Raw genomic sequence first — 288,358 nt, forward strand, 5'->3', positions numbered from 1 at the left:
TCTTACATGGAGATCTTGAAGAGGAGATATACATGTCCCAGCCAAATGGTTTCAAAATTGCTGGAAAAGAGAATTGGGCCTGTAAGCTGAACAAATCGTTGTACGGATTGAAGCAATCCCCGAGACAGTGGTACAAGCGATTTGATCGGTTCATGATGGAGACAGAATACACAAGAAGTCAATTTGATCATTGTGTATATTTCCGTAAGCTTCCCGACGGTTCCTTCATCTATTTGCTCTTATATGTAGATGATATGCTGATTGGATCTACGAGCAAGGTGGAGATTGACAAACTCAAGGCACAGTTAGCAAGGGAGTTTGAAATGAAGGATTTGGGAGAAGCAAAGAAAGTTCTTGGCATGGAGATCAAGAGAGACAGGAAGAAGGGCACGGTTTGTCTGACACAAACCCAGTATCTGAAAAAGGTGTTAGACAGATTTGGCATCAATGGGAAAACCAAAGCTATAAGTACACCATTTGCCCCTCATTTCAAGCTTAGTGCTTCGTTGTCTCCACGCACAGAAGAAGAACGGAAGCATATGGCACAGGTTCCATATGCAAATGCAGTTGGTGCATTAATGTATGCTATGGTTTGTACACGGCCTGACATCTCGCATGCTGTGAGTATGGTAAGCAGGTATATGCATGATCCAGGAAAAGATCACTGGCAGGCAGTGAAATGGATCCTAAGGTACATACATGGCACGGTCAATCTGGGATTGAAGTTCGAGAGAGATAACCGACTCGGGCATAATTTGGAAGGATATGTGGACTCAGATTATGCTGGTGACTTAGACAAACGCCGGTCAACAACAGGGTATTTATTTACACTTGCTAAAGGGCCGGTAAGTTGGAGGTCAACGCTTCAGTCAACGGTGGCTTTGTCTACTACAGAGGCAGAGTACATGGCAGTGACGGAAGCCTTTAAGGAAGCTATTTGGCTACATGGGTTGATTGAAGACTTGGGAATTGTTCAAAAGCACGTTGAGGTGTTTTGTGACAGTCAGAGTGCCATTTGTTTGGCAAAGAACCAGGTTCATCATGCCCGCACAAAGCACATTGATGTCCGTTTCCATTTCATCCGAGAAATTGTGAATGAAGGGGATATTCTGCTTCAAAAGATTGGTACTGCAGATAATCCGGCCGATATGCTCACAAAGGTAGTTTCTGGGATCAAGTTCCAACATTGTTTGGACTTGGTCAACATCTCTCGGAACTGAGCACCTTTGGGTGCATGGCAGTGTTGATCGATCACTATGTTGGATAAGAGAATCCTCGCCAAGGTGGAGATTTGTTGAATATTGGCTACAGATTCTGGCCATGTGAGTGGCAGCCAGCTACATGGTGGGGAAGCCATGAGGCCATGTGAGTTGGCCATGAGGCCATGAGAAGCCATGTGAAGCATCAATCTGGAAAGCCACCGAAAGCACAACAATGGGCTGGTAGCCAGCTCTTGCATTTGTAATCTCTATATATAGAGAAGCTAAGGAGAGTTGAGATGTATAGCTGAGATAACAGAGAGGTGTGAGCTTAGAGAGAAAAGAGAGAGAGAGAATTACAGAGAGTGTTGTAATTCTTACCATTTTGTTCAATATAGTGAATCCGCTGCCCGTGGACGTAGGCGACTTGCCGAACCACGTTAAATCTTGTGTGTTATTGCTTGTTTGAGTTCCCTGGTGTGCCCCCGATCCGCAACAGGTGTGGTGGTCTATGCTGGTCAGGAAACAAAGGCAATGCTGAACAGTGCAATGTCACCTTCCAAAAGAAGCAGACTGGAAAGTTACATGGACAGAGAAACCCTGTGGTTGTCTGTTTTTCTTCTCACCATGTGCCTGGTAGTTGCCCTTGGAATGGGTCTATGGCTTCAGCGCCACAGCGACTGGCTCGATACGCTGCCTTATTACAGGAAATGTTATTTTGGAGATGGAATAAGATCTGCTGGGAAACTGTACAGATTTTATGGAATTCCTATGGAGACTTTTTTGTCCTTTTTGAGCTCTGTCATTGTGTTTCAGATAATGACACGTATATCTCTTTATATTTCTATGGAGTTCGTTTGGTTGGGACAGGTTGGGACAATCACACTTCATGATTGGAGACAAACACATGTATGACAGTAGTACTGACTCACGATTTCAGTGCAGATCCTTGAATATAAATGAGGATTTGGGCCAAATAAGTTATGTATTTTCAGATAAGACAGGTACACTTACTGAGAACAAAATTGAATTCCGGAGAGCAAGTGTGCATGGAAAGGATTATGGGAGTTCCATGGTGATGGCTGATACGTTGCAGGATTCAAACATTGCAGGTATGGCAGTGGACTTGCTTTACTTTTGTCTAATCTTTTAGCCCATCAAGCCTTGTGCATGCATCATCTTGTATGCTATTAGCGTTAATATCTTCTTTCACTATTATTATTTGAATTGATCACTGTTAAAGTTATTTCATGCCACCATCTCTGCTGATGCTAGTGTTTTTTATTGTCGTTTTGGGCATGGATTCTCACCATCCCTTTGTGGTTGAGCTCGCAAATGATTGAGCTTTCTTCTCGGTGCCAACCTAGTTAGGATTGGGTTTGTTAGCTATGATGCACTTTGGCTCTCCCACCTCTTTATTGATGTTCATCTCATATGTATTTTCATGTTTTGTTATCAATAAAGTTCTCTTTTGGTGATTGTAGACGCGCCCGCGTGGGGGACCTCGTGCTACAGTTTGGACTCAATTTGTGTCACGGTTCTAAATCTGAACCAAAGAGTCCAAATCCGGCAAATCGTTTTGAGAAAACAGATTTTTGAAAGAAGTGCCAAACATGGACTGCTTTGCCAGATACAGAGTCGCCACCTAAATATTTTTTAAAATGGGGGAATTTAGGAAACCCTGACTCGGTGCCGAAGGCCACATGTCCGTCATCACCGGAGTTGTCTCGGCTCGGGAGCTTGGGTACCATCGGGGAAGGTCAGCTATGAGCACCCCCTTTCGCCCGGTCCGAAGACCGGCCTCTACTAACCGTGATATCTGATTTTGAAAACGTTATGTGTTTTTATCCGGTTATTAGCCTAGAATTACTATGTTGTGCGCGCAGCAAACAAGTATAGACCAAATCGCTCAAATTGGAACAAAACATTTCATGTTTATTTTGAAAATGGTTTGCTACTCGCAAGTAGGCTAAAATACAGATTTTGCCACCCTCAAGTGGGCTTTCGGAAAAGATGATTTTGCCACTATCTAGTGGGCTTAAGAAAAATGCAGTTTTAACGCATTATCCCAATTTAAGTAATTTGACCTCCACCCACAGGCATTCAAGCAGTTTATCTCATGTAAACACTTAGCCGCATGGCAAGCATACTATTATGGCAACATTCACACGCATGTTGGATGCTAAAGCATAACCACTTACATTGTACTCCGTGCCAAAACAATAAACTAGTTAGCAAATGTGCGTGTCCTAGTTCATGTTATTTTGCCTAATGCAACACATACAAGATGCAATTTTAGTTAGGCTCGGTTAACTTAAATATGGCATACGATATGCAACCAACTGATTCATGTATTCAATTTTGAAGTTTAAAAAAAATGAATGCGATTAGCATGATGTACCGAGCCCGGTGCATGTCAACAAATGCATGAATGCACGCATGCATATCATAAGGTATGCTAATTTCAAAAATGCCCTAATCTACCATCGTAAGCAGGTAAATAAAAGGGAAGAAAGAAATGGGGATTGGAAGACATACACACACTCACCCACACTTATTACATGTTTACCCTCACTCGGAGGGTCCAAATGAATATTACAGTCCCAAAATAATAAACAAATGAAATTATTACAAGAATTTCTAATTTAATTTAAAGGAAAGGTGGCGAAGGAAAGAAAAGGGGAGCCGCAGCCTCTGCCTCGGGATGCGTGAATGATGCATGCTCAAATCCGTCTCGTCCAGAAAACCCGTACTGTACTCCTGTCGCCTCTGTTTGTACTGCCTTGTCTTTCTGAAAATTGCCAAAGTACTGGAGCAAGGTCCTTGCATCCTGCAGAGCACCACCGGCCGGACAGAATTACCACCGGCACTTCACAGTTCCCATCGGCATCTGTTGGATTCATCGGCACTACATATAGTGCCGGTCGGCACTAAATTCTGCCGGTCGGCAGAAACTTCCTGCAGAAGACAATTTGACAGCAAACAGAGAACAGGCAGTGCATGGTATGGAGTTTTGGACATATGTAAGCATGGTCATACTTCCTATCATATTTTGAACTCAAAGAAGCATGACCTTCGATCCTTGAACCATCAATGGTACATGGCGGGTCAAAGGATCGAATTTGCCCTTTGATATGAAGATGCATGCAACAAACAAAATGAAAACCGAGGCCTTATCAAGTTAGAGTCAAAGGTCCCGATGACCGGGAATCGAGGCACATTACATCACTTGAAGTATGAATGGTCCTTGATTCCCACACTTGGTTTGACACCCCAAACCAAGTAAATGCAATGCATGTTATGCTCATAAGGCTCAAATGCACTATGCCACCAAGATGTAAAGCACAACAAGCATTATGCAACCAACATGACAAATGTATAATGCCAAGCATACAAGGTACAAACATGATGCAAACATGGACCAATTTAACCAAGGGATTATTATGCTACAAGGCTTAATGGACTAACCATGCAACAAACATGAAGCTAGCATGCAAGAGGGCCTAAAAGTGGTAAAGGTGCAGACCTTTATTCTCCTTTAAATAGCACCAAAATGCTCAAAATGATAGACAATCAACTCATGTGGACAAGCAAACTTATGGTACCAAAGTTAAGGCACAAAAAGGGGACAACTTACCCCCTCCAACATGACCTCTCATGGCATGATCAAGACAAGTAAAAGCAGAATTTTTGCATGCAAAATAGGACCCCAAAACCTCCTAATATGGCAGCTAGAGTATCTCCCATGAAACATGTGCACTAAGGCTCATTCCTAGGCATAAGAGGACACACCCTCAAGGCATTAAAAGGGCCATGCATGCACACATACAAGCATGATTCTTGGACTGAAATAGCATGGCAAACAACCTCCACTCATCAAAGTAGACCAACTAAAGCACTTATGATTCAAATACTTGAGGGCCCACAAGCCAAAATGCATAGCAACCATAACAAACATGCCAAACATGACCAAGTTGATAGCCAACAGATTTTAAGCATGGAAAAACAATGCTAAATGCTACATGGGACCAAGCCAACATACGCAAGGATCATGGCCTAATCATGATATGTACTTCTAAGCAAAGTAGAGCAATACAAAGCAAGTATTACAAGCATGCAAGGAGGCATAAATCCGGCCAAAAACAGAGGTTGCATATGACCTAAAATACCTAAAAATCTTCTGAAATGAGGCCAAGAAACAACAAGCACACATGCTACCCTTTTGAGCTCAACAAGCAAGGAAACAAACCATGAAGGGAGATGGGTGTCCCTCTCCTATGCAAGACTTCAAACCCTCCTTTTTTGACACTAAAATACACTGATTTTCAGTGGTCAAAAGACCAAAACACTGAAGTGAACAAAACCTTATGAAAGGAGCACCAAAATGGATCAAACAAGGTCTATAAGGATGAGTTTGCACTCAAACCACAAAGTGACCTTAATGAAAGAGCTAGAGCAGGAAAATATGAGCCTTTTTCATGTTATACATAAGAGCTAAAACAGCAAGCAAGATAGGTAGAAAACTATTGCAAGTTTGGGGAATAAAAAGCAAGATGCTCACCCTTGAAGAACCCTTGAAGAACAAATGGTCTAGCCCTCTTCTTTTGATCAAAACCAGTCCAAAAACTCAAGAAACAACCCCCCAAGTCCCTCAATCTCAGAGTAAGGTGTAATGGTGTGTGTAATGGTGCAAAAGTAAGGTAAAAACCACCTTTTGAGCTAAGAAACACACACAAAGGGAGAAAGGGAAGTAGGTATAGAGATAATATGTATCTATATCTCTAAGGGCTGGTTTTTGCTTCTCACTTTCTAACCTAGAACCAAAAGGAAAGCCCTCCTCTTATAGGACTCCCTCTTGCAAAGCTTATACAACAAGCTTGGCTAGAGGGAAATCCCTCCATACACGTGTATGGAGGGGGGAAGAGTTGGTGCCAGCTATCACAGCTGGCACAAAATATCTCTATAAAGTGGATGAACAGTGGTCGGCTGCCCAAAAAAGCTATTTTGGCAAAAAAAAGTGCCGACCGGCAACAAACTATGCCGACCGGCAATAAAGTGTGCCGACCGGCAAACAAAAGTGCCGATGGAAGAAAAAGACCGGCCGGTGGCCTCCAGCCACTGCCGGTGGTGTATGGGGATGTCTCACAAGGCATTCCCTGCCCCTCGAAGGCAAAACAAAAGTGTTCGGTGCAAAACCGGACACTAAACAGTCAAGTTCGGAGATTCTGAGGCAGGGCGCGCGAGCCGAGTCCTCCGGGAACTCTAAACGAACACAAACATGGATAATCACCGAGTGTTCAAACGGTGACGTCCAAGTCTTGAGGACGGTCAAAAATGGGGTGTCTACAGTTGCCCCTCTTTGACAGAACTCGAAAGTCATAACAATGACGGGAGTGAATGTCAAAGCCCAGAGACGGCCCATTTTTGACAAGGCCGAAGACTTAGACAAACATGCAAGACAATCAAGATATGCGCCCGAAGGTAGGGGCAAAATGCAAGACAATGCACGAAGCCGAACATAACTTATGATCATGCAAATAAAGCTGTAACGAAGCATACATGCGACAGTTTTAAGCTAGCATACACCAAACTACACTACAATGCAGAAAGGATGTAAGAGAATTATGGAATTCTCAATACGTCTCACTCGGAGGATACAATACCTGTGCGGCTCGTCTGGTTGCACCAGCTTCAAATGAACCGTACATACAATATCGTGCCTGCAAAGAAAAAAAACTTAACAGGTACAATATTGTTAGCAACGTGCACAGTAGTATACTTGAAATGCGTGATAGCGCATGGCAAGTGGGGGGCATAACAACGCTGTGAAAATACAAACAGGTAAGTGGAGTAAGCGGTCTACGCAGGCAACGAAATTGATCATAAGCATGCGGTCTACGCAGGTAACGAAACTAACAAGCGGTCTACGCAATTAAAACATGCGGTCTACGCAGGTATTGAAATTAAGCATGCGGTCTACGCAAGTAATGAAATTAAACATGCGGTCTACGCAATCAAAACATGCGGTCTACGCAGGTAATGAAATTAAACATGCGGTCTACGCAATCAAGACATGCGGTCTACGCAGGTAATGAAATTAAACATGCGGTCTACGCAATCAAGACATGCGGTCTACGCAGGTAATGAAATTAAACATGCGGTCTACGCAATCAAAACATGCGGTCTACGCAGATATTGAAATTAAACATGCGGTCTACGCAAGTAATGAAATTAAACATGCGGTCTACGCAATCAAAACATGCGGTCTACGCAGGTAATGGAATCGGTAAATCATGCGGTCTACGCAATTGAAGAAAGGATGTACCATTACATAGCATAATTGAAACAATTTGCGGAATTCACAAAGCATGAAAAGGATACGGGGCGGGACATTCTTCGCACGCATCGAGCGTTGCTCGCATAAGTTGTGGCCTGAGGTCAACTCAAAGGTTCACGTTTCAACGGTGTGATTTGCCGTATAGTGAGGGCGTCAAGCGACGCGGCTGACCCAAACGAAGATGCGGAAGGTGCGTTAACCGCAAGGGGAGTTTCACTGGTATCGATTCTGATACTTGGCTATCCTGTCATTCTACGTTTTATTTTCCTTTTTACTAGTAGTTTAAGCACATCGCACTGCCTCAGGCAGGTTTATTTTCTTTCTCAAAATTCACACACTTTGCAAAACATGTGATGGGAATGAAATGAAACATTTTATTCAAAAGATGTTGCATTTGTAGATCTTCTGTGCATCGCATCGCAGGGTATCACACCACAATGTGAACGAAATTGAATTCATTTTGGAAATTTGCCATCGTAATAATCAGGTAGTGAACCGACTTACAACTCGATAAGCAAAACAAGGACATGATGCACCCAAACAAGTGTGAATACAACTCGATAAACAAATTAAGAGCTCAAAGAGAGCGAAATACAACTCGATAAGCAAATGTTCAAAAACTCGACAAGCAGACGGGCGTGGCTCCGCAAAAACCGATCGCCATGGAGGGGTCAGAGATGGTGGAGTTCCCCAATCCTTAGCAAAAACAGCTCAGGAAACCGGAAGGAAGTCCACCGGCATGGCGTAGGAGCCACCGGCTACAAGAAATGGCTACCGGCCATAAAATATACTTATCGGCAAACTATTAGGGCCGGTCGGCACAAAGTTCGGCCGGTCGGCAGATCTTTTGGCCGGTCGGCACTAAATGAGGGGATCAGCAGAATGTTGACACCTGTCCCCCACTCAACCTTATCTCCTACAAAAGATCCCAACTTCGTAGTTTTTCTCATTTTCACACTGATTTGCTCCAATGGAAGAGTTTCTTGCTCAAAATCTCACAGCCTGCATTGCTAGCTTGGATGGCTCGGAAAAAGTGAACTTCCGGGGTTTTGGCATAAATGCACTATTCACTTTGGGTCGTACCCCCTTGCACTTCCCGTTTCTTCATGCCGCGGCAAGGTTTTGGAATCCGGTGACACATGTCTTTAGCTTTGCCGGGCAAGAGATATGTCCTACCTTCGAAGATATCCGAACTTTAATGGAGTCCGAGGGCGACGAGGAGCTCCTGCCCCAACTTAATTTTGGTCATGCCCAACCCTTAGGGTGAATGTACGGACTTAGCATGCGTGACGCTCGGTCTCTGATTTGTGACGGGATGCTAGACATTCCGAGTTTGACCGATCGGTTTTCTGATGCTGGTGATCGCAACAACCATCACTGGCAAGGCTTCCGGCGCCATGCCCTCTGCTTGTGCATGCTATCCCATTTTCTATTCATCTCAGGCTCTGGAGGGGCTAGTGTCCGGCTGGTTGAGGTCGCCCAAGGCTTGAAGGAGGGCAAGAGCTGCATTGCGATGACTCTGGCCGAGACGCTAATGGGCTTAGACGCCTTTTATCGTCATGAGATGACTAGATTAGCGGGGAGTCCACTACTACTACAGGTAATGTTTCCCACCCAATCTCGCATTTATGTATTGCTCACATCACTCGGCCCTCAAGCTCGATCTTTTTCTCACAAAACCCTATTCTCACTTTTCTCTCCTCGTACATCTCTCTATTCTTTATTCTCTCATTTTCGATCCCTCCCCAGGTGTGGCTAATGGACAAACTGCAGGTTGTGGACTCCTGCCCAGCATATTCAGCTCGCAGCTACTTCTTCTGGCATCGTCTAGTCAATGCCCTGGATGAGGAATGGTGGTTCGCTTGGATGTGTCACTTGTCCGCAGACCGTATTGCTTGGCGGTGCCCTTGGTTGAACCTTCCGGCAATGAGTTACAATATGCCTCGGCAGACTGGGATTCAACTGGTTGGTTTCACTCATTGTGTATTCTATTTCCCATTTCGGATTCGACGCCAGTTTGGCCATGATCGGACTTGCCCGCCAGAGGGGATAGAGTATCCTGCTGCATTTCCAGCCCGAGGCGCGCAGCTTGTTTGGCAGGCCACTGCGTGGAGGATGAGAGAACTCCTAGCCCCCGCTCCTACTTTCAGTTGCACTTTGTCTGACCAGTGCATAGATTGGCTCAATGAAGAAGCACAGGTCGGGCCCAGCTTGGCATCAGAGGCTTCGACCAGCTCTGGGAGGGGGCGCAGGAACACCTGACTTGACCATGCCCTAGATTTATTGCTTTATTAGTACTTTCAAGTTTTCTTTCATGAATGTAATAAAAAGCAACTTCAATTGTATATAAGAGCAGGAGAACTCTGTTTTGAAATCAAAGAAATTGAAAGTTGTGGCACTGAAAATTTTCCACCTTGGTCCAAAAATGGTCAAAGTTGTAAAAAGATTAGTCGAACAAAGTCAACTTATATTAAAACTTTTCAAAGGTATTTTTGATGTGGATCAGAACTGGACACGCCTGAGATCTGTCACTCGAGATGCACAACCCCAGATTCCTGCAACTGGAAAGTTGCCCCTAGTCTGGAGAGCGTCGCAGCACTGCATAGCAACGGAAAGTTGCCCCTAGTCTGAGTAGCACTGTACTGGGGATTCCAACGAATGCTGGTGAACAAAGATGATTAAGATGATCAAATGGACAAAGTTGATCGGGGAAGTGTTATGGCTGAACTTCAGGATGAAGCTGCCTACGTATCCCAAACATGGGAATCAAGCCTTACGTAGTTCCGGTTGTAGGTTCGCTCGAGTATTTTCACTCTCCTTTTGCGCTCTAACTTTTGCCAAGGCCGCCCTTTGCGGGTTTTCAGCCTTGCGAGCTCAGTTTTTATATTTTCTAATTTTTTGTGCTCTAACTTTTTCCTAGGTCGCCCTTTCGGGTTTTCGGCCTAGCGAGCCTCTCAAGGATAGTATTTCTTCAACTTGTCCATATTGATCGGTTGAGAGAATTCTAAGCCATCTAAGTCCATCAGAACCACAGCTCCGCCTGACCTGATAGCTTTGATGATGTAGGGACCAGTCCAATTGGGTCTGAACTTGCCCCTCGGGTCGTGGATGGGAGCTCGGTTGTCCTTGAGTACCAAATCCCCTTCCTTTAGATTTCTGGACTTAACCCTCTTGTTAAAAGCCCGAGCAATCCTGCGCTGATAACTCTGAACGTGATACAGTGCTTTCAGCCTTCTTTCGTCAAAGAGCATTAATTCCTCGAACCTGCTCTGCTGCCAATCTGCCTCAGCTATCTGACACTCGGCCAATACCCGTAAAGATGGAACTTCAATTTCAATAGGTAAAACAACCTCCATTCCATAGACTAACGAATACGGAGTTGCTCCGGTAGAAGTTCTAATTGAAGTCCTGTAGCCCCACAGAGCAAACGGCAACTTATCTGGCCAATCTCGATAGGTCTCCACCATTTTCCGCAGTATATGCTTGATGTTCTTGTTGGCGGCCTCAACTGCTCCATTGGTTTGCGGCCGATACGTAGATGACTTATGAAAAGCCACGTTATATTTTTCCAACAAGTTGACCACTTCTTTCTTAAAGTGGGATCCATTATCCGAGATGATCTCATTTGGCACCCCGTAGCGACAAATGATGTTGTTTCTGATGAACTTTGCGACGTGCGATGCTTTCAACACCGCGTATGATTGGGCCTCGACCCACTTTGTGAAATAATCTATTGCTACGAGGATATACTCATGTCCGTTCGACCCCTTCGGGGTAACAGCTCCGATCACATCAATCCCCCACACGGAAAACGGCCACGAGGAAGTCATGTTATACAACTTGGATGGTGGGATATTCATACGGTTTGCATGGATCTGGCACTTGTGGCATCGCCGAACAAAGCCGATACAATCTTCCTCCATGGTTGACCAGTAGTAGCCCTATCTGAGGATCTTTCTGGCCAACATTACCCCATTTATGTGTGCACCGCACTCTCCTCCGTGGATGGCCTCCATTAGGCGCTTCGACTCTTCAGCTTCTACACAGAGCTTATGCATTCCCAGATGACCTCTTTTGTACAGCTTACCTCCGCAGATGATGAACTGAATAGCCATTCTTCTAATGGCCCTCTTATCCTTGGCACTTGCCCCTAGTGGATACGTCTCCTTTTCCAAGAAGTTCCAAATATCGTAGTACCAGGGGTTGTCGTCTTGGGCCTCGTCTATGGCGGAAATTGACTCGTATGCTGGCGCAAACTTCTGATCAATGATGACTGGACGCATCCGGACTCCGGACGGGATGTCTATCATGGAAGATAGAGTTTCTAATGAATCGGCGAACCTGTTGTTCTCTCTTACTAGGTGGGTGAAATTTAACTTCTCAAATCGAGGAATTAACAAATCCAAGGTTTGGTGGTAAATTATCATCCTTTCCTCTTTGACTTTCCAGTCTCCTTTTGCTTGAGACACAACAAGATTCGAGTCCCCAATGACGTCCAACCGTCTTACCCCTAGCTCTAGGGCTGCTTCCAGACCAGCAATACACGCCTCATACTCTGCCTCATTGTTCGAGACTCTGAACTGGAGCTTGAATGCTAAAGGGATACGGGAATCATCAGGCGCTATCAGCAACACCCCTATCCCATACCCATATTGGTTTGACGCTCCGTTAAAGTACATCGTCCAAGTTTCATCTTCGATGTGCAGAATAGCTTCATCTGGGAATAGGTACTCAACCGCTTCATCCCCCTCAACCGGGTGATCAGCAAGGAACTCCGCTACCGCTCTCCCTTTCACCGACTTGCGTGTTACATACTTTAAGTCAAATTCAGAAAGCAATAGCAACCAACGAGCTAGCCTACCCGTAAGTGCTGGTTTCTCGAAAAGATATTTGATGGGATCCAAACGTGAAACCAACATTACAGAGTGAGCTAACAGGTAGTGCCGCAGCTTCCTGGTAGCCCATACCAAGGCCAAACAAGCCTTCTCCAGTGGTGTATAGTGGGTCACATAATCCAGCATCTTCTTGCTCAGATAGTAGATAGCCCTTTCCACTTTGTCTTCTGACTCCTGCGCTAGCATACAGCCCATGGTAGTCTCAGTTACCGAGAGGTACAATATCAACGGCCTCCCCGGCTCTGGTGGTGACAACACGGGCGGGTTCTGTAGATATCCTTTGATCTGTTCAAAAGCTGCTTGACATCGGCCGTCCCATTGGAATTTCTTCCCTTTCTTCAGGAGACCAAAAAGTGGTTCACAAGTCAAGGTTATTTTAGAGATAAACCGTCTTATGAATGGCACTTTACCTAGAAAGCCTCACACCTCCTTTTCAGTCCTCGGTGGTGGCATTTCTAAGATGGCCTTGATTTTGGAAGGGTCGACCTCGATGCCCCTTTGCGTTATCAGAAACCCTAGCATCTTCCCTGCTGTAATGCCAAAAGTACACTTCTGGGGATTCAGCCGCAGCCGAAATTCTCTGATCCTTTGAAAAAACTTTTGTAAGGCGGTGTAGTGGCCCTCTCTTTCTTTGGACTTGACAATCATGTCGTCCACATACACCTCGACCTCTTTATGGATCATGTCATGCAATATTGTAGTTGCTGCCCGTTGATACGTAGCTCCCGCATTTTTTAGCCCAAATGGCATCACTCGATAACAATATGTACCCCACGGGGTAGTGAATGCGGTCTTCTCCCGGTCTTCGGGCGCCATTACTATCTGATTATAGCCTGAGAAGCCATCCATAAACGAAAGCAAGGCATGTCCTGCCGTGAAATCTACCAGTTCATCAATGTGTGGCAAGGGAAAGTCGTCCTTCGGACTGGCCCTGTTCAAATCCCTGAAGTCTACACAGACCCGAATTCTGCCGTCCTTTTTCGGCACCGGAACAATGTTGGCCAACCAAGTCGGGTACTCAGACACCAGCAGGAAGCCTGCATCAATTTGCTTGGTGACCTCTTCCTTGATCTTAAGGGCCCAATCAGGGCGGATCCTCCTGAGCTTCTGTTTGACAGGTCGGGCCTCGGGATCAAGAGGGATCCGGTGCTGTACAATCTCAGGATCGATTCCAGGCATGTCTTCGTAGGACCACGCGAAAACATCTTTGAAATCTTTTAACAAAGCGACTAAGCGCTCGCGTTCCTCAAAAGACAACGTGGACCCGATCTGGACCAGCCGCGGGTCCTTCTCAGTACCAACATTCACAGTAGTGATTTCATCCATTAAAGGTTTAACAAATCTTTCCTGCTGTTGATCAATTAACCGTTGCAAAACCGGAGGAATCTCTTCCTCGTCGTTTTCATCAAAATTTTGAAAATCCTGATTTAAGCAATAAATCAAAGGCACAGAAAAATACTCCAAAACCACATCCACGTCGTTCTCATTAAATACTTCCGAGCCGTCGGATTCCTCTGTTACAACAGACTCAAAAGAAAATGAAAAAGATGACCTAGACAGGACTGTGGCATCCGGGTTATCACCCTCGGGAATACCGGACTCAGACTCAGTTGAGCTGGAATCTGATTCCGACGTACAAGATTCGGTAGAATCAGATTCCGGCTCACTACCTGACCCGGTGCTGCTTGATAAAAAGCCTTCTTCATATTGCCAGATGAGAGAAGGTGCGATGGACGAATCCAAAATAGCTGATGGTAGGCCCGCAGCCGCTTCATTCCCAATCACACATACCAAGGAGTTATCCCCCAAGCACTTCTGTTCGATCGAAGGATCTGAAAGCAGACATGCCAGCGCTGCCCCCATTTCGTTTTCAGCGTCCTCAGACTGCACTTCCTTACTTTGCTCAGCCTCAGCCGACGAATTTGCCTGCCCTTCGGCGATGTCATCCTCAGGTAACTGTAAATCAAAGAATATCTCAAATCCCGGTACGCGCTTCTTCTCCGCGTTGAGCCACGGCTCTGGGAAACCACAGAATGGAAAGTCCTCCCCCTCCCCGACGAAGCGTCCGTTTAGGGTTCCCCGAATGGGCTGGTGCATTAAGTCATAGGGCTTTCCCATCTGTTTCGCCCTGGCCCTTCCGGCCATTTCCTTTCCTTTCCTTATCCAATCCTCTTTGGTGGGTAAGTAGCCCAAACCAAAGGTATGTGGGTTATGTGGCACTTCGGCCGATGCTGCGGCACCTTTCCTGCCGCTCTTGCCTAATCCCATCCCGGGGATGTGTTGGAGTTTGTTCATAAGATAGACTGGTTGAGCACTGACATATACCCCTTCATTAGCTGCCATGATGTTCTGTACAAGCCGAGCCTCGGCCAAGGTAAAACCTGATATGAACACATCTTCTATACCGTGCTCAATTTCTAGAACAGGCGTAGATACCTCTGGTGGTGGATGAATTGATGAGTTTCCAAAAACAATGGCTACTCCCTTCCCATAGGGGTATTTCACCACTTGATGTAGGGTAGAGGAGACTGCCTTTACCTGATGCAGCCACGGCCGCCCCAAAAGCAAGTTGAACGTTGCGGGAACCTCCAAGACATGGAAATCTATCTCGTGCTGTCCTGGCCCAACCTTTGTTTGAATCTTAACTGTCCCCATCACTTCCCGGCTTGTGTTGTCATACGCCCGAATCACCTGGGCCGTTGGCACAAAATCCGCGACTTTCAAACCAATCGCATAAGCTGTCCTTGCCGAGCACACGTTGATGGCGGACCCCGTGTCGACAAGTACCACAGGTATCCATTTATCTCTGCACTCAACGGAGATGTAGAGCGGCTTGTTATGGTTCGCACCATCGGGTGGCAGCTCTTTATCAGAAAAACTCAATGTTGGGGAACTTCCTCCCGAAAAGACTAAGCCCACTAGCTGTTCGGGCGTGGTATCTATGGAAAGTTTGGCCTTATCCATGGCTGATAGGACAGCCTGCCTATGTACTCGAGAAGCCATAAGCAGTCCCCAGATGGAGATGTCTGCTTGTATCTTTTTCAATTGTCTCAATACGGCCTCATCTTCGAGTTGCTTCTCCTTTTGTTTCTCTGTTTCATTATCTTTTCCAGACGCCCCTGGTTGATCTAGGTGTGGAGGCTTAAAATACCATCCACTCCAAGTCATATGATCGACTTCGCCGATATACTAGGTATCATCTGGTTGGTTACCTTTCCAATCCTCGTCCGTGTGGGCAAGACATAGATCGTCGTCTTCCCACCACATACCATCTGCAGCCGACAAGCATCTGTCTGGTTCTGGCACAACTGTCCTGATACTTGCAGTACCTTTTATCCCTATGCTCGCAGCATTCTCCATTTCCGTACTTGCGGCGGTTTCGACCCCCACGTGGCCTTTTGCTTTCCTGATCCTCTCAGAATCTTCGAATCTCTCTTGTTCTGGCTGTGTCAATACAGTAGATTCCTCACTGATCCCTGTATTTAAAATGCTCCATTCCCGAGCGAAACTCTCGACACCGGCGCTCTCCGGCGATGTATTCTGTTCTTCGACACTCCCGGCCGTTGTGGACATTCCCGCCCCTGCCGGGCCTTGTTCTGACTGGAACTCCCCTATTACATCTGGCTGATCGTTTAACCACCCCGTGGCTTCTGCTGACCCTTCATAATCGAACCAGTTGATGGCTGAGTCTTGGTTATCGTGAAATTGGAACCTGACAACATCCTTTTCCACAGCTGTCAAATCATCCGTTCCCTGTCCTGAATTGTCCCCTTGGATTACACACAGCTCTCCCCCGACTAGAAATTCGACATCTGGTCTATTCTGGCCCACTGGTGAAATGTAGTCACTCGGACTGTAAGCATTCCCAACATGATTCTCAGACTCCGCAGACTCTGGTTTAACAACCTCCTTCCTGTTCTTGATGGTCACCACCACTGGCTTGGGTTGGGTTATAGAGACGTCCATCATGCACAAATCGGTGCAATCAGGGAGGAAAACTTTAGGTTTAGGCAGGTAGGAGGGTGTGATATAGATACTAGGATCGTAGGATGCGACCCCAGCGTGGATGAAATTGATTCTTTTGGGTGGTGGAACTTGGTTATGTGTGGGGAGAGGATTTGTAGTAACATTGGGTTTCTCAGGGGGTAAGATCACCCCATTATCAATGAGATCTTGAATCTCATGACGTAAACGGAAGCATAGGTCGGTGTCATGACCGTGCTGCTGGTGGAACGCACAATACTTGGCTGGATTGTGGGTGGCAGGCAGTCTTTCGGGTAAGGGCCGCGGCTCTAGGGGCTTCAGATGCCCTTTTCTGATCAAAAACCCTAAAGCTTTGGACAGGGGCATATAAAGTGGAGCGAAGGTTCTGGTGTTTCTGGGAGGGTACTTGGCTGTTTGTGAGTTGCTTCCGGACGCACCGGAGAATGGTGTGGCTGCCGTATTTCTTGGGGAAGGGTTAGTGGTGACCATACTCACTTCAGAGGTCCTGGCAGTCGTAGCACCACTCGGGCCTGCATTAGCACTACGATTAAAATTTCTGCGGGGTTGATCCCGGTCATTATTGATCCATCCTTGTCTTAAGGCGTCCTCGATCTGCACCCCCATTTCATGCAGGTCAGCAAAGGTGGGAAAGGGGACTACAATCATCTTTTGCATTAGCTTCGGCTGAAGATTGCGCACAATCATTCGAATCTGGTCTTTGTCTGTGGGTCTCAAGGTCATCATCGAAGCCTTAGCCCGCCATCTAGTTACAAATTCTGAGAAGCTTTCCTTGGGTTCTTGTCTTGTTGTCTCGAGATCCCGAGTCGTTATCTCGATTTGTGTGTTATACGAGTACTGCAGGATGAAGGCCTCGGCCAACTCGTCCCAGTTTCTCTTGACGTCATCCTCCAACTTGGCATACCATGCGGCCGCCACACCCGACAAGGTCCGGCCGAATAAAGATAGTTTCTGCAATCTAGTGAGGCCCATTGGCCTTAGGACGTCCGAGAATAGTCGCAGGTGTACCATGGGATCCTCAGATCCGTCAAAACGATCAATTTGTGGCATCTTAAACCGATCTGGCAGCGTCACAGCTGTGTCGATGTATCCGTCTCCAATGTCCGGAACGGACTTCGCACCTTGAGATTTCTTGAACAGCTTTTCAAGCTTGTGCATTTTTAACGTCACAGGGTCCACCTCGGACTCGAAGGGGGAATCTGATAAATTGACAGGAGTGGGCGCCTTGGATTGTTGAGGCGGAATCGGGGGTGGAGCTGGCCCCGTTGGGATGTCTGTATCCTCTTGGACATTCCGGGCGATTGGTGTTTCTTCGGGTATCGGAACCCTTAGTGGGGGAGGGACTTGTTGTGAAGCTGACGCCTCAGTTTGCTGCCGCAATCTCCCAATTAAATCCGCTTGCTCACTCATAACTGTGGCTTGTTGCTTGGCGAATTCTGCCTGTCGAACAGCATCCTGCTGCATCATTTTCATGCTTTCTTGGAGTTGGCGCACCATCTCTTCTAAATTGGCCATGCTGCTCTGTTCTGGCTGAACTATCGGTGTATGCTCCCTTTCTGTGGGTGAAACAGGATCTCGATCCCTACTGTACACAGGTGGGGTAGACGAAGCCCTCTGTACTAACTGTTGAACCGGTGTCCTTTGCCTAGTTGCTTTCCGTTTAGTAACCGGGGGTAGAGAATGGTACACTGGTTGTCCTTCTATCAGATCCTCAGATCGATGAAGCCGACGACCTCTGATCCAGAGTGCTTGGGGAATGTCTACTGGGTTGGAAGCAATGATGCTAAACTACCTAGCAAAAAGATAAATAAAGCAGTAAATAAACCAACAACTGGACAGCACAACGGCATAAAATAAACAAATAATACACAGTTGGATATTCAAAATACAAAGTCGGTGAGCCGAACACACTGTTCCTTGATATTGATCACTGTTTTCCCCAAAAACAAACTCTGTTCCCAACACTGAACCCTGATACCCGCAGATAACTGATTCTCTTAAACTGATACCGATATCCTCAGGCCTGATGCCCAGACTTGCAAACTGGTATGTTCATTTCCCTGCAGAAATACATTCTAAAAGCACATAGCAAGTAAAGAGAGCCAAAACACCCCTACATTGGGGTAGGGTTTCCCTGTCCTATTTTGTCAGGAACTAGGGTTTTACTACGCACACAGCGGTTCTCAAACAACCTAATACCGGGTAAGCAGCTTGTCCTAATTTGGAATGGTCACTATGGATCCGAATATGAACTAGGTCGAATGGTCAAAGAGGGTGCCCCGGTAAAATCGGGGTTTGTGTTCCCATGCTGTCAGAGCCCATAGCCGGTCAGCCTTATGGACATGCCTTGACAAGACAAGCCTCCGGCAAACCGTTCAGGAATGGCAGATGGCAAACACTGTGTTCCTAGGCGCACCAATGCACATGCAATGCAAAGAAACACATAAGCGAAATCACAACAGGATATCACGAGTTTGAGTCAGGCTCTCTAATTTCCCCAGCAGAGTCGCCAGAAACTGTAGACGCGCCCGCGTGGGGGACCTCGTGCTACAGTTTGGACTCGATTTGTGTCACGGTTCTAAATCTGAACCAAAGAGTCCAAATCCGGCAAATCGTTTTGAGAAAACAGATTTTTGAAAGAAGTGCCAAACATGGACTGCTTTGCCAGATACAGAGTCACCACCTAAATATTTTTTAAAATGGGGGAATTTAGGAAACCCTGACTCGGTGCCGAAGGCCACATGTCCGTCATCACCGGAGTTGTCTCGGCTCGGGAGCTTGGGTACGATCGGGGAAGGTCAGCTATGAGCACCCCATTTCGCCCGGTCCGAAGACCGGCCTCTACTAACCGTGATATCTGATTTTGAAAACGTTATGTGTTTTTATCCGGTTATTAGCCTAGAATTACTATGTTGTGCGCGCAGCAAACAAGTATAGACCAAATCGCTCAAATTGGAACAAAACATTTCATGTTTATTTTGAAAATGGTTTGCTACTCGCAAGTAGGCTAAAATACAGATTTTGCCACCCTCAAGTGGGCTTTCGGAAAAGATGATTTTGCCACTATCTAGTGGGCTTAAGAAAAATGCAGTTTTAATGCATTATCCCAATTTAAGTAATTTGACCTCCACCCACAGGCATTCAAGCAGTTTATCTCATGTAAACACTTAGCCGCATGGCAAGCATACTATTATGGCAACATTCACACGCATGTTGCATGCTAAAGCATAACCACTTACATTGTACTCCGTGCCAAAACAATAAACTAGTTAGCAAATGTGCGTGTCCTAGTTCATGTTATTTTGCCTAATGCAACACATACAAGATGCAATTTTAGTTAGGCTCGGTGAACTTAAATATGGCATACGATATGCAACCAACTGATTCATGTATTCAATTTTGAAGTTTAAAAAAAACGAATGCGATTAGCATGATGTACCGAGCCCGGTGCATGTCAACAAATGCATGAATGCACGCATGCATATCATAAGGTATGCTAATTTCAAAAATGCCCTAATCTACCATCGTAAGCAGGTAAATAAAAGGGAAGAAAGAAATGGGGATTGGAAGACATACACACACTCACCCACACTTATTACATGTTTACCCTCACTCGGAGGGTCCAAATGAATATTACAGTCCCAAAATAATAAACAAATGAAATTATTACAAGAATTTCTAATTTAATTTAAAGAAAAGGTGGCGAAGGAAAGAAAAGGGGAGCCGCAGCCTCTGCCTCGGGATGCGCGAATGATGCATGCTCGAATCCGTCTCGTCCGGAAAACCCGTACTGTACTCCTGTCGCCTCTGTTTGTACTGCCTTGTCTTTCTGAAAATTGCCAAAGTACTGGAGCAAGGTCCTTGCATCCTGCAGAGCACCACCGGCCGGACAGAATTACCACCGGCACTTCACAGTTCCCATCGGCATCTGTTGGATTCATCGGCACTACATATAGTGCCGATCGGCACTAAATTCTGCCGGTCGGCAGAAACTTCCTGCAGAAGGCAATTTGACAGCAAACAGAGAACAGGCAGTGCATGGTATGGAGTTTTGGACATATGTAAGCATGGTCATACTTCCTATCATATTTTGAACTCAAAGAAGCATGACCTTCGATCCTTGAACCATCAATGGTACATGGCGGGTCAAAGGATCGAATTTGCCATTTGATATGAAGATGCATGCAACAAACAAAATGAAAACCGAGGCCTTATCAAGTTAGAGTCAAAGGTCCCGATGACCGGGAATCGAGGCACATTACATCACTTGAAGTATGAATGGTCCTTGATTCCCACACTTGGTTTGACACCCCAAACCAAGTAAATGCAATGCATGTTATGCTCATAAGGCTCAAATGCACTATGCCACCAAGATGTAAAGCACAACAAGCATTATGCAACCAACATGACAAATGTATAATGCCAAGCATACAAGGTACAAACATGATGCAAACATGGACCAATTTAACCAAGGGATTATTATGCTACAAGGCTTAATGGACTAACCATGCAACAAACATGAAGCTAGCATGCAAGAGGGCCTAAAAGTGGTAAAGGTGCAGACCTTTATTCTCCTTTAAACAGCACCAAAATGCTCAAAATGATAGACAATCAACTCATGTGGACAAGCAAACTTATGGTACCAAAGTTAAGGCACAAAAAGGGGACAACTTACCCCCTCCAACATGACCTCTCATGGCATGATCAAGACAAGTAAAAGCAGAATTTTTGCATGCAAAATAGGACCCCAAAACCTCCTAATATGGCAGCTAGAGTATCTCCCATGAAACATGTGCACTAAGGCTCATTCCTAGGCATAAGAGGACACACCCTCAAGGCATTAAAAGGGCCATGCATGCACACATACAAGCATGATTCTTGGACTGAAATAGCATGGCAAACAACCTCCACTCATCAAAGTAGACCAACTAAAGCACTTATGATTCAAATACTTGAGGGCCCACAAGCCAAAATGCATAGCAACCATAACAAACATGCCAAACATGACCAAGTTGATAACCAACAGATTTTAAGCATGGAAAAACAATGCTAAATGCTACATGGGACCAAGCCAACATACACAAGGATCATGGCCTAATCATGATATGTACTTCTAAGCAAAGTAGAGCAATACAAAGCAAGTATTACGAGCATGCAAGGAGGCATAAATCCGGCCAAAAACAGAGGTTGCATATGACCTAAAATACCTAAAAATCTTCTGAAATGAGGCCAAGAAACAACAAGCACACATGCTACCCTTTTGAGCTCAACAAGCAAGGAAACAAACCATGAAGGGAGAGGGGTGTCCCTCCCCTATGCAAGACTTCAAACCCTCCTTTTTTGACACTAAAATACACTGATTTTCAGTGGTCAAAAGACCAAAACACTGAAGTGAACAAAACCTTATGAAAGGAGCACCAAAATGGATCAAACAAGGTCTATAAGGATGAGTTTGCACTCAAACCACAAAGTGACCTTAATGAAAGAGCTAGAGCAGGAAAATATGAGCCTTTTTCATGTTATACATAAGAGCTAAAACAGCAAGCAAGATAGGTAGAAAACTATTGCAAGTTTGGGGAATAAAAAGCAAGATGCTCACCCTTGAAGAACCCTTGAAGAACAAATGGTCTAGCCCTCTTCTTTTGATCAAAACCAGTCCAAAAACTCAAGAAACAACCCCCCAAGTCCCTCAATCTCGGAGTAAGGTGTAATGGTGTGTGTAATGGTGCAAAAGTAAGGTAAAAACCACCTTTTGAGCTAAGAAACACACACAAAGGGAGAAAGGGAAGGAGGTATAGAGATAATATGTATCTATATCTCTAAGGGCTGGTTTTTGCTTCTCACTTTCTAACCTAGAACCAAAAGGAAAGCCCTCCTCTTATAGGACTCCCTCTTGCAAAGCTTATACAACAAGCTTGGCTAGAGGGAAATCCCTCCATACACGTGTATGGAGGGGGGAAGAGTTGGTGCCAGCTATCACAGCTGGCACAAAATATCTCTATAAAGTGGATGAACAGTGGTCGGCTGCCCAAAAAAGCTATTTCGGCAAAAAAAAGTGCCGACCGGCAACAAACTATGCCGACCGGCAATAAAGTGTGCCGACCGGCAAACAAAAGTGCCGATGGAAGAAAAAGACCAGCCAGTGGCCTCCAGCCACTGCCGGTGGTGTATGGGGATGTCTCACAAGGCATTCCCTGCCCCTCGAAGGCAAAACAAAAGTGTTCGGTGCAAAACCGGACACTAAACAGTCAAGTTCGGAGATTCTGAGGCAGGGCGCGCGAGCCGAGTCCTCCGGGAACTCTAAACGATCACAAACATGGATAATCACCGAGTGTTCAAACGGTGACGTCCAAGTCTTGAGGACGGTCAAAAATGGGGTGTCTACAGTTGCCCCTCTTTGACAGAACTCGAAAGTCATAACAATGACGGGAGTGAATGTCAAAGTCCAGAGACGACCCATTTTTGACAAGGCCGAAGACTTAGACAAACATGCAAGACAATCAAGATATGCGCCCGAAGGCAGGGGCAAAATGCAAGACAATGCACGAAGCCGAGCATAACTTATGATCATGCAAATAAAGCTGTAACGAAGCATACATGCGACAGTTTTAAGCTAGCATACACCAAACTACACTACAATGCAGAAAGGATGTAAGAGAATTATGGAATTCTCAATACGTCTCACTCGGAAGATACAATACCTGTGCGGCTCGTTTGGTTGCACCAGCTTCAAATGAACCGTACATACAATATCGTGCCTGCAAAGAAAAAAAACTTAACAGGTACAATATTGTTAGCAACGTGCACAGTAGTATACTTGAAATGCGTGATAGCGCATGGCAAGTGGGGGGCATAACAACGCTGTGAAAATACAAACAGGTAAGTGGAGTAAGCGGTCTACGCAGGCAACGAAATTGATCATAAGCATGCGGTCTACGCAGGTAACGAAACTAACAAGCGGTCTACGCAATTAAAACATGCGGTCTACGCAGGTATTGAAATTAAGCATGCAGTCTACGCAAGTAATGAAATTAAACATGCGGTCTACGCAATCAAAACATGCGGTCTACGCAGGTAATGAAATTAAACATGCGGTCTACGCAATCAAGACATGCGGTCTACGCAGGTAATGAAATTAAACATGCGGTCTACGCAATCAAAACATGCGGTCTACGCAGATATTGAAATTAAACATGCGGTCTACGCAATCAAAACATGCGGTCTACGCAGATATTGAAATTAAACATGCGGTCTACGCAAGTAATGAAATTAAACATGCGGTCTACGCAGGTAATGGAATCGGTAAATCATGCGGTCTACGCAATTGAAGAAAGGATGTACCATTACATAGCATAATTGAAACAATTTGCGGAATTCACAAAGCATGAAAAGGATACGGGGCGGGACATTCTTCGCACGCATCGAGCGTTGCTCGCATAAGTTGTGGCCTGAGGTCAACTCAAAGGTTCACGTTTCAAAGGTGTGATTTGCCGTATAGTGAGGGCATCAAGCGACGCGGCTGACCCAAACGAAGATGCGGAAGGTGCGTTAACCGCAAGGGGAGTTTCACTGGTATCGATTCTGATACTTGGCTATCCTGTCATTCTATGTTTTATTTTCCTTTTTACTAGTAGTTTAAGCACATCGCACTGCCTCAGGCAGGTTTATTTTCTTTCTCAAAATTCACACACTTTGCAAAACATGTGATGGGAATGAAATGAAACATTTTATTCAAAAGATGTTGCATTTGTAGATCTTCTGTGCATCACATCGCAGGGTATCACACCACAATGTGAACGAAATTGAATTCATTTTGGAAAATTGCCATCGTAATAATCAGGTAGTGAACCGACTTACAACTCGATAAGCAAAACAAGGACATGATGCACCCAAACAAGTGTGAATACAACTCGATAAACAAATTAAGAGCTCAAAGAGAGCGAAATACAACTCGATAAGCAAATGTTCAAAAACTCGACAAGCAGACGGGCGTGGCTCCGCAAAAACCGATCGCCAGGGAGGGGTCGGAGATGGTGGAGTTCCCCAATCCTTAGCAAAAACAGCTCAGGGAACCGGAAGGAAGTCCACCGGCATGGCGTAGGAGCCACCGGCTGCAAGAAATGGCTACCGGCCATAAAATATACTTATCGGCAAACTATTAGGGCCGGTCGGCACAAAGTTTGGCCGGTCGGCAGATCTTTTGGCCGGTCGGCACTAAATGAGGGGATCAGCAGAATGTTGACACCTGTCCCCCACTCAACCTTATCTCCTACAAAAGATCCCAACTTCGTAGTTTTTCTCATTTTCACACTGATTTGCTCCAATGGAAGAGTTTCTTGCTCAAAATCTCACAGCCTGGATTGCTAGCTTGGATGGCTCGGAAAAAGTGAATTTCCGGGGTTTTGGCATAAATGCACTATTCACTTTGGGTCGTACCCCCTTGCACTTCCCGTTTCTTCATGCCGCGGCAAGGTTTTGGAATCCGGTGACACATGTCTTTAGCTTTGCCGGGCAAGAGATATGTCCTACCTTCGAAGATTTCCGAGCTTAAATGGAGTCCGAGCGCGACGAGGAGCTCCTGCCCCAACTTAATTTTGGTCATGCCCAACCCTTAGGGCGAATGTGCGGACTTAGCATGCGTGACGCTCGGTCTCTGATTTGTGACGGGATGCTAGACATTCCGAGTTTGACCGATCGATTTTCTGATGCTGGTGATCGCAACAACCATCACTGGCAAGGCTTCCGGCGCCATGCCCTCTGCTTGTGCATGCTATCCCATTTTCTATTCATCTCAGGCTCTGGAGGGGCTAGTGTCCGGCTGGTTGAGGTCGCCCAAGGCTTGAAGGAGGGCAAGAGCTGCATTGCGATGACTCTGGCCGAGACGCTAATGGGCTTAGACGCCTTTTATCGTCATGAGACGACTAGATTAGCGGGGAGTCCACTACTACTACAGGTAATGTTTCCCACCCAATCTCGCATTTATGTATTGCTCACATCACTCGGCCCTCAAGCTCGATCTTTTTCTCACAAAACCCTATTCTCACTTTTCTCTCCTCGTACATCTCTCTATTCTTTATTCTCTCATTTTCGATCCCTCCCCAGGTGTGGCTGATGGACAAACTGCAGGTTATGGACTCCTGCCCAGCATATTCAGCTCGCGGCTACTTCTTCCGGCATCGTCTAGTCAATGCCCTGGATGAGGAATGGTGGTTCGCTTGGATGTGCCACTTGTCCGCAGACCGTATTGCTTGGCGGTGCCCTTGGTTGAACCTTCCGGCAATGAGTTACAATATGCCTCGGCAGACTGGGATTCAACTGGTTGGTTTCACTCATTGTGTATTCTATTTCCCATTTCGAATTCGACGCCAGTTTGGCCATGATCAGACTTGCCCGCTAGAGGGGATAGAGTATCCTGCTGCATTTCCAGCCCGAGGCGCGCAGCTTGTTTGGCAGGCCATTGCGTGGAGGATGAGAGAACTCCTAGCCCCCGCTCCTACTTTCAGTTGCACTTTGTCTGACGAGTGCATAGATTGGCTTAATGAAGAAGCACAGGTCGGGCCCAGCTTGGCATCAGAGGCTTCGACCAGCTCTGGGAGGGGGCGCAGGAACACCTGACTTGACCATGCCCTAGATTTATTGTTTTATTAGTACTTTCAAGTTTTCTTTCATGAATGTAATAAAAAGCAACTTCAATTGTATATAAGAGCAGGAGAACTCTGTTTTGAAATCAAAGAAATTGAAAGTTGTGGCACTGAAAATTTTCCACCTTGGTCCAAAAATGGTCAAAGTTGTAAAAAGATTAGTCGAACAAAGTCAACTTATATTAAAACTTTTCAAAGGTATTTTTGATGTGGATCAGAACTGGACACGCCTGAGATCTGTCACTCGAGATGCACAACCCCAGATTCCTGCAACTGGAAAGTTGCCCCTAGTCTGGAGAGCGTCGCAGCACTGCATAGCAACGGAAAGTTGCCCCTAGTCTGAGTAGCACTGTACTGGGGATTCCAACGAATGCTGGTGAACAAAGATGATTAAGATGATCAAATGGACAAAGTTGATCGGGGAAGTGTTATGGATGAACTTCAGGATGAAGCTGCCTACGTATCCCAAACATGGGAATCAAGCCTTACGTAGTTCCGGCTGTAGGTTCGCTCGAGTATTTTCACTCTCCTTTTGCGCTCTAACTTTTGCCAAGGTCGCCCTTTGCGGGTTTTCAGCCTTGCGAGCTCAGTTTTTATATTTTCTAATTTTTTGTGCTCTAACTTTTTCCTAGGTCGCCCTTTCGGGTTTTCGGCCTAGCGAGCCTCTCAAGGATAGTATTTCTTCAACTTGTCCATATTGATCGGTTGAGAGAATTCTAAGCCATCTAAGTCCATCAGAACCACAGCTCCGCCTGACCTGATAGCTTTGATGATGTAGGGACCAGTCCAATTGGGTCTGAACTTGCCCCTCGGGTCGTGGATGGGAGCTCGGTTGTCCTTGAGTACCAAATCCCCTTCCTTTAGATTTCTGGACTTAACCCTCTTGTTAAAAGCCCGAGCAATCCTGCGCTGATAACTCTGAATGTGATACAGTGCTTTCAGCCTTCTTTCGTCAAAGAGCATTAATTCCTCGAACCTGCTCTGCTGCCAATCTACCTCAGCTATCTGACACTCGGCCAATACCCGTAAAGATGGAACTTCAATTTCAATAGGTAAAACAGCCTCCATTCCATAGACTAACGAATACGGAGTTGCTCCGGTAGAAGTTCTAATTGAAGTCCTGTAGCCCCACAGAGCAAACGTCAACTTATCTGGCCAATCTCGATAGGTCTCCACCATTTTCCGCAGTATATGCTTGATGTTCTTGTTGGCGGCCTCAACTGCTCCATTGGTTTGCGGCCGATACGTAGATGACTTATGAAAAGCCACGTTATATTTTTCCAACAAGTCGACCACTTCTTTCTTAAAGTGGGATCCATTATCCGAGATGATCTCATTTGGCACCCCGTAGTGACAAATGATGTTGTTTCTGATGAACTTTGCGACGTGCGACGCTTTCAACACCGCGTATGATTGGGCCTCGACCCACTTTGTGAAATAATCTATTGCTACGAGGATATACTCATGTCCGTTCGACCCCTTCGGGGTAACAGCTCCGATCACATCAATCCCCCACACGGAAAACGGCCACGGGGAAGTCATGTTATACAACTTGGATGGTGGGATATTCATACGGTTTGCATGGATCTGGCACTTGTGGCATCGCCGAACAAAGCCGATACAATCTTCCTCCATGGTTGACTAGTAGTAGCCCTGTCTGAGGATCTTTTTGGCCAACATTACCCCATTCATGTGTGCACCGCACTCTCCTCCGTGGATGGCCTCCATTAGGCGCTTCGACTCTTCAGCTTCTACACAGAGCTTATGCATTCCCAGATGACCTCTTTTGTACAGCTTACCTCCGCAGATGATGAACTGAATAGCCATTCTTCTAATGGCCCTCTTATCCTTGGCACTTGCCCCTAGTGGATACGTCTCCTTTTCCAAGAAGTTCCAAATATCGTAATACCAGGGGTTGTCGTCTTGGGCCTCGTCTATGGCGGAAATTGACTCGTATGCTGGCGCAAACTTCTGATCAATGATGACTGGACGCATCCGGACTCCGGACGGGATGTCTATCATGGAAGATAGAGTTGCTAATGAATCGGCGAACCTGTTGTTCTCTCTTACTAGGTGGGTGAAATTTAACTTCTCAAATCGAGGAATTAACAAATCCAAGGTTTGGTGGTAAATTATCATCCTTTCCTCTTTGACTTTCCAGTCTCCTTTTGCTTGAGACACAACAAGATTCGAGTGCCCAATGACGTCCAACCGTCTTACCCCTAGCTCTAGGGCTGCTTCCAGACCAGCAATACACACCTCATACTCTGCCTCATTGTTCGAGACTCTGAACTGGAGCTTGAATGCTAAAGGGATACGGGAATCATCAGGCGCTATCAGCAACACCCCTATCCCATACCCATACTGGTTTGACGCTCCGTCAAAGTACATCGTCCAAGTTTCATCTTCGATGTGCAGAATAGCTTCATCTGGGAATAGGTACTCAACCGCTTCATCCCCCTCAACCGGGTGATCAGCAAGGAACTCCGCTACCGCTCTCCCTTTCACCGACTTGCGTGTTACATACTTTAAGTCAAATTCGGAAAACAATAGCAACCAACGAGCTAGCCTACCCGTAAGTGCTGGTTTCTCGAAAAGATATTTGATGGGATCCAAACGTGAAACCAACATTACAGAGGGAGCTAACAGGTAGTGCCGCAGCTTCCTGGTAGCCCATACCAAGGCCAAACAAGCCTTCTCCAGTGGTGTATAGCGGGTCTCATAATCCAGCATCTTCTTGCTCAGATAGTAGATAGCCCTTTCCACTTTGTCTTCTGACTCCTGCGCGAGCATACAGCCCATGGTAGTCTCAGTTACCGAGAGGTACAATATCAACGGCCTCCCCGGCTCTGGTGGTGACAACACGGGCGGGTTCTATAGATATCCTTTGATCTGTTCAAAAGCTGCTTGACATCGGCCGTCCCATTGGAATTTCTTCCCTTTCTTCAGGAGACCAAAAAGTGGTTCACAAGTCAAGGTTAATTTAGAGATAAACCGTCTTATGAATTGCACTTTACCTAGAAAGCCTCGCACCTCCTTTTCAGTCCTCGGTGGTGGCATTTCTAAGATGGCCTTGATTTTGGAAGGGTCGACCTCGATGCCCCTTTGCGTTATCAGAAACTCTAGCATCTTCCCTGCTGTAACGCCAAAAGTACACTTCTGGGGATTCAGCCGCAGCCGAAATTCTCTGATCCTTTGAAAAAACTTTTGTAAGGCGGTGTAGTGGCCCTCTCTTTCTTTGGACTTGACAATCATGTCGTCCACATACACCTCGACCTCTTTATGGATCATGTCATGCAATATTGTAGTTGCTGCCCGTTGATACGTAGCTCCCGCGTTTTTCAGCCCAAATGGCATCACTCGATAACAATATGTACCCCACGGGGTAGTGAATGCGGTCTTCTCCCGGTCTTCGGGTGCCATTACTATCTGATTATAGCTTGAGAAGCCATCCATAAACGAAAGCAAGGCATGTCCTGCCGTGAAATCTACCAGTTCATCAATGTGTGGCAAGGGAAAGTCGTCCTTCGGACTGGCCCTGTTCAAATCCCTGAAGTCTACACAGACCCGAATTCTGCCGTCCTTTTTCGGCACCGGAACAATGTTGGCCAACCAAGTCGGGTACTCAGACACCAGCAGGAAGCCTGCATCAATTTGCTTGGTGACCTCTTCCTTGATCTTAAGGGCCCAATCAGGGCGGATCCTCCTGAGCTTCTGTTTGACAGGTCGGGCCTCGGGATCAAGAGGGATCCGGTGCTGTACAATCTCAGGATCGATTCCAGGCATGTCTTCGTAGGACCACGCGAAAACATCTTTGAAATCTTTTAACAAAGCGACTAAGCGCTCGCGTTCCTCAAAAGACAACGTGGACCCGATCTGGACCAGCCGCGGGTCCTTCTCAGTACCAACATTCACAGTAGTGATTTCATCCATTAAAGGTTTAACAAATCTTTCCTGCTCTTGATCAATTAACCGTTGCAGAACCGGAGGAATCTCTTCCTCGTCGTTTTCATCAAAATTTTGAAAATCCTGATTTAAGCAATAAATCAAAGGCACAGAAAAATACTCCGAAACCACATCCACGTCGTTCTCATTAAATACTTCCGAGCCGTCGGATTCCTCTGTTACAACAGACTCAAAAGAAAATGAAAAAGATGACCTAGACAGGACTGTGGCATCCGGGTTATCACCCTCGGGAATACCGGACTCAGACTCAGTTGAGCTGGAATTTGATTCCGACGTACAAGATTCGGTAGAATCAGATTCCGGCTCACTACCTGACCCGGTGCTGCTTGATAAAAAGCCTTCTTCATATTGCCAGATGAGAGAAGGTGCGATGGACGCATCCAAAATAGCTGATGGTAGGCCCGCAGCCGCTTCATTCCCAATCACACATACCAAGGAGTTATCCCCCAAGCACTTCTGTTCGATCGGAGGATCTGAAAGCAGACATGCCAGCGCTGCCCCCATTTCGTTTTCAGCGTCCTCAGACTGCACTTCCTTACTTTGCTCAGCCTCAGCCGACGAATTTGCCTGCCCTTCGGCGATGTCATCCTCAGGTAACTGTAAATCAAAGAAAATCTCAAATCCCGGTACGCGCTTCTTCTCCGCATTGAGCCACGGCTCTGGGAAACCACAGAATGGAAAATCCTCCCCCTCCCGGACGAAGCGTCCGTTTAGGGTTCCCCGAATGGGCTGGTGCATTAAGTCATAGGGCTTTCCCATCTGTTTCGCCCTGGCCCTTCCGACCATTTCCTTTCCTTTCCTTATCCAATCCTCTTTGGTGGGTAAGTAGCCCAAACCAAAGGTATGTGGGTTATGTGGCACTTCGGCCGATGCTGCGGCACCTTTCCTGCCGCTCTTGCCTAATCCCATCCCGGGGATGTGTTGGAGTTTGTTCATAAGATAGACTGCTTGGGCGCTGACATATACCACTTCATTAGCTGCCATGATGTTCTGTACAACCCGAGCCTCGGCCAAGGTTAAACCTGATATGAACACATCTTCTATACCGTGCTCAATTTCTAGAACAGGCGTAGATACCTCTGGTGGTGGATGAATTGATGAGTTTCCAAAAACAATGGCTACTCCCTTCCCATAGGGGTATTTCACCACTTGATGTAGGGTAGAGGAGACTGCCTTTACCTGATGCAGCCACGGCTGCCCCAAAAGCAAGTTGAACGTTGCGGGAACCTCCAAGACATGGAAATCTATCTCGTGCTGTCCTGGCCCAACCTTTGTTTGAATCTTAACTGTCCCCATCACTTCCCGGCTTGTGTTGTCATATGCCCGAATCACCTGGGCCGTTGGCACAAAATCCGCAACTTTCAAACCAATCGCATAAGCTGTCCTTGCCGGACAGACGTTGATGGCGGACCCCGTGTCGACAAGTACGACAGGTATCCATTTATCTCTGCACTCAACGGAGATGTAGAGCGGCTTGTTATGGGTCGCACCCTCGGGTGGCAGCTCTTTATCAGAAAAACTCAATGTTGGGGAACTTCCTCTCGAAAAGACTAAGCCCACTAGCTGTTCGGGCGTGGTATCTATGGAAAGTTTGGCCTTATCCATGGCTGATAGGACAGCCTGCCTATGTACTCGAGAAGCCATAAGCAGTCCCCAGATGGAGATGTCTGCTTGTATCTTTTTCAATTGTCTCAATACGGCCTCATCTTCGAGTTGCTTCTCCTTTTGTTTCTCTGCTTCATTATCTTTTCCAGACGCCTCTGGTTGATCTAGGTGTGGAGGCTTAAAATACCGTCCACTCCAAGTCATATGATCGACTTCGCCGATATACCAGGTATCATCTGGTTGGTTACCTTTCCAATCCTCGTCCGTGTGGGCAAGACATAGATCGTCGTCTTCCCACCACATACCATCTGCAGCCGACAAGCATCTGTCTGGTTCTGGCACAACTGTCCTGATACTTGCAGTACCTTTTATCCCTATGCTCGCAGCATTCTCCATTTCCGTACTTGCGGCGGTTTCGACCCCCACGTGGCCTTTTGCTTTCCTGATCCTCTCAGAATCTTCGAATCTCTCTTGTTCTGGCTGTGTCAATACAGTAGATTCCTCACTGATCCCTGTATTTAAAATGCTCCATTCCCGAGCGAAACTCTCGACACCGGCGCTCTCCGGCGATGTGTTCTGTTCTTCGACACTCCCGGCCGTTGTGGACATTCCCGCCCCTGCCGGGCCTTGTTCTGACTGGAACTCCCCTATTACATCTGGCTGATCGTTTAACCACCCCGTGGCTTCTGCTGACCCTTCATAATCGAACCAGTTGATGGCTGAGTCTTGGTTATCGTGAAATTGGAACCTGACAACATCCTTTTCCACAGCTGTCAAATCATCCGTTCCCTGTCCTGAATTGTCCCCTCGGATTACACACAGCTCTCCCCCGACTGGAAATTCGACATCTGGTCTATTCTGGCCCACTGGTGAAATGTAGTCACTCGGACTGTAAGCATTCCCAACATGATTCTCAGACTCCGCAGACTCTGGTTTAACAACCTCCTTCCTGTTCTTGATGGTCACCACCACTGGCTTGGGTTGGGTTATAGAGACGTCCATCATGCACAAATCGGTGCAATCAGGGAGGAAAACTTTAGGTTTAGGCAGGTAGGAGGGTGTGATATAGATACTAGGATCGTAGGATGCGACCCCAGCGTGGATGAAATTGATTCTTTTGGGTGGTGGAACTTGGTTATGTGTGGGGAGAGGATTTGTAGTAACATTGGGTTTCTCAGGGGGTAAGATCACCCCATTATCAATGAGATCTTGAATCTCATGACGTAAACGGAAGCATAGGTCGGTGTCATGACCGTGCTGCTGGTGGAACGCACAATACTTGGCTGGATTGTGGGTGGCAGGCAGTCTTTCGGGTAAGGGCCGCGGCTCTAGGGGCTTCAGATGCCCTTTTCTGATCAAAACCCCTAAAGCTTTGGACAGGGGCATATAAAGTGGAGCGAAGGTTCTGGTGTTTCTGGGAGGGTACTTGGCTGTTTGTGAGTTGCTTCCGGACGCACCGGAGAATGGTGTGGCTGCCGTATTTCTTGGGGAAGGGTTAGTGGTGACCATACTCACTTCAGAGGTCCTGGCAGTCGTAGCACCGCTCGGGCCTGCATTAGCACTACGATTAAAATTTCTGCGGGGTTGATCCCGGTCATTATCGATCCATCCTTGTCTTAAGGCGTCCTCGATCTGCACCCCCATTTCATGCAGGTCAGCAAAGGTGGGAAAGGGGACTACAATCATCTTTTGCATTAGCTTCGACTGAAGATTGCGCACAATCATTCGAATCTGGTCTTTGTCTGTGGGTCTCAAGGTCATCATCGAAGCCTTAGCCCGCCATCTAGTTACAAATTCTGAGAAGCTTTCCTTGGGTTCTTGTCTTGTTGTCTCGAGATCCCGAGTCGTTATCTCGATTTGTGTGTTATACGAGTACTGCAGGATGAAGGCCTCGGCCAACTCGTCCCAGTTTCTCTTGACGTCATCCTCCAACTTGGCATACCATGCGGCCGCCACACCCGACAAGGTCCGGCCGAATAAAGATAGTTTCTGCAATCTAGTGAGGCCCATTGGCCTTAGGACGTCCGAGAATAGTCGCAGGTGTACCATGGGATCCTCAGATCCGTCAAAACGATCAATTTGTGGCATCTTAAACCGATCTGGCAGCGTCACAGCTGTGTCGATGTATCCGTCTCCAATGTCCGGAACGGACTTCGCACCTTGAGATTTCTTGAACAGCTTTTCAAGCTTGTGCATTTTTAACGTCACAGGGTCCACCTCGGACTCGAAGGGGGAATCTGATAAATTGACAGGAGTGGGCGCCTTGGATTGTTGAGGCGGAATCGGGGGTGGAGCTGGCCCCGTTGGGATGTCTGTATCCTCTTGGACATTCCGGGCGATTGGTGTTTCTTCGGGTATCGGAACCCTTAGTGGGGGAGGGACTTGTTGTGAAGCTGACGCCTCAGTTTGCTGCCGCAATCTCCCAATTAAATCCGCTTGCTCACTCATAACTGTGGCTTGTTGCTTGGCGAATTCTGCCTGTCGAACAGCATCCTGCTGCATCATTTTCATGCTTTCTTGGAGTTGGCGCACCATCTCTTCTAAATTGGCCATGCTGCTCTGTTCTGGCTGAACTATCGGTGTATGCTCCCTTTCTGTGGGTGAAACAGGATCTCGATCCCTACTGTACACAGGTGGGGTAGACGAAGCCCTCTGTACTAACTGTTGAACCGGTGTCCTTTGCCTAGTTGCTTTCCGTTTAGTAACCGGGGGTAGAGAATGGTACACTGGTTGTCCTTCTATCAGATCCTCAGATCGATGAAGCCGACGACCTCTGATCCAGAGTGCTTGGGGAATGTCTACTGGGTTGGAAGCAATGATGCTAAACTACCTAGCAAAAAGATAAATAAAGCAGTAAATAAACCAACAACTGGACAGCACAACGGCATAAAATAAACAAATAATACACAGTTGGATATTCAAAATACAAAGTCGGTGAGCCGAACACACTGTTCCTTGATATTGATCACTGTTTTCCCCAAAAACAAACTCTGTTCCCAACACTGAACCCTGATACCCGCAGATAACTGATTCTCTTAAACTGATACCGATATCCTCAGGCCTGATGCCCAGACTTGCAAACTGGTATGTTCATTTCCCTGCAGAAATACATTCTAAAAGCACATAGCAAGTAAAGAGAGCCAAAACACCCCTACATTGGGGTAGGGTTTCCCTGTCCTATTTTGTCAGGAACTAGGGTTTTACTACGCACACAGCGGTTCTCAAACAACCTAATACCGGGTAAGCAGCCTGTCCTAATTTGGAATGGTCACTATGGATCCGAATATGAACTAGGTCGAATGGTCAAAGAGGGTGCCCCGGTAAAATCGGGGTTTGTGTTCCCATGCTGTCAGAGCCCATAGCCGGTCAGCCTTATGGACATGCCTTGACAAGACAAGCCTCCGGCAAACCGTTCAGGAATGGCAGATGGCAAACACTGTGTTCCTAGGCGCACCAATGCACATGCAATGCAAAGAAACAGATAAGCGAAATCACAACAGGATATCACGAGTTTGAGTCAAGCTCTCTAATTTCCCCAGCAGAGTCGCCAGAAACTGTAGACGCGCCCGCGTGGGGGACCTCGTGCTACAGTTTGGACTCGATTTGTGTCACGGTTCTAAATTTGAACCAAAGAGTCCAAATCCGGCAAATCGTTTTGAGAAAACAGATTTTTGAAAGAAGTGCCAAACATGGACTGCTTTGCCAGATACAGAGTCACCACCTAAATATTTTTTAAAATGGGGGAATTTAGGAAACCCTGACTCGGTGCCGAAGGCCACATGTCCGTCATCACCGGAGTTGTCTCGGTTCGGGAGCTTGGGTACGATCGGAGAAGGTCAGCTATGAGCACCCCCTTTCGCCTGGTCCGAAGACCGGCCTCTACTAACCGTGATATCTGATTTTGAAAACGTTATGTGTTTTTATCCGGTTATTAGCCTAGAATTACTATGTTGTGCGCGCAGCAAACAAGTATAGACCAAATCGCTCAAATTGGAACAAAACATTTCATGTTTATTTTGAAAATGGTTTGCTACTCGCAAGTAGGCTAAAATACAGATTTTGCCACCCTCAAGTGGGCTTTCGGAAAAGATGATTTTGCCACTATCTAGTGGGCTTAAGAAAAATGCAGTTTTAATGCATTATCCCAATTTAAGTAATTTGACCTCCACCCACAGGCATTCAAGCAGTTTATCTCATGTAAACACTTAGCCGCATGGCAAGCATACTATTATGGCAACATTCACACGCATGTTGGATGCTAAAGCATAACCACTTACATTGTACTCCATTCCAAAACAATAAACTAGTTAGCAAATGTGCGTGTCCTAGTTCATGTTATTTTGCCTAATGCAACACATACAAGATGCAATTTTAGTTAGGCTCGGTTAACTTAAATATGGCATACGCTATGCAACCAACTGATTCATGTATTCAATTTTGAAGTTTAAAAAAAACGAATGCGATTAGCATGATGTACCGAGCCCGGTGCATGTCAACAAATGCATGAATGCACGCATGCATATCATAAGGTATGCTAATTTCAAAAATGCCCTAATCTACCATCGTAAGCATGTAAATAAAAGGGAAGAAAGAAATGGGGATTGGAAGACATACACACACTCACCCACACTTATTACATGTTTACCCTCACTCGGAGGGTCCAAATGAATATTACAGTCCCAAAATAATAAACAAATGAAATTATTACAAGAATTTCTAATTTAATTTAAAGGAAAGGTGGCGAAGGAAAGAAAAGGGGAGCCGCAGCCTCTGCCTCGGGATGCGCGAATGATGCATGCTCGAATCCGTCTCGTCCGGAAAACCCGTACTGTACTCCTGTCGCCTCTGTTTGTACTGCCTTGTCTTTCTAAAAATTGCCAAAGTACTGGAGCAAGGTCCTTGCATCCTGCAGAGCACCACCGGCCGGACAGAATTACCACCGGCACTTCACAGTTCCCATCGGCATCTGTTGGATTCCTCGGCACTATATATAGTGCCGATCGGCACTAAATTCTGCCGGTCGGCAGAAACTTCCTGCAGAAAACAATTTGACAGCAAACAGAGAACAGGCAGTGCATGGTATGGAGTTTTGGACATATGTAAGCATGGTCATACTTCCTATCATATTTTGAACTCAAAGAAGCATGACCTTCGATCCTTGAACCATCAATGGTACATGGCGGGTCAAAGGATCGAATTTGCCATTTGATATGAAGATGCATGCAACAAACAAAATGAAAACCGAGGCCTTATCAAGTTAGAGTCAAAGGTCCCGATGACCGGGAATCGAGGCACATTACATCACTTGAAGTATGAATGGTCCTTGATTCCCACACTTGGTTTGACACCCCAAACCAAGTAAATGCAATGCATGTTATGCTCATAAGGCTCAAATGCACTATGCCACCAAGATGTAAAGCACAACAAGCATTATGCAACCAACATGACAAATGTATAATGCCAAGCATACAAGGTACAAACATGATGCAAACATGGACCAATTTAACCAAGGGATTATTATGCTACAAGGCTTAATGGACTAACCATGCAACAAACATGAAGCTAGCATGCAAGAGGGCCTAAAAGTGGTAAAGGTGCAGACCTTTATTCTCCTTTAAACAGCACCAAAATGCTCAAAATGATAGACAATCAACTCATGTGGACAAGCAAACTTATGGTACCAAAGTTAAGGCACAAAAAGGGGACAACTTACCCCCTCCAACATGACCTCTCATGGCATGATCAAGACAAGTAAAAGAAGAATTTTTGCATGCAAAATAGGACCCCAAAACCTCCTAATATGGCAGCTAGAGTATCTCCCATGAAACATGTGCACTAAGGCTCATTCCTAGGCATAAGAGGACACACCCTCAAGGCATTAAAAGGGCCATGCATGCACACATACAAGCATGATTCTTGGACTGAAATAGCATGGCAAACAACCTCCACTCATCAAAGTAGAACAACTAAAGCACTTATGATTCAAATACTTGAGGGCCCACAAGCCAAAATGCATAGCAACCATAACAAACATGCCAAACATGACCAAGTTGATAACCAACAGATTTTAAGCATGGAAAAACAATGCTAAATGCTACATGGGACCAAGCCAACATACGCAAGGATCATGGCCTAATCATGATATGTACTTCTAAGCAAAGTAGAGCAATACAAAGCAAGTATTACAAGCATGCAAGGAGGCATAAATCCGGCCAAAAACAGAGGTTGCATATGACCTAAAATACCTAAAAATCTTCTGAAATGAGGCCAAGAAACAACAAGCACACATGCTACCCTTTTGAGCTCAACAAGCAAGGAAACAAACCATGAAGGGAGAGGGGTGTCCCTCCCCTATGCAAGACTTCAAACCCTCCTTTTTTGACACTAAAATACACTGATTTTCAGTGGTCAAAAGACCAAAACACTGAAGTGAACAAAACCTTATGAAAGGAGCACCAAAATGGATCAAACAAGGTCTATAAGGATGAGTTTGCACTCAAACCACAAAGTGACCTTAATGAAAGAGCTAGAGCAGGAAAATATGAGCCTTTTTCATGTTATACATAAGAGCTAAAACAGCAAGCAAGATAGGTAGAAAACTATTGCAAGTTTGGGGAATAAAAAGCAAGATGCTCACCCTTGAAGAACCCTTGAAGAACAAATGGTCTAGCCCTCTTCTTTTGATCAAAACTAGTCCAAAAACTCAAGAAACAACCCCCCAAGTCCCTCAATCTCGGAGTAAGGTGTAATGGTGTGTGTAATGGTGCAAAAGTAAGGTAAAAACCACCTTTTGAGCTAAGAAACACACACAAAGGGAGAAAGGGAAGGAGGTATAGAGATAATATGTATCTATATCTCTAAGGGCTGGTTTTTGCTTCTCACTTTCTAACCTAGAACCAAAAGGAAAGCCCTCCTCTTATAGGACTCCCTCTTGCAAAGCTTATACAACAAGCTTGGCTAGAGGGAAATCCCTCCATACACGTGTATGGAGGGGGGAAGAGTTGGTGCCAGCTATCACAGCTGGCACAAAATATCTCTATAAAGTGGATGAACAGTGGTCGGCTGCCCAAAAAAGCTATTTCGGCAAAAAAAAGTGCCGACCGGCAACAAACTATGCCGACCGGCAATAAAGTGTGCCGACCGGCAAACAAAAGTGCCGATGGAAGAAAAAGACCAGCCGGTGGCCTCCAGCCACTGCCGGTGGTGTATGGGGATGTCTCACAAGGCATTCCCTGCCCCTCGAAGGCAAAACAAAAGTGTTCGGTGCAAAACCGGACACTAAACAGTCAAGTTCGGAGATTCTGAGGCAGGGTGCGCTAGCCGAGTCCTCCGGGAACTCCAAACGAACACAAACATGGATAATCACCGAGTGTTCAAACGGTGACGTCCAAGTCTTGAGGACGGTCAAAAATGGGGTGTCTACAGTGATAAAAAAAAAATAAAGTTATTTCATGCCACCTTTTGTCATCTCTTCTGTGTATCACATTAATGTAATTTGCAAAAGCTTTCAAATGCATTGAATCATTTCTTTGAGCTTGGCTTTTAACTGTTTTATGGTTTGCACATGCCTGTCATATTGTGAACATTTCTTTGTCTTTCTTAAGTTTTTTAAATTTTCTATCTCAATTTCGTGTTTATGTATGAATATGAAGTGGTACAATCTCTAAAAATTATCTAACATTGTAGGAACATCATGTGACTAATGTTTTGTTATTGTCTCATATTGATTCTACTCTTTTTCGACTATGTAATAATGTAAGTACACAATTCCTTATTATTAGATGGACACATATCATCTTAGAGTTTCGAAAAGACCAAATAATTACTACAATCTTATAATTTTTACCCATAAATTTATTGAGAAAGATCAATGTTTGGTTTAGATTTAAGAGTTGTTTGGAATTGATTCTTTTAGTAACTTTTTTGTTGATTATTTTTTCTCTCATATTTAGTGAATTTTTAATTTTTTTTTTATAAAAAAAATTAGATTTTTAAAATCTACTAGACTAGATGGAAATTTGATTTTGCTAGTTAATTGCTAGTCAATAGATAATTGATTGATGGAAAACTAGCATTTTGAAGAAAATTATATTGAAAAAAATATAGAATAATTGAAAGAAAAAAGTGTTTTGAAAATGGAAGGAAAGAGTGTGAGACAAAATTTTAATTTTGATTAATTTTTAGAAAATAATCTTTTTAATTTCATAATTTTGGAATAAAACTTGACGGAGAAAACTTCAAAGGGATAAGATTTAGGCAAAAAATAATGATAATTAATGAAAACTTTCAAATAACATTATGACACATCATTCTTAATGATATAAAAGTTAAAAAAACAGTAAGAAAAATAAAGGGGGAGTTTAATCCTCAAAGGCCTAACTAAGTATAGATTTCATATTTTAGATTAAACTTGAAAGGATTACTTGAAGGAAAGATTTAGGGAAAATGTAATGGTTGACAATGAAAACTTTCCTTATTTGTTTCTTTATTTTATATCGTAACTAAATTCAATTTAATTTAAAAATTCATGTTATTAATAACATTATAACACAACTTAATGATATAAAATTTAACAATTAAAAAAATGGATAGATAGTTTAATCTATCACAACACTGGTGCTTAGTGAACTTGTTAAAAAATTATGTAATTTTTTTCCTTTTAGATTCATGTCTATTAGTTGCTTACAAAAATTTAATAACATTTATTTATTTGTCTTTTTATTTCTTTTCTTCTTCTTCTTCTTCCCCCTTTTTTTTTTCTTTTTTGTAAAAAAGTTCAGAAAAATCAGAAAAACAAACCGATTTTCGTAAGTTTTTTTTTATTATTATTTCATTATTTTTTAGTGAATATTTTTTAAAATTTATCTTTTTTTTATATAAATTTTAAAATAATCCAATCGAGATGAACCAAAAAAATAAATTTACTCAAAAAAAAAAAAAAATATATATATATATATTAAATAGACCAAAAAAACTTGACTTCCTGGATACTCATTTATCTCACCAACCACTCTTTCAATTTGAATGGATTAAGTTTGTAAAATTATAAAGCTCCATATTAGCATTGTTAACGAAAATGGTTGCGTAACCAAATATGAGAGAGAGAGAGAGAGAGAGAGAGAGAGAGAGAGAGAGAGAGAGACTTAACCTGAACAAACTTCTGTAAATTATTGAGCACAAAGTCATGGTACTCACTAATGTTGAAGGTAATCCTTCTTGTGGGTATGTCATAGAAATTAAAAACAAAGTCATTAGCCCCTGCACTAACAATCACCAAAGCACCATTTTTTTTTTTTTTGGGATCGACAAAGAAGAATTTTATTGATGGAACAAACAAGTACATAGAGTAAGCAAATTACATCAATAAACATAAAAGGAGGTAATTCCTAAGATAATTCCTAAGATAACCAGGCTGTTTGGACACAGGGATAGAAAAAGTCGCATCCGAAGTAACATTATCGTATCCCGATCCAACTGATGCAAAGCTGACACCTATCCTCAGTTCCTCATCAGATAGGTTTGGATCGAGGAATGGAGGAACAATGTCCTTGATTCCCAACATAGTGGCCACGAAGTCTGGGACGAGTTTTCCATTTGAAAATCGTCCCATGGCGACCTAGCCGGGGAAGTCCTGGCCATAAGGCCGGTGGTTGCTTTTCATTTGGGATTTTATGTAGTTGTTGTTGCCTGTTGTAGACGCGCCCTCGGGCCCTCGCTACAGTTCGGACTTATAGACACCCCATTTTTGACCACCTTCAAGACTTGGACGCGACTGATGGTTTTGGAAGTTGGGCAATGCAAAGGTTTAATTTATTCGGCAAGGAGAGAGAGTCAAATCTCAACTTCATACCCTTTTTTGGACCAAAACGATATTGATCAAAAGATTTTAATCTTAAAACCCTCTCCTTCAAAACGTTTTTGAAATAAAATTTTTACGATGTTCCGAGTCTCGCATTTTGTCAAATGTTGCGCTTTTCGGTAAACCGAGCAAGGACAAAGTGGAAATGAATGAAAGAGAGATGAAATCTTTGAAAAATCTTTCAAAACACTTTACTTAGGGGTTTGGAGTTGAAGAAAAGAGGAGAAGAGGGAAGAAATCCAGTTGGGGGAGAAAACGGGCGTGAACCGTTAAGAAAAAGGCAAGCAGCCCTCGCCGAATCGGGCCTATTCATTTGCATACTTGAAATCAAGCTATGAGGCCACCACCGTTGGAAATAATACTTCTGGGGCTTCATTTTGCACTCAAGAATCTCTTAAATCCAATTCCGGACGGGGGAGATAAGGTTGATTGAAGTAAGGCATCACTCCGGGTTGAACCGAATCTGCGCGGCTTCACCAAAACAGGCATAACTTTTTCCACAGGTGGAATTTTAATGCAAGGTTTGTGCCATTGGAAAGATAACTTCCGGGGATTCAATTTGGACACTTGAACAGCCACCATTGGACTTCCCTATCACTGGCCGGCTACCTTTCTTTCTAGCAGACCCATTTTTTGTCCTGAAAAGTAGCAGGCCGGCCAGAAAAGGTGGCAGGCCGGCCACCTACTTGGTTGGATGACCATTTTGGCCCTTTGAGCTGGCTGGCCGTGATCCCCTCCCCAAGTGTGTTCCAGGTGTGCAATTTGTTTTCCTCTAGACCCTATACCCGAGGGTCTTTCCATTTGGGGGGAAATTTGAATTGGTTTTCCCCCCCCCCATTGTTCCCCCCTTTCCTCCACTCCTTTCCCTATAAAACCAGCACCCTCAGCTGTATTTTAGGGGTGAAAAAAAATTCATTTTGGAGCTTTACATTAAAAACCTCCCTCTGTCTACTTCAACCCTCCAAAACTCTAAGGTTGTTGCACCATTTACCCTACACCTCATAGCACAAGGCCTCCATCCTTCATTCCAGCACTTTGGGATTGTTTTAAAGAGGTTAAAGGCTCAGAAATTTGGTCCAAAAGCTGCTGGTCCATTGGTCTACAAGGGTGAGTCCCATTTTCCCTCTTTTGTGCCTTATCTTGCTTTGTATTTAAGCCATACCTTCTAGCATTTTTGGGCTCCGACCCAAACTGTAAATAGTCATATTTTGTGCTCATATCCATGTTTGATTAAGGGTCTTTCTCTGTTTGAGGTCCCCTCCTCACCCTTTGTGTTTAAACTCTCTTTTAGGCTAATTTTTGCATAGTATTTTAGGCCTATTTGTGAGTTGTTTTGGACTTTTTCATAAACTGTAAAATACCTTTTTTTGAGCCCCTCTTCAACATTGCTGAAGGGCTCTCCTCTGTTTGAGGCCTCCTTCTATCACTTGCTTCTTTATCTCTCTTTTAGGCCAATTTTTGCATAGTATTTTAGGCCTATTTGTGAGCTGCTTTGGACCTTTCCATAAACTGTGAAATATCTTTTTTTGAGCTCCTATTCAACATTGTTGAAGGCCTCTCCTCTGTTTGAGAACAGCAGCTACCACTTGTCTCTTTACCCCTCTTTTAGGCCTTTTCTTGCATGATAGTTTGGCCTTATTTGTGATTATTTTCGTGGCTTGATGTAAACTGTAAAGTGCCTTTTTTTGAGCCCCTCTCCAACTTTGTTGAAGGGCTCTTTGACATTTTGGGCCAGTTGCTGTCCCTTTGTGTTTAATCTCTCTTTTAGGGTCATTTTTGCATGATAGGTTAGCCCTATTTGCGTTTATTTTTAGGACTTGTTATAAATTGGAAATATGCATGTTTTGGGACTGTCTTGCATCTTTCTTCATGCTTCATGATCAAATAATGCGTGCTTTGTATAGCTGTAAGTCATCCCATGCACCTAGTTTCGAATTTCGGGGCTCATTCCATGCATCGGGTGCCATGTTTCCATGTTTCGGGGCTGTTTTGCATCACATTTCAGTGCTGAAATTCGCATGTTTGCATATCATGTTCCATGCCTTGCCATGCTTTGGGTAGAGTGGCATTTGATGCCTTAGGCTGGGTCCTCGGTTTGCGTGCATGTGTGCACGCATTTCGAGTATCTCATTTTCATCTCATGGCTACCGATGTGAGTGTGGCTGAGGTCCACTCATGTTGGTATAAGTCCATTGTGCATTGTGTATGCCATTTCATTTCATAGCATTGTGTATGCTAGGTTGTATGTTAGAGCATTGTGTATGCCTTGTTACATCGTGCATTGTGTATGCCATCTCATAGCATTCTTCCATGCCCTCTATATGCCTTTGTCCAAAGCTCTCCAAACCCTTATTGGGCAAGGGCATCTCAAACTCCTTGAGCCTCGGCCTCTCCCAAACCCTCTTCCGGCTACGCATGATGCTACCCAGTACTGCGCGTACCATCAGCAGCCATACTACCGACGACTGCTTCCGTCTTCGCCATGAAGTACAGGATCTATTTGACAATTGGGTCATCCTCCCGCCGAGCTCAGCAAAGTCTATCAGCACTGGATCGGTGAATTTGGGCGGATAATGTTATGTGATTGGGAGATGAACCACCTGCAGGCAGCGCTCGATTAACTCCAGACGTGGGAATGGCATGCACTGTTCTGAGCAATATGCAAATACCAGTTTTTGTGCTTTCTTACTTGGGTATTGGGCCAGTCTTGTTGTGTCGTACAGAGTCAATTTTTTCTTACTGAGTCAGTTGGGTCTGTTTTGTTGTACCGAGTCAGTCCTGTTTTGTTAAAGTCAGGTGATTCTGAGGATGTTACCTCGGGCATCACTGTTTTGTTTTGTGTTTGTCTTTTTTCTTTCTTTTGAGTCTATTTCTGTCTTGGAGCCAGTAATGCCAACAGATTTGAATGAACAGCAGTTATTTTCACATTCTTGTGTTCGCTTCTGCCTTGTGCCAATTGTGCCAGAAGTTCTGAATGAAACGACAGTGCTTTTCACCTGTTTTTCTGTGCTTTGAAAATCATTGCATTGACCTAAGTTTTTCAAAACCTTCTGAACATTGTGATGAAAACAAAGAGGAAGGAATTCCTCGGGATTTGTAAACTTTGATCAAATTGAGAGAAAGAGAGGCGTGCTAAGCCCTTAATGAATGAAATCATGTTTGCTAACGTGAGTACTAATGTGATACCCCCATTCCGTAATATGCTAAATTGGTCCTTAATTTGAATATGATTATGTGTTCAGCATGACTTTATGTGGCATTATATGAATATATGTGATTTTGCAATTCTATCTGTTCACTGTAGGAATATCTGTTTGAGTAAACTACTTTGGGAATTAAATCGAGGCCCTATCGGTCACAGAACTCGAAATTGATTACGCCATTGTGATTGGCATAATTTTTAGAGCCTACGGTGAAATTTAATTGAAAATTGATTTGGGTTAGATTAAACCGATTAAATTGATGAATTAGAGCCCAACTACTTTATTATTATAATCTTGGCCTTAGTGGATTTTGTTGTCAAGCTTTAAACACTCAATCTCTCCATCCCTAGCCTCATTTTGACTGATATTAAACTCGAAGAAGAGAAGAGAGGGCCGGTTGTAGAGAGAGAAAGGGAGAGACTTGTGTAATTTGGGCTCAAGACTTGGGAATTTGAAGATCTAGCTCAAGATTTGGCTAGAGCTTGAGTGGTGAAGCTCTTAGGTAAGTGAATTCATGGACTCTTGTTTGTAATTTGTAAGTTCAAAGTTGAAAAAATGTTAAAGAACATGAATTGAGTTGGTTTTGTTAAAATTGAAGTCTTAGAACACATGCGTGTAGGAAATTGTTATGAATTTCCATATTTGAACACAATGTGTGTGTAATTGCTTTGAATGTTGCATGTTTGAGCTCAAAGGGGTATGGTCCATGTAAATTTGTAGTTGAAGCTCATGTAAAATCACCATTGGTATCATCTAAGTTGAGATTGGGAGCTAGACATCACATGCATGTACAATCCATGGAAGTAGAAGCTTTGAATGTATGAAATGGTTACATTGGTAATGAGTTGGTGGAAAATTAGCCATGCATGTAGATAAATTATGAAATTGAGCTTCAATATGTTGTAATTATATGTTTGTACCATGTTAGTACATGATTATGTGAAGTTTGGACCGAAATCATGCATTCAGAGCCTTTGAATGTCAAGATGAAGCTCAAGAACTCAATTTGGAAAACCCAGATTTTCGATGTCCGCTCGAGCGGGTGAAGTGTCGCTCGAGCGGAGAAAGTTGACGCTCGAGCGGGGAGCTATGTAGACAGGCAGTACGCTCGAGCGGCCGAGTTCACGGTCGAGCTGGAATTGAAGGCAACCAGTACTTTCGCAGACCTAAGGGTCCGCTCGAGCGGGGAAGTCCACGCTCGAGCGAGGACCCTATTTTCTGAAATCCTATTTTTGCATTTTGTGTTTTGTTTTCCGTTCTCTTTCACTTCCAAGCACTCTTAGGCATATGTTAAGCATTGTAAATGAGTTAATGAGATAATAATAAAGCCTAAAGAAGAATATGTGAATTAAAGAACGGATTGAACTGTTAATGACCCTTTTGTGTTCATGAAACGTGTAGGGTCAAGCTCCAGGGCAAATCCACAAGCCGATCACTATGAGTAATATCAATATTTGAAGGCTTATCAATGTCCAATTGTGTATTCCCTTATAAGCTGTATGAGTGGCTAATTGGGATTCTGGACAAAAGTCTGACATGAATAGATAAATGGACCAAAGGTCGTTCTGATAAACATAAATGGACCAAAGATCGTTTTGATAAACATAAATGGACCAAAGGTCGTTCTGATAAACATAAATGGACCAAAGGTCGTCTTGATAAACATAAATGGACCAAAGGTCGTCTTGATAAACATAAATGGACCAAAGGTCGTTCTGATAGAAATGAGTGGACCGAAGGTCGTTTTGACATGAATGAGTGGGCCGAAGGCCGTTTTGACAGAAATGAATGGACCGAAGGTCGTTTTGACATATATGAATGGACCTAAGGTCGTTTTGACATGAATGAGTGGGCCGAAGGCTGTTTTGACATGAATGTATGGGCCGAAGGCCGTTTTGACGTAAACGAATGGCCCAAAGGCCATTTTGATAGAAATGAATGGGCCGAAGGCCGTTTTGACGTGAATGTATGGGCTAAAGGCCGTTTTGACGTAAACGAATGGGCCGAAGGCCATTTTGATAGAAATGAATAGGCCGAAGGCCGTTTTGACGTAAATGAATGGGCCGAAGGCCGTTTTGACGTAAATGAACGGGCCGAAGGCCGTTCTGACATGAATGGAAATCTGAATGGGCCAAAGGCCAGAATGTTTGGAACTACAGTCACTTGATTTGAATTCCGTATAGTTATATATCTGTTAAATAGAAATAGGAATTGGGCCTAAGGCCGTTTGGAACATGTTGTTCTACATTGTTATGTAACTTCTGTTTTTGATTTGATATTATTCACTGGGCTTTCGCTCACGCTCATTCATGTGTTTGTAGGTGAGCCAAGAGAAGTCCAGACCCAGCCTCAGTGAAGTCTGTATAGAGCAACTAAGGTTTTGAGAGAGTCAGCCCTTGTGTCTCACGCACGAGACCCGTCTTCGCCCTTTTGTTATATATTTACATTTTGTCAGGTTAGCGAAGTTTTGAATACGTCTGTATGTAGTTTTCATGGGTTGACTTAGTTTAGATGGTCCTGTCTGTAAAGGATTTTCTGGTACTGTATTTTGTTGTGGGTTATTAACGTTTATGCGTATGGTTTGTTTTAGAGTGCATATAAGCACGACTCTATGGACAAAGTTTTAAATTGCTTCCGTTTGGCCCCCATTAACTCTGTTAAAATACATTTGGTTTGGTTTGAGGCCGTAGGTAATCTCATGATTACTGGCCGGTTACGTCCTTAACCCATGGGAGCAGGTTCGGGTCGTGACAGAGTGGTATCAGAGCACGAGTTAATAACTCACACACTTGTCCAAAAGAGCAATAAGCGTCTAGAAAATATCTAGGATGCATTCACGTGATGAATATAAATCTAAAAGCATCAAGAATATGCTTAAGTGTTTCGGTATAAACGGTCATGTGCTATAATTTGTAAATTGCTTGCATGGTAAACCTTTGGAATACGTATGCTCTCTGGTATATGCATACTTGTGAATCTCTGTATTAAGTATAATGCTATGTTTGGTATAAATGAATGATTTCCTAAATTCTCCTTGAACATAATTGTGGTATCCTTAGCAGAGGCCCTCGCCCAGGGGATATAATACTGCGGCTTATGGTCATGAAGCCCTAGCCCGGGGGAAATAATACCGTGGCACAGGACCTCGCTCGGGGGAAATAATACCGTGGCCTATGTATGAGATATGTTGATATGCTTGACCAACATGATATGTCACGCTAAAGGAAGTACCACACATGATTCGAATATGAGATATAAGTTGTTACACTAATGTGTACAACAAGTTTGTTTTGTTATAACGCACATACATGAAAAGTTGTTTATGTGCATTCAATTCTGCCTACGGGTGTCTATTTGAAATATGAACATGATTTGAGTATATAATTACTTAGTAAATGTTCAGCATGCGATATCTGATAAATATGCAATTATCTGTCACGTAAGTGATTAATTGCGTACGATATGTGAAAGGAGAATATAACAATGTGCTTATGTGCGAATGTACTCATGTGATTTTGTGTTTAATTTCGTATTGGGCATCCCAGTATTTGGTAAAGTTTGACAAGAATTTGTGTAGAGTATGGGCAAATTAAGGGCATACGGGTTGGAAGGTTCTTCCACAGCCCGACTTGATAGTCCGGAAAGAGTAGTACAAGAATTGGCAGAGATCTTGAGACAACAGCGTCAGTTGCCGCTATGGCAAGAACCTTTGCCACCACCAGTGTGAGAAACACCGAGGAGTTTGTTATCAGACTTCTGGGGCTCGTTATAGATATGGTTTGCCACCACCAGTGTGAGAAACACCGAGGAGTTTGTTATCAGACTTCTGGGGCTCATTATAGATATGGTAAAATGGACCATACAGCAAGGAACTGTCCCCAGATTGAACGGAATGTGAATGAATCCTCTGCCTTGGCTAAATCCGTACCAGTGGTAGGAATTGCTACTCAGGATGGAGTAATCACACTCATCCCAGAAAGCACTCAGAATGTTGTAACCATTATCCCAGGTATCTATACTGTTTACAAATGAATGCTTATGTGTTAATTGATTCTGAATTAGTACGTTTGTACATCTTCGCTTGGGATATTATTTGATTCGGATCGGCATATATTTCATATTTGCTGCATGTGTATTTAGATTGGTTAGACCCACATGATCGAGACTGTATTCATTGGAGGTATATGCCTCGTTTGGGAAATTTGTGAAATACGTTTTGGGATATTGATTGACTCTGCACATGCACATATATACCTACACCTATGCTCAGGGTGATTTATTATGTTATCGTCTTCAATGACTAAACCACTGGAATTATGATTCTATAATCGTGTGACCAAGTTGAGCGCCCTAAATGATGAACTCTATAATTGTGAGACCATATATTTTGATTGGTAGAAAGTTGACTGGGTGATGTGACTAATTTGGAACTTTTGCGTAACAATCCCATGCTATGTGTACCTGAGGAGCTCTATTTAATGTGTTACTGTGCACCATGTGCTTGTATATAAGACTTGTTTGGGAATTGCTGTATTGATTATGGTACATACTTCCTGACCTGAATAACTGCATGTTTATGCAACTACCCCCGAATTTATGTAGTCAATGCCATATTGTACGTGACTTGAAATGCTTTGATATGAACAGTTGTGATGAATAATTCTGATATGACTTGGAGAACTGATAAACTTAGGACAGTTGTGAAACTATTAGCCGTGTGCCTAAACAAACGAAGTGAGCCTCACGGAACCGAATGTACCCCATTTGAGAAAACTTTTATTTGATTCGATCCGATAGAACCTTTGCCTGATATTGTTCCGATGGAACCCTTGTTCGATCTAATCTGACAAGACCTTTGCTTGGATCGACCGATAAGACCCTCTATCTAGTTTGATTTTGTAAAAAGGGGATTAAGAATTGCTTGTGAATAAATAGCCAGATTATTCTTGGCAGAAAAACTGATAGACCCAAAACTTGAATTCGTTTGGAATACTCGACTTATTGGAAAGACCTTTTGTGGACTATCAACAGATTGACCTAACCAAACGCACCATTGAGAACCAATCTCCAACTATTGAGGACATATGTGCTAAAATGAACTGAATTGTATAAACCCCGTGATTGGGGGTCGTAAGGAGTGTTGTTCCATTTTGTTTGTTTGACGCTATGGGAACCGATGACGGTAGATTGATTTGATTTTGAGCAGTACTGAGCATTTGTCTTTGACTGATCAGAACATGTTTTGTAAGGAAGAGTGGTTGCTTCAGTGTTACCAGATTTTGGGGAAATCAGGTTATAGCGAATGGTGTTGTGTTGCTTTGATGACATTCTTAGAGTGTCCTTTTGTGCTAGGGGACGTTAAGCCTATGTAGCACCTTTGATTGAGATACCTTTTGCCACCAACGGTTCGTACAGGTGGGTTTGACTAATCGATCTGGAATCGGCCACCGACGGTCGCGAACGGGTGTGCTTAGATTCCGAGACGGTTATTCCTTTGTTTTGTTCGGAATGTCATCCTTTGGTATTATGTAAATGTTTTAACATCCAAGAAACTTTGAAAAACCCTGATTGTCCGAAAAGTGCGTGAATTCAGTATGCTTTGTATATAACCACCCAGTGTCATTATATTCTGTGATTGGAACCCTGAGAATGTGTGAATTGCGTTTGACATGCGATTGACTCCTTTGATAATGCCTTTGACATCATGGGGATTTACGTATATGAATTGTCTTATGCTTTTGACGACTATCAAATAAAGTAGAAAGACTTGATGGAACAGAGAATTGAATACTGAACTGAATTGTGAATTGCAAACTGTAAACTGTTGAGTGAACTGAGAATGCGTGTATTCTATTAGAAATTGACTGCTTCGATGTTATTATATCTTACAATTAGTATTATGGGGATATGCGGACTATGTGCGTTGTATGGGTAATTACTTCGATACTACCTTTGTTGATTCGGGAACCTGTATCTGGATCCACTTTGTGTTCCTGAAAACCTTTGATTGACCTTGGAGGACTGTGATAAGTCACTAAACTAACTACTGAATTGGGTTATAAATTGCGGGATTATTGAAGAACAAATTGAACTTTTGTGACAAGGGGATAGACCGAACTCCTATGGTAAAGTTAGTTGGCTTTGAAATAAATATGTTAGTGACCTGCTTTGAAGAGGGTAATTGGTGAATGTGTGTCTAAGTATTTTTCGGGGCCAACAGGTCGAAGCCGAATATCAGATAGTGGCGGAACTACTTCAATCTCTCTATTTTGGAATGGAAATGGGAATATGTGACTACGAATTTTGTTGTGGGGCTACCTTGAACACCCAAGGTATAAGTCCCGTTTGGGTTATTGTATATAGAATTACTAAATTTGCTCATTTCCTCTCTGTGAAGTTTCGCACGATGCTTATAGACTAACCACGGTTACATCAGTAAGATTGCTCGTTGTATGGAATCCTAGTATCTATTGTTTTAGACAGGAATCCTAAGAGGTGTTTGAATTTTGACAAACCTTCAAGAGGCAATGAGGACTGAATTGTGATACGGTGCTACTTTCCGTCTGCAGATTGACGCATAATCAGAAAGAACTTTTTGGATTTTGGGAGAAATACTCCAAATTTATGTAGTAGATTTTTCAGGGAATTTGAAAGATCTATCCATTGTTGGCAGACTGTGCTTACAACAAAAGCTTACACTCTAGTTTCAATATGGCACCATACAAGCTTTGTATGGAAGAAAAGATAAGTCTCTGACTGGTTGAGAACTGAGTTTTGTTTGACTTTGGGGCTAAGTAAGTGGCTATCAAAAAGGATTGGAACCATTGAACGAAAAGTGTTCCGAATTGTGCCTGACTAAAGGTAAATTAAGTTTGGAGGACCAAACTTCCTAAAGGGGGGAAGACTGTGATACCCCCGTTCCGTAATATGCTAAATTGGTCCTTAATTTGAATATGATTATGTGTTCAACATGACTTTATGTGGCATTATATGAATATATGTGATTTTGCAATTCTATCTGTTCGCTGTAGGAATATCTGTTTGAGTAAACTACTTTGGGAATTAAATCAAGGGCCCTATCGGTCACAGAACTCGAAATTGATTACGCCATTGTGATTGGCATAATTTTTAGAGCCTACGGTGAAATTTAATTGAAAATTGATTCGGGTTAGATTAAATCGATTAAATTGATTAATTAGAGCCCAACTACTTTATTATTATAATCTTGGCCTTAGTGGATTTTGTTGTCAAGCTTTAAACACTCAATCTCTCCCTCCCTAGCCTCATTTTAACTGATATTAAACTCAAAGAAGAGAAGAGAGGGCCGGTTGTAGAGAGAGAAAGGGAGAGACTTGTGTCATTTGGGCTCAAGACTTGGGAATTTGAAGATCTAGCTCAAGATTTGGCTAGAGCTTGAGTGTTGAAGCTCTTAGGTAAGTGAATTCATGGACTCTTGTTTGTAATTTGTAAGTTCAAAGTTGAAAAAATGTTAAAGAACATGAATTGAGTTGGTTTTGTTAAAATTGAAGTCTTAGAACACATGCATGTAGGAAATTGTTATGAATTTCCATATTTGAACACAATGTGTGTGTAATTGCTTTGAATGTTGCAAGTTTGAGCTCAAAGGGGTGTGGTCCATGTAAATTTGTAGTTGAAGCTCATGTAAAATCACCATTGGTATCATCTAAGTTGAGATTGGGAGCTAGACATCACATGCATGTACAATCCATGGAAGTATAAGCTTTGAATGCATGAAATGGTTACATTGGTAATGAGTTGGTGGAAAATGAGCCATGCATGTAGATAAATTATGAAATTGAGCTTCAATATGTTGTAATTATATGTTTGTACCATGTTAGTACATGATTATGTGAAGTTTGGACCGAAATCATGCATTCAGAGCCTTTGAATGTCGAGATGAAGCTCAAGAACTCAATCTGGAAAACCCAGATTTTCGATGTCCGCTCGAGCGGGTGAAGTGCCGCTCGAGCGGAGAAATCGAGCTCCCAGCATTTTCTGCAGACATGGTTCCCGCTCGAGCGGGGGAAGTTGACGCTCGAGCGGGGAGCTATGTAGACAGGCAGCACGCTCGAGCGGCCGAGTTCACGCTCGAGTTGGAATTGAAGGCAACCAGTACTTTCGCAGACCTAAGGGTCCGCTCGAGCGGGGAAGTCCACGCTCGAGCGGGGACCCTATTTTCTGAAATCCTGTTTTTGCATTTTGTGTTCTGTTTTCCGTTCTCTTTCACTTCCAAGCACTCTTAGGCATATGTTAAGCATTGTAAATGAGTTAATGAGATAATAATAAAGCCTAAAGAAGAATATGTGAATTAAAGAACGGATTGAACTGTTAATGACCCTTTTGTGTTCATGAAACGTGTAGGGTCAAGCTCCAAGGCAAATCCACAAGCCGATCACTGTGAGTAATATCAATATTTGAAAGCTTATCAATGTCCAATTGTGTATTCCCTTATAAGCTGTATGAGTGGCTAATTGGGATTCTGGACAAAAGTCTGACATGAATAGATAAATGGACCAAAGGTCGTTCTAATAAACATAAATGGACCAAAGGTCGTTTTGATAAACATAAATGGACCAAATGTCGTTCTGATAAACATAAATGGACCAAAGGTCGTCCTGATAAACATAAATGGACCAAAGGTCGTCTTGATAAACATAAATGGACCAAAGGTCGTCCTGATAAACATAAATGGACCAAAGGTCGTTCTGATAGAAATGAGTGGACCGAAGGTCGTTTTGACATGAATGAGTGGGCCAAAGGCCGTTTTGACAGAAATGAATGGACCGAGGTCGTTTTGACATATATGAATGGACCTAAGGTCGTTTTGACATGAATGAGTGGGCCGAAGGCCGTTTTGACATGAATGTATGGGCCGAAGGCCGTTTTGACGTAAACGAATGGGCCGAAGGCCATTTTGATAAAAATGAATGGGCCGAAGGCCGTTTTGACGTGAATGTATGGGCCAAAGGCCGTTTTGACGTAAACGAATGGGCCGAAGGCCATTTTGATAGAAATGAATGGGCCGAAGGCCGTTTTGACGTAAATGAATGGGCCGAAGGCCGTTTTGACGTAAATGAACGGGCCGAAGGCCGTTCTGACATGAATGGAAATCTGAATGGGCCAAAGGCCAGAATGTTTGGAACTACAGTCACTTGATTTGAATTCCGTATAGTTATATATCTGTTAAATAGAAATAGGAATTGGGCCTAAGGCTGTTTGGGACATGTTGTTCTACATTGTTATGTAACTTCTGTATTTGATTTGATATTATTCACTGGGCTTTCGCTCACGCTCATTCATGTGTTTGTAGGTGAGCCAAGAGAAGTCCAGTCCCAGCCTCAGTGAAGTCTGTATGGAGCAACTAAGGTTTTGAGAGAGTCAGCCCTTGTGTCTCACGTACGAGACCCGTCTTCGCCCTTTTGTTATATATTTACATTTTGTCAGGTTGGCGAAGTTTTGAATACGTCTGTATGTAGTTTTCACGGGTTGACTTAGTTTAGATGGTCCTGTCTATAAAGGATTTTCTGGTACTATATTTCGTTGTGGGTTATTAACGTTTATGCGTATGGTTTGTTTTAGAGTGCATATAAGCACGACTCTATGGACAAAGTTTTAAATTGCTTCCGTTTGGCCCCCATTAACTCTGTTAAAATACATTTGGTTTGGTTTGAGGCCGTAGGTAATCTCATGATTACTGGCCGGTTACGTCCTTAACCCATGGGGGCGGGTTCGGATCGTGACAACTAAGAAGGATCCTGGCTTGATCCAGATTGGTCCCACACCGTCTTCAGCGCGAGCGCTTAGTGGCTTTCTTAAAAGATTTCAAAAAAAAAAAATGTTTTACGCGGTCCTGCGAAGACCTGTGTGGAATCGCTCTTGAGATTGTGCAACTTAGGATCGCTCTCAGCCTCGAGACTCGACTCCTCATTTTCAAACCTTGGACTAGAACTCAGAAAGTTCAAAGGTCAACTACAATGTAAGGCCTGTGTGGCCGGATCCAGAGCAGGAGCACCCCTCGAACTAGGGGCAAGAATTTCAAACGTGCTCGAAGAGTCCAAGATGAAGATCGGCAAGAATGCCAAACCCAGAAGGGAGGAAAGAAGAAGACATTGTTGAAGGACAACCGAGTTCCTATCCACAAACACTAGGGGCAAATTCACCCTCCATTGGATGGACTCTTGCATCGTCAGCGAACAACAGCCATTCTCCTAGATTCAGATGACTTTGGGATCTCAAAACCATTTGACATGGACAAAGCTATACTTTTACCCTTGAGAGGCTCGCTGGGCCAAAAACCCAGAAGGGCGGCCCAGGCAAAAGTTAGAGCAAGAAAAGAAGAAAAAGAACAAAAAAGAGAAAAGAACAAAAGAACAAAAAAGAAAGATGCAAAGAAAAGAACAAAAAAAGAAAATCAAAAAAGAAATGAAATGAAAAGAAAAGAACACAAAAATTGAAAAGAAGAAAAACATAGCTCGCAAGGTTGAAAACCCACAAAGGGCGGCCTTGGCAAAAGTTAGAGCGCAAAAGGAGAGGTTAATACCCGAGTGTACCTTAACCTCGAACTACGTGAGGCTTGATTCCCATCTTTGGGATACGTAGGCAACTTCATTCTGAAGTCCAGCCGTAAAACACTGTGTCCATGTAATGGTTTTGATTATCTTTGCTTTCTCTGAATCCAAAAATTTGGTTGTGTTCGTCACTCTGAGGACTAACTACAATGCGCCGCGGTGCTATCTAAACAAGGGGCAACTTTCCGTTGCCATTCAATACACTGCGGTGCCGTTCAAACAAGGGCCAACTTTCCGTTGCTAGGAAGCTCTCTTCAAGCACGGGGCAATTTTCTTTCGGATCTGAAGTTGTGCATCTCAAGAGCGGGTTTCGTGCTCGTTGAGCAGTAGCCGCTTGCAAAAATAGTTTTTGAGAAATTTTTAATGAGGTTGACTAATTTTCTCTCAAAAATTATTCCATTTTTCCAAAACTGGACCATTTCTTGGACCCAAAAAAAGAAAATTTTCAGTGCTCATAACCTGACTTGCATGATTTTAAATCAGAAAATTGAACAAGCATGTTAATCGAACTCTCATTTTGGTCAAAATTGTCTTAGTAGAAAGCCAAAAACAAAAAATGGTCGAAATGATGAACTAGTGGCACAGTTGAGTCAGGTGTTCTGTCTTTTCCGCATTGCCACAATACTTGCCAAGAAGGGCACTCTACCGGCCTGAAAAGGGCACAACTGAAGTTAACAGCAAAAGGGCTGAAAGCTTTCTCACCCTCCGAGCAACGAGGTATCAAGCCAAGGGCGAAGCACGAACTGGAATGGATCAAGATATTCCACTCCCTCATCTGGACAGATCTGATCACGTCCAAACTCCCCAGCAGAGCATCGTCAACCGATGTCAGTTGCAGATTTGCTACACACCCAGTTGTAGCACAGCCCCTCTGTGGGAGAAACTCACTAGCCGTGTGCAGAAGAAGAAGAATCTAGCGGAATGCTAGGGGCAAGAGCCCACAACTTTCTGTTTATCCATCAACCACCCAGGGGAGGGATAAAAATGAGAGATTGAAGAATAGAGAGATGTGCGCTGAGAGAAAAAGTGAGGAAAGGGCTTTTTCAGAAAAAACAGAGCCTGAGGGCCGAGTGATGTGAGAATCACAAATAAGAAAATGGTGGGAAATAATACCCGGAGAAACTGGCTCCTCGCGTACTGAGAGGTCTCTCGTCTTTGTAACACGTCTGAGTGTTGTGTCTTTTGTTTTGTCTCGATTTTTGCTTTGAGTCAGTCCGAGTGTGTCTCGATGTGTTTAGGTTGTTTACCTTTTGTTTTCCATTATTGAGTCTTTTTCGCTGTGTTCAGTTGTAGGCTCAATACTCGGTCGAGAACTCATTTCTCAATTTCAAAAAAATCATCTTGTGCTCAGAGTGCTGTGCCATTCTCCACATTTGTGCAAAACAGGATTTGTTCTTTCATAAAACTGCAGGGTCCACTCCCGATAAGTGTGAATGGTAAAACAAGGACCTATCTGATGCTATATAAGTTCCGGACTACAAAGCAAAAGAAAAGAGGGAAAATTTTGAGCATCTGAGTGTGTTTCACCTTCAGAAAAATCTAAGATTGCATTCCATATGTACCTCTTCAGGCCTTGTCAGTGCTCCGAAGAATGAGTGTGCCTCTACTCCAAGCTTAAGCATGCTTCAAGTCAGAATGGCAATTAAAGCAGCAGCAGATGTTATCTCTCGCCAATATGAACAGGATGTGCCCTTTTTGAGCTGAGTGTGTTGCAAAGTCCTCTAAGAGGTAAATCAGAGGCACCAGAGTACATATTTGATGCTTCTCTACTGCATAGAATGGGAACTTTCATATACACTGTTGTTGCATGCGTGTCGCGCATCGTTATGATTCATGCATAGAATATGCTTTCTTTCGATTCCACATAGAATATGCTTTGCTTGTTTCATGCATAGAATATGCTTGTTTTCAATATTGCATAGAATGTGCTTCCATACTTACATAAGAAAATGCTTGTATCTTTTGCATGGAAAATGCCCCCATACTTGCATAGAAGATGCATTTTATCGCACTTTCTTGTGCATTTTATCTCACTTGCACTGTCTTGTGCATCTTGTGGTGGTATCTCACTTGCACTATCTTGTGCATTTCAAATCACTCACGCTGTTTAGCGTATCGCGCTGTTTAGCGTATCGCACTGTTTTGTGCATTTCTAATCACTCGCGCTGTTTAGCGTATCACACTGTTTTGTGCATTTCTAATCATTCGCGCTATTTTACGCACCTCAATTGCACTGTTTTGTGCAGTTTATCGTTCGCGCTATTTTGCGCACCTCCGTCGCACTGTTCTGTGCAGTTTATCACTCGCGCTATTTTGCGCACCATAATTGCACTGGTTTGTGCAGTTTATCATTTGCGCTATTTTGCGCACCTCAATCGCACTGTTTTGTGCAGTTTATCATTCGCACTATCTTGTGCATTTCAAATCAATCGCGCTGTTTAGCGTATCGCACTGTTTTGTGCATTGTATTATTCGCTATCTTGCGCGTCCCACCTGCACTTGTTAGTGCATTACATTTCACTCGCGCTATTTTACGCATCGCACTATTTTGTGCACATTACTTGCATTGTGCATGCATTTCATCGCGCTATCTTGCGCATTTCACCTGTACTTGTTAGTGTATTGCATCGCGCTATCTTGCGTCGTGACCATTACTTGCATTGTGCATGCATTGCATCGCGCTATCTTGAGCACCTTATCTGTATCGCACTGTTTTGTGCATTCACCCTGCTTGTACTGTTTTGTACACTTTTAGCATTGTACTATTTTGTGCATCTGTTTAGCACTGTTTTGTGCATTCACTATGCATCGCACTGTCTTGTGCACATTGTATTTTTGCATCATTTGCACTGTCTTATGCACTCTTCGGTCTAAAGAGACCTTAAATCCTGCATCATCATTCGCGTTGTTTTGTGCATCGCACTTGCATTTATTCGCACCGTCTTGTGCACTTTTCGGTCTAGGAGACCTTAAATCCTCTAAAGGCGCAATTCCTTTGGTGTTTGTCGTGCCCGAACGACTTCTGGTAGTCTGGTATAGCCACCTGCCTGTGTTTGCGGTGAGTTCCTAGGAGACCAACTGAGACGGTGGAAACTAGAGTTCGAATGGCTTATGCCTAGAACGCAAAGGTTCGGGATTTCCGAGACTAAAGTCTGGTTTAAATACCCAGGGGTATATCCTCGGCTTGAAATCTGTATGGCAGCCCCATAGATTGAGATAGCATCTGTATGCACCTCAATTCTGGATACTGATCCAACCTAGTCTGTCACCCTGTTGGAGAATAGGGAAAGCTGCAACCATAGTTAGGGAGAAAAGTAGTACATGTGGTTTAACTGAGAAGAAGCGGGAGATCCCCAGCAGCATGAGGTAAGTCATTGCCAATTGTCCCTGTGAGGTACCTTCATTTCCTAGCTATTACATTGCATTTCAGTTATTACATTACAGTGCATTGCATAAATCCTCAATCTTCAAACCTGCTTCGCGTAGCGTATAAGTCCAATTTTCAAACCGGCTTCGCGTAGCGTATAGGTCCAATCTTCAAATCGACTTCGCGTGACGTATAAGTCCAATTATCAAAATATTTCAGCATATCATTTTATCTTGCCCTTGAAATACGCTGGTTTGATTCCTTGCAAAAGGATACGTAGGCCGCCAGCGGGTACAACCATTTATTTATCTATATTTTGTTTGTTTGTCCAAGCCTTCGGCCTTGTCAAAAATGGGTTGTCTCTGGGCTTTGACATTCACTCCCATCACTTCTTGACTACCGAGTTCTGTCAAAGAGGGGCAACTGTAGACACCCCATTTTTGAACACCTTCAAGACTTGGACGCGACTGATGGTTTTGGAAGTTGGGCAGTGCAAAGGTTTAATTTCTTCGGCGAGGAGAGAGAGAGTCAAATCTCAACTTCATACCCTTTTTTGGACCAAAACGATCTTGATCAAAAGATTTTAGTCTTAAAACCCTCTCTTTCAAAACGTTTTTGAAATAAAATTTTTACGATGTTCCGAGGCTCGCATTTTGTCAAATGTTGCGCTTTTCGGTAAATCGAGCAAGGACAAAGTGGAAATGAATGAAAGAGAGATGAAATCTTTGAAAAATCTTTCAAAACACCTTACTTAGGGGTTTGGAGTTGAAGAAAAGAGGAGAAGAGGGAAGAAATCCAGTTGAGGGAGAAAACGGGCGTGAACCGTTAAGAAAAAGGCAAGCAGCCCTCGCCGAATCGGGCCTATTCATTTGCATACTTGAAATCAAGCTATGAGGCCACCACCATTGGAAATAAGACTTCCGGGGCTTCATTTTTCACTCAAGAATCTCCTAAAGCCAATTCCGGACAGGGGAGATAAGGTTGATTGAAGTAAGGCATCACTCCGGTTGAACCGAATCTGCGCGGCTTCACCAAAACAGGCATAATTTTTTCCACAGGGGGAATTTTAATGCAAGGTTTGCGCCATTGGAAAGATAACTTCTGGGGCTTCAATTTGGATATTTAAACGGCCACCATTGGACTTCCCTATCACTGGCCGGCCACCTTTTTTCCGGAAGACCCATTTTTTGTCCTGAAAAGTAGCAAGCCGGCCAGAAAAGGTGGCAGGCCGGCCACCTGCCTGGTTGGATGACCATTTTGGCCCTTTTGAGCTAGCCATCCATGATCCCCTCCCCAAGTGTGTTCCAGGTGTGCAATTTGTTTTCCTCTAGACCCTATACTCGAGGGTCTTTCCTTTTGGGGGGAAATTTGAATTGGTTTTCCCCGCCATTTTTCCCCTCTTTCCTCCACTCCTTTCCCTATAAAACCAGCACCCTCAGCTGCATTTTAGGGGTGAAAAAAAATTCATTTTGGAGCTTTGCATTAAAAACCTCCCTCTCTCTACTTCAACCCTCCAAAACCCTAAGGTTCTTGCACCATTTACCCTACACCTCATAGCACAAGGCCTCCATCCTTCATTCCAGCACTTTGAGATTGTTTTGGAGAGGTTAAAGGCTCAGAAATTTGGTCCAAAAGCTGCTGGTCCATTGGTCTACAAGGGTGAGTCCCATTTTCCCTCTTTTGTGCCTTATCTTGCTTTGTATCTAAGCCATACTTTCTAACATTTTTGGGCTCCGACCCAAACTGTAAATAGTCATATTTTGTGCTCATCTCCATGTTTGATTAAGGGTATTTCTCTGTTTGAGGTCCCCTCCTCACCCTTTGTGTTTAAACTCCTTTTAGGCTAATTTTTGCATAGTATTTTAGGCCTATTTGTGAGTTGTTTTGGAATTTTCCATAAACTGTAAAATAACTTTTTTTGAGTCCCTCTTCAACATTGTTGAAGGGCTCTCCGCTGTTTGAGGCCTCCTGCTATCACTTGCTTCTTTATCTCTCTTTTAGGCCAATTTTTGCATAGTATTTTAGGCCTATTTGTGAGCTGTTTTGGACCTTTCCATAAACTGTGAAATATCTTTTTTTGAGCCCCTCTTCAACATTGTTGAAGGGCTATCCTCTGTTTGAGAACAGACGCTACCACTTGTCTCTTTACCCCTCTTTTAGGCCTTTTCTTGCATGATAGTTTGGCCTTATTTGTGATTATTTTCGTGGCTTGATGTAAACTGTAAAGTGCCTTGTTTTGAGCCCCTCTCCAACATTGTTGAAGGTCTCTTTGACATTTTGGGCCAGCTGCTGTCCCTTTGTGTTTAATCTCTCTTTTAGGGCCATTTTTGCATGATAGGTTAGCCCTATTTGCGTTTATTTTTAGGACTTGTTATAAACTGGAAATATGCATTTTTTGGGACTTTCCTACATCTGTCTTCATGCTTCATGATCAACTAATGCATGCTTTGTATAGCTGTAAGTCATCCCATGCGCCTAGTTTCGAATTTCAGGGTTCATTCCATGCATCGGGTGCCATGTTTCCATGTTTCGGGGCTGTTTTGTATCACATTTCAGTGCTGAAATTCACATGTTTGCATATCATGTTCCATGCCTTGCCATGCTTTGGGTAGAGTGGCATTTGATGCCTTAGGCTGGGTCCTCGGTTTGCATGCATGTGTGCACACATTTCGAGTGTCTCATTTTCATCTCATGGCTACCGATGTGAGTGTGGCTGAGGTCCACTCATGTTGGTATAATCCATTGTGCATTGTGTATGCCATTTCATTTCATAGCATTGTGTATGCTAGGTTGTATGTTAGAGCATTGTGTATGCCTTGTTACATCGTGCATTGTGTATGCCATCTCATAGCATTGTGCACGCTAGGTTGTATATTAGTTGCATTCATGCATGTCATGCATATTGCATTGTGCTTGGGATAGGAGTTAGCCCAAGCACGGGAAACGAGGAACGTTTCGTACTCCGAGTGACGGAACGTGTCTCAATTCCCAGTCACCGACACTCCGGATTATCCATGATGGAGTTTAGCTCTTGTTGTGTTTATATGTGTATTCATTTCATATTGAGTCGTGCAATTCGACTCCTCGGCCATCATGCATCGATAGGCGTGATTGGTGGCACGAGGATCGAGGACTACACTCCCTGAAGAGTAGTCATGCATACATATGTGAAAATACTTTGCCATGCCCCTTTGTCGCTCTCTGATTGCAGCAAATTAGAAATCGGCTGCCTTCCAGAGCTTGGCACGCATTCCAAGAACAATTGCAAACAGAGGCAAACCGGGGCATCGCGAGGGATTCTCCGCACAAGGCAACCCGAGCATGCATCATTTATCATCCGGAGCAGATTTGAGGCAATCCCTGGCTTGCATGCCAATTTATTGCTTTCCTAATTTAATTTGCTAATTAATTAGGGTTTTATACATATTTGGACTGCAATTATTTATTCGGGACTGTATATTATTATTCGGACCCTCTGCGCGAGGGCACAACTGTAATAAGTGTGCGTGTGTGTGATGTATGTCTTCCAACCCCACGTCTTTCTCCCTTTTATTTACCCACTTATGATGGTTAGATTAGGGCATGCTTCAATTAGCATACAATATGACATCATGTTTGCATTCATTCATCGGTTTTGCATGCACCGGGCTCGGCGCATCATACTAACTGCATTTTATTTTTAATTCCAAGTTGAATACATGTTGGCTGTAGCATTTCATATGCCATGTCTAGAATAGCCGAGCCTGCTATAGTTGCATTTTTGCATGTGTTGCATTAGGCATTTCTGTATAATTAGGATCATGCATAGATTTCTAATTAGCTTCTGTTTTGGCTTAGAGTACTCGGTAAGTTTTATGCTTTAGCATCCTTGCATGTTTTTTTTTTTAAGCCCACTAGATAGTGGCAAAATCATGTTTTTCTAAGCCCACCCGAGGGTGGCAAATCCACGTCTTAGCCTACTTGCGGGTAGCACCATCAAACCATTTCCAAATAAACAAACATGAAATGTTTTGTTCCAATTCAGGCGATCCAGTCTATACTTGTATGCTGTGTGCATCACATAGTAAATCTAGGCTAATAACCGGAATAAAAACGCATAATGTTTTCAAAAATAGATATCATGGTTAGTAGAGGCCGATCTTTGATCGGGCGAGTGGGGGTGCTCACGAAGTGACCTTTCCCAATCGTACCCAAGTTCCCGAGCCGAGGCAACTTTGGTGATGACGGACACGTGGCCTTAGGCAAACGAGTCAGGGTTTCCTAAATTTTCCCAAAATAAAACATTTAGGTGGTGACTCTGTATCTGGCAAAGCAGTCCATGTTTGACACTTCTTTCAAAGTCTGTTTTCTCAAAACGATTTGCCAGATTTGGACTCTTTGGTTCAGATTTAGAACCGTGACAATTTGAGAGTCCTGAACTGTAGTGAGCCCAATACGAGCGGAATGGGGGGGGGGACCCCCCCTCCCGGGGCGTTCGGGGACGTCTACAAGACTCGATTTGTGTCACAGTCCTGTATCTAATCTCACAGAGTGCAATGCAAGACCAATGAACCATCAAAGAGTCCAAATCCGGCAAATCGTTTTTGAAAAAATATTTTTTGAAGGAAGTGCCAAACATGGACTTCTTTGCCAGATACAGAGTCGCCACCTAAATATTTTATTTTGGGGGAATTTAGGAAACCCTGACTCGCTGCCTAAGGCTACGTGTCCGTCATCACCAAAGTTACCTCAGCTCGGGAACTTGGGTACGATTGGGGAAGGTCACTTCGTGAGTACCCCCGCTCGCCCGATCAAAGATCGGCCTCTACTAACCATGATATCTAGTTTTGAAAACATTATGCGTTCTTATTTTGGTTATTAGCCTAGATTTACTATGTGATGCGCGCAGCATACAAGTATAGACTGGGTCGTCTGAACTGGAACAAAACATTTCATGTTTGTTTATTTTGAAAATGGTTTGATAGTGCTACCCGCAAGTAGGCTAAGACGTGAATTTGCCACCCTCAGGTGGGCTTAGAAAAGATGGTTTTGCCACTATCTAGTGGGCTTAAAACTCACAGTCAATGCATTGTTCTAATCCAAATAACCCAACCTTCGCCCACAGGCATTCAGGCAGTTATATCACATAAGCATATAGCCTCATGGTAAGCATGCTATCATGGCAGTCACTCACACACATGCAAGGATGCTAAAGCATAAGTACTTACCGAGTACTCCAAGCCAAAACAGAAGTTATGTTAGAAATCCATGCATGATCCTTACTATATTGAAATGCCTAATGCAACACATGCAAAATGCAACTAAGATAGGCTCGGCTATTCTAAACATGGCATATGAAATGCTACAGGTAACATGTATTCAACTTGGAATTGAAATACAATGCAGTTAGTATGATGCGCCGAACCTGGTGCATGCAAAACAGATGAATGGTGCAAACATGCTATCATACTGTATGCTAATTGAAACATGCCCTAATCTAACCATCATAAGCTGGTAAATAAAAAGGAGAAAGACGTGGGGTTGGAAGACATACATCACACGCACGCACACTTATTACAATTGTGCCCTCGCTTGGAGGGTCCGAAAGAATAATACAGTCCCGAATAAATAATACAGTCTGAATAAGTACAAAATCCTATTTAATTAACAAATTAAACTAGGAAAGCAGGTAAATTGCACGCAAATCCATGGACCGCCTCAGCTCTGTTCCAAATGATGAATGATGCATGCTTAGATTGCCTTCGTCGGAAAAATCCCTTGCGATGCCCCGGTTTGCCTCTGTTTGCAATTGTTCTCAGAATGCTGTGTAAGGCTTTAGAAAGCTGTTGATCCTTGATTGGCTGCAACAGAGGGCAACAAAGGGGCATGGCAAAGTATTTTCACATATGTATGCATAACTACTCTTCAGGGAGTGTAGTCTTCGACCCTCGCATCAGTAATCACGCATCTCGATGCATGATGGCCGAGGAGTCGATTTGCATGACTCAATAGGGAATAAATGCACATGAAAACACAACAAGGCCTAGACTCCATGGATGATCCGGAGTGTCGGCGACAGGGAATTGAGACACGTTCCGTCATTCGGAGTACGAAACGTCCCTCGTTTCCCGTGCTTGGGCTAACTCCTATCCCAAGCACAATGCAATATGCATGACATGCATGAATGCAATCCTAACATGCAACCTAGCATACGCAATGCTATGAAATGGCATACACAATGCACAATGTAAGATGGCATACACAATGCACAATGTAAGGTGGCATACACAGTGCTCTAACATACAACCTAGCATACGCAGTGCTATGAATGGAAATGACATACTCAATGCATAATGGACTTACACCAACATGAGTGGACCTCAGCCACACTCATATTAGTAGCCATTAGATGAAAATGAGACAATTGATATGCGTGCACACATGCACGCAAACCGAGGACCGAACTTAAGGCATAAAATGCCACTCTACCAAAGCATGGCAAGAGATGCAAGATGGCATACAAGCATGTAAATTTCAACACTGAAACATGATGCTAAATGGTCCCGAATCATGCAAACATGGCACCCGGTCCATGAGATGAGCCCCGAAACTCAAAACTAGGCACATGTATTGACTTATAGCTATACAAAGCATCCATTATTTGACTATGAAGCACAAAGACAGAGCCAAGGTAGTCCCAAAACATGAACATTTTTAGTTCAAAGTATGACCAAAAGATGCTAGCATGATGGACTAAAATAGCATGCAACTTTGACTAGCAAACATGGTTTACATGGCATGTAGATGAAGCATGTGAGAACTCATCAAACCAGAAAAAATCAGTGAATAAAACATGCCAAATATGTCCAAATAATCACTGAAATGCAGCCAGTGCATGCCAAAATGATGAGCTCCTATAGAGAGCCATACAAGGGGTTATTAAGCACATACAATATAGACACTTAGCAAGACTAAACCAACTCTGGAAATGGGTTATGAAAGCCCTAAAACCCACCAAATAGGCCCTGGAATAAGTCTTGGAAACATGAAAAGAAAGGCCTCTTGGAAAGGCCTTGAATGGGATTGCTCTACACATGCATCATAGAGATAAAATATGGCCAAAAGGGCCTTGGACAGAGCCAAGGCAGACCTCAAAACCCTCAGAATGAAGCCTGGAAAGTGACTTCAATGCATGCAAAAAAGGGTCTCTTCGGAAGGCCCAAAAGACCACCAAACAAGACAAGGAGAGAGTGGGTCACCCTCCTCTGATTTTGGCCTTCAAGAATACACCTAAGCCACCGAAAATCCACTGGAATTCAGTGGCTAAGAGGCCAAACCATGGCCAATACAAGTGCTCTAATGCATAGCCCTAATCATGAAGAGATGAAGCATGCATAGGGGGAAGATGACCCCAAACAGAAATGGAACCTTAACCAAACTTGAAGAGGATGTCAAAACAAGACTTTTTCCAGTTTATAGAAAATCTCGAAAATATTCACAAGTAGGGCTAAAACATGATGCAAAAATAGCCCTAAAAGAGAGATAAAAGATAAGGGGAAGTAGATGGCCCCAAACAGCAAAGAGACCTGAAACAAAGTTGAAGAGGGGCTCAAAATAAGACACTTTACAGTTTGGGTCGAAGCCTAGAAATGCTCACAAGAAGGGCTAAGATATCATGCAAGATAAAGCTTCAAAAGGGGAGAAGAAGACTTACCCTTGTAGCCCAGCAATGCAGCAGCCTTTGATCCAAGAAAAGGAGCTCCTAACCTCTGAAAATCAGCCTCAAGGTGTTGGAATGGATGATGGAGGTGGTAGGCTATGAGTTAGTGTGTAAATGGTGCAAGGACAAGGGTGTTTTAAAGCTTGGATGAGAGAGATATGGAGGATTGTATGCATATATCCCAGCTGAAATCTTCTAACCCTTAACAATGGAGGTGGAGTGTGTTATATAGAGGGAAAGGGGTGAGGCTTCTTGGATAAGCCAAGAGAGAGGGTCAAGGCTTCTAAAAGAAGCTTGACCAAAGGGGTCAAGCTTCTTGGGGAAGCTAAACCAAAAGGGTCAAGCTTCCTCAAGAAGCTTGACCAAAGGGGCCAATTCCTCTTTGAAGCCAAGCAAAGGGTGCAAAACCAACTCTAAAGGGGTCAAAACCATGACAAAGCCCTCAGCCAATGGATCAGGTGGAAAATAGCTGGCACAGCTGGCACACACTCAGAAGGGCAAACATGGCCGGCCAAGTTCAAAAGGCCAAGGTGGCCGGCCGGCCACCTCCCCTGGTCGGCCGACAAGGGGTCAAAAAGGTCAACAACAATTACTGGTCGGCCACCCCAGAAAGGTGGCCTCCCAGATGAGTACAACACAGCTGTATGGTCAAAAATCAGAAAATGTGAACCATGAGAGAGAAAAACCAGCTTTTTAGAAGGGTTCAAAAGGGTCAGGGATAATTACTGGTCGGCCTACCCATATTGGTGGCCTCCTAGGTGTGTACAACACAATGGTGTGGTGGAAAGTCTGAAAAGGTGGCCCGGAAGTGGGAAAAACCAGCTTTCTAGTAAGAAAATTGGGCGACGAAGAGCAATGAAGAGAAAAGCTGGTTTTTCAGAAAAATTGCTGGTCTCCCACCCTCCTACAACCTTTCTAACAATGAAAATAAGGTCCTTGCCAAAAATGGACAAAGACGGATGCAAAACGAAGGTTCAAGGACCAAAACGCGCAGTTCGGGGCCCCGAAAATAGGCTGTTAGGCACCGGAAGTGGCGTTCGACCACAAAGGTGGTCTCTCGGGCCACAGTGTCCCTCAAAAGGGAGGAAATAAGGTGTGTGCCAAAAACCGGAGCAAACAAAGGTAGTTAAGCGGTCCCAAACCGAGGCGCACGGCCGATGGCTCCGAAAACTGGGAACCGGGCTCCAAACGGGAAAAATGGCCTACGACCACGAAACGTAGCCTACGGCCACGGAGAAATGATCTACGAGACCTCTCCCTCCCTTCGGGAAGAGAAAATGGAGAAAACGGAGAAAACGGGACTTGGTTCGCAAACCGAGGCAAAGCACAAAAGAGTTCGAAAGTCCGGAGGTAAGGCTCTCAACTGAGACTCCGAAACCTCAGAACGAGCACAGCATGTGTCATCACCGAGCGCTCAATCGATGACGTCTGAGTCTTAAGGTCGGTCAAAAATGGGGTGTCTACAATTGCCCCTCTTTGACAGAACTCAGAAGTCATAATAATGACGGGAGTGAATGTCAAAGCCCAGAGACGACCCATTTTTGACGAGACCGAAGACTTAGACAAACTGTCAAGATAAACAGAGATGTGCCCGCAGGCGTGCCCATTGGCAGGGGGCAAAATGCAAAGTGATATGCACACAGCCGGATGTAACTCAGTGATCATGCGAAGCAGCAAGCTGTAATGAAGCAAATATTAATAGATGCAACAGTTTTAAGCAAGAATGCAAAGCAAAACTACATTTCACGCAGTTAAAGAATGTGAAGAATCATTGAATTCTCGCCACGTCTCACATGGAGAAGATACAATACCTGCACGGTTCGTCTGGTCGCACCAGCCTCAAATGAACCATACATACAATATCGTGCCTCATGCTGCTGAGGGTCTCTCGCTTCTTCTTGGTTGAACCACAGGTACTACTTTTCTCCCTGACTATGGTCGCAGCTTTCCCTATTCTCCAACAGGGTGACAGACTAGGTTGATTCAGTATCCAGAATTGAGGCGCACACATATGCTATCTCAATCTATGGGGCTGCCATACAGATTTCAAGCCGAGGATATACCCCTGGGTATTTAAACCAAACTTTAGTCTCAGAAATCCCGAACCTTTGCGTTCTAGGCATGAGCCATTCGAACTCTAGTTTCCACCATCTCAGTTGGTCTCCTAGGAACTCACTGCTAACACAGGTAGGTGGCTATACCAGACCACTGGAAGTCGTTCGGGCACGACAAACACCAAAGGAATTGCACCTTTAGAGGATTTAAGGTCTCCTAGACTAGCGTAGGTGCACAAGATAGTGCGATGAAATGGAAGTAAAACGCAAGACTTGCCACACAGCTTACGACATAGCATTCCATTCATTTGGCACACAGCTCACAACACAACACTTTGTTTCTTTGGCACGCGGCTCACAACACAATATTCTGTTTATTCGGCACGCAACTCGAAACACAGCACTCTGTTTATCTGGGCACACAGCTCGTTTAGGCACACAGCTCGTTCAGGCACACAACTCATTTCGGGCACGCAGCTCATTTTTCGGGCACACAGCAGATCTTGGGCACACAGCAGATCTTGGGCACACAGCTCATCTTGGGGGCACACAGCTCATTTTCGGGCACACAGCTCGTTTTTCGGGCACACAGCTCGTTTTCCGGGCACACAACTCGTTCTTTGGGGACACAGTTCATAACACTGCTCAATCTGAACACTCAGTCCATAACATAACATTTGGTTTGCATTTTGAACACGTAGCTCAAGCACTTGAATTTCTAAACACGCAGCTCAAACTTTTGGCGTGAACACGAAGCCCACATTTTTGAAATCTGAACACACAGCTCAAACTTTTGTCGCGAACACGCAGCCCACATTTTCTTGAAGTCTGAACACACAGCTCAAACTCTTGCAGTGAACACGCGGCCCATTATTCTTGAAATCTAAACACACAGCTCAAACTTGTTGTCGTGAACACACAGCCCATAGTTTTTGAAAGTTGAATACGCAGCTCAAACTTTTGAATTTCTAAACATGCAGCCCATTTTTTGACTATGAACACGCAGCACACACTTGTTGAAAGTTGCACACACAACCCAAAATTTTGAATTTCTGAACACGCAGCCTAGTTTCGAATGTGAACACACAGCACATATTTGTTGAAAGTCGAACACGCAGCCCAAACTTTTGAATTTCTGAACACGCAGCCCATTTTTGACTGTGAACACGCAGCACACACTTGTCGAAAGTTGAACACGCAGCCCAAACTTTTGAATTTCTGAACACGCAGCCCATTTTTGAATGTGAGCACACAGCACACATTTGTTGAAAGTCGAACACGCAACCCAAACTTTTGAATTTCTGAACACGCAGCCCATTTTGATTGTGAACACGCAGCACACACTCCTTGAAAGTTGAACACGCAGCCCACACTTGTTGAAAGTTGAACACGCAGCCCAAACTTTTGAACTTCTGAACACGTAGCCCATTTTTGAATGTGAACACGCATCACACATTTGTTTGAAAGTTGAACACGCAGCCCATTTTCGAATGTGAACACACAGCACACATTTGCTGAAAGTCGAACATGCAGCCCAAACTTTTGAATTTTTGAACACGCATCCCATTTTGATTGTGAACACGCAGCACACACTTGTTGAAAGTTGAACACACAGCCCACACTTTTGAACTTCTGAACACGCAGCCCATTTTTGATTGTGAACACGCAGCACACATTTGTTGAAAGTTGAACATGCAGCCCAAACTTTTGAATTTCTGAACACGCAGCCCATTTTCGAATGTGAACACGCAGCACACATTTGTTTGAAAGTTGAACACGCAGCCCAAACTTTTGAGGTGAACACACAGCCCACAGTTTTTGAAAGTTGAACACGCAGCCCAAACTCTTGAACTTCTGAACACGCAGCCCATTTTTGAATGTGAACATGCAGCACACATTTGTTGAAAGTTAAACACGCAACCCAAACTTTTGAATTTCTGAACACGCAGCCCATTTTTGGATGTGAACACGCAGCACACCCTTGTTGAAAGTTGAACACGCAGCCCAAACTGTTGAGGTGAACACACAGCCCACCGTTTTTTGAAATCTGAAAACGCAGCCCACATTTTGAGATGAAAACACAGCCCACTGTTTTTGAAGTCTGAACACACAGCTCAAACACTTGATGTTGAACACACAGCTCGAACTTTGAGATGAACACACAGCCCACTGTTTCTGAAATCTGAACACACAGTTCAAACACTTGATGTTGAACACACAACTCACACTTTGAAAGTTGAACACGCAGCCCACTATTTCTGAAATTTGAACACACAACTCAAACACTTGATGTTGAACACGCAGCTCACACACTTCAAGTCTGAATGCACAGCTCATATACTTCATGTTGAACACGCAGCTCACACACTTCAATTCTGAACACGCAGCCCATTAATTTCATTTGCACGTAGCTTATACTGAACACACAGTTCATACACTCCACTTCTGAACACACAGCTCATTCATTTCATTTGCACGCAGCTCATTCTTAAATCTGAACACGCAGCTCAAACTTTTCATTTCTGAACACACAGCTCATTCACTTCATTTTGAACACGTAGCTCACACATTTCAATTCTGAACACGCAGCTTATACATTTTCATTTGCACGCAGCTCATTCTAAATTCTGAACACGCAGCTCACACATTCCACTTTGAACACGCAGCTTATACATTTTCAATTTTGAACACGCAGCTCATAACACAGCACTGCTCGATCTGAACACACGGCTCATAACACAGTAGTCTTTTAATTTTGAACACACAGCTCATTCATGAACATACAGGATGCGGTGACGGAACTTGCAGAAGTTGAAACAAACTCAGATGCCTGACATTTTCTTTTCTTTTTTTTTTTTGCTTCGAAGTTTGGAACCTATATAGCTTCATATAGGTCCTGCTTTTACTGTTCTCACATGACCTAGGTTGAACCTTGCGGTTTTTGAAAGAACGAAATCTTGTTTTGCACAAATGTGGAGAACGGCACGGCACTCCGAGCACAAAATGATTTTTTTGAAATTGAGAGTGAGAATAAGTTCGCAATTGGGTATTGAACCTACGAATGAATACAACACACCACGACTCAACAACAATGGGAAAGACAAGGTAAGACAACCTAAACAGATCTATAGGCCTCCGAAACGACTCAAAATAGGAATCGAGACAAACAAAACGGCTGACACGACACACAGACGTGTTCCAATGGCGAGAGACCTCTCAGTTCGTGAGGAACCAGTTTCTCCGGGTATTGTTTCCCACCCTTTCTCATTTGTGATTCTCACATCACTCGGCCCTCAAGCTCTGTTTTTCTGAAAAAGCCCTTATCTCACTTTTCCTCTCAGCACACATCTCTCTATTCTTCAATCTCTCATTTTTTTATCCCTCCCCTGGGTGGTCGATGGATAAATTGAAGGTTGTGGACTCATACCCAGCATATTCAGCTCATGGCTATTTCCTCCGACGACGTCTAGTCGATGCCCTCGGATAAGGGAGTGGAATATATTGATCCATTCCAATTCGTGCCTCGCACTTGGCTTGATACCCCGTTACTCGGAGGGTGAGAGAGCTTTCAGTCCTTCGTTATTAACCTCAGTTGTGCCCTTCTTGGCAGGTATGATGCCCTTCCTGGCAAGTGCGTTGATAAAGGGAAAAGATAGAAAACCTGACTCAACTGTGCCCCTAGTTCATTATTTTGACCATTTTTGTTTTTGATATTCTGTTAAAACAATTTTGACCAACATAAGAGTTAGATTAACATGCTTGTTCAATTTTCTGATTTAAAATCATGCAAGTCAGGCTGTGAGCATGAAAATTTTCCCTTTTTGGGTCCAAGAAAGGGCCCAGTTTTTGGAAAAGATGGAACAATGTTTGAGAAAATTAGTTAACCTCAATAAAAATTTCTCAAAAACTATTTTTGCAAACGGCCACTTGCTCAACGAGCATGAAACCTACTCCTAAGATGCACAACCTCGGATCTAAAGGAAAACTACCCTGTGCTTGAAGAGAGCTGCATGGCAACGGAAAGTTGCCCCTTGTTTGAACGGCACCGCGGCGCATTGAATGGCAACGGAAAGTTGCCCCTTGTTTGAATGGCACCGCAGCGCATTGAATGGCAACGGAAAGTTGCCCCTTGCTTGAATGGCACCGCAGCGCATTGTAGTCAGTCCTCAGAGTAATGAACGCAACCAAACTCTCGGATACGGTGAAGACAAAGACCAGAACCATCACATTGACACAATCGAATTTGAAGTGTTTTATGGCTGGACTTCAGAATGAAGTTGCCTACGTATCCCAAACATGGGAATCAAGCCTTACGTAGTTCGAGGTTAAGGTACACTCAGGTATTAACCTCTCCTTTTGTGCTCTAACTTTTGTCAAGGTCGCCCTTCCGGTTTTTCAACCTTGCGAGCTTTGTTTTTCTTTTCTTTCCAGTTTTTCTTTTCTGAATTTTTTTTTTCATTTTCTTTATTTTTTCTATTCTTTGCACTTTTCTTTTTTTTTTTTAATTCTTTTTCTTATTTTTTTCTTGCTCTAACTTTTGCCTGGGTCGCCCTTTCCGGGTTTTCGGCCTAGCGAGCCTCTCAAAGGGTAGAAGTGTAACAAGTCCATGCCAAATGGTTTTAGGATCTCGAAGCCATCCGTATCCAGGAGAGTGACTATTGTATTGATTTGCAGAAGGATCCATCTTCGGCTTTTCGAGCAGATCGGACATTTTTGCCCCTAGTTCGAGGGGTGCTTCTGTTGTAGCTTCGCAAGCTTCTTCTAATGAGGTCTGATCTTCTTGATCTGACTTTCTCGGCCTCTTGTTCGAGGGCTTCTTCAAATCTGGCCATACAGGCCTTACATGATGGTTGACCGTTGAACTCTCTGAATTGTGGTTTAAGGTTTGAAAGCAAGGGCTCAAGTCTCGAGGCTGAGAGCGATCCTATGCTGCACAATCTCAAGAGCGATTCCACACAGGTCTTCGCAGAACTGCACAAAACAGTTTATTTTAGAAATTTTTTAAGAAAGCGACTAATTGCTCGCGCTGAAGATAGTGCGAAACCAATCTGGATCAAGCTAGGATCCTTCTCAGTACTCACGCTAACAAGCATGATCTCATTCATTAAGGGCTTAGCATGCCTCTCTTTCTTTCAATTGGTCAAATTTTTGCAAATCCTGAGGAATTCCTTCCTCTTCGTTTTTCACCACAGTGTTCAAAAAGGCCTTGAAAAACTTAGGTCAATACCATGAGTTTAGAGCACAGAAGAGTAGGTGAGATGCTCTGCCGTTTCGTTCTAGAATTGTTGGCACAACAGGCTCGAAGTAGCAATAAGTCCGGAAACATGATAGCCACAGCTGTTTCATTCAGATTTCCTGGTTGCAACTGGCTCCACAGCAGAGACAGACTCAGAAGAAAGCAAAAGGATAATTACAAAACAAAAACGGTGTTCGAGGCAACAACCCCGGAATCACCTGACATTCTATACAATGGGACTGACTCGATACAACAAGACAGACCCTTAAGCAAAAAAAAGACTGACTCAAGACAATGAGACAGACTCAAAACAAAACCAAAGAACTGACTTAACACCCAAGCCAGAAATTACAAAAATCAGCATTTCCAAATGCTCAAAATAGTGCTTGCCAAATGCCACATCTGAAATACGCCGAGTGCCGCCCGCAGGTGGTCGAACCCCTGATCACATACTCACAGTATCCTCAAAATCTAACAGCTCAGTGGCAACAGACTTTACTGAGGTGGGTGGGAGGATGACCTCATTATCGATCAAATCTTGCACTTCATGATGAAGGCGAAAACAACTGTCGGCGCTGTAACCGGTCTGTTGGTGGTATGCGCAATACAGGGTAGCATCATGTGTGAGAGGGAGATTCTTCGGCAGCGGTCGAGGCTCGAGGGGTGTAAGATGCCCCTTTGTAGCCAGAATTTGAAATGCCCTAGACAGAGGCATGTAGAGGGCATGAAAGACTCTGCGCCCTCGAGGAAGATACTTCGAAGTCTGAGGATTCTTGCTAGACGCACTAGCGAAAGGGTCGGCAGGCACTGCCTTGGCTTTCTGATCTTTTCCGGATGTAGAGTTGGGAGTGGAAGGAACTATTCTGGCATGACGGGGCCTATCCTGGTTTTCTTCCTGGCTTGAACTGCCCTCGGCTGGAGTGGGGAAAGCATCATCCATAGTTTTGGCCACGATTGTGAATACTTGTTGTTTGTTCATCCCCCCGGCTTTCAAAGCCTCGACTGCCCATAGCAGTTGTTCGATGGGATCAGTGTCTGCCTTCATTTTATTCTTACTTCTAGCCTCAGCTGGATCATGGGTTTGGGTTGCTGTTGACATGTCATTGCCATAGCTTGAGACAGTCTCGGGTTGGCTGAGCTCGATCACAATTCGCCCCAGTAGCGAGGGCTCCTGTGGTACAAAATTCTCGGCATATGATGCAGCTGGTGGCGAAGCCGACATTCCGTAAGCGAGATCTGCCACGGACCTCTGAAGGTCACCAATCATTCCCATTAATTCAAATGTGGTGCGTTCACGGGGCCTGAAACAACTGGGGCTCCCAGATCGGGCGCGCAGCAGGCGACCTGGGTGGATGTGGCACTTCAACATTGGTCTCATCCTGCAAGATGATTCCTTGGTCTAATGCGGCTGTCATAACCACAATTTCCTCTGAATTTTGGGTCATCATGAGTTCACTGAACTGAACGGAAGTGATGTGACTGGTGACTGACGGACCGAACGTCTACCTTGCCTCGGCGAAGGAGAATACTGGCTATTCTGAACTAAATCTCTGAACCCCCCCCCCCTGAAAGAGAAAATTGGTAGCATTTCAGCCCAATTTCATCAGAACAGACATAGGCATAACTGTACAACTGTATTTGACCGCTGATCACTCTCCCCCAAGTCACTGCCCCAAAAACTGAATCTGATACCCACGGGTAAAATCGATTCCCAAAATACTGAACTGGTGCCCGCAGGCTTGATGCCCAAACTCGCAAACTGATACATGTATTCCCTGAAGAGACGCACTCCAAAAGCACATAACAGATAAGTGAGAGCCAAAACACCCCTATGTTGGGGTAGCGTTTCCCTGTCGTATTTTGTCAGGAACTAGGGTTTCACTGCACACGCAGTAGTTGCAAACAACCTATCGGGTAAGCAACCTGTCCTGGCTTGGAATGGTCACTATGGATCCGAATATTCACTAGGTCGAATGGTCAAAAAGGTGCCCCGGTAAAATCGGGGTTTGTGTTCCCATACTGGCAGAGCCCGTAACCGGTAAGCCTTATGGCACGCAGCCTCTGGCAAACCGCCCAGGAATAGCAGATGGCAAACACGGTGCCCTAGGCGCACCAATGCACATGCAATGCAAAGAAACACATAAGTGTAATCAAAATGAGATATCATGAGTTCGAGTCAAGTTCTCTAAATCCCCAGCAGAGTCGCCAGAAACTGTAGACATGCCCCCGGGCCCTTGCTACAGTTCGGACTCGATTTGTGTCACGGTCATGTATCTAATCTTGTAGAGTGAAATGCAAGACCGACGAACCATCAAAGAGTCCAAATCTGGAAAATCGTTTTAGAAAACAGATTTTTTGAAAGAAGTGCCAAACATGGACTTCTTTGCCAGATACAGAGTCGCCACCTAAATATTTTATTTTGGGGGAATTTAGGAAACCCTGACTCGTTGCCCAAGGCCACGTGTCCGTCATCCCCAAAGTTGCCTCAGCTCGGGAACTTGGGTACGATTGGGGAAGGTCACTTCGTGAGCACCCCTGCTCGCCCGATCAAAGATCGGCCTCTACTAACCATGATATCTAGTTTTGAAAACATTATGCGTTCTTATTCTGGTTATTAGCCTAGATTTACTATGTGATGCACGCAGCATACAAGTATAGACTGGGTCGTCTGAATTGGAACAAAACATTTCATGTTTGTTTATTTTGAAAATGGTTTGATGGTGCTACCCGCAAGTAGGCTAAGACGTGAATTTGCCACCCTCAGGTGGGCTTAGAAAAGATGATTTTGCCACTATCTAGTGGGCTTAAAACTCACAGTCAATGCATTGTTCCAATCCAAATAACCCAACCTTCACCCACAGGCATTCAGGCAGTTATATCACATAAGCATATAGCCTCATGGTAAGCATGCTATCATGGCAGTCACTCACACACATGCAAGGATGCTAAAGCATAAGTACTTACCGAGTACTCTAAGCCAAAACAGAAGCTATGTTAGAAATCCATGCATGATCCTAACTATACAGAAATGCCTAATGCAACACATGCAAAATGCAACTAAGATAGGCTCGGCTATTCTAAACATGGCATATGAAATGCTACAGCTAACATGTATTCAACTTGGAATTGAAATACAATGCAGTTAGTATGATGCACCGAACCCGGTGCATGCAAAATAGATAAATGATGCAAACATGCTATCATACTGTACGCTAATTGAAACATGCCCTAATCTAACCATCATAAGTTGGTAAATAAAAAGGAGAAAGACGTGGGGTTGGAAGACATACATCACATGCACGCACACTTATTACAATTGTGCCCTCGCTCGGAGGGTCCGAAAGAATAATACAATCCCGAATAAATAATACAGTCCAAATAAGTACAAAACCGTATTTAATTAACAAATTAAACTAGGAAAGCAGGTAAATTGCACGCAAATCCATGGACCGCCTCAGCTCTGTTCCGAATGATGAATGATGCATGCTTAGATTGCCTTCGTCAGAAAAATCCCTTGCGATGCCCCGGTTTGCCTCTGTTTGTAATTGTTTTCGGAATGCTGTGTAAGGCTTTAGAAAGCTGTTGATCCTTGATTGGCTGCAACAGAGGGCAACAAAGGGGCATGGCAAAGTATTTTCACATATGTATGCATGACTACACTTCAGGGAGTGTAGTCTTCAATCCTCGCGCCACCAATCACGCATCTCGATGCATGATGAACGAGGAGTCGATTTGCATGACTCAATATAGAATGAATGCACATGAAACACAACAAGGCCTAGACTCCATCATGGATGATCCGGAGTGTCGGCAACAGGGAATTGAGACACGTTCCGTTACTCGGAGTACGAAACGTCTCTCGTTTCCCGTGCTTGGGCTAACTCCTATCCCAAACACAATGCAATATGCATGACATGCATGAATGCAATCCTAACATGCAACGTAGCATAGACAATGCTATGAAATGGCATACACAATGCTCAATGTAACATGGCATACACAGTGCTCTAACATACAACCTAGCATACGCAATGCTATGAATGGAAATGGCATACTCAATGCATAATGGACTTACACCAACATGAGTGGACCTCAGTCACACTCACATCAGTAGCCATTAGATGAAAATGAGACAATCGAAATGCCTGCACACATGCACGCAAACCGAGGACCGAACTTAAGGCATAAAATGCCACTCTACCAAAGCATGGCAAGAGATGCAAGATGGCATACAAGCATGTAAATTTCAGCATTGAAACATGATGCTAAATGGTCCCGAATCATGCAAACATGGCACTCGGTGCATGAGATGAGCCCCGAAACTCAAAACTAGGCACATGTAATGACTTATAGCTATACAAAGCATGTATTATTTGACTATGAAGCACAAAGACAGAGCCAAGACAGTCCCAAAACATAAACATTTATAGTTCAAAGTATGACCAAAAGATGCTAGCATGATGGACTAAAATAGCATGCAACTTTGATTAGCAAACATGGTTTACATGGCATGTAGATGAAGCATGTGAGAACTCATCAAACCAGCAAAAATCAGTGAATAAAACATGCCAAAATATGCCCAAATAATCACTGAAATGCAGCCAATGCATGCCAAAATGATGAGCTCCTTTAAAGGGCCAGACAAGGGGTTATTAAGCACATACAAGATAGACACTTAGCAAGACTAAACCAACTCTGGAAATGGGTTATGATAGCTCTAAAACCCACCAAATAGGCCCTGGAATCAGTCTTGGAAACATGCAAAGAAAGGCCTCTTGGAAAGGCCTTGAATGAGATTGCTCTACACATGCATCATAGACATTAAATATGGCCAAAAGGGCCTTGGACAGAGCCAAGGCAGACCTCAAAACCCTCATAATGAAGCCTGGAAAGTGACTTCAATGCATGCAAAAAAGGGTCTCTTCGGAAGGCCCAAAAGACCACCAAACACGACAAGGAGAGAGGGGGTCACCCCCCTCTGATTTTGTCCTTCAAGAATACACCTAAGCCACTGAAAATCCATTGGATTTCAGTGGCTAAGAGGCCAAACCATGGCCAATGCAACTGCTCTAATGCATAGCCCTAATCATGAAGAGATGAAGCATGCATAGGGGGAAGATGACCCCAAACAGAAATGGGACCTTAACCAAACTTGAAGAGATGTCAAAACAAGACTTTTTCCAGTTTATAGAAAATCTCGAAAATATTCACAAGTAGGGCTAAAACATGATGCAAAAATAGCCCTAAAAGAGAGATAAAGGATAAGGGGAAGTAGATGGCCCCAAACAGCAAAGAGACCTTAAACAAAGTTGAAGAGGGGCTCAAAATAAGACACTTTATAGTTTGGGTCGGAGCCTAGAAATGCTCACAAGAAGGGCTAATATATCATGCAAGATAAAGCTTCAAAAGGGGAGAAGAAGACTTACCCTTGTAGCCCAGCAATGCAGCAGCCTTTGATCCAAGAAAAGGAGCTCCCAACCTCTGAAAATCAGCCTCAGGTGGGCTTAGAAAACAAGATGATTTGCCAATCTCAAGTGGGCTTAAAACTCACAGTCAATGCATTATTCCAATTCAAATAATCCAACCTTCACGCACAGGCATTCAAGCAGGTATATCACATAAGCAGTTAGCCTCATGGTAAGCATGCTATCATGGCAGTCACTCACACGCATGCAAGGATGCTAAAGCATAAACACTTACCGAGTATTCTGAGCCAAAACAGAAACTAGTTAGTAATCAATGCATGATCCTAGTTCATGTTAAGATGGCTAATGCAACACATGCAAAATGCAACTAAGATAGGCTCGGCTATTCTGAAATGGCATGTGAAATGCAACAGATAACATGTATTCAACTTGGAATTGAAAATACAATGCAGTTAGTATGATGCACCGAGCCCGGTGCATGCAAGACAAATGAATGAATGCAAACATGCGAACATAAGAATGCTAATTGAAATATGCCCTAATCTAACCATCATAAGCTGGTAAATAAAAGGGAGAAAGACGTGGGGTTGGAAGACATACATCACACACACGCACACTTATTACAATTGTGCCCTCGCTCGGAGGGTCCGAATAAATAATACAGTCCGAATAAATAACGAATTACAGCCAATTATTACACAACCACTAACTAATTAACAAATTAGCTAAGTAAGCAAATAAATTAAGTGAATGTGACTGCCTCGGCTCTGTTTTGGATGACGATGGATGCATGCATGCTCGAAACGCCTTGTCGGTAAATTCTATCGCGATGCCTCGCCTCGCCTTTGTTTGCAACTGATTTCAGAAACTTGCACAAAGCTCCAAGAGGCTGAAACTCCACCTTGGGAAGGCTGCCGACCAGATATTGGCTTGGGAAACACCTGCCGACCACCCTTTGTGGTGGAAGCCAAAAAAGGTGGTCGGCCTGCCAGAAAACCTGGTCGGCCGACCACTTTCTGCCCCTGGATTCTGGCTTTTCTGCAACAAAGGCAAGAATGAGAGAAAGCAAGGTGTTTTCAACATGTGTGTGCGCGACCACTCCCCCCCGTCCTTGCACAAGCTCTAGGGAGTGTGGTCCTCGATCCTTGTGCCACCAATCACGCATCTCGATGCATGATGGCCGAGGAGTCGAATTGCACGTTTTAATATGACATGAATGCACATATACACGCTTAAGGCCTAAACTCCATCATGGGTAATCCGGAGTGTCGGCGACCGAGAATCGAAGCATGTTTCATCACTTGGAGTACGAAACGTCCCTCGTTTCCCGTGCTTGGACTAAACCCTACTCCAAACACAATGCAACAAGCAATGCATGGCATGTACAAATGCGACTAGCATGCAATCCTACATGCAATGCGACTAAGTAATGCAAGCATGCAAAGGATGATCTATAATCATGCAACTAGCATACTCAATGCTATGACCTAATCGATGGTATACTCAATGCACATGGATTATATGGCATACACAATGCACATGAAACTAACATATGCAATGTCATGAACGAGGCATAAGCAATGCAATGATCAAACATGCGACGATATGGATTATATGGCATGCACAATGCAAGATGGACTTATACCAATGTGAGTGGACCTCAACCACACTCAAATCAGTAGCCAAATGATGAAAATGAGACAACCAAAATACATGCAAACGTGCACGAATGCAAAGGACCGATCCTAAGGCACAACGTGAAACTCTAACAAAGCATGGCAAAGGATGAAGTATGGCATACAATGACACAAATTCCAGCTTTGAAATATCATACAAAATGACCCCGAAACATGCAAACACCTCACCCGATGCATGCTAGATGACCCGAATACCGAAACTAGTGAAGCGCACTACACTAGAGGTATACAAAGCAATGCACGAATGGAAAAACCAACCCAAAACAGACCCTAGGTAGGTCCAAAATAGTGAGAAAATGGTCTAAAATGATGGCTCAACATGCATGGAAATGAAGCTCATTCATTGGTCCAAAAACAAGGCATTTATGCTCAACTCTCAAACGCATTTAAAGAGTGAAAAACATGACAATATAGCATACATGTAAGCTCTGAAATATGATGTATGATGGCCCCAAAACATGAAAACACCTCAGGATATGCATACAATAAACCTCAAAACTCAAAGCTAGGCATGGATATTGAACTACAAACATGCAAAACAAGCACCATTCGACCATGAGACCCAAAAACAGAGCTAAGGTAGTCCAAAATATGTACAAAATCAATTTAAGGCATGGCCAAAAAGTGCTAGAATCAAGGGCCAACATAGCATGCAATGTAAGCTAATGAACCATGAGTTGTACTACAACTATATGAAGCATATGAGAACTCACCAAACCAGCCAAAAACAGAAGTATGCCATGCCAAAATATGCCCAAAAATCCACTGAAACTCAGTCAATGCATGCAAGAATGATAGGCTCCTTTAGAAGGCCATGAAAGGGGTTATTCTACACATGTATGATGGACACAAAAAATGGCAAAACCACCTCTGGACAAAGGTTATGAGGGTCCTAAAACCCACCAAAAAGGTCCTGAAATTAGTCTAGGAAGCATGTAAGTGAAAGCCCCTTTGAAAAGCCTTGAATAGGATTGTTCTACACATGCATAATAGACACTTTATATGGCAAAATGAGCTGTGGACAGAGCCTATGCAGACCTTAAAACTCACCAAATAGGGCCTGAAATATGGCTTTGAAACATGAAAATTGGAGCCCCTTTGGAAGGCCAACAAAGCTAGTAAACAAATCAAGGGGTGAGAGGGTCACCCCTCTCTGATTTTAGGGCTCAAAAACACATGTTAGCCACTAAAAATCCGCTAGATTTCAGTGGCTAAAAGGCCAAACCAAGGTCAACACAAATGCTCTAATGCATAGCCCTAAACATGAGGAAATGAAGCATGCAAAGGGGAAGATGACCCCAAACAGAAAAAAAAAATGTCTTAAACAAACATGTTTATAAGCTCAAAACAAAAGTTCTTTTAGTTTATGAAAAAACCCATAAATGCTTGAAAATAAGGCTAAAGAATGAAGCAAAATAAAGCTACAAAGAGGGAAATGGTGACTTACCCTTGTAGCACAGCAATGCAGCAAGCTTTGGACCATGAAAGTGAGCCCTCAACCTCTGAAAAATAGCTCAAAGGTACTTAGGATGGTAGTGGAGGTGTTGTGCTTGGAGGTGTAGTGCAAATGGCCAAGAACAATGGAGCTATGGGGCTTGGATGTAGAGATATAGAGGGAGAGTGTATGTATGCCTTAGCCAAAAATGTTCAACCCTTGCAAATGGAGAGGAGAGCCTCTCTTATAGAAGAAGAGGTCCAAGGCTTCTTGGAGAAGCCTCAAGCAAAGGGACCAAGCTTCTAAAAGAAGCTAAACCAAAAGGGCCAAAGCTTCCTTAAGAAGACAAACAAAAGGGTTAAATCTCGGAGGATGGGGCAAATGCCTCCCAGCTGGCACAGCTGTATGCAACTCAAGAAGGCCAAAAAGGAGATGGCTGGCCGACCAGTTCAAGTGGTCAGCGGACCACTTGCCCTGGTCGGCCGACCAGGGGTCAAAAGGGTCAACAAGAAAAGGTGGTCGGCCATGCCAAAAAGGTGGCCTCCCAGGTGAATTCAACACAGTGGTGGTATGGGAGACCATAAAATGTGGCTCAAAAGTGAGGGAGACCAAAGGGGTCAAAAGGGTCAAGCACCAAAGGTGGTTGGCCATACCAAATAGGTGGCCTCCCAGATGAATGCAACACAATGGTGGTATGGGAGACCAGAAATTATGGCCCAAAAGTGAGGGAGACCACCTCTCTAACAAGAAAACCGGGTGGCGAAAAGAAAATTGGCCTCCAAGAATAAAAGGTGGTCTCCCACCATACTACCACCTTTCTAACAATGAAACTAGGGTCCATGCCAAAAATGAACCCTAATCGATGCAAAACGAGGGTTTGGGGGCCAAAGCGCGCAGCTGGGGGCCCCGAAAGCTTACTGTTAAGCACCGGAAGTGGCGTGCGACCACGAAGGTGGTCTCTCGGGCCACAATGTCCCTCTAGGGAGAGGAAACAAGGTGTGTGCCAAAAACCGGAGCAAACGGAGGTAGTTAAGAGGTCCCAAACCGAGGCGCGCGGCCGATGGCTCTGAAAATCGAAAACTGGTCTCCAAACGGGAAAAGTGGTCTACGACCACGAAACGTAGCCTACGGCCACTGAGAGATGGTCTACGAGACCTCTCTCTCCCTTTGGGAAGAGAAAAAAGAGAAAATAGGACTTGGTTCGTAAACCGAAGCAAAGCACAAAAGAGCCCCGAAGTCCGGAGGCAAGGCTCTCAGCCGTGACTTCGCAACCTCAGAACGAGCACAATATGCGTCATCACCGAGCGCTCAATCGGTGACGTCTGAGTCTTAAGGTCGGTCAAAAATGGGGTGTCTACAGTTGCCCCTCTTTGACAGAACTCGAAAGTCATACGTGGTGGGAGTGAATGTCAAAGCCTAGAGACGACCCATTTTTGATAAGGTCGAAGACTTAGACAAACAGGCGAGATAAACAAAGATGTGCCCGCAGACATGCCTGCAGGCAAGGGGCAAAATGCAAAATGATATGCACCAAGATGGTGTAAAATGATATATAATGCAATGCAATGATACGATCAACCCACGAGCAGTGCAAGACCGCACAAATATCATGAAGAGGATGGAGATATAACATCAAACTCCGTCTACCATAGAAAAGGTGCCGACACCCTCAAACCACAATCCCATCAGTGGAATAGGCGCGTACACATCCAGAACTATGTGTGTGTAGACGGAACACAAATACAAGTAATTGGGTGGCATGATATAAGTGAGGCATGATCTGCTCAGGAAAGATCATGATCCTAAATGCTGGATGCAGCATACTACACTACAATGCAATGGATGCAACGGATAAGGCGCGCGGCCAAACCAAATTTTGCCTGGGAAAGGCATGGACACAAGCAAACCATGTCTAACACGGAAATGGTGCCGTCACCCTCAAACCACAATCCCATTAGTGGAATAGGTGCGTACACAAAATCTCATAACCATGCTTTGATGCGGAAAGTATGAGCACATGCCAGACCAAGCTCAACATGGAAAGGCACAAGCCATAGATGGATAATGCAGTAAATGCATGCAAACTACAAATGCAATGAATAGCTAAAATGCAATGTAATAGCTAGATGATGCAGTAGTTAGGAAGTAAAGGTACCTTACAGGGGCACTTGGCAATGACCTACCTCAGCAATGTCCTACCTCATGCTGATGTGGGAATCTTTCGCTTCTTCTTGGTTGAACGACAGGTACTACTTTTCTCCCCGACTATGGTCGCAGCTTTCCCTATTCTCCAGCAGGGTGACAGACTAGGTTGGTTCAGTATCCAGAATTGAGGCGCATACACATGCTATCTCAATCTATGGGGCTGCCATACAGATTTCAAGCCGAGGATATACCCCTGGGTATTTAAACCAGACTTTAGTCTCGGAAATCCCGAACCTTTGCATTTTAGGCATGAGCCATTCGAACTCTAGTTTCCACCGTCTCAGTTGGTCTCCTAAGAACTCACCGCAAACACAGGCAGGTGGCTATACCAGACCACCAGAAGTCGTTCGGGCACAACAAACACCAAAGGAATTGCACCTTTAGAGGATTTAAGGTCTCCTAGACCAGAGAGTGCACAAGACAGAGCCAATAAAGATGCAGAATTTAAGGTCTCTAGACCAGAGGATTTATGGTCTCCTAGACCATGTGAGTGCACAAGACAGTGCGAGCTAGAGGTGAATGCACAAAACAGTGCGATACAGGGTAAATGCAAGTAAGGTGCATAACAATGCGCTTAAAATGTGCAAATCAATGCGAGAAAGGTGTGCATAACGATGCATTTTGCGCTCCTTGCACACTTCATGCTTTTGCTATGTATTATATCTACTCGTTCTGAACACATTCACATACACAGTATTTCTGCTCATTCTGGCATACGACTCACACATAGCATAATACTGACTTGGCACGTAGCGTATTCATAACACAATGCTGACTTGGCACATAGCTCACAACACAACACTCTGTTAATTTGGCACACAGCTCATTTGGGCACACAGCACATTTGGGGCACACAGCTCATTTGGGCACACAACACATTTGGGGCACATAGCTCATTTGGGCACACGGCACATTTGGGGCACTCAACACATTTGGGCACACGGCACTTTTGGCGCACACAGCTCATTCCGGGCACACAGCTCATTTTCGGGCACACGGCTCGTTTTCGGGGACACAGATCATTCTTTGGGCACACAGCTTGTTTTTCAGGCACACAGCTCACTTTTCAGGCACACAGCTCGTTCTTCGGGCACACAACTCTTTTTCAGGCACACGGCTCATTCTTCTGGCACACAGCTCGTTTTCGGGCACACGACTCGTTTTCGGGCGCACAACTCATTTTTCGGGGACACAGCTCGTTTTCAGGCACACAGCTCATTTTCGAGCGCACAGCTCATTCTTCAGGCACATAGCTCATTTTTTGGGCACACAGCTCACTTTTCAAGCACACAGCTCGTTCTTCGAGCACATAGCTCTTTTTCGGACACACGGCTTATTCTTCGGGCGCACGGCTCGTTTTCGGGCACACAACTTTTTTTCAGGCACACGGCTCATTCTTCGGGCACACAGCTCATTTTTCGGGCTCACAGCTCGCTTTTCAGGCACACAGCTCATTCTTCGGGCACATAGCTCTTTTTCGAGCACACGGCTCATTCTTCTGGCACACGGCTCGTTTTCGGGCACACAGCTCATTCTTCAGGCACACAGCTCGTTTCTTGGGCGCACAGCTCATTCTTCGGGCACACAGCTCATTTTTCGGGCACACAACTCGCTTTTCAGGCACACAGCTCGTTCTTCGGGCACACGGCTCGTTTTCGGGCACACGACTCATTTTCGGGCACACAACTCATTCTTCGGGCACACGGCTCATTTTCAGGCACACGGCTCATTCTGCGGGCACACAGCTCGTTCTTCGAGCACACAGCTTTTTTTCGGGCACACGGCTCATTCTTCGGGCATACAGCTCATTTTCGGGCACACGGCTCGTTTTCGGACGCACATCTCATTCTTTGGGCACACAGCTCGTTTTCGGGCACACGGCTCGTTTTCGGGCGCACATCTCATTATTTGGGCACACAGCTCATTTTCGGGCGCACATCTCATTATTTGGGCACATAGCTCGTTTTCGGGCACACAGCTCGTTTCTCGGGCGCACAGCTCATTCTTCGGGCGCACAGCTCGTTTTTCGGGCACACAGCTCGCTTTTCAGGCACACAGCTCGTTATTCGGGCACATAGCTCTTTTTCGGGCACACGGCTCATTCGTTGGCCACACGGCTCGTTTTCGGGCACACAGCTCATTCTTCGGGCACACAGCTCGTTTTCGGGCACACGGCTTGTTTTTGGGCACACGACTTGTTTTCGGGCACACAGTTGTTTTTCGGGCACACGGCTCATTCTTCAGGCACACAGCTCGTTTTCAGGCACACAGCTCATTTTCGGGCACACAGTTCATTCTTCGAGCACACAGCTCGTTTCTCGAGCACACAGCTCCTTTTTCGGGCACACAGCTCATTCTGAACACACAGCCCATAACACAGTACCCGATTTATTCTACGCACGGCTTATTCAACGCACTGCTCACTCTGAACCCATGGCTCATAACATAGTAATTGGTTTATTCTGCATATGGCGTATTCTAAACACTGTTCACTCTGAGCCCTTGGCCCATAACACAGTAATTGGTTTATTCTGCACACAGCTCTTACAGCACATTACTCATTCCTGAACACACAGCCCGTAACACAGTGCTTGGTTCATTTTGAAAACGTTGAATGGAAAGATGGAATTTGCAAGAGTCGAAACAAACTTAGATGCTCCGAACTTTTCTTATTTTCCTTTGCTTCGTAATCCAAAACCCCTATAACTCCAGATAGGTCCTGGCTTCACTATTCTCACATGACCTGGGTGGAACCTTGTGGTTTTATGAAAGAACGAATCTTGTTTTGCACAAATGTAGAGAATGGCACAGCACTTTGAGCACGAAATGATTTATTTTTGAAATTGAGAAATGAGTTCTCGACCGGGTATTGAGCCCACGACTGACCACAGTGAGAAAGAACTCGACAATAAAAAAAACAAAAAACAAAAGGTAAACGACCTAAACACATCGAGACACGCTCGGGACGACTCAAAGCAAGAATCGAGACAAACAAAAGACACGACACACAAACGTGTTACAAAGACGAGAGACCTCTCAGTTTGCGAGGAGCCAGTTTCTTCGGGTATTGTTTCCCACTCTTTTCTTATTTGTGATTCTCACATCACTCGGCCTTCAAGCTCTATTTTTCTGAAAAAAGCCCTTTTCTCACTTTTTCTCTCAGCGCACATCTCTTTATTCTTTAATCTCTCATTTTTTTTATCCCTCCCTTGAGTGGTTGATGGATAAACAGAAAGTTGCGGGCTCTTGCCCCTAGCAATCCGCTAGATTCTTCTGCGCATAGCTAGTGTGTTCCTCCCACAGAGGGGTTGCGCTACAATTGAGTGTGTAGCAAATCTGCAGCTGACATCGGTTGATGATGCTTTGCTGGGGAGTTTGGACATGATCAGATTTGTCCAGGTGAGAAAGTGGAATATCTAGCGCCATTCCAGTTCGTGCTTCGCACTTGGCTTGATACCTCGTTGCTCGGAGGATGAGAGGACTTTTCGGCCCTTTTGTTGTTAGCTTCAGTTGCGCCCCTTTCTGGCAGGTAGAGTGCCCTTTCTGGCAAGTACATTGACGACCGAGGAAAGACAGAACACCTGACTCAACTGTGCCCCTATTTCATCATTTTGACCATTTTTTATTTTTTTTGTTTTTGCTAAAACAATTTTGACCAATATGAGAGTTAGATTAACATACTTGTTCAATTTTTCTAATTTGAAATCATGCAAGTTAGGCTATGAGCACTGAAAATTTTCCTTTTTCGGGTCCAAGGAATGGTCCGGTTTTGGAAAAGATGGAATAATTTTTAAGAAAATTAGTCAACCTCAGTAAAAATTCTCAAAAACTATTTTTGCAAATGGTCATTGCTCAACGAGCACGGAACCTACTCTTGAGATGCACAACTTCGAATTGGAAGCAATGGAAAATTGCCCCTCGCTTGAAAAGAGCTGCATGGCAACGGAAAGTTGCCCCTTGTTTGAATGGCACCGCGGCGCGTTGAATGGCAATGGAAAGTTGCCCCTTGTTTGAATGGCACCGCAGTGCATTGTAGCCAGTCCTTGGAGTGATGAACACAACCAAATCCTTAGCTTCAAAGAAGGCAAAGATGCTCAAAACCATTGCATGGACACACTTGATTTGGAAGTGCTTGTGGCTAGACTTCAGAATGAAGTTGCCTACGTATCCCAAACATGCGAATCAAGCCTTACGTAGTTCCGGTTTAAGGTACACTCGAGTATTAACCTCTCCTTTTGCGCTCTAACTTTTGCCAAGGCCGCCCTTCTAGGTTTTCAACCTTGCGAGCTATATTTTTCTTTTCTTTTCAATTCTTTTCATTTCTTTTCTTTTTCATCTTTTCCTTTCATTTTCTTCATTTTTATTCTTTTTCTTTTTTTGCATTTTTTTCATTTTTCTTGCTCTAACTTTTGCCTAGGTCGCCCTTTCGGGTTTTCGGCCCAGCGAGCCTTTCAAGGGTAAAAGTCTAGCTTTGTCCATATCAAATGGTTCTGAGATCTCAAAGCCATCTGAATCCAGAAGAGTGGCTGTTGTTCGCTGACGATGCATGAGTCCATCCAATTGGGGGCTGAATTTACCCCTAGTGTTGTGGATAGGAACTCAGTTGTCCTTCAGCAATACTGTCTTCTTTCCTCCCTTCTGGGATTTGGCATTCTTACCGATCTTTGTCTTTGACTCTTCGAGCACATTTGACATTTTTTCCCCTAGTTCAAGGGTTGCTTCTGATCTAGCTTCGCAAGCTTCCTTTTGATGAGATCTGATCTTCTTGATCTTTTCTTGCCCCTAGTTCGAGGGCTGCTTCGAATCTGGCCACACAAGCTTCCCTTGATGTTGATCGTTGAACATTCTGAATTAAGGTTCAAGGTTTGAAAGCAAAGGGGTTGAGTCTCGAGGCTGAGAGCGATCCTAGGCTGCATAATCTCAAGAGCGATTCCACACAGGTCTTAGTAGGACGGCGCAAAACATTTTTTGAATTCTTTTAAGAAAACGACCAATCGCTCATGCTGAAGACAATATGGAACCAATCTAGATCAAGCCAGGATCCTTCTCAGTACTCACATTAACAAGCATGATTTCAATCATTAAGGGCTTAGCATGCCTTTCTTTCTCTCAATTGATCAAGTTTTTACAAAACCTGAGGAATTCCTTCCTCTTCGTTTTCATCACAATGTTCAAAAAGCTTTTGAAAAACTTAGGTCAATGCAATGACTTAAAAGCATAGAAAAGCAGGTGAAATGTACTGTCGTTTCATTCAAATTTGCTAGAACAATAGGCTCAAAGTAGAAATAAGCACAAAGAATGAAAACCACTGCTGCTTCATTCAGATCTGTTGGCATTACTGGCTCCAGGCAGAAACAGACTCAAAAGAAAATGAAAAGACAAACGCAAAACAAAATGGTAATGCCCGAGGTAACACCCCCGGAATCACCCGACCTTTGTACAACAGGACTGACTCGATATAACAAGACATACCCTTAATCAAAAAGACTGACTCAAGACAATGAGACAGGCTCAAAACAAAACTACAGAACTGACTCAACACCCAAGTCAGAAACTACAAAACTAGCATTCGGAAATGCTCAAAATAGTGCGTGCCAAACGCCACATCTGAAGTAAACTGAACACCGCCCACAGGTGTTTCATCCCCTGATCACATTCTTATATTACCCTCAAAATCCACCAACCCAGTGATGACAGACTTTGTCGAGCTCGGCGGGAGGATGACTTCATTGTCAATCAAATCCTATACCTCATGGCGAAGTCAGAAGTAGTTGTCAGTACTGTGATCAGTTTGTTGATGGTATGCACAGTACTGGGTACCATCATGCTTAGCTGGAAAGGGATTCGGGAGAGGTCGAGGCTCGAGGGGTTTGAGATGCCCTTTTTCGACAAGGATTTGAAGAGCCTTAGACAAAGGCATGTAGAGGGCATGGAAGACCCTATAACCTCAGGACGGATACTTCGGAGTCTGCGAGCTTTTGCTGGATGCATTCGAAAAAGGATCGGCAGGTGCTGCCTTGGCTCTCTGATCTTTTCTAGGTGTAGGGTTAGGTTTGGAAGGAACTATTCTAGCATGACGGTCCCCATCTCGATTTCTCCCCTGGCTTGAACTGCTCTCGGCCAGAGTGAGGAAGATGCCATCTACAATCTTTGCAACAACTGCCAGCACTTGTTGCTTATTTAACCCTCTGGCTTTTAAAGCCTCAACAGCTTGTTGAAGTTGTTCATAGGGATCAGTGTCCACCTTCATCTTGTTCTTTCCGCTAGCCTCAGCTTGGTGGAAGGTTTGGGTTGCTTGACCAGTGTGAAGTCCGGTTGCTATTGACATGTCATTGCCAGAGCTCGAGACAGCTTTAGGTTGGCTGAGCTCAATTACAATTTGCCCCAGTAGTGGGGGCTCCTGAGGTATGAAGTTTTCGGCATACGATGCGGTTGGTGGCGAAGCCGACATTCCGTAGGCTAGATCAGCCACAGACCTCTGAAGGTCACCAATCATTCCCATCAACTCAAATGTGGTGGGCTCACGGTCTTGAAATAACTGGGGTTCCCATATCGGATGTGCGGCAGGTGACCTAGGTGGGTGTGGCACTTCAACGTCGATATCACCCTATATGATGATTCTCTGATTTAATGTGGCTGCCATAACAGCTATTTCCTCTGAATTCTATGTTATCATAAGTCCGTTGAATTGAACGGAGGTGATGTGACTAGTGACTGACGGATCGGATGAACCGGTGTGCCTTTTCCTGCCTTGCCTCAGCAAAGGAGCACACTGGTTGCTCTGAACTGAGTCTCTGAACTGAAAGAGAAAACAGGCAGCATCTCAGCCCAATTTCACCAGAACAGATACTAGTATAGCTGAATAACGGTATTCGACTACTGATCACTGTTCCCCAAATTACTGTCCCAAATCTAAATCTGATACCCGCAGACATAATTGATTCCCAAAATACTGAACTGGTGCCCGTAGGCCTGATGCCCAAACTTGCAAACTGATACATGCAACCTGTAGAGACACACTTTGACAGCACATAGCAAGCAAGTGAGAGCCAAAACACCCCTATGGTGGGGTAGGGTTTCCCTGTCCTATTTTGTCAGGAGCTAGGGTTTCACTACGCACACAACGGTTTTAAACAACCTATAATCGGGTAAGTAACTTGTCCTAGTTTGGAATGGTCACTATGGATTCCGAATATGTACTAGGTCGAATGGTCAAAAAGGGTGCCCCGGTAAGAACTGAGGTTTGTGTTCCTATCGTGGCAGAGCCCGCAACCGGTCAGCCTTATGGCTCGTTTCTCGAAGTGAGCCTCCAGTAAACCGTTCAAGAATAGCATACGGCAAACACGGTGTCCTAGGCACACCAATGCACATGCAATGCAAAGAAACACATAAATGTAATCAAAACAAGATATCATGAGTTCGAGTCAAGTTCTTTAACTCCCCAGCAGAGTCGCCAGAAACTGTAGACGTCCCCGAACATCCCGAGAGAATGAATCTCGTTCTGTTCGTTGGGCTCACTACAGCTCGGGACTTAATGTCACGGTCCCGTATCTAATCTCACAGAGTGCAATGCAAGACCGATGAATCATCAAAGAGTCCAAATCCGGCAAATCGTTTTTGAAAATAGATTTTTTGAAAAAAGTGCCAAACATGGACTGCTTTTCCAGATACAGAGTCGCTACCTAAATATTTTATTTTGGGGGGAATTTAGGAACCCTGACTTGTGCCTAAGGCCAGGTATCCATCATCATCAAAGTTGCCTCGGCTCAGGAACTTAAGCCTGGTCACGCGTCTGGTCACCTATATACATAAATAATAGAGCGAGCGGAAGCCCAGTGAATAATAATAGAGTAAAGATTTTAATGAATGATGTTCAGTTTTATATCATATCATTTCAATCAGAGAGATAAGCATGGTCGTATCAAAAATAAAGTCATGTTCATAATCGTATTCAAATCATGTGTGGTACTTCCATTAGCATTAACATATCACTTTGGTCAAGCATATCAAGTTCCATAATGGAACCTCCAGTGTCGGGTAACATATCTCATACATGGGCCACGGTATTATTTTCCCTGGGCGAAGGCCTAGGCACGGTATTCTTTTTCCCAGGCGAGGGCCTCATGACCATAAGCCACAGTATTATGTCCTCTGGGCGAGGGCCTCTGCTAAGGATACCACAAATATATGTCAAAGCTATGGATCATCATTCATGGAATCACAAAATAGCCTTTTGTATCATTTAGAAACAGTTCATATCATATCATAATGTCCATAAAGTACTTCATATCAAACATAACTTTACTAAGTTATTACTCATTGATAGTTGCACAGATAGCTTGATAGCAACCAATGGATTAACAGCTCATGGTGTGTGACCAATACAAACATAACAAATACACATACTGAAACACATGCTCGGATCATACTTAACTTATTTCATTTCATTTTTTTGTGTGTTTCTAAGTCTTATCCTCATTATTATGTCTTAATCATGGCCTAAGAATGCCTAGGATGTAATGAGGATGCTAAAATGCACTTGAAAACACTTAGTCAAATATGTTGAAACCAGGGACCTCGCTTGAGCGTAATTTTGGTCACTCGAGCGGTCTGTAAACTTTACAAAAGTACTGGTTGCTTGATTTTTTCGCTCGACGGTCGCTCAAGCGTGAGACTGAGGTCTTCGCTCAAGCGTAACTCTTGTCGCTCGAGCGGTCTGCAAACATGAAAACTTCTAGGAGCATGCAATTTATGCTCGAGCCAACTTTTTGATGCTCAAGTAGAGGTGCAAAAATAAAGGTGGTCGCGCAAGAGCAGGATTTATCGCTCGAGCGGAGGAGCAGAATTCTGAAATTTTCAAATTGCACTCCAAAGCTTAAAACTCGAATTTAACACATCAAAACTCATCCTCTTGGGCCAAAACTCAAGAAAGCATTTGGAAATTTATAGAATATCATGAATTGAAGATCATTTTGCAAAAATTAAGGCCCAAAAGCATGTCAATTGTGTGAAATCAAACTTGATGTTTCATGAACATAACATGTGTGAAGGTTCTTAGCTTCAAAGCTTCAAAACTTGTTCAAATGAGGTGTTAAGCACAAAAACATGTTAAATTCTTTAAACAAAAATCAAAAGAAGCACATGCATATGAGAATTCTTTGAAATCAAACTCAAATTGTGGTGAAATGAACATGCATGCATGATATGATCTTCCTACCAACTTATTAACTCAATTCTTGTATTACACAACTTAATTCTCTAGAATTCATGTCCTAAACATTATAATGTACAATCTAAGGGTTGAATTCATACCTAGGCTTTCCAAAGTGAGAACTAGAGGCTTAATTCTTGAGTCTCTAAGTCCAATGCCTTCACTTCCTAGCAGTTCCCTTAACTTGAGCTTAATCCTTTCCAAAATGACTCTAAGCTCACTCTTCTTACTCACTCTCACGTTTGGAGCTTAAACAGGATGAAATGAAGGTGCAACATGAACTCATGGAGTCAAATTAGCCTTATATAGGCTCAATTAATGAAACTTAATAATTGGAATCAGTTTATTCTAATTATTTGGTTCCGAATCAAATTTCAATTCAACCTACCATAAAATTCTAAATATTCCAAATAACATATAAATCAAGTCAATTTCATGATTGGATGCCAATAAGGCTTTCAATTCACAGAACCAAACAGAGACACAAACAGATACTTTTACGATGAACAGATATAAATGTAATTAACATATAATTCATGCATTTAACACATGATTTTCTCTTAATTGCGTATAATCACAGATTAATAGTTAATCACGGGTCGGGGTTGTTACAGTTGTGGTTTGTGCAGATAAAGTTCGTGGATATGCGGACAGTTTACAGATTGAACATTTTTCTTTAAAAATTTATTTTTTGTCACGACCCAAACCCGTCCCAATAGGTTTAGCGTCATAACCGGCCAATAATCCATGATTACCAAGGTTTGTTTAAGAATAATGACAATAATACAATATAAAGGAGCTTGTGGAAGCCAATCAATAATAAGATAATGTCCAATGAGCTGTAAGGACCTAAATGGAAATAAACTTTCATATACATAGCCATATCCATAACCATTTATGGCCATAAACACATATACACAAGACTAAATACAAGTTAGAGAATTAATCCCATCATCAAAAACAATATTAACAATAGTCTTAAAACTTTCTTTTCACGTAAGAAACTAAAAAATGATGAATTTGGACCACCCAAAAAGCCTTGACACATGCTAGTTCGAAACCTTGCAAGGAGGCACAATAGTTGGTTTGACAAAAGAAGGGTTCGGGTTGACGCTGTAGACACCCCATTTTTGATCGTCCTCAAGACTTGGACGTCATCGTTTGAATACTCGATGATCATTTATGCTCGTGTTTGTTTTGAGTTTCTGAAGGTCTCGATTGTGCACCTTGCCTTAGAACCTCTCAACTTGTCTGTTTTGTGCTTGGTTGTGGACCAAGAGCTTGTGGTTTTATTTCTGAGGAAAGGAGGGTGGCTTGTTGGCCTCCCTACAAGCCATCGGCCAAGTCTTGTGCTTATCGGCCATGTTTTCTCTTCATCGGCCATTAGTGTTGGCCGGTCGGCCCCTTTTTTGGTCGATCGGCCATTTTTTTGGCTGAGACCTCTTTTTCTGCTTTTGTAGATATTTTTCTTCCAACTAGTGCCAGCTGTTGGTCACTTGGTGTATCCTCCATGTACGTGTATGGATGGATTTGAACCAAGCTTTAGCTTGCTAAGGAAGCTTGGGACTTCATTTTCTATAAGAAGGGAGGCCCCTCTCCCTTTCCAGAGGTTCTGAAAATTGATATACAAGATATATATCGTTCTCTCTCTATATTTCTTCCTCTCTCTCTATATTTGTGTGAGTTTGTGCTTTAAAGTGTGTTTTGTCTTCACTTTTGCACTACAACACCTAGTAGAGCACCTTTGCTTTGTTACTGAGGTACTAGAGGACCTTGTTTGGACTCTCAAAGCTTGTTTCTTTGGCTCAGAAGTTGCTGTTCTAAAGAGGTTCTTCAAGGGTGAGTCACTTACCTCTTTAAAGCTCTATTTTCATAGCTTATTTAGCCAACTTTGCATACTTCTTTTGGCTTAGTTTTCAACTGAAAAAAGCCTTGTTTTGAAGTGCTTAACATGTTTGTTTAAGGCCTCTTTGGTGTTGGTGGTGGTCTACCCTCCCTTTGTGCCTTGTTTGGCCTTGTTTTGAGCCACCACTTTAGGCCTTCAAGATCATCTCTTTTTGGCCTTCTAGCCACTGAAATCTAGTGGATTTTCAGTGGTAGAAAGTGTGTTTTGAAGCCTCAAATAGGAGGGGGTTGTCCCCCATTCTATTTGAGGCTTCACCAAGTGCTTGGGTTGATGGCTCACCAAGTTGGCATGTTTTTCTACCCCTTTGTGGCTCCATTTCAGCATGTCTTAGGCCTTATTTTGCCATGATATAACACTCTTTTAGCTTGGTTTGATCATATCATGCATACTCCTTGCACTTGTAATGCAAATCCATTCACTAACCTAACATGCATCATGCTTTTGACCATCATTCTAGCATGTTTTTGGCTCAACTCCAGCAAGTTTTTACTCATGTTTTAGCATGCTTAAGCTCTGTTTGATGTTGTTTTGGTCATGCATGCCTTGCTTTGTATAGCCATAGTGCATTCTAGCTCCATAGCTTTGAGTTTCCAAGTCACTAGTATGCATTGCTTGGGTCATTTGCATGCTTTGGTCTCATTTCTACCATGATTTCAGTATGTATAGTGTGGCCATACTCTCTCATGCTTGACTATTTCAATACTTTTGGTGAGTCATTGTAGACACCCCATTTTTGACCGTCCTCAAGACTTGGACGTCACCGCCTGGAACACTCGGTGATTATCCATGTTTGTGTTCGTTTGGAGTTCCCGGAAGTCCCGGCTCGCGCGTCCTGCCTCAGGATCTCCGAACTCAACCGTTTAGTGTCCGGTTTCACACCGAACACTTGTGTTTTGCTTTGGAGGGGCAGGAAATGCCTTGTGAGGCATCCCCACACACCACCGGCAGTGGCTAAAGGCCACCGGCTGGTCTTTTGCTTCCATCGGCACTATTTGTTGCCGGTCGGCACATTTTATTGCCGGTCGGCACTCTTTTTTGTCGAAATAACATTTTTGGGCAGCCGACCACTGTTCATCTACTTTATGGAGATATTTTGTGCCAGCTGTGATAGCTGACACCAACTCTGCCTCCCTTCATACACGTGTATGGAGGGATCTCCCTCTAAGCAAGCTTGTTGTATAAGCTTTGCAAGAGGGAGTCTTATAAGAGGAAGGGCTCTCCTCTTTGATCTAGGTTAGAAACTTAGAAGCAAAAACCAGAGCTTAGAGACATAGATACATCCTATCTCTATATCTCCCTCTCTCTCCCCCTTTGTGTGTGTTTCCTTGGCCTAAAGGTGGATTCTACCTTACTTTTGCATCATTACACACACTATTACACCTTACTCCGAGATTGAGGGACTTGGGGGGCTGATTCTTGAGTTTTTGGACCAATTTTGATCAAAAGAAGAGGGCTAGACCATTTGTTCTTCAAGGGTTCTTCAAGGGTGAGCATCTTGCTTTATATTCCCCAAACTTGCAATAGTCTTTTACCTATCTTGCTTGTTGATTTAGCTTTTATGTATAACATAAAAAAGGCTTATATTTTCATGCTTTAGAACTTTCATTAAGGTTGTTTTGTGTTTTGAGTGCAAACTCACCCTATTAGGCCTTGTTTGGCCCCCTTTTGTTGCCTTTTTGGTAGGGTTTTGTTTACTTCAGTGTTTTGATTTCTTTACCACTGAAAACCAGTGTATTTTTAGTAGTAAAGAAGGTGGTTTGAAGTCTTTCATAGGGGAGGGACACCCCTCTCCCTTCATTGTCTTGTTTCCTTACATTTTGGCCTAAAAGGGTAGCATGTATGCTTGATCATCTTGAGCCTTATTTCAGAAGATTTTTGGATGTTTTAGGTCATATGTAACCTCTATTTTTGGCCGGATTTGTGCCTCCTTGTATGCTTGTAGTACTTGCTTTGCATTGCTCCATTTAGCTTAGAAATGCATCTCATGATTAGGCCATGATTCTTGCATGTGTTGGCTTAGTTCCATGAAGATTTTGGCATTGTTTTACCATGTTTAAGGTCTGTTGGACATCCATTTCAGTCATGCTTGTCTTGTTTGATGTCATCTCTTTGTGTTTTGGCTTGTAAGACTTGAGCATTTCGACCTCTAACATGTATGGCTTGAATTATCTTCATGATTTTGGCATCACTTAGGACCTTATTTCAGCCCAAGAATCATGTTTGTATGTGTGCATGTATGATCTCTTTTATGCCTTGAAGGTGTGTCCTCTTATGCCTAGAAATGAGTCTTGGTGGTAGCATTTCATGGGAGGCATTTTGGCTGCCATATTAGGAGGCTTTGGAGTCCCATTTTGCATGTAAAAATTCTGTCTTTACTTGCCTTAATCATGCCATGAGTGGTCATGTTGATGGGAGTAAGATGCTCCTTTGTTGTGCCTTAACTTTGGGTCTATTTGTGTGCATGCTTCCAAACTTGACTGTCCATCCTTTTGGCACCTTTTGGCCACTGTTTTGGGGTGGGTCAAGGTCTGTCCCTTTATGGCTTAAGGCCCCATTGCATGATTGTTTCATGTTTGTTGCATGGTAGCTTCATTAAGCCTTGTAGTATGTTAATCCCATTGCCAAATTCGTCCATGTTTGCATCACATTTACACCTTGCATGCTTAGCATTGCATATTTGTCATGATGGTTCCATAACATTTGCCATGACTTGAACAATTGGCATCATGTTGCATTTGAACCATGTTTGCATAACATGCATTGCATTGCTTGGTTTGGGGTGTCAAACCAAGTGTGAGTATTAAGGAGTGTTCATACTACAAGTGATGAAACATGCCTTAACTCTCGGTCACCGGGGCCTTTGACTTCGACATGATAAAGCTTTGGATCTCATTTGTATGTTGCATGCATCTTTACATTAAGTGGCAAATTTGATCCCTTGGGTTATCATGCACCATTGATGGCTCGAGGATCGAAGGTCATACTTCCTTGAGTTCAAAACATGATAGGAAGCATGACCATGCTCACATGTACCTGAAAACCCCATGCCATGCACTGTCTGTTCTCTGTTTGCTGTCAAAACTGTCTTCTGCAGGAAGTTTCTGCCGACCGGCAGAATTTAGTGCCGACCGGCAATCTCTAAAGTGCCGACGAATCCAAGAACAGCCGGTGGAAATTGTGAAGTGCCGGTGGGAATTCTGTCTGGCCGGTGGTGCTCTGTAGCATGTAGGGAACCTGCTCCAGGACTTTGGCAATTTTCAGAGAGACAGGGCAGTACAAACAGAGGTGGCAGGGGTACGGTGCGGGTTTTTTAGGCAAGCCGAGTTTCGAGCACGCATCATTCGCGCATCCCGAGGCAGAGGCTGCGGCCACCCTCTTCTTTCTTTTTGCATTCTTTTTTTAATTAATTAGAAATTCTGTAATAATTTTATTTGTTTATTATTTGGGACTGTAATATTTATTTGGGCCCTCCGAGCGAGGGCAATGATGTAATAAGTGTGGGTGAGTGTGTGTATGCCTTCCAATCCCCACTTCTTTCTTCCCTTTTATTTACCTGCTTATGATGGTAGATTAAGGCATTTTTGAAATTAGCATACCTTATGTTATGCATGCGTGCATTCATGCATTTGTATTGCATACATTAGGCTCGGTACATCATGCTAACTGCATTCGTATTTTCAAATTCCAAATTGAATACATGAATCAATTGGTTGCATCTCATATGCCATATTTAGGTTAACCGAGCCTATTCTAATTACATTTTTGCATGCGATGCATTAGTCATTTTAACATGAACTAGGACATGCATATTTGCTAACTAGTTTACTGTTTTGGCACGGAGTACAATGTAAGTAGTTATGCTTTAGCATCCTGCATGCGTGTGAGTGTTGCCATGACAGTATGCTTGCCATGTGGCTAAGTGCTTATATGAGATAAACTGTTTGAATGCCTGTGGGTGGAGGGTGGATTGTTTGAATTGGAAAAACTCATTAAAATCCGTATTTTAGCCTACTTGCGAGTAGCAAATTCCAAAGCGCTTTTCAAAACAAACGGATATGTAATGTTTATTTCCAAATTAGGCAATCTAGTCTATACTTGTTTGCTGCACGCATAAACATAGTAATTCTAGGCTAATAAATGGGATAAGAACACATAACGTCTTCAAAATCGGATATCACGATTAGTAGAGGCCGGTCTTCGGACCGGGCGAGAGGGGGTGCTCATAGCTGACCTTCCCCAATCGTACCCAAGCTCCCGAGCCGAGACAACTCCGGTGATGACGGACATGTGGCCTTTTGGCACTGAGTCAGGGTTTCCTAAATTCCCCCATTTTAAAATATTTAGGTGGCGACTCTGTATCTGGCAAAGCAGTCCACGTTTGGCACTACTTTTTCAAAAATCTGTTTCTCAAAATGATTTGCCAGATTTGGACTCTTTGGTTCAAGATTAAGAACCGTGACACAAATCGAGTCCGAACTGTAGCGAGGCCCCTTCGCGGACTTGTTACAGTTTCTGGCGACTCTGCTGGGGATTTTAGAGAGCTTGACTCGAACTCGTGATATCCTGTTTTGATTTTGTTTATGTGTCTCTTTGTATTGCATTTGCATTGGTGCGCCTAGGAACACAGTGTTTGCCATCTGCCATTCCTGAACGGTTTGCCGGAGGCTTGTCTTGTCAAGGCATGTCCGTAAGGCTGACCGGTTATGGGCTCTGACAGCATGGGAACACAAACCCTGGTTTACCGGGGCACCCTTTTCGACCATTCGACCTAGTGCATATTCGGATCCATAGTGACCATTCCAAATTAGGACAGGCTGCTTACCCGATGTTAGGTTGTTTGAAAACCGCTGCGTGCATAGTGAAACCCTAGCTCCTGAGAAAATAGGACAGGGAAACCCAACCCCAACATAGGGGTGTTTTGGCTCTCTTTACTTGCTATGTGCTTTTTAGAGTGTCGCTCTACAGGAACGTGCATATCAGCCTGCAAGATTGAGTATTAGACCTGAGGGTATCAATATCAGTTTAAGAGAATCAGTTATCTGCGGATATCAGGGTTCAGTTTTGGGAACAGAGATTTTGGAGAATAGTGATCAGTATTGAGGGACAGTGTGTTCGGCTTATTGACTGTGTATTATGGATATCCAACTGTGTATTATATGTTTATTTTATGCCGTTGTGCTATCCGGTTGTTAGTTTATTTATTGCTTTATTTATCTTTTTGCTAGGTAATTTAGCATCATTGCTTCCAACCCAGTAGACATTCCCCAAGCACTCTGGATCAGAGGTCGCCGACTCCATCGATCTGAGGATCTGATAGCAGGACAACCGGTGTACCACTCTCTACCCCCGGTTACTAAACGGAAGGCAACTAGGCAGAGGGCATCGGTTCAACAGTCAGTTCAGAGGGCCTTATCTACCCCATTTGAGTTCAGTAGGGATCAGGGTCCTGTTTCACCCATAGAGAGGGAACGCATACCAGTAATTCAACCAGAGCAGAATAGTATGGCTAGCTTAGAGGAGATGGTGTGCCAACTTCAGGAAAGCATGAAAGTGATGCAGCAGGATGCTGCCCGACAGGCAGAATTCGCCAGACAACAGGCCACAGTTATGGGTGATCAAGTGGAGTTAATTGTGAGACTGTAGCAGCAAAATGGGGCGTCAGTTTCACAGCAAGTCCCTCCCCCACTAAGGGTTCCGATACCCGAAGAGACGCCAAACGCCCGGAATGTCCAAGAAGATACGGACATCCCAACGGGGCCAGCTCCACCCCCGATTCTGCCTCAACAATCCAAGGCACCCACCCCTATCAATCTATCGGATTCTCCCTTCGAGTCCGAGGTGGACCCCGTGGCATTGAAAATGCACAAGCTTGAAAAGCTGTTCAAGAAATCCCAGGGTGCGAAGTCCATTCCGGACATTGGAGACGGATACACTGACGCAGCCGTGACGCTGCCAGATCGGTTTAAGATGCAACAAATCGATCGTTTTGACGGATCTGAGGATCCCATGGTACACCTGCGACTATTTTCAGACGTCCTAAGGCCAATGGGCCTCACTAGATTGCAGAAGCTATCTTTATTTGGTCGGACCCTGTCGGGTGTAGCGGCCGCATGGTATGCAAAATTGGAAGATGACGTCAAGAGAAGTTGGGACGAGATGGCTGAGGCCTTCATCCTGCAGTACTCGTATAACACACAAATCGAGATCACGACCCGGGATCTCGAGACAACGAGACAAGAAACCAAGGAGAGTTTCTCAGAATTTGTAACCAGATGGCGGGCTAAGGCTTCGATGATGACTTTAAGACCCACGGACAAGGACCAGATTCGGATGATTGTGCGCAATCTTCAGCCGAAGCTAATGCAGAAGATGATTGTAATCCCCTTCCCCACTTTTGCTGATCTACATGAAATGGGGGTGCAGATCGAGGATGCCTTAAAACAAGGCCAGATTGATAATGACCGGGAGCAACCCCGCAGAACTTTCAATCGAAATACTACTGCAGGCCCGAGTGGCGCTACAACTACCAGGACCTCCGAAGTGAGTATGGTCACCACCAACCCTTCCCCAAGAACTACGGCAGCCACACCATTCTCCGGTGCGTCCGGAAGCAACCCTCAAACAGCCAAAGACCCTCCCAGAAATACCAGAACCTTCGCTCCGCTTTATATGCCCCTATCCAAAGCTTTGGGGGTTTTGATCAGAAAAGGGCATCTGAAGCCCCTAGAGCCGCGGCCCTTACCCGAAAGACTCCCCGCCGCCCACAATCCAGCCAAGTATTGTGCGTTCCACCAGCAGCACGGTCACGACACCGACCTGTGCTTTCGATTGCGTCATGAGATCCAAGATCTCATTGATAATGGGGTGATTTTACCCCCTGAGAAACCCAATGTTACTACAAATCCTCTCCCCACACATAACCAAGTTCCACCACCCAAAAGAATCAATCTCATCCACACTAGGGTCGCATCCTACGATCCTAGTATCTATATCACACCCTCCTACCTGTCTAAACCGGAAGTTTTCCTTCCTGATTGCACCGATTTGTGCATGATGGACATTTCCATAACCCAACCCAAGCCAGCGGTGGTGACCATCGAGAATAAGAAAGAGAAGACTCCAAAGGAGAAAGGGATTGTCGAACCAGAGTCTGCGGAATCTGGGAGTGATGTTGGGAACGCTTACAGTCCGAGTGACTACATTTCACCAGTGGGCCAGAATAGACTAGATGTCGAATTTCCAGCCGGGGGAGAGCTGTGTGCAATCCAAGGGGACAGTCCAGGACAGGGAACGAATGATTTGACAGTTGTGGAAGAGGATCTTGCCAAGTTTCAGTTTTACGATAACCAAGATCCAGAAGACTCAGCCGTCAACTGGTTCGATTAGGAAGAATCGGCAGGGGCCACGGGATGGTTGGACGATCAGCCAGATGTGGTAGGAGGGTTTCAGTCAGAACAAGGCCCGGCAAGGGCAGAAGCGTCAATAACAGCCGGGAAGGTCGAAGAACAGAATACATCGCCGGAGAGCGCCGGTGTCGAGAGTTTCGCTCGGGAATGGAGCATTTTGAGTACAAGGATCATTGAGCAATCTACTACGTTGACACCGTCAGAACAAGGAAGATTCGAAGATTCTGAGAGGATCAGGAAGGCAAAAGGCCACGTGGGGGTTGAGACTGCCACAAGTACAGAAATGGAGAATGCTGCGAGCATAGGGATAAAAGGTACTGCAAGTATCGGGACAGTTATGCCAGAACCAGACAGATGCCTGTCGGCTGCAGATGGTATGTGGTGGGAAGACGACGATCTATGTCTTGCCCACACGGACGAGGATTGGGAAGGTAACCAACCAGATGATACCTGGTATATTGGCGAAGTCGATCACATGACTAGGAGTGGACGGTATTTCAAGCCTCCACACCTAGATCAACCAGAGGCGTCTGGAAAAGATAAGGAGGCAGAGAAGCAAAAGGAAAAGCAACTCGAGGATGAGGCCGTATTGAGACAATTGAAAAAGATACAAGCAGACATCTCCATCTGGGGACTGCTTATGGCCTCTCGAGTACATAGACAAGCCGTCCTTACAGCCATGGACAAAGCCAAGCTTTCCATAGACACCACGCCCGAACAGCTGGTGGGCTTAGTCCTTTCGGGAGGAAGTTCCCCAGCATTGAGTTTTTCTGATAAAGAACTGCCACCCGAGGGTGCGAACCATAACAAGCCACTCTACATCTCTGTGGAGTGCAGAGATAAATGGATACCCGTGGTGCTTGTCGACACGGGGTCCGCCATCAACGTCTGCCCGGCAAGGACAGCTTATGCGATTGGTTTGAAAGTCGCGGATTTCGTGCCAACGGCCTAGGTAATTTGGGCGTATGACAACACAAGCCGGGAAGTAATGGGAACAGTTAAGATTCAAACAAAGGTTGGGCCGGGACAGCACGAGATAGATTTTCATGTCTTGGAGGTTCCTGCAATGTTCAACCTGCTTTTGGGGCGGCCGTGGCTGCATCAGGTAAAGGCGGTCTCCTCTACCCTGCATCAAGTGGTGAAATACCCCTATGGGAAGGGAGTAGCCATTGTCTTCGAAAATTCATCAATTCATCCGCCGCCAGAAGTATCCACGCCTGTTCTAGAAATTGAACACGGTATGGAAGATGTGTTCATATCAGGTTTTACCTTGGCTGAGGCTCGGGTTGTACAGGACATCATGGCAACTAATGAAGGGGTATATGTCAGTGCCCAAGCAGTCTATCTCATGAACAAACTCCAACACATCCCCGGGATGGGATTGGGCAAGAGCGGCCGGAAAGGTGTCGCAGCATTGGCCGAAGTGCCGCATAACCCTCATACATTTGGCTTGGGCTACCTACCCACCAAAGAGGATTGGATAAGAAAAGGAAAGGAAATGGCCGGAAGGGCCCGAGCGAAACAGATGGGGAAGCCCTTTGACTTAATGCACCAGCCCATTCGGGGGACCCTAAACGGATGCTTCGTCCGGGAGGGGGGGGACTTTCCGTTCTATGGCTTCCCAGAGCCGTGGCTCAACGCGGAGAAGAAGCGCGTACTGGGGTTTGAGATCTTCTTTGATTTACAGTTACCTGAGGATGACATCGCCGAAGGGCAGGCAGATCTATCGGCTGAGGCTGAGCAAAGTAAGGAAGTGCAGTCTGAGGACGATGAAAATGAAATGGGGGCAGCGCTGGCGTGTCTCCTTTCAGATCCTCCGATCGAACAGAGGTGCTTGGGGGATAGCTCCTCGGTATGTGTGATTGGGAATGAAGCGGCTGCGGGCCTACCATCAGCTATTTTGGATGCGTCCATCGCACCTTCTCTCATCTGGCAATATGAAGAAGGCTTTTTATTTAGCAGCACCGGGTCAGGTAGTGAGCCGGAATCTGATTCCACCGAATCTTGTGCGTCAGAATCAGGTTCCAGCTCAACTTAGTCTGAGTCCGGTATTCCTGGGGGTGATAACCCGAATGCCACAGTCCTGTCTAGGTCGTCATTTTCATTTTCTTTTGAGTCTGTTGTAACAGAGGAATCCGACGGCTTGGAAGTATTTAATGAGAACGACGTGGATGTGGTTTCGGAGTATTTTTCTGTGCCTTTGATTTATTGCTTAAATCAGGATTTTCAAAATTTTGATGAAAACGATGAGGAAGAAATTCCTCCGGTTTTGCAACGGTTAATTGATCAAGAGCAGGAAAGATTTGTTAAACCCTTAATGGATGAAATCACTACTGTGAATGTTGGTACTGAGAAGGACCCGCAGCTGGTCCAGATCGGGTCCACGTTGTCTTCTGAGGAACGCGAGCATTTAGTCGCTTTGTTAAAAGATTTCAAAGATGTTTTCGCGTGGTCCTACGAAGACATGCCTGGAATCGATCCTGAGATTGTACAGCACCAGATCCCTCTTGATCCCGAGGCCCGACCTTTCAAGCAGAAACTTAGAAGGATCCGCCCTGATTGGGCCATTAAGATCAAGGAAGAGGTCACCAAGCAAATTGATGCAGGCTTCCTGCTGGTATCTGAATACCCGACTTGGTTGGCCAATATTGTTCCGGTACCGAAGAAGGACGGCAGAATTCGGGTCTGTGTAGACTTCAGAGATTTGAACAAGGCCAGTCCAAAGGATGACTTTCCCTTGCCGCACATGGATGAATTGGTAGATTTCATGGTAGGACACGCCTTGCTTTCGTTTATGGATGGCTTTTCAAGATATAATCAGATAGTAATGGCACCCGAAGACCGGGAGAAGACTGCATTCACTACCCCGTGGGGTACATATTGTTATAGAGTGATGCCATTTGGGTTGAAAAACGCTGGAGCTACTTATCAACGGGAAGCAACTACAATATTGCATGATATGATCCATAAAGAGGTCGAGGTGTATGTGGACGACATGATTGTCAAGTCCAAAGAAAGAGAAGGCCACTACACCGCCTTACAAAAATTCTTCCAAAGGATCAGAGAGTTTCGGCTGTGGTTGAATCCCCAGAAGTGTACTTTTGGTGTTACAGCAGGGAAGATGCTAGGGTTTCTGATTACACAAAGGGGCATCGAGGTCGACCCTTCCAAAATCAAGGCCATCTTAGAAATGCCACCACCAAGGACTGAAAAGGAGGTGCGAGGCTTTCTAGGTAAAGTGCAATTCATAAGACGGTTTATCTCTAAATTAACCTTGACTTGTGAACCACTTTTTGGTCTCCTGAAGAAAGGAAAGAAGTTCCAATGGGACGGCCGATGTCAAGCAGCTTTTGAACAGATCAAAGAGTATCTACAGAACCCGCCCGTGTTGTCACCACCAGAACCGGGCAGACCGTTGATATTGTATCTTTCGGTAACTGAGACTACCATGGGCTGTATGCTCGCGCAAGAGTCAGAGGACAGAGTGGAAAGGGCCATCTACTATCTGAGCAAGAAGATGCTGGATTACGAGACCCGCTACACACCACTGGAGAAGGCTTGTTTGGCCTTGGTATGGGCTACCAGGAAGCTGCGGCACTACCTGTTAGCTCACTCTGTAATGTTGGTTTCACGTTTGGATCCCATCAAATATCTTTTGGAGAAACCAGCACTTACGGGTAGGCTAGCCCGTTGGCTGCTATTGCTTTCTGAATTTGATTTGAAGTATGTAACACGCAAGTCAGTGAAAGGAAGAGCAGTAGCGGAGTTCTTTGCCGACCACCCGGTTGAGGGGGATGAAGCGGTTGAGTACCTATTCCCAGATGAAGCCATTTTGCACATCGAGGATGAAACTTGGACGATGCACTTTGACGGAGCGTCAAACCAGTATGGGTATGGGATAGGGGTGTTGCTGATAGCGCCTGACGATTCCCGTATCCCTTTAGCATTCAAGCTCCAGTTCAAAGTCTCGAACAATGAGGCAGAGTATGAGGCATGTATTGCTGGCCTAGAAGCGGCCCTAGAACTAGGGGCAAGACGGTTGGACGTCATTGGGGACTCGAACCTTGTTATATCTCAAGCAAAAGGAGACTGGAAAGTCGAAGAGGAAAGGATGATAATTTACCACCAAACCTTGGATTTGTTAATTCCTCGATTTGAGAAGCTAAATTTCACCCACCTAGTAAGAGAGAACAACAGGTTCGCCGATTCACTAGCAACTCTATCTTCCATGATAGACATCCCGTCCGGAGTCCGGATGCGTCCGGTCATTATTGATCAGAAGTTTGCGCCAGCATACGAGTCAATTTCCGCCATAGATGAGGCCCGAGACGACAACCCCTGGTATTACGATATTTGGAACTTCTTAGAAAAGGAGACGTATCCACCAGGGGCAAGTGCCAAGGATAAGAGGGCCATCAGAAGAATGGTTGTTCAGTTCATCATCTGCGGGGGTAAGCTATACAAAAGGGGTCATCTGGGAATGCATAAGCTCTGTGTAGAAGCTGAAGAGTCGAAGCGCCTGATGGAGGCCATCCATGGAGGGGAGTGCGGTGCGCACATGAATGGAGTAATGCTGGCCAGAAAGATCCTCAGACAGGGTTACTACTGGTCAACCATGGAGGAGGATTGTATCGGCTTTGTTCGGCGATGCCACAAATGCCAGATCCATGCAAACCGTATGAACATCCCACCGTCCAAGCTATACAACATGACGTCCCTGTTTCCGTTTGGGGAATTGATGTGATCGGAGCTGTTACCCCGAAGGGGTCGAACGGACATGAGTATATCCTGGTAGCGATAGATTATTTCACAAAGTGGGTCGAGGCCCAATCATACGCGGTGTTGAAGGCGTCGCACGTCGCAAAGTTCATCAGAAACAACATCATCTGTCGCTACGGGGTACCGAACGAGATTATTTCGGACAATGGATCCCACTTTAAGAAAGAAGTGGTTGACTTGCTGGAAAAGTATAACGTGGCTTTTCATAAGTCATCTACGTACCGGCCGCAAACCAACGGGGCAGTTGAGGCCGCCAACAAGAACATCAAGCACATACTGCGGAAAATGGTGGAGACCTACCGAGATTGGCCAGATAAGTTGCCGTTTGCTCTGTGGGGCTACAGGACTTCAATTAGAACTTCTACCGGAGCGACTCCGTATTCGTTAGTTTATGGAATGGAGGCCGTTCTACCTATTGAAATTGAAGTTCCGTCTTTACGGGTATTGGCTGAGTGTCAGATAGCTGAGGCAGATTGGCAGCAGAGCAGGTTTGAGGAACTCATGCTCTTCGACGAGAGAAGGCTGAAAGCACTGTACCACGTCCAAAGTTATCAACGCAGAATTGTGCGGGCTTTTAACAAGAAGGTTAAGTCCAGAAATCTAAAGGAAGGGGATTTGGTGCTCAAGGACAACCGAGCTCCCATCCACGACCTGAGGGGCAAGTTCAGACCCAATTGGACTGGTCCCTACATCATCAAAGCTATCTGGTCAGGTGGAGCTGTGGTTCTGATGGACTTAGATGGCTTGGAATTCTCCCAACCGATCAACATGGACAAGTTGAAGAAATACTACCCTTGAGAGGCTCGCTAGGCCGAAAACCCGAAAGGGCGACCTAGGCAAAAGTCAGAGCACAAAAAGTTAGAAAATATAAAAACTGAGCTCGCAAGGCTGAAAACCCGCAAAGGGCGGCCTTGGCAAAAGTTAGAGCGCAAAAAGAGAGTGAAAATACTCGAGTGAACCTAAGCCTGAACTACGTAAGGCTTGATTCCCATGTTTGGGATACGTAGGCAGCTTCATCCTGAAGTTCAGCTATAACACTTCCCCGATCAACTTTGTCCATTTGATCATCTCAGTCATCTTTGTCCACCAGCATCCGTTGGAATCTCCAGTGCGGTGCCACTCAGACTAGGGGCAACTTTCCGTTGCTATACAGTGCTGCGGTGCTCTTCAGACTAGGGGCAACTTTCCAGTTGCAGGGATCTGGGGTTGTGCATCTCAGTGACAGATCTCAGGCGTGTCCAGTTCTGATCCATATCGAAAATATCTTTGAGAAGTTTTAATAAAAGCTGACTTAGTTCAAATAATCTTTTTACAACTTTGACCATTTTTGAACCAAAGCGGAAAATTTTCAGTACCACAACTTTCAATTTCATTGATTTCAAAACAGAGTTCTCCTGCTCTTGCATACAATTGAAGTTGCTTTTTATTACATTCATAAAGAAAACTTGAAAGTACTAATAAAGCAATAAATCTAGGGCATAGTCAAGTCAGGTGTTCCTGCGCCCCCTCCCAGAGCTGGTCGAAGCCTCTGATGCCAAGCTGGGCCCAATCTGTGCTTCTTCATTGAGCCAATCCACGCACTCGTCAGACAAAGTGCAACTGAAAGTAAGAGCGGGGGCCAGGAGTTCTCTCATCCTCCACGCAGTGGCCTGCCAAGCAAGCTGTGCGCCTCGGGCTGGGAATGCAGCAGGATACTCTATCCCCTCTGGCGGGCAGGTCTGATCATGGCCAAATTGGCATCGAATCCGAAATGGGAAATAGAATACACAGTGAGTGAGACCAACCAATTGAATCCCAGTCTGCCGGGGCATGTTGTAACTCATTGCCGGAAGATTCAGCCAAGGGCACCGCCAAGCAATACGGTCTGCGGACAAGCGGCACATCCAAGCGAACCACCATCTCTCATCCAAGGCATTGACTAGACGGTGCCGGAAGAAGTAGCCGCGAGCTGAATATGCTGGGCAAGAGTCCACAACCTGCAGTTTGTCCATCAACCATACCTGAGAAGGGATGAAAAATGAGAGAGTAAAGAATAGAGAGATGTACGAGGAGAGAAAAGTGAGAATAGGGTTTTGTGAGGAAAAAATCGAGCTTGAGGGCCGAGTGATGTGAGCAATACATAAATGCGAGACTGGGTGGGAAACATTACCTGTAGTAGTAGTGGACTTCCCGCTAATCTAGTCGTCTCATGACGGTAAAAGGCGTCTAGGCCCATTAGCGTCTCGCCCAGAGTCATGACAATACAGCTCTTGCCCTCCCTCAAGCCTTGGGCAACCTCAATCAGCCGGACACTAGCCCCTCTAGAGCCTGCGACAAATAGGAAATGGGATAGCATGCACAAATAGAGGGCGTGTCGCCGGAAGCCTTGCCAGTGATGGTTGTTGCGATCACCAGCATCAGAAAATCGATTGGCCAAACTCGGAATGTCCAACATCCCGTCACAAATTAGAGACCGAGCGTCACGCATGCTGAGTCCACACATTCGCCCTAAGGATTGGGCATGGCCAAAATTAAGTTGGGGCAGAAGCTCCTCGTCGTGCTCGGACTCCATTAAGGCTCGGAAATCTTCAAAGGTAGGACATATCTCTTGCCCGGCGAAGCTAAAGACATGCGTCACCGGATTCCAGAACCTTGCCGCGGCATGAAGAAACGGGAGGTGCAATGGGGTGCGGCCCAGAGTGAATAGTGCATTTATGCCAAAACCCCGGAAATTCACTTTTTCTGAGCCATCCAAGCTAGCGATCCAAGCTGTGAGATTTTGAGCAAGAAACTCTTCCATTGGAGCAAATTAGTGTGAAAATGAGAAAAACTACGAAGCTGGGATCTTTTGTAGGAGATAAGGTTGAGTGGGGAACAGGTGTCAACATTCTGGTGATCCCCTCATTAAGTGCCGGCCGGCCAAAACTTTTTGCCGACCGGCCATAATAGTTTGCCGACAAAGCAATTTTATGGCCGGTAGCCATTCTTTGCAGCCGGTGGTCTCTACCCCAAGCCGATGGGCTTCCTTCTGGTTTCCTAAGCTGTTTATGCTAGGCATTGGGGAATTTCACCACCTCCAACCCCTCCCCGGCGATCGATTCTTGCGAAGGCACGCCTGTCCGATTGACAAGTTATTATGCATTTGCTTATCGAGTTGTATTTCGCCTTCTTTGAACTCTTGATTTGTTTATCGAGTTGTACTCACGTTTGTTTGGTCCTATTATGCCTTTGTACATTTGCTTGTCGAGTTGTAAGTCGATTCACTACCTGATTATTACGATGCAAATTTCCAAAGTAAAATTCGTTCACATTGTGGTGTGATACCTTGCGATGCGATGCACAGAAAGTCCACAAATGCAACTTCTTTTGAACAAAATGGATTGTTTCATTCCCATCACGTGTTTTGCAAAATGTGTAACTTTGAAAAAGAATAAAACCTGCCCGAGGCAGTGCAATGTGCTTAAATTACTAGTAAAAAGGAAAGTAAAGCATAGAGTGACAAGGAAGCAAAGTATCAGAATTGATACCAGTGAAACTCCCCTTGTGGTCAACGCACCTTCCGTGCCTTTGTTCGGGTCAACGACGCGTTTTCGCACCTTCGTTACTTTAAACCATGCGAGGATGCGCACTTTTGAAATATGAACCTTCGAGTTGACCTCAGGCCACAACTTCTGCGAGCAATGCTCGATGCGTGCGAAGAATGTCCCACCCTGTATCCTTTTCATGCCTTGTGAATTCCACAAATTGTTTCAATCATGCTGTGTAACAATACCTTTCATTACCTACGTAGACCGCATGTTTTGATTGCGTAGACCGCATATTAATTTCATTACCTGCGTAGACCGCATCTTTATTAATTTCATTACCTGCGTAGACCGCATATTTATTAATTTCATTACCTGCGTAGACCGCATGTTTTGATTGCGTAGACCGCATCTTTATTAATTTCATTACCTGCGTAGACCGCATGTTTTGATTGTGTAGACCGCATATTTATTAATTTCATTACCTGTGTAGACCGCATGTTTTGATTGCGTAGACCGCATCTTTATTAATTTCATTACCTGCGTAGACCGCATGTTTTGATTGCGTAGACCACATATTTATTAATTTCATTACCTGCGTAGACCGCATCTTTATTAATTTCATTACCTGCGTAGACCGCATGTTTTGATTGCGTAGACCGCATCTTTATTAATTTCATTACCTGCGTAGACCGCATGTTTTGATTGCGTAGACCGCATGTTTATTAATTTCATTACCTGCGTAGACCGCACGTTTTGATTGCGTAGACTGCATGTTTATTAATATCATTACCTGCGTAGACCGCATGTTTTGATTGCGTAGACCGCATCTTTATTAATTTCATTACCTGCGTAGACCGCATGTTTTGATTGCGTAGACCGCATATTAATTTCATTACCTGCGTGGACCGCATGTATTTCTTGCATAGACCGCATAATTGTTAAATTCATTACCTGCGTAGACCGCATGTTTTGCCTGCGTAGACCGCATACTTGTCAATTTCACTGCCTGCGTAGACCGCATGCTCATAATCAATCTCATTGCTGGCGTAAACCGCATGTTCCACTTACACATCTGTACCTTCACAGCATTGTTATGTTCCGCACTTGCTTTGCGATGTCACGCATTTCGAGTACACTGTTATGCATGTTGCTAACGATATTGCACCTGTTAAGTTTGTTTTCTCTAACAGGCACGATATTGTATGTACGGTTCATTTGAGGCTGGCGCAACCAGACGAGCTGCACAGGTATTATATTCTCCGAGTCAGACATATTGAGAATTACATGATTCTCTTACATCCCTTCTGCATTGTAGTGTAGTTTGGTGTATGCTAGCTTAAAATTGTCGCATGTGTGCTTCAATACAACTTTCTTTGCATGATCTTAAGCTATGCCCGGCTCTGTGCATTGTCTTGCATTTTGCCCCCGCCTTCGGGCGCATATCTTGTTTGTCTTGCATGTTTGTCTGAGTCTTCGGCCTTGTCAAAAATGGGTCGTCTCTGGGCTTTGACATTCACTCTCGTCATTATTATGACTTTCGAGTTCTGTCAAAGAGGGGCAACTGTAGACACCCCATTTTTGACCGTCCTCAAGACTTGGACGTCACCGCCTGGAACACTCGGTGATTATCCATGTTTGTGTTCGTTTGGAGTTCCCGGAAGTCCCGGCTCGCGCGTCCTGCCTCAGGATCTCCGAACTCGACCGTTTAGTGTCCGGTTTCACACCGAACACTTGTGTTTTGCTTTGGAGGGGCAGGGAATGCCTTGTGAGGCATCCCCACACACCACCGACAGTGGCTAAAGGCCACCGGCTGGTCTTTTGCTTCCATCGGCACTATTTGTTGCCGGTCGGCACATTTTATTGTCGGTCGGCATAGTTTGTTGCCAGTCGGCACTCTTTTTTGTCGAAATAACATTTTTGGGCAGCCGACCACTGTTCATCTACTTTATGGAGATATTTTGTGCCAGCTGTGATAGCTGGCACCAACTCTGCCTCCCTCCATACACGTGTATGGAGGGATCTCCCTCTAAGCAAGCTTGTTTATAAGCTTTGCAAGAGGGAGTCTTATAAGAGGAAGGGCTCTCCTCTTTGATCTAGGTTAGAAACTTAGAAGCAAAAACCAGAGCTTAGAGATATAGATACATCCTATCTCTATATCTCCCTCTCTCTCCCCCTTTGTGTGTGTTTCCTTGGCCTAAAGGTGGATTCTACCTTACTTTTGCACCATTACACACACTATTACACCTTACTCCGAGATTGAGGGACTTGGGGGGTTGATTCTTGAGTTTTTGGACTGATTTTGATCAAAAGAAGAGGGCTAGACCATTTGTTCTTCAAGGGTTCTTCAAGGGTGAGCATCTTGTTTTATATTCCCCAAACTTGCAATAGTCTTTTACCTATCTTGCTTGTTGATTTAGCTTTTGTGTATAACATAAAAAAGGCTTATATTTTCATGGTTTAGAACTTTCATTAAGGTTGTTTTGTGTTTTGAGTGAAAACTCACCCTATTAGGCCCTGTTTGGCCCCCTTTTGTTGCCTTTTTGGTAGGGTTTTGTTTACTTCAGTGTTTTGATTTCTTTACCACTGAAAACCAGTGTATTTTTAGTAGTAAAGAAGGTGGTTTGAAGTCTTGCATAGGGGAGGGACACCCCTCTCCCTTCATTGTCTTGTTTCCTTACATTTTGGCCTAAAAGGGTAGCATGTATGCTTGATCATCTTGAGCCTTATTTCAGAAGATTTTTGGATGTTTTAGGTCATATGTAACCTCTGTTTTTGGCCGGATTTGTGCCTCCTTGTATGCTTGTAGTACTTGCTTTGCATTGCTCCATTTAGCTTAGAAATGCATCTCATGATTAGGCCATGATTCTTGCATGTGTTGGCTTAGTTCCATGAAGATTTTGGCATTGTTTTACCATGTTTAAGGTCTGTTGGACATCCATTTCAGTCATGCTTGTCTTGTTTGATGTCATCTCTTTGTGTTTTGGCTTGTAAGCCTTGAGCATTTCGACCTCTAACATGTATGGCTTGAATTATCTTCATGATTTTGGCATCACTTAGGACCTTATTTCAGCCCAAGAATCATGTTTGTATGTGTGCATGTATGATCTCTTTTATGCCTTGAAGGTGTGTCCTCTTATGCCTAGAAATGAGTCTTGGTGGTAGCATTTCATGGGAGGCATTTTAGCTGCCATATTAGGAGGCTTTGGAGTCCCATTTTGAATGTAAAAATTATGTCTTTACTTGTCTTAATCATGCCATGAGTGGTCATGTTGATGGGAGTAAGATGCTCCTTTGTTGTGCCTTAACTTTGGGTCTATTTGTGTGCATGCTTCCATACTTGATTGTCCACCCTTTTGGCACCTTTTGGCCACTGTTTTGGGGTGGATCAAGGTCTGTCCCTTTATGGCTTAAGGCCCCATTCCATGATTGTTTCATGTTTGTTGCATGGTAGCTTCATTAAGCCTTGTAGTATGTTAATCCCATTGCCAAATTGGTCCACGTTTGCATCACATTTACACCTTGCATGCTTAGCATTGCATATTTGTCATGATGGTTCCATAACATTTGCCATGACTTGAACAATTGGCATCATGTTGCATTTGAACCATGTTTGCATAACATGCATTGAATTGCTTGGTTTGGGGTGTCAAACCAAGTGTGAGTATTAAGGAGTGTTCATACTACAAGTGATGAAACACGCCTTAACTCTCGGTCACCGGGGCCTTTGACTTCGACATGATAAAGCTTTGGATCTCATTTGTATGTTGCATGCATCTTTACATTAAGTGGCAAATTGGATCCCTTGGGTTATCATGCACCATTGATGGCTCGAGGATCGAAGGTCATACTTCCTTGAGTTCAAAACATGATAGGAAGCATGACCATGCTCACATGTACCTGAAAACCCCATGCCATGCACTGTCTATTCTCTGTTTGCTGTCAAAACTGTCTTCTGCAGGAAGTTTCTGCCGACCGGCAGAATTTAGTGCCGACCGGCAATCTCTGAAGTGCCGACGAATCCAAGAACAGCCGGTGGAAATTGTGAAGTACCGGTGGGAATTCTGTTTGGCCGGTGGTGCTCTTTAGCATGTAGGGAACCTGCTCCAGGACTTTGGCAATTTTCAGAGAGACAGGGCAGTACAAACAGAGGTGGCAGGGGTACGGTGCGGGTTTTTCAGGCGAGCCGGGTTTCGAGCACGCATCATTCGCGCATCCCGAGGCAGAGGCTGCCGCCACCCTCTTCTTTCTTTTTGCATTCTTTTTTTAATTAATTAGAAATTCTGTAATAATTTTATTTGTTTATTATTTGGGACTGTAATATTTATTTGGGCCCTCCGAGCGAGGGCAATGATGTAATAAGTGTGGGTGAGTGTGTGTATGCCTTCCAATCCCCACTTCTTTCTTCCCTTTTATTTACCTGCTTATGATGGTAGATTAAGGCATTTTTGAAATTAGCATACCTTATGCTATGCATGCGTGCATTCATGCATTTGTATTGCATACATTAGGCTCGGTACATCATGCTAACTGCATTCGTATTTTCAAATTCCAAATTGAATACATGAATCAATTGGTTGCATCTCATATGCCATATTTAGGTTAACCGAGCCTATTCTAATTATATTTTTGCATGCGATGCATTAGTCATTTTAACATGAACCAGGACATGCATATTTGCTAACTAGTTTACTGTTTGGGCACGGAGTACAATGTAAGTAGTTATGCTTTAGCATCCTGCATGCGTGTGAGTGTTGCCATGACAGTATGCTTGCCATGTGGCTAAGTGCTTATATGAGATAAACTGTTTGAATGCTTGTGGGTGGAGGGTGGATTGTTTGAATTGGAAAAACTCATTAAAATCCGTATTTTAGCCTACTTGCGAGTAGCAAATTCCAAAGCGCTTTTCAAAACAAACGGATATGCAATGTTTATTTCCAAATTAGGCAATCTAGTCTATACTTGTTTGCTTCGCGCATAAACATAGTAATTCTAGGCTAATAAATGGGATAAGAACACATAACGTCTTCAAAATCGGATATCACGATTAGTAAAGGCCGGTCTTCGGACCGGGCAAGAGGGGGTGCTCATAGCTGACCTTCCCCAATCGTACCCAAGCTCCCGAGCCGAGACAACTCCGGTGATGACGGACATGTGGCCTTTTGGCACTGAGTCAGGGTTTCCTAAATTCCCCCATTTTAAAATATTTAGGTGGCGACTCTGTATCTGGCAAAGCAATCCACGTTTGGCACTACTTTTTCAAAAATCTATTTCTCAAAACGATTTGCCAGATTTGGACTCTTTGGTTCAAGATTAAGAACCGTGACACAAATCGAGTCCGAACTGTAGCAAGGCCCCTTCGCGGACTTGTTACAGTCATGCTTTATGCTTTAAGTATGAGTCTATATGCATGCCTTATTGCCTAAACTTTTGGGCTACCATATCAATGCATTTTTGGTGTTATTTTGATATGTCATAACTCTAATTTTAGTGAGTGAAGTCATCTCATGCTTGGTTTTGGTGGGTGTAGTGTAATCTTCTTTGTTGGCCTAGTATGCTCCATGCTTGTTGCATGTTGCATGTCCCATTATGTTTGCATGTTTGTTGCATTGCATTGTGTTTGGAATCAGATGTTGATCCAAACACAGGGAACGAGGGGCGTTTCATACTTGAAGTGATGAAACGCGCCTCATTCCTTAGGTCACCAACACCTTTGATCATGTATGATAAGGTGAAGGTTCATCGAGTCTTATGTGATATTTGTGTGCATTCATTAACATTGATTTGTGCAACTTGGCCTCTTTAGCCATCGTGCATTGAGATGCGTGATTGGTGGCTCGAGAGCCGAGCACTACACTCCTTTGAGCTTAAGACATGATAAGAAGTGTGGTTGCACGCACATTTTCTTGCAAATACACTGCCATGCCTCTGTTAGTGCTCTGTTATGAGAATTTGTAGGAAGTAGTGGCCGATCGACCACTTAGTCTGCCAATCGGCTATCAAAATTGGTCGATAGCCATAAACCCTGGCCGATGGCCACTCCTTTTGGCCGATCACCTCTCAGCATGTCCATGAGATGGATCAGAAGTATTTTGGAGGTTGGCACAATTTTTAGAAGTCTAAAACAGTGCAAACAGAGGCATCACAAGGCATGATGGTGGATTTTCATGAGGAAGCGACCGAGCATGCATCATTCATCATTCCGAGGCAGAGCTGTGGCAGCCTATTTAGTTTCTTACTTAGTTGGCTTTGTAATTGAATTAATTTGATTAGTTAGTTAAGTTTTGTAATAATTAATTAGCTAAGTTAGTTAATTAGTTGTTTTGTAATAATTAGTTTAATTAGCGTAGCTAGTTAGCTAAATTCATTCAGACCCTTCGTCAAGAGGGCAAATGTTGTAAATAAGTGTGCGTATGTGTGATACATGTCTTCCAACCCCATTTCTTTCTCCCTTTTACTTATCCACTTTCAGTGGTTAGTTTTAGGGCATATTTCAATTATCATCCTTATGCTAGCATGTTTGCATTCATTCATTTGTTTTACATGCACCAGGCTCGGCGCATCATACAAATTGCATCATATTTCAATTTCTATTTGAATACACGTACCAATTATTGCATTTCATATGGCATTCTAGAATAGCCGAGCCTATCTTAGTTGCATTTTTATATGTGTAGCATTAGGCATTCTTGACATAGCTAGGATCATGCATGATTACTAACTAGCTTTTTGTTTTAACTTGGAGTACACTGTGAGTGTTTATGCTTTAGCATCTTGCATGTGTGTAAATGATGCCATGATAGCATGCTTGCCATGAGGCTAACTACTTAAGTGATTAACTGCTTGAATGCCTGTGGGTGAAGGCTTGATTGCCTGGATTGGAACAACTCGATGATTGTAAGTTTTAAGCCCACTTGAAGTGGCAAAATCATGTTTTCTAAGCCCACTTGAGGGTGGCAAATCCACGACGTAGCCTACTTGCGAGTAGCATTTTTAAACCATTTTCACAAACAAACATGAGTTGTTTTATTCCAATCCGCGTGATTGAGTCTATACGTGTATGCTCTGCGCATCACATAGTAAGCTCGTTAATAAATCGGAATAAGAACGCATGTGTTTTCAAAAACAACATATCATGTTAGTAAAGGTCGATCCTTTGATCGAGCGAGCGGGGGTGCCCATTTTCATGACCTTCCCCCCTCATATCCAAGTTCCCAAGCCGAGGCAACTTTGGTGATGACGGACACGTGGCCTTAGGCACGAGTCAGGGTTTCTTAAATTTCCCCAAAACAAAATATTTAGGTGGCGACTCTGAAATCTGGCAAAGCAATCCATGTTTGGCACTTCTTGATTAAAATCGATTTTCTAAAACGATTTGCTAGATTTAGACTCTTTCATGATTTATCAGTCTTACATTGCACTTTGTGAGATTAGATTCAAAGCCGTGATAGGAGTCCGAACTGTAGTAGCTAAGAACAACGATTCGCGCCCTCGCGCGCGGAGTGGAGTTCCGGGCGATCTATAGACACCTCTAGCTTTGATCTGGTGCCTGGCTACCTACATATATATAATAAACTGTGAGCTAAAGCCCAATGAATAACAGATGTGTAAAGAGGTTAAGAATGATATCCTTACAGTTTTTGAAACAGTCGATTATCAATAGAACATTTTCAATCAGTACCATTTTGTCAATCAATCGTTCAATTAAATCAATCATATTCAAATAGTTCATACGTGGTACATCCAATAGCAACAATACGATAGGTCTTAAAGACCGAACAATCAATTGATGGCCATCAAACAATAACAATAGTTTCAAGGTTCAAATTTGACAGAGATCTCTGTAACAATAGCGATATCAATAACAATAACAATAACAATACTCTATGGATGCCACGAATGCAATTCAAAAGAGGATTATCATTTATTCGATAGAAAGTAATCGTTTAGAAAAGATATAATTTATCATTCAAAAAATAAATACAATTTGAACATATCTTTACAACATTTTTACTCACAGTGGGTTTCTCGATACACGTACTATAAGGTACTAAGGATGCGGCGTCCGACCTAAACAAATAAATTCAAGCACAACAACTTAATGACTTTCATATCACTAACCAATTCTATTTGATTCGGTTGTTATTTATTCAATAACTAATCGTCTTTATTAATTCGGTTCCAATTTTTTCATTTATTCAATCTAATGCACTCATGAGATGTAAATGATCATGAAAACACTTTAAGACCATGCAAACGAAAGCCTAGAAGGTGGAAAAGCGAAAAACAAGCCGGGTTTGCCCAAACAAGGCCGCACGTGCGGGGGTCCCAGCCGCACATGCGAGACCATTACCGCACTTGCCCTCGCAGGTGCATATATTTTAGAATGCAACACAAGCTTGTCCTGTTTTCCGCACGTGCGGGGCTCTAGGCCGCACGCAAAGTTCTGGACAAACTAGAATCCGAAAATGGTTCTTGTTTTGGTCTACAATTCCACCATATTTTAGTTCCAAATTCAAGTGTTTAAAAGCCACAAATGTATTTAAACAAACTTGCATTTGAACCTTCAATATGGAGAGGGAGATCAAAATAGGGATTAAACTTGAAATCAACTCCCAAAGTTTCAATTTGGAAAGATCAAGCTTCAATTGAAATATAAAACATAAACTTTGTAATTAAAGCTTTGAGGTCAAATCTTGTAAAGAATTCTCTTAAATCCATGAGAGTCATGCAAGAATTTATGTGTAACTGCAAGAAACAACAAGAATATGAAGAATTCATGCTATGCATGTGTAACATGCCCGGGGAGTGCTCGTGTGCGTTAAACAGTTTCCGGACTCCTGAGATCTCTTTGATCTAGTCTCACAAGTGCAATATGAAATATAGACGAGAATCCACATTTGACAAATTTTAGAAAATCCATTTTATTGCAAAAAATATTTTGCTAGAAATGGACTGCGTCATCAAATCTCAGAGTCGCCACCTAATATTTTGGGAAATTAGGAAACCCATGACTCGTGCCAAGGCCACTGTTCGTCATAATCAATGTTGTCTCAGTTCGGAATCTTAAGTATGAGAGGGGAAGGTCATTAATTGAGCACCCTTGCTCACTCGATTAAAATATCAGCCTTTACTAAACCATAATATGAATTTTATTTACTTTATACGTTCATGTTCCGATTATTTAATAAATCCTAAAAAAATTACTATGTGATGCATACAAGTATAGACTATGTCACTCACTTTGGAACAACTTGATTTCATGTAATTTTGAAAGAGTTTTGAAGATGTATAACCCAAATAAATTGAGTTTACAAACATGAAAATCAACATCACTCCAAATTAAGTGACACAACTTCCATCCACTGGCATTCATAGAGTCATATCACATACACAAATAGCCTCATGGTAGAATGCTAAACATAATAAGAAAAACACAAACAAACAGGATGCTAAAGCATAAAAACTTATATGTTTGACGTCTCGCGAACAATCTACAAAATAAAGTTAGTAAAACATGCATGATCTTATAAACAAAATTCTAATGCAATTCACTCATGAGATGCATTTGTCTTCTAAGATATGACATGTGAATCATCTCAAGAACATGAGGTAGTGCACATAATTACATAGGAATTGATTAAATCCACAAATGTAAACTTAGCCGAATCAAGATGCATGAAACATAGATGCAAAGCATGGATATAATGACAAAAAATAAAATAAAATACATATGATGCATATTCACAAATAAGGAAAGCAAGTAAAAGAACGGGATAGAAAGAAGTGGGGCGGGAAATTATTGCAACACTTTGAATAAACTATTACAAACTAAATTAGAGGTAGCTGAGTAGACTATTACAACAAAATAAAAACCTCACAATACACTCAAAATAAAATAAACAAAAGAAAAAAAAAGGTTTCATGTGCCTTGGAAACCACCGGAAGTTGGTTAACATTGGAAGACAATGCCGTCTTATCCAAAAAAAGCTAACAGACCGGCCGGCCAACTAGGCCTAGCAAAACCTGCTTTATTGCGAAACTAAGAAAATGAACAAACAAGAAATATGTAGGTAGCTCAACTAGCCACTGCCGGTTAGATTAAAAACAATAAAATAAATATAAAATAAAAAAGTGCAAACTTACAACAAAACTAACATGAACCTAAAACAAGAAAACAAATATAAGGTAGAAGATGCAAGATTACAACAAAACTAATAGGAGACTAATACAAGAAAAATATAAACTAGAAAATGCAAGATTACAACATAATTACTATAAAACTAGAACAAGAAAAATAAGGTAGAACATACAAGATTACAACGAAACTAACATGAACCTAAAACAAAAAAGGCAAATATAAGGTAGAACATGCAAGATTACAATAAAACTAATATGAGACTATCACAATAAAAATATAAGCTAACATAATTACTATAAAACTAAAACAAGAAAAATAAGATAGAACATGTAAGATTATAACGAAACTAACATGAACCTAAAACAAAAAAAGCAAATATAATGTAGAACATGCAAGATTACAATAAAACTAATATGAGACTAATACAAGAAAAATATAAGATAAGAAATGCAAGATTACAACACAATTACTATGAAACTAAAACAAGAAAGCAAATATAAGATAAAACATGTAAGATTACAACTAACACTACAAGAAAAGTGACTTTAAAACACAGAACGTTTTGTAACGGGGTGTATACCGTCGCAAAAAGTCAGCTTTTGCGACGGCATTCAAAGCCGTCTCAAATAAATGTATTTGCGACGGTAATCTCCCCGTCGCTAATAAGCAGACAAGAAAAAGTGCCTTAAACATGGAAGTATTTGCGACGCATTGTGTCCTGTCGCAAAAAAAAAATTCTTTTGAGACGGGTGGAAATTCCCGTCGCAAATAGTGGGCATTTGTGACGGCAATTGACTGTCGCAAAAGAAACATTATTAAAACGGCGTCGTTTTAATAGTTGGATTTTATCAGTTGCGACCGTTTATCTATACCGTCGCAAAAGGTAATGAATTTTCAACTCCCTCCTTTCGCCCAAATTGGCGGTCTATCAAAACCCCAAAAATTTCATCCCCAAATCCCTAACACATTCTCCCTCACAATCACAGAGACTTCAAGTTCCCAATCTCAGAGACGATTTCGAGTTTGTGTTCACCAACGATCACAGAGATTTCGAGTTCCCAATCACAGAGATTTCGAATGTTCACCGACGATGATCTCTCTGTCGACGAGTGACGACGGCTAACGGTGGTGCGGCAACGACGTAGTACGATCCCTCTCTCTCGCACGACCTCAGTTAGTATGCTCTCTCTCTCTCTCTCTCATTTCAATCTCTCTATCTCAATCTTCTTTCATCTTTTGTCTCTTGATTTCTATCTCAATCTGTCACGCAACCACAATCGATTTCAAGACCTTGTGTTCTCTTAATCGATTGATCCTCAATCTCTCACTTTCGGCATGAATCAGACTCCGGCATAAAGAAGACAGTGGCGTGAATCACTTTCCGGCGTCTCAGCTCTTCAGTGTCGATCTCCTCTTCGGCGTTGATCTCCTTGAAAAACATCTCATATGATCTAAGGTAATTCGAACTAAGTGATTTTTTTTTTTACAAAATCAGTTAATAGACTAAGGTTTCTTAATCTGAGAATATGATAAATAAATTTTTGACTCTCTTTTTTATTTATGTTTTATTCACAAATAAGTATTCAAATCTTGAACCATACTAGGTGCTGATAGTGTTCCAATTTTCTTTAATTGGTTCATTTTGAATTATGGTTTTCTACATCAATATGTGGAACATAGGCAAAAGAACCATTTTATTACCCATTTGATCACAAACAAAGTTTCATGGTACCCTGTTGTTTTAGGAGTTCTTCTTGTTGAACTGCACATGTTATTATGTTATTTTGGTTCTATGCTTCTTTTTTTTTAATTATTTATTTATAGATTTTCTATTCATATATATATATATATATATTGTCATCTTATATGACATAATGTTGTGCTTTCAATTTCTCATTGATATTGTAGGTCGAAATAGTAGCGCAGTTTGGTGTGATTTTTCTTCTTTTTGCATTGGGTCTGGAGTTCTCTGCAGCAAAGGTTGGTTTATTTTATTCTTTCTTAATTTAGGATTTGTCAATTATATGTGCTTGTGTGGAATAACAGCATTGGTATGACTAAAAATTTCATCAGAATTTTCATTTAAGTATTTTATTTGGCAGTACTACATTTCAATAATCACAACTACTTCGCACTCAAAGTTGTCTTCTAAAATCTCCAATCATGCCCCTTGGGAAAATTTTATAATATTAATGATGTCAAGAAATTATAGTTATGTTTCTGAGAGGCTTAGCTTTCTCCATGTACAGAAAGCAACATTTATTACGTCGATACCATGTCTATAAATGCCCAGACACTTCCTGAAATCCCTTTTGCTTTGGGGTGTCGGAGTTAAAAATGAAGTTGGAATCTAAAAGATAGGACCATATTATTTATCTTTTCCTGTTAAATGGTCTTAAAATTTATCAATTTAATGGTAACAAACTGATATATGTTTTTTGATGAGAAACACAAATTTATTGAAAATAAAGGGAAAAAAAGTACAACAAAGATAGGTGGACATGCAGTCCACCAAAAGAAAAGAAAAGAAAAAAGCAAAATTACAAATGGCATACTAGAGATCTATGAGAGTGACCATCAATAATAATCATGATACCACAACCATCGCCACCATCAATCGCTAACGCTAGTGCCACCCTAGATGTGAGAGAGAGATAGAGAGGGGATTAGAGGGGGTGAGATGTGAAGAGAGCCACCATCTCCACATGTTAAAGGCTAAATGTGTTGCAAGTACAAAGATAAATACTAATTATTTTCCCCCTATTTGGGGGAGGTGAAGCTGAAAAGTAGTACCCCTCCCCCCCCCCCCAAAAAAAAAAAAAAAAAAAAAGAACAAGAAAAGAGAGTAATTTGTGCATTTACATATGTGGAATTTTCTTTTGTTAGGAGCAACTGCTAATAAAAGCAATGGCTTGACCTTTACGCAGGTGAACCATGAGGACTTCAATGAAGGTATCATCCAAGTTCAAGCTAAGAAGAAATCAAGCCTAAATTACTATGCATAGGCCACACATCTGAGAAGGTGGTGTGCAAGTTCAGGCATAGAAGGAAACCAAAGCTTAAAGTGATAAATTACTTGAGAAAAGTTGGAATGTATGAAGTCATGATGCAAGTTCAGCAGGGGAGGTGTAGACACCCCATTTTTAACCGACCTTAAGAATCAGACGTCAACGTTTGAGCGCTTGGTGATATTGCATGTTATGCTCGTTCTGAGGTTTCAGAGTCTCGGCTGCGAGCCTTACCTCCAGACTTTCGGACTCTTTTGTACTTTGCCTCGGTTTGCGAACCAGGTCCCGTTTTCTCCGTCTTCTCTTCCCGAAGGGAGAGAGAGGTCTCGTACACAATCTCTCAGTGGCCGTAGGCTACGTTTCATGGTCATAGGCCATTTTTCCTGTTTGGAGCCCGGTTTCCGATTTTTCAGAGCCGTCGGCCGTGTGCCTCGGTTCGGGACCGCTTAACTACTTCCGTTTGCTCCGTTTTTTGGCACACACCTTGTTTCCTCTCTTTTGGGGGACACTGTGGCCCGAGAGGACCAACTTCGTGGTCAAACGCCACCTCCGGTGTGTAGACACCCCATTTTTGACCGACCTTAAGACTCAGACGTCACCAATTGAGCGCTTGGTGATGTTGCATAATGTGCCCGTTCAGAAGTTTCAGAGTCACGGCCGTGAGCCCTGCCTCTGGACTTCCGAACCCTCTTCTGTGCTTTGCCTCGATTTGCGAACCAGGCTCGGTTTTCTTTGTTTCTTTTCCCGAGGGAAGGGAGAGGTCCCGTAGACCATCTCTCAATGTCCGTAGGCTACATTTCGTGGTCGTAGGCCATTTTGCCCATTTCGGAGTCCGATTTTCAATTTTTCGGGACCGTTGGCCGTGTGCCTCGGTTCGGGACCGCTTAACCATCTCCGTTTGCTCTAATTTTTGGCATACTCCTTATTTACTCCCTTTTGAGGGACACTGGGGTCTGAGAAACCCACTTCGTGGCCGAATGCCACTTTCGGTGCTTAACAGCCCATTTTCGGGACCTCGAACCGCGCGTTTTGGCCCCCGAACATTCGTTTTGCAACGGTTTTCGTTCATTTTTGGCAAGTACCTCTGTTTTATCACTAGGAAGGCCACTGAAGGGTGGGAGGCCAGTAATTGTTGCGGCAACCAGTTATACATCCTCCGACGCCCTCCGGCGCCCGTTTTTCACACTTCCGGGCTAATGTTGAACACCTTGGGCCTATTTTCTCGAACTTTGAACCACATATTTGTGATGTACACACATGGGAGGACCCTAAAAGTTGGTGGCCGGCCATTAGTGTTACTTGACCCTTTTGACCCCCTCTTTCCGGGCTAATGTTGAACCCCTTGGACCTTTTTTCTCGAACTTTGAACCACATATTTGTGATGTACACACATGAGAGGACCCTAAAAGTTGGTGGCCGGCCAGTAATTCCACCTTACCCTTTTGAACCCCTCTTTCCGAGCTAATGTTGAACCCCTTGGACCCACTTTCTTGGACTTTTAACCACAGGGTTGTGTTGTACAGACATAGGAGGACACCATCAGTTGGTTTCCGGCCATTAAATCTGATTGACCCTTTTGACCCCTAGCCGGCCGGCTAGGGGGTGTGGCCGGCCGGCCACCTGTAGCAAAAGTACCAGGCCGGCCAAGCTCCTTGCACTGTGCACTTTACAGCTGTGGAGCTTTATCCCCCAGAAAAGATCTTTATCCGGGGGATATTTTGTGGGGGAAAGTTGCTCTCCTTTTCCCCCACCTTTACACCCCTTCTTTGGCCCTTATAACAAGCATTCTATATCACATTCAAGGGTTAGAAAAATTGTTCTTGAAGCTTCCATACACAAAGCCATCTTTATCCCTCTCATTTCCTTGAAAACTTCTAAATCCCTAATCACCATTTCTTCTACACCACCAAGCTCTACCACCACCACCTCATTTCCAGCAACAAGGAAGGCTTCTCAAAGGCTAAAGGAGCTGCAAATTGATCCAAGAAGCAACAAAAGCTTTAGTCTTCAAGGGTGAGTAACATTTCTCCTCTTTGACCCTTTTTCTTGATCTATTTGTAAGCCCCACATGCTTTCTGTTTCAAGCTCCGGCCCTAACTGAAAGGGGCCCTCTTTTGAGTTCATTTTCACTTTTCATTAAGGGCTCAACCCGGTTTGAGCCCTCCATGATACACTTGCTTCATTGATCCTCTTATATGTCATAATCTTGCATGCTATTTTTGACTCATGAAGTAATCTGTTTTTGAGCATGTTGTAAACCGATATTAGGCTTATTTTGAGGCCCTCTTCAACATTGAAGAAGGGCTCAACACCATTTGGGACTTCCATGTTATACTTACCTTTATACTCCTCTTTTATTCCCCATTCTTGCATGCAATGGCAGCCTACCATGCTTTCGTTTTTGGCCATTTTACAGTTCTGAAAAAGTGCTTATTTTGGTCCATTCTTCATGTTTCATTTAGGTCCTTTCACGGTTTGGGACCTCCATATGTCACTTCATGTTATATCTCGCTTTTATTCCCCATTCTTGCATGTTTTGTTAGCCTACCATGCTTTTGTTTTTGCCCATTTTACAGGCCTACAGATAGTCTTATTTTGGCCTATACTTCATGTTTTATTAAGGGTCTTTGGCTGTTTGGTGATTATTTTGTATACTTCATGTTATAGCACCTTTTGAGCCTTATTTTGCATCGCATCTCTATCATGTTTGTATACTGTTTTGGCCATTTTACAGTTCTGAAAATATTCATATTTTTGGTCCCTCTTCAATGTTGTAGAAGGAAATTTTTCAGTTTGGATTTTGCTTATATCACTTGCTTCATTACCCCTCTTTTGGCCCCTATTCTTGCATGCCATTTTTGCCCTACCTATGCTTGCTGTTTGGCCATGTTTATAGCTGTGAAAGTGCCTTTTTTGGGACTGTCTAGCTTCTGTCTTTGCATTGCATGTCCATATTGTGCATGTTTGGCATAGCTATAGGCCATTCCGGGTGCCTAAATTCGCATTTCGGGACAATTCCATGCATTTGGTGTCATTTCGCCTCATTTCGGGACTGTTTTCCCCCATATTTTATTGCTGAAATTCTATTAGAATGATTGCTATCCATTTCATGTCATTTCATCGCATTCTGCCATCGCCTCGGTTTGCGTGCCGGTGTGCACGCATTTCGAGGCACCTCATTTTTCACCATCGGCATCCTGTGTGAGTGTGGCTGAGGCTCACTCATGTTGGTATAAGCCCATATCATGTTTCCATGTCATTTCATCACATTCTGTCATTGCCTCGATTTGCGTGCCCCGTGTGCACGCATTTCGAGGCACTTCATTTTTCACCATCGGCATCCTATGTGAGTGTGGCTGAGGCTCACTCATGTTGGTATAAGCCCATATCATGTTTCCATGTCATTTCATCGCATTCTGTCATTGCCTCAGTTTGCGTGCCCGTGTGCACGCATTTCGAGGCACTTCATTTTTCATCCATCGGCATCCTATGTGAGTGTGGCTGAGGCTCACTCATGTTGGTATAAGCCCATATCATGTTTCCATGTCATTTCATCGTATTCTGCCATCGCCTCGGTTTGCGTGCCCGTGTGCACGCATTTCGAGGCACTTCATTTTTCACCATCGGCATCCTATGTGAGTGTGGCTGAGGCTCACTCATGTTGGTATAAGCCCATATCATGTTTCTATGTCATTTCATCGCATTCTGTCATTGCCTCGGTTTGCGTGCCCGTGTGCACGCATTTCGAGGCACTTCATTTTTCACCATCGGCATCCTATGTGAGTGTGGCTGAGGCTCACTCATGTTGGTATAAGCCCATATCATGTTTCCATGTCATTTCATCGCATTCTGTCATTGCCTCGGTTTATGTGCCCGTGTGCACGCATTTCGAGACACTTCATTTTTCATCCATCGGCATCCTATGTGAGTGTGGCTGAGGCTCACTCATGTTGGTATAAGCCCATATCATGTTTTCATGTCGTTTCATCGCATTCTGTCATTGCCTCGGTTTGTGTGCCTGTGTGCACGCATTTCGAGGCGCTTTATTTTTCATCCACCGGCATCCTATGTGAGTGTGGCTGAGGCTCACTCATGTTGGTATAAGCCCATATCATGTTTCCATGCCATTTGCATCGCGTATACCGTTTTCTCGGTTTGCGTACCCGTGTGCACGTATTTCGAGACATCTCATTTTCATAGCATTGCGTATGTTAGGATTGTATCTTAGTTGCATTCATGCATATCATGCATATTGCATCGTGTTCGGGATAGGAGTTAGCCCGGGCACGGGAAACGAGGTACATTCCGTACTCCGAGTGACGGAATGTGTCTCAATTCCCCAGTCACCGACACTCCGGATTATCCATGATGGAGTTAGGTCTTAGCTGTATTTTCATGTGCATTCATCCTATATTGAGTTGTGCATTTCAACTCCTCGGCCATCATGCCTCGGTATGCGTGATTGGTGGCACGAGGATCGAGACATGCATATATCTGTGCAAATACATTGCTATGCCCCTTTCCTGCTCTCTGTTGCAGCAAAACGAAGAATCAGCATCTTTTTGGGGCTTGGCACGCATTTCAAGAACAGGTGTAAACAGAGGCTAATTGGGGCATTCCGGTGGATTTCCGCGCAAGGCAACCCGGACATGCATCATCCATCAGAAGCAAGGCAGTCCCTGGCTTGCACGCCAGTTTTATTTTCTTCGTTAATTTGTTAATTAATTAGGATTTTGTAATATTTCGGGACTGTAATATTCTTTTATTCGGGACTGTAATATTCGGACTGTATTATTTATTCGGACCCTCTGCGCGAGGGCACAACTGTAATAAGTGTGCGTGAGTGTGATGTATGTCTTCCAACCCCACGTCTTTCTCCCTTTTATTTATCCGCTTATGATGGTTAGATTAGGGCATATTTCAATTAGCATACAGTATGACAGCATGTTTGCATTTCATTCATCTGTATTGCATGCACCGGGCTCGGCGCATAATACTAACTGCATTGTATTTTCAATTCCAAATTGAATACATGTTAGTTGTAGCATTCCATACGCCATGTTTAGAATAGCCGAGCCTGCTATAGTTGCATCTTTGCATGTGTTGCATTAGGCATTTCTGTATAATTAGGATCATGCATGATTTCTAATGAAGTTTCTATTTTGGCTTGGAGTACTCGGTAAGTTTTATGCTTTAGCATCCTTGCATGCGTGTGAGTGACTGCCATGAATAGCATGCTTACCATGAGGCTATGTGCTTATCCGATATAACTGCCTGAATGCTTGTGGGTGAAGGTTGGGTTACTTAAATTGGAATAAATCATCAAATGTTTCAAGCCTACCTGCGGGTAGCAAACCATTTTCAAAAAAGCAAACATGAAATGTTTTGTTCCAATTCAGGCGATCCAGTCTATACTTGTATGCTGCGCACATCACATAGTAACCTAGGCTAATAAACCGGAATAAGAACTCACAATGTTTTCAAAAATTGATATCATGGTTAGTAGAGGCCGGTCTATGACCGGGCGAGCGGGGGTGCTCACGAAGTGACCTTCCCCAATCGTACCCAAGTTCCCGAGCCGAGGCAACTTTGGTGATGACGGACACATGGCCTTTTGGCACCGAGTCAGGGTTTCCTAAATTTCCCAAAATAAAATATTTAGGTGGCGACTCTGTATCTGGCAAAGCAGTCCATGTTTGGCACTTCTTTCAAAAATCTGTTTTTCTCAAAACGATTTGCCGGATTTGGACTCTTTGGTTCAGACTTAGAACCGTGACTAACGAAAGTCGAGTCCGAGCTGTGGCGAGGCTCCCCCGCGGGCTTGCTACAGGGTGCTTCATAGTCAGTTTTCGGGGCCCCAGGCCGCGCGTTTCGGCCCCCGAACCTTCGTTTTGCATCTTTCTTGGTCCATTTTTGGTAGGGACCCTATTTTCATGGTTAGGAAGGTAGTGTGTGGCGGGAGGCCACCTTTTCTCCTGAAAAATTAGCTTTCCTCTTTTTCTCTCTCCTCCAGCCGGTTTTTTTGACAGAAAGCTGGTTTTTCTTACTTTTGAGCCACAATTTCTGGTTTTTCACAACACCAGTGTGTTATGCTCATCTGGGAGGCCACCAATATGGGTAGGCCGACCAGTAATTCTTCTTGACCCTTTTGAACCCCTCTAAAAAGCTGATTTTTCTCTCTCCTAGGTCATATTTTCTGGTTTTTCACCACAGGGCTGTATTCTACTCATCTGGGGGGCCACCTTTCTGGGTAGGCCGACCAGAAATCTTGCTTGACCCTTTTGATCCCTGGTCGGCCAGCCAGGGGAGGTGGTCAGCTGACCACCTTGAACCTTTTCAACTGGTCGGCCAGTTTTGTCTCTCTAGGTGTGTTCCAGCAGTGCCAACTGTTTCACACTTGACTCACTGTCCGAGGGTTTTGTCCTTGTTTTGGCCCCTTTAAAGGTTGTTTTGCCCCCTTTGCTTGGTTTCTAAAGGAGTTTGGCCCTTTTGGTCAAGCTTCTTGAGGAAGCGTGACCCTTTTGGTTTAACTTCCCCAAGAAGCTTAACCCCTTTGGTCAAGCTTCTTTTAGAAGCCTTGACCCCCCCCCCCTCTTGGCTTCTCCAAGAAGCCATAGCCTTCTCCCTCTATATATTCAACCCTTCTCCTCCATTTGCAAGGATTAGAAGTTTTGGGCTGAGTTATATGCATACAACCCTCCATCTCTCTACTGCAAGCCTCCAAACACCCTTGTTCTTGGCCATTTCACACTACAACCCATAGCCTACCACCTACACCATCCATTCTAGCCCCTTGAATCTGATTTTCGGAGGTTGAGATCTCACAATCTTGGACCAAAAGCTGCTACATTGCTGTGCTACAAGGGTAAGCCTCCATTTCCCCTTTTATTGCATTCTTTTGCTTCATTATTTAGCCCTATTTGCAAGCATCTCTGGGCTTCAACCTGAACTGTGAAGTGTCTTATTTTGAACCCCTCTTCAACTTTGTTTAAGGGCACTTTGCTGTTTGGGGTCATCTACTGCCCCTTATCCTCTATCTCTCTTTTAGGGATATTTTTACATCATAATTTAGCCTTACTTGTAGACATTTTTGAGAGTTGTCATAAACTGAAAAAGATCTTTTCTTAAGCTCCTCTTCAACTTTGTTTCTGGTCTCTTTTCTGTTTGGGGTCATCTCCCCCCTATGCATGCTTCATTCCTTCATGATTAGGGCTATGCATTAGAGCACTTGCATTGGCCATAGTTTGGCCTCTTAGCCACTGAAATCTAGTGGATTTTTAGTGGCTTGGATGTATTTTTGAGGGCCAAAATCAGAGGGGGGTGGCCCCCTCTCTCCTTGTCTTATTTGGTGTTCTTATTGGGCTTCCAAAGGGACCCTATTTTGCATGCATTGAAGTCACTTTCCAGGCCTCATTCTGGGGGTCTTGAGGCCTGCCTTGGCTCTTTCCAAGGCCCTTTTGGCCATATTTTATGTCTATGATTGTAGACACCCCATTTTTGACCGTCTTCAAGACTTGGACGTCACCGTTTGAACACTCGGTGATTATCCATGTTTGTGTTCGTTTGGAGTTCCCGGAGGCCTCGGCTCGCGCGCCTTGCCTCAGGATCTCCGAACTTGACTGTTTAGTGTCTGGTTTTACACCAAACACTTGTGTTTTGCCTTGGAGGGGCAGGGAATGCCTTGTGAGACATCCCCACACACCACCGGCAGTGGCTAGAGGCCACCGACTGGTTTTTGCTGCCACCGGCAATGTATATTGCCGGCCTTGCCGGCCGGCACTATTTGTTGCCGGTCAGCACTATTTAGTGCCGGCCGGCACTCCTTTTGGCCAAGATGGCATTTTTGGCCAGCCGATTACTGTGCATCTGCTTTTGCAGATATTTTAAGACAGTTGTCTTGCTTTTGGCTCCCCTCCATACACGTGTATGGAGGGATCTCCCTCTTATGAAGCTTGTCTTGTAAGCTTTACAAGACAAAAGCTTCTATATAGAGAGGGGCTCTCTCTTGTTGCTAGGGTTAGAGACTTGAGATATTTTGAGAGCTTAGACAGCCATTGTTAAGCTCTGGTTTTAGGGTTAGGGTTAGAGACACACCCTATCTCTCTTTCCCTCTCTTTTGTGCTCTAGGTGTTTTGTGTCTTACTATTGCACATAAACACCTAGTGTTTCACCTTTGTCTAGCTATTGAGGTTCTAAGGGACTGGTTTTAGTACTTTGGTGTTGGATTCAAGCCAAGGAGGGCCATTGGAGCATCATTTGTAAAGGGGTCTTCAAGGGTGAGAATCTAGTCCCATTATTCTCCATTTTTGCACCTTATTTCTACCTATTTTAAATTCGTTTTTGTGCTTATTGTATAACACAAAAAAGTTCTTCTTTTAGGCCCTCTTTATTGTTTATTAAGAGTGTTTTTTGGTTTGGAGGTGTTTGACCCCTCTTAGGCCTTGAAAGGCCTCATTTTGTGCTATTTTGTGCTAGTTTCGGGACTTTGGTGTTTGGGCCTCTTCACCACTGAAATCTTGAGGGATTTCAGTGGTGGAGATGGTACCTTGAAGTCTCTAAAAGGAGAGGGCCACCCCCTCTCCTTGTTGTCCTTGAAAAGGGCATGTTTTGGTCTCTTGAGGGAGCACCATGTTAGAGTGTGTATTGACCATGACTTGGCTGCTTTTTATGCTTAATATGTCATGTTATGGCCCTGTTTTTACTTGGTTTTGGTACTCCATGCATGCTTAGCATAGTTGCCATGTACTGCCTTATGATCCCTTAACATGTCTTAGGTTGTGTGCCTTTGTTTCTAGCATGTTTTAGGCTTATATTTGTGAAGGTTTTATGCTCACTTTGCCATGTTTTAGCTCTGTCCATAGTCGTTTGGGTTGATCTTGGCATGCATAGTATAGCTCCTTTGCATTTGAGTTTGTATGCTTCAAGTATGTGAATGTGTAGAATGTATTTCTTGCACCATTTTGGTGGTTTGGAACCACCCACCATGTCATTTCAGTCCTTTTAGCATGCCTAAATATTTGCATTTTGTGGCCCTTTTGTTGCTTCAAGAGTTGGTGCTCCATGCTTCATATTTGTGCCACGATGTATACCTCTAGGATTAGGTTGCTTAGACGCCATTTAAGTGATTCTTGAGGTTTGTTTTTGCATGATTTGGGACTGTTTTGCCTCAATTTGGTCATTTGCTTCATGAGTCTTATGATCATGCTTTAGGTCCTTGGGCCTCATTGTATGTATAGCTTGCATGAGTAGGTTAATTTGGCATCATTTCCTACATGTTTTCAAGGCTTATAATGTATGCTAATTAGTCCATGCTATCTTTTTCAAGTGTGCTTGAGAATCCCTCTTTGGTGCCTAAGTGTTGGCCTTAACATGTGCATGCATGTATGTGTGTTTTGGTCCCTTGTTTTGGTCATTTTGGCCACTGTTTTGGGCCTTATTAGAGCTGCCCAAATCTTGTATAAGACCACCTTTTCATTGGTTAGCATTACCTCATGTTTGCTTGTATGCTTGCATAAGTTTGTTGCCATGTCATGTTGCATCCTTAGCTTGCATGCCTAGGTTGCATTGCATCTTGCATGCATGCCTTATTCCTTGACTTGATGATAGGAATTGGGCCTTAGTTTGTTTGATTGATTTGCATTTCATTCGATATGAAAGTTGCATACTTGATCCCTTGGGCCATCATGCATGGAAATGCGCGATTGGTGGTCTGAGAATCGAGACACATGCCCCTTTGAGTCATTACCATGACAAGGGACATGAATGGTGCATATATGCTTTGAATTGTGCTGCCATGCTTTGCTTTGCCCTCTGTTGCTGTCAATTACAGATTCTGCAGACATTCCTTGCCGACCGGCAGTACATATTGCCGACCGGCAGTAAACAAGCAGCCGATGGATTCATCTTGTGCCGGTGACTACACCACACTGCCGGTGGCAATTCTACTCAGCCGGTGGTACTCCTCAATGTCCAGAGAAGCAGTCCTGAGGTTTTGACAACCTCCAGAGGAGTGAAGGAAGGAAAACAGAGGCAGCCCATGCATGGCGGCGCGTTTCCCGAGGCAGTTTATCTGTTTTCTTAGCTTAAATAAATTTGCTTAGTTGATTAGGCAATTTGTAATATTTAATTAGCTTGCGTAGTTAATTAATTTGTAATATTTATTTGGTCCCTCCGAGGGAGGGCAAATCTGTAATAAGTGTGTGTGAGTGGTGTGTATGTTTTCCAATCCCCACTTGTTTCTTCCCTTTTACTTACCTGCTTTGATGGTTAGTATTAGGGCACGTTTAATTTAGCATACCTTATGCTATGCATGCTTACATCCATGCATTTGTATTACATGCATTAGGCTCGGTACATCACGCTAACTGCATGTGCATTTCAATTCCAATTTGAATACGTGCATCGATTGATTGCATTTCACATGCCATGTTTAGGGTTAGCCGAGCCTACCTAGATTGCATTTTTGCATGTGATGCATTAGTCATTTTTAACATGAACTAGGACATGCATGTTTGCTGACTAGTTTATTGTTTTGGCACGGAGTACTATGTGAGTATTTTAATGCTTTAGCATGTCGCATGCGTGTGAATGCTACCATGACAGTATGTTTACCATGTGGCTAGATGCTTATGTGATAAACTATTTGAATGCCTGTGGGTGAAGGTTGGATTGTTTGAGTTGGAAAAACTCGTTGAAATCCGTATTTTAGCCTACTTGCGAGTAGCAAATTCCAACACATTTTCCAAAAACTGAACGGATATGCAATGCTTATTTCCAAATTAGGCAATCTAGTCTATACTTATTTGCTGCGCGCATAACATAGTAATTCTAGGCTAATAAATGGAATAAGAACACGTAAAGTTTTCAAAATCAGATATCACGGTTAGTAGAGGCCGGTCTTCAGACCGGGCGAAAGGGGGTGCTCATAGCTGACCTTCCCCGATCGTACCCAAGCTCCCGAGCTGAGACAACTCCGGTGATGACGGACATGTGGCCTTCGGCACCGAGTTAGGGTTTCCTAAATTTCCCCATTAAAAAATATTTAGGTGGCGACTCTATATCTGGCAAAGCAGTCCATGTTTGGCACTACTTTTTCAAAAATCTGTTTCTCAAAACGATTTGCCAGATTTGGACTCTTTGGTTCAGATTAAGAACCGCGACAAACAAAATCGCGAGTCTGAACTGTAGTAGCATAAGGCCCTCCTCCGCGGGACTTGCTACAATGATGCATGTGTAGAGAAATCTCATTCAAGGCCTTTTAAGAGGGCCTTTCATTGCATGCTTTATTGATCAATTTTAGGCCCTTTTTGGTGATTTTTAGGGCTGTCATAATCCATTTCCAGAGGTGGTTTTGCCATGATTCATGTCTATCTTGTATGTGCTTAATAACCCTTGCACGACCCTGTAAAGGAGCTCATCATTTTTGCATGCATTGGCTACATTTCAGTGGTTATTTGGACAAATTTTGGCATATTTTGGCATATTTTATTCACTGTTTTTGGCTGGTTTGATAAGTTCTCATACGCTTCATATACATGCCGTGTAAACCATGTTTGCTAGTCGATGTTGCATGCTATTTTAGTCCATCATGTTAGCACTTTTTGGCCATGCTTCAAACTAGAAATGTGCATGTTTTGGGACTGCCTTGGCTCTGTCTTTGTGCTTCATAGTCAAATAATGCTTGCTTTGCATAGCTATAAGTCAATACATGTGCCTAGTTTTGAGTTTCGGGGCTTATTTCATGCATCGGGTGCCATATTTCCATGTTTCGGGACCATTTAGCATCATGTTTCAGTTCTGGAAATCACATGTTTGTATGCCATCTTGCATCTCTTGCCATGCTTTGGTAGAGTGGCATTTGATGCCTTAGGTTCGGTCCTCGGTATGCGTGCATGTGTGCACGCATTTCGGTTGTCTCATTTTCATCTAATGGCCACTGATGTGAGTGTGGCTGAGGTCCACTCATGATTGGTGTAAGTCCATTATGCATTGTGTATGCCATTTCAATTCATAGCATTGCGTATGCTAGGTTGTATATTAGAGCATTGTGTATGCCTTGTTACATCGTGCATTGTTTATGCCATTCCATAACATTGTGTATGCTAGGTTGTATATTAGTCGCATTGTGCATGCCATCTCATTCACATTGTGTTTAGGATAGGAGTTAGCCCAAGCACGGGAAACGAGGGATGTTTCGTACTCCAAGTGACGGAACGTGTCTCAATTCCCAGTCGCCGACACTCCGGATTATCCATGATGGAGTCTAGGTCTTGTTGTGTTTTCATGTGCATTAATTCCATATTGAGTCATGCAAATCGACTCCTTGGCCATCATGCATCGAAATGCGTGATTGGTGGCACGAGGATCGAGGACTACACTCCCTGAAGAGTAGTCATGCATACATATGTGAAAATACTTTGCCATGCTCCTTTGTTGCTCTCTGTTGCAGCAAATCAAGGATCAACAACTTTCTAAAGCCTTACACAGCATTTCGAGAACAATTGCAAACAGAGGCAAACCGGGGCATCGCAATGGATTTCCGCGCAAGGCAACTTAAGCATGCATCATTCATCATTCGGAACAAAGCTGAGGCGGTCCACGGATTTGCGTGCCAATTTACCAGTTTTCCTAGATTAATTTGTTAATTAATTAGGATTTTTTAGTTACTCAGACTGTACTATTTATTTGGACTGTATATTATTTATTCGGACCCTCTGAGTGAAGGCACAACTGTAATAAGTGTGCGTGTCTGTGATGTATGTCTTCCAAGCCCACGTCTTTCTCCCTTTTATTTACCAGCTTATGATGGTTAGATCAGGGCATGTTTCAATTAGCATACAGTATGATAGCATGTTTGCATTCATTCATCTGTTTTGCATGCACCGGGCTTAGTGCATCATACTAACTGCATTGTATTTCAATTCCAAGTTGAATACATGTTAGCTGTACAATCATCATATGCCATCTTAGAATAGTCGAGCCTATTGTAGTTGCATTTTTGCATGTGTTGCATTAGGCATTTCTGTATAGTTAGGATCATGCATGGATTTCTAACATAGCTTCTGTTTTGGCTTGGAGTACTCGGTAAGTATTTATGCTTTAGCATCCTTGCATATGTGTGAGTGACTGCCATGATAGCATGCTTACCATGAGGTTATGTGTTTATGTGATATATCTGCCTAAATGCCTGTGGGTGAAGGTTAGGTTATTTGAATTGGAACAATTCATTAATTGTGAGTGTTAAGCCCACTAGATAGTGGCAAAATCATGTTTTCTAAGCCCACCCGAGGGTGGCAAATCCACGTCTTAGCCTACTTGCGGGAAACACCATCAAACGATTTTCAAAAACAAACATGAAATGTTTTGTTCCAATTCAAGTGACCCAGTCTATACTTGTATGCTGTGTGCATCACATAGTAAATCTAGGCTAATAACTGGAGTAAGAACGCGTAATGTTTTCAAAACTAGATATCATGGTTAGTAGAGGCCGATCTTTGATCGGGCGAGCGGGGGTGCTCACGAAGTGACCTTCCCAAATCGTACCCAAGTTTCTGAGCCGAGACAACTTTGGTGATGACGGACACGTGGCCTTAGGCAACGAGTCAGGGTTTCCTAAATTTCCAAAAATAAAATATTTAGGTGGCGACTCTGTATCTGGCAAAGCAGTCCATGTTTGGCACTTCGTTCAAAAAAATCTGTTTTCAAAAATGATTTGCCGGATTTGGACTCTTTGATGATTCATCAGTCTTGCATTGCACTCTATGAGATTAGATACAGGATCGTAACATAAATTGAGTCCGAATTGTAGTGAGGCCTGAGGGCGCGTCTACAGTTTCTGGCGACTCTGCTGGGGAGTTTAGAGAACTTGACTCGAACTCTTGATATCTTGTTTTGACTACACTTATGTGTTTCTTTGCATTGCATGTACATTGGTACGCCTAGGACACTGTGTTTGCTATCTGCTATTCCTGAGTGGTTTGCCAGAGGCTGCGTGCCATAAGGCTTATTGGTTACGGGCTCTGCCAGTATGGGAACACAAACCCCGGTTTTACCGGGGCACCCTTTTGACCATTCGACCTAGTGCATATTCTGATCCATAGCGACCGTTCCAAGCTAGGAAAGGTTGCTTACCTCATAGGTTGTTTGAAACCGCTACGTGCGTAGTGAAACCCTAGCTCCTGACAAAATAGGATAGGGAAACCCTACCCCAACATAGGGGTGTTTTGCTCTCACTTATCTGTTATGTGCTTTTAGAGTGCGTCTCTACAGGGAATGCATGTATCAGTTTGCGAGTTTGGGCATCAGGCCTGAGGGCACCAGTTCAGTATTTGAGAATCAGTTATCTACGGGTATCAGATTTAGCTTTGGGGACAGTGATTTGGGGATAATGATCAGTGTTTGAGAATAGTATTTTCAGCTTATCAGCCATGTGTTATGATGCCCAACTGTGTATTGTGTGTTTATTTTAAGCCGTTATGCTATCCATTTGTCTGGTTATTTATTTCCTTATTGCTTTATTTATCTTTTTGCTAGGGCAGGGTTTTAGCACAATTGCTTCAGACCAAGCAAATATTCCCCAAGCGCCCTGGACAAGAGGTCGCCGACTCAATCGATCTGAGGATCTGGTTGACGGACAGCCAGTGTTTCATTCTCTACCCCCAGTTATTAGACGGAGGCCGAGAAAGCGCAGTGTGCCTGAACAGAGGTTACCAGAGCAGTGGTCTACCCTAGCAGTGAACAGTCGGATTGAGGTCTCAATTTCTGCCATAGAGATACACATACCACTCAGTCAGCAAGATCAGCAGAATATGGCCGGGATGGAAGAAATGATACGACAGCTTCAAGAGAGCATGAAGCAAATGTAGGAGGACGCTGTCCGCCAAGCGGAGTTCTCTAAACAGCAGGCCACAATCATGGCCCAGCAGGCCGAGCTCATCACTAGACTGCAACAGCAGAATGGAGCATCAGCCTCACATCAAGCTCCTCTCCCACCAGGGGTCCCGCTGCCCGAGCAGACACCAACTGTCCAGAATGTCCTGTCGAATGCCCAGAACATCTTGCCGAATGTTCAGACCCTCCAGGAGGACACAGACATTCCAACGGGGCTAGCTCTGCCCCCGCTTCCACCTCAACTGTCTAAAGCACATACGCCTATCAACCACCCGGACTATCCCTTCGAGTTCGAAGTAGACCCTACAGCACTGAAATTGAGCAAGCTCGAGGAGTTGTTCAAGAAATACCAAGGGGTAAAAGCTATTCCAGATATCGTGGACGGATATACCGATGTGGCTGTGATGCTACCAGATAGGTTCAAAATGCCGCAAATCGATCGCTTCGACAGATCTGGCGATCCCATGGTCCACCTCCAGTTATTCTCAGATATATTGCGGCTGATGGGCCTCACCAGACCACAGAAGCTTTCATTATTCGGCCGGACCCTGTCGGGTGTGGCCACCATCTGGTATGCGAAATTAGAGGATGATGTCAAGAGGAGTTGGGATGAAATGGCCGAGGCCTTTGTTGCGCAATACTCTTACAATACCCAAATCGAGATTACAACCCGTGATCTTGAAACAACAAGGCAGGAGCCTAAAGGGAGCTTCTCGAAATTTGTAACCCGGTGGAGGGCGAAGGCCTCGATGATGACCCTGAGGCCTACCGATAAAGATCAAATTAGGATGATTGTGCGCAATCTCCAGCCAAAACTGATGCAAAAGATGATTGTGCTCCCCTTCCCCACTTTTTCAGATCTGCATGAAATGGGGGTACAAATCGAAGATGCAATGAAACAGGGTCTGATTGACCAAGACAGAGAGCAGCCCAGAAGAACCTTTAACTGCAACAACAATGCAGGCCCGAGTGTCACTACAACTGCAAGAGCTTCGGAGGTGAGCATGGTCACCACCATTCCCCCTCCCCTTCTAAGACCCATGGCAGCCACACCATTCTCCGGTGCATCCAGAAGTAATACACAGACCACCAAATACCAACCCAGAGGCCAAAGAACCTTCACCCCATTGTATATGCCCCTGTCCAAGGCTCTAGGGGTATTAATCAGAAAAGGGCATCTAAAGCCCCTAGAGCCGAGGCCATTACCAAATCCACTTCCTCCCTCTCATAACCCAACCAAATACTGCGCATATCACCAACAACATGGTCATGACACTGACCAATGCTTCAGATTACGTCATGAGATTCAAGACCTCATTGACAAATAGGTGATTTTGCCACCAGAAAAACCCAATGTCGCAACAAACCCTCTCCCTACACACAACCAAGCTCCACCTCCGAAAAGAGTCAACTTTATCCAGACTGGGGTCGTATCTTACGATCCTAGCATCTATATCACTCCTTCCCACCTACCCAAGCCGGAGGTGCTCCTTCCTGACTGCACTGACTCTTTGTGCATGTTGGACATCTCCAGAACCCAACCCGAGCCAATGGTGGTGACTGTCGAAGATAGAATAGAGGAGGTTTCAGAGGAAGATGGAATTGTTGAATCAGGGTTTGAACAGTCTGGGAGTGTTGCTGGAAAAGTCTACGATCAGAGTGATTACATCCTGTCAGTAGGCCAGTTTGGGCCAAATACTGAATTGCCAGAGAGGGCAGAGCTGTGTGTGATCCGAGGGGATGGATTTGAGCAAGGGACAGATGATTTGACGGCTGTGGAAGGGGACTTAGCCAACCTCCAATTTTTCAATGACCAAGATCCAGGGGACGCGGCAGTCAACTGGTTTGATTATGAGGAATCGGCAGAGGCTACTGGGTGGCTTGATGACCTATCGGACATTGTCGAAGAATCTCAGTTGGAACAAGGCCCGACAGGGGCGAGAATATCACTTGTGGCCGGAAGGGCCGGAAGTCAGATTGTATTGCCGGAGAGCGCCGGTACGAAGAATTTCGCTCAGGACTTGGGCATTGTGAATGCAGGGAAAGCTAGACAACAAACTGCACCGACACAGGTGGAACAAGAAAGGTTTTGGGGTTCTGAGAGAATCAGGAAAGCTAAAGCCCATGAGAGGACCGAAAGTGCTGTGGGCACAAGGACAGAAGATGCTGCGAGCATGTGGGCTGAAGGTATTGCGAGTACAATCGTACTGGAGCCGGACAGGTGTCTGTCGGCTGCTGACGGAATGTGGTGGGAGGACGATGACTTATGTCTTGCCCACACGGATGAGCATTGGGGGAGCAATCAGCTAGACGATACCTGGTATATCGGTGAGGTCGATCATATGACGAGAAGCGGGCGGTATTTCAAGCCCCCGCACCTAGACCAGCCAGAGGCATATGGGAAGGATAAGGAAGCTGAGAGACAGAAAGAGAAGCAAATCGAAGAAGAGGCTGTGCTGAAGCAGTTAAAGAAGATACAAGAAGACATCTCCATCTGGGGACTGCTTATGGCATCACGAGTACACAGACAGGCTGTCTTATCAGCTATGGACAGGGCCAAGCTCTCTATAGACACCACGCCCGAATAGCTGGTGGGCTTAGTTTTTCCGGGAGGAGCTATCCCGATGTTAACTTTCTCTGACAAAGAGCTGCCACCTGAGGGTGCAAACCATAACAAGCCACTCTACATCTCTATGGAGTGTAGAAACAAATGGATACCCGTGGTGCTTATCGACACAGGGTCCGCCATCAATGTTTGCCCGGCAAGGACAGCGTATGAAATCGGTTTAAAAACTGCAGATTTTGTGCCGACTGCCCAAGTAATTCAGGCATATGACAACACAAGCCGAGAAGTCATGGGGACAGTAAAAATTCAGACCAAGGTTGGGCCAGGACAACATGAAATAGACTTTCACGTCTTAGAAGTTCCTACGACGTTCAATCTGCTTTTGGGGCGGCCGTGGTTGCACCAGGTGAAGGCCGTCTCATCCACTTTGCATCAGATGGTGAAATACCCCCATGGAAAGGGAGTAGCCATCGTTTTTGGGAATTCATCCATCCATCCACCGCCGGAGGTGTCTACACCAGTCTTGGAAATTGAGCACGGCATGGAGCACGTGTTTATGTCGGGTTTTACCTTAGCTAAGGCTCGGGTTGTGCAGAACATCATGGCTCTTAACGAAGGAGTATATGTCAGTGCTCAATTTGTATACCTCATGAACAAGTTTCAACACATCCCCGGGATGGGATTGGGAAAGAGCGGCCGGAAGGGCGTCGCAGCATTGGCCGAAGTGCCACACAACCCCCATACCTTTGGCTTGGGTTATCTGCCCACCAAAGAGGATTGGGTAAAGAAGGGAAAGGAAATGGTTGGGAGAGCCAGAGCGAAGCAGGCTAGGAAGCCTTTTGAGCTGATGCATAGGCCCATTCAGGGTACCCTAAACGGACGCTTCGTCCGGGAAGGGGAGGACTTTCTATTTTGTGGCTTCCCAGAGCAGTGGCTAAACTCAGAGAGGAAGCGTGTGCCTGGTTTCGAGATCTTCATTGACCTGCAACTATCCGGGGATGACGTTGCCAAAGAGCAGACGGACCCATTGGCTGAGACTGAGCAGAGCAAGAAAGTGGAGTCTGAGGACACCGAAAGTGAAATGGGGGTAGCACTGGCATGTCTACTTTCAGATCCTCCGATCGAACAGAAGTGCTTGGGGGATAACTTCTCGGTATACGTGATCGGGAATGAAACGGTTGTGGGCCCACCGGTAACTATTTTGGATGCATCTATCACACCCTCTCTCATTTGGCAGTATGAAAAGGGATTTTTGTCCAGCAGCACCGGGTCAGGTAGTGAGCCGAAATCTAATTCCACCGAGCCTTGTGAGTCGGAATCAGGTTCCAGCTCGACTGAGTCTGAGTCTGAGTCTGGTAATCCTGGGGATGATAACCCGGATGCCACAGTCTTGTCCAGGTCGTCTTTTTCTTTCTCGTTTGAGTCTGTTGTAACCGAAGAATCGGACGATTTGGATATGCTGAATGAAAATCAAGTAGCTGTGGTTTCTGAGTACTTTTCTGTGCCCTTGATTCATTGCATTAACTCAGACTTTCAAGATTTTGATGAAAACGACGAGGATAAAATTCCTTCAGTTTTGCAACGCTTAATTGAACAAGAGCAGGAAAGATTTGTTAAACCTTTAGTTGATGAAATCACTACCGTAAATATTGGTACTGAGGAGGACCCGCGGCTGGTCCAGATTGGATCCACGTTGTCTTCGGAGAAACGCGAGCGCTTAGTCGCTTTATTAAAAGATTTCAAAGATGTTTTCGCGTGGTCCTATGAAGACATGCCTGGAATCGATCTTGAGATTGTACAGCATCGGATCCCTCTTAACCCCGAGGCCCGACCCGTTAACCAGAAACTCAGGAGGATCCGCCCGGATTGGGCTCTCAAGATTAAGGAAGAAGTCACCAAGCAAATTGACGCAGGCTTCCTGCTGGTATCCGAATACCCGACTTGGTTGGCCAACATCGTTCCAGTGCCGAAGAAGGATGGCAGGATCCGAGTATGCGTAGATTTCAGGGATTTGAACAGAGCTAGTCCGAAGGACGACTTTCCCTTGCCGCATATTGATGAGTTAGTGGACTTCACTGCAGGGCACGCGTTGCTTTCTTTTATGGATGGTTTCTCCAGCTACAATCAAATAGTGATGGCACCAGAAGACCGGGAAAAGATTGCATTCACCACCCCGTGGGGGACTTACTGCGACAGAGTGATGTCGTTTGGGTTGAAGAACACTGGAGCCACATATCAACAGGCCGCGACCACAATATTGCATGACATGATCGACAAAGAGGTTGAGGTGTACGTGGACGACATGATTGTCAAGTCCAAAGAAATAGAGGGCCACTAAACCGCCTTACAAAAGTTTTTTCAAAAGATCAGAGAATTTCGGTTGCGGCTGAATCCTCAGAAGTGTACGTTCGGTGTTACAACAGGGAAGATGCTGGGGTTTCTGATTACACAGAGAGGTATTAAAGTCGACCCTTCCAAAATCAAGGCCATCTTAGAAATGCCACCACCAAGGACTGAAAAGGAGGTGCGAGGCTTTCTGGGTAAAGTGCAATTCATAAGACGGTTTATCCCAAAATTAACCTTGACTTGTGACCCACTTTTTGGTCTCCTAAAGAAAGGCAAGAAATTCCAATGGGACGGCCGAGGCTAAGCTGCTTTTGAACAAATCAAGGAATACTTACAGAACCCGCCCGTGTTGTCACCACCAGAGTCGGGGAGACCATTGATATTGTATCTTTCAGTAACTGAGACTACAATGGGCTGCATGCTTGCGCAAGAATCAGAGGACAAAGTGGAGAGAGCCATCTACTATCTGAGCAAGAAGATGCTAGAGTATGAGACTCGCTACACACCGTTGGAGAAGGCTTTCTTAGCTTTGGTACGGGCTACCAGGAAGCTGCGGCACTACCTGTTAGCTCACTCCATAATGTTGGTTTCACGGCTTGATCCCATCAAATATCTTTTCGAGAAACCAGCACTTACGGGTAGGCTAGCTCGTTGGTTGCTGTTGCTTTTCGAATTCGATCTAAAATATGTGACACGCAAGTCAGTCAAGGGAAGAGCAGTAGCAGAATTCTTAGCCGATCATCCAGTAGAAGGGGGTGAAACAATTGAGTACTTATTCCCAGATGATGCCATTTTGCATATTGACGACGAATTTTAGATGATGTACTTTGACGGAGCGTCAAATCAATACGGGTATGGGATAGGAGTGTTGCTGATAGCACCCGACAATTCTCGTATCCCTCTAGCCTTCAAACACGGGTTCAAAGTCTCGAACAACGAAGCAGAATGTGAGGCATACATTGCCGGTCTAGAAGCAGCCCTGGAACTAGGGGCAAGACGGTTGGACGTCATCGGGGACTCGAACCTTGTTGTGTCTCAAGCAAAAGGAGACTGGAAAGTCAAAGAAGAAAAGATGATAATGTATCACCAGGCCTTGGACTTGTTAATTCCTCGGTTTGAGAAGCTAAACTTTGCTCATCTACTAAGAGAGAACAACAGGTTCGCAGATTCTTTAGCAACTCTATCTTCCATGATAGACATCCCGTTCGGAGTCCGGATGCATCCAGTTATCATCGACCAGAAATTTGCGCCAGCCTACGAGTCGATTGCTGCTATAGATGAGGTTTAGGATAAAAACCCCTGGTATTACGATATTTGGAATTTCTTGGAGAAGGAAGCATATCCACCAGGGGTAAATGCCAAGGATAAAAGGGCAATCAAAAGAATGGTCGTTCAGTTCATCATCTATGGGGGTAAGCTGTATAAGAGAGGTCATCTGGGAATGCATAAGTTGTGTGTAGAAGCCGAAGAATCGAAGCGCCTAATGGAGGCCATCCATGGAGAAGAATGCGGTGCGCATATGAACGGAGTAATGCTAGCACGGAAGATCCTCAGACAGGGTTACTACTGGTCCACCATGGAGGAGGATTGTATCGGCTTTGTTCGACGATGCCACAAATGTCAGATCCATGCAACCGCATGAATATCTCGCCGTCAAAGCTGTACAACATGACTTTGCCATGGCTGTTTTCAGTTTGGGGAATTGATGTGTTTGGGGCTGTCACTCTGAAGGGGTCAAATGGGCATGAGTTCATCCTGGTCGCGATAGATTATTTCACAAAGTGGGTTAAGGCCCAGTCTTATGCGGTGTTGAAGGCGTCGCACGTTGCAAAGTTTATCTGAAACAACATCATCTGTCGCTATGGGGTCCCAAACGAGATAATTTCAGATAACGATTCCCACTTCAAGAAGGAGGTGATTGACTTAATGGAAAAATAAGTGGCTTTTCATAAGTCATCCACATACCGGCCGCAAACCAATGGAGCAATTGAGGCCGCCAACAAGAATATCAAACACATACTGTAGAAGATGGTGGAAACCTACCGGGATTGGCCAGATAAACTGCCGTTTGCTCTGTGGGGCTACCGGACTTCAATTAGAACTTCTACTGGGGCGACTCCGTATTCATTAGTTTATGGAATGGAGGCCGTTCTACCTATCGAGATTGAGGTTCCGTCATCGCGAGTATTGGCTGAGTGTCAAATAGCTGAAGTAGATTGGCAGCAGAGCAGGTTTGAGGAACTCATGCTCTTTGATGAGAGAAGACTGCAAGCACTGTACCATGTTCAAGGTTATCAGCGCAGAATTTCTCGGGCTTTCAACAAGAAAGTTAAGTCCCGGAATTTGAAAGAAGGAGATTTGGTGCTTAAGGACAACCGAGCTCCCATCCACGACCCTAGGGGCAAGTTCAGACCCAATTGGATTGGTCCCTACATCATTAAGTCTATCTGGTCAGATGGGGATGTGGTTCTGATGGATCTAGATGGCCTAGAATTTTCACAGCCGATCAACATGGATAAGTTGAAGAAATATTACCCCTGAGAGGCTTGCTAGATCAAAAACCCGAAAGGGCGACGTAGGAAAAAGTTAGAGCATAAAAAAATTAGAAAATATAAAAACTGAGCTCGCAAGGTTAAAAACCCGCAAAGGGCGGCATTGGCAAAAGTTAGAGCATAAAAGGAGAGTGAAAATACTCGAGCGAACCTAAGTTTGAACTACGTAAGGCTTGATTCCCATCTTTGGGATACGTAGGCAACTTCACCCTGAAGTTCAGCTATAAACTTTTCCCCGATCAACTTTGTCCATTTGATCATCTCGGTCATCTTTGTCTATTCAGCATTCAAGAGCTTCGATTGTAATCTCCAGTGCAGTGCTATTCAGACTAGGGGCAACTTTCCGTTGCCGTGCAGTGCCGCGGTACTCTTCAGACTAGGGGCAACTTTCCAGTTGTAGGGATCCGGGGTTGTGCACCTCAGTGACAGATCTCAGGCATGTCCAGTTCTGATCCATATCGAAAATGGTTTTGAAAAGTTTTAATAAAAGTTGACTTTGTTCAAATTAATCTTTTCACAACTTAGACCATTTTTGGACCAAAGCGGAAAATTTTCAGTACCCACAACTTTCAATTTCATTGATTTCAATACAGAGTCTTCCTGCTCTTGCATACAAATTGAAATTGCTTTTTATTACATTCATAAAGAAAACTTGAAAGTACTAATAAAGCAATAAATCCGAGGCATAGTCAAGTCAGGTGTTCCTGCGCCCCCTCCCAGAGCTGGTCAAAGCCGCTGATGCCAAGCTGGGCCCAATCTGTGCCTCTTTATTGAGCCAATCCAAGCACTCATCAGACAAAGTGCAACTGAAAGTGGGAGCGGGGGCCAGGAGCTCTCTAGTCCTCCATGTTGCGGCATATCGGGCAAGCTGTGAGCCTTGAACCGGGAATGCAGTTGGGTATTCTATCCCCTCTGGCGGGCAAGTCTGATCATGACCAAACCGGCGCTAGAACCGGAACAAAAAGTAGAACACACAGTGGGTCAGACCAATCAACTGGATCCCGGTCTACCGGGACAGGCTATAGCTCATTGCCGGGAGATTGAACCAAGGGCAGCGCCAAGCAATGCGATCTGCAGACAAATTGCACATCCAGTCAAACCACCATCCCTCATCAAGGGCATCGACTAGTCGTTGTCGAAAAAAGTAGCCGCAAGCTGAGTAGGCTGGGCAAGAGTTCACAACCTGCAACTTATCCATCAACCATACCTGGAGAGGGATGAAAAATGAGAGAATAAAGAATAGAGAGATGTACGATGAAAGAAAAGTGAGCAAAGGGTTTTGTGAGGAAAACCGAGCCTGAGGGCCGAGTGATGTGAGCAATACATATGTGAGATTGGGTGGGAAACATTACCTGCAGCAGTAGTGGACTCCCCACGAATCTGGTCGTCTCCCGACGATGGAAAGCATCCAAGCCCATCAGTGTCTTGGCCAATGTCATGACAATGCAGCTCTTTCCTTCCTTCAAGCCTTGAGCAACTTCAATCAGACGAATGCTAGATCCGCTAAAGCCCGGGGCAAGTAAAAAGTGAGATAGCATGCACAAGCAGAGGGCGTGTTGCCGAAAACCTTGCCAATGATGGTCATCGTGGTTACCGGCATCAGAAAAGCGATGAATCAAGCCATGGATATCCAGTTCCCTGTTGCAGATCAGAGACCGAGCATCATGCATGGTGAGCCCACACATCTGTCCTAAAGCTTGGGTGTGACCAAAGCGAAACTGGGGCAAAATCCCTTCATGACGCTCAAACTCCATCAAAACTTGAAAATCTTCAAAGGTCGGATACATCTCTTGCCCGCCGAAGCTAAAGACATGTGTTATCAGGTTCCAAAACCTTACCGCGGCATGGAGGAAAGGAAGGTGCAGCGGAGTACGGCTCAGCGTGAATAGTGCATTCAAGCCGAAGCCCCAGAAGTTCAACTTTTTCGAGTCGTCTAAAGTAGCAATCCAAGCTACAATATTTTCAACGAGAAACGCCTCCATTTTGGTGCAGAACTGAGGTGAAATGAATGAGCCACGGAGCTAGGACTTTTAAAGAGGATAAGGCACTATTCGGGGGACACGTGTCGAAAAACTGGTGGTTGCTGAGCTAGGTGGTCGGCCGACCACCTTTTCTGGTAGGCCGACCATCCCCTTGGCCTCCAATTGAAAAAGCTGGTCGGCCAGCTCCCTTAGGTGGTCGGCCATGGAGGAAACTGCTCCTGTGGTCTTGTTCTAGCCTCTAGAAGGAAGTTCCTAGCATTTCCATGCATCGGGAGTGTTGAAGGTGCGAGTTTTCCTCAGTTTCGGATGCATTCCGTCACATACAATCGTCCGAAATGCCCTTTATTTATCGAGTTGTTGTTAAGTTTTGCTTATCGAGTTGTTGTCTTGCTTATTGAGTTGTTATTTCGCTTGTCGAGTTGTTAAGTTTCGTCGGGTTGTCAAGTTTTGTATATTGAGTTGTTACTCTTTGATTAATCAAACGTTGTTGTGTCTTGCTTATCGAGTTGTAAACTTGCTAAGGTATTGTTGTTTCTTAGTAAGTTAGGTTGTTTAGTTTGTTGCGTCGGTTCACTACCTGACTTGGCAATTTTTCAGTGCACAATTCCATTCAATCTCATTTTTGTGCAAAATGATGCTATGCGATGCGATGCAAAGAGTATAAAATACAACACGTTTTCAAAAGTTGTTCCATTCCATCATGCTTCCTTTGTTACAACATTTTACAACAAGGGTACAAGTTTTACAGGAAATAAAACTGCCTAATAATTTACAATGTGCTACAAACTACCAGTAAAAAGGTAAATAAAACAGGGAACAGCTGCATCAATGCTCTCAAGAGCAGGAATAAGAGGCCCTCTTTGTCGTCTTTTGTAGAACAGCCTCTGTACCATCATCACCACCAGCACCATCTGAGTCAGAGCTGCCATCCTCGAAACCCTCCTCAGCCTCCTCTCCACTCCCGGGATCGGAACCCGAGCCACCCTCTCTATCAGCAGATGTCTCTAACTGGGGATATGCAGCCTCCTCCTCCTCGTCCTCATCCTCGCTGGAATCCTCCTCTATGACATGTGCTCTGCGTCTGCGAGACGACTCCCCTCTCCCGGCTCCTCGAGAAGGCCTAGATGGCCCAGCTCCTCGAGAAGGTCTAGACGGCCCAGCTCCCCGAGAAGGCCTAGATGGCCCGGCCTGTGGCTGAGCATACACCGGAGGCATCTGAAAATGAAGAGTGCAATTTGAATACATCAGCTCAAGTGTGTATATCAGATGCAGATACAAGAAAACTACATGAAGTGGGTGCATGCAGATACAGTACGTAAATGTGGTGTGTGTCAGATGTGCTCTACACAGGCAGCCTATCAATGCAGTAAAATGTTCAAGATCAGCCTGTCATCAAAAGTATAATAAGTGCGAGAAAACTAAAGAGTACCTGGACACCCATGATGGACAGCTGTGCCTCTCTCCGCAGGACCATGCCCTCGAGTGAGGCTACCATTCCAAGCACCTCATCCATGTATTCCCTGGGTGGCTGCAGATACAAGCTCAAGTCATAAATGAATAAACAAATGCCAAAGTATCTGTGTGATAAATGGAAAACAGTGGAACATACCGGGGGTGAGTCAGGGTCACTGACGTATCGGTGGTCAGGCATAGGAGGCTCTATCGGAATCGGGTAGGAAGCCCCGTATCGCCATCCCGTCAACTCGGTCGGCATGTCTGGCCATCCGACATGATGATGAGTCGGAGGAATCGGGGGAACCAATCCACCCCCACCTCTAGATGTACCAGCTCTGCTAGTAGAAGGGGCACCTGCACCCCGGGCTCGGCTCGATGACGGCACACCTGCAAACCTCCTCGTCAGAGTACGGACACCTGTCAGTGGTGGCATCAAGTATGTGTGACGGTAGGTCACGTACTCTCCCTACTCCAAATGTAGTAATTCATCAGTAACCTGCATGGCACTAGTGGCCTCTTGTGGAGGGTGCCTATCAGCGGTCCGCATATCGTCTGGAGGTGCTGAGGGGATGTCCTGAGCAGGGTAGCCCCATATCTGGCGTAAGAAGCGATCCCCCAAAAACCAAGCCCTACCAGCTGGTCCCTCGAATAGGATCCTATATTGAGAGGCACTCCATGCTCCAGCATACTGAAATCGAATGTCGTTACCTAAAGGCGCCCAGGGCTGCCACGCGATCTGCGGATAACCAATGCATAAGTCGTTCAAAAATCGGGAATGTGCAAGACAAGCCAAAGATGAAAACATGAAGAGCTGAGAGTTCTGAAATACCTCTGACGGCCACACTGTATCGAAGTACTGCCGTAGGTAGAGGAAAGACTCCCGAGGTCTCGGCCGGTACTGGCCCTCGAATACAAGTGAGTAAGGGGTCATGTCAGGCACCTCCACCTCTAGCTCTGGAGCTAGAGTCGGGAAATATGCGAAAACCCATAGCTGTGGGAAACAGAGCAATAGCCATCAGAATACAGAATGGTGAGTGCAGAATGTAAATGTAGAATGCTGAGAGCAAAATCCAAAGTGCATAATGTAAAGTGTGCCATGTGTGCAATGTACAAATAATGAAAAAGTAGAAATGTAAACCAAGAGGGCAGAAAGTACCTCCCAGGCTCTCCAATAGCCGCCAACTATATTCCCCCGTCCGCGAGAGATCGTGCTCATATAGCAATAGAGGGTAGCCAAGCCGGTGCCACCCCAGTCATATCGGCTGACCTGTGATAGGTCCACCAAAGCGCTCAACAGATAGAGTCCGACAGTGTTCGCCCTATGAGAAAATAGAGTATTCCTGAAGAGGAACATCAAAAATCTGCGAGTGTACTGTGCTACCTCCATGGGAGTCTCGGGCACCCTCTCTCTGAAATGTGAGGAAAACCAAGTGTATCGGACTCTGCCCGAAGATCTGTCGACTAGTGGGCGAGCTCCCAATAGATAAATCCAGGCGGCCTCCCACTCGCCCATCTCCTCGTCATAAGGAATCGCCTAGCCTCCCACATCAAGGCCTGTGAGCACAGCAAAGTCAAACGGGGTCATAGTCATGTCCCCGGTGGCAGAGAAATGGAAGGAGTTGGTGGTGTCCCACCATCTCTCTACCAGGGCCCCCATCAACGTCCTACTGGCAGGATAGCGAGACATCCCAGTGCAGAAGGGCCCGAACCCTGCCAAGTTGACCCAATCACGGACAGCCTCCGGGAGCTTTGCATACCACTCCCTCGCCACAACAGAGCCGTATCATCATGTAACATGGGAAGTCACCTGTATTTAGAATGAATACATGTATTCAGTTTCAGAATGAAATGAATAAGCTGCGTGCAAATGAAATAAACAAGCTGCGTGCAAATGAAATGTATGAGCTGTATGCAAATCAAATCAGATACAATGCTGTAAGCTGCGTGCAAATGAAGTATATGAGCCGTGTGTTCAGAATAGAAGTATTTGGGCTGTGTGTTCAGATTTCAAAATCAGTGGGCTGTGTGTTCACCTCAAAGTTTGAGCCGTGTGTTCAACATCAAATGTTCGAGCTATGTGTTTAGATTTCAAAATCAGTGGGCTGTGTATTCACCTCAAAGTTTGAGCCGTGTGTTCAACGTCAAATGTTCGAGCTGTGTGTTCAGATTTCAAAATCAGTGGGCCGTGTGTTCATCTGGAAGTTCGAGCTATGTGTTCAACGTCAAACGTTTGAGCTGTGTGTTCGGATTTCAAAATCAGTGGGTTGTGTGTTCACCTCAAAGTTCGAGCTGTGTGTTCAACATCAAGTATTTGGACTGTGTGTTCAGACTTCAAAATCAGTGGGCTGTGTGTTCACCTCAAAGTTTGAGCTGTGTGTTCAATATCAAGTATTTGGGCTGTGTGTTCAGATTTCAAAATCAGCGGGCTGTGTGTTCACTTCAAAGTTTGAGCCGTGTGTTCAACATCAAGTATTTGGGCCGTGTGTTCAGAAATTCAGAGTTTGGGCTGCATGTTCTACTCTCAACAAGTGTGTGCTGCGTGTTCACCTTCAATTTGGACTATGTGTTCAGAAACCTAGAGTTTAGGCTGCGTGTTCAACCTTCTACCAAGTGTGTGTTGAGTGTTCACATTCAGAAAACTGGGCTACGAGTTCAGAAATTTGAAGTTTGGGCTGCGTGTTCAACTATCTACCAAGTGTGTGCTGAGTGTTCACATTCAGAAAACTGGGCTGCGTGTTCAGAAATTTGAAGTTTGGGCTACGTGTTCAACTGTCTACCAAGTGTGTGCTGAGAGTTCACATTCAGAAAACTGGGCTGCGTGTTCAAAAATTCGAAGTTTGGGCTGCGTGTTCAACTGTCAACAAGTGTGTGTTGTGTGTTCACAATCAATATCTGGGCTGCGTGTTCAGAAATTCAAGTGATTGAGTTGTGTGTTCAAAATGCAAACAGAATGCTGTGTCATAGGCTAAATGTTCAGAACAAGCTATGTGAGCAGATAAGCATAGCAAAAGTGTGAAATGCATGAAAAATGCAGACTACATTACACATTGCAGAAAGTATAAAAGTGAAGTACATACCTCCTGTGCCTGATGGGAGAGGTGGGACTCCGGCTCCCGCAACAAAAGATCCAACGGTGCTCGATCATCAAAATCAGTAAAATGATAGAAAACTGCCTGAGGGAGGACATGGGTCGAAGGGTCGTACCTCTCAGGAATAAATGGTCAAACCCTCGGAGGTAGAGCCATAATATCGGGATCATCTCCGGCGCCTGGAGGACCTCCATCCCAAGGAAAGTGACCGGCCATTTCGAAAAATCTGTAAAAAGGAGCAAAAATGAGCAAAATGAGCCAAAATTAGAAAAAGTCAACTCTCGGGAAATGAAAAAGTCAACAAAAGTCAACTCCCGAGAAAATCTTCCAAATGTTGAGACAAACTCACCTCAAGTGGCGAAAATGAAGAAAGGAGCACCGAAATCAAAATCTAATCGGTTCAAAGTGAAGAAAATTGAAAGATTTCGCGAAACAACTTTTCGTGGGGCGTTGGAAAACGTGTATAGAGCGCAGATCTGAGAGGGAAAATGCTCTAGAAAGGTAGAGGGACTGATTTCGGAGTTAGAGTTGTGAGGAAAAGGTGTTTGGCCGAGTGGATTTAAAGAAATGAGAGTGAAAAGACCAAACTGCCCTGGATTTGGGCTAGGGGGTTGGACGACCACCTTTTCTGGTAGGCCGACCACCCCTCTCCCTCAAACCTGGTTGGTGGCCTCCCCCTGTGACCAAACCTGGTTGGTGGTGTTCCCAAGGTGGTCTCCAAGGTCTCTGCAAATTTTGGTGATGATTGGAGTCCCCAGGACCCGAGAAAGTACAAGAGAAGTGCACTTTTTGTCGCGAAAGCCTTCCGCGGGAACTGCAACTCCAACTTTCAATGCGTGTCTCATCGTTACTCGTCAAGAGCGAGGTGTATCCTTTTTGAATATGTTGCAACCCCTCCGGGAGGTAAACCGGAGGTCGCGATTGAGTTGCCCTCGTCAAAAACTTGCATTTCTTTGCTCGTTGTTTTGTGGCAAACATGCATTCGAGTTTACACTTGTTCTGCATTGTTATGCACGTCACTTGCATTCTCATGCACACCACTTCCACTATTGTGCACGTTTCACGGGTATTGTCATACCCTCATGCTTAACTTGTGTTGCCACGCGCGTTTCTCCTCACATTGCGATGCACTTTTTCATCAACACCGTGTTTGTCTGCATTCAATATCACGTTGAACAAATGTTGCTAACTATGTTGTGCTTGTTGAGTTTCTTTCTTTTGTAGGCACGATACTGTATGTACAGTTCATTTGAGGCTGGTGCGACCAGATGAACCACGTAGGTATTGTATCTTCTCTGTGTGAGACGTGGCGAGAATTGAATAATTCTCCGCATTCTTAACTACATGAAATGTAGTTGTTGCTTTGCATTCTTGCTTAAAACTGTTGCATCTATTGTGAATATGTGCTTCATTACAGCTCGCTGCATTGGCATGATCATGAGGTACCTTTGGCTTCTTGCATTGTCAGTTGCATTTTGCCGCCTGCCTACGGGCACGCCCGCGGGCACATATCTGTTTATCTCGCCTGTTTGAGTAAGTCTTCGGCCTTGTCAAAAATGGGTCGTCTCCGGGTTTTGACATTCACTCCCGTCACTTATGACTTCCGAGTTCTATCAAAGAGGGGCAACTATAGACACCCCATTTTTGACCGACCTTAAGACTCAGACGTCACCATTTGAGCGCTTGGTGATATTGCATATTGTGCTCATTCTGAGGTTTCAGAGTCTCAGCTGCGAGCCTTGCCTCTAGACTTCCGGACTCTTTTGTACTTTGCCTCGGTTTACAAACCAGGTCCTGTTTTCTCCATCTTCACTTCCTGAAGGGAGGAAGAGGTCTCATAGACCATCTCTCAGTGGCCGTAGGCTACGTTTCGTGGTCATAGGCCATTTTTCCCGTTTGGAGCCCGATTTCCGATTTTTCAGAGCCGTCAGCCGTGTGCCTCGGTTCGGGACCGCTTAACTACCTCTGTTTGCTCCAGTTTTTGGCACACACCTTGTTTCCTTCCTTTTGGGGGAGACTGTCGCCCGAGAGACCAACTTTGTGGTCGAACGCCACCTCTGGTGCTTCATAGTCAGTTTTCGGGGCCCCGGGCCGTGTGTTTCGGCCCCCGAACCTTCGTTTTGCATCCGTCTTGGTCCATTTTCGGTAGGGACCCTATTTTCATGGTTAGGAAGGTGGTGGTATGGTGGGAGGCCACCTTTTCTAATGAAAAACCAGCTTTCCTCTTTTTCTCTCTCCTCCAGCCGATTTTTCTGACAGAAAGCTAGTTTTTCTTACTTTTGAGCCACAATTTCTGATTTTTCACACCAACAGTGTGTTATGCTCATCTGGGAGGCCACCAATATGGGTAGACCGACCAGTAATTCTTCTTGACCCTTTTGAACCCCTCTAAAAAGCTAGTTTTTCTCTCTCCTGGGTCACATTTTCTGGTTTTTCACCACAGGGCTGTATTCTACTCATCTGGGAGGCCACCTTTCTGGGTAGGCCGACCAGCAATCTTGCTTGACCCTTTTGACCCCTGGTCGACCTGCTAGGGGAGGTGGTCGGCCGACCACCTTGAACCTTTTAAACTGGTCGGCCAGTTTTGTCTCTCTGGGTTTGTTCCAGCTGTGCCAGCTGTTTCACACTTGACTCACTGTTCGAAGGTTTTGTCCTTGTTTTGGCCCCTTTAAAGGTGGTTTTGCCCCCTTTGCTTGGTTTCTAAAGGAGTTTGGCCCTTTTGGTCAAGCTTCTTGAGGAAGCTTGACCCTTTTGGTCTAGCTTCCCCAAGAAGCTTGACCCCCCCACTTGGCTTCTCCAAGAAGCCATAGCCTTCTCCCTCTATATATTCAACCCTTCTCTTCCATTTGCAAGGGTTAGAAGTTTTGGGCTGAGTTATATGCATACAACCCTCCATCTCTCTACTCCAAGCCTCCAAACACCCTTGTTCTTGGCCATTTCACACTACAACCCATAGCCTACCACCTCCACCATCCATTCCAGCTCCTTGAAGCTGATTTTCAGAGGTTGAGAGCTCACAATCTTGGACCAAAAGCTGCTGCATTGCTGTGCTACAAGGGTAAGCCTCCATTTCCCCTTTTCTTGTATTCTTTTGCTTCATTATTTAGCCCTATTTGCAAGCATCTTTGGGCTTCGACCTGAACTTTGAAGTGTCTTATTTTGAACCCCTCTTCAACTTTGTTTAAGGGCACTTTGCTGTTTGGAGTCATCTACTACCCCTTATCCTCTATCTCTCTTTTAGGGATATTTTTGCATCATATTTTAGCCTTACTTGTAGACATTTTTGAGTTTTGTCATAAACTGAAAAAGATCTTTTTTTAATCTCCTCTTCAACATTGTTTAAGGTCTCTTTTCTGTTTGGGGTCATCTCCCTCCTATGCATGCTTCATTCCTTCATGATTAGGGCTATGCATTAGAGCACTTGCATTGGCCATAGTTTGGCCTCTTAGCCACTGAAATCTAGTGGATTTTCAGTGGCTTGGATGTATTTTTGAGGGCCAAAATCAGAGGGGCTGACCCCCTCTCTCCTTGTCTTGTTTGGTGGTCTTATTGGCGGTCTTATTGGCCTTCCAAAGGAACCCTATTTTGCATGCATTGAAGTCACTTTCCAGGCCTCATTCTGGGGGTTTTGAGGCCTGCCTTGGCTCTTTCCGAGGCCCTTTTGGCCATATTTTATGTCTATGATGCATGTGTAGAAAAATCCCATTCAAGGCCTTTTAAGAGGACCTTTCATTGCATGCTTTATTGATCAATTTCAGGCCCTTTTTGGTGAGTTTTAGGGCTGTCATAATCCATTTCCAGAGGTGGTTTTGCCATGATTCATGTCTATCTTGTATGTGTTTAATAACCCCTTGCATGGCCCTCTAAAGGAGCTCATCATTTTTGCATGCATTGGCTACATTTCAGTGGTTATTTGGGCATATTTTGGCATGTTTTATTCACTGTTTTTGGCTGGTTTGATGAGTTCTCATACGCTTCATATACATGCCATGTAAACCATGTTTGCTAGTCGATGTTGCATGCTATTTTAGTCCATCATGTTAGCACTTTTTGGCCATGCTTCAAACTAGAAATGTGCATGTTTTGGGACTGCCTTGGCTCTGTCTTTGTGCTTCATAGTCAAATAATGCTTGTTTTGCATAGCTATAAGTCAATACATGTGCCTAGTTTTGAGTTTCGGGGCTTATTTCATGCATCGGGTGCCATATTTCCATGTTTCGGGACCATTTAGCATCATGTTTCAGTTATGGAAATCACATGTTTGTATGCCATCTTGCATCTCTTGCCATGCTTTGGTAGAGTGGCATTTGATGCCTTAGGTTCGGTCCTCGGTATGCGTGCATGTGTGCACGCATTTCGGTTGTCTCATTTTCATCTAATGGCCACTGATGTGAGTGTGGCTGAGGTCCACTCATGATTGGTGTAAGTCCATTATGCATTGTGTATGCCATTTCAATTCATTGCATTGCGTATGCTAGGTTGTATATTAGAGCATTGTGTATGCCTTGTTACATCGTGCATTGTTTATGCCATTCCATAACATTGTGTATGCTAGGTTGTATATTAGTCGCATTGTGCATGCCATCTCATTCACATTGTGTTTGGGATAGGAGTTAGCCTAAGCACGGGAAACGAGGGACGTTTCGTACTCTAAGTGACGGAACGTGTCTCAATTCCCAGTCGCCGACACTCCGGATTATCCATGATGGAGTCTAGGTCTTGTTGTGTTTTCATGTGCATTCATTCCATATTGAGTCATGCAAATCGACTCCTCGGCCATCATGCATCGAGATGCATGATTGGTGGCACGAGGATCGAGGACTACACTCCCTGAAGAGTAGTCGTGCATACATATGTGAAAATACTTTGTCATGCCCCTTTGTTGCTTTTTGTTGCAGCAAATCAAGGATCAACAGCTTTCTAAAGCCTTACACAGCATTTCGAGAACAATTACAAACAGAGGCAAACCGGGGCATCGCAATGGATTTCCGCGCAAGGCAACTTAAGCATGCATCATTCATCATTCGGAACAGAGCTGAGGCGGTCCACGGATTTGCGTGACAATTTACCTGCTTTCCTAGATTAATTTGTTAATTAATTAGGATTTTGTATTTATTCGGACTGTACTATTTATTCGGATTGTATATTATTTATTCGGAACCTCTGAGTGAGGGCACAACTGTAATAAGTGTGCGTGTGTGTGATGTATGTCTTCCAACCCCACGTCTTTCTCCATTTTATTTACCAGCTTATGATGGTTAGATCAGGGCATGTTTCAATTAGCATGCAATACGATAGCATGTGTGCATTTATTCATCTGTTTTGCATGCACCGGGCTCGGCGCATCATACTAACTGCATTTGTATTTCAATTCCAAGTTGAATACATGTTAGCTGTAGCATCATCATATGCCATCTGAGAATAGCTGAGCCTATTGTAGTTGCATTTTTGCATGTGTTGCATTACGCATTTCTGTATAGTTAGGATCATGCATGGATTTCTAACATAGCTTTTGTTTTGGCTTGGAGTACTCGGTAAGTATTTATGCTTTAGCATCCTTGCATATGTGTGGGTGACTGCCATGATAGCATGCTTACCATGGGGTTATGTGCTTATGTGATATATCTGCCTGAATGCCTGTGGGTGAAGGTTGGGTTATTTGAATTGGAACAATTCATTAATTGTGAGTGTTAAGCCCACTAGATAGTGGCAAAATCATGTTTTCTAAGCCCACCCGAGGGTGACAAATCCACGTCTTAGCCTACTTGCTGGAAGCATCATCAAACCATTTTCAAAAACAAACATAAAATGTTTTGTTCCAATTCAGGTGACCCAGTCTATACTTGTATGCTGTGCGCATCACATAGTAAATCTAGGCTAATAACCGAAGTAAGAACGCGTAATGTTTTCAAAACTAGATAGCATGGTTAGTAGAGGCCGATCTTTGATTGGGCGAGCGGGGGTGCTCACGAAGTGACCTTTCCCAATCGTACCCAAGTTTCCGAGCCGAGACAACTTTGGTGATGACGGACACGTGGCTTTAGGCAACGAGTCAGGGTTTCCTAAATTCCCAAATTAAAATATTTAGGTGGCGACTCTGTATCTGGCAAAGCAGTCCATGTTTGGCACTTCTTTCAAAAAAATCTGTTTTCAAAAATGATTTGCTGAATTTGGACTCTTTGATGATTCATCGGTCTTGCATTGTACTCTGCAAGATTAGATACAGGACCGTGACACAAATTGAGTCCGAACTGTAGTGAGGCCCGAGGGCGCATCTACAGGAGGTGAGGTAGCAATTGTTTTTACTTTGAAAGTTCCAATTGTAAGACTTGAAAACTGAGTGATTGACAATGACCCTTCTGGTTTTGTGTGGTTTTGATAATAATTGTGTAAGCACACTGTGATTAGGGGCATAGTTATTGAATCTGTTAGAAACGCCTATGTTCATCACTTGATTTCTGGCTTGTTCCAGCTATATCATCATGTGTCGGTCATGCCAGACTATCTTCCAGCCAGTATATGTGCATTTTTTTGGAGGTTTTTTTAATATTATGCTTTGTTTGCATTGGTTGAATACATTTTTTGAAAATTGTTTAGTGGAAAACAATTTTTTTTGTTTTTGTTTTTGTGTGGAAAATGTCTAGCATGTTATAGTAGGATGAACTCGTTGTTTTAGTAATGGATAAGTGATGATCAAGTCCTGGTAAGAGCTTCCTCTTCCATGGATTGTGGATTTTATTATTATTTTGATTAATTGATTGTATGTATGTATGTGTGTATGTATGTATGTATGTATTGTGTGTGTCAATTGAAAACTTTTTTTTTAAAACTTTTCAAGTCTGTCTAAATTGAAAAAAAGTCTAATTTGGAGTAACCACTAACTGATATCAGTCAGGAGAGGTTGGGGCATAACTCAGTGCTACTACTGATCTGTCTTTGTTATTGATTTTTAAGTGAATAATAATTGCTAATGTCATTTCAAACATGATGCGGCTTATGAGCTTTCCAAGAAAGAAGGTAAAGTTGAAACACCTGAAAGACCCCTTTCAGACCTGGGGCTGCTAAGCTACAGAGGGTACTGGACACAGGTTCTTCTAGACATTTTGAAAAAGCGCAAGGGCAACATATCTATTAAGGTATATGTTGGAATGTGTGCTTGTAGACACCCCATTTTTGACCGACCTTAAGACTCAGACGTCACCGATTGAGCGCTTGGTGATATTGCATATTGTGCTCGTTCTGAGGTTGCGGAGTCATAGCTGCGAGCCTTGCCTCCGGACTTCCGGACTCTTTTGTGCTTTGCCTCGGTTTGCGAACCAGGTCCCGTTTTCTCCGTTTTCTCTTCCCGAAGGGAGGGAGAGGTCTCGTAGATCATCTCTCAGTGGCCGTAGGCTACGTTTCGTGGTCGTAGGCCATTTTTCCCATTTCGGAGCCCGGTTCTCGGTTTTTAGAGCCGTCGGCTGTGTGCCTCGGTTCGGGACCGCTTAGCCACCTTCGTTTGCTCCAATTTTTGGCATACATCTTATTTACTCCCTTTTGAGGGACACTGAGGCTAGAGAGACCAACTTCGTGGTCGAACGCCACCTCCGGTGCTTAACAGCTTGTTTTCGGGGCCCCGGGCTGCGCATTTTGGCCCCCGAACCATCGTTTTGCATCGGTTTCAGTTCATTTTTGGTAGAGACCTTATTTTCATTGTTAGGAAGGTTGTAGAATGGTGGGAGGCCAGTAATTGTTCTGAAAGCCAGTTTTATTCCTTCATCGCCCTCCGTCACCCATTTTCCTCATTAGAAAGCTGGTGTTGACCATTCCCAGGACACTTTCTTTGGCCCTCAACCACATATTTGTGTTGTACACACCTGGGAGGCCACCAATATGTCATGGCCGGCCAGCAATTGTTCCTGACCCTTTTGAACCCCTCTAAAAAGTTAGTTTTTCTCTCTCCTGGTTTACATTTTCAGGGTTTTGACCACATAGCTGTGTTGTGCACACATGGGAGGCCACCAATATGGGGTGGCCGGCCACTAATTCTCATTGACCCTTTTGACCCTGGCCGGCCGGCCAGGGGAGGTGGCTGGCCGGCCACCTGAACCTTTTCTACCTGGCTGGCCTTGTTCCTCTCTCCAGGTACATTACAAATGTACCCTCTGTTTCCCCCAGATCATGTATTCGGGGGGGTCCTTTAGGGGGGAAATTTGAATTTGATTTTCCCCCCCTTTCCTCCACTCTCTCCTCTATAAAACCAGACCCTCCAGCTCCATTTTGAAGGGTTACAAATTATTGTTTAGAGCCTTGCTTACATCTCTCCCTCTCCCTCTCTTCCAAACCTCAAAACCCTAAAAGCCTTGCACCATTTACACACCAACCCATAGCTCCACACATCCACACTCCACTCCAGCCTTTTGAAGCTGATTTCCAGAGGCTAGGAGCTCCTCTTCTTGGTTCAAAGGCTGCTGGTTCATTGCTCTTCAAGGGTAAGCACACTTTTCCCCCTAAACTAGTCTTTTCTTGCTTCATTTATAAGCCTTTCTTGAAATCACTTTTGGGCTCCGACCCAAACTGTAAATAGTCATATTTAGTGCTCATATCCATGTTTGATTAAGGATCTTTCTCTGTTTGAGGTCTCCTCCTCACCCTTTGTGTTTAAACTCTCTTTTAGGCCTATTTTTGCATGATATTTTAGGTTTATTTGTGAGCTGTTTTGGACTTGGTCATAAATTGAAAAATGTCTTTTTTTGAGCCCCTCTTCAAATTTGTTGAAGGGCTCTCCTCTTTTTGAGGTCATTTGCTATCACTTGTCTCTTTATCCCTCTTTTAGGCCTTTTTCTTGCATGTTGATTTAGCCTCACTTGTATCCATCTTCGAGACTTGATGTAAACTATAAAGTGCCATGTTTTAAGCCCCTATTCAATGTTGTTGAAGGGATCTTTGCCATTTGGGGCCAGATGTTGTCCCTTGTCTCTATTCTCTCTTTGAGGGCCATTTTTGCATGATAGATTAGCCCTATTTATGTTCATTTTTGGGACTTGTTATAAACTGGAAAAAGGCTTGATTTGACATCATCTTCATGTTTTATTAAGGGCATTTTCTTATTTGAGGTCACATGCTTCCTTGAATGCTTGATTGTCCCTTGTTTTGAGCCTTACACCTAAGCCCCAATGACTTGCTTTGTTTGGTCTTCTAGCCACTGGAATCCAGTGGATTTCTAGTGGCTTTGATGTTGTTTTGAGCCAGTGGCTTTGGTGCTGTTTTGAGCCTCCAAATCAGAGGGGGGTGCCCCCCTCTCACTTTGACTTGTTTGATGGCCATTTTGGCCTTTCAAAGGGACCCCTCTTTACATGTTTTAAAGGCACACTTTAGGGTCAATTTGATGAGTTTTGGGACTATCATATTTGATTTCCAAAGTTTTTTTGGTCATGCTTCATGTCTATCTTGCATGTGCCTAATAATCCCTTTGTATGCCCTCTAAAGGAGCCCCTCATTTGTGCATGTGTTGGCTGCATTTCCATGGTTATTTGGGTATATTTTGGCATGTTTTATTCACTGATTTTCGCTGGTTTGATGAGTTCTCACTTGCTTCATATACATGCCATGTAACCCTTGTTTACTAGTCGAAATTGCATGATACTTTAGCCCATCTTGCTAGCACCTTTTGGCCTTTCTTTGAACTAAGAAAGTTCATGTTTTGGGACTGCCTTGACTCTGTCTTTATGCTTCATGATCAAATAGTGCATGCTTTGTATAGCTATAGGTCATTGCGCATGCCTAGTTTTGAGTTTCGGGGTTCGTCTCATGCGTCGGGTGCCATATTGCCATGATTCGGGGCCGTTTAGCATCATATTTTAGTGCTGAGATTTGCATGTTCATATGCCATATTCCATGCCTTGCCATGCTTTGGTAGAGTGGCATTTGATGCCTTAGGTTCGGTCCTCGGTTTGTGTGCATGTGCGCACGCATTTCGAGTGTCTCATTTTTCTCTTATGGCCACTGATGTGGTTGTGGCTGAGGTCTACTTATATTGGTGTAAGTCCATTATGCATTGTGTATGCCGTTTCATTTCATAGCATTGTGTATGCTAGGTAGTATGTTGGCGCATTGTGTATGCCATGTTACCTCGCGCATCGTGTATGCCATTTCATAGCATTGTGCATGTTAGGTTGTATCTTAGATTGCATTCATGCATGTCATGCATATTGCATTGTGTTTGGGATAGGAGTTAGCCCGAGCACGGGAAACGAGGGACGTTTCGTACTCCGAGTGACGGAACGTGCCTCAATTCCCGGTCACCGACACTCCAGATTACCCATGATGGAGTCTCGGTCTTGTTGTGTTTATATGTGCATTCATTTCATATTGAGTCATGCAATTCGACTCCTCTGTCATCATGCATCGAGATGCGTGATTGGGGGCACGAGGATCGAGGACTACACTCCCTGAAGAGTAGTCATGCATACATATGTGAAAATACTTTGCCATGCCCCTTTCTTGCTCTTTGTTGCAGTAAATCAGAAATCGGCAGCCTTCCGAAGCTTGGCACAAATCCCAAGAACAATTGTAAACAGAGGCAAATCGGGGCATCGCAATGGATTTCCGCGCAAGACAACTCGAACATGCATCATTCATCATCCAGAGCAGAGTCGAGGCAGTCCCTAGCTTGCATGCTAGTTTATTACTTTCCTAGTCTAATTTGTTAATTAATTAGGGTTTTGTATTTATTTGGACTGTAACTATTCATTTGGGACTGTATATTATTTATTCGGACCCTCCGAGCGAGGGCAATGTTGTAATAAGTGTGCGTGTGTGTGATGTATGTCTTCCAACCCCACGTCTTTCTCCCTTTTATTTACCAACTTATGATGGTTAGATTAGGGTATGTTTCAATTAGCATACAGCATGATAGCATGTTTGCATTCATTCATCTGTATTGCATGCACCGGGCTCGGCGCATCATACTAACTGCATTGTATTTCAATTCCAAGTTGAATACATGTTAGCTGTAGCATTTCATATGCCATGTTTAGAATAGCCGAGCCTGCTATAGTTGCATTTTGTATGTGTTGCATTAAGCATTTCTGTATAGTTAGGATCATGCATTGATTTCTAATTAGCTTCTTTCTTTGGCTTGGAGTACTCGGTAAGTTTTACGCTTTAGCATCTTTGCATGCGTGTGAGTGACTGCCATGATAGTATGCTTACCATGAGGCTATGTGCTTATGTGATATATCTGTCTGAATGCCGGTGGGTGAAGGTTGGGTTATTTGGATTGGAACAGTTCATGTACTATAGTTTTAAGCCCACTAGATAGTGACAAAACCATCTTTTCCAAGCCCATCTGAGGGTGGCAAAATCTGCATTTTAAGCCTACTTGCGAGTAGCAAACCACTTTCAAAAATAAACAGGAAATGTTTTGTTCCAATTCAGGCGACCCAGTCTATACTTGTATGCTGTGCGCATTACTTGTATGCTGTGCGCATCACATAATAAATCTAGGCTAATAACCGGAATAAGAACGCATAATGTTTTCAAAACTAGATATCATGGTTAGTAGAGGCCGATCTTTGATCGGGCGAGCGGGGGTGCTCACGAAGTGACCTTTCCCAATCGTACCCAAGTTCCCAAGCCGAGGCAACTTTGGTGATGACGGACACGTGGCCTTAGGCAACGAGTCAGAGTCTCCTAAATTTCCCAAAATAAAATATTTACTTGGCGACTCTGTATCTGGAAAAGCAGTCCATGTTTGGCACTTCTTTCAAAAATCTGTTTTCTCAAAACGATTTGCCAGATTTGGACTCTTTGGTTCAGATTGAGAACCGTGACAATTTAAGTCCTGAATTGTAGTGAGCCCAAAACGAACGGAACGGGGGACTCATCCCTCCCGGGACGTTTGGGGACGTCTACAGTTTCTAGCGACTCTGCTGGGGATTTAGAGAACTTGACTCAAACTTATGATATCTTTTTTTGACTACACTTATGCGTTTCTTTGCATTGCATTTGCATTGGTGCACCTAGGACACCGTGTTTGCCATCTGCTATTCCTGAACGGTTTGCCAGAGACTTGTCTTGTCAAGGCATGAACATAAGGCTGACCGGATGTGGGCTCTGCCAGTATGGGAACACAAACCTCGGTTTTACTGGGGCACCCTTTTGAGCATTCGACCTAGTGCATATCGAAATCCATAGTGACCATTCCAAACTAGGACAGGTTGCTTACCCGATTTTAGGTTATTTGAAACCGCTGCGTGCATAGTGAAACCCTAGCTCCTGACAAAATAGGACAGGAAAACCCTACACCAACATAGGGGTGTTTTGGCTCTCACTTATCTGTTATGTGCTTTTAGAGTGCGTCTCTACAGGAATGCATGTATCAGTTTATGAGTTTGGGCATCAGGCCTGCGGGCATCAGTCAGTGTTTGAGAATCAGCTATCTGCAGGTACCATATTCAGTTTTCAGGGACAGTGATTTAGGGATAATGATCAGTGTTTGAGGACAATGTGTATTCAGCTTATCGACCGTGTGTTGTTATGCCCAACTGTGTGTTGTGTATTTATTTTAAGCTGTTATGCTATTCGTTTATCTGGCTATTTATTTCTTTATTGCTTTATTTATCTTTTTTGCTAGGACAGTTTTAGCACAATTGCTTCCGACCCAGCAGATATTCCCCAAGTACTTTGGACAAGAGGTCGTCGGCTCAATCGATCTGAGGATTTGGTTGACGGACAGCCAGTGTTTCATTCTCTACCCCCGGTTGTCAGACGAAGGCCGAGAAAGCGTAGTGTGTCTGAACAGAGGTTACCAGAACAGTGGTCTACCGTAGCAGTAAACAGTCGGGCTGAGGTCTTAGTATCTACCATAGAAATACACATACCAGTCAGTCAGCAGGATCAGCAGAGCATAGCCAGAATGGAGGAAATGATGCGTCAAATCCAAGAGAGTATGAAGCAAATGCAGGAGGACGTTGTTCGCCAGGAAGAGTTCTCTAAACAGCAGGCCACAATCATGGCCCAGCAGGCTGAGCTCATCACTAGACTCCAGCAGCAAGCCGGAGCATCAGCCTCACATCCAGTTCCTCCTCCACCAGGGGTCCCGCTACCCAAACAGGCACCAGCTACCCAGAATATCCTGCCAAATGCCCAGAACACCTTGCCAAATGTCCAAAACATCCAGGGGAACACAGACCTTCCAACGGGGCCAGCACCGCCCCCGCTTCCACCTCAACTGTCCAAGGCACCTACGCCTATCAACCATCCGGACTCTCCCTTCGAGTTCGAAATAGATCCAACAGCATTGAAACTGAACAAGCTCGAAAAGCTTTTCAAGAAATCACAAGGGGTAAAGGCTATTCCGGACATCGAAGACGGATATACCGATGTGGCCGTGACACTACCGGATAGATTTAAAATGTCGCAGATCGATCGCTTCAACGGGTCTGGGGATCCTATGGTCCACCTCCGGCTATTCTCAGATATACTACAGCCAATGGGCCTAACCAGACCCCAGAAGCTTTCACTATTCGGCCGGACCCTGTCGGGTGCGGCCGCTATCTGGTATGCGAAGTTGGAGGATGATGTCAAGCGGAGTTGGGATGAAATGGCTGAAGCCTTTGTCACGCAATACTCTTACAACACCCAAATCGAGATTACAACTCGTGATCTCGAAACAACAAGGCAAGAGCCCAAAGAGAGCTTCTCAGATTTTGTAACACGGTGGAGGGCGAAGGTCTCGATGATGATTTTAAGGCCCACCAATAAGGACCAGATCAGGATGATTGTGCGCAATCTCTAACCAAAACTGATGCAAAAAATGATTATACTCCCCTTCCCCACTTTTTCAGATCTGCATGAGATGGGGGTGCAGATTGAAGATGCAATGAAACAGGGTCTGATTGACCAAGATAGAGAGCAGCCCAGGAGAACCTTTAACCGCAACAACAATGCAGGCCCGAGTGGCGCCGCGACTGCAAGAACTTCGGAGGTCAGCATGGTCGCCACCATTCCCCCTCTCCTTCCAAGGCCCATGGCAGCCACACCCTTCTCCGGTGCATCCGGAAGCAATACACAGGCCACTAAATACCAACCCAAAGGCCAAAGAACCATCACCCCACTGTACATGCCTTTGTCCAAGGCTCTAGGGGTCTTAATCAGAAAGGGGCATCTAAAACCCCTGGAGCCGAGGCCGTTGCCAAATCCACTACCCCCACTCACAACCCAGCCAAGTACTAGGCCTATCACCAGCAGCACGGTCATGATACTGACCAATGTTTCAGACTGCGTCACGAGATTCAAGATCTCATTGACAAAAATGTGATTTTTCCTCTAGAGAGACCTAATGTCACAACCAACCCACTCCCTACACACAACCAAGCTCCACCTCCCAAAAAAGTCAATCTTATCCAGACTGGGGTCGTGTCTTACGATCCTAGCATCTATATCACTCCTTCCCAACTACCAAAGCTGGAGGTGCTCCTTGCTGACTGCACCGACTCTTTGTGCATGATGGACATCTCCACAACCCAACCAGAGCCGACAGTGGTGACCATCGAAGATGGGACAGGGCAGACTTCAGAGGAAAGTGGAATTGTTGAGTCTGGGATCGAGCCATCTGAGAGTTTCGCTGGGGGAGCCTATGATCCGAGTGAGTACATTCTGTCAGCAGGCCAGATTGGGTTGGGTATAGAATTGCCAGAGAAGGAAAAGCTGTGTGTGATCCGGGGGGATGGATTTGAGCAAGGGGCAAATGATTTGACGGCTGTGGAGGAGGACTTTGCCAACCTCCAATTTTTCAATGACCAAAATCCCGGGGACACAGCAGTCAACTGGTTTGATTATGAGGAATCGGCAGAGGCCACTGGATGGCTGGATGATCAACTAGATGCTGTGGAAGAGTTCCAACCAGAGCAGAGCCTAGCAGGGGCAGGAATATTAGCTGTGGCCGGAAGGGCCGGAAGTCAGATCACATTGCCGCAGAGCGCCGGTACAAAGAATTTTGCTCGGAACTGGAACAGTGTAAATGCGGGGAAAGCTGAACAACAAACTGCGCTAACGCAGGCAGAACAAGAAAAGATTTGGGATTCTGAGAGAATCCGGAAAGCCAAAGTCCATGAGGGGACTGAAAGTGCTGTGTGCACAAAGACAGAAGTTGCTGCGGGCATGTGGGTTGAAAGTACTGAGAGTACAAACATACCGGAGCTAGACAGGTGCCTGTCGGCGGCCGATAGAATGTGGTGGGAGGACGATGATTTATGTCTTGCCCACACAGATGAAGATTGGGGAAACCATCAGCTAGAAGACACCTAGTATGTCGGAGAGGTCGACCATATGACGAGAAGCGGGCGGTATTTCAAGCCCCCGCACCAGGACCAGCCAGAGGCATCTGGGAAGGATAAAGAAGCTGAGAAACAGAAGGAGAAACAGCTTAAAGAGGAGGCTGTGCTCAAACATTTAAAGAAGATACAAGCAGACATCTCCATGGCTTCATGAGTGCACAGACAGGCTGTCCTATCTGCTATGGACAAGGCCAAACTCTCTATAGATACCACACCAGAGCAGCTAGTTGGATTGGTCTTTCCGGGAGGAGGTTCCCTGACATTATCCTTTTCAGACAAAAAAACTACCGCCTGAGGGTGGAAATCATAACAAACCCCTTTACATCTCTGTGGAATGTAGAGACAAGTGGGTGCCAGTGGTTCTTATCGACACGGGATCCGCCATTAATGTGTGCCCATCAAGGACGGCATATGTGATCGGGTTGAAGCCCGCGGATTTCGTGCCGACTACTCAAGTGATCAGAGCCTATGATAACACCAGCAGAGAGGTGATGGGAACTGTCAAAATTCAGACCCAGGTTGGTCCAGGACAACACAACATTGAATTCCATGTCTAGGACGTTCCCGCAACCTTCAATCTACTCTTGGAGCGGCCGTGGTTGCACCAAGTGAAGGCAGTCTCTTCCACTTTGCATCAAACGTTGAAGTACCCTCACAGGAAAGGGGTAGCCATTGTTTTTGGGAATTCATCAATCCATCCACCGCCAGAAGTGTCTACACCAGTCTTGGAAATCGAGCACGGCATGGAGGATGTGTTCCTATCAGGATTTACTCTGGCTGAGGCTCGGGTTGTGCAGAATATCATGGCTGTTAATGAGGGAGTGTACGTTAGTGCTTAATCTGTATACCACATGAACAAGCTACAACACATCCCCGGGATGGGATTAGGAAGGAGTGGCCAGAAGGGCGCCGCAACATTGGCCGAAGTGCCACACAACCCTCATACCTTTGGCTTGGGTTATCCGCCCACCAAAGAGGATTGGATAAGGAAGGGAAAGGAAATGGCTGGGAGAGCCAGAGCGAAGCAGGCTGGGAAGCCTTTTGAGCTGATGCATAGGCCCATTCAGGGTACCCTAAACGGATGCTTCGTCCGGGAGGGGGAGGACTTTCCGTTTTGTGGCTTCCCAGAGCCGTGGCTGAACGCGGAGAAAAAGCGCGTACCAGGTTTTGAAATCTTCTTTGATCTGCAGTTATCCGGGGATGACGTTGCTGAAGAGCAGACAGACCCATCAACTGAGGTTGAGCAGTGTAAGGCAGTGGACTCCGAGGGCGCTGAAATTGAAATGGGGGTAGCACTGGCATGTCTACTTTCAGATCCTCCGATCGACCATAAGTGCTTGGGGGATAACTTCTCGGTTTCCATGGTTGGGAATGAAACGGCTGCGGGCCTACCAGCAACTATTTTGGATGCATCTATCGCACCCTCTCTCACTTGGTAATACGAAGAGGGATTTTTGTCCAGCAGCACCGGGTCAGGTAGTGAGTCGGAATCTGATTCCACCGAGTCTTGTGAGTCAGAATCAGGTTCCAGCTCGACTGAGTCTGAGTCTGGTAATCCTGGGGATGATAACCCGGATGCCACAGTCTTGTTCAGGTCATCTTTTTCTTTCTCTTTTGAGTCTATTGTAACCGAGGAATTGGACGACTTGGATGTGCTTAATGAGAATAGAGTAGCTGTGGTTTCTGAGTACTTTTATGTGCCCTTGATTTATTGCATTAACTCAGACTTTCAAAATTTTGACGAAAACAATGAGGACGTAATTCCTCCGATTTTGCAACGCTTAATTGAACAAGAGCAGGAAAGATTTGTTAAACCCCTAGTGGATGAAATCACTACCGTGAATGTTGGTACCGAGGAGGACCCGCGACTGGTCCAGATCGGGTCCACGTTGTCTTTGGAGGAACGCGAGCGCTTAGTCGCTTTATTAAAAGATTTCAAAGATGTTTTCGCGTGGTCCTACGAAGACATGCCTGGGATCGATCCTGAGATTGTACAGCACCGGATCCCTCTCGACCCCGAGGCCCAACCCGTCAAGCAGAAGCTCAGGAGGATCCGCCCGGATTGGGCTCTCAAGAATGAGGAAGAGGTCACCAAGTAAATCGACGCAGGCTTCCTGCTGGTATCCGAATACCCGACTTGGTTGGCCAACATCGTTCCGGTGCCAAAGAAGGATGGCAGGATCTGAGTATGCGTGGATTTCAGGGATTTGAACAGAGCTAGTCCGAAGGACGACTTTCCCTTGACGCATATTGATGAGTTAGTAGACTTCACAGCAGGGCATGCTTTGCTTTCTTTCATGGATGGCTTCTCCGGCTACAATCAGATAGTAATGGCACCAGAAGACCGGGAAAAGACTGCATTCACCACCCCGTGGGGGACATACTGCTATAGAGTGATGCCATTTGGGCTAAAGAATGCTGGAGCTACTTATCAACAGGTCGCGACCACAATATTGCATGACATGATCCACAAAGAGGTTGAGGTGTACGTGGACGACATGATTGTCAAGTCCAAAAATAGAAAGGGCCACTACACCGTCTTGCAAAAGTTCTTTCAAAGGATCAGAGAGTTTCGATTGCGGTTGAATCCTTAGAAGTGTATGTTTGGTGTTACAGCGGGAAAAATGCTGGGGTTTTTGATTACACAAAGAGGCATCGAAGTCGACCCTTCCAAAATGAAGGCCATCTTCGAAATGCCACCACCAAGGACTGAAAAGGAGGTGCGAGGCTTTCTGGGTAAAGTGCAATTCATAAGACAGTTTATCTCAAAATTAACCTTGACTTGTGAACCACTTTTTGGTCTCCTGAAGAAAGGCAAGAAAGTCCAATGGGACGGCCGGTGCCAAGCTGCTTTTAAACAGATCAAAGAATACTTACAGAACCCGCCCGTGTTGTCACCGCCAGAACCGGGGAAACCGTTGATATTATACCTTTCAGTGACTGAGACCACAATGGGCTGTATGCTCGCACAAGAATCTAAAGACAAAGTGGAGAGAGCCATCTACTATCTAAGCAAAAAGATGCTAGAGTATGAGACTCGCTACACACCGTTGGAGAAGGCTTGCTTAGCTTTGGTATAGGCTACCAGAAAGCTGTGGCACTACCTGTTAGCTCACTCCGTAATGTTGGTTTCACGACTTGATCCCATCAAATATCTTTTCGAGAAACCAGCACTTACGGGTAGGCTAGCTCGTTGGTTGCTATTGCTCTCCGAATTCGATTTGAAATATGTAATACGCAAGTCAGTTAAGGGAAGTCCAGTAGCAGAATTCCTAGCCGACCATCTAGTAGAAGGGGGTGAAGCAGTCGAGTACTTATTCCCAGATGAAGCCATTTTGCACATCAACGATGAAACTTGGAAGATGTACTTTAACGGAGCATCAAACCAGTATGGGTATGGAATAGGAGTGTTACTGATAGCACCTGACAAATCCTGTATCCCTCTAGCCTTCATACTCTAGTTCAAAGTCTCGAACAATGAAGCAGAATATGAGGCGTGCATCGCCAGTCTAGAAGCAGCCCTGGAACTAGGGGCAAGACGGTTGGACGTCATTGGGGACTCGAACCTTGTTGTGTCTCAAGCAAAAGGAGACTGGAAAGTCAAAGAAGAAAAGATGATGATGTATCACCAGACCTTGGACTTGTTAATTCCCCGGTTTGAGAAGCTAAACTTTGCTCATCTACTAAGAGAGAACAACAGGTTCGCAGATTCTTTAGCAACTCTACCTTCCATGATAGACATCCCATTCGGAGTCTGGATGCGTCCAGTCATCATTGACCAGAAATTTGCGCCAGCCTACGAGTCGATTGCTGCTATAGATAAAGTTCAGGACGAAAACCCTTGGTACCACGATATTTGGAATTTCCTGGAGAAGGAAGCATACCCGCTGGGGGTAAATGCCAAGGATAAAAGGGCAATCAGAAGAATGGCCGTTCAGTTCATCATCTGTGGGGGTAAGCTGTATAAGAGAGGTCATCTGAGAATGCATAAGCTGTGTGTCGATGCCGAAGAGTCGAAGCGTCTAATGGACACCATCCATGGGGGGGAATGCGGTGCGCATATGAACGGGGTAATGTTAGCACGGAAGATCCTCAGACAAGGTTACTACTGGTCCACCATGGAGGAGGATTGTATCGGCTTTCTTCGACGATGCCACAAGTGTCAGATCCATGCAAACCGCATGAACATCCCGCCGTCAAAGCTGTACAATATGACGTCGCCATGGCCATTTTCAGTTTGGGGAATCGATGTGATCGGGGCTGTCACTCCGAAGGGGTCGAATGGGCATGAGTTCATCCTGGTCGCGATAGATTATTTCACAAAGTGGGTCGAGGCCCAATCCTATGCGGTGTTGAAGGCGTCGCACGTTGCAAAGTTTATCAGAAACAACATCATTTGTCGTTATGGGGTCCCAAACGAGATAATTTCAGATAACGGTTCCCACTTCAAGAAAGAAGTGATGGACTTGTTGGAAAAATACAACGTGGCTTTTCATAAGTCATCCACATACCGGCCGCAAACCAATGGAGCGGTTGAGGCTGCCAACAAGAATATCAAACACATATTACAGAAGATGGTGGAAACCTACCGGGACTGGCCAAATAAGCTACCGTTTGTCTGTGGGGCTACCGGACTTCAATCAGAACTTCTACTGGGGCGACTCCGTATTCATTGGTTTATGGGATGGAGGCCGTTCTACCTATCGAAATTGAGGTTCCGTCTTTGCGAGTATTGGCTGAGTATTAAATAGCCGAGGCAGATTGGCAGCAGAGCAGATTTGAAGAACTCATGCTCTTTGATGAGAGGAGACTGAAAGTATTGTACCATGTTCAAGGTTATCAGCACAGAATTGCCCGGGCTTTCAACAAGAAAGTTAAGTCCAGGAATCTAAACGAAGGAGATTTGGTGCTCAAGGACAACCGAGCTCCCATCCACGACCCAATGGACAAGTTCAGACCCAATTGGACTGGTCCCTACATCATTAAGTCTATCTGGTCAGGTGGAGCTGTGGTTCTGATGGACTTGGATGGCTTAGAGTTCTCACAACCGATCAACATGGACAAGTTGAAGAAATATTACCCTTGAGAGGCTCGCTAGGCTGAAAACCCGAAAGGGCGACCTAGGCAAAACTCAGAGCACAAAAAAATTTGAAATTATAAAAACTGAGCTCGCAAGGTTGAAAACCCGCAAAGGGCGGCCTTGGCAAAAGTTAGAGCGTAAAAGGAGAGTGAAAATACCCGAGCGAACCTAAGCCTGAACTACGTAAGGCTTGATTCCCATCTTTGGGATACGTAGGCAACTTCATCCTGAAGTTCAGCCATAAACATTTTCCCCGATCAACTTTGTCCGTTTGATCATCTCGGCCATCTCTGTCTATCAGCATTCATCGTGATCTCCGGTGTAGTGCTTTTCAAACTAGGGGCAACTTTCTGTTGCTGTGCAGTGCTGCAGTTCTATGAAAACTAGGGGCAACTTTCTAGTTGCTAGAATCCGAGGTTGTGCATCTCAGTGACAGATCTCAGGCGTGTCCAGTTCTGATCCATACCGAAAATGATTTTGAAAAGTTTTAATAAAAGTTGACTTTGTTCAAATTAATCTTTTTACAACTAAGACCATTTTTGGACCAAAGCGGAAAATTTTCAGTACCCACAACCTTCAATTTCATTGATTTCAAAACAGAGTTCTCCTGCTTTTACATACAAATTGAAGTTGCTTTTTATTACATTCATAAAGAAAACTTGAAAGTACTGGTAAAGCAATAAATCTGGGGCATAGATAAGTCAGGTATCCTTGCGCCCCCTCCCAGCGCTAGTCGAAGCCTCTGATGTCAAGCTGGGCCCAATCTGTGCCTCTTCATTGACCCAATCCAAGCACTCGTCAGTCAAAGTGCAACTGAAAGTGGAAGCGGGGGCCAGGAGTGTAATGACCCCAATATGCGTATAGAAAGTCATCCTTATTTAATTAGGGGTTAATGTGTTTTAATTCAACTATATCTATCGGAATTGAAACATTATTTGCTGAGTTATGGCGACCTTTATTGTATCGGCTTGAAATTTTTTTTTACCCTCCGCTCGAGCATGGGCTCATTTTTGACATTCTTAATAGTGTATTTGGAATGTTCTTACCTTATTTTGGGGTATTGTTTGAGGTGGTGGTATGATGGTAAAGTAAGATCGGACCAACGAATTTAATTTGAACAGTTAACCTACGATCAGCCGTCATTCATTTGTCCTTTTCTTTTTCCACACTTGGAATTTGAATGTGAGGTTAGAACCATTGGAAAACTTATTTCCGGGGCTTCGATTTGGACACAAGAACGACCTAGAACGGAGTTCCGATGAGAAAGTTATACCCGTTTGAAGTTTTAACATCTGTGCTGGAAGCAGAGCCGCACGTGCGGTTGGTGCGGGACAGCAGCTCTAAAAACGGGACTTTTGGGTCATTTCTTGCAATTTCTTTTCCTCTCTTCTTCTCCCCTCTTCCATGTCCGAAACCCTAGCCCTAAATCCTTGAATTCCTTTACTTTGCTCATGATCCGCCATGGTTTTTGGCATCAAGGATGGAGAACAAGGGAGGATCGATGTTTTTACCCGATTAGAACTTGGATTTGTGAAGGCTTCTTCTCAAGCTCACTTCTTTTCTTGATTATTGAGGTAAGGGTTTGAATACTCTTCAATACTTATATCCATAGATAGATTTGTGACATTTTATTATCTAAATACAAAATTTCCATATTTAGAGCATGTGATGTATAGTATGAGATTTGGGGTTTTATGGTTTGAAGATGTTGGGAGTTAATTAATGGGTTAAAATGGTGAATTATAAGTCCTAAGTGTATAATCAATGGAAAAGTTGGAATAAAAAGTGTTGGGTTAATAAGTTTGATTATTTCTTGAAATCTCCATATTTTGTTGAAACCCTAGGTTGATTAAAGATGATAACCAAAGATTTAACCCAAATTGAAAGTAGAATAATGAAATTGAGGTATTGAATTATGTATATACAAGTTTAATTGGAATTTGGTGATACTTGGAAATTATGTTTAAAAATTGCGAATGAATTTTGTTATGAGCAATGTAAATCATGTTATAATGAGAAGGAAATTGGAGGAAATAATTTATTAATGATATAGATGACATAAACTCGGTTATGGAATGTTGAAATGGAATTTAAGAATTCCTCTTGAATCATGTTAAATTATATTTAATGATGTTGAGTTGAATCATGTTGCTTATATTGAATTGTAGTGATTATGTGAGATGGTATTGACTATGTTGACTTTGATTTTTGTGACCTAAAATGTGGAGTTTTCCAAAATGGGTTAATCCCAAATTATTTTGCTAAATACTTGTGGGCTTGCTTAGTTATTAAAATCAAGAGAATGATTTATTTTTGGAAAAATGCGGAAGATGTCCATACAATTCCTTCCTATCTTGAAATCGAGGTGATTGATTATAAATTCCATATTGTGTTTGCAAGAATGGTAATCTTCTATTTCTATATATAGATATATTGAGATGAAGGAAATTGTGGTATAATGGATGGATAATAGTAGGCTTGTGAAGAATAACGAAGGAAGGAAAAAGAACTAATGACTAAGTTATATATGTGTACAGGGCACACTTCAGGAGGGCCAAGCACTCCGTTGTAGCACTGTGAGTAGTAGTACTTCGATGTATCTCTAACAGTTAATGATTATTGTCATTGATGTTATGATTTTCGTCATAAGAATTATGTTGACATGTATGTTATGTATGCTACGTAAATATTGTGAAATTATGGAAACGTCAAAGGTGTATGCTATATGAGGAACATTGTGAAATTATGGAAACATCAAAAAGGATTTGTGAAATATGCATCTCGAATTTGTGAAGTATGGATCACCAACTTGTGAAATATGAAGTTATGTGACCAAGGGCCATTTGTGAATTATGAATCTATGTGGCCAAGGGCCATTTGTGAATTATGAATCTATGTGGCCAAGGGCCATTTGTGAAGATCAAACCTATGTGGCCAAGGGCCGACTTGTGACTTATGAAGCTATGAGGCCAAGGGCCAAACTTGTGAACTTGTGAATCCAAAGGGCCGAAGGCCGATGTGATAAGTTGTGACTCTATGAAACCCAAAGGCTATTGTGAATGTGAGAACCTCTCAAGCCAAGGGCCGAACTGTGAAAATGTGAAACCGATAAAGTCATCTGTAATCTAATGAAAATATGCTTACTTTTCATTACTAATTATCAGGAATGTCCTGTCAACTTTACGTTAATTATGTTAACTCATGGGAATGATGTAACGGTTACCATTAGGACTCTGTTAATTACAAGGCAAGGCAACTATGTTAACATATAAGAACGATTAAACAAAGGTGTATGCTATTGATTAATAGAGCACGTAAAGTAAGTCATTTACCCAAAAGAACTTATGTTCATTCTTGAATGATGGATTCTGAGTAAATATAAGAGTAGCTATGTGCATCCATATGAATTGAAGTTATCTTGCTATGATACTTATAAATTGGAAGTTATTCAGAATCTACGTTATAAGCGCAAAGTTTAGAATCATTGTGTGACCCTCATGAGAATGTGAATTAGTCTCTCATTGTTAAGCGTACGATAATGACATGATACAACAAGAAATGCTCTAGTTATGATATGTTCCGTTCGAATTAATGAATGATGTTCAAGTATGTTTTAGGCATGTTTCCAGTATGTTACAAGTTCAAGTATATTCAGGTATGTTTCAAGTGTATGTTACAAGTTTATGTTGTTACAAGCTTATGTATGTTACAAGTGTATGTATGTTACAAGTTTACGTCTGTTACAAGTTCAAGGATGTTACAAGTTCTTTGTTACAAGGGCTTTATGCCACATGTTTCAAGGGCCTTAATGCCATATGTTATAAGGGCTTCATACCACATGTTTCAAGGGCTTATAGCCACCATGTTCATGTTGCAAGATTGAACCTAAGGCCATTATGTACTTAGCTCAGAATCATACTAACTATGTGAACTCTACATCTTTGTATGCATTGCCCTGTGTTATGTTTCAAATTAAGCATCGTTTTATTTATGTATTACTATTCACTGAGTTCGGCTCACTCTCTGTTATGTCTGTTTCTGTAGGTCACCAATCAGATGGTCAGTCCTAGCCATGACGCCGCCTTCTTTTGTCAACCTTCGTGTGTCCAGGCACTATACATAGTCATTGATTTTGTTAAGCTGATAAGATGTTGGCTTGCTTTTTAAATGTCTATCTAAGAGTGATGTATATAGCTCTCATGTTTTTGTATATGCCCAATAATAGGGCTGGGTCTGTATATATGTATGTATATAACCGATGTTCAGGTGTATGTTTTAGATTTTATTTGTTTGTTAAAAGTTTGTGATCCTGGCATGATAGTAGTAGCTCGATGGAGTTTGTTTCCAGTGTCAGATTTTTATATTTATTGCTTCCGTTCAGGCCCCATATATATAGATATAAAACAGGTTAAGTGTCTGTTTCTGAAGTGGTCATGCCCAAACTTCTAGGGGCGGGTTTGGGGCGTGACAAGGAGCTCTCTAGTCCTCCATGCTGTGGCATACCGGACAAGCTGTGCGCCTCGGACCGGGAATGCAGCCGGGTACTCTATCCCCTCTGGCGGGCAAGTCTGATCATGACCAAACTGGCGTTGGAATCGGAACGGAAAGTAGAACACACAGTGGGTCAGACCAATCAACTGGATCCTGATCAGCCGAGACATGCTATAGCTCATCGCCGGGAGATTGAGCCAAGGACAGCGCCAAGCAATGCGATCTGCAGACAAATTGCACATCCAGTCAAACCACCACCCTTCGTCAGAGGCATCGACTAGGTGTTGACGAAAGAAGTAGCCTCAAGCTGAGTAGGCTGGGCAAGAGTCCACAACCTGCAATTTATCCATCAACCATACCTGGGGAGGGATGAAAAACGAGAGAATAAAGAATAGAGAGATGTACGATGAGAGAAAAGCGAGACAAGGGTTTTGTGAGAAAAATCGAGCCTGAGGGCCGAGCGATGTGAGCCATATATATGTAAGATTGGGTGGGAAACAATACCTGCAGCAGTAGTGGGCTCCCCGCAAATCTGGTCGTCTCTCGGCGATAGAAAGCATCCAAGCCCATCAGTGTCTCGGCCAATGCCACGGCGATGCAACTCTTTCCTTCTTTCAAGCCTTGAGCAACTTCAATCAGACGAATGCTAGATCCACCAAAGCCTGGGGCAAGCAAAAAGTAAGATAGCATGCACAAGCAAAGGGCGTGTTGCCGAAAACCTTGCCAGTAATGGTTGCCGCGGTCACCAACATCAGAAAAGCGATAAATCAAGTCGAGGATGTCCAGTTCCCCGTTACAGATCAGAGACCGAGCGTCATGCATGGTGAGCCCACACATCTGCCCTAAAGCTTGGGCATGGCCGAAACGAAACTGAGGCAAAATTTCTTCATAGCGTTCAGATTCCATCAAAACTTGAAAATCTTCTAAAGTTAGACATACCTCTTGCCCGACGAAGCTAAACACATGTGTCACCAGGTTCCAAAACCTCACCGTGGCATGAAGAAAGGGGAGGTGCAACGGAGTACGGCTCAGCGTGAATAGTGCATTCAAGCCGAAACCCCGGAAGTTTAACTTTTCCGAGCCATCTAGAGAAACGATCCAAGCTATGAGATTTTCGACGAGAAACACCTCCATTTTGGTGCAAAACTGAGATGAAATGAATCAACCCCGAGGCTAGAACTTTTAAAGAGGATAAGACATTGTTCGGGAGACACGTGTCAAAAATTTGGTGGTTGCTGGGCTAGTTGGCCGGCCGGCCACCTTTTCTGGCAGGCCGGCCACCCCTCTCCTCTCCAATGCAAAAAGCTGGCCAGCCAGCTCCCAAAGGTGGCCGGCCATGCTGCAATGTGTGCCTCTGGTCCTGCTTTACCCTCTGGAAGGAAGTTCCTAGCATTTCCCTGTATCGGGAGCATCAAAGGCCTCCATTTCCCTCTGATTCGGATGCGTTCCGTCACCCAGATCGTCCGAACTACACTTTGTTTATTGAGTTGTTGTTTAGTCTTTCTTATCGAGTTGTTGTTTTGCTTATCGAGTTGCCGTTTTGTTGGTCGAGCTGTTTTGTTTATCGAGTTTTGTTTATCAAGTTGTCAAGTTTTGTGTATTTGAGTTGTTACTCTTTACTTATCAATTTTGTTTTGATTATCGAGTTGTAAACTTGCTAAGGTTTTGTTGTTTCTTAGTAAGTTAGGTTGTTTAGTTTGTTGTGTCGGTTCACTACCTAACTCGGTAAATACACAATGTACATTTCCATCCAATCTCATTTTGGTGCAAAATGATGCGATGCGATGCTGAGGACATAAAATACAACACTTTTTCAAAAGCTGTTTCATTCCATCATGCTTCCTTTGTTACAACACCTTTTTACAACAAGGGTACAAGTTTTGCAGAAAATAAAACTGTCTAATAATGTACAATGTGCTACAACTACTAGTAAAAAGGTAAATAAAGCAGGAAACAAATGCATCGATGCTCTCAGGAGCAGGAATAAGAGGCCCTCTTCGCCCTCTTCTGCGAAACAGCCTCTGCACCATCATCACCATCACCGTCTGAGTCGGAGCTGCCATCCTCAGGATCCTCCTCGGCCTCACCTCCACTCCCGGAACCAGGATCGGAACCACCCTCTCTGTCAGCAGATGTCTCCGACTGGCGATCTGCAGCCTCCTCCTCCTCCTCGCTAGGCTCCTCCTCTATGATGTGCGCCCTGCGTCTGCCTCGTCCGCGAGACGACTCCCCTCTCCCAGCTCCTCGAGAAGGCCTAGATGGCCCAACTCCTCGGGAAGGCCTGGATGGCCCGGCCTGTGACTGAGCATACACCGGAGGCATCTAAAAATGAAGAATGTAGTTTGAATACATCAGCCAAAGCATGTATATCAGATACAGATGCAAGCAAACTACACAGAGTGGATGTATACAGGGATATTGCATAAGTGTGGTGTGTGTCAGATATGCTCTACACAAGCAGCCTATCAATGCAGTAAAGATGTTCAGGATCAACATGTCATCAGAAGCATGATAAATGCAAGAAAACTAAAAAAATACCTGGACCCCCATGATGGACAACTATGCCTCTCTCCGCAGGACTATGCCCTCAAGTGAGGCTACCATCCCGAGCACCTCATCCATGTACTCCCTAGGTGGCTGCAGGTACGAGCTCAAGTCATCAATGAATGAACAAATGCCAAAGTATCTGTGTGATAAACGGAAAACAGTGGAACGTACCGGTGGTGAGTCAGGGTCACTGACATATCGGTGGCCAGGCATCAGAGGCTCTATCAGAATCGGAATCGGGGAGGTAGTCCCGTATTGCTATCCTATCAACTCGGACGGCATATCTGGCCATCCAGGATGATGATGAGTCGGAGGAATCGGGGGAACCAATCCACCCCCACCCCTAGACGTGCCTGCCCTGCTGGTGGAAGGGATATCTGTAGTCTGAGCCCTGCTCGATGAAGGCATACCAGCAGGCCTCCTCGTCGGAGTACGGACTCCCGTCAATGGAGGCATCAAATACGTGTGACGGTAGGTTGCGTACTCCCCCTGCTCCAAATGTAGTAATGCATCGGTACCTTGCATAGCACTAGTGACCTCCTGGGGAGAAATGCCTATCAACGGTCCGCATATCGTCTGGAGGTGCTGAGGGGATGTCCTGAGCAGGATACCCCCATATCTGGCACAAGAAGTGATCCCCCAAAAACCAGGCCCTACCAACTGGCCCCTCAAACAGGATCCTATACCGAGAGGCACCCCATGCTCCGGCAAACCGAAATCGGAGGTCTCTACCTAAAGGCGCCCAGGGCTGCCATGTAATCTGCGGATAACCAATGCATAAGCTGATCAGAAATTGTGAATATGCAAGGTAAATCAAGGAGTGGAGACATGAAGAACTGAGAGTTCTGAAATACCTCGGACATCCACACTGTATCAAAATACTACCGCAGGTAGAGAAAAGACTCCCGAGGTCTCGGCCGGTACAGGCCCTCAAACACAAGCGAATACGGGGTCGTGAGAGGGACCGCCACCTCAAGCTCTGGGGCTAATGTCGGGAAGTATGCGTAAACCCATAGCTGTGGAAAACAGAGCAATAGCCATTAGAATACAGAATGCTGAGTGCAGAATGTGAATACAAAATGCTGAGAGCAAAGTGCAAGATACAGAATGAAAAGTGCGCCATGTGTGCAATGTACAAATAATGAGAAGCAGAAATGTAAATCAAGAGGACATAAAGTACCTCCCAGGCCCTCCAATAACCGCCAACCATGTTCCCCCGTCCGCGGGAGGTCGCTCTCATATAGCAATATAAAGTAGCCAGGCTGGCGCCACCCCAGTCATATCGACTGACCTATGATAGGTCTACTAGGGCACTCAGCAGGTAGAGCCCAACAGTATTCCCCCTATCGGCAAACAGAGTGGTGCCGAAGAGGAACATAAAAAATCCTCGGGTGTACTGAGCTACCTCCTCAGGAGTCTCAGGCTCCATCTCCACCCTCCTGAAATGGGAAGAGAACCAGGTGTATCGGACTCTGCCCGAAGATCCGTCAACAAGCGGGCGAGCCCCCAATAAATATATCCAGGCAGCCTCTCACTCGCCCATGTCCTCATCGTATGGGATGGCCCAACCTCCCACATCGAGGCCCGTCAATACGGCGAAGTCAAGCGGGGTAATAGTCATATCCCCGGTAGCAGAAAAATGAAAAGAGTTGGTGGTGTCCCATCATCTCTCTACAAAAGCACCCATCAACGTCCTACTGGCAGGACAGCGAGATATCCCGGTGCAAAAGGGCCCGAACCCAGCTACGTCAACCAAATCCCGGACAGCCTCCGGGAGCTCAGCATACCACTCTCTCACTGCAATGGAGCCATACCCTCGCGTAGTACGAGAAGTCACCTACATTCAGAATGAACACATGTATTCAGTTTCAGAATGAAATGAATAAGCTGCGTGCAAATGAAATAAATAAGCTGCGTGCAAATGAAATGTATAAGCTGTGTGCAAAATCAAAGAAGATACAGAGTCTGGGCTGTGTGTTCAGAAAGTTCAAATGTATGAGCCGTGTGTTCAGAATTCAAGTATTTGAGCTATGTGTTCAGATTTCAAAGTATGGGCTGTGTGTTCTTCTCAAAGTTCGAGCTGTGTGTTCAACATCAAGTATTTGAGCTGTGTGTTCAGATTTCAAAGTATGGGCTGTGTGTTCATCTCAAAGTTCGAGCTGTGTGTTCAACATCATGTGTTTGAGCTGTGTGTTCAGATTTCAAAGTATGGGCTGCGTGTTCAACTCTCAATCAGTGTGTGCTGTGTGCTCACCTCAACAACGAGCTGTGTGTTCGACATCAAGTGTATGGGCTGCGTGTTCAACTCTCAATTAGTGTGTGTTGTGTGCTCACCTCAACAACGAGCTGTGTGTTTGACATCAAGTGTTTGGGCTGCGTGTTCAACTCTCAATCAGTGTGTACTGTGTGCTCACCTCAACAACGAGCTGTGTGTTCGACATCAAGTGTATGGGCTGCGTGTTCAACTCTCAATCAGTGTGTGCTGTGTGCTCACCTCAACAACGAGCTGTGTGTTCGACATCAAGTGTTTGGGCTGCGTGTTCAACTCTCAATCAGTGTGTGCTGTGTGTTCACTTCAACAACGAGTTGTGTGTTCGACGTCAAGTGTTTGGGCTGCGTGTTCAATTCTCAATCAGTATGCGCTGTGTGTTCATCTCAAAGTTTGAGTTGTGTGTTCAACATCAAGTATTTGAGCTGTGTGTTCAGATTTCAAAGTACAGGCTGAGTGTTCAACTCTCAATCAGTATGGGCTGCGTGTTCATCTCAAAGTTTGAGTTGTGTGTGTTCATATCTCAACAAGCGTATGCTGTGTGTTCACAACCAATATACGGGCCGTGTGTTCAGAAAGTCAGAGTATTTGAACTATGTGTTCAAGATGCAAATGGGATACGATGTTATGGACTAATCATTCAAAACAAGCTGTGTGCTTGAATGAGTAGATAAACATAGCAAAAGCACGAAATGCACGGAGAATGCCGAATACAATGTAGAAAATGTAAGAGTGAAGTAAATACCTCTCGTGCCTCATGAGAGAGGTAAGACTCTGGCTCCCGCAGTAGTAGATCTGCAGGCGCTCGCTCATCAAAGTCAGTGAAGTGGTAGAAAACCGCCTGAGGAAGGACGTGCTCCTAGGGATGATACCTCTCGGGATCAAACGGCCGAACTCTCGGAGGTAAACCCATAATATATGGGTCACCTGCGGCACCTGGAGGACCTCTGCCATGAGGGAAATGACCAGCCATCTCGAAAGATCTGCAAAAAAGAGCAAAAATGAGCCAAAATTGGAAAAAGTCAACAAAAGTCAACTCTTGGGAAATGAAAAAGTCAACAAAAGTCAACTCCCAAGAAAATCTTCCAAATGTTGAGACAAACTTACCTCAAGTGGTGAAAATGAGAAAAGAAGCACCGAAATCAAAATTTAATCAATTCAAAGCGACGAAAATTGAAAGATTTCGCGAAAACAACTTACGTGGAGCGTTGGAAAACACGTATAGAGCACAGATCTAAGAGAGAAAGTGATCTAGGAAGGAAGAGGAGGAGATTTCGGAGCTGATGTTATGAGAACAAGTGCTTTGGATAAGCACATTTAAAGAAACAAGAGCAAAAAGACCAAACTGCCCCGGATTTGGGCTAGGTGGTCGGTCGGCCACCTTTTCTAGTAGGCCGACCACCCCCATTTCAAAAACCTGGTTGGTGGCCTCCCCCTTGGACCAACCCTAGTCGGTGGTGTTCCCAAGATGGTCTACAAGGTCTCTGAAAATTTTGGTGATGATTGAAGTCCCCGAGACCTGAAAAAGTACAAGAAAAGTGCACTTTCCGTCGCGAAATCGCACCGCCGGAACGTCAACTCCAACTTTTAGCACGATATTGTATGTACGGTTCATTTGAGGCTGGTGCGACCAGACGAGCGCACAGGTATTGTATCCTCTCCGTGTGAGACGTGGCGAGAATTCAATGATTCTCCGCATTCTTCAACTGCATGAAATGTAGTTTTGCTTTGCATTCTTGCTTAAAACTGTTGCATCTATTTGTGAATACTTGCTTCATTACAACTCGCTGCATTTGCTTGATCACGAGGTATCTTCGGCTTTGTGCATATCATTTTGTATTTTGCCCCCCCCCCCCCCGCCGCCTGCGGGCACACTTCTCTGTTATCTAGTATGTTTGTCTTAAGTCTTCGGCCTCGTCAAAAATGGGTCGTCTCCGGGCTTTGACATTCACTCCCGTCACTTATGACTTTCGAGTTCTGTCAAAGAGGGGCAACTGTAGACACCCCATTTTTGACCGACCTTAAGACTCAGACGTCACCGATTGAGCGCTTGGTGATATTGCATATTGTGCTCGTTCTGAGGTTGCGGAGTCATAGCTGCGAGCCTTGCCTCCAAACTTCCGGACTCTTTTGTGCTTTGCCTCGGTTTGCGAACCAGGTCCCGTTTTCTCCGTTTTCTCTTCCTGAAGGGAGGGAGAGGTCTCGTAGATCATCTCTCAGTGGCCGTAGGCTACGTTTTGTGGTCGTAGGCCATTTTTCCCATTTCGGAGCCCAGTTCCCGATTTTCAGAGCCGTTGGCCGTATGCCTCGGTTCGGGACCGCTTAACCACCTCCGTTTGTTCCGGTTTTTGGCATATATCTTATTTACTCCCTTTTGAGGGACACTGAGGCTCGAGAGACCAACTTCGTGGTCGAACGCCACCTACGGTGCTTAACAGCTTGTTTTTGGGGCCTCGGGCTGCGCATTTTGGCCCCCGAACCTTCGTTTTGCATTGGTTTCAGTTCATTTTTGGCAGAGACCTTATTTTCATTGTTAGAAGGTTGTAGAAGGGTGGGAGGCCAGAAATTGTTCTGAAAGCCAACTTTATTCCTTCATCGCCCTCCGTCGCCCGTTTTCCTCACTAGAAAGCTGGTGTTGACCATTCCCAGGCCACTTTCTTTGGCCCTCAACCACATATTTGTGTTGTACACACCTGGGAGGCCACCAATATGTCATGGCCGGCCAACAATTGTTCCTGACCCTTTTGAACCCCTCTAAAAAGTTGGTTTTTCTCTCTCTTGGTTCACATTTTCAGGGTTTTGACCACATAGCTGTGTTGTGCACACATAGGAAGCCACCAATATGGAGTGGCCGGCCACTAATTCTCATTGACCCTTTTGACCCTAGCCGGCTGGCTAGGGGAGGTGGCCAGCCGGCCACCTGAACCTTTTCTACCTGGCCGGCCTTGTTCCTCTCTCCAGGTACATTACAGATGTACCCTCTGTTTCCCCCCAGATCCTGTATCCGGGGGGGTCTTTTAGGGGGGAAATTTGAATTTGATTTTTCCCCCTTTTCCTCCACTCTCCTCTATAAAACCAGACCCTCCAGCTCCATTTTGAAGGGTTACAAATTCTTGTTTAGAGCCTTGCTTACGTCTCTCCCTCTCCCTCTCTTCCAAGCCTCAAAACCCTAAAAGCCTTACACCATTTACACACCAACCCATAGCTCCACACATCCACACTCCACTCCAACCTTTTGAAGCTGATTTCCAGAGGCTAGGAGCTCCTCTTCTTGGTCCAAAGGCTGCTGGTTCATTGCTCTTCAAGGGTAAGCACACTTTTCCCCTAAACTAGTCTTTTCTTGCCTCATTTATAAGCCTTACTTGCAAGCATTTTTGGGCTCCGACCCGAACTGTAAATAGTCATATTTTGTGCTCATCTCCATGTTTGATTAAGGGTCTTTCTCTGTTTGAGGTCTCCTCCTCACCCTTTGTGTTTAAACTCTCTTTTAGGCCTATTTTTGCATGATATTTTAGGTTTATTTGTGAGTTGTTTTGGACTTGGTCATAAACTGAAAAATGTCTTTTTTTGAGCCCCTATTCAACTTTGTTGAAGAGCTCTCCTCTGTTTGAGGTCAGTTGCTATCACTTGTCTCTTTATCCCTCTTTTAGGCCTTTTTCTTGCATGTTGATTTAGCCTCACTTGTGTCCATCTTCAAGACTTGATGTAAACTATAAAGTGCCATGTTTTAAGCCCCTCTTCAATGTTGTTTAAGGGCTCTTTGCCATTTGGGGCCAGCTGCTGTCCCTTGTCTCTATTCTCTCTTTTAGGGCCATTTTTACATGATAGATTAGCCCTATTTATGTTCATTTTTGGGACTTGTTATAAACTGGAAAAAGGCATGTTTTGACATTATCTTCATGTTTTATTAAGGTAATTTTCTTATTTTAGGTCACATGCTTCCTTGAATGCTTGATTGTCCCTTGTTTTGAGCCTTACACCTAATCCCCAATGGCTTGCTTTGTTTGGTCTTCTAGCCACTGGAATCCAGTGGATTTCTAGTGGCTTTGATGCTATTTTGAGCCTCCAAATCAGAGGGGGGGTGCCCCTCTCTCACCTTGACTTGTTTGATGGCCATTTTGGCCTTTCAAAGGGACCCCTCTTTACATGTTTTAAAGGCACACTTTAGGGTCAATTTGATGAGTTTTGGGACTATCATATTTGATTTCCAGAGTTTTTTTGGTCATGCTTCATGTCTTGCATGTGCCTAATAATCCCTTTGTATGCCCTCTAAAGGAGCCCCTCATTTGTGCATGTGTTGGCTGTATTTCCATGGTTATTTGGGCATATTTTGGCATGTTTTATTCACTGATTTTCGCTGGTTTGATGAGTTCTCACTTGCTTCATATACATGCCATGTAACCCTTGTTTACTAGTCGAAATTGCATGATACTTTAGCCCATCTTGCTAGCACCTTTTGGCCTTTCTTTGAACTAAGAAAGTTCATGTTTTGGGACTGCCTTGACTCTGTCTTCATGCTTCATGATCAAATAGTGCATGCTTTATATAGCTATAGGTCATTGCGCATGCCTAGTTTTGAGTTTCGGGGTTCGTCTCATGCGTCGGGTGCCATATTGCCATGATTCGGGGCTGTTTAGCATCCTATTTTAGTGCTGAAATTTGCATGTTCATATGCCATATTCCATGCCTTGCCATGCTTTGGTAGAGTGGCATTTGATGCCTTAGGTTCGGTCCTCGGTTTGTGTGCATGTGCGCACGCCTTTCGAGTGTCTCATTTTCCTCTTATGGCCACTGATGTGGTGTAACAAGCCCGTGGGCCTCATGCTATAGTTCGGACTCGATTTTGTTTCACGGTTCTTAATCTGAACCAAAGAGTCCAAATCTGGCAAATCATTTTGAGAAAACAGATTTTTAGAAAAGAAATGCCAAACATGGACTGCTTTACCAGATACAGAGTCGCCACCTAAATATTTTATTAAGGGGGAATTTAGGAAACCCTGACTCGGTGTCGAAGGCCACATGTCCGTCATCACCGAAGTTGTCTCGGCTCGGGAGCTAGGGTACGATTGGGGAAGGTCAGCTATGAGCACCCCCTCTCGCCCGGTCCGAAGACCGGCCTCTACTAATCATGATATCCGTTTTTGAAAACTTTATGTGTTCTTATTCTGGTTATTAGCCTAGAATTACTATGTTATGCACACAGCAAACAAGTATAGAACAAATTGCCTAAATTGGAACAAAACATTTCATGTTTGTTTTGAAAATGGTTTGCTACTCGCAAGTAGGCTAAAATGCAGGTTTTGCCACCCTCAAGTGGGCTTTTAGAAAAGATGGTTTTGCCACTATCTAGTGGGCTTTAAAATTCACAGTTTTAATGTGTTATCCTAATTTAGGTAATTTGACCTCCATCCACAGGCATTCAAGCAGTTATATCACATAAGTAGCTAGCCTCATGGTAATCATGCTATCATGGCAACATTCACACGCATGCGATATGCTAAAGCATAAAAGCTTACCTAGTACTCCGTGCCAAAACAATAAACTAGTTAGCAAACATGCATGTCCTAGTTCATGTTAGATTGACTAATGCAACACATACGGGATGCAATTGAAGTAGGCTCGGCTAACCTAAGCATGGCATGTGAGATGCAATCAATTGATGCACGTATTCAATTTTGAAATTAAAGTACAAATGCAGTTAGCATGATGTGCCGAGCCTGATGCATGTCAACAAATGCATGAATGCACGCATGCATAGCATAAGGTATGCTAAAATAAATGTGCCCTAATCTACCATCATAAGCAGGTAAATAAAAGGGAAGAAAGAAGTGGGGTTAGAAGACATACACACCACCCACACACACTTATTACAGCTTTGCCCTCACTCGGAGGGCCCAAATAAATATTACAGTCCCAAATAATAAACAAATAAAATTATTACAGAATTTTCTAATTAATTAAAAGGAAGGATGGAAAAGAAAAGGAGGGTGGCCACAGCCTCTGCCTCGAAGTGCGCAGATGATGCATGCTCGGAAATTGGCTCGCCCGAAAAACCCGTACCGTACCCCTGCAACCTCTGTTTGTACTGCCTTGTCTCTCTGAAAATTGCCCCAGTCCTGGAGCAGGTTCCTTACACACTGCAGAGCACCACCGGCCAGACAGAATTTCCACCGGCACTCTACAATTTTCATCGGCTGTTCTTGGATTCATCGGCACTTCAAAGATTGCCGGTCGGCACTAAATTCTGCCGGTCGGCAGAAACTTCCTGCAGAAGACAGTTTGACAGCAAACAGAGAATAGACAGTGCATGGCATGGGGTTTTCAGGCATATGTAACCATGGCCATACTTCCTATCATGTTTTGAACTCAAGGAAACATGTCCTTCGATCTTCGAGCCACCAATGGTGCATGGTGGCTCAAGGAATCAAATTTGCCATTTGATATAAAGATGCATGCAACAAACAAAATGAAAACCGAAGCCTTATCAAGTTGGAATCAAAGGCCCCGGTGACCGGGAATCGAGGCACATTACATCACTTGAAGTATGAATGTTCCTTGATTCCCACACTTGGTTTGACACCCCAAACCAAGTAAATGCAATGCATGTTATGCAAACATGGCTCAACATGCAACATGATACCAAGATGCAAGGCACAACAAGTACTATGCAACTAACATGACAAATGTGTAATGCTAAACATGCAAGGTGCAAATGTGATGCAAACATAGACCAATTTAGGAATGGGATTAGCATGCTACGAGGCTTAATGAAGCAACCATGCAATACACATGAAACAAGCATGCAATGGGGCCTTGAACCATAAAAGGGACAGACCTTAGTCCACCCCAAAATAGCACCAAAAAGTGCTCAAAATGACGGGCAACATCTCATGTCAAAATGCAAGCCAATAGACCCAAGGCTAAGACACCGAAAGGGCCACCTCCTTTCCACAAACAAGACCAAATCATGGCATGATTTAGACAAGTAAGAACAGAGTTTTTACATGCAAAATGGGACTCCAAAACCTCCTAGTATGGCAGCTACAATACCTCTCATGAAATGCTACCACCAAGACTCATTCCTAGGCATAAGAGAGTACACCCTCAAGGCATAAAAGAGGTCATGCATGCACACATACAAACATGATTCTTGGATTAAAAATGTGGTCCTAAATGATGTTAAATCATGAGGGTGATCACAACCATGCATGCTAGAGGTCAACATGCTCAAAGCTTTCAAGCCAAAATACATAGCACCTATAACAAACATGCCAAGCATGACCAAATGGATAACTAACAGACTTTAAGCATGGAAAAACAATACTAAAAGCTTCATGGAACTAAGCCAACACACACAAGAATCATGGCCTAATCATGAGATGCACTTCTTAAGCAAAATGGAGCAATACAAAGCAAGTGCTACAAGCATACAAGGAGGCACAAATCCGGCCAAAAACAGAGGTTACACACGACCTAAAACACCTAAAAAACTTCTGTAATGAGACCAAGAATGATCAAGCACACATGCTACCCTTTTAAGCCAAAAAGCGAGGAAACAAAACAAAGAGGGGAGAGGGGTGTCCCTCCCCTATGCAAGACCTCAAACCACCTTTTTTAACACTGAAAATCAACTGGTTTTTAGTGGTCCAAGGACCAAAACACTGAAGTGAACAAAGCCTTACCAAAGAGGCACCAAAATGGACCAAACAAGGCCTAGAAGGGTGAGTTTGCACTCAAATCACAAAATGACCTGAATGAAAGTTCTAAAGCATGAAAATGTAAGCCTTTTTCATGTTATACACAAGAGCTAAAACAGCAAGCAAGATAGGTAGAAAACTATTGCAAGTTTGGGGAATAAAAAGCAAGATGCTCACCCTTGAAGAACCCTTGAAGAACAAATGGTCTAGCCCTCTTCTTTTGATCAAAACCAGTCCAAAAACTCAAGAAACAACCCTCCAAGTCCCTCAATCTCGGAGTAAGGTGTAATGGTGTGTGTAATGGTGCAAAAGTAAGGTAAAAACACACTTTTGAGCTAAGAAACACACACAAATGAGGAGAGAGAGGGAGATATAGAGATAATATGTATCTATATCTCTAAGCTCTGGTTTTTGGTTCCAACTTTCTAACCTAAATCAAAGAGGAAAGCCCCTCTCTTATAGGACTCCCTCTTGCAAAGCTTATACAACAAGCTTGGCTAGAGGGAGATCCCTCCATACACGTGTATGGAGGGGGGAAGAGTCAGCTGGCACAAAATATCTCCATAAAGTGGATGAACAGTGGTCGGCTGCCCAAAAATGTCACTTCGACAAAAAACAGTGCCGACCGGCAACAAACTATGCCGACCGGCAATAAAATGTGCCGACCGGCAAACAAATGTGCCGATGGCAGCAAAACCCAGCCGGTGGCCTCTAGCCACTGTCGGTGGTGTGTGGGGATGCCTCATAAGGCATTCCCTGCCCTTCTAAGGCAAAACATGAGTGTTCGGTGCAAAACCAGACACTAAACGGTCAAGTTCGGAGATCCTGAGGCAGGGCGCGCGAGCCGAGACCTCCGGGAACTCCAAACGAACACGAACATGGATAATCACCGAGTGTTCAGACGGTGACGTCCAAGTCTTGAGGACGGTCAAAAATGGGGTGTCTACAGTTGCCCCTCTTTGACAGAACTCGAAAGTCATAACAATGACGGGAGTGAATGTCAAAGCCCAGAGACAACCCATTTTTGACAAGGCCGAAGACTTAGACAAACATGTAAGACAAACAAGATATGCGCCCGAAGGCAGGGGCAAAATGCAAGACAATGCAGAGAGCCGAACATAACTTATGATCATGCAAAGAAAGCTGTAACGAAGCATACATGCGACAGTTTTAAGCTAACACACACCGAGCTACACTACAATGCAGAAAGGATGTAAGAGAATTATGCAATTCTCAATGCGTCTCACTCGGAGGGTACAATACCTGTACGGCTCGTCTAGTTGCACCAACCTCAAATGAACCGTACATACAATATCGTGCCTGAAAAGAAAACAAACTTAACAGGTACAATATCGTTAGCAACATGCAAAGTAGTGTACTCGAAATGCGTGACAGCGCAAAGCAAGTGGGGAGCATGACAATGCATATGGAAATACAACTAGGTAAGTGGAGCAAGCGGTCTACGCAGGCGACGAAATTGATCATAAGCATGCGGCCTACGCAGGTAATGGAATTGACAAGTATGCGGTTTACGCAAGCAAAACATGCCGTCTACGCAGGTATTGAAATTAAATCATGCGGTCTACGCAGGTAATGAAATTGATAAATCATGCGGTCTACGCAAGCAAAACATGCGGTCTACGCAGGTATTGAAATTAAACATGCGGTCTACGCAATCAAAACTTGCGGTCTACGTAGGTAATGAAATTGAACATGCGGTCTATGCAAGCAAAACATGCGGTCTACGCAGGTGATGAAATTAAACATGCGGTCTACGCAATCAAAACATGCGGTCTACGCAGGTAATGAAATTGATAAATCATGCGGTCTACGCAAGCAAAACATGCGGTCTACGCAGGTATTGAAATTAAACATGCGGTCTATGCAATCAAAACATGCGGTCTACGCAGGTAATGAAATTGAACATGCGGTCTACGCAAGCAAAACATGCGGTCTACGCAGGTATTAAAATTAAACATGCGGTCTACGCAATCAAAACATGCGGTCTACGCAGGTAATGAAATTGAACATGCGGTCTACGCAAGCAAAACATGCGGTCTACGCAGGTGATGAAATTAAACATGCGGTCTACGAAATCAAAACATGCGGTCTACGTAGGTATTGAAACTAAACATGCGGTCTACGCAATCAAAACATGCAGTCTACGCAGGTAATGAAATTGAACATGCGGTCTACGCAATCAAAACATGCGGTCTACGCAGGTATTGAAAGGATGTACCATTACATAGCATAATTGAAACAATTTGTGGGATTCACAAAGCATGAAAAGGATATGGGGCGGGACATTCTTCGCACGCATCGAGCGTTGCTCGCAGAAATTCTGCTTTATACCTGTTGTATACTGTACACACAGCACACACATACATTCTGCTTTACACTGACTATACACTGCTCACACTGTACACTGTACACAATACACTGCACAACCCACGGTTCTGCCATTTCTGCTTTATTCTGTATTCTGCTTTATTTGATAAATGCGCTGGTATTTATCTTGCAGTTGTGGGTTTATGCCTACTTTCCTAGGCTTGCTCCCGTACCAGTCACGGAGACTCCTCTGGTTGTCCCTTTTTCGCGTCGCTTTGACGGGAGATGCACCCGGAGGCCGCGAGAGACTTTCAGCTTCTTTCGTCGCTACTTCGACACCATCACCCCCGCAGAGGTATGTTTTACTTGCAGTTCATTTAAGCTTCGCCTTTCCACTGTATATTTCGATAACAGTAGATAACAAACTGTATTGCATTTTCTGATCACCTGGCAGCCTTTGGCTCCTTTGCCAGTCACGACGCGGGATCGATTTACCGGTGCTGTGGAGACCTCGCATTTCCGGATCTTACGGGAGGGCCCGGTCTGTCGGGCTTGGTACCTGGGTGAGCGTTTCCTACGCCAGACCCTAGGGTTACCAGAGCAGATAGTCCCGGCTTACCCCCCTGAGGACATGAGGGAGACCGAGAGGCTGACCACCGAGCAGATGGCCGATTATACTATCGGCTGGGAAGCGACCCGCTTCAGAGGCATCGGCGACTAAAGAGAGTATGTGCAGACGTACATTATGCGGTCTCTGAGCGGTGGCCGACGAGCTAAGGGAGCCAGGCCTGTGGCGCCAGCGGCTAGGACAGGAGCGGGAGCTGGGGCAGGAGTTTCGAGAAGGGCCCGAGTCCGTGGCAGGGGTGGAGTTCAGGGAGGACGGGGGACCGATTGGCCTGTTCTGCCCGCTTCATTGACTTTCCGAGGGCAGGGTGGGGCGACCTATCAGCTCCCCTTCGCCCCTCCGCCGGCTGATCATGAGTTCGTCGGTGTCCCTGACTTGTCTCCGGTATGTATTACTGCATTTTTGTACAGTCATTTCACTTCAGTTTATTTGATATTGCACAGAATATTGATGCATCTGATACTTTTGCAGGCTTCTTCTGAGTACACCCAGCAGTCATTGGAGATGAACGCCTCCATGATGGGGATGCTACAGCAGACCTTTGATCTCCTGGCCCTCTACAGCATCCCGGTATGTTCTTCTGATCACGGCCTCAAATCACTCACAAATTGATTCACGTAATCTAATGCACGGCACGACACCTGACACACTGATCTCACAGCATCCGATACACTGCATATACTGCATTCTGCACTGTACTCTGCACTGATAAACTGCTCACGGCATTCACACACTGTACTTATACACTGCATTCTGCACTGACAAACTGCTCACGGCATTCATACACTGTACACATACACTGCATTCTGCACTGATAAACTGCTCACGACATTCTGACACTGTACACATACACTGCATTCTGCACTGATAAACTGCTCACGGCATTCTGACACTGTACTCATACACTACATTCTGCACTGATAAACTATCCACAGTATACTGATGCATTTGCCTCTTATGCACTTTTTCAGCCTCTCTTCCAGATTCCCGTGGTAGGAGGTGCTCCAGCTGGACCTTCCGTCCCCGCCCGAGGGAGAGATGAGGAGGGCAGAGCATTCCCCCGCACCAAGGCGGGGCGCATTCACGTCGGGAGCAGTTCGCGGGCTCCCGTCCCTGATGATGACGACGATGAGGATGACGAGTCGGAGGCGGAGGCAGAGTCGGAGGCGGAGTCATCGGAGGAGGAGACCGGAGGCGGCACTAGCTCGGGCTCTGACGACGATGCTGATGATGCTCCTGGACCTTCGTCCAGGAAGAGGACTAGGACAGACCGATAGCCCTCGGAGTTGCTGGACACGGATACAGATTATGTTGTTTTTCTTCTTTCTTGTACTTTTCTTTTTTGTTGGTAGTTAGATTACCTTGTACTGCCGCAGGCAGTGCCGCAGGCAGATTTTGTTTCCAAAACTTGTGTATTTGAAAAAGATAGATAATGAAATGAACAAACTTTTTGCTTAAAAAGTGTTACATTTACATATCTCATGTATTGCACCGCATCACATCATGTTACACCTCAATGTAAATGGAATTGACCTGTTGTCTGAATGATTGAGCACTTGCACTGTGGTAATCGGATAACTAAACAACCAACAGCAAAATAGCCCAAGCAGGCCACTGCCTGATTCTGGACACATACAACCTTTACTCTATTGGGGATTAATCTGCATATAGCCCATAACATAGCATTCGGTTCATTCTGCACACAGCAAATCCTGAGCAAACGGCCCAATCTGACAAGATGGACTACGGGGTTGAAACCAGCTGAAGTTGAAGTACGCTCAAATATAGAGAATGGCACAACATTCTGAGCATAAACGATTTTTGAAATTGAACAAGGGTTTTTCAAACCGGGGTATCGAGCCTACAACTGGACACAGTGGAGAGGACTCAAACAAAAGGGTGCACGACCTAAACACAACGAGGCACGCTCGAAAAAGACCTAAAACACAGGTTGAGGTAAACAAAACAAAAGACACGACATATAGACGCGTCAACGACGACGAGGGACCTCTTATCACGAGGAACCGGTTTCTCTTGGTATTGTTTCCCACCCTTTTCTCATTTTTGATTCTCATATCACTCGGCCCTCAAGCTCGGTTTTTCTCTTAAAACCCTTGGGCTCGCTTTTTCTCTCAACTCACACCTCTCTATTCTTTATTCTCTCATTTTTATCCTTCCCCAAGGTGATTAATGAATAGGAAGTTGCGGGTTCACGCCCGATGCCGTTAGCTCACAGCTATTTCTTCTGGTGGGTAGAGTGCCTTTCCGGCAAGTATGTGGACGACGGGGGAAAGACAGAACATCTGACTCAACTGTGCCCCTAGTTCATCATTTTGACCATTTTTTTTGTTATGGTTTTCTACTAAAACAGTTTTGATCGAGATGAGAGTCGGATTAACGTACTTGTTCGATTTTTGATTTGAAAACCATGCAAATCAGGCTGTAAGCACTGAAAATTTTCCTTTCTGGGTCCAAAAAAATGGTCCAGTTTTGAAAAATGGAACAGTTTTCGAGAAACTAGTCAACCTTAGTAAAAATTTTCAAAAACTATTTTGCAAACAGCTGATGCTCAACGAGCATGGAACTTACTCTCTGAGATGCGCAACCTCGGATTGGAGGCAATGGAAAATTGCCCCTAGCTTAAAGGGGGTGGATGGCAACGGAAAGTTGCCCCTGGTTTGAACGGCGTCTCACCGACGACTTGTGGCAACGGCAAGTTGCCCCTTGTTTGGATGGTGCCGCAACAGTCCGCAAACAGTCTTCATTAGTGGTGGTCGAACTCTTGGACACAGAGATGACGAAGACGATCATAACATATATGTGGACACAATCACCTTGGAGGGTGTTGGCGACTAGACTTTGGGATGAAATCGAAACCATTGCATGGACTGAGACGCTATGAAAGCGTTGGGGGCTGGACTTCATGATGAAGTTGCCTACGTATCCCAAACATGGGAATCAAGCCTCACGCAGTTCCGGTTAAGGTACACTCGGGTATTTTAACCTTCACTTTTCAGGCTCTAACTTTTGCCAAGGCGCCCAATGCGGGTCTTCGACCTTGCGAGCTTCTTTTTATTTTGTTCATTGCTTTTTCTTTTCATTTCCGCGTTTTTTTTCTTTTCTTTTCTTTTCTTTTCATTTTTTGTATTTTTTTGCTTTTTTTTTTTGTATTTTTCTCTTGCTCTAACTTTTGCCTGGGTTGCCCTTCCGGGTTTTCGGCCCAGCGAGCCTCTCAAAGGGTAAAAGTGTAACAAGTCCATGTCAAATGGTTTCTGAAGTTGAAGCCTCTCTATGTCTAGGAGAACGGCTGTTGCAGTGATTTGCAGAAGAATCCATCCCGATTGCTCCATGAGCTTCTTCCGGTGAGATCTAATCCTTCTGATTCGGCTTTGGTGCCTCTTGCTCGAGGGCTGCTTCTGATCTGGCCATTCAGACCTTGCATGACGTTCGACCGTTGAACTTTCTGAACGGGTTCGAGGTTTAAAACAAACAGATCGAATCTTGAGGCTGAGAGCGATCCTAGGCTGCACAATCTCAAGAGCGGTTCCACACAGGTCTTCACAGGGCCGTGTAAAACATTTGTTTTTGAAAGTTTTTAAGAAAGCGACGAATCGCTCGTGCCGAAGATAGTGTGGAACCAATCTGGATCACGCCAGGGTCCTTTCCAGTACTCACGCTGACAAGCATGGTTTCATTCATTAAAAAAGGCTTAGCATGCTTCTCTTTCTCTCAAAATGATCAAAATTTTGCAAAAACCCGGAGGAATTCCTTCCTCTTTGTTTTTATCACCGCAGTGTTCAAAAGGGGTTTTTGAAAAAAAATTAGGCTAATGCAATGAGTTTGGCGCACAGGAGAGCAGGCGAGATGTACTATCAATCCATTCAAATCCTCTGGCATAACTAACTTACACTGAACGCAAGCATGAAAGTGAGATAGTAACAGCTGTTTCATTCAGATTTGTCGGCATAACTGGCCCCCCGGCAGAAACAGACTCAAAAACAAAAAAAAGGTAATTACAAGACAAAACGGTGCTCGAGGGGACAAACCCCAGAATCACCTGGTATTCTATACAAAGGGGACTGACTCGATACAACAAGACGGACCCTTAAGCAAAAAGACTGACTCAAGACAAAGAGATAGACTCAAAACAAAAGACTGACTCGATACCCAAGCCAGAATTTACAAAGCTAGCATTCATAGATGCTCAAAAATGCGTGCCAGACGCCACATTCAAAATATACCAGATGCCGCCCACAGGTGGTTCACTTTCTGATTACATACTTGCAGTATCTGTGTCCTCAGAATCCAATAACTGTGTGGTAACGGACTTGGCTGAGGTGGGCGGGAGGATAACCTCGTTGTCAATCAAATCTTGTACCTCATGACGGAGGCGGAAGCAATTGTCAGTAGCATGGCCTGTCTGCTGGTGGTATGCGCAGTACTGAGCAGCATCATGCGTAGCGGGGAGATTCTTCGGGAGAGGACGAGGCTCCAAGGGTTTAAGGTGCCCCCTCTCGGCAAGGATCTGAAGTGCCTTGGACAGAGGCATGTAGAGAGCATGAAAGGTCCTGCGCCCCCGGGATAGGTACTTTGGAGTCTGAGCGCTCTTACTAGCCGCACAAGCGAAAGGGTCGGCAGGCGCCACCTTAGCTTTCTGATCTTTCCCAGGTACAGGGGCGGGAATAGGAGGAACTGTTCTGGCATGACGGGGCCTATCCCGATTTTCCGACTGACTCGAACTACCCTCAGGTGGAGTGGGGAAAGCATCCTCCACAGTTTTTGCCACAACTGCGGATATCTGTTGTTTGTTCATCCCCCCGGCTTTCAAAGCCTCGACTGCCCATAGTAGTTGTTCTATAGGATCGGTATCTGCCTTCATTTTGTCTTTACCTCTGGCCTCAGCCTGATCGAGGGTTTGGGTTGATGTTGATATGTCATTACCATAGCTGGAGGCCATCTCCGGTTGGCTAAGTTCAATCACAATTCGCCCCAACAGCGGGGGCTCCTGGGGTGCAAAACTCCCAGCATACGGTGCGGCTGGAGGTGAAGCTGACATTCCGTAGGCGAGATCCACCACAGGCCTCTGGAGATCACCTATCATTCCCATTAGTTCGAATGTAGTGGGCTCGCGAGCCTGGTATAGCTGGGGGGTCCAGACCGGGTGCGCAACAGGCGACCTGGGTGGATGTGACATATCAATGTTGGTCTCACTTTGCAGAGTGATCCCTTGATCTAATGCGGCTGTCATAACCACGATCTCTTCTGAATTCTGTGTTGCCATAAGTCCTGCCTCAGCAAGGGGGAGCACTAGCTATTCTGCACCAGTTGTCCGAACTGAAAGAGACAACAAGCAGCATTTTAGCCCAAACGGATCAAACACAGTTGTAGCTGAACAACTGCACTCTACTACTGATCACTGTTCCCCAAAATTACTGTTCCCAAAACTGAACCTGGTACCCGCAGATAACTGATTCTCATGAACTGATACTGGTGCCCTCGGGCCTAATACTCAATCTTGCAAACTGATATGTGCGTTCCTGTAGAGATACACTCTAAAAGCATATAGCAAATAAAGAGAGCCAAAACACCCCTATGTTGGGGTAGGGTTTTCCTGTCCTATTTTGTCAGGAGCTAGGGTTTTACTATGCACGCAGCAGTTTCAAACAACCTAACATCGGGTAAGCAGCCTGTCCTAGCTTGGAATGGTCACTATGGATCCGAATATGTACTAGGTCGAATGGTCGAAAAGGGTGCCCCGGTAAAACCGGGGTTTGTGTTCCCATGCTGTCAGAGCCCATAACCGGTCAGCCTTATGGTCATGTCTTGACAAGACAAGCCTCCGGCAAACCATTCAGGAATGGCAGATGGCAAACACGGTGGCCTAGGCGCACCAATGCACATGCAATGCAAAGAGACACATAAATGTGATCAAAACAGGATATCACGAGTTCGAGTCAAGCTCTCTAAACTCCCCAGCAGAGTCACCAGAAACTGCAGACGCGCCTGCGTGGGGCTCATGCTACAGCTCGGACTCGATTTGTGTCACGGTTCTTAATCTTGAACAAAAGAGTCCAAATCTAGCAAATCGTTTTGAGAAACGGATTTTTTGAAAAGAAGTGCCACACATGGACTGCTTTGCCAGATACAGAGTCGCCACCTAAATATTTTTTATGGGGAAATTTAGGAAACCCTGACTCGGTGCCGAAGGCCACATGTCCATCATCACCAAAGTTGTCTTGGCTCGGGAGCTTGGGTACGATCGGGGAAGGTCAGCTTTGAGCACCCCCTTTCGCCCGGTCCGAAGAGCGGCCTCTACTAACCATGATACCCGATTTTGAGAACGTTATGTGTTCTTATTCCGATTATTAGCCTAGAATTACTATGTTATGCGCACAGCAAACAAGTATAGACTAGATTGCCTAATTTGGAAACAAGCATTGCATATCCCTTTGTTTTGAAAAGTGCCTTGGAATTTGCTACTCGCAAGTAGGCTAAAACACGGATTTCAACGAGTTTTTCTAACTCAAACAATCCAACCTTCACCCACAGGCATTCAAACAATTTATCACATTAGCATCTAGCCGCATGGAAAACATACTATCAAGGCAACATTCACACGCATGTGGTATGCTAAAGCATAAATACTTACAATGTACTCCGTGCCAAAACAATAAACTAGTTAGCAAACATGCGTGATTCTAGTTCATGTTAAAGTGGCTAATGCAACGCATGCGAAATGCAATTAGAATAGGCTCAATTAACCTAAGCATGGCATATGAAATGCAGTCAATTGATGCACGTATTCAATTTGGAATTGAAATACAAAAGCAGTTAGCATGATGTACCGAGCCCGGTGCATGCAATACAAATGCATGAATGCACGCATGCATAGCATAAGATATGCTAATTTTAAGTATGCCCTAGTCTACCATCATAAGCAGGTAAATAAAAGGGAAGAAAGAAGTGGGGATTGGAAGACATACACACCACTCACACACACTTATTACAGATTTGCCCTCGCTCGGAGGGACCGAATAAATAATACAAATTAATTAACTACGCAAACTAATTAAATATTACAAATTGCCTAATTAGTTAACAAACTAATTTAAACTAGGAAAAGCAGTAAACCGCCTCGGGAGGAGAGCCAGATGCAGCGCATGCTCGGGTCCTGCTCGGAAGTGCATGGCCATGCATAGTCTGCCTCTGTTTTCCCTACTCTGCCTTTCTAAAGACTGCCAAAGTCTCAAGGATGCCTCTCTGGGTATTGGGAATCACCACCGGCTGAGTAGAATTACCACCGGCAGAGAATTGTGGTCACCGGCACAAAATGAATCCATCGGCTGGTGATTTACTGCCGGTCAGCAATAAATACTGCCGGTCGGCAAAGAATGCCTGCAGAACCTGCAACTCACAGCAGCAGAGGACAGAACTTGCATGGCAATACAATTCAAGCAATGTATGCACCAATCATGTCCCCTATCATGTTTGTGACTCAAAAGGGCATGTGTCTCGATTCTCGGACCACCAATCACGCATTTCCATGCAAGATGGCCCAAAGAATCAAGTGTGCAACTTTCATGTCAAATGAAATGCAAACCAAACAAACGAACCAAGGCCCAATTCCTATCACCAAGTCAAGGAACAAGGCATGCATGCAAGATGCAATGCAACCTAGGCATGCGAGCTAAGGATGCAACGTGGCATGGCAAGACACTTATGCAAGCATACAAGCAAACATGAGGCAATGCAAACTAATGAAAAGGTGGACTCATACATGATTTAGGCAACTCTAAATAGGCCTAAAACAGTGGCCAAAGTGACCAAAATAAAGGACTAAACACATACACACATGCACATGTTAAAGGAGCCAACACTTAGGCACAAATGGGACAACTCTCAAACACATTCAAGAGGGTGTAAACATGGACATATGGCATGCAAGGTAAGCATTGAAAATCATGTAAGGATGGTACCAAACCAAGCAAACAAAATAGACTAAACATGCAATAAATGGCCTAAGTGCTTGAAGCAAGTCAAAGAGGCTTGAACCATGACCAAGTCAACCAAGCCTCACAAGGCTAAGAAAACTTAAAATAGGTTCAAGGCAGACCTAAACCATGCAAAGGGGACCCCCTAGATAGCATCTAAGTGGCTCAAATTCAAAGGCATGTACAATGGCCAAAACATGGAACATGCTACACAAGCTTTCAAAGCATTAAGCAGACATCCAAGGCAAACATATAGGCATGCAAAGGGGACTGAAATGACATGGTGGATAGTTCCAAATCACTAACTCAATGCAAGAATGTCATGCTATACGTTCATACACTTAAGGCCAACAAGCCGGAATGCAAAGGAGCTATACTAAGCATGCCGAATCTGGCTCAAACAACCTAGGACAGACCTTAAACATGGCAAAATGAGCACAAAACCTTCACAAGGCTAAGCCTAAAACATGCTCGAACAAAGGCTAACAACCTAAGGCATATTAAGGCAATAACATGGCATTACATGGTAGGTATGCTAAGCATGCATGGTGTACCAAAACCAACACACAACAAGGTTATATCATGGCATAATAAGCATGGAAAACAGCCAAGACATGATCAATACACACTCTAACATGATGCTCTCTCAAGAGGCCAAAAAGGGTTCGTTTCAAGGACAATAAGGAGAGAGGGTGGCCCTCCCCTTTTGGAGACTTCAAGGCACCATCTCCGCCACTGAAATCCCTCAAGATTTCAGTGGTGAAGAGGCCCAAACACCAAAGTCTCGAAACTTGCACAAAATAGCACAAAATGGGGCCTTTCAAGGCCTAAGAGGGGTCAAACACCTCCAAACCACAAAACACTCTAAACAAACAATTTAGAGGGCCTAAAAACAGAACTTTTTTGTGTTATACACTAAGCTCAAAAACGATTTTAAGATAGGTAAAAATACAATGCAAAAATGGGGAATAAAGGGACTAGTTTCTTACCCTTGAAGACCCCTTCAACAATGGTGCTCCAACAACTCCTTTTAGGTTGAAAACAGCTCCAAAACTTCAAAACCAACCTCTTAGAATCTCAGTAGCTAAGGGAAGGTGAAACACTATGTGTTTGTGTGCAATAGTAAGACACAAACACAATTTAACACACACAAGAGGGAGATATAGAGAGAGAAAGTGTATGGATCCTAACCCTAGAACTCAAAACCCTAAAATGGCTGTCTAAAAATATCTAAAGTGTCTCAAGTGTCTTTTTTTTCAAGCCAAGAGAGAGGACTCTCCCTTATAGAGCCTTTTTGTCTTGTAAAGCTTACAAGACAAGCTTCTCAAGAGAGAGATCCCTCCATACACGGGGAGCCAAAAGCAAGACTGCTGTGATAAAATATCTGCAAAAGAAGATACACAGTAGTCGGCCGGCCAAAGATGCCATTTTGGCAAAAAGAAGTGCCGACCGGCAACAAATAGTGCCGACCAGCAATATACATTGCCGATGGCAGCAAAAACCAGCCGGTGGCCTCTAGCCACTGCCGGTGGTGTGTGGGGATGCCTCACACGACATTCCCTGCCCCTCCAAGGCAAAATACAAGTATTTGGTGTAAAACCAGACACTAAACAGTCGAGTTCGGAGATCCTGAGACAAGGCGCGCTAGCCGAGACCTCTAGGAACTCCAAACGAACACAAACATGAATGATCACCGGGTGTCCAAATGGTGACGTCCAAGTCTTGAGGACGGTCAAAAATGGGGTGTCTACAGTTACCCCTCTTTGACAGAACTCGAAAGTCATAACAATGACAGGAGTGAATGTCAAAGCCCAGAGACGACCCATTTTTGACGAGGCCGAAGACTTAGACAAACATGCAAGACAAACAAGGCTAGCGCCCGAAGGCAGGGGAAAAATGCAAGACAATGCACAAAGCCAAACATAACTTTTGATCATGCAAAGAAAAGCTGTAATGAAGCATACATGCGACAATTTTAAGCTAGCATACACCAAACTACACCACAATGCAGAAAGGATGTAAGAGAATTATGCAATTCTCGATACTTCTCACTCGGAGGATACAATACCTGTGCGGCTCATCTGGTTGCACCAGCCTTAAATGAACCGTACATACAATATTGTGCCTGCAAAGAAAACAAACTTAACAGGTACAATATCGTTAGCAATATGCATGACAATGCAATAATGAATGCAAAATGATATGCAATATATACAAAACAATGTATAAACAATGCAAATGAAAATGCAATGTAATTGAAACAATGCAAACTACATGCAAAGCAAATGAATCATGGTCCGATCACGAGTGGTTCGAAACTACACCAATGTCAAATAGATTGATGGAGGTAACAAGTCTGTCTACCATAGAACGGTCCACTGAACTATGAGCAACGTAGACAGACACAAGAACAAGTATTGGGGGGGAATTTACACAAGTGGGGAAACGACCCGCTGGAGAAAGGATAATGATCCTAATGCTGGATGCAACAATTACACTACAATGTAATATATAGATATGCTGGGGAGATGGCAGTGGATATGGCACGCGGGCCAAACCAAATCTTGCCTAGGAAAGGCATGTACGCATAAAAGCCATGTTTAACATAGAACGGTCTACTGAACTATGCTTCGACACGAGAAGTATGGGCACATACCAGACCAAGCTCAACATGGAAAGGAGCAAGCCATAAATGGAAGGTAATGCAATGAATGCATGCGATCTAAAATGCAATGGATATGGCACACGGGCCAAACCAAATCTTGCCTAGGAAAGGCATGTACACATACGAGCCATGTCTAACACAGAACGGTCCACTGAACTATGCTTTGACACGAGGAGTATGGGCACATACCAGACCAAGCTCAACATGGAAAGGCGCAAGCCATAGATGGAAGATGATGCAATGAATGCATGCGATCTAAAATGCAATGGAAACGGCATGCGGGCCAAACCAAATCCTGCCTAGGAAGGCATGTACACATACGAGCCATGTCTAACATAGAACGATCCACTGAACTATGCTTTGACACGAGGAGTATGGGCACATACCAGACCAAGCTCAACATGGAAAGGCGCAAGCCATAGATGGAAGATGATGCAATGAATGCATGCGATATAAAATGCAATGGAAATGGCACGTGGGCCAAACCAAATCTTGCCTAGGAAAGGCATGTACACATACGAGCCATGTCTAACACAGAAAAGGTGCCGCAACCCTCAAACCAACATACCAGCGTGGAATAGGCGCGTACACATGCAGAACTGTGCTTTAACGTGAAAAGTAAGGGCACATACCAGACCAAGCTCAACCTGGAAAGGCGCGAGCCATACATGGAAGGTGATGCAATGAATGCATGCAAACTACAATGCAATATCTACAAATATGCAATGGAATGGATATTTACAAAATGCATGACAATGCAGTATGATGCGATCTATTGGGGAAAATGCAATGGATGCATGCAAGCTACAATGGAAATGCATAACAATGCACTATGATGCAACGGCTATGATTGTAGCTTTCCCTATCTTACCAACAGGGCGATATACTAGGTTGGTTCAGTATCCAGAACTGAGGCGCAGACATGCTGCCTCAATCTATGGGGCTTCCATACAGATTTCAAGCCGAGGATACACCCCTGGGTATTTAAACCAGACTTTACTCTCGGAACTCCCGAACCTTTGCATTCTAGGCATAAGCCGTTCGAACTCTAGCTTCCACCGTCCCAGTTGGTCTTCTAGGAACTCACCGCAAACATAGGCAGGTGGCTTTACCAGACCACCGAAAGTCGTTCGGGCACGACAAACCCCAAAGGAATTGCACCTTTAGAGGATTTAAGGTCTCCTAGACCGGGATGCAAAATGTATGCATGACAATGCACGTTTTTTTTTTGTTTTTTATTTTGTTGTTTTTGGGATGCAAATGATGTATAAAATGCATGTTGCATGGAATGCGCGACAACACGCGGCTTTAAAATACATATATAATGCAACTTATAGAAAGTCATTCGGGCACGACAAACACCGAAGGACTTGCACCTTCAGAGGATTTAGGGTCTCCTAGACCGTGTGTATTTAAGGTCTCGCCATACCATGACCATACCTGTGCGGTTCGTCTGGTTGCACCAGCCTTAAATGAACCGTACATACAATATCGTCCCTGAAAAGAAAGCAAACTTGACAGGTACAATGTTATTTGCAACATGCATGACAATGCAAATGAAAGCGAGACAACGCAGGTCGCAAGGAATGTAAGACAATGCAAATGAGGCACGCATGCTAATGCAAATGACGACACACATGCCAACAAAAATGTGACACGCATGCCAATGAAAATGAGGCACACATGCTAATGCAAATGAGGCACACATGCCGATGCAAACGAGGCATGATGCAAGTGTAAATGAGGCATGATGCAAGTGTAACACGCATGCCTCATAAGATGCAAAATGATACCAATGAGACACGCATGCCTCATAAGATGCAAAATGATACGAATGAGACACGCATGCCTCATAAGATGCGAAATGATGCAAAGTGTGACACGCATGCCACACGAAATGCAAAATGAGACAAATGAGACACGCATGCCTCATAAGATGCAAAATGATACGAATGAGACACGCATGCCTCATAAGATGCGAAATGATGCAAAGTGTGACACACATGCCACACGGAATGCAAAATGATACGAATGAGACACGCATGCCTCATAAGATGCAAAATGATACCAATGAGACACGCATGCCTCATAAGATGCAAAATGATGCAAAGTGTGACACGCATGCCACACGGAATGCAAAATGATACGAATGAGACACGCATGCCTCATAAGATGCAAAATGATACGAATGAGACACGCATGCCTCATAAGATGCGAAATGATGCAAAGTGTGACACGCATGCCACACGGAATGCAAAATGAGACAAATGAGACACGCATGCCTCATAAGATGCAAAATGATATGAATGAGACACGCATGCCTCATAAGATGCGAAATGATGCAAAGTGTGACACGCATGTGTAACAAGCCCGCGGGGGGGACCTCGCTACTACAGTTCGGACTCGATTTGTATCACGGTTCTTAATCTGAACCAAAGAGTCCAAATCCGCCAAATCGTTTTGAGAAACAGATTTTTTGAAAAGAAGTGCCAAACATGGACTGCTTTGCCAGATACAGAGTCGCCACCTAAATATTTTTTATGGGAGAATTTAGGAAACCCTGACTCGGTGCCGAAGGCCACATGTCCGTCATCACCGGAGTTGTCTCGGCTCGGGAGCTTGGGTACGATCGGGGAAGGTCAGCTATGAGCACCCCCTTTCGCCCGGTCCGAAGACCGGCCTCTACTAACCGTGATATCCGTTTTTGAAAACTTTATGTGTTCTTAAAGCAATTGTTAGCCTAGAATTACTATGTTATGCGCGCAGCAAACAAGTATAGACCAAATCGCCCAAATTGGAACAAAACATTTCATGTTTGTTTTGAAAATGGTTTGCTACTCGCAAGTAGGCTAAAATGCAGATTTTGCCACCCTCAAGTGGGCTTTTAGAGAAGATGATTTTGCCACTATCCAGTGGGCTTAAAACTCACAGTTTTAATGCATTATTCCAATTTAGGTAATTCAACCTCCATCCACAGGCATTCAAGCAGTTATATCACATAAGCAGCTAGCCTCATGGTAATCATATTGTCATGGCAACACTCACACGTATGCGATATGCTAAAGCATAAAAGCTTACCTAGTACTCCGAGCCAAAACAGAAACTAGTCAGTAATCATATGCATGATCCTAGTTCATGTTAAAAATGGCTAATGCAGCACATGCAAAGATGCAATCTAAACAGGCTCGGCTAACCCTAAAATGGCATATGAAATGCTACAAGTAACATGTATTCAATTTGGAATTGAAAAGTACAATGTAGTTTGTATGATGTACCGAGCCCGGTGCATGTCAACAAATGCATGAATGCACGCATGCATAGCATAAGGTATGCTAAAATAAATGTGCCCTAATCTACCATCATAAGCAGGTAAATAAAAGGGAAGAAAGAAGTGGAGGTTGGAAGACATGCACACCACGCACACACACTTATTACAGACACGCCCTCACTCGGAGGGACCAAAATAATAATACAAATTAATTAACTACACAAGCTAATTAAATATTACAAATTGCTTAATTAATTAACAAATTAACTAAACTAAAGAAAAACGGTAAACCGCCTCGGGGCGAGGGCCAGATGCAACACATGCTCGGGACTGGCTCGGAATTGCACTGCCATGCATAGTTTGCCTCTATTTTCCCTGCTCTGCTCCTCTGAAAACTGCCAAAGTCTCAGGGATGCCTCTCAGGACACTGGGGGATATCATCGGCTGAGCAGAATTTCCACCGGTAGTAGATTTTAGTCACCGGCACAAAATAGATCCACCGGCCATCGATTGACTGCCGGTCGGCAATAAATTCCTGCAGAACCTACAACTCACAGCAGCAGAGGGCAAAATCTTGCATGGCAATGCAGTTCAAGCAATTTATGCACCCATCACATTCCTTATCATGTTAATGACTCAAAGGAGGATGTGCCCCAATTCTCGGACCACCAATCACGCATTTCCATGCATGATGGCCTAAAGAATCAAGTGTGCAACTTCAATTTCAAAATGCATGCAAACCAAATAAACACACAAGGAGGCCTAACCTCTATCATACTCATCTCAAGAGGCAAGGTGATGCATGCAAGATGCAATGCAACTTAGGCATACGAGCTAAGGATGCAGCATGCCGATACAAGCAAACATGCAAGGTGAGCATGCAAATAAGCAAAGGATGGTCTTAAACATGAATTAGGCAGCTCTAGTTAGGCCCAAAACAGTGGCCAAAATGCTAAGTGCATGGAGGCAAATGACATGCAAACATGCATAGATACATGGTCCAAGACTTAAACGTAATGAAGCAACTTTTCGACGCATTTGAAAGGCACAAACATGGACAATTTGCATGCAAATTTCAGAGGCGATAGGTGATGCAAAACAGCCCCGAAACATAACAAAGCAATTTGCTCTGGAGAACAGCCTCAAGCTGCTGGAATGGGCGTTGAATGCCTTGTGCTATGAGTTGATGAAGAAATGACCCAAGAACAAGGGTGTTTGATGGTTGAATGGGAGAGATATAGTGAGAGATGAAGGGATATATGTATGTATATATCAGATATATCTATATATCTCTGGTTTTTTGTTCCAAAAATCCAACCAAAACAATGGAGGAGGAGAGGCCCCTTATATAGGCAATGCTAAGCTTCTAAGACAAGCTTCAAAAGGGTCAAAGGGGTTTAAAGGGGAGGTCAAGGCTTATTGGAGAAGCTTGGACAGCTGGTAGGCTTCTTGAGGAAGCCAAGATAAGGGGTCAAGGCTTCCTCAAGAAGCCTTGGGCAAAGGGTGCAAAAGAGGGGTCCAAAGGTGGTCAAGGGTTCAAAATAGCAACATATATGCACGGGGGAGTGTGCTGGTGCATTCCAACTGGCACAGTTGGGATGCACCAGGCTTGGAGAGTGCAAATGGTGCAAATCGGCCAGAAAATTTGGTCGTCGGCCAAAATAAAGTGCCGGTCGGCATAATATTTTTCCGGTCGGCAAAATAGATTGCCGATAGATGATTCCAATGTCAAAAAACGGCTGGTGGATATGAAAATTGAAGCCCCAGAAGTTAGATTTCCAATGGCGCAAACCTTGCATCAAAATTCCTCCTGTGCAAAAAGTTATGCCCTTTTTCGTGAAGCCGCGCAGATTCGATCCAACCGGGATGATGCCCGACTTCAACTGATCATATCTCCCCCACCCGAACTTGGCTCTAGGAGATTCTTGAGTGAAAAATGAAGCCCCGGAAGTAAGATTTCCGATGGTGGTGGCCCCATAGCTAAACTCCAAGTGTACAGACAGATAAGCCCGATTCAGCGAGGGCTGCTTGACTCGCTTCTACCCGGATTCATGCCGAACTTCTCCCAAACTAGTTTTCTCCTCTCCTTTCCTCTTTTCTTCAACTCCAAAACCCTAAACAAAGTGTCTTGAAAGATTTGCCTCTCTTCTAGCCGAAGAAACTGATTCTTTGCCCTGCACATCTCTCAACACCGAGCAAACCATCAGTAGTGCCCAAGTCTTAAGGGCGGTCAAAAATGGGGTGTCTACAGTTGCCCCTCTTTGACAGAACTCGAAAGTCATAACAATGACGGGAGTGAATGTCAAAGCCCAGAGACGACCCATTTTTGACAAGGCCGAAGACTTGGACAAACAAACAAAATACCGATAAATAAATGGTTGTGCCCACAGGCTGCCTACGTATCCCTTTGCAAGGAATCAAACCAGCGTAGTTCAGGGGCAGGATGCAAATGATATGCAGGAAGATTTTGATAATTGGACTTATACGCCACGCGAAGCCAGTTTGTACTCAAAACAATGCAATGTACTAACAAGTACAAGTGAGGTGCGCAAAATAGCGCGAATGTAAACTGCACAAAACAGTGCGATGCGCAAAATAGCGCGAATGTAGCTGTGATGAAGCAATTATGCAAAATAAATGCAACATTTTAAGCGAATGCTATGCCAGCAAGTAGACATGAACCAAACTACATCTCATGCAGAAAGGATGTAAGAGAATTATGCAATTCTCACGAACATGTGCGATAGATACACAAAAAGTGAACAAAGTGTGATAGATACATTAAGTGGACAAGCATGTGTGATAGATACACATAGTGAAAAGAGTGTGATGGATACTCAAAGTGAACATACGATAGATACACAAAGTGAGCATAGTGTGATAGATACACAATGCGAGAGTGTGTGGTTGATACGCAAAGCGAACGGGTGTGATTGATACACAAAGCGAGCATGTGATAGATACACTATATGAAGCAAAGTGTGAGCGTGTGATAGATACACTAAGCGAGTGTGGTGAGCATAGTGTGATAGATACAAAAAGGGTGAACACAAAGTGTGATAGATGCACTAAGTGAACAAAGTATGATTGATATACTAAAGGTGAACACGAAGTGTGATAGATGCACTAGGTGAACAAGTATGATAGATATACTAAAAGGGAACACAAAGTGTGATAGATGCACTACGTGAACAGAGTGTGATTGATACACTAAAAGTGAACACAAAGTGTGATAGATGCACTATGTGAACAAGTATGATAGATATACCAAAAGGGAACACAAAGTGTGATAGATGCACTATGTGAACAGAGTGTGATTGATACACTAAAAGCGAACACAAAGTGTGATAGATGCACAGTGTGAACAAAGTATGATTGATATACTGAAAATGAACACAAAGTGTGATAGATGCACTATGTGAACAGAGTGTGATTGATACACTAAAAGAGAACACGAAGTGTGATAGATGCACTTAGTGAACAAAGTGTGATTGATACACTAAAGGTGAACACGAAGTGTGATAGATGCACTCAGTGAGCAAGTATGATAGATATACTAAAGGTGAACACAAAGTGTGATAGATGCACTTAGTGAACAAGTATGATTGATATACTAAATCAATGAAGTGTGATACAGAAAATGAGAATGTGTGTGATAGATACACAAAATGAAAGAAGTGTGATTGATACACTAAGTGAGGAGAGTGTGACAGAAGCGTGATTGATACACTAAGTAGATTAGAGTGTAATTGAAATTAGAGTGTGATTGATACACTAAGCGAATGAAGTGTGATTGATACACTAAAGTGAGTGTGTGTGATTGATACACGAAAGTGAATGACCTTAAAACGGAACTTCTTTGAATGAACCGTGCATACAATATCGTGCATGACTGAGGAAGAAACTTGATAGGTATAATGCATTACAATGCAAGTGAAGTGGATGCATAACAACGTAAGTGGAAGAGTGCATAACCTTGAAGCAGGATTGATCTTGCGCTTGAGGTAGAGGTACACTCATATTTCGGAGCATTGGCAAGGCCCCGAAGGGGTACGTCCGGAGTACAATCACGGAATTTTCTGAAGTTGACACAAACTCAGATACTTCGATTTTCGCTCTTTTGCTTTTGCTTTGCAGTCTGGAACTATCATAGCTTCAGATAGGTCCTGGTTTCACCGTTCACACTTATCGGGGGTGGACCCTGCAGTTTTATGGAAAAAGGAATCTTGTTTTGCACAAACGTGAAGGATGGCACAGCACTCTGAGCACAAAACGATTTATTTTTGAAATTGAGAGATGAGTTTTCGACCAGGTATTGAGCCTACGACTGAACACAGCGAGAAAGACTCCACAACGGAAAACAAAAGGTAAACAACCTAAACACGTCGAGACACGCTCGGAACGACTCAAAGCAAGAATCGAGACAAACAAAACAAAAGACACGACACACAGACGTGCACAGGGAGCCTGTTTCACCGGGTATTATTCCCACCCTTTCTTATTTGTGATTCTCACATCACTCGGCTCTCAAGCTCGGTTTTTCTCTCAAAACCCTTATCTCACTTTTTCTCTCAGCGTACATCTCTCTATTCTTTAATCTCTCGTTTTTCATCCCTTCCCTGGGTGGTTGATGGATAAGCTGGAAATTGTGGGCTCTTGCCCCTGGTATTTTACCAGACTCTTGTTCACAACAGTAAGTTTCTCCCACAGAGGGGTTGTGCTACAACTGGGTGTGTAGCAAATCTGCAGCTAACATCGGTTGATGATGCCCTGCTGGGGAGTTCGGACGTGGTTAGATCTGTCCAGATGAGGGAGTGGAATATCTCGATCCGTTCCCGTCCGTGCTTCGCACTTGGCTTGATACCTCGTTGCGTGGAGGATGTGAGAGCCTTCTGCCCTTTTGCGGTCAGCTTCAGAGGTGCCCTTTTCTGGCAGGTGCCCTTTCTGGCAGATGCATTGACAACGGGGGAAAGATAGGAAGCCTGACTCAACTGTGCCCCTAGTTCATCATTTTGACTATTTTTTGTTTTGGTTTTCTACTAAAACAATTTTGACCAATATGAGAGTTAGATTAACATACTTGTTCGATTTTTGATTTGAAATCATGCAAGTCAGGCTATGAGCACTGAAAATTTTCCTATTTTGGGTCCAAGAAATGGTCCAGTTTTTGGAAAAGATTGAACAATTTTCGAGAAAAGTAGTCAGCTTCAGTAAAAATTCTCAAAAACTATTTTTGCAAACGGCCAATGCTTAACAAGCACGGAACCCACTCTTGAGACGCACAACCTCAGATTTGGAGGAAAATTGCCCCCTTGCTCGAAGAGAGCTACATGGCAACGGAAAGTTGCCCCTTGTTTGCACGGCACCGCAGTGCATTGAATGGCAACGGAAAGTTGCCCCTTGTCTGAATGGCACCGTAGTGTATTGTAATCAGTCCTCAGAGCGATGATTGCAACCGAACTCCCGGATACAGGAAAGACAAAGATGACTAGACCTATCACATGGACACAAGTTGAATTTGAAGTATTTTACGGCTGGACTTCAGAATGAAGTTGCCTACGTATCCCAAACATGGGAATCAAGCCTTACGTAGTTTGGGGTTAAGGTACACTCGGGTATTTAACCTCTCCTTTTTAGGCTCTAACTTTTGCCAAGGCGCCCGATGCGGGTTTTCGACCTTGCGAGCTTTGTTTTTCTTTTCTTTTCAATTCTTTTCATTTCTTTTCTTTTCATTTCTTTTCATTTCATTTCCTTTTTTTTGATTTTCTTTTTTTTGTTCTTTTCTTTGCATTTTTTTTTGTATTTTTCTTTTGCTCTAACTTTTGCCTGGGTCGCCCTTTCGGGTTTTCGGCCCAGCGAGCCTCTCAAAGGGTAAAAGCGTAATTTGGTCCATGCCAAATGGTTGTAGGATTTTCAAGCCATCCGTATCCAGGAGAGTGGCTGTTGATTTGCAAGAGGACTCATCTTCGGCTCTTCGAGCACGTCTGACATTTTTGCCTCTAGTTTGAAGGGTACTTATGTTCTAGCTTTGCAAGCTTCTTCTGATGAGGTCTAATCTGCTTGATCTGACTTTCTTGCCTCTTGTCCGAGGGCTGCTTCGAATCTGGCCACACAGGCCTCATATGGCGGTTGACCATTGAACATTATGAATTTAAGTCCGAGGTTTGAAAACAAATGGACAGAATCTTGAGGCTGAGAGCGACCCTCGACTGCACAATCTCAAGGGCGATTCCACACAAGTCTTCACAGGACTGCGCAAAACATTTTTCGAAAGTTTTGAAGAAAGCGACAAATCGCTCACGCTGAAGACAGTGTGGGACCAATCTGGATCAAGCCAGGATCCTTCTCAGTACTCACATTAACAAACATGATCTCATTCATTAAGGGCTTAGCACGCCTCTCTTTCTCTCAAATGATCAAAGTTTTGCAAATCCCGAGGAATTCCTTCCTCTTCGTTTTCACCGCGGTGTTCAAAAAAAGTTTTGAAAAACTTAGGTCGATACAATGATTTCAAGGCACAGAAAAGGCAGGCGAAGAGCGCTGTCAATCCATTCAATACTTCTGGCACAACTGGCACGCGGCAGAAGCAAACACAAGAGTGTGAAAATCACTGCTGTTCCATTCAAATCTGTTGGCATAACTGGATCCAAGGCAGAAACAGACTCGCAGTACAAACAGAGGCGGCAGGAGTATAATACGGGTTTTCCGGGCGAGCCGGATTCGAGCATGCATCATTCGCGTATCCCGAGGCAGAGGCTGCGGCTACCCTCTTCTTTCCTTTGCCATCTTTTCTTTTAAATTAAATTAGAAATTTTTGTAATAATTTTATTTGTTTATTATTTTGGGACTGTAATATTCATTTGGTCCCTCCGAGTGAGGGAAAATCTGTAATAAGTGTGTGGGTGGTGTGTATGTCTTCCAATCCCCATTTCTTTCTTCCCTTTTATTTACCTGCTTATGATGGTAGATTAGGGCATTTTTTTTTTTGAAATTAGCATACCTTATGCTATGCATGCGTGCATCCATGCATTTGTATTGCATACATTAGGCTCGGTACATCACGCTAACTGCATTTGTATTTCAAATTCTAAACTGAATATGTGATAATTGTGCATTTTCACATACCATGTTTAGGGTTAGCCGAGCCTGCCTAGATCGCATTTTGCATGTGATGCATTAGCCACTTTTAACATGAACTAGGACATGCATGTTTGCTAACTAGTTTACTGTTTTGGCACGGAGTACAATGTAAGTATTTTTGCTTTAGCATCCAGCATGCGTGTGAATGTTGCCATAATAGTATGCTTGCCATGCGGCTAAGTGCTTACGTGAGATAAACTGCTTGAATGCCTGTGGGTGGAGGTCACATTGCCTAAATTGGGATAATGCGTTAAAATTGTGAATTTTTAAGCCCACTAGATAGTGGCAAAACCAACTTTTCCAAAAGCCCACTTGAGGGTGGCAAAACCTGCATTTTAGCCTACTCGCGAGTAGCACACCAATTTTAAAACAAACATGAAATGTTTTATTCCAAATTGGACGATTTGGTCTATACTTGTTTGCTGTGCGCACAACATAGTAATTCTAGGATAATAACCGGTTTGAGAACACATAACGCTTTCAAAACGAGATATCATGGTTAGTAGAGGCCGGTCTTCAGACCGGGCGAAAGGGGGTGCTCATAGCTGACCTTCCCCGATCGTACCCAAGCTCCCGAGCCGAGACAACTCCGGTGATGACGGACATGTGGCCTTCGGCACCGAGTCAGGGTTTCCTAAATTTTCCAAAATAAAAATATTTAGGTGGCGACTCTATATCTGGCAAAGCAGTCCATGTTTGGCACTTCTTTCAAAAAAATCTATTTTCTCAAAACGATTTGCCAGATTTGGACTCTTTGGTTCAGATTTAGAACCGTGACACAAATCGAGAGTCCGAACTGTAGCGAGGCCTTCGCGGACTTGTTACACATACAATTGAAGTTGCTTTTTATTACATTCATAAAGAAAACTTGGAAGTACTAATAAAGCAATAAATCTGGGGCATAGTCAAGTCAGGTGTTCCTGCGCCCCCTCCCAGAGCTGGTCGAAGCCTCTGATGCCAAGCTGGGCCCGATCTGTGCTTCTTCATTGAGCCAATCTATGCACTCGTCAGACAAAGTGCAACTGAAAGTAAGAGCGGGGGCCAGGAGTTCTCTCATCCTCCACGCAGTGGCCTGCCAAGCAAGCTGCGCACCCCGGGCTGGGAATGCAGCAGGATACTCTATCCCCTCTGGCGGGTAGGTCTGATCATGGCCAAATTGGCGTCGAATCCGAAATGGGAAATAGAATACGCAGTGAGTGAGACCAACCAGTTGAATCCCAGTCTGTCGAGGGATATTGTAACTCATTGCCGGAAGGTTCAGCCAAGGGCATCGCCAAGCAATACGGTCTGCGGACAAGTGGCACATCCAAGCTAACCACCATCCCTCATCCAAGGCATTGACTAGACGATGCCGGAAGAAGTAGCCGCGAGCTGAATATGCTGGGCAGGAGTCCACAACCTGCAGTTTGTCCATCAACCATACCTGGGGAGGGATTGAAAATGAGAGAATAAAGAATAGAGAGATGTACGAGGAGAGAAAAGTGAGAATGGGGTTTTGTGAGAAAAAGATCAAGCTCGAGGGCCGAGTGATGTGAGCAATACATAAATGCGAGATTGGGTGGGAAACATTACCTGTAGTAGTAGTGGACTCCCCACCAATCTAGACGTCTCATGACGATAAAAGGCGTCTAGGCCCATTAGCGTCTCGGCCAGAGACATGGCAATACAGCTCTTGCCCTCCTTCAAGCCTTGGGCAACCTCAATCAACCGGAAGCTAGCCCCTCCGGAGCTTGAGACAAATAGAAAATGGGACAGCATGCACAAGCAGAGGGCATGTCGCCGGAAGCCTTGCCAATGATGGTTGTTGCGATCACCAGCATCAGAAAATCGATTGGCCAAACTCGGAATGTCCAACATCCCGTCACAAATCAGAGACCGAGCATCGCGCATGCTGAGTCCACACATGCGCCCTAAGGATTGGGCATGACCAAAATTAAGTTGGGGCAGGAGCTCCTCGTCGCGCTCGGACTCCATTAAAGCTCGAAAATCTTCAAAGGTAGGACACATCTCTTGCCCGGCGAAGCTGAAGACATGTGTCACCGGATTCCAAAACCTTGCCGCGGCATGAAGAAATGGGAGGTGCAATGAGGTGCGACCCAGAGTGAATAGTGCATTTATGCCAAAACCCCAGAAACTCACTTTTTCCGAGCCATCCAAGCTATCAATCCAAGTTGTGAGATTTTGAGCAAGAAACTCTTCCACTGGAGCAAATCAGTGTGAAAATGAGAAAAACTACGAAGTTGGGATCTTTTGTAGGAGATAAGGTCGAGTGGGGGACAGGTGTCAACATTCTGGTGGTCCCCCTCATTTAGTGTCGGCCGGCCAAAAACTCTGCCGACCGGCCATTTTATTTTGCCGACAAAACAGACACATGGCCGGTAGCCATTCCTAGCAGCCGGTGGCCCCTACACCAAGCCGGTGGGCTTCCTTCTGGTTTCCTGAGCTGTTTTGCTAAGAATTGGGGAACTCCACCACCTCCAACCCCTCCCTGGCGATCGGTTCTTGCGGAGCCACGCCTGTCTGCTTGTCGAGTTTTTGAACATTTGCTTATCGAGTTGTATTCCGCTCTCTTTGAGCTCTTGATTTGTTTATCGAGTTGTATTCACACTTGTTTGGTTGCATCGTGTCCTTGTTTTGCTTATTGAGTTGTAAGTCGGTTCACTACCTGATTATTACGATGGCAAATTTCCAAAATGAGTTCAATTTCGTTCACATTGTGGTGTGATACCCTGCGATGCGATGCACAGAAAATCCACAAATGCAACATCTTTTGAACAAAATGGATTGTTTCATTCCCATCACGTGTTTTGCAAAATGTGTAACTTTTGAAAAAAAATAGAACTTGCCCGAGGCAGTGCAATGTGCTTAAATTACTAGTAAAAAAGGAAAGTAAAGCATAGAGTGGCAAGGTAGCAAAGTATCAGAATTGATACCAGTGAAACTCCCCTTGCAGTTAACGCACCTTCCGTATCTTTGTTCGGGTCAACCACGTCGTTGGACGCCTTCACAATACGGGAAAGCACACCTTTGAAACGTGAACCTTCGAGTTGACCTCAGGCCACAACTTCTGCGAACAACGCTCGATGCGTGCGAAGAATGTCCCGCCCCGTATCCTTTTCATGCTTTGTGAACTCCGCAAATTGTTTCGATTATGCTATGTAATAGTACATTCCTTTACTTGCGTAGACCGCATGATTTATTAATTTCAATACCTGCGTAGACCGCATGTTTTGATTGCGTAGACCGCATGCTTAATTTCATTACCTGCGTAGACCGCATGCTTAATTCCATTACCTGCGTAGACCGCATGTTTTGATTGCGTAGACCGCATGTTCAATTTCATTACCTGCGTAGACCGCATGTTTTGATTGCGTAGACCGCATATTTAATTTCATTACCTGCGTAGACCGCATGTTTTGCTTGCGTAGACCGCATGATTTATCGATTTCATTACCTGCGTAGACCGCATGTTTTGATTGCGTAGACCGCATATTTAATTTCATTACCTGCGTAGACCGCATGTTTTGCTTGCGTAGACCGCATGATTTATCGATTTCATTACCCGCGTAGACCGCATGTCTTGATTGCGTAGATCACATATTTAATTTCAATACCTGCGTAGACCGCATGTTTTGCTTGCGTAGACCGCATGATTTATTAATTTCATTACCTGCGTAGACCGCATGTTTTGATTACGTAGACCGCATGTTTAATTCCATTACCTGTGTAGACCGCATGTTTTGATTGCGTAGACCGCATGTTTAATTCCATTACCTGCGTAGACCGCATGTTTTGATTGCGTAGACCGCATGTTTAATTTCATTACCTGCGTAGACCCCATGTTTTGATTGCGTAGACCGCATGATTTAATTTCATTACCTGCGTAGACCGCATGTCATGATTGCGTAGACCGCATGTTTAATTCCATTACCTGCGTAGACCGCATGTTTTGATTGCGTAGACCGCATGTTTAATTCCATTACCTGCGTAGACCGCATGTTTTGAATGCGTAGACCGCATGCTTAATTCCATTACTTGCGTAGACCGCATGTTTTGATTGCGTAGACCGCATGTTTAATTCCATTACCTGCGTGGACCGTATGTTTTGATTGCGTAGACCGCATGTTTGATTTCAATACCTGCGTAGACCGCATGTTTTGATTGCGTAGACCGCATGTTTAATTTCATTACCTGCGTAGACCGCATGTTTTGATTGCGTAGACCGCATGTTTAATTTCATTACCTGCGTAGACTGCATGTTTTGATTGCGTAGACCGCATGCTTAATTCCATTACCTGCGTAGACCGCATGTTTTGATTGCGTAGACCGCATGCTTAATTCCATTACCTGCGTAGACCGCATGTTTTGATTGCGTAGACCGCATGCTAAATTCAATACCTGCGTAGACCGCATGTTTTGATTGCGTAGACCGCATGTTTTTGATTGCGTAGACCGCATGTTTAATCTCATTACCCGCGTAGACCGCATGTCTTGATTGCGTAGACCGCATATTTAATTTCAATACCTGCGTAGACCGCATGTTTTGCTTGCATAGACCACATACTTGTCAATTCCATTGCCTGCGTAGGCCGCATGCTTATGATCAATTTCGTCGCCTGCGTAGACCGCTTGCTCCACTTACCTAGTTGCATTTCCATATGCATTGTCATGCTCCCCACTTGCTTTGCGCTATCACGCATTTCGAGTACACTACTTTGCATGTTGCTAACAATATTGTACCTGTTAAGTTTGTTTTCTTTTCAGGCACGATATTGTATGTACGGTTCATTTGAGGTTGATGTAACCAGACGGGCCGCACAGGTATTGTATCCTCCGAGTGAGACGTATTGAGAATTCCATAATTCTCTTACATCCTTTCTGCATTGTAGTGTAGTTTGGTATGCTAGCTTAAAACTGTCGCATGTTTGCTTCATTACAGCTTCCTTTGCATGATCATAAGTTATGTCCGGCTTTGTGCATTGTCTTGCATTTTGCCCCGGCCTCCGGGCACATAATCTTGTTTGTCTTGCATGTTTGTCTGAGTCTTCGGCCTTGTAAAAAATGGGTCGTCTCTAGGCTTTGACATTCACTCCCGTCATTGTTATGACTTTCGAGTTCTGTCAAAGAGGGGCAACTGTAGACACCCCATTTTTGACCGTCCTCAAGACTTGGACGTCACCGTTTGAACACTCGGTAATCATCCATGATCGTGTTCGTTTGGAGTTCCCGGAGGTCTCGGCTCGCGCGCCCTGCCTCAGGATCTCCGAACTTGACCGTTTAGTGTCTGGTTTTGCACCGAACACTTATGTTTTGCCTTCGAAGGGCAGGGAATGCCTTATGAGGCATCCCCACACACCACCGGCAGTGGCTGGAGGCCACCGGATGGTCTTTTTCTGCCATCGGCACTTTTGTTTGCCGGTCGGCACACTTTATTGCCGGTCGGCATAATTTGTTACCGGTCGGCACTGTTTTTTGCCGAAATGGCATTTTTGGGCAGCCGACCACTGTTCATCCACTTTATGGAGATATTTTGTGCCAGCTGTGATAGCTGGCACCAACTCTTCCCCCCTCCATACACGTGTATGGAGGGATCTCCCTCTAAGCAAGCTTGTTGTATAAGCTTTGCAAGAGGGAGTCTTATAAGAGGAGGGCCTTCCTCTTTGATCTAGGTTAGACTCTTGCAACCAAAAACCAGACCTTGGAGATATAGATACACATTATCTCTATACCTCCCTCTCTCTCTCCTCCTTTGTGTGTGTTTCTTAGCTCAAAAGGTGGTTTTTACCTTACTTTTGCACCATTACACACACCATCACACCTTACTCCAAGATTGAGGGACTTGGGGGGTTGTTTCTTGAGTTTTTGGACTGGTTTTGATCAAAAGAAGGAGGCTAGACCATTTGTTCTTCAAAGGTTCTTCAAGGGTGAGCATCTTGATTTATATTCCCCAAACTTGCAATAGTTTTTTACCTATCTTGCTTGCTGTTTTAGCTCTTGTGTATAACATAAAAAGGACTTGTATTTCCTACTTTAGCACTTTCATTAAGGTCATTTTGTGGTTTGAGTGTAAACTCACCCTTCTAGGCCTTGTTTGGTCCATTTTGGTGCCTCTTTCATAAGGTTTTGTTCACTTCAGTGTTTTGGTCCTTTGACCATTGAAAATCAGTGTATTTTTAGTGGCAAAAAAGTTGGTTTGAAGTCTTGCATAGGGGAGGGACACCCCTCTCCCTTTATGGTTTTGTTTCCTTGAGTTGTGGCCCAAAAGGGTGACATGCATGCTTGCTTGTTTTTTTTGCTTCATTTCAGAACATTTTGGGTGTTTTTAGGTCATGTGGGATCTCTATTTTTGGCTGGATTTGTACCTCCTTGTATGCTTGCAGTACTTGCTTTGTATTGCTCCATTTTCCTTAGAAGTGCATCTCATGATTAGGCCATGATTCTTGTGTGTGTTGGCTTAGTTCCATGAAGTTTTTAATGTTGTTTTTCCATGCTAAAAATCTGTTAGTTATCCATTTGTTCATCCTTGACATGTTTGTTAGGGTTGCTTTGTATTTTGGCTTGAAAGCTTTAAGCATGTTGACCCCTAGCATGCGTGGTTGTGATTACCCTCATGATTTAACACCATCTAGGACCACATTTTAGTCCAAGAATCATGTTTGTATGTGTGCATGCATGACCTCTTTTATGCCTTAAGGGTATACCCTCTTGTGCCTAGGAACGAGCCTTAGTGCATATGCCTCTTGGGGGGTCATCTTGGCTGCCATTTTAGGAGTTTTTGGAGTCCCATTTTGCATGTAAAAATTCTGTTTTTACTTGTTTTAATCATGCCATGAGAGGTCATGTTGGTGGGAGTAAGTTGTCTCCTTTTTGTGCCTAAACCTTGGGACCATAAGTTTGCTTGTTAACATGAGTTGTTGTCCATCATTTTGAGCACTCTTGGTGCTGTTTTGAGGTGAATAAGGGTCCGCACCTTTATCACTTTGAGGCTCCATTGCATGCTTGTTTCATGTAAGTTGCATGATTGCTTCATTAAGCCTCATAGCATGCTAATCCCATTACCAAATTGGTCTATGTTTGCACCACATTTGCACCTTGCATGCTTGGCATTACACATTTGTCATGTTGGTTGCATAGTGCTTGTTGTGCTTTACATCTTAGTACCATGTTGCGTTTTGAGCCTTATGAGCATAACATGCATTGCATCATTTGGCTTGGGGTGTCAAGCCAAATATGAGGGTCAAGGGACATTCATACTCCAAGTGATGTAATGTACCTTGATTCTCGGTCACCGGGGCCTTTGACTTCGACATGATAAGGCTTCGGATCTCATTTTTTTGTTGCATGCATCCTTACATTGAGTGGCGAATTTGATCCCTTGGGTCATCATGCTCCATTGATGGCTCAAAGATCGAGGGTCGTGCTTCTTTGAGTTCAAAACATGATAAGAAGCACAACCATGCCCACATGTACCTGAGAACCCCATGCCATGCACTGTCTGTTCTCTGTTTGCTGTCAAATTGTCTTCTGCAGGAAGTTTCTGCCGACCGGCAGAATTTAGTGCCGACCGGCAATCTATGGAGTGCCGATGAATCCGATAATTGCCGATGGAAATTCTGGAGTGCCGGTGGGAATTCTGTCTGGCCGGTGGTGCTCTGCAGCATGTAAAGAACCTGCTCCAGGACTTTGGTAATTTTCAAAGAGACAAGGCAGTACAAACAGAGGTGACAGGAGTACGGTACGGGTTTTTCGGGCGAGTCAAATTCCGAACACGCATCGTCTGCGCATCCCGAGGCAGAGGCTGCGGCCATCCTCCTCTTTCTTTTGCTTCTTTGCTTTTAATTGATCAGAATTTCTGTAATATTTCATTTGTTTATTATTTTGGGACTGTAATATTCATTTAGACCCTCTGAGTGAGGATAAATATGTAATAAGTGTGGGTGAGTGTGTGTATGTCTTCCAATCCCCATTTCTTTCTTCCCTTTTATTTACCTGCTCATGATGGTAGATTAGGGCATTTTTTTTATTAGCATACCTTATGCTGTGCATGCGTGCATTCATGCATTTGTATCACATACATTAGGCTCGGTACATCATACTAACCGCATTCGTATTTTCAAATTCCAAATTGAATACATGAATCAATTGGTTGCATCTCATATGCCATATTTAGGTTAACCGAGCCTATTCTGATTACATTCTTGCATGCGTTGCATTAGGCAAATTAACATGAACTAGGACATGCAAACTTGCTAACTAGTTCACTGTTTTGGCACGGAGTACTAGGTGAGCTTTTATGCTTTAGCATCCAGCATGCGTGTGAGTGTTGCCATGATAGTATGCTGGCCATGCGGCTAAGTGCTTACATGAGATAAACTGCTTGAATGCCTGTGGGTGGAAGTCAAATTGCTTAAATTGGGATAATACGTTAAAACTGTGAATTTTAAGCCCACTAGATAGTGGCAAAATCATTTTTTCCAAAAGCCCACTTGAGGGTGGCAAAATTTGCATTTTAGCCTACTTGCGAGTAGCATACCATTTTCAAAACGAACATAAAATGTTTTATTTCCAATTCGGGCGATTTGGTCTATACTTGTTTGTTGAGCGCATAACATAGTAATTCTAGGCTAATAATTGGAATAAGAACATATAACGTTTTCAAAACCAGGATATCACGGTTAGTAGAGGCCGGTCTTCGGACTGGGCGAAAGGGGGTGCTCATAGCTGACCTTCCCCGATCGTACCCAAGCTCCCGAGCCGAGACAACTCCGGTGATGACGGACATGTGGCCTTTGGCACCGAGTCAGGGTTTCCTAAATTTCCCCATTTAAAAAAAAAATATTTAGGTGGCGACTCTGTATCTGGCAAAGCAGTCTATGTTTGGCACTACTTTTTTTTTTTTAAAAAAAATCTGTTTCTCAAAACGATTTGCCAGATTTGGACTCTTTGGTTTAGATTAAGAACCGTGACACAAGTCGAGTCCGAACTGTAGTAACCCCAAATGAATAGAACGGGACTCATCCTCCCGGGGCGTTCGGGGGACGTCTACAGTTTCTGGCGACTCTGTTGGGGAAATTTAGAGAGCTTGACTCGAACTCGTGATATCCTGTTTTGATCTCATTTATGTGTTTCTTTGCATTACATGTGCATTGGTGCGCCTAGGAACACAGTGTTTGCCATCTGCCATTCCTGAACGGTTTGCCGGAGGCTTGCCTTGTCAAGGCATGTCCATAAGGCTGACCGGCTATGGGCTCTGACAGCATGGGAACACAAACCCCGGTTTACCGGGGCACCCTTTTTGACCATTCGACCTAGTTCATATTCGGATCCATAGTGACCATTCCAAATTAGGACAGGCTGCTTACCCGATATTAGGTTGTTTGAGAACTGCTGCGTGCATAGTGAAACCCTAGCTCCTGACAAAATAGGACAGGGAAACCCTACCCCAATATAGGGGTGTTTTGGCTCTCTTTGCTTGCTATGAGTTTTTTTTTAGAGTGTGGTTCTACAGGAACGTGCATGTCAGTCTGCAAGATTGAGTATCAGGCCTGAGGGCATCAGTATCAGTTTAAGAGAATCAGTTATCTGTGGGTATCAAGGTTCAGTGTTGGGAACAGAGATTTTTGGGAACAGTGATCAGTATCAAAGAATAGTGTGTTCAGCTTATCGATTACGTAATGTGCATATCCAACTGTGTATTATTTGTTTATTTTACGCCGTTGTGCTGTCCAGTTGTTGGTTTATTTATTGCTTTATTTATCTTTTTGCTATGTAGTTTAGCATCATTGTGTCCAACCCAGTAGACATTCCCCAAGCACTCTGGATCAGAGGCCGTCGGCTCCATCGATCTGAGGATCTGATAGAAGGACAACCAGTGTACCGTTCTCTACCCCCGGTTACTAAACAGAAGGCAACTAGGCAGAGGACATCGGTTCAACAGTCAGTGCAAAGGACTTCATCTACCCCACCTGTGTACAGTAGGGATCAGGATTCCGTTTCACCCACAGAGAGGGAACGCATACCAGTAATTCAACCAGAGCAGAACAGTATGGCTAGCTTAGAGGAGATGGTGCGCCAACTTCAGGAAAGCATGAAAATGATGCAGCAGGATGCTGTTCGACAGGCAGAATTCGCCAGGCAACAAGCCACAGTTATGAGTGAGCAAGCGGATTTAATTGTGAGATTGAGGCGTCAACTTCACAACAAGTCCCTCCCCAACTAAGGGTTCCGATACCCGAAGAGACGCCAAATGTCACACCCCAAACCCGTCCCTAGAAGTTTGGGCATGACCACTTCAGAAACGGACACTTAACCTGTTATATATAATATATGGGGCCTGAACGGAAGCATTAAATATCAAAATTTGACAATAGAAACAAACTCCATTGAGCTACTACTATCATGCCAGGATCACAAACTTTAAACAGACAAATAAAATCTAAAACATACACCTGAATATCGGATATATACGCACATATACACAAGCCCAGCTCTATAATTGGGCATACACCAAAAACGTTTCGGAAGAAAGTATTATACACATTTCAACCTTAGGCCAACAACTAGAGTGCAAAACCAAAGTTCGTCAAAACTTCATGAAAATAAGAGCAGCTTCTCTTAGGCTTAGACATGGAAAGGTTGACCAAAGAGGACAAGCGTCATGGCTTAGAACTGACCACTGGGTTGGTTACCTACAGAAACAGACATAACATAGGTGAGCCAAGCTCAGTGAATAGTATGATACATAAATACACAATTTAAACATAATACATAACAATGCATAAATAAATGCGAGGATCATGTAGTTAATCTGTTCCTGTTTTCATTTTAAATGGCCTTAGGCCCCAATCGTGAGTCATAATGGTTTTAAGCCCTTGAACACATTAACATTAAGCTTTTAAACATAATGGCATATAGCCCTTGAACATATGGCATGGAGCCCTTAAACATGGTGGCAAATAGCCCTTGTACATATGGCATGAAGCCCTTGTTAGAATGGCATAAAGCCCTTATCAGAATGGCATTACAGCCCTTGAACATATAGATATATGAACTCAAGAGGTGTCTCACTCGGATTCTAGAGGTGACTCACATTGTAGCACTTAGTTCCGTGTAGCACTTTGTTTCATATTAGAATGGCATAAGCCCTTATCAGATTGGCATTAAGCCCTTAAAACATATTGGCATTAAAGCCCTTGGACATGCATATATGAACCCAAGAGGTGTCTCACACGGACTCTAGTGGTAACTCACATCGTAGCACTTAGTTCCGTGTAGCACTTTGTTTCATTTCATAACAACTTATACAGATGGCCATGAGCCTCATAACTTTCACAGAATGGCTTTCAGCCTCATAATTTTCACATATGTATGGACTCAAGAGGTGTCTCACATGGACTCTAGCGGTGGCTCACAATGTAGCACTTTGTTCCATACCAATAATTAGCAGGTCTTACAGACCAAACCATACATAAATGTCATACTATAAACGGAAATAAATTCATACATATGCATTATGCTTGAATCATTAACAGAAATCAGAATTCATACTTACTTATACTTAGCATTTTAATAGCGCTGGCAAATCAATAAAAAGCATTCTTGTTAGTTCTATAAAGAAATTCCTCAACATTGTGAACTTATAGTACACTTGAACTTGTACATATGTAAGCATGTAACGTAGCTTGTAACATACTTACGCTTGTATCGTACTTAAACTTGTAACATACTTAAGCTTGTAACATACTTGAACTTATAACATGCGTGGACTTATAACATACTTGGACTTATAACATACATGAACTTATAACATACTTAAACTTGAAAACTTGTAACACATTTAAACTTGTACATACTTGTACTGGTAACCTTACTTAAACTTGTACATATTTGAACTTGTCACATATATAAACTTGTAACATTCTTGACTTAGAGCATACGTAAACTTATAACAGACTTAAACTTAGAACATACGTAAACTTGTAACTTAATTATTTGAACCGCGGTATCATTACCCCTGGGTAAGGGCCTTGTGCTAAAGATGATGTGAATACCTCTACATATCTGAATAATCATTCATTAAGTTAATAGAAAACAGAACATTTCTTGTTATATCATATCATTATCATGCGCTTAGCAAAATAGAATAATTCATATTCTTATGTGGGTTGCATACTGATGGTAAACCTTTGCATTCATATCATAGATTCTAAACGATCTTGGGTCCCTTCGTAACATAATCTTAGATTCACACAACTATCGTTCTTCAAGGATGAACATAGGTTCCACTTGTTCTCTAAGAGATAACATGGTATGCTGATAAACAACAAATGGCTAATATTCGTCATTAACAGAATATAAGGATTCCAAAATCATACCGACGTACGCGAATCTTTCAGCGTTCATATAAGTTCACATTGCTTCCCAATTGTCATAAATGTTCGTATAACACTTACAAGGAACAGAGCATTAGTAACAATAATTGTCAACATTAGATAAAATGTACATTTTTGTACTACTCACAGTGCTACAACGGAGTGCTTGTCCCTCCTGGAATGTGCCCTGTACACATACATAACTTAGACATTAGTTCTTTTTCTTTCTTAATTCATTTCCTGCATTATTTCACTTCGAACGAATTAATAGGCATCTTAGGAACTTCAAACATGAATTTCAAAAATACCAAAGGGTTAAGCACGCAAAACAGAGGGAACGAATTTTTGCAGTTTGGGCCGCACGTGGCTGTGAGCCCCGCACGTGCGGCAGTGCTTCCCGCACGTGCGGCAAGAAGCCCCGCACGTGCGGCGATTCGGGCAGAAAGCAGTTCGAAAATTCAGCAAAAATCCAATTTTTGGTACTCTTTTTCAAGGCTCAAAATAGGTTCTTTAATGGTTAGAATATAGTTCAAAAACATGTAAATAAACATCATAACATATATCAATCTCAACATAACTTGGATCTTTGATCTTTAAAACTTATGAACATGACTCAATTCCACCATGCTTCCAATTCCTTACACATATACACATATAAGCAACCCTTATTCATGTAACTCAAGCTTTATAATTGAAGTAATAAAATGAAATTCCTCACTAGATCATTCAATACATCCTTCTAACTCATTTCAACACAAGAAACAACAATTTAATTAACCATTGAACATCATAATATAAGGGGATTCTTTCTCAATTCAAAGAGGAGGATTAATCAATAAGGATTAGACTTACCTTGGGTTAAATTCTCTACTAACCCTCTAAGTTTCTTCAATTCCATCCTTGGAGAACTCCCTTTTCCCCTCCACTCTTTTCTTTCCTCTCTCTCTCAGGAGATTGTTTTTTTTTTGTATGGCTTTTTAAGTCAAAGAAATGAAGCATATAAACATATATGTTAAAAACATGAGTAAAGACAAAATTTAATCAGTTTAATCATCCCTAATCAAATTTCTACAAAAATGCTTATTATTACTTAAAAATTATGCTGATCTCAGATGTAAAATCAATTTCAGGTAATTAAGCCTCTAAAGCTTCCAATTTATGATCTGAACATCATAATTGTGACAAATATGCTTTCTTATTAAACAGATATGGATCTATAATTATAAGGTTCACTTAATTAAACTTAATTTCTCATAAACTTTCACAATAAACATTTAAAGACACAGAATAAAGGGACTGAAAATATATCAAAACACATGTACGAGGGTCGGGTTATTACACCAAATGCCCGGAATGTCCAAGAAGATACGGACATCCCAACGGGGCCAGCTCCGCCCCCGATTCCGCCTCAACAATCCAAGGCGCCCACTCCTGTCAATTTATCAGATTCCCCCTCCGAGTCCGAGGTGGACCCTGTGACATTTAAAATGCACAAGCTTGAAAAGCTGTTCAATTATGTGCCAGAGGGTCCGATTATGTGTCTGAGTTTTCAAACCTTAATACATGAGAAATGGTAAACAAACACCATAATTACATATCTGTCATCATGCAAGAGGGTCCGAATAACTGCCCAAGTGTCCGAACCCTAATGCATGCGAAATGGTAAGTAAACACCATAATTACATATCTGCCATCATGGAAGAGGGTCCGAATAAGTGTCCGAGGGTTCGAACCCTAATGCATGAGAAATGGTAAGTAAACACCATAATCACATATCTGTCATCATGCAAGAGGTTTCGAATAAGTGTCTGAGTGTTCGAACGCTAATGCATGAGAAACGGTTAGTAAACCCCATAATTACATATCTGTCATCATGCAAGAGGGTCCGAATATGTGTCAGATTGTTCGAACCCCAATACATAACAAATGGTAAGTAAACACCATAATTACATATCTGCCATTACGCAAGAGGTTCCGAATAAGTGTCCGAGTGTTCGAACCCTAATGCAAGAGAAATCGTAACTGAACACCAAAATTACATATCTGCCATCATGCAATAGGGTTCGAAAATGTGTCCGAGTGGTCGAACCCTAATGCATGAGAAATGGTAAGTAAACACCATAAGTACATATGTGCCATCATGCAAGAGGGTCCGAATATGTGTCTGAGTGTTCGAACCTGAATGCATGAGAAATGGTAAATAAACACCATAATTACATATATGCTATCATGCAAGAGGGTCTGAATAAATGACCGAGTGTTCGAACCGCAGTGCAATAGAAATGGTAAGTAAAGACCATAATTACATATCTACCATCGTGCAAGAGAGTTTGAATTAGTTCCTGAGTGTTCAAATCCAAATGCATGAGAAATGGTAAATAAACACCATAATTACATGTCTGCCATCATGCAAGAGGGTCCGAATATGTATCTGAGTGTTCGAACCCTAATACATGAGAAATGGTAAGTAAACACTATAATTAGATATCTGCCATCGTGCAAGAGGGTCGGAATAAATGTCCGAGTGTTCGAATCGTAAAGCATGAAAAATGTTAAGTAAACACCATAATTACATATCTGCCGTCATGCGAGACAGTCTGAATAAGTTTCCGAGTGCTCCAACCGAAACACATTTGAAATGGTAAGTAAACACCATAATTACATATCTCCCATCATGTAAGAGGGTACAATTATGTGTCTGAGTTTTCAAACCCTAATACATGAGAAATGGTAAATAAACACCATAATTACATAACTGTCATCAAGCAAGACGGTCCGAATAACTGTCCGAGTGTTCGAACCCTAATACATGAGAAGTGGTAAGTAAACACCATAATTACATATCAACCATCATGCAAGAGGTTCCGAATAAGAGTCCGAGGGTTCGAACCCTAATGCATGAGAAATGGTAAGTAAACACCATAATTACATATCTGCCATCACGCAAGAGGTTCCGAATAAGTGTCCGAGTGTTGGAACCGTAATGCATGAGAAATGGTAAGCAAACACCATAATTAAATATCTGCCATCACGCAAGAGGGTCCGAATACGTATTTGAGTGTAATGGAAAATAAAAACCAAAAATTACATATATGCCATCATACAAGAGGGTCTGAATAAGTGTCCGAGTGTTCGAACCCTAATGCATGAGAAATGGTACACAAACACCATAATTACATATTTGCCATCATCCAACAAGGTCCGAATATGTCCGTGTGTTCGAACCCTAATGCATGAGAATTGGAAAATAAACACCATAATTAAATATCTGCCATAATGCAAGAGGGTTCGAAAATGTGTCCGGGTGTTCAAACCCTAACGCATGAGAAATGGTAAATAAACACCATAATTATAGATCTGCCATCATGCAGGAGAGTCTGAATATGTGTCTGAGTGTTCAAACCCGAATGCATGAGAAATGGTAAATAAACACCATAATTACATATCTGCTATCATGCAAAAGGGTTCGAATAAATGCCCGAGTGTTCGAACCCCAATGCATTAGAAATGGTAAGTAAAGACCATAATTACATATCTGCCATCGTGCAAGAGGGTTTGAATTAGTTTCTGAGTATTCAAATCCTAATGCAGAAGAAATGGTAAAGAAACACCATAATTGCATATCAGCCATCATGCAAGAGGGTCCGAATATGTATCTGAGTGTTCGAACCCTAATACATGAGAAATGGTAAGTAAACTCCATAATTAGATATCTGCCATCACGCAAGAGGGCCGGAATAAATGTCCGAGTGTTCGAATCGTAAAGCATGAAAAATGGTAACTAAACACGATAATTACATATCTGCCGTCATGCGAGACAGTCTGAAGAAGTGTCCGAGTGCTCAAACCGTAACGCATTTGAAATAGTAAGTAAACACCATAATTAAATATCTGCCATCATGCAAGAGGGTCGGATTATGTTTCTGAGTTTTCAAACCCTAATACATGAGAAATGGTAAATAAACACCATAATTACATATCTGTCATCATGCAAGAGGGTCTGAATAACTGTCCGAGTGTTCGAACCCTAATGCATGAGAAGTGGTAAGTAAACACCATAATTACATATCTATCATCATGCAAGAGGGTCCGAATAAGGGTCCGAGGGTTGGAACCCTAATGCATGAGAAATGGAAAGTAAACACCATAATTACAGATTTGCTATCATGTAAGAGGGTCCGAATAAATGTCCGAGTGTTCGAACCCCAATGCATTAGAAATGGTAAGCAAAGACCATAATTACATATCAGCCATCGTGCAAGAGGGTTTGAATTAGTTTCTGAGTGTTCGAATCCGAATGCATGAGAAATGGTAAATAAACACCAAAATTACATATTTGCCATCATGCAAGAGGGTCCGACTATGTATCTGAGTGTTCGAACCCTAATACATGAGAAATGGTAAGTAAACGCCATAATTAGATATCTGCCATCACGCAAGGGGGTCGGAATAAATGTCCGAGTGTTCGAATTGTAAAGCATTAAAAATGGTAAGTAAACACCATAATTACATTTCTGCCGTCATGCGCGACAGTCTGAATAAATGACAGAGTGCTCCTACCGAAACGCATTTGAAATGGTAAGTAAACTCCATAATTACATATCCGCATCATGCAAGAGGGTCCGATTATGAGTCTGAGTTTCCAAACCTTAATACATGAGAAATGGTAAATAAACACCATAATTACGTATCTGTCATCATGCAAGAGGGTCTGAATAACTGTCCAAGTGTTCGAACCCTAATGCATAAGAAATGGTAAGTAAACACCATAATTACATATCTGCCATCATGCAAGAGGGTCCGAATAAGTGTCCGAGTGTTCGAACCCTAATGCATGAGAAATGGTAAGTAAACAACATAATTACATATCTACCATCATGCAAGAGGTTCTGAATAAGTGTCCGAGTGTTCGAACCCTAATGCATGAGAAATGGTAAGCAAAACCCCATAATTACATATCTGTCATCATGTAAGAGGGTCCGAATATGTGTCTGAGTGTTCGAACCCTAATACATAACAAATGGTAAGTAAACACCATATTACATATCTGCCATCACGCAAGAGGTTCCGAATAACTGTCCGAGTGTTCGAACCCTCATGCATGAGAAATGGTAACTGTACCACAAAATTACATATCTGTCATCATGCAAGAGGGTTCAAATATGTGTCTGAGAGTTCGAACCTAAATGCATGAGAAATGGTAAATAAACGCCATAATTACATATATGCTATCATGTAAGAGGGTCCGAATAAATGTCCGAGTGTTCGAACCCCAATGCATTAGAAATGGTAAGTAAAGACCATAACTACATATCTCCCGTCGTGCAAGAGAGTTTGAATTAGTTTCTGAGTGTTCGAATCTTAATGCATGAGAAATGGTAAATAAACACCATAATTACATATCCGCCATCATGCAAGAGGGTCCAAATATGTGTCTGACTTTTCGAACCCTGATACATGAGAAATGGTAAGCAAACACCATAATTAGATATCTACCATCACGCAAGAGGGTCGGAATAAATGTCCGAGTGTTCGAATCATAAAGCATGAAAATTGGTAACTAAACACCATAATTACATATCTGCCGTCATGCGAGACAGTCGGAATAAGTGTCCGAGTGCTCCAACCGAAACGCGTTTGAAAGGGTAAGCAAACACCATAATTGCATATCTGCCACCATATAAGTGGGTCCGATTATGTGTCTGAGTTTTCAAACCTTAATTCATGAGAAATGGTAAATAAACACCATAATTACATATCTGTCATCATACAAGAGGGTCCGAATAACTGTCCAAGTGTTCGAACCCAAATGCATAAGAAATGGTAAGTAAGCACCATAATTACATATCTTCCATCATGCAAGAGGGTCCAAATAAGTGTTCGGGGGTTCGAACCCTAATGCATGAGAAATGGTAAGTAAACACCATAATTACATATCTGCCATCATGCAAGGGGTTCTGAATAAGTGTCCGAGTGTTCGAACCCTAATGCATGAGAAATGGTAAGTAAACCACATAATTACATATCTGTCATCATGCTAGAGGGTCCGAATTTGTGTCCGAGTGTTCAAACCCTAATACATAACAAATGGTAAGTAAACACAATATTACATATCTGCCATCACGCAAGAGGTTGTGAAAAAGTGTCTGAGTGTTCGAACCCTCATGCATGAGAAATGGTAACTGTACCCCAAAATTGCATATCTGCCATCATGCAAGAGGGTCCGAATATGTGTCCGAGTGTACGAACCCTAATACATGAGAAATGGTAAGTAAGCACCATAATTACATATGTGCCATCATGCAAGAGGGTCCGAATATGTGTCTGAGTGTTCGAACCCGAATGCATGAGAAATGGTAAATAAACGCCATAATTACATATATGCTATCATGCAAGAGGGTTCGAATAAATGTCCGAGTGTTCGAACCCCAATGCATTAGAAATAGTAAGTAAAGACTATAACTAGATATCTGTCATCGTGCAAGAGAGTTTGAATTAGTTTCTGAGTGTTCGAATCTTAATGCATGAGAAATGGTAAATAAACAGCATAATTACGTATCTGCCATCATGTAAGAGGGTCCAAATATGTGTCTGACTGTTCGAACCCTAATACATGAGAAATGGTTAGTAAACACCATAATTAGATATCTGCCATCACGCAGGAGGGTCGGAATAAATGTCGGAGTGTTCGAATCGTAAAGCAGGAAAAATAGTAAGTAAACACCATAATTACATATCTGCCATCATGCAAGTGGGTCCGATTATGTGTCTGAGTTTTCAAACCTTAATTCATGAGAAATGGTAAATAAACACCATAATTACATATCTGTCATCATCTAAGAGGGTCCGAATAACTGTCCAAGTGTTCGAACCCAAATGCATAAGAAATGGTAAGTAAACACCATAATTACATATCTTCCATCATGCAAGAGGGTCCGAATAAGTGTTCGAGGGTTCCAACCCTAATGCATGAGAAATGGTAAGTAAACACCATAATTACATATCTGCCATCATGCAAGGGGTTCTGAATAAGTGTCCGAGTGTTCGAACCCTAATGCATGAGAAATGGTAAGTAAACCACATAATTAAATATCTGTCATCATGCAAGAGGGTCCGAATTTGTGTCTGAGTGTTCGAACCCTAATACATAACAAATGGTAAGTAAACACCATATTACACATCTGCCATCATGCAAGAGGTTCCGAATAAGTGTCCGAGTGTTCGAACCCTCATGCATGAGAAATGGTAACTGTACCCCAAAATTACATATCTACCATCATGCAAGAGGGTCCAAATATGTGTCCGAGTGTTCGAACCCTAATACATGAGAAATGGTAAGTAAACAACATAATTACATATGTGCCATCATGCGAGACGGTCCGAATATGTGTCTGAGTGTTCGAAGCCAAATACATAACAAATGGTAAGTAAACACCATATTATATATCTGCCATCACGCAAGAGGTTCCGAATTAGTGTCCGAGTGTTCGAACCCCTATGCATGAGAAATGGTAACTGTACCCTAAAATTACATATCTGCCATCATGCAAGAGGCTCCGAATATGTGTCCGAGTGTTCGAACCCTAATGCATGAGAAATGGTAAGTAAACACCATAATTACATATGTGCCATCATGCAAGTGGGTCCGAATATGTGTCTGAGTGTTCGAACCCGAATGCATGAGAAATGGTAAATAAACACCATAATTACATATATGCTATCATGCAAGAGGGTCCGAATAAATGTCCGAGTGTTCGAACCCCAATGCATTAGAAATGGCAAGTAAAGACCATAACTACATATCTGCCACCGTGCAAGAGAGTTTGAATTAGTTTCTGAGTGTTTTAATCTTAATGCATGAGAAATGGTAAATAAACACCATAATTACATATCTGCTATCATGCAAGAGGGTCCGAATATGTATCTGAGTGTTCGAACCCTAATACATGAGAAATGGTAAGTAAACACCATAATTAGATATCTGCCATCACGCAAGAGGGTCTGAATAAATGTCTGAGTGTTCGAATCGTAAAGCCTGAAAAATGGTAAGTAAACACCATAATTATATATCTGCCGTCATGCGAGACAGTCTGAATAAGTGTCCGAGTGCTCCAACCGAAACGCATTTGAAATGGTAAGTAAACACCATAATTACATATCTGCCATCATGCAAGTGGGTCCGATTATGTGTCTGAGTTTTCAAACCTTCATACATGAGAAACGGTAAATAAACACCATGATTACATATCTGTCGTCATGCAAGAGGGTCCGAATAACTGTCCAAGTGTTTGTACCCTAATGCTTTAGAAATGGTAAGTAAAGACCATAACTACATATCTGCCATCGTGCAAGAGAGTTTGAATTACTTTCCGAGTGTTCGAATCTTAATGCATGAGAAATGGTAAATAAACACCATAATTACATATTTGCCATCATGCAAGACGGTCCGAATATGTGTCTGACTATTCAAACCCTAATACATGAGAAATGGTAAGTAAACCCCATAATTAGATATCTGCCATCACGCAAGAGGGTCGGAATAAATGTTCGAGTGTTCGAATCGTAACGCATGAAAAATGGTAAGTAAACACCATAATTACATATCTGCCGCCATGCGAGAAAGTCTAAATAAGTGTTCGAATGCTCCAACTGAAACGCATTTGAAATGGTAAGTAAACACCATAATTACGTATCTGCCATCATGCAAGTGGGTCCGATTATGTGTCTGAGTTTTCAAACCTTAATACATGAGAAATGGTAAATAAACACCATAATTAAATATCTGTCATCATGCAAGAGGGTCCGAATAACTGTCCAAGTGTTCGAACCCTAATGCATAAGAAATGGTAAGTAAACACCCTAATTACATATCTGCCATCATGCAAGAAGGTCCGAATAAGTGTCCGAGGGTTTGAACCCTAATGCATGAGAAATGGTAACTAAACACCATAATTACATATCTGCCATCATGCAAGTGGTTCTGGATAAGTGTCTGAGTCTACGAACCCTAATGCATGAGAAATGGTAAGTAAACCCCATAATTACATATCTGTCATCATGCAACAGGGTCAGAATATGTGTCTTAGTGTTCGAACCCTGATACATAACAAATGGTAAGTAAACAGCATGTTACATATCTGCCATCACGAAAGAGGTTCCGAATAAGTGTCCGAGTGTTCGAACCCTCATGCATGAGAAATGGTAACTGTTCCCCAAAATTACATATCTGCCATCATGCAAGAGGGTCCGAATATGTGTCCGAGTGTTCGAACCCTAATGCATGAGAAATGGTAAGTAAACACCATAATTACATATGTGCCATAATGCAAGAGGGTCCGAATATGTGTCTGAGTGTTCGAACCCTAATGCATGAGAAACGGTAAGTAAACCCCATAATTACATATCTGTCATCATGCAACAGGGTCCGAATATGTGTCTGAGTGTTCGAACCCCAATACATAACAAATGGTTAGTAAACACCATATTACATATCTGGCATCACGCAAGAGGATCCGAATAACTGTCCGAGTGTTCGAACCCTCATGCATGAGAAATGGTAACTGTACCCCAAAATTACATATCTGCCATCATGCAAGAGGGTCCGAATATGTGTCCGAGTATTCGAACCCTAATGCATGAGAAATGGTAAGTAAACACCATAATTACATATGTGCCATCATGCAAGAGGGTCCCAATATGTGTCTGAGTGTTCGAACCCGAATGCATGAGAAATGGTAAATAAACACCATAATTACATATATGCTATCATGCAAGAGGGTCCGAATATATGTCCTAGTGTTCGAACCCCAATGCATTAGAAATGGTAAGTAAAGACCATAACTACATAACTGCCATCGGGCAAGAGAGTTTGAATTAGTTTCTGAGTGTTCGAATCTTAATGCGTGAGAAATGGTAAATAAATACCATAATTACATATTTCCCATCATGCAAGGGGGTCCGAATATGTATCTGAGTGTTTGAACCCTAATACATGAGAAATGGTAAGTAAACACCATAATTAGATATCTTCCATCACGCAAGAGGGTCTGAATAAATGTCTGAGTGTTCGAATCGTAAAGCATGAAAAATTGTAAGTAAACACCATAATTACATATCTGACGTCATGCGAGACAGTCTGAATAAGTGTCCGAGTGCTCCAACCGAAACGCATTAGAAATGGTAAGTAAACACCATAATTACATATCTGCCATCATGCAAGAGGGTACGAATATGTGTCTGAGAGTTCGAACCCGAATGCATGAGAAATGGTAAATAAACGCCATAATTACATATATGCTATCATGCAAGAGGGTCCGAATAAATATCCGAGTGTTCGAACCCCAATGCATTAGAAATGGTAAGTAAAGACCATAACTACATATCTGCCATCGTGCAAGAGAGTTTGAATTAGTTTCTGAGTGTTCGAATCTTAATGCATGAGAAATGGTAAATAAACACCATAATTACATATCCGCCATCATGCAAGAGGGTCCAAATATGTGTTCGACTTTTCGAACCCTAATACATGAGAAATGGTAAGTAAACACCATAATTAGATATCTACCATCACGCAAGAGGGTCGGAATAAATGTCCGAGTGTTCGAATCATAAAGCATGAAAAATGGTAACTAAACACCATAATTACATATCTGCCGTCATGCGAGACAGTCGGAATAAGTGTCCGAGTGCTCCAACCGAAACGCGTTTGAAAGGGTAAGCAAACACCATAATTACATATCTGCCACCATGTAAGTGTGTCCGATTATGTGTCTGAGTTTTCAAACCTTAATTCATGAGAAATGGTAAATAAACACCATAATTACATATCTGACAACATACAAGAGGGTCCGAATAACTGTCCAAGTGTTCGAACCCAAATGCATAAGAAACGGTAAGTAAGAACCATAATTACATATCTTCCATCATGCAAGAGGGTCCGAATAAGTGTTCTGGGGTTCGAACCCTAATGCATGAGAAATGGTAAGTAAACACCATAATTACATATCTGCCATCATGCAAGGGGTTCTGAATAAGTGTCCGAGTGTTCGAACCCTAATGCATGAGAAATGGTAAGTAAACCACATAATTACATATCTGTCATCATGCAAGAGGGTCCAAATTTGTGTCTGAGTGTTCAAACCCTAATACATAACAAATGGTAAGTAAACACAATATTACATATCTTCCATCACGCAAGAGGTTGCGAATAAGTGTCCGAGTGTTCGAACCCTCATGCATGAGAAATGGTAACTGTACCCCAAAATTGCATATCTGCCATCATGCAAGAGGGTCCGAATATGTGTCCGAGTGTTCGAACCCTAATACATGAGAAATGGTAAGTAAACACCATAATTACATATGTGCCATCATGCAAGAGGGTCCGAATATGTGTCTGAGTGTTCGAACCCGAATGCATGAGAAATGGTAAACAAACGCCATAATTACATAAATGCTATCATGCAAGAGGTTTCGAATAAATGTCCGAGTGTTCGAACCCCAATGCTTTAGAAATAGTAAGTAAAGACCATAACTAGATATCTGCCATCGTGCAAGAGAGTTTGAATTAGTTTCTGAGTGTTCGAATCTTAATGCATGGGAAATGGTAAATAAACAGCATAATTACGTATCTGCCATCATGCAAGAGGGTCCAAGTATGTGTCTGACTGTTCGAACCCTAATACATGAGAAATGGTAAGTAAACACCATAATTACATATCTGCCATCATGCAGGTGGCTCCGATTATGTGTCTGAGTTTTCAAACCTTAATTCATGAGAAATGGTAAATAAACACCATAATTACATATCTGTCATCATGCAAGAGGGTCCGAATAACTGCCCAAGTGTTCGAACCCAAATGCATAAGAAATTGTAAGTAAACACCATAATTACATATCTTCCATCATGCAAGAGGGTCCCAATAAGTGTTCGAGGGTTCCAACCCTAATGCATGAGAAATGGTAAGTAAACACCATAATTACATATCTGCCATCATGCAAGGGGTTCTGAATAAGTGTCCGAGTGTTCGAACCCTAATGCATGAGAAATGGTAAGTAAACCACATAATTACATATCTTTCATCATGCAAGAGGGTCCGAATTTGTGTCTGAGTGTTCGAACCCTAATACATAACAATTGGTAAGTAAACACCATATTACATATCATCCATCATGCAAGAGGATCCGAATAAGTGTCCAAGTGTTCGAACCCTCACGCATGAGAAATGGTAACTGTACCCCAAAATTACATATCTGCCATCATGCAAGAGGGTCCGAATATGTGTCTGAGTGTTCGAACCCTAATACATGAGAAATGGTAAGTAAACACCATAATTACATATGTGCCATCAGACGAGACGGTCCGAATATGTGTCTGAGTGTTCGAACCCAAATACATAACAAATGGTAAGTAAACACCATATTACATATCTGCCATCACGCAAGAGGTTCCGAATTAGTGTCCGAGTGTTCGATCCCCCATGCATGAGAAATGGTAACTGTACCCTAAAATTACATATCTGCCATCATGCAAGAAGGTCCGAATATGTGTCCGAGTGTTCGAACCCTAATGCATGAGAAATGGTAAGTAAACACCATAATTACATATGTGCCATCATGCAAGAGGGTCCGAATATGTGTCTGAGTGTTCGAACCCGAATGCATGAGAAATGGTAAATAAACACCATAATTACATATGTGCCATCATGCAAGAGGGTCCGAATATGTGTCTGAGTGTTCGAACCCGAATGCATGAGAAATGGTAAATAAACACCATAATTACATATATGCTATCATGCAAGAGGGTCCGAATAAATGTCCGAGTGTTCGAACCCCAATGCATTAGAAATGGCAAGTAAAGACCATAACTACATATCTGCCACCGTGCAAGAGAGTTTGAATTAGTTTCTGAGTGTTTTAATCTTAATGCATGAGAAATGGTAAATAAACACCATAATTACATATCTGCCATCATGCAAGAGGGTCCGAATATGTATCTGAGTGTTCGAACCCTAATACATGAGAAATGGTAAGTAAACACCATAATTAGATATCTGCCATCACACAAGAGGGTCTGAATAAATGTCTGAGTGTTCGAATCGTAAAGCCTGAAAAATGGTAAGTAAACACCATAATTATATATCTGCCGTCATGCGAGACAGTCTGAATAAGTGTCCGAGTGCTCCAACCGAAACGCATTTGAAATGGTAAGTAAACACCATAATTACATATCTGCCATCATGCAAGTGGGTCCGATTATGTGTCTAAGTTTTCAAACCTTCATACATGAGAAACGGTAAATAAACACCATAATTACATATCTGTCGTCATGCAAGAGGGTCCGAATAACTGTCCAAGTGTTCGTACCCTAATGCTTTAGAAGTGGTAAGTAAAGACCATAACTACATATCTGCCATCGTGCAAGAGAGTTTGAATTACTTTCCGAGTGTTCGAATCTTAATGCATGAGAAATGGTAAATAAACACCATAATTACATATCTGCCATCATGCAAGACGGTCCGAATATGTGTCTGACTATTCAAACCCTAATACATGAGAAATGGTAAGTAAACCCCATAATTAGATATCTGCCATCACGCAAGAGGGTCGGAATAAATGTTCGAGTGTTCGAATCGTAACGCGTGAAAAATGGTAAGTAAACATCATAATTACATATCTGCCGCCATGCGAGAAAGTCTGAATAAGTGTCCGAATGCTCCAACTGAAACGCATTTGAAATGGTAAGTAAACACCATAATTACGTATCTGCCATCATGCAAGTGGGTCCGATTATGTGTCTGAGTTTTCAAACCTTAATACATGAGAAATGGTAAATAAACACCATAATTAAATATCTGTCATCATGCAAGAGGGTCCGAATAACTGTCCAAGTGTTCGAACCCTAATGCATAAGAAATGGTAAGTAAACACCCTAATTACATATCTGCCATCATGCAAGAAGGTCCGAATAAGTGTCCGAGGGTTCGAACCCTAATGCATGAGAAATGGTAACTAAACACCATAATTACATATCTGCCATCATGCAAGTGGTTCTGGATAAGTGTCTGAGTCTACGAACCCTAATGCATGAGAAATGGTAAGTAAACCCCATAATTACATATCTGTCATCATGCAACAGGGTCAGAATATGTGTCTTAGTGTTCGAACCCTGATACATAACAAATGGTAAGTAAACAGCATGTTACATATATGCCATCACGAAAGAGGTTCCGAATAAGTGTCCGAGTGTTCGAACCCTCATGCATGAGAAATGGTAACTGTTCCCCAAAATTACATATCTGCCATCATGCAAGAGGGTCCGAATATGTGTCCGAGTGTTCGAACCCTAATGCATGAGAAATGGTAAGTAAACACCATAATTACATATGTGCCATAATGCAAGAGGGTCCGAATATGTGTCTGAGTGTTCGAACCCTAATGCATGAGAAACGGTAAGTAAACCCCATAATTACATATCTGTCATCATGCAACAGGGTCCGAATATGTGTCTGAGTGTTCGAACCCCAATACATAACAAATGGTTAGTAAACACCATATTACATATCTGGCATCACGCAAGAGGATCCGAATAACTGTCCGAGTGTTCGAACCCTCATGCATGAGAAATGGTAACTGTACCCCAAAATTACATATCTGCCATCATGCAAGAGGGTCCGAATATGTGTCCGAGTATTCGAACCCTAATGCATGAGAAATGGTAAGTAAACACCATAATTACATATGTGCCATCATGCAAGAGGGTCCGAATATGTGTCTGAGTGTTCGAACCCGAATGCATGAGAAATGGTAAATAAACACCATAATTACATATATGCTATCATGCAAGAGGGTCCGAATATATGTCCTAGTGTTCGAACCCCAATGCATTAGAAATGGTAAGTAAAGACCATAACTACATAACTGCCATCGTGCAAGAGAGTTTGAATTAGTTTCTGAATGTTCGAATCTTAATGCGTGAGAAATGGTAAATAAATACCATAATTACATATTTCTCATCATGCAAGGGGGTCCGAATATGTATCTGAGTGTTTGAACCCTAATACATGAGAAATGGTAAGTAAACACCATAATTAGATATCTTCCATCACGCAAGAGGGTCTGAATAAATGTCTGAGTGTTCGAATCGTAATGCATGAAAAATTGTAAGTAAACACCATAATTACATATCTGACGTCATGCGAGACAGTCTGAATAAGTGTCCGAGTGCTCCAACCGAAACGCATTAGAAATGGTAAGTAAACACCATGATTACATATCTGCCATCATGCAAGAGGGTACGAATATGTGTCTGAGAGTTCGAACCCGAATGCATGAGAAATGGTAAATAAACGCCATAATTACATATATGCTATCATGCAAGAGGGTCCGAATAAATGTCCGAGTGTTCGAACCCCAATGCATTAGAAATGGTAAGTAAAGACCATAACTACATATCTGCCATCGTGCAAGAGAGTTTGAATTAGTTTCTGATTGTTCGAATCTTAATGCATGAGAAATGGTAAATAAACACCCTAATTACATATCCGCCATCATGCAAGAGGGTCCAAATATGTGTCCGACTTTTTGAACCCTAATACATGAGAAATGGTAAGTAAACACCATAATTAGATATCTACCATCACGCAAGAGGATCGGAATAAATGTCCGAGTGTTCGAATCATAAAGCATGAAAAATGGTAACTAAACACCATAATTACATATCTGCCGTCATGCGAGACAGTCGGAATAAGTGTCCGAGTGCTCCAACCGAAACGCGTTTGAAAGGGTAACCAAACACCATAATTACATATCTGCCACCATGTAAGTGGGTCCGATTATGTGTCTGAGTTTTCAAACCTTCATACATGAGAAACGGTAAATAAACACCATAATTACATATATGTCGTCATGCAAGATGGTCCAAAATAACTGTCCAAGTGTTCGTACCCTAATGCTTTAGAAATGGTAAGTAAAGACCATAACTACATATCTGCCATCGTGCAAGAGAGTTTGAATTAGTTTCCGAGTGTTCGAATCTTAATGCATGAGAAATGGTAAATAAATACCATAATTACATATCTGCCATCATGCAAGACGGTCCGAATATGTGTCTGACTGTTCGAACCCTAATACATGAGAAATGGTAAGTAAACACCATAATTAGATATCTGCCATCACGCAGGAGGGTCGGAATAAATGTCGGAGTGTTCGAATCGTAAAGCAGGAAAAATAGTAAGTAAACACCATAATTACATATCTGCCATCATGCAAGTGGCTCCGATTATGTGTCTGAGTTTTCAAACCTTAATTCATGAGAAATTGTAAATAAACACCATAATTACATATCTGTCATCATGCAAGAGGGTCCGAAAAACTGCCCAAGTGTTCGAACCCAAATGCATAAGAAATGGTAAGTAAACACCATAATTACATATCTTCCATCATGCAAGAGGGTCCGAATAAGTGTTCGAGGGTTCCAACCCTAATGCATGAGAAATGGTAAGTAAACACCATAATTACATATCTGCCATCATGCAGGGGGTTCTGAATAAGTGTCCGAGTGTTCGAACCCTAATGCATGAGAAATGGTAAGTAAACCACATAATTACATATCTTTCATCATGCAAGAGGGTCCGAATTTGTGTCTGAGTGTTCGAACCCTAATACATAACAATTGGTAAGTAAACACCATATTACATATCAGCCATCATGCAAGAGGTTCCGAATAAGTGTCCTAGTGTTCGAACCATCACGCATGAGAAATGGTAACTGTACCCCAAAATTACATATCTGCCATCATGCAAGAGGGTCCGAATATGTGTCTGAGTGTTCGAACCCTAATACATGAGAAATGGTAAGTAAACACCATAATTACATATGTGCCATCATACGAGACGGTCCGAATATGTGTCTGAGTGTTCGAACCCAAATACATAACAAATGGTAAGTAAACACCATATTACATATCTGCCATCACGCAAGAGGTTCCGAATTAGTGTCCAAGTGTTCGATCCCCCATGCATGAGAAATGGTAACTGTACCCTAAAATTACATATCTGCCATCATGCAAGAAGGTCCGAATATGTGTCCGAGTGTTCGAACCCTAATGCATGAGAAATGGTAAGTAAACACCATAAATACAAATGTGCCATCATGCAAGAGGGTCCGAATATGTGTCTGAGTGTTCGAACCCGAATGCATGAGAAATGGTAAATAAACACCATAATTACATATATGCTATCATGCAAGAGGGTCCGAATAAATATCCGAGTGTTCGAACCCCAATGCATTAGAAATGGCAAGTAAAGTCCATAACTACATATCTGCCATCGTGCAAGAGAGTTTGAATTAGTTTCTGAGTGTTCGAATCTTAATGCACGAGAAATGGTAAATAAACAGCATAATTACGTATCTGCCATCATGCAAGAGGGTCCAAATATGTGTCTGACTGTTCGAACCCTAATACATGAGAAATGGTAAGTAAACACCATAATTAGATATCTGCCATCACGCAGGAGGGTCGGAATAAATGTCGGAGTGTTCGAATCGTAAAGCAGGAAAAATAGTAAGTAAACACCATAATTACATATCTGTCATCATGCAAGTGGCTCCGATTATGTGTCTGAGTTTTCAAACCTTAATTCATGAGAAATGGTAAATAAACACCATAATTACATATCTGTCATCATGCAAGAGGGGCCGAATAACTGCCCAAGTGTTCGAACCCAAATGCATAAGAAATGGTAAGTAAACACCATAATTACATATCTTCCATCATGCAAGAGGGTCCGAATAAGTGTTCGAGGGTTCCAACCCTAATGCATGAGAAATGGTAAGTAAACACCATAATTACATATCTGCCATCATGCAAGGGGTTCTGAATAAGTGTCCGAGTGTTCGAACCCTAATGCATGAGAAATGGTAAGTAAACCACATAATTACATATCTTTCATCATGCAAGAGGGTCCGAATTTGTGTCTGAGTGTTCGAACCCTAATACATAACAATTGGTAAGTAAACACCATATTACATATCAGCCATCATGCAAGAGGTTCCGAATAAGTGTCCTAGTGTTCGAACCCTCACGCATGAGAAATGGTAACTGTACCCCAAAATTACATATCTGCCATCATGCAAGAGGGTCCGAATATGTGTCTGAGTGTTCGAACCCTAATACATGAGAAATGGTAAGTAAACACCATAATTACATATGTGCCATCATACGAGACGGTCCGAATATGTGTCTGAGTGTTCGAACCCAAATACATAACAAATGGTAAGTAAACACCATATTACATATCTGTCATCACGCAAGAGGTTCCGAATTAGTGTCCGAGTGTTCGATCCCCCATGCATGAGAAATGGTAACTATACCCTAAAATTACATATCTGCCATCATGCAAGAAGGTCCGAATATGTGTCCGAGTGTTCGAACCCTAATGCATGAGAAATGGTAAGTAAACACCATAATTACATATGTGCCATCATGCAAGAGGGTCCGAATATGTGTCTGAGTGTTCGAACCCGAATGCATGAGAAATGGTAAATAAACACCATAATTACATATATGCTATCATGCAAGAGGGTCCGAATAAATATCCGAGTGTTCGAACCCCAATGCATTAGAAATGGCAAGTAAAGTCCATAACTACATATCTGCCATCGTGCAAGAGAGTTTGAATTAGTTTCTGAGTGTTTGAATCTTAATGCATGAGAAATGGTAAATAAACACCATAATTACATATCTGCCATCTTGCAAGAGGGTCCGAATATGTATCTGAGTGTTCGAACCCTAATACATGAGAAATGGTAAGTAAACACCATAATTAGATATCTGCCATCACGCAAGAGGGTCTGAATAAATGTCTGAGTGTTCGAATCGTAAAGCCTGAAAAATGGTAAGTAAACACCATAATTACATATCTGCCGTCATGCGAGACAGTCTGAATAAGTGTCCGAGTGCTCCAACCGAAACGCATTTGAAATGGTAAGTAAACACCATAATTACATATCTGCCGTCATGCAAGTGGGTCCGATTATGTGTCTGAGTTTTCAAACCTTCATACATGAGAAACGGTAAATAAACACCATAATTACATATATGTCGTCATGCAAGATGGTCCAAATAACTGTCCAAGTGTTCGTACCCTAATGCTTTAGAAATGGTAAGTAAAGACCATAACTACATATCTGCCATCGTGCAAGAGAGTTTGAATTAGTTTCCGAGTGTTCGATTCTTAATGCATGAGAAATGGTAAATAAATACCATAATTACATATCTGCCATCATGCAAGACGGTCCGAATATGTGTCTGACTGTTCGAACCCTAATACATGAGAAATGGTAAGTAAACCCCATAATTAGATATCTGCCTTCACGCAAGAGGGTCGGAATAAATGTTCGAGTGTTCGAATCGTAAAGCATGAAAAATGGTAAGTAAACACCATAATTACATATCTGCCGCCATGCGAGAAAGTCTGAATAAGTGTCCGAATGCTCCAACTGAAACGCATTTGAAATGGTAAGTAAACACCATAATTACGTATCTGCCATCATGCAAGTGGGTCCGACTATGTGTCTGAGTTTTCAAACCTTAATACCTGACAAATGGTAAATAAACACCATAATTAAATATCTGTCATCATGCAAGAGGGTCCGAATAACTATCCAAGTGTTCGAACCCTAATGCATAAGAAATGGTAAGTAAACACCCTAATTACATATCTGCCATCATGCAAGAAGGTCCGAATAAGTGTCCGAGGGTTCGAACCCTAATGCATGAGAAATGGTAACTAAACACCATAATTACATATCTGCCATCATGCAAGAGGTTCTGGATAAGTGTCTGAGTCTACGAACCCTAATGCATGAGAAATGGTAAGTAAACCCCATAATTACATATCTGTCATCATGCAACAGCGTCCGAATATGTGTCTGAGTGTTCGAACCCTGATACATAACAAATGGTAAGTAAACACCGTGTTACATATCTGCCATCACGAAAGAGGTTCCGAATAAGTGTCCGAGTGTTCGAACCCTCATGGATGAGAAATGGTAACTGTACCCCAAAAATACATATCTACCATCATGCAAGAGGGTCCGAATTTGTGTCCGAGTGTTCGAACCCTAATGCATGAGAAATGGTAAGTAAACACCATAATTACATATGTGCCATAATGCAAAAGGGTCCAAATATGTGTCTGAGTGTTCGAACCCTAATGCATGAGAAACGGTAAGTAAACCCCATAATTACATATCTGTCATCATGCAACAGGGTCCGAATATGTGTCTGAGTGTTCGAACCCTAATACATAACAAATGGTTACTAAACACCAAATTACATATCTGGCATCACGCAAGAGGATCCGAATAAGTGTCCGAGTGTTCGAACCCTTATGCATGAGAAATGGTAACTGTACCCCAAAATTACATATCTGCCATCATGCAAGAGAGTCCGAATATGTGTCCGAGTATTCGAACCCTAATGCATGAGAAATGGTAAGTAAACACCATAATTACATATGTGCCATCATGCAAGAGGGTCCGAATATGTATCTGAGTGTTTGAACCCTAATACATGAGAAATGGTAAGTAAACACCATAATTAGATATCTTCCATCACGCAAGAGGGTCTGAATAAATGTCTGAGTGTTCGAATCGTAAAGCATGAAAAATTGTAAGTAAACACCATAATTACATATCTGACGTCATGCGAGACAGTCTGAATAAGTGTCCGAGTGCTCCAACCGAAACGCATTTGAAATGGTAAGTAAACACCATAATTACATATCTGCCATCATACAAGTGGGTCCGATTATGTGTCTGAGTTTTCAAACCTTAATACATGAGAAATGGTAAATAAACCCCATAATTACATATCTGTCATCATGCAAGAGGGTCTGAATAACTGTCCAAGTGTTCGTACCCTAATGCATGAGAAATGGTAAGTAAATACCATAATTCCATATCTGCCATCATGCAAGAGGGTCCGAACAAGTGTCCGAGGGTTCGAACCCTAATCCATGAGAAATGGTAAGTAACAGCATAATTGCATATGTGCAATAATGCAGGAGGGTCCGAATATGTGTCCAAGTGTTCGAATCCTAATGCAAGAGAAATGGTAAGTAAACACCATAATGACATCTCTGCCATCATGCAATAGGGTCCGATTATGTATCCGACCGTTCGAACCCTAATGCGTGAGAAATGGTAAATAATCGTCGTAATTACATATCTGCCATCATGCAAGAGGTTCCGAATAAGTGTCTGAGTGTTCGAACCCTAATGCATGAGAAATGGTAAGTAAAACCCATAATTACATATCTGTCATCATGCAAGACGGTCCGAATATATGTCTGAATGTTCGAACCCTAATACATAACAAATGGTAAGTAAACACCAGAATTACATATCTGCCATCACGCAAGAGGTTCCGAATAAGCGTCCGAGTGTTCGAACCCTAATGCATGAGAAATGGTAACTGAACACCAAAATTACATATCTGCCATCATGCAAGAGGGTCCGAATATGTGTCCTAGTGTTTGAACCCTAATGCATGAGAAATGGTAAGTAAACACCATAATTACATATCTGCCATCACGCAAGAGGTTCCGAATAAGTGTCGGAGTGTTCGAAGCCTAATGCATGAGAAATGGTAACTGAACACAAAAATTAAATATCTGCCATCATGCAAGAGGGTCCGAATATGTGTCTTAGTGTTCGAACCCTAATGCATGAGAAATGGTAAGTAAACACCATAATTACATATGTGCCATCATGCAAGAGGGTCCGAATATGTGTCTGAGTGTTCGAACCCGAATCCATGAGAAATGGTAAGTAAACATTATAATTAGATATATGCCATTACGCAAGAGGGTCAGAATAAATGTCCGAGTGTTCAAATCGTGAAAGATGAAAAATGGTAAGTAAACACCATAATTACATATCTGCCGTCCTGCGAGACAGTGTGAATAAGTGTCCGAGTGCTCTAACCGAAACGCATTTGAAATGGTAAGTAAACACCATAATTACATATCTGCCATCATGCAAGAGCGTCCGATTCTGTGTCTGAGTTTTCAAACCTTAATACATGAGAAATGGTAAATAAACACCATAATTACATATTTGTCATCGTGCAAGAGGGTCCGAATAACTGTCCAAGTGTTCGAACCCTAATGCTCGAGAAATGGTAAGTAAACACCATAATTACATATCTGCCATCATGCAAGAGGGTTCAAATAAGTGTCCGAGGGTTCGAACCCTAATGCATGAGAAATGGTAAGTAAGCACCATAATTACATATCTGCCATCATGCAAGAGGTTCTGAATAAGTGTCCGAGTGTTCGAACCCTAATGCATGAGAAATGGTAAGTAAACCCCATAATTACATATCTGTCATCATTCAAGATGGTCCAAATATGTGTCTGAGTGTTCGAACCTTAATACATGAGAAATGGTAAGTAAACACCATAATGACATCTCTGCCATCTTGCAATAGTGTCCGAATAACTGTCCAGCTGTTCGAACCCCAATGCATGAGAAATGGTAAGTAAACACCATAATTACATGTCTGCCACCATGCAAGAGAGTCCGAATAAGTGTCCGAGTGTTCGAACCCTAATCCATGAGAAATGGTAAGTAACAGCATAATTGCATATCTACAATAATGCAAAAGGGTCCGAATATGTGTCCGTGTGTTAGAATCCTAATGCATGATAAATGGTAAGTAAACACCATAATGACATCTTTGGCATCATGCAATAGGGTCTGAATATGTATCCTAGTGTTCGAATCCCAATGCGTGAGAAATGGTAAATAAACGTCGTAATTACATATCAGCCTTCATGCAAGAGGGTCCGAATATGTGTCTGAGTGTTCGAACCCTAATGCGTGAGAAGTGGTATGTGAACACCATAATTACTTACCTGTCATCATGCAAGTGTGTGAGAATAAGTGTCTAAGTGCTCGAACCCAAATGCGTGAGAAATGGTAAATAAACACCATAATTACATATATGTCATCATGTAAGAGGGTCCAAATAAATCTCTGAAGGCTCGAACCCTAGTGCATGACAAATGATAAGTAAACACCATAATTACATATCTGCCATCATGCAAGACCGTCCAAATAAGTGTCCGAGTGTTCGAATCGTAACGTATGAGAAATGGTAAAGAAAGAGCATAATTACATATCTGCCATCATGCAAGTGGGTCCGGATATATGTCTGAGTGTTCGAACCCTAATACATGAGAAATGGTAAGTAAACATCATAATTACATATCTGCCATCATGCAAGAGGGACCGAAGAAGTGTCCGAGTGTTCGAATCCTGATGCGAGAGAAATGGTAAGTAAAAAACAAAATACATATATCTGCCATCATGCAAGAGGGTCTGAATAAGTGTCCGAGTGTTCGAACCCTAACGCATGAGAAGTAGTAAGTGAACACCATAATTACATATATGCCATCATGCAAGAGGGTCTGAATATGTGTTCGAGTGTTCGAACCCCAATACATAACAAATGGTAAATAACACCATAATTACATATCCGCCATCAAGGAAGAGGTTCTGAATAAGTGTCCGAGTGTTGGAACCGTAATGCATGACAAATGGCAAGCAAACACCAAAATTAAATATCTGCCATCATGCAAGAGGGTCCGAATATGTATTTGAGTGTTCGAACCCTAATACATGAGAAATGGAAAATAAACACCAAAAATTACATATCTGCCATCATGCAAGAGGGTCCGAAAAAGTGTCTGAGTGTTCGAACCCTAATGCATGAGAAATGGTATGTAAACACCATAATTACTAATTTCCCATCATCCAACAGGGTCCGAATATGTGTCCGTGTGTTCGAACCCTAATGCATGAGAATTGGTAAATAAACACCGTAATTACATATCTGCCATAATGCAAGAGGGTCCGAATATGTGTCCGAGTGTTCGAATCTTAATGCATGAGAAACGGTAAATAAACTCCATAATTACAGATCTGCCATCATGCAGGAGAGTCTGAATATGTGTCTGAGTGTTCGAAACCGAATGCATGAGGAATGGTAAATAAACACCATAATTACATATCTGCTATCATGCATGAGGGCCCGAATAAATGTTCGAGTGCTCGAACCCCAATGCATTAGAAATGGTAAGTAAAGACCATAATTACATATCTGCCATCGTGCAAGAGGGTTTGATTTAGTTTCTGAGTGTTCGAATCCTAATGCATGAGAAATGGTAAATAAACACCATAATTACATATCTGTCATCATGCAAGATGGTCCAAATATGTGTCTGAGTGTTCGAACCTTAATACATAACAAATGGTAAGTATACACCATAATTACATATCTGCCATCACGCATGAGGTTCCGAATAAGTGTCCGAGTGTTCGAACCCTAATGCATGAGAAATGGTAAATAAACACCAAAATTACATATATGCCATCATGCAAGAGGGTCCGAATATGTGTCCGAGTGTTCGAACCCTAATGCATGAGAAATGGTAAGTAAACAGCAGAATGACATCTCTGCCATCATGCAATAGGGTCCGAATAACTGTCCCGCTGTTCGAACCCTAATGCATGAGAAATGGTAAGTAAACACCATAATTACATGTCTGCCACCATGCAAGAGAGTCCGAATAAGTGTCCGAGTGTTCGAACCCTAATCCATTAGAAATGGTAAGTAACAGCATAATTGCATATCTGTAATAATGCAAGAGGGTCCAAATATGTGTCCGAGTGTTAGAATGCTAATGCATGAGATATGGTAAGTAAACACCATAATGACATCTCTGGCATCATGCAATAGGGTCCGAATATGTATCCGCATTTTCGAATCCTAATGCGTGAAAAATGGTAAATAAACCTCGTAATTACATATCAGCCTTCATGTAATAGGGTCCGAATATGTGTCTGAGTGTTCGAACCCTAATGCCTGTGAAGTGGTATGTAAACACCAAAATTACTTACCTGTCATCATGCAAATGTGTGCGAATAAGTGTCCGAGTGCTCGAACGCACATGCGTGAGAAATGGTAAATAAACACCATAATTACATATATGTCATCATGCAAGAGGGTCTGAATAAATCTCCGAAGGTTCGAACCCTAATGCATGACAAATGATAAGTAAACACCATAATTACATATCTGCCATAATGCAAGACCGTCCGAATAAGTGTCCGAGTGTTCGAATCCTAACGAATGAGAAATGGTAAAGAAAGAGCATAATTACATATCTGCCATCATGCAAGTTTCTCCGCATATATGTCTGAGTGTTCGAACCCTAATACATGAGAAATGGTAAGTAAACATCATAATTACAGATCTGCCATCATGCAAGAGGGACCGAATGAATGTCCGAGTGTTCGAATCTTGATGCGAGAGAAATGGTAAGTAAACACCATAATACATATCTGCCATCATGCAAGAGGGTCTGAATAAGTGTCCGAGTGTTCGAACCCTAACGCATGAGAAGTGGTAAGTGAACACCACAATACAGATCTGCCATCATGCAAGAGGGTCTGAATATGTGTCCAAGTGTTCGAACCCTAATACATAAGAAATGGTAAATAACACCATAATTACATATCCGCCATCAAGGAAGAGGTAATGCATGACAAATGGTAAGCAAACACCATAATTAAATATCTGCCATCCTGCAAGACGGTCCGAATATGTATTTGAGTGTTCGAACCCTAATGCATGAGAAATGGAAAATAAACACCAAAAATTACATACCTGCCATCATGCAAGAGGGTCCGAATAAGTGTCTGAGTGTTCGAACCCTAATGCATGAGAAATGGTATGTAAACAGCATAATTACATATTTCCCAACATCCAACAGGGTCCGAATATGTGTCCGTCTGTTCGAACCCTAATGCATGAGAATTGGTAAATAAACACCGTAATTACATATCTGCCATAATGCAAGAGGGTCCGAATATGTGTCCGAGTGTTCGAATCCTAATGCATGAGAAACGGTAAATAAACACCGTAATTACAGATCTGCCGTCATGCAGGAGAGTTTGAATATGTGTCTGAGTGTTCGAACTCGAATGCATGAGGAATGGTAAATAAACACCATAATTACATATCTGCTATCATGCATGAGGGCCCGAATAAATGTCCGAGTGTTCGAACCCCAATGCATTAGAAATGGTAAGCAAAGACCATAAATACATATCTACCATCGTGCAGGAGGGTTTGATTTAGTTTCTGAGTGTTCGAATCCTAATGCATGAGAAATGGTAAATAAACACCATAATTACATATCTGCCATCATGCAAGAGGGTCCGAATATGTATCTGAGTGTTCGAACCCTAATACATGAGAAATGGTAAGTAAACACCATAATTAGATATCTGCCATCACGCAAGAGGGTCGGAATAAATGTCCAAGTGTTCGAATCGTAAAGCATGAAAAATGGTAAGTAAACACTATAATTACATATCTGCCGTCATGCGAGACAGTCTGAATAAGTGTTTGAGTGCTCCAACCGAAACACATTTGAAATGGTAAGTAAACACCATAATTAAATATCTACCACCATGGAAGAGGGTCCAATTATGTGTCTGAGTTTTCAAACAGTAATACTTGAGAAATGGTAAATAAACACCATAATTACATATTTGTCATCATGCAGGAGGGTCCAAATAACTATCTGAGTGTTCGAACCCTAATGCATGAGAAATGGTAAGTAAACACCATAATTACAGATCTGCCATCATGCAAGAGGTTCCAAATAAGTGTTCGAGTGTTGGAACTGTAATGCATGAGAAATGGTAAGCAAACACCATAATTAAATATCTGCCATCATGCAAGAGGGTCCGAATATGTATTGTAGTATTCGAACCCTAATACATGAGAAATGGAAAATAAACACCGAAAATTACATATTTGCCATCATGCAAGAGGGTCCGAATAAGTGTCTGACTGTTCGAACCCTGATGCATGACAAATGGTATGCAAACACCATAATTACATATTTGCCATCATCCAACAGGGTCCGAATATGTGTCCATGTGTTCGAACTCTAATGCATGAGAATTGGTAAATAAACACAATAATTAAATATCTGCCCTAATGCAAGAGGGTCTGAATATGTGTCCGAGTGGTCGAACGGTAATGCATGAAAAATGGTAAATAAACACCATAATTACAGATCTGCCATCATGCAAGAGAGTCTGAATATGTGTCGGAGTCTTCGAGCCCGAATGCATGAGAAATCGTAAATAAACACTATAATTAGATATATGCTATCATGCAAGAGGGTCCGGATAAATGTACGAGTGTTTGAACCCCAATGCATTACAATGGTCGGTAAAGACCATAATTACAAATCTGCCATCGCGCAAGAGGGTTTGAATTAGTTTCTCAGTGTTCGAATCCAAATGCATGAGAAATGGTAAATAAACACCATAATTACATATCTGCTATCATGCAAGAGGGTTCGAATATCTATCTGAGTGTTCGAACCCTAATACATGAGAAATGGTAAGTAAACACCAAAATTAGATATCTGCCATCACGCAGAAGGGTCAGAATAAATGTCCAAGTGTTCGAATCGTAAAGCATGAAAAATGGTAAGTATACACCATAATTTCATATCTGCCGTCATGCGAGACAGTCTGAATAAGTGTCCGAGTGCTCCAACCGAAACACATTTGAAATGGTAAGTAAACACCAAAATTACATATCTGCCATCATGCAAGAGGGTCCGATTATGTTTCTGAATTTTGAAACCCTAATACATGAGAAATGGTAAATAAAAACCATAATTGCATATCTGTCATCATGGAAGAGGGTTTGAATAACTGTCCAAGTGTTCGAACCCTAATGCATGAGAAATGTTAAGTAAACACCATAATTACATATCTGCCATCATGCAAGAGGGTCCGAATAAGTGCCTGAGGGTACGAACCCTAATGCATGAGAAATGGTAAGTAAACACCATAATTACATATCTGCCATCATGCAAGAGGGTCCGGATATGTATTTGAGTGTTCGAACCCCAATACATGAGAAATGGAAAATAAACACCAAAAATTACAATATCTGCCATCATGCAAGAAGGTCCAAATAAGTGTCCGAGTGTTCGAACCCTAATGCATGAGAAATGGTATGCACACACCATAATTACATATTTGCCATCATCCAACAGGGTCCGAATATGTGTCCATGTGTTCGAACCCTAATGCATGAGAATTGGTAAATAAGCACCATAATTAAATATCTGCCATAATGCAAGAGGGTCCGAATATGTGTCCGAGTGTTCGAACCCTAATGCAAGAAAAATGGTAAATAAACACCATAATTACAGATCTACCGTCATGCAAGAGAGTCTGAATATGTGTCTGAGTGTTCGAACCCGAATCCATGAGAAATGGTAAATAAACACCATAATTAAATATATGCTATCATGCACGAGGGTTCGAATAAATGATCGAGTGTTCGAACCCCAATGCATTAGAAATGGTCACTAAAGACCATAATAACATATCTGCCATCGTGCAAGAGGGTTCGAATTAGTTTCTGAGTGTTTGAATCCAAATGCATGAGAAATGGTAAATAAACACCATAATTACATATCTGCCATCTTGCCAGAGCGTTCGAATATGTATCTGAGTGTTCGAAGCCTAATACATGAGAAATGGTAAGTAAACACCATAATTAGATATCTGCCATCACGCAAGAGGGTTAGAATGAATGTCCAAGTGTTCGAATCGTAAAGCATGAAAAATGGCAAGTAAACACCATAATTACATATCTGTCGTCATGCGAGACAGTCTGAATAAGTGTCCGAGTGCTCCAACCGAAACGCATTTGAAATGGTAAGTAAACACCATAATTACATATCTGCCATCATGCAAGAGGGTCTGATTATCTGTCTGAATTTTCAAACCCTAATACATGAGAAATCATAAATAAACACCATAATTACATATATGTCATCATGCAAGAGGGTCCGAATAAATCTCCGAAGGTTAGAACCCTAATGCATGAGAAAATGATAAGTAAACACCATAATTACATATCTGCCATCATGCAAGACCGTCCGAATAAGTGTCTGAGTGTTAGGATCCTAGCGTATGAGAAATGCTAAAGAAATAGCATAATTACATATCTGCCATCTTGCAAGAGGGTCCGGTTATATGTCTGAGTGTTCGAACCCTAATACATGAGAAATGGTAAGTAAACATCATAATTACATTTCTGCCATCATGCAGGAGGAATGGAATAAGTGTCCGAGTGTTCGAACCCAGATGCGTGAGAAATGGTAAGTAAACACCATAATACATATCTGCCATCATGCAAGAGGGTCTGAACAAGTGCCCGACTGTCCGAACCCTAACGCATGAGAAATGGTAAGTGAACACCATAATTACATATCTGCCATCATGCAAGAGGGTCCGAATATCAGTCCGAGTGTTCGAACCGCAATGCATTAGAAATGGTCACTAAAGACTATAATTACATATCTGCAATCGCGCAAGAGGTTTTGAATTAGTTTCTCAGTGTTCGAATCCTAATGCATGAGAAATGGTAAACAAACACCATAATTACATATCTTCCATCATGCCAGAGGGTCCGAATATGTATCTGAGTGTTCGAACCCTAATACAGGAGAAATGGTAAGTAAACACCACAATTAGATACCTGCCATCACGCAAGAGGGTCGGAATAAATGTCTGAGTGTTCGAATCGTAAAGCATGAGAAATCGTAAGTAAACACCATAATTACATATCTGCCGTCATGTGAGACAGTCTGAATAAGTGTCTGAGTGCTCCAACCGAAACGCGTTTGAAATGGTAAGTAAACCCCAAAATTGCATATCTGCTATCATGCAAGAGGGTCTGATTATGTGTCCGAATTTTCAAACCCTAATACATGAGAAATGGTAAATAAAAACCATAATTACATATCTGTCATCATGCAAGAGGGTCCGAATAACTGTCCAAGTGTTCGAACCCTAATGCATGAGAAATGGTAAGTAAACACCATAATTACATATCTGCCATCATGCAAGAGGTTCCGAATAAGTGTCCGAGCGTTCGAACCCTAATGCATGTGAAATGGTAAGTAAACCCCATAATTACATATTTGTCATCATGCAAGAGGGTCCGAATATGTGTCTGAGTGTTCGAACCTTAATACATAAGAAATGGTAAGTAAACACCATAATTACATATCTGCCATCATGCAAGAGGTTCCGAATAAGTGTCCGAGTGTTCAAACCCAAATGCATGAGAAATGGTAACCGAACACCAAAATTACATATCTGCCATCATGCAAGAGGGTCTGAATATGTGTCCAAGTGTTCGAACCCTAAAGCATGAGAAATGGTAAGTAAACACCATAATTACATATGTGCCATCATGCAAGAGGGTTCGAATATGTGTCTGAGTGTTCGAACCCTAATCAATGGGAAATGGTAAATAAACTCCATAATTACATATCTGCCACCATGCAAGAGGGTCCGAATAAGTGTCCGAGTGTTTGAACCCTAATCCATGAGAAATGGTAAGTAACACCATAATTGCATATCTGCAATAATGCAAGAGGGTCCGAATATGTGTCCCAGTGTTCGAATCCTAATGCATGACAAATGGTAAGTAAACACCATAATGACATCTCTGCCATCATGCAATGAGTCCGAATATGTATCCGAGTGTTCGAACCCTAATGCGTGAGAAATGGACAATAAACGTCGTAATTACATATCTGCCATCATGCAAGAGGGTCCGAATATGTGTCTGAGTGTTCGAACCCTAATGTTTGAGAAATGGTAAGTAAACACCATAATTACATATTTGCCATCATGCAAGTGTGTGCGAATAAGTGTTCGAGTGCTCGAACCATAATGCGTGAGAAATGGTAAATAAACACCATAATTACATATATGTCATCATGCAAGAGGGTCCGAATAAATCTCCGAAGGTTCGAACCCTAATGCATGAGAACTGATAAGTAAACACCATAATTACATATCTGCTATCTTGTAAAACCGTCCGAATAAGTGTCCGAGTGTTCGAATCCTAACTGATGAGAAATGGTAAAGAAATTGCATAATTACATATCTGCCATCTTGCAAGAGGGTCCGGTTATATGTGTGAGTGTTCGAACCCTATTACATGAGAAATGGAAAGTAAACATCATAATTACATATCTGCCATCATGCAAGAGGGATCAAATAAGTGTCCGAGTGTTCGAACCCTGGTGCGTGACAAATGGAAAGTAAACACCATAATACATATCTGCCATCATGCAAGAGGGTCTGAATAAGTGTCCAAGTGTTCCGACCCTAACGCATCAGAAATGGTAAGTGAACACCATAATTACATATCTGTCATCATGCAAGAGGGTCCGAATAAGTGTCCGAGTGTTCGAACCCTAATACATAAGAAATGGTAAATAACATTGTAACTACATATCCGCCATCATGCAAAAGGTTCTGAATAAGTGTCCGGGTGTTGGAACCGTAATGCATGAGAAATGGTAAGGAAATACCAAAATTACATATCTGCCATCATGCAAGAGGGACCGAATATGTGTCTGAGTGTTCGAACCCTAATCTATGAGAAATGGTAAATAAACTCCATAATTACATATCTGCCACCATGCAAGAGGGTCTGAATAAGTGTCCGAGTGTTCGAACCCTCATACATGAGAAATGATAAGTAACACCCACTACAAGAAAAAAAACTTTTGGCGACTAAATTTTTAGTCGCCAATAGTCCTCTTTTAGTCGCCAAATGTAGAATTTTCACTTTTCCCGACTAAATATTTTAGTCGCCGCTGTGGTCGCCAAATACATGGTCGGCAATACCTTTGGCGACTAATGATTAGTTAGTCGGCAATATACATGTCTTCAGCGACTAAAGTTTTAGTCGCCAATAGTCGATTCCGTTTGTGAAATTATACATTTAGCGAATAAATTTTAGTCGCCAATAGTGTTTTTTTTTAATTATTTATACAATTGGCACCTACTTTTTTCGTCGGCAATTGTCACTCTTTTTGGCGACCACAGTATTTTGTCGCCAAAAGCATTTTTCAAAAAAAAATAAAAATTTCCCACTATGCCTCAACATCTCCCACGTTTCGAACCTGTGACCTCCAAGCTCCAAACCTTAATGACACACGCCACCCCACTATGCCACTCAACCATCACATGAATATAATTGCAACTTATATTATTTATATATTACTTTCAACATAATATATATAAATATAATTATTTATATTCAAATATAATTTATGTAAAAAATAAATTATTTATTAAAAAAAAAATTTATCTCAGTTTTGGCGACTAAATCCATTATTTAGTCGCCAATTCTACAATTTTAGGCTACTAATTAATTTTGCAGTCGCTAAAAAAAATGTTGCGCCTAAAAACACACCTTTTAGCGACTAAACCTGTTTTTAGTCGCCAAAAACGTCCCCTTTTGGCTACTAAACTGAATTTTAGTCACCAATACTCAGTTTTTAGCTACTAATTTTTTTTTGTAGCCAAAAAGCTTCACTTTCAGCGACTAATCTGGTTTTAGTCGCCAAAACACCTACAATCGGCGACCAATCTGCTTTTTAGTCGCCAAAACCAGCACCTTTGGCTACTAAATTGTTTTAGTCGGCAAAAACCATCACTTTCGGCGACGAAAATTGTGTTAGTCGCTGCAACCCATATAATAGGCGACCAAACTGATTTTTAGTCGCCAATACATATACATTTGGCTACTAAATGGTTTTAGTCACCAAAAGTCTTCATTTTTGGCGACTAAAATGGATTTAGTCGCCATTTGTGCAACTTTCAGTGACGAAATTCATTTTTTTAGTCGCCATTGGTGCTTTTTGTTGTAGTGACCATAGTTACATATCTGCAATAATGCAAGAGGGTCTGAATATGTGTCCGAGTGTTCGAACCCTAATGCATGAGAAATGGTAAGTAAACACCACAATTACATATCTGCCATCACGCAAGAGGTTCCGAATAAGTGTCTGAGTGTTCGAACCCTAATGCATGAGAAATGGTAAGTAAATACCATAATTACATATATGCAATCATGCAAGAGGTTCCGAATTTCTGTCGAGAGTCTTCGAACCCCAATGCATGAGAAATGGTAAGCAAACGCCATAATTACATATATGCCATGATGCAAGAGGGTCCGAATATGTGTCCGAGTGTTCGAACCCAAGTGCATGAGAAACGGTAAATAAACACCATAATTATAGATCTTCCATCATGCAGTAGAGTCTGAGTATGTGTCTGAGTGTTCGAACCCGAATGCAAGAGAAATTGTAAATAAACACCATAATTACATATCTGCTATCATGCAAGAGGGTCCGCACATGTGTTCTAGTGTTCGAACCCTAATGCCTGGTAAATGGAAAGTAAACATCATAATTACATATCTGCCATCATGCAAGAGTGTCCGAATAAGTGTCCGAGTGCTCGAACCCTAATGCGTGAGAAATGGTAAATAAACACTACAATTGCATATCTGCCATCATGCAAGAGTGTCCGAATATGTGTCGGAGTGTTCGAACCCTAACGCCTGAGAAATGGTAAGTAAACACCATAATTACATATTTCCCAGCATGCAAGAGGGGCCGAATATATGTCCGAGTGTTTGAACCCTAATACATAAGAAATGGCAAGTAACAACATAATTACGTATCTGCCATCATGCAAGTGGTTCCGAATAAGTATCCGAGTGTTGGAACCCTAATGCTTGAGAAATGGTAAGCAAACACGATAATTACATATCTACATTCATGTAAGACGGTTTGAATATGTATCTCAGTGTTCGTGCCCTAATGCGTGAGAAATAGAAAATAAACACCATAGTTACATATATGCCATCATGCAAGAGGGTCCGAATATGTGTCTGAGTGTTTGAACCCTAATGCCTGAGAAATGGTAAGTAAACACCATAATTACATATATGCCATCATTCAACAGGGTCCGAATAAGTGTCCGAGTGTTCGAACCCTAATGCTTGAGAAATGGTAAGTAAAGACCATAATTACATATATGTCATCAAGCAAGAGGGTTCGAGTATGTGTCTGAGTGATCGAACCCTAATACATAATAAATGGTAAGTAAACACCATAGTTACATATCTGTCATCATGCAAGAGGTTCCAAATAAGTGTCCGAGTGTTCGAACCCAAATGTATGAGAAATGGTAAGCAAACACCATAGTTACATATCTGCCATCATACAAGAGGGCCCGAATATGTGTTTGAGTGTTCGAACCCTAATGCCTGAGAAATGGTAAGTAAACTCCGTAATTACATATCTGCCACCATGCAAGAGGGTCCGAATATGTGTCCTAGTGTTTGAACCTTAATCCATGAGAAATGGTAAGTAACAACATAATTACATATTTGTCATCATGCAAGAGGATCCGAATAGGTATCCGAGTGTTGGAACCCTAACGCGTGAGAAATGGTAAGCAAACACCATAATTACATATCAGCCATCATGCGAGATGGTCCGAATATGTATCTGAGTGTTCGAACCCTAATGCGTGAGAAATGGAAAATAAAAACCATCATTACATACCAGCGATCATGCGAGGGGGTTCGAATATGTGTCTGAGTGTTCGAACCCTAATGCTTGGGAAATGGCAAGTAATTACCATAATTACATATCTGCCATCATGCATGAGTGTGCGAAGAAGTGTCCGAGTGCTCGAACCAAAATGTGTGAGAAATGGTAAATAACCACCATAATCACATATCTGTCATCATGCAAGAGGGTCCGAATAAGTGTCCGAGTGTTCGAACCCTAATGCGTGAGAAATGGTAAATAAACACCATAATTACATATCAGCCATCATGCAAGAGGGTCCGAATAAGTGTTCGAGTGTTCGAACCCTAATGCATGAGAAATGGTAAGTAAACCCTATAATTACATATCTGCCTTCATGCAAGAGGGTCCGAATAAGTGTCCGAGTGTTCAAACTCTAATGCATGAGAAATGGTAGGTGAACACCATAGTTACATATCTGTCGTCATGCAAGAGGGTCCGAATATGTGTCGGAGTGTTCGAACCCTAATACATAACAAATGGTAAGTAAACACCATAATTACATATCTGCCATTTTGAAAGAGGTTCCGAATAAGTGTCCAAGTGTTCGAACCCTAATGCATAAGAAATGGTCTGTAAACACCATAATTACATATGTGCCATCATGCAAAAGGGTCCGATTATGTGTCCGCATGTTCGAACCCTAATGCATGACAAATTGTAAGTAAACACCGTAGTTACATATGTGACATCATGCAAGAGGGTCCAAATATGTGTCTAAGAGTTAGAACTCTAATCCATTAGAAATGGTAAATAAACTCCATAATTACATATCTACCACCATGCAAGAGGGTCTGAATAAGTGTACGATTGTTCGAACCCTAATACATGAGAAACGGTAAGTAACACCATAATTACATATCAGCAATAATGCAAGAGGGTCCGAATATGTGTCTGAGTGGTCGAACCCTAATGCATGGGAAATGGTAAATAAACATCATACCTACATATCTACCATCATGCAAGAGGGTCCGAATATGTGTCTGAGAGATCGAACCCTAATACATAAGAAATGGTAAGTAAACAGCATAATTACATATCTGCCATCATGCAAGAGGTTCCGAATAAGTGTCCGAGTGTTCGAACTCTAATGCACGAGAAATGAAAAGTAAATAACATAATTACATATCTGCCATCATGCAAGAGGTTCCGAATTTGTGTCGGGAGTGTTCGAACCCCAATGCATGAGAAATGGTAAGCAAACACCATAATTACATATATGCCATCATGCAAGAGGGTCCGAATATGTGTCCGAGTGTTCAAACCCTAATGCATGAGAAATGGTAAGTCAACATCATAATTACATATCTGCGATATTATAAGATGGTTCGAATTTGTATCCCAATGTTCGAACCGTAACGCGTGAGAAATGGTAAAAAATCACCACAATTACATATCTACCATCATGCAAGAGGGTCCGAATATGTGTCTTAGTCTTCGAACCCTAATGGCTGAGAAATGGCAAGCAAACATCGTAATTACAGATCTACCATCATGCAAGAGTGTGCGAATAAGTGTCTGAGTGCTCGAACCCCACTGAGTGAGAAATGGTAAATAAACACTACAATTACATATCTGCCCTCATGCAAGAGTGTCCGAATATGTGTCTGAGTGTTCGAAACCTAATGCGTGAGAAATGGAAAATAAGCACCATAAATACATATCAGCGATCATGCAAGAGGGTCTGAATATGTGTTTGAGTGTTCGAACCCTAATGCCTGAGAAATGGTATGTAAACCCCGTAATTACATATATGTCATCATGCAAGAGGGTCTGAATAATTGTCCGAGTGTTCGAACCCTAATGCATGAGAAATGGTAAGTAAACACCATAATTACATATCTGTTATCATGCAAGAGGGTCCGAATAAGTGTCCGAGTGTTCGAACCCTAATGCATGAGAATTGGTACGTAAACCCAATAACTACATATTTGCCATCATGCAAGAGGGTCCGAATACGTGTCCGAGTGTTCGTACCCTAATACAGGAGAAATGGTAAGTAACACCATAATTACATATCTGCAATCATGCAAGAGTGTCTGAATATGTGTCTGAGTGTTCGAACCCTAATGCATGAGAAATGGTAAGTAAACACCACAATTACATATCTGTCATCACGCAAGAGGGTGCAAATATGTGTCTGAGTGTTCGAACCCTAATACATAAGAAATGGTAAGTAAACACCATAATTACGTATCTGCCATCATGCAAGAGGTTCCGAATAAGTGTCCGAGTGTTCGAACCGTAATGCATGAGAAATGGTAAGTAAACTCCATAATTACATATCTGTCATCACGCAAGAGGGTCCAAATATGTGTCTGAGTGTTCGAACCCTAATACATAAGGAGTGGTAAGTAAACACCATAATTATGTATCTGCCATCATGTAAGAGGTTCCAAATAAGTGTCCGAGTGTTCGAACCATAATGCATGTGAAATGGTAAGTAAACACCGTAATTACATATCTGCCATCGTGCAAGAGGGTCCGAATATGTGTCCGAGTGTTCGAAGCCTAAAGCACGATAAATGGTAAGTAAACACCATAATTACATATGTGCTATGATGGATGAGGTTCCGAATATGTGTCTGAGTGTTCGAACTCTAATCAATGAGAAATGGTAAATAAACGCCATAATTACAAATCTGCCACCATGCAAGAGGGTCCGAATAAGTGTCTGAGTGTTAGAACCCTAATACAGGAGAAATGGTAAGTAACACCAAAATTACATATCTGCTACAATGCAAGAGGGTCCGAATATGTGTCCGAGTGTTCGACCCCCAACGCTTGGGAAATGGTAAGTAAACACCATAACTACATATCTGCCATCATGCAAGAGGGTCCAAATATGTGTCTGATTGTTCGAACCCTATTCCATGAGAAATGGTAGGTAAACTCCATAACTACATATCTGCCACCATGCAAGAGGGTCTGAATAAGTGTACGAGTATTCGAACCCTAATACGTGAGAAATGGTAAGTAACACCTTAATTACATATCTGCAATAATGCAAGAGGGTCCAATTATGTGTCTGAGTGGTCGAACCCTAATGCATGGGAAATGGTAAATAAACACCATAACTACATATCTACCATCATGCAAGAGGGTCCGAATATATGTCCGAGTGTTCGAACCGTAATACATAAGAAATGGTAAGTAAAGACCATAATTACATATCTGCCATCATGCAAGAGGTTCCGAATCAGTGTCCGAGTGTTCGACCTCTAATGCATGAGAAATGGAAAGTAAATAACATAATTACATATCTACCATCATGCAAGAGGTTCCGAATTTGTGTCGGGAGTGTTTGAACCCCAATGCATGAGAAATGGTGAGCAAACACCATAATTACATATATGCCATCATGCAAGAGGGTCTGAATATGTGTCCGAGTGTTCGAACCCTAATGCATGAGAAATGGTAAGTCAACATCATAATTACATATCTGCAATATTACAAGATGGCCCGAATATGTATCCCAGTGTTCGAACCGTAATGCGTGAGAAATGGTAAAAAAACTCCACAATTACATATCTGCCATCATGCAAGAGGGTACGAATATGTGTCTTAGTCTTCGAACCCTAATGCTTGAGAAATGGCAAGTAAACATCGTAATTACAGATCTACCATCATGCAAGAGTGTGCGAATATGTGTCCAAGTGCTCGAACCCTAATGAGTGAGAAATGGTAAATAAACACTACAATTACATATCTGCCATCATGCAAGAGCGTCCGAATATGTGTCTGATTGTTCTTCTTGAGAAATGGTAAGTAAATACCATAATTACATATCTCCCATCATGCAAGAGGGTCCGACTATGTGTCCGAGTGTTTGAACCCTAATATATTAGAAATGGTGGGTAACAACATAATTACATACCTGCCATCATGCACGAAGTTCCGAGTAAGTGTCCGAGTGTTGGAACCCAAATGCATGAGAAATGGTAAGCGAACACCATAATTACATATATGCGATCAAGCAGGACAGTCCGAATATGTATCTGAGTGTTCGAAACGTAATGCGTGAGAAATGGAAAATAAGCACCATAATTACATATCAGCCATCATGTAAGAGGGTCCGAATATCTGTTTGAGTGATCGAACCCTAATGCCTGAGAAATGGCAAGTAAACCCCATAATTACATATCTGTTATCATGCAAGAGGGTCCGAAAAAGAGACTGACTGTTCGAACCCTAATGCATGAGAAATGGTAAGTAAACCCCATAATTACATATCTGCCATCATGCAAGAGGGTCCGAATAAGTGTCCGAGTGTTCGAACCCTAATGCATGAGAATTGGTAAGTAAACCTCGTAATTACATATTTGCCATCATGTAAGAGGGTCTGAATACGTGTCCGAGTGTTCGAACCCTAATACATGAGAAATGGTAAGTAACACCATAATTATATATCTGCAATCATGCAAGAGTGTCCGAATCTGTGTCCCAGTGTTCGAACCCTAATGCATGAGAAATGGTATGTAAACACCATAATTATATATCTGTCATCACGCAAGAGGGTCCAAATATGTGTCTGTGTGTTCGAACCCTAATATATAATAAATGGTAAGTAAACATGATAATTACGTATATGCCATCATGCAAGAGGGTCTAAATAAGTGTTCGAGCGTTCGAACCCTAATGCATGAGAAATGGTAACTAAACACCATAATTACATATCTGTCGTCACGCAAAATGGTCCAAGTATGTGTCTGAGTGTTCGAACCCTAATACATAAGAAATGGTAACTAAACACCATAATTACGTATCTGCCATCATGCAAGAGTTTCCGAATAAGTGACCGAGTGTTCGAACCATAATGCATGAGAAATGGTAAGTAAACACCATAATTACATATTTGCCATCGGGAAGAGGTTCTGAATATGTGTCCGAGTGCTCGAAGCCTAATGCACGCTAAATGGTAAGTAAACACCATAATTACATATGTGCAATCATGGAAGAGGTTCCGAATATGTGTCTGAGTGTTCAAGCTCTAATCAATGAGAAATGGTAAATAAACTCCATAATTACATATCTGCCACCATGCAAGAGGGTCCGAATAAGTGTCCGAGTGTTAGAACCCTAATACAGGAGAAATGGTAAGTAACACCATAATTATATATCTGCTACAATGCAAGAGGGTCCGAATATGTGTCCGAGTGTTCGAACCCCAACGCATGAGAAATGGTAAGTAAACACCATAACTACATATCTGTCATCTTGCAAGAGGGTCCGAATATGTGTCTGGGTGTTCGAACCCTAATACATAATAAATGGTAGGTAAACACCATAATGTCATATCTGCTATCATGCAAGAGGTTCCGAATAAGTGTTTGATTGTTCGAACCATAATGTATGAGAAATGGTAAGTAAATACCATAATTACATATCCGCCATCGTGCAAGAGGTTCCGAATTTGTGACGGGAGTGTTTGAGCCCCAATGCATGAGAAATGGTAAGCAAACACCATAATTACATATATGCCATCATGCAAGAGGGTCCAAATATGTGTCCGAGTGTTCGAACCCTAATGCATAAAAAACGGTAAGTCAACATCATAATTACATATCTGCGATCTTGCAAGAGGGTCTGAATATGTATCCGAGTGTTCGAGCCGTAATGTGTGAGAAATGGTAAATAAACACCATAATTAGATATCTTCCATCATGCAAGAGGGTCCGCATATGTGTCTGAGTGTTCGAACCCTAATGCTTGAGAAATGGCAAGTAAACATCATAATTACGTATCTGCCATCATGCAAGAGTGTGAGAATAGTGTCTGAGTGCTCAAACCCTAATGCGTGATAAATGGTAAACAAACACTACAATTACATATTTGCCATCATGCGTGAGTGTCCGAATATGTGTCTGATTATTCGAACCCTAATTCCGGAGAAATGGTAGGTAAACACCATAATTACATATCTCTCACTATGCCAGAGGGTCCGAATATGTGTCCGAGTGTTTGAACACTAATAAATAAGAAATGGCAGGTAACAACATAATTACATATCTGCCATCATGCAAGAGGTTCCGAATAACTGTCCAAGTGTTGGAACCCTAATGCATGAGAAATGGTAAGCAAACACCGTAATTACGTATCTGCCATCATGTAAGATGGTCCGAATATGTATCTGAGTGTTCGAACCCTAATTCAGGAGAAATATAAAATAAACACCATAATTACATATCTGCCATCATGCAAGAGGGTCCGAATATGTGTTTGAGTGTTCGAAACCTAGTGCCTGGGAAATGGTAAGTACGTAGCATAATTACAAATCTACCATCATGCAAGAGTGTGTGAATAAGTGTCCGAGTGCTCGAACCTTAATGTGTGAGAAATGGTAAATAAACTCCATAATTACATATTTGTCATCATGCAAGAGGGTCCGAATAAGTGTCCGAGTGTTCGAATCCCAATGCATTAGAAATGGTAAGTAACACCATAATTACGTATCTGCAATAATGCAAGAGGGTCCGAATATGTGTCTGAGTGGTCGAACCCTAATGCATGGGAAATGGTAAATAAACACCATTACTACATATCTGCCATCATGCAATAGGGTCCGAATATGTGTCTGAGTGTTCGAACCCTAATACACAAGAAAAGGTAAGTAAACACCATAATTACATATCTGCCATCATGCAAGAGGGTTCGCATATGTGTCTGATTGTTCGAACCCTAATGCCTGAGAAATGGCAAGTAAACATCATAATTACATATCTGCCATCATGCAAGAGTGTGTGAATACTGTCTGAGTGCTCGAACCCTAATGCGTGATAAATGGTAAATAAACACTACAATTACATATTTGCCATCATGCAAGAGTGTCCGAATATGTGTATAAGTATTCGAACCCTAATGCCAGAGAAATGGAAGGTAAACACCACAATTACATATCTCTCACTATGGCAGAGGGTCCGAATATGTGTCCAAGGGTTTGAACCCTAATACATAAGAAATGGTAAGTAACAACATAATTACATATCTTCCATCATGCAAGAGGTTCCGAATAACTGTCCAAGTGTTGGAACCCTAATGCATGAGAAATGGTAATCAAACACCATAATTACATATCTGCCATCATGTAAGACGGTCCGAATATGTGTTTGAGTGTTTGAACCCTAGTGCCTGAGAAATGGTAAGTACGCACCATAATTACATATCTACCATCATGCAAGAGTGTGCGAATAAGTGTCCGAGTGCTCGAACCTTAATGTGTGAGAAATGGTAAATAAACTCCATAATTACATATTTGTCATCATACAAGAGGGTCCGAATAAGTGTCCGAGCGTTCGAACCCTAATGCATTAGAAATGGTAAGTAACACTATAATTACATATCTGCCATCGTGCAAGAGGGTCCGAATATGTGTCCGAGTGGTCTAGCCCTAATGCATGACAAATGGTAAGTAAACACCATAATTATGTATGTGCCATCATGGAAGAGGGTCCGAATATGTGCTTGAGTGTCCGAACTCTAATCTATGAGAAATGGTAAACAAACTCCATATTTAAATATCTGCCACCATGCAAGAGGGTCTGAATAATTTTCCGAGTGTTAGAATCCTAATACATGAGAAATGGTAAGTAAACACCATAACTACATATCTGCCATCATGCAAGAGGGTCCGAATATGTGTCTAAGTGTTCGAACCCTAATACATAATAAATGGTAAGTAAACACCATAATTTCATATCTGCCATCATGCAAGAGGTTCCGAATAAGTGTCTGAGTGTTCGAACCATATTGCATGAGAAATGGTAACTAAATACCATAATTACATATCCGCCATCGTGCAAGAGTTTCCGAATTTGTGTCGAGAGTGTTCGAACCCTAATGCATGAGAAATGCTAAGCAAACACCATAATTACGTATATGCCATCATGCAAGAGGGTTCGACTATGTGTCTAAGTGTTCGAACGCTAATGCATAAGAAACGGTAAGTCAGTATCATAATTACATATCTGCGATCTTGCAAGAGGGTCCAAATATGTGTCCGAATGTTCGAACCGTAATGCGTAAGAAATGGTAAATAAACACCATAATTACATATCTGCCATCATGCAAGAGGGTCCGCATATGTGTCTGAGTGTTCGAACCCTAATGCCTGAGAAATGCCAAGTAAACATCATAAGTACATATCTTCCATCACGCAAGAGTGTGCGAATAAGTGTCCGAGTGCACTAACCCTAATGCGTGATAAATTGTAAATAAACACTACAATTACATATTTGCCATCATGCAAGAGTGTCCGAATATGTGTCTGAGTATTCGAACCCTAATGCTAGAGAAATGGTAGGTAAACACCATTATTACATATCTCTCATCATGCCTGAGGGTCCGAATATGTGTCCGAGTGTTTGAACCCTAATGCATAAGAAATGGTAAGTAACAACGTAACTACATATCTGCCATCATGCAAGAGGTTCTGAATAACTGTCTGAGTGTTGGAACCCTAATGCATGAGAAATGGTAAGCAAACGCCATAATTACATATCTGTCATCATGTAAGACGATCCGAATATATATCTGAGTGTTCGAATCATAATTCGTGAGAAATGCAAAATAAACACCATAATTACATATCTTCCATCATACAAGAGGGTCTGAATATGTGTCTGAGTGTTCGAACCTTAGTGCCTGAGAAGTGGCACGAAAACACCATAATTACATATCTACCATCATGCAAGAGTGTGCGTATAAGTGTCCGAGTGCCCGAACCCCAATATGTGAGAAATGGTAAATAAACTCCATAATTACATATTTGTCATCATGCAAGAGGGTCCAAATAAGTGTCCGAGTGTTCGAACCCCAATGCAATAGAAATGGTAAGTAAACACCATAATTACATATCTGCCATCATGCAAGAGGGTCTGAATAAGTGTCCGATTGTTCGAACCCTAATGCAGGAAAAATGGTATGTAAAGCCGATAATTACATGTCTGCCATCATGCAAAAGGGTCCGAATATGTGTCTGAGTGTTCGAACCTTAGTGCCTGAGAAATGGTATGTAAACACCACAATTACATATCTACCATCATGCAAGAGTGTGCGTATAAGTGTCCGAGTGCTCGAACCCCAATGTATGAGAAATGGTAAATAAACTCCATAATTACATATATGTCATCATGCAAGAGGGTCCGAATAAGTGTCTGAGTGTTCGAAACCCAATGCAATAAAAATTGTAAGTAAACACCATAGTTACATATGTGGCATCATGCAAGAGGGTCCAAATATGTGTCTAATAGTTCGAACCCTAATCCATGAGAAGTGGTAATTAAACTCCATAACTACATATCTGCCAGAATGCAAGAGGGTCTGAATAAGTGTACGAATGTTCGAACCCTAATACATGAGAAATGGTAAGTAACACCAAAATTACATATCTGCAATAATGCAAGAGGGTCCGAATATGTGTCTAAGTGGTCGAACCCTAATGCATGGGAATTGGTAAGTAAACACCATAACTACATATCTGCCATCATGCAAGAGGGTCCAAATATGTGTCTGAGAGTTCGAACCCTAATCCATGAGAAATGGTAAATAAACTCCATAATTACATATCTGCCAACATGCAAGAGGGTCTGAATAAGTGTACGAGTGTTCGAACGCTAATACATGAGAAATGGTAAGTAACACCATAATTACATATCTGCAATAATGTAAGAGGGTAAGAATATGTGTTTGAGTGGTCGAACCCTAATGCATGGGAAATGGTGAGTAAACACCATAACTACATATCTGCCATCATACAAGAGGGTTCGAATATGTGTCTGACTGTTCGAACCCTAATACATAAGAAACGGTAAGTAAACACCATAATTACATATCTGCCATCATGCAAGAGGTTCCGAATAAGTGTCCGAGTGTTCGAACTCTAATGCATGAGAAATGGAAAGTAAATAACATAATTACATACCTGCCATCATCCAAGAGGCTCTGAATTTGTGTCGTGAGTGTTCGAACCCCAATGCATGAGATACGGTAAGCAAACACCACAATTACATATATGCCAACACGCAAGAGGTTCCGAATATGTGTCCGAGTGTTCGAACCCTATTGCATGAGAAATGGTAAGTCAACATCATAATTACATATCTGCAATCATGCAAGAGGGTCCGAATAAGTGTCTGAGTGTTCGAACCCTAATGCAGGAGAAATGGTAAGTCAACGTCATAATTACATATCTGTCAACTTGCAAGAGGGTCCGAATAAGTGTTCGAGTGTTCGAACCGTATTGCGTGAGAAATGGTAACTAAACACCATAATTACATATCTGCCATCATGCAAGATGGTCTGAATATGTGTCTGAGTGTTCGAACCCTAATGCCAGAGAAATGGCATGTAAACATCTTAATTACATATCTGCCATCATGCAAGAGGTTCCGAATAAGTGTCCGAGTGTTCGAACCCTAATGCATGATAAATGGCGAGCAAACAACATAATTACATATCTGCCAACGTGCAGGATGGTCCGAATATGTATCTGAGTGTTCGAACCCTAATACATGAGAAATGGTAAATAAACACCATAATTACAAATCTTCCATCAAGCAAGAGGGTCTGAATATGTGTCCAAATGTTCGAACCCTAATGCATGCGAAATTATAAGAAAACACCATAGTTACATATCTGCCATCATGCAAGAGTGTCCGAATAAGTGTCCGAGTGTTCGAACCCGAATAAATGAGAAATGGTAAATAAATAGCATAATTACATATCTACAATAATGCAAGAGGGTCCGAATGTGTGCCCGAGTGGTCGAACCCTAATGCATGAGAAATGGCAAATAAAGACCATAACTACATATCTGCCGTCATGCAAGAGGGTCCGAATATGTGTCTGACTGTTCGAACCCTAATACAAAAGAAATGGTAAGTAAACCCCACAATTACATATCTGCCATCTAGCAAGAGGTACTGACTAAGTGTCCGAGTGTTCGAGCCCTAATGCATGAGAAAGAGTAAGTAAATATCATAATTACATATCTGACATGATGCAAGAGGTTCTGAATTTGTGTCGGAAGTGTTCACACCCCAATGCATGAGATATGGTAAGCAACCACCATAATTACATATATGCCACCATGCAAGAGGGTCCGAATATATGTCCGAGTGTTCGAATCCTAATGCATGTGAAATGGTAAGTCAACATCATATTTACATATCTGCCATCTTGCAAGTGGCTCCGAATATGTATCCGGGTGTTCGAACCGGGATGCGTGAGAAATGGTAAATAAACCCCATAATTGCATATCTGCAATCATGCAAGACGGTCTGAATATGTGTCTGAGTGTTAGAATCCTAATGCCTGAGAAATGGCAAGTAAACATCGTAATTACATATCTTTCATAATGCAAGAGGTTCTGACTAAGTGTCCGAGTGTTGGAACCCCAATGCTTGATAAATGGTAAGCAAACACCATAATTACATATCTGCCAACATGCAAGAGGGTCCGAATATGTATCTGAGTGTTCGAACCCTAATACATGAGAAATGGTAAATAAACACCATTATTAAAAATCTGCCATCAAGCAAGAGGGTCCGCATAAGTGTCCGAGTGTTCTAACCCTAATGTATGAGAAATGGTAAGTAAACACCATAATTACATATCTGCCACCATGCAAGAGAGTCCGACTATGTGTCCAAGTGTTCGAACCCTAATGCATGCGAAATTGAAAGTAAACACCATAATTACATATATGCCATCATGCAAGAGGGTCCGAATATGTGTCTGTGTGTTCAAACCCTAATACATGAGAAATGGTAAATAAACTCCATAATTACATATATGCCATCATGCAAGAGGGTCAGAATAATTGTCCGAGTGTTCGAACCCTAATACATGAGAAATGGTAAATAAGCACCATAATTACATATCTGCAATAATACAAGAGGGTCCGAATGTGTGCCCGAGTGTTCGAACCCTAATGCATGAGAAATGGCAAATAAAGACCATAACTACATATCTGCCATCATGCAAGAGGGTCCGAATATGTGTCTAACTATTCGAACCCCAATACAAAAGAAATGGTAAGTAAACCCCATAATTACATATCTGCCATCAAGCAAGACATTCCGAATAAGTGTCTGAGTGTTCTAACCCTAATGCATGGGAAATGGTAAGTAAATACCATAATTACATATCTGACATCATGCAAGAGGTTCTGAATTTGTGTCGGGAGTGTTCGAACCCCAATGCATGAGATATGGTAAGCAAACACCATAATTACATATATGCCACCATGTAAGAAGGTCCAAATATGTGTCCAAATGTTCGAACCCTAATGCCTGAGAAATGGTAAGTCAACATCATAATTACATGCTTGCCATCTTATAAGTGGCTCTGAATATCTATCCGAGTGTTCAAACCATAATGCGTGAGAAATGCTAAATGAACACCATAATTACATATCTGTTATCATGCAAGATGGTCCGAATATGTGTCTGAGTGTTAGAATCCTCATGCCTAAGAAATGGCAAGTAAACATCAGAATTACATATATGCCATCATGCAAGAGGTTCTGACTAAGTGTCCGAGTGTTAGAACCCTAATGCATGATAAATGGTAAGCAAACTTCATAATTACATATCTGCCAACATGCAAGAGGCTCTGAATATGTATCTGAGTGTTCGAACCCTAATACATGAGAAATGGTAAACAAACACCATAATTACAAATCTGCCATCAAGCAAGAGAGTCTGAATAAGTGTCTGAGTGTTCGAACCCTAATGCATGAGAAATGACAAGTAAACACCATAATTACATATCTGGTACCATGCAAGAGGGTCCGAATATGTGTCCAAGTGTTCGAACCCTAATGCATGCGAAATTGTAAGTAAACACCATAATTACACATGTTCCATCATGCAAGAGGGTCCTAATATGTGTCTGAGTGTTCGAACAAAAATCCATGAGAAATGGTAAATAAATTCTGTAATTACATATCTGCCATCATGCAAGATGGTCTGAATAAGTGTCCGAGTGTTCGAACGCTAATACATGACAAATGGTCAATAAAAACCATAATTACAAATCTGCCATCCTGCAAGAGGGTCCGAATAAGTGTCCGAGTGTTCAAACCCTAAGGCATGAGAAATGTTAAGCAACCACCACAATTACATATCTGTCATAATATAAGATGGTCTGAATATGTGTCCTAGTGTTCGAACCCTAATGCATGAGAAATTATAAGTAAACACCGTAATTACATATGTGCCATCATGCAAGACGGTCCGAATATGTGTCTGAGTGTTCGAACCCTAATCCATGTGAAACGGTAAATAAACTCCATAATTACATATCTGCCATCATGCAAAAGGTTCTGAATATGTATCTTAGTGTTCGAACCCTAATACATGAGAAATGGTAAATAAACACCATAATTATAAATCTGGCATCATGCGAAAGGGTCCAAATAAGTGTTTGAGTGTTCGAACCCTAATGCATGAGAAATGGTAAGTAACACCATAATTACATATCTGCAATAATGCAAGAGGGTTCGATTATGTGTCCGAGTGGTCGAACCGTAATGCATGAGAAATGGTATGTAAACACAATAACTACATATTTGCCATCCTGCAAGAGGGTCCGAATATGTCTTTAGTGTTCGAACCCTAATACATAAGAAATGGTAAGTAAACACCATAATTACATATCTGTCATCATGCAAGAGGTTCCAAATTTGTGTCAGGAGTGTTCGAACCCCAATGCATGATAAATGGTAAGCAAACACCATAATTACATATATGCCATCTTGCAAGAGGGTCCAAATATGTGTCCGAGTTTTCGAACCCTATTGCAAGAGAAACGGTAAGTCATCATCATAATTACATATCTGCCATCTTGCATGATGGTCCGAATATGTATCCGAGTGTTCGAACCGTAATGCGTGAGAAATGGTAAATAAGCACCATAATTACATATTTGCCTTCATACATGACGGTCCGAATATCTGTCGGAGTGTTCGAATCCAAATGATTGAGAAATGCCAAGTAAACATCATAATTACATATCTGCCATCATGCAAGAGTGTGCGAATAAGTGTCCGGGTGCTCGAACCCTAATGCATGAGAAATAGTAAATGAACACTACAATTACATATTTGCCATCATGCAAGAGTGGCCGAATATGTGTCTGAGTGTTCGAACCCTAATGCCTGAGAAATGGTAAGTAAACACCATAATTACATATCTGCCATTATGCAAGTGGGTCCGAATATGTGTCCGGGTGCTTGAACCCTAATACATAAGAAATGGTAAGTAATAACATAATTACATATCTGCCATCGTGCAAGAGATTCCAAATAAGTGTCCGAGTGCAGAAACTCTAATGCATGAGAAACGGTAAGCAAACCCCATAATTACATATCTGCCATCATGCAAGACGGTCCGATTATGTATCAGAGTGTTCGAACCCTAATGCGTAAGAAGTGGAAAATCAACACCAAAATTACATATCAGCCATCATGCAAGAGGGTTCAAATATGTGTCCAAGTGTTCGAACCCCAATGCCTGAGAAATGGTAAGTAAACACCATAATTACATATCTGCCATCATGCAAGACTGTGCGAATAAGTGTCCGAGTGGTCGAACCCTAATGCTTGAGAAATGGTAAGTATACACCATAATTACATATCTTCCATCACGCAAGATGGTCCGAATAAGTGTCCGAGTGTTTGAACCCTAATGCATGAGAAATGGTCAGTAAACCCCATAGTTACATATCTGCCATCATGCAAGAGGGTCCGAATATGTGTCCGAGTGTTCGAAACCTAATGCATGAGAAATGGTAAGTAAACACCATAATTACATATTTGCAATCATGCAAGAGGGTCCGAATAAGTGTCCGAGTGTTCGAACCCTAATGCATGTGAAATGGTAAATAAACACCATAGTTACATATCTGCCATCATGCAAGAGGTTCCGAATAAGTGTCCGAGTGTTCGAACCCTAATACATGAGAAACGGTAAGTAACACCATAATTACATATCTTCAATTATGCAAGAGGGTCCGAATATGTGTCCGAGTGTTCGAATCCTAATGTGTGAGAAATGGTAAATAAACACCAAAATTACATATCTGTCATCATGCAGGACGGTCCGAATATGTGTTTGCGTGTTCGAACCCTAATACATAAGAAATGGTAAGTAACACCATAATTACATATATGTCATCATGCAAGAGGGACCGAATATGTGTCCGAATGGTCGAACCCTAATACATGAGAAATGGTATGTAACACCATAATTACATATTTGCAATAATGCAAGAGGGTCCGAATATGTGTCCGAATGGTCGAACCCTAATGCATGAGAAATGGTAACTAAACACCATAACTACATATCTGCCATCATGCAAGAGGGTCCGAACTTGTGTCTGAGTGTTCGTACCCTAATACATAAGAAATGGTAAGTAAACACCATAATTACGTATCTGCCATCATGCAAGAGGTTCCGAATAAGTGTCCAACTGTTCGAAGCCTAATGCCTGAGAAATGGTAAGTAAATACCATAATTATATATCTGCCATCATGCAAGAGGTTCCGAATTTACGTGGGGAGTGGTCCGACCCCAATGCATGAGAAATGGTAAGCAAACACCACAATTACATATATGCCATCAAGCAAAAGGGTCCAAATATGTGTCCGAGTGTTCGAACCCTAATGCATAAGAAATGGTAAGTCAACATCATAATTTCATATCAGCGATCTTGCAAGAGGGTCCGAATATGTATCCGAGTGTTTGAACCGTAATGCATGAGAACTGGTAAATAAAGGCCATAATTACATATCTGCCATCATGCAAGACGGTCCGAATATGTGTCTGAATGTTCGAACCCTAATGCTTGAGAAATGGCAAGTAAACATCATAATTACATATCTGCCATCATGCAAGAGTGTGCGAGTAAGTGTCTGAGTGCTCGAACGATAATGCGTGAGAAATGGTAAATCAACACGACAATTACATATCTCCCATCAAGCAAGAGTGTCCGAATATTTGTCTGGGTGTTCGAACCCTAATGCCTGAGAAATGGTAAGTAAACACCATAATTACATATCTCCCACCATGCAAGAGGGTCTGAATATGTGTGTGAGTGTTTCAACCGTAATACATAAGAAATGGTAGGCAACAACATAATTACATATCTACCATCATGCAAGAAGTTTCGAATAAGTGTCTGAGTGTTGGAACTCTAATGCATGAGAAACGGTAAGCGAACACCATAATTACATATCTGTCATCATGCAAGAGGGTCCGAATAAGTGTCCAAGGGTCCGAATATCTGTCTGAGTTTTCAAACCCTAATGCATGAGAAATGGTAAATAAACACCATAATTACATATCTGTCATCATGCAAGAGGGTCCGAATAAGTGTCTGAGTGTTCGAACCTTAATGCATGAGAAATGGTAAGTAAACACCATAATTACATATCTTCCATCATGCAAGAGGGTTTGAATACGTCTCCGAGGGTTCGAACCCTCATGCATGAGAAATTGTAAGTAAACCCCATAATTACATATCTGCCATCGTGCAAGAGGGTTCGAATAAGTGTCCGAGTGTTCGAAGCCTAACACATGAGAAATGGTAAGTAACACTACAATTACATATCTGCAATCAGGCAAGAGGGTCCGAATATGTGTTCGAGTGTTTGAACCCTAATGGATGAGAAATGGTAAGTAAACACCATAATTACATATCTGTCATCATGCAAGAGGGTCCGAATAAGTGTCTGAGTGTTCGAACCGCAATGCATGAGAAATTGTAAGTAAACACCATAATTACATATCTGTCATCATGCAAGAGGCTCCGAATATGTGTCTGAGTGTTCGAACCCCAGTACATAAGAAATGGTAAGTAAACATCATAATTACATATCTGCCAACATGCAAGAGGTTCTGAATAAGTGTCCGAGTGTTCGAACCCTAATGCCTGAAAATTGGTAACTAAACACTGAAACTACATATCTGCCATCATGCAAGAGGGTCTGAATATGTGTCCGAGTGTTCGAACCCTAATGCGCGAGAAATGGTAAGTCAACATCATAACTACATATCTGTCATCATTCAAGAGGGTCTGAATAAGTGTCCAAGGGTCCGAATATGTGTTCGCGTTTTCAAACCCTAATACATGAGAAATGGTAAATAAACACCATAATTACATATCTATCATCATGCAAGAGGGTACGAATAAGTGTCCGAGTGTTCGAACCCTAATGCATGAGAAATGGTAAGTAAACACCATAATTACATATTTTCCATCACGCAAGATGGTCTGAATAAGTGTCCGAGGGTTCGAACCCTAATGCCTGAGAAATTGTAAGTAAACCCCATAATTACATATTTGCCATCGTGCAAGAGGGTCCGAAAAAGTGTCTGACTGTTCGAACCCTAACACATGAGAAATGGTAAGTATCACCACAATTACATATCTGCAATCAGGCAAGAGGGTCCGAATATGTGTTCGAGTGTTCGAACCCTAATGGATGAGAAATGGTAAGTAAACACCATAATTACATATCTGTCATGATGCAAGAGAGTCCGAATAAGTGTCTGAATGTTCGAACCCCAATGCATGAAAAATGGTAAGTAAACACCATAATACATATCTGTCATCATGCAAGAGGGTCCGAATATGTGTCCGAGTGTTCGAACCCCAATACATAAGAAATGGCAAGTAAACACCATAATTACATATCTGCCATCATGCAAGATCGTCTGAATAAGTGTCCGACGGTTCGAACCCTAATGCATGAGAAATTGTAAGTAAACCCCATAATTACATATCTGTCATCGTGCAAGAGGCTTCGAATAAGTGTCCGAGTGTTGGAACCCTAACACATGAGAAATGGTAAGTAACACCACAATTACATATCTGCAATCAGGCATGAGGGTCCGAATATGTGTTCGAGTGTGAGAACCCTAATCGATAAGAAATGTTAAGTAAACACCATAATTACATATCTGTCATCATGCAAGAGGGTCCGCATATGTGTCCGAGTGTTCGAACCCTAATGCATGAAAAATGGTAACTAAACACCGAAATTACATATCTGCCATCATGCAAGAGGGTCTGAATATGTGTCCGAGTGTTCGAACCCTAATGCATGAGAAATGGTATGTAAACACCATAATTACATATGCCCATGATGCAAGAGGGTCCGAATATGTGTCTGAGTGTTCGAACCCCAATTTGTGAGAAATGGTAAATAAACTCCATAATTATATATCTGCCACCATGCAAGAGGGTCCGAATAAGTGTCTGAGTGTTCGAACCCTAATACATGAGAAATGGTAAGTTACACCATAATTACATATCTGCGGTATTGCTAGAGGGTCCGAATATATGTCTGAGTGTTCAAACCCAAATGCACGAGAAACGGTAAGTAAACACCATAATTACATCTCTTCCATCATGCAAGAGGGTCCGAATAAGTGTCCGAGGGTTTGAACCGTAATCCCTAAGAAATGGTAAGTAAACCATATAATTGCATATCTGCCATCATGCAAGAGGGTCCGAATAAGTGTCCGAGGGTTCGAACCCTAATGGATGACAAATGGTAAGTAAACACGATAATTACATATCTGCCATCATGCAAGAGGTTCCAAATAAGTGTCCGAGTGTTCGAACCCTAATGCATGAGAAATGGTAAGTAAACACCATAATTACATATCTGTCATCATGCAAGAGGGTCGGAATATGTGTCTGAGTGGTCGAATCCTAAAACATAAGAAATGGCAGGTAAACAGCAAAATTACATATTTGCCATCATGCAAGAGTGTGAGAATAAGTGTCTCATTGCTCGAACCCAAATGCGTGAAAAATGGTAAACAAACACTACAATTACATATCTGCCATCATGCAAGAGTGTCCAAATATGTGTCTGAGTGTTCGAACCTTAACGCCTGAGAAATGGTAAGTAAACACCATAATTACATATCTCCCATCATGCAAGAGGGTCCGAATATGTGTCCGAGTGCTTGAACACTAATACATAAGAAATGGCAAGTAACAACATAATTACATATCTGCCACCATGCAAGAGGTTCCGAATAAGTGTCCGAGTGTTGGAACCCTAATGCTTGATAAATGGTAAGCAAACACCATAATTACATATCTACCATCATCTAAGACGGTCCGAATATGTATCTGAGTGTTCGAACCCAAATGCATGAGAAATTGTAACTGAACACCGTAATTACATATGTGCTATCATACAAGAGGGTCCGAATATGTGTCTGAGTGTTCGAACCCTAATGCCTGGGAAATGGTAAGTAAAGACCATAATTACATATATGCCGTCATGCAAGAGGGTCCGAATATGTGTCTGATTGTTCGAACCCTAATACATAAGAAATGGTAAGTAAACACCATAATTACATATATGCCGTCATGTAAGAGGTTCCGGAGAAGTGTCTGAGTGTTCGAACCCTAATGCATGGGAAATGGTAAGTAAATACCTTAGTTACATATTTGCCATCATGCAAGAGTTTCCGAATTTGTGTCGGGAGTTTTCGAACCCTAATGCATGAGAAATGGTAAGCAAACTCCATAATTACATATATGCCATTATGCAAGAGGGTCCGAATATGTGTCCGAATGTTCGAACCCTAATGCTTGAGAAATGGTAAGTCAACATCATAATTACATATCTGTGATCTTGTAAAAGGGTCCGAATATGTGTCCGAGTGTTCGAACCCCAATACAAAAGAAATGGTAAGTATACATCATAATTACATATCTGCCATCATGCAAGAGGGTCCGAATATGTGTCTGAGTGTTCGAACCCCAATGCCTGAGAAATGGTAAGTAAACAACATAATTACATATCTGCCATCAGCCAAGAGTGTGAGAAAAAGTGTCCGAGTGCTTGAACCCTAATGTGTGAGAAATGGTAAATAAACACCATAATTGCATGTCTCTCATCATGCAAGAGAGTCTGAATAAGTGTTCGAGTGTTCGAAACCTAATGCATGAAAAATGATAAGTAAACACCGTAATTACATATCTGCCACCATGGAAGAGGATCCGAATAAGTGTCCGAGTGTTCGAACCCTAATGCATGAGAAAAGGTAAATAAACCCCATAATTATATATCTGCCATCATGAAAGAGGGTCTGAATAAGTGTCCGAGTGTTCGAACCCTAATACAGGAGAAATGGTTAGTAACACCATAATTGCATACCTGCCATCATGCAAGATGGTCCGAATATGTGTCTGAGTGTGCGAACCCTAATGCCTGAGAAATGGCAAGTACACATCATAATTACAGATCTACCGTCATGCAAGAGTGTGCGAATAAGTATCCGAGTGCTCGAGCCCTAATGTGTGAGAAATTGTAAATAAACAATACAATTACATATCTGCCATCCTGCAAGAGTGTCCTAATATGTGTCTGAGTGTACGAACCCTAATACATGAGAAATGGTAAGTAAACACCATAATTACATATCTCTCATCATGTAGGAGGGTCCGATTAAGTGTCCGAGTGTTTGAACCCAAATACATAAGAAATTGTATGTAACAACATAATTACATATCTGCCATCATGCAAGAGGTTCCGAATAAGTGTCCAAGAGTTGGAACCCTGATGCATGAGAAATGGCAAGCAAACACCAGAATTACATATCTGCCATCATGTAAGACGGTCCAAATATGTATCTGAGTGTTCGAACCCTAATGCGTGAGAAATGGGAGATAAACCACATAATTACATATCAGTCATCATGCAAGAGGGTCCGAACATGTGTCTGGGTGTTCGCACCCTAATGCCTGAGAAATGGTAAGTAAACAACATAATTACATATCTGCCATCATGCAAGAGTGTGCAAAAAAGTGTCCGAGTGCTCGAACCCTAATGTGTGAGAAATGGTAAATAAACACCATAATTGCATATCTCTCATCATGCAAGAGAGTCCGAATAAGTGTCCGAGTGTTCGAAACCTAATGCATGAGAAATGGTAGGTAAACACCGTAATTACATATCTGCCATCACGGAAGAGGATCTGAATAAGTGTCCGAGTGTTCGAACACTAATGCATGAGAAATGGTAAATAAACCCCATAATTATATATCTGCCATCATGCAAGACGGTCTGAATAAGTGTACGAGTGTTCTAACCCTAATACAAGAGAAATGGTCAGTAACACCATAATTACATATCTGCAATCATGCAAGAGTGTCTGAATATGTGTCCGAGTGTTCGAACCGTAATGCATGAGAAATGATAAGTAAACACCATAATTACATATCTGTCATCCTGCAAAAGGGTCCGAATATGTGTCTGAGTGTTCGAAACCTAATACATAACAAATGGTACGTGAACACCATAATTACATATCTGCCATCATGAAAGGCGTTCCGAATAAGTGTCCGAGTGTTCGGACCGTAATGCATGAGAAATGGTAAGTAAATACCATAATTACATATCCGCCATTATGCAAGAGGTTCGAATATTTGTTGGGAGTGTTCGAACCCTAATGCTTGAGAAATGGCAAGGAAACACCATAATTACATATCTGTCATCATGCAAGAGGTTCGAATATGTGTCCGAGTGTTGAAACCATAATACATAAGAAATGGGAAGTAACCCTAATTACATCTCTACCATCATGCAATATAGTCTTAATATGTATCCGAGTGTTCGAACCCTAATGTATAAGAAATGGCAAATAAACGCCATAATTACATATCTGCCACCATGCAAGAGGGTCCGAATATGTGTCTGAGTGTTCGAACCCTAATGCCAGTGAAATGGTAAGTAAACACCGTAATTACATATCTGCCATCATGCAAGTTTGTGCGAATAAGTGTCCGGGTGCTCGAACCCCAATTCATGAGAAATGGTAAATAAACACCAGAATTACATATATGTCATTAGGCACGAGGGTCCGAATAAATGTCCGAAGTTTCAAACCCTAATGCATGAGAAATGGTAAGTAAACACCATAATTACATATCTACCATGATGCATGATGGTCCGAATAAGTGTCCGAGTGTTCGAATCCTAATGCATGAGAAATGGTAACGAAATGGCATAGTTGCATATCTGCCATAATGCAAGAGGGTCCGAATATATGTCTGAGTGTTCGAACCCTAATACATTAGAAATGGTAAGTAAACACCATAATTACATATCTGCAATCATGCAAGACAGACCGAATTAGTGTCCGAGTGTTCGAACCCTAATGCGTGAGAAATGGTAAGTAAACACCATAATACATATCTGCCATCATGCAAGAGGGTCTGAATATGTGTCCAAGTGTTTGAACCCTAATGCATGAGAAATGGTAAGTAAACACCATAATTACATATCTGCCTTCATGCAAGAGGGTCCGAATATGTGTCCGGGTGTTTGAATCCTAATACATTAGAAATGCGAAGTAACAACATAATTACATATCTGCCATCATGCAAGAGGTTCCGTATATGTGTCTGAGTGTTCGAACCCTAATGCTTGGGAAATGGTAAGTAAAGACCATAATTACATATATGCCGTCATGCAAGAGGGTCCGAATATGTGTTTGATTGTTTGAACCCTAATACATAAGAAATGGTAAGTAAACACCATAATTACATATATGTCGTCATGCAAGAGGTTCCGGAGAAGTGTCTGAGTGTTCAAACCCTAATGCATGGGAAATGGTAAGTAAATACCTTAATTACATATCTGCCATCATGCAAGAGGTTCCGAATTTGTGTCGGGAGTTTTCGAGCCCCAATGCATGAGAAATGGTAAGCAAACTCCATAATTACATATATGCCATTATGCAAGATGGTCCGAATATGTTTCCGAATGTTCGAACCCTAATGCATGAGAAATGGTAAGTCAACATCATATTTACATATCTGTGATCTTGTAAAAGGGTCCAAATATGTGTTCGAGTGTTCGAACCCCAATACAAAAGAAATGGTAAGTAAACATCATAATTACATATCTGGCATCATGCAACAGGGTCTGAATATGTGTCAGAGTGTTCGAACCCCAATGCCTAAGAAATGGTAAGAAAACAACATAATTACACATCTGCCATCAGCCAAGAGTGTGAGAAAAAGTGTCCGAGTGCTCGAACCCTAATGTGTGAGAAATGGTAAATAAACACCATAATTGCATGTCTCTCATCATGCAAGAGAGTCTGAATAAGTATCTGAGTGTTCGAAACCTAATGCATGAGAAATGGTAAGTAAACACCGTAATTACATATCTGCCACCATGGAAGAGGATCTGAATAAGTGTCCGAGTGTTCGAACCCTAATGCATGAGAAAAGGTAAATAAACCCCATAATTATATATCTGCCATCATGAAAGAGGGTCTGAATAAGTGTCCGAGTGTTCGAACCCTAATACAGGAGAAATGGTTAGTAACCCCATAATTACATATCTGCCATCATGCAAGATGGTCCGAATATGTGTCTGAGTGTGCGAACCCTAATGCCTGAGAAATGGCAAGTACACGTCATAATTACAGATCTACCGTCATGCAAGAGTGTGCGAATAAGTGTCCGAGTGCTCGAACCCTAATGTGTGAGAAATTGTAAATAAACACTACAATTACATATCTGCCATCCTGCAAGAGTGTCCTAATATGTGTCTGAGTATACGAACCCTAATACATGAGAAATGGTAAGTAAACACCATAATTACATATCTCTCATCATGCAGGAGGGTCCGATTAAGTGTCCGAGTGTTTGAACCCAAATACATAAGAAATTGTATGTAACAACATAATTACATATCTGCCATCATGCAAGAGGTTCCGAATAAGTGTCCAAGAGTTGGAACCCTGATGCATGAGAAATGGCAGGCAAACACCAGAATTACATATCTGCGATCATGTAAGACGGTCCAAATATGTATCTGAGTGTTCGAACCCTAATGCGTGAGAAATGGGAGATAAACCACATAATTACATATCAGCCATTATGCAAGAGGGTCCGAATATGTGTCTGAGTGTTCGCACCCTAATGCCTGAGAAATGGTAAGTAAACAACATAATTACATATCTGCCATCATGCAAGAGTGTGCGAAAAAGTGTCCGAGTGCTCGAACCCTAATGTGTGAGAAATGGTAAATAAACACCATAATTGCATATCTCTCATCGTGCAAGAGAGTCCGAATAAGTGTTCGAGTGTTCGAAACCTAATGCATGAGAAATGGTAGGTAAACACCGTAATTACATATCTGCCATCACGGAAGAGGATCCGAATAAGTGTCCGAGTGTTCGAACCCTAATGCATGAGAAATGGTAAATAAACCCCATAATTAGATATCTGCCATCACGCAAGACGGTCTGAATAAGTGTACGAGTGTTCTAACCCTAATACAAGAGAAATGGTCAGTAACACCATAATTAGATATCTGCAATCATGCAAGAGTGTCGGATTATGTGTCCGAGTGTTCGAACCGTAATGCATGAGAAATGATAAGTAAACACCATAATTACATATCTGTCATCCTGCAAAAGGGTCTGAATATGTGTCTGAGTGTTCGAAACCTAATACATAAGAAATGGTATGTAAACACCATAATTACATATCTGCCATCATGAAAGGCGTTCCGAATAAGTGTCCAAGTGTTCGAACCGTAATGCATGAGAAATGGTAAGTAAATACCATAATTACATATCCGCCATTATGCAAGAGGTTCCGAATATTTGTTAGGAGTTGTAGACACCCCATTTTTGACCGACCTTAAGACTCAGACGTCACCAATTGAGCGCTTGGTGATGTTGCATATCGCGCTCGTTCAGAAGTCTCAGAGTCGCGGCCGTGAGCCCTGCCTCCGGATTTCCGAACCCTCTTCTGTGCCTTGTCTCGGTTTGCGAACCAGACTCGGTTTTCTCTATTTCTTTTCCTGAGGGGAGGGAGAGGTCCCGTAGACCATCTCTCAGTGGCCGTGGGCTACGTTTTATGGTCGTAGGCCATTTTGCCCATTTCGGAGCCCGATTTCGGATTTTTCGGGACTGTTGGCCGTGTGCCTCGGTTCGGGACCGCTTAACCGTCTCCATTTGCTCTGATTTTTGGCATACATCTTATTGTTTCCCTTTTGAGGGACACTGGGGTCTGAGAAACCCACTTCGTGGCCGAATGCCACTTTCGATGCTTAACAGGCAATTTTCGGGACCCCGAACTGCGTGTTTCGGCCCGCGAGCATTCGTTTTGCATCGATTTTCGTTCATTTTTGGCAGGTGCCTCTGTTTCATCACCAGGAAGGTCACTGGAGGGTGGGAGGCCAGCAATTATCTTGGTAACCAGTTATATTTCATTTTCGCCCTCCGACACCCGTTTTTCGCACTTCCGAGCCAATGTTGAACACCTTGGGGCCACTTTCTTCAACCCCAAACCACATATTTGTGTTGTACACACATGGGAGGACCCTAAAAGTTTATGGCCAGCCAGAAATTCCATTTGACCCTTTTGAACCCCTCTTAAAAATGGCTTGTTCTCTCTCCTGTTTTAGAGTTTCCAAATTCGAACCACAGGGTTGTGAAGAGGAGACCTGGGAGGCCACCAATATGTGGTGGCCGGCCACTAAAGCAACTTGGCCTTTTTGACCCTTGGCCGACCGGCTAGGGGAGGTGGCCGGCCGGCCACATGCAAGCCCAAAAACCAGCCGGCCATGTTCCTCACAAAAGGCACTTTATAGCTGTATAGCTGTTTCCCCCAGAAAATATCTCAATCCGGGGGATATTTTGTGGGGGAAAGCCTTGGTCCTTTTCCCCCACCCTTTCCTTCCATGCTCCCCCTCCTTTTGGTCCTTATAACCAGCTGCAAGCATTGGTATTAGGGGTTAGAAAAAATTGTTTCAAGCATAGGCATCCAAATCTCCCCCTATCTCTCTCATTTTTCTCAAAAACTCCTAAGTTCCACTCCATTTTCTTCATCATCTTCAAGCTCCACCACCACCACTCCATTTCCAGCAGCAAGGAGGTGTTCTCCAAGGCCTAAGGGTGCTGCAAACTCAAGCCAAGAAGCATCCAAGACTTGTCTTCAAAGGTAAGTCCTATTTCCCATCTTTTGAGCTTAACTTTGCAACATTTCTTAGCCATGGATGCTTATTGTTTTGAGCTCCGGCCCTAACTGAAAGTGGCCTTATTTTGAGCTCTTTTTCACTTTTTCTTAAGGGCTCAACCCTGTTTGAGCCCCCCATCTTGCACTTGCTTCAATATCTTCCTTGAATGCCATTTTCTTGCATGCTTTGGCAGCCCATTATGCTTCCATTTTTGGGTGTTTTACAAAACTAAAAATAGGCTTATTGTGAGCCCCTATTCAACATTGAAGAAGGGCTCAACCCTTTTTGGGACCTCCATGCTATACTTGCCTTTATATCCCCTCTTTGGTCCCCATTTTTGCATGATTTACTAGCCTATTGTGCTTTTGTTTTTGGTCATTTTACAGAGATAGAAATAGTCTTATTTTGGCCCATTATTCATGTTTCATTAAGGGTCTTTGGCCGTTTGTGGAATATTTTGTAGACTTTGTGTTATAGCCATTTTTGAGCCTCATTTTGCATTGCATTTCTAGCATGTTTGTATACTATTTTGGGGTTTTTACAGTTCTGTAAATATGCATATTTTTGGTCCCTCTTCAATGTTGTAGAAGGGAATTTTTCAGTTTGGGCTATGCATATACCACTTGCCTCTTTGGCCACCTTTTGGCCCTTTTTCTTGCATAAGAGCTTAGCCATATCTATGTTTGTTTTTAGGGTTTTTAAAGTTCTGTAAAGTGGCATA

At 43.2% G+C, this 288,358-nt stretch overlaps 1 long non-coding RNA gene and 2 pseudogenes across 1 annotated transcript; 2 read left to right on the plus strand and 1 right to left on the minus strand.

Annotated features, from left to right (window-relative positions):
• LOC145820867 (phospholipid-transporting ATPase 1 pseudogene) overlaps nt 1-2,352 on the plus strand; it is a 7,123-nt pseudogene extending 4,771 nt beyond the window's left edge.
• Nucleotides 2,353-36,941: 34,589 nt separating this feature from the next.
• On the minus strand, nt 36,942-122,802 carry LOC145789206 (GDSL esterase/lipase At1g06990-like; annotated as a pseudogene).
• Nucleotides 122,803-124,292: 1,490 nt separating this feature from the next.
• On the plus strand, nt 124,293-159,863 carry LOC145820894 (uncharacterized). The gene is made up of 2 exons (XR_014362939.1): nt 124,293-124,487; nt 159,533-159,863. It is a non-coding gene; the product is annotated as an uncharacterized LOC145820894 (long non-coding RNA).
• Nucleotides 159,864-288,358: the final 128,495 nt, after the last annotated feature.

This window comes from Camellia sinensis, chromosome 3 (genome assembly GCF_055761805.1).
Source record: "Camellia sinensis isolate YWXY chromosome 3, ASM5576180v1, whole genome shotgun sequence".
NCBI classification, from domain to species: domain Eukaryota; kingdom Viridiplantae; phylum Streptophyta; class Magnoliopsida; order Ericales; family Theaceae; genus Camellia; species Camellia sinensis.